The 249,709-nt window shown below is 41.9% G+C and overlaps 3 protein-coding genes and 2 long non-coding RNA genes across 9 annotated transcripts; 2 read left to right on the forward strand and 3 right to left on the reverse strand.

Annotated features, from left to right (window-relative positions):
• Positions 1–108,770: 108,770 nt before the first annotated feature.
• On the forward strand, positions 108,771–165,121 carry RFX8 (regulatory factor X8). Its single transcript, NM_001270887.1, has 11 exons — positions 108,771–108,894; positions 142,862–142,972; positions 143,552–143,605; positions 145,936–146,049; positions 146,854–147,004; positions 149,602–149,660; positions 151,211–151,367; positions 153,512–153,606; positions 156,719–156,833; positions 159,026–159,342; positions 164,899–165,121. Exons 1-11 carry the CDS (start codon positions 108,823–108,825, stop codon positions 165,037–165,039), a joined length of 1,386 nt encoding a protein of 461 aa, NP_001257816.1. The 5' UTR covers positions 108,771–108,822; the 3' UTR covers positions 165,040–165,121.
• Positions 113,971–114,598, reverse strand: LOC119863875 (ubiquitin-conjugating enzyme E2 N-like). Its single transcript, XM_038550985.1, has one exon. It carries the CDS (start codon positions 114,581–114,583, stop codon positions 114,125–114,127), a length of 459 nt encoding a protein of 152 aa, XP_038406913.1. The 5' UTR covers positions 114,584–114,598; the 3' UTR covers positions 113,971–114,124.
• Positions 162,997–189,497, reverse strand: LOC111097704. Of its 2 annotated transcripts, none has more exons than XR_005365765.1 (6): positions 188,332–189,497; positions 186,360–186,436; positions 165,530–165,671; positions 164,059–164,108; positions 163,518–163,610; positions 162,997–163,158 (listed from the first exon to the last, which is right to left on the reverse strand). It is a non-coding gene; the product is annotated as an uncharacterized LOC111097704 (long non-coding RNA). The 2 variants fall into 2 exon arrangements; XR_005365764.1 differs by lacking the exon at positions 188,332–189,497 and adding an exon at positions 187,006–188,123.
• CREG2 (cellular repressor of E1A stimulated genes 2) lies at positions 184,711–220,640 on the forward strand. The gene is made up of 4 exons (XM_038550984.1): positions 184,711–185,133; positions 187,208–187,377; positions 213,177–213,290; positions 215,634–220,640. The coding sequence occupies exons 1-4, from the start codon at positions 184,711–184,713 to the stop codon at positions 215,779–215,781; spliced, it is 855 nt and encodes a 284-aa protein (XP_038406912.1). The 3' UTR covers positions 215,782–220,640.
• LOC119873655 lies at positions 201,586–216,309 on the reverse strand. 4 transcript variants are annotated; one of them, XR_005365762.1, is made up of 5 exons: positions 216,213–216,309; positions 215,542–216,092; positions 205,058–205,270; positions 203,062–203,177; positions 201,586–202,636 (listed from the first exon to the last, which is right to left on the reverse strand). It is a non-coding gene; the product is annotated as an uncharacterized LOC119873655 (long non-coding RNA). The 4 variants fall into 4 exon arrangements; XR_005365761.1 differs by lacking the exons at positions 201,586–202,636; positions 203,062–203,177 and adding an exon at positions 203,184–203,338 and having other exon boundaries at positions 215,542–215,777; positions 215,996–216,092; XR_005365763.1 differs by lacking the exon at positions 203,062–203,177 and having other exon boundaries at positions 201,589–202,636.
• Positions 220,641–249,709: the final 29,069 nt, after the last annotated feature.

The raw sequence follows: 249,709 nt of genomic DNA on the forward strand, positions 1-249,709 counted from the left end.
CCAAACTGTCTTCCAAAGCTGCTGCACCATTTTATATTCCTACCAGTAATGTACAAGGGTTACAATCCTTCCACATCTTTGTCAACACTTGTTATTTTCTGATTTTGTTTGTTTTTATTATAGCCATAGGTATCTGAGGTGGTATCTCATTGTGGTTTTTTTTTTTTTTAATTTTTATTTATTTATGATAGTCACAGAGAGAGAGAGAGAGAGAGAGGCAGAGACACAGGCAGAGGGAGAAGCAGGCTCCATGCACCGGGAGCCCGATGTGGGATTCGATCCCGGGTCTCCAGGATCACGCCCTGGGCCAAAGGCAGGCGCCAAACCGCTGCGCCACCCAGGGATCCCTCATTGTGGGTTTGATTTGCATTTCCCTAATGAATAATGATGTTGAACATCTTTTCATGTGTTCATTGGTCATTTGAGTATCTTTTTTGCCCATTTTATTTATTTATTTGAGAGAGAGATTGGAGAGGAGATGGTGCAAGCAGAGAGAGAAAGGGGAGAAGCAGAAGGAGAGGGACAAGCAGACTCTGTGCTAGGTGTGGAGCCCAACTTGGGGTTCCATCTGCTGACCCTGAGATCATAAACTGAGCCAAAATCAATCAAGAGTTAGATGCTTAACTGACTGAGCCACCCAGGTGCCCCTTTTTTGCCCATTTCAAAAATGGGTTGATTGGGTTTTTTTTTTTTTTAGTTGTAGGAGTTATTTATATATTCTGGATATTGAATTCTCATCACATATATACTTTGTAAATATTTACTATCATTCCATTGCTTTTCTTCTTGTCTTTTTTCATTATTAATAGTGTTCTTTGATGCACAAAAGTTTTTAATTTTCGTGATGTCCAATTTATCTGATTTTTTTCTTTTGTTCCCCATGCTTTTGGTTTTTTGTTTTTATTTTAAGTAGCTCCACACCCAAGGTGGGACTTAAATTCATGATCAAGAATCACATACTCTACTAGCTGAGCCAGCCAAGCACCCCTGCCTGTTACTTTGGTGTACTTAAGAAACCATTGCCAAATCCAAGGAAGATTTATTCCTAGTTTAAGAGTTTGATGGTTTAAGCTCTTAAATTTAGGTCTTTGATCCATTCTGAGTTAATTTTTTAAAAGATTTTATTTACTTATTTGACAGACAGAGGGCACAAGCAGTAGAGGGAGAGGGAGAATCAAGCTCTTCACTGAGTAGGGAGCCTGATGCAGGGCTTGATCCCAGGATTCTGGGATCATGACCTGAGCTGAAGGCAGGTGCTTAACCAACTGAGCCACCCAGGTGCCCCACTGAATTAGTTTTTGTATATAGTCTAAAGGAAGGTTCCAACTGATTCTTTTGCATGTGGATAGTCAATCTTCCTGGCACCATTTGTTGAAAAAACTACATTTTCCTTCACTGAATGGTCCTTGTTGAATATCAAAGGACCAAAATAAGAGGTATTTCTATATTTTCAATTCTATTCATTTGATCTAGGTGTATCCTTATGCCAGTCCCAATTACACAGTTTTGAAAATCATAGCTTTGTAGTACATTTTGACTTTAGGAAGTATTAAGTTTTCCAACTTTGTTCTCTTTCAAGTTGTTTTGGCTACTCAGAGCTCTTGAAATTCCATATGAATTTAGAACCAACTTTTCCATTTCTGCAAAAAATAAGTAAATATATACACACAGACACACTGTTGGGGTTATGATAGAGAATGCACTGAACTTTGGGTAGTGCCACCCATATTAAGACTTAGTTAATACTAAGTCTTCTAATTCATGGACAAGAAATGTCTTTCCTTTTATTTAGATCTCTTTTAATTCATTTCAGCTATGTTCCATAGTTTTCAATGTACAAGTCTTTCACCTCCTTGGTTAAACTAATTCCTAGTGTCTTATTCTTTTTTGTGTTATTGTAAATGGAATTGTTTTTAAGTTTTCTGTCATAATTATTTATTACCAGCAAAAGGAAATAAAACTGACTTTCGAGTGTTGATGGTATGTCCTGCAATTTTGCTGAATTTGTTTCTTTGCACTTAAAGTTTTCTGTATCTTTAGAGTTTTCTACATTTAAGATCGTGTCATCTTAGAACAAAGATAATTTTACTTCTTTTCTAATTTGAATATCTTTTATTTCTTTGTCTTGCCTAATTATTCTGGCTAGTAGGGCTTGCTGCATGATACTGAATGATAGTGATGAAAGTGAGCATCCTTGTTTTGTTTCTGATCTTAGGGGAAATGCTTTCACTATTTTACCATTGGGTATGATGGGTTGTGGGGTTTTCCCATATGGCCTTTATCATGTTGAGGTGCAGAGTTAAGCCATTGATTTGAGACCTTTCTCTCTCTCTCTTTTTTAAATATAGGCATTTACTGCTATAAATTTCCTTCTGAGCACTCTTTTTGCTGCATCCCATAAGTTTTGGCATGCTTTATTTTCATTTTCTTGTTTCTAACCTCACTGGGACTCCATTCCCTCATAAATACACTGGGCCAGGGGAAGTCCCCTCCTTTGAGGGCTCTCATGGGGGTCAAATGAGACAATGCCATCTAAGGGCCTGGCATGACATTCAGTAAACATTTGCTTTCGTACATTTCTCACCTTATTTTCTCATTTCCCTTGTGATTTCTTCTTTGACCCACTGGTTGTTTAAGAATGTTGTTTAGTTTCCACATATTTATGAATTTTCATTTTACTTCTGTTGCCAATTTCTTTTTTTTTAAACATTTTATTTATTTATTCATAGAGACACAGAGAGAGAGAGAGAGAGAGAGAGAGAGAGAGAAAGGCAGAGACACAGGCAGAGGGAGAAACTGGCTCCACACAGGGAGCCCGATGTGGGACTCGATTCCGGGGTCTCCAGGATCACGCCGTGGACTGGAGGCGGCGCCAAACCTCTGAGCCACCAGGGCTGCCCCTGTTGCCAATTTCTATCCTCATCCCATAATGGCTGGAGAAGATACTTTATGTGATATCTATCTTTTTAAATCTATCGAGGCTTGTTTTGTAGACTAACATATGGTTTATCCTAGAGAATGTCTCATGTGTTCTTGAGAAGAATATGTATTCTGCTGTTGTTCCATGGAATATTCTATATATCTGTTAGGTCTAGGTGGTTTATTGTGTTATACGAGTCCCTTACTTATCTTCTGTATGGTTTTTCAATCCATTATTTAAAGTAGAACATTCAAGTCTATAACTATTATTGTAAAAGTTTCTATTTCTCCCTTAAATTCTTTCAATTTTTGCTTCATATGTTTTGAAAATCTCTTGGGTATGTAAATGTTTATCATTGTTATATTCTCTTGCTGTATTAAACATTTTATTAATATATAATGTCTTTTTCTTTCGCAATCTTTTGGATTTAAAATCTATTTTGTTTGTTCTTAGTATAGCTACTTAGTTCTCTTTTGGTTAATATTTGTTTGGAATATCTTTTTCAGTCCTTTTACTTTCAACCTATTTCAACCTGTCTTTGGATCTAAAGTGAATCTTTTATACATAGTACATAGTTGAATCATTTTTTAAAAATCTATTCTGCCAATATTTATCTTTTGATTGGAGAGTTTCCTCCATTTAATTTAAAGTAATTACTGATAAGGAAGGACTCACTTAGTTTTGTCATTCTATTTGTTTTCTATATACCTGATACCTTTTTTGTCCCTCACTTTTTCTATTCTGTCTTCTTTTGTGTTTAGTTGATTTTTGCAGCGAGTCCCCTTCTTATTTCCTTATGTGTGTATTCTATAACTCTTTTCTTTGTGATTACCATAGGGATTACATTTAACATTCTAAGGTTATAACAGTCTAATTTGAGTTTATAAGAATTTATATTCAATAGCACACAAAACTTTATGTAGGTCCCTTCCCTCTTTATGTTATTAGAATTCACAGATTACATCTTTACATTTACATGCTCAATAATGTTTTTTTATGAATTTGTCCTTTAAACCATGTTTTTAAAAAGTGGAGTTACAGGGCAGCCCAGGTGGCTCAGCGGTTTAGCGCCACTTTCAGCTCAGGGCCTGATCCTGGAAACCCAGATCTAGTCCCATGTCAGGTTCCCTGCATGGAGCCTGCTTCTCCCTCTGCCTGTGTCTCTGCCTCTTTCTCTTTCTCTGTGTGTCTCTCATGAATTAATAAATAAAATCTTTTTTAAAAAGTGGAATTACATACCAATTTCTTATATTGCTATGTATTTCTTATATTCTTATATATAATAATACATAATATTATTATAATAATATTAGACTTTATAATTATCCATGTATTTATCTTCACTAGAAATCTTTATTCCTTCTTACAGCTTCAAGTAACTATCTAGTTTCTTTTTAATTCAACCAGAAGAACACCCTATAGAATTTCTTGCAAGATGAGTCTAGGCAGCAATAAACTCTCATAAATTTTGATTATCTGAGAATGTCTTAATTTCTCCCTAATTTTTTTTTTGATTTATACATTTCTTTGCATTTCTAAATTTTTGTTGTAGTAAAATACACTAACAAAAAATTTGCTACCTTAACATTTTTAAGTGTACAGTCAGTGGTATCAGTGCATTCATATTGTGCAACCATTGCCACCATCCATTTCCAGACCTCTTTCCATCTTGAAAAACTGCAACTCTATACCCATTAAGCAACAACTCTCTATTTCTCACCTCTTATCAGCTCCTGGCAACCACTATTCCACTTTCTGCCTCTATGAATTTGACTACTCCATGTACCTCATGTAAGTAGAATCATATAGTATTTGTCTTTTTGTCATTGGTTTATTTTACGTATTGTAATGTTCTCAGACTCATCCATGTCATAGCATATGTCAGAATTTCCTTCCTTTTTAAGGCTAAATAATATTCCAAAATAGTAAACATTTTGTTTAACCATTAATTATGATGGATACTCGGTATGTCTGGTTATTGTAGTAGTGTGCTAGACATAATATTTGAGTACTTGTTTGTGGAAAAATTTTGAGGTCTATAATTACATTATTTTTTCTCATAGAATTTCTATGTTTACTGGGAAGCCTGGGTGGCTCCAGTGGTTTAGTGCCGCCTTCCACTCAGGGTGTGATTCTGGAGACCTGGGATTGAGTCCTGTGTTGGGCTCCCTGCAGGTGTCTCTGCCTCTCTCTCTGTCTCTCAAGAATAAATAAATAAAATCTTTAAAAAAAAAGAATTTCTATGTTTGCTGCCAGCAGGTTCCTAGGAAGATTTGGTAATCCAGGATCACATCATACACTTTTAGGAATTGATATGGTTTGAAGCTAGGCTGCAATTTTTGCTGGTCTTCATTTGGTTCTAGTTTTCCCAGGTTATGGTCCTATGGAGACTCCACTTATAACCCTGGAAATTCGTTAGGGATTCTCTCCCTCCTAATATTCATGGGCTTGGGATCTCATGTTTATCCTTCTAATTCTTTAAGGCTGCCAAAAACACTGCTCAGATGCCTATGCAGGAATTAGCAAACACTCACAGGGGAAAAGGAATTCAAATATCAAGCTTACATCTCAGATTATCTTCTGAGTCTAGCAGGGTAATTCGGTAATTCTTACTGTTTTTTATCACCATCAAGTAGTTGCTTTTTATATTTTGTTTGCTTTTCTAATTGTATTCATTGTGAAGTCTGGTCTAAATTATCTGGTGGTTTTTTATTACACTCTTTTTGTTCCACTCTCAAGTTCCACATGGAAGCCATTAGTTCTCTGCCACAATCTTCAAACTTCTGAGCCAATTTCAGCTCTTCAGTCCCAACAAACAGTTTGGCTTTTTGTTCAATTGAGGAAGCAAATCTTTCTCAATGCCCTCCTCTCTACTTTAATACTGGTTTTTGAATTATTTGTTTCTGTATCTTTCTATATTTTTGTCTATTTCCTTCCTTTCTCAAAATAAAGTCAGTCAACTCTTGTCAACCTAGCTTCAGTTTTCTACCTCCTATCTTCCCCAATTTCCTTCTCTCCTTGCTTTATTAACTAGAGACAAAGCTGTCTTCAATCTCTCCTATCGTCTGCTTATAACCATTCCCAGGTATTCTTCATCTAAATAAAACCTCACCCCCACTCTCCTACTGTCTTAAGCTGTCATGTCTTTTCTCTTCTTTACATGGATAGCCTTTCCTGAAGAGAAAACTCTTGTGGTTTCTATTCTACTCCCATATGTCTTTTGAAACTCCTGTACAGATGGTCATCAATGACATTTAGGTTGGCAATGACTTTTGTCATTTTCTTCTATCTTGGTTTCTTAGGAGCACATGAAACTATGGCCTACTTCTCCCTTAAATTTTTTCCTTTGGCCTAAATTGTAATTCTATTTTCCTTATTCTTTCACATTTCTGACCACTATGCCTCTGCCACTGTAGCTGGCTACTTTTCTCACACTGCTTATAAGACAAATATAATTTCAGTTTCTGCAAGGTCTTTGGGGACAGATAAATGGTTCTATTGTTAGAAAGCCAAGCTTTTCATAGGTGGGCCTTAGGCATATCCTAGAGTAGGAGAGTAAAAATGGGAAAAAGTTGTTTTGCTTAGGAATGTAAAAAGCTATTTCAGTGATAAACTGGAGAAATTTTTGCAGGTTATATTGCCTTTAGGAAAATATTTGTCTTCCTTAATGTGTCATTAGACTACACTGGCTCTGAGAATTATTATTTGTCCTTGAAAAAGGCATGTGAAGTTGTGCTTTCATGTTATCCGTAGGATAATTTAGAAGGCTATCCTCACCTCCCACCATGAGGATGCTTGAACAGGGACTGAACTTGGAGTGGGAAAGCCTTCTGTGGACTGAAGTTACCTGTGCTGTGATCCTAAATTGACTAGCTCACACTCTGGGAAATGTAATAGCTTCCTGTGTTCCCTGGGTTGTGTGACATTATGGAACAAGGAGACAGTCCAGTGGTAGAGAATTTCACATCTCTATTCTGGGCCCAGTGGATTCTCAGAAGGAAAAAAAAGTAAAGTGTGCTTTTATTTAAGGAGAGAAATAGAAGGATAGGTTTCAAGTTATGAAAATAAGACTAAGAAGTCAGTGTACCCTATGAAAGGTGTAACATTTTTCCCTTTCTCTAGGATTCTGGGTTATAATAATCTATTTAGCATACAGATGTAAGTTTTCTTCTTTCCTTCATTACTATTTCCTGTAGTTGTAGTTATTCCCAAAACTTTAATAAAGTTTCCAGCGTGCCCCAGAGCCTTGTTTGAATGGTTGTATGGATAAATAAAGGATACCTCAGAAAGGAGACATGCTGACATCTCTGCACCATCACCACATCCAGGTGTAATTATTTAGGAAGAACAGGACACATAGAACTCTAAGAGATGAAGAGCAGTAGGAGTACCCAAGGTAGTACTGAGAGGGGTTGAGGGGAGAATATAATAATGAAGGGCCAACCACACTGCACATACTCCCTTCCCCAAACATATGAGAGGAAATCACACTTGCAAGGGGAGACACTTCCCAATGTTCTGCTTTGAACTCTCTTTTCTGTTCTTGTCTCACTCCCCTCCACACTCCTCTCCTTTCTTGACTGCATTGTCTCCCTCCATAGGATTCTGTGAGCCTGTGGGATCACCCTCCCCCTCACTCCTGAGTTACAATCACGGGCCCATGACTTGTGCCCTGACCATAGTTTCATATTTCCTACCAGGTGACTATGGACATATTATTCACACTATAAATTCCATGTGATTAAGGTTAAACTTAGTGTTTTTACTTCCCTTCTCCATTACTTCTATCCACACCAGCATTTCCCTGTCTTTACTATTTTTTTGGTTGCACAGTCAGTTTTCATCACTCAGGCTTAGAATGGGGTCATCTTCAAGTTCATCTCTCTTGCCATTTTCATCCATTTACTTGAACACATCCTGTTAATTCTTTTTTAGCGGCTATTCCTTTGAACCCCACTTTTCTATTCCCACTGCCACAATCTTAACTTGGCCCTCTTGCTTCATGCTCTGATTCTTGTGATACCCTCCTGGTTTCTAGTTTCTTGTTTTTGCCTCTTCTAGGAATCTGCACATCACCACCAGATTAATACCTTCCTAAAATTCTTTATATCACTTCTCTGTTAGAGCTTTTAGTGGTTCCTTGTTACCTCCCAGCTGGTATTAAAAATGCTCCAGTCTGGCTCTTCTTATCTTTCCAGTTTGATATCTCTCTACTTCCTTAAATGGTCCTTGCTTTCAACAAAACTGGTCATGCTTTCTATTTTCCCCTTTCTGTCTCATAGTTTTCTCATTTTCTGGCATATTCTTTGTCTTCTTTTATCTCAGACACATCCTTTCACAGCCTCTACCTCAAATACCACCCAAGAATTGAGACCAGAATTTCTCTTTCCTAGCCTTAAACGTCCATTTCACTGACTGTAATCATTATGTGTTTTAGGGATGTATGTACATGTCCTATTTCTTCAACTAAATTGAACATCTTGTGAGAGTAAAGATGTGTTTCCTGTATTCTATTTCCTCCACAGATCCTATCAGAATGATAGGCACATTGTACTCTGCAATGTTGGAAGGAATAGGTAACTGAAAGAATATTCAAAAAGAAAATGTGAAAGAGCGATTTTACAATTTGGAGGAGGTTTTCCCTGTTCTCATTGAGAATTCTGAACAAAAGGTAATTTTTAAAGCTGATCAAAGCTATATGCACAAATTTACCTTTGGCTTCTTGCAGTCCTTTGAGTTGGACCACATTAGGCTTGAGCATGCAGAAAAAGCCATTTGGCTTTTTTTTTTTGACAAAATTTCTTTTTCTTGACATGGCTATGTAGGAATATAAGATATGAACACAAAGTGGGCCTAATTTTCCAATCAAAGATAGGTCTTTTACAAATATTATTAAACTTGTTATTTCTAAGCCAATATGAACACAAAGTGGGTCTAATTTTCCAGTCAAAGATAGGTCTTTTACAAATATTATTAAACTTGTTATTTCTTAGCCATTTGCAAATCTGGCTTAAGAACTACTAGAAAAACATCATTTTAATATAATTAGATTCTTTCTTCCAGAGTAATGTAAATGGAATTTTCTAAATATAAGAGTAGAAGAAAATGACATCATGGAAGCAGGGGCAAGTTCTTAGTCCTTTAATTCTACAGCAATGATATATATATATATATTTTTTTTTTTTTTTTCAGAAATGATATTGTTATTTTGGTCTGCTCAAATGGTTCTGTAGTGTGGAACCAACACACCAAGAGAAAACAAAATGGAAAGTTTTAATTTATTGAAATAGTTAAATTTTGTTTGCTTTGGTTGATAGCAAGTAATTTTTAGTCCCAGAAAGCAATGTTTTTTTTTTATTTAGTGCTAATCTTTTTAAAATTTCTTTTAGATTATTTTTTTTTAATTTTTATTTATTTATGATAGTCACACAGAGAGAGAGAGGGGCAGAGACACAGGCAGAGGGAGAAGCAGGCTCCATGCACTGGGAGCCCGACGCGGGATTCAATCCCGGGTCTTCAGGATCGCGCCCTGGGCCAAAGGCAGGCGCTGAACCGCTGCGCCACCCAGGGATCCCTATTTAGTGCTAATCTTGAGGGTGTTTTGATGTAAGTGAGTATTTGGTTAGTTGTGTTGCAATTTTGCCAAATAACTTACAGTCTGATGGAAAAAAATCCATGAAATAGATTTTATATTAATGATATAAGTGAACTTGGCTGCATTATCTATGCTTTTTCACTTTAATCAGAAGAGGGTGAGTACTGAAATAGTCACATTCAAAGCTTGGCTAGAGCGAATTCTCAATAGACCTGTTGTTTGTCTCTCTCTCACACATCCGTATACTTCTATTGTACCCTATATTTTTTGGAGAACAAATCTTGGGCTGTAGCATGGAAATGAGTGTTTATCAGGTGATATGAACTTTCTGAGATTGAATAAAGCAAGGATTCTCAAGACTTCCTAATGGGCTTCTTAATGGGGATATCCAGACTATAAAATTGAACAGCTAGGGTCGCTTACTTCCTGAGATCTGTAGCCTCTTCTATCATGGTGAGAACTGACATGGTAAGAAAAGAAGAGGGGTATGGCTCTTTCAGGTAAAATCATCAGTTCAATGAAGCAAAAGTATGAACAGCTGTGGTGGTCATCCATTCCAGATTGCCAATGACAGCAGTTAGTGGGGGGTGGTGTGTGTGTGTGTGTGTGTGTGTGTGTGTGTGTGTGTAATGATCAGGGACCCAGCTGCTCCACTCTAAATTTCATTGTCATTTGCATCAAGACCATGCCTCCCATGGGCTGCTTTCAGTGACTGAGGTGGGCACAATATCAAGGCAGGTCTGTTCCTGGGAGCCATGGGATTCTGCTGGCTTTATCCAACCTTCCTCATACTGCATGGCAATCCAGCAGACTTTCACCCAGCCTTTCCTCCTGCTCTCCTTCACTCAGAGTCAGACTGGCATCATGGTCTCATGGCTCTCTCAACCCTTTTTAGCTTCTTTCCTATTTTCTTTCACACAAGCATTTTCCCTAATATATCCTTACATGTTTAATCCCATCTGTTTCTCCGGTAACCTGGATTAACAGTATCTACTGGGTGCAAAGTATTCTGCGACACAATCAATAAACCTCTGTCAGTAGGAATGGAAGAACAACTTGCCTCCATTTCCTTGTTCCTTGCTTGCAGAGCTGAGCTGTGGGTGCTTGGAGATGGGGTGAGTGGGTATACTTTTTCTGATACTTAGCATGAGCTCAATGGATATTTGTTGGCATCATTCATTTATTCAATCAGTTGTCCCTTTAGCCAGGAAATGGCATACACATCCTAAGAACCTTGATAACGTAAGAGCATCTTTAAGCAGTGGTTTATTTGGCTGACGAATGCAATTTAACTGCACATTTTTCAAGAACAACTAACCACGTAACAAAAATGGGGCTAGGCACAATAGGGATTATTTCATGTTTAACATGAAATTTACATTTTGACCTCTACTCTGGAAGAATATCTAATCTAATTAGAAAGGCAAGATTTATGATCACGAAGTCATACTCAAAATATAAGTATGTAATTCAGTAGGTAATATATAATTTATAGGACTTCATAATTTATATAAAGAATATAGAGATGAGAAATTTTTTTTATGTTTATGGGGTCATACCTCAAATTCTCATCCAGAAAAAAATATTCTATGTGTATTCTATTTGCAGAGACTCCTGTCTTCTCAGACATTTTTATTTCTCTTTTAACTAGTATACATAAAGATGAACTCCGTCTGGCTGGCATACTCTGGAGGAAGTGAGATTTTTACCTTTGTGTAATTTCAAGAGAGCTGATTTACACAGTAAAATATTGCAGTAGTCTTTTCCCACCTCTCTGCCAAGAGAAGCAAAACCCTATCCTCATCCTGGAGGCAGGCTCCAGAAAGGTGCCAGTAATATAAAATAGAGGTAGGAAGGTGCCTGGTCAAATTTCCTTATTTTGTAAGTGAAGAAATGGAAACAAAATGAAGGTAAATGACTTGTGAGAAGTTTTTTATTAGAAGCAGCAACCAATTCAGTTACTTCAAACAAACAGACAAATAAATAGAGTTTATTCAGGGGTATTGCATGAAATCCCTGGTCGGGAAATAAGGCTGTAAAAAGCCATGGAGAACTCAGGAATTTTCTCTTTGCTGCGCTTCTTGGTGTCTGCTTGGTGTTCTTGGCCCTGGCTCTCTGCTACTCAGAGAGTGTTCACATTCACATTCTAATTCCTGTTGTATAAAGAAACCAGCCTGCTCTCTTCAACCTAATCCAGGTTTCTAGAGGAAAGAAGCTGATTGGTCAACTGTGGGTCAGTTGTCCAATTTAGCTGAATTAGCTGTTGTGTTGGGCAGGGGTCTAACAAATAGAAATAGAAACCACTCCCCCCCCCCCCCCCCCACATGTGGGGATGGGAGATAGGAGCAAATAGTACACTTTGTGAGCTGTGCTGGCACACCAAAGACATCTGCTATAAAGGTTGTATACTGAGTACATGGCAGAGATAGGGAAGGGCTAAGTTTCCTCACTCTTAAACTTCTTTGATTAACCAGAACTTTGGGCCTAGGGCAGTGTAAAATATACATCCATAATGCACACATGCATGAAGACACACAATAAAGATGCACACACGTATATGTTATACATATGCCCATGTGTGAACAAGGCACACATACATACTTATATACATACAGGGTGTTTGTCATGTGATGCTGGGGGCAGGAGGTCATATAATGTAATCATCCATGTTTTTTTCTTTGATTTTAAAAAACATTTTAATTCCAGTGCAGTTAATCTTTGATTTTTTTTTAAAGATTTTATTTATTTATTCATGAGAGACACAGAGACACAGGCAGAGGGAGAAGCAGGCTCCATGCAGGGAGCCCGATGTGGGACTCGATACCGGGACTCCAGGATCACGCCCTCAGCCAAAGGCAGGCGCTAAACCGCTGAGCCACCCAGGGATCCCCGATTTTTTTAATCTTGAAAAATAATTTGCAATTTCATTACTTTGAAGATAAAAAACTAGAATAATCAATTTATATTTCATGATTCATCTAGCTGATTCCATGATGTTCTAATGGGTCTCCTATATTTCCAAAAGTCTCAAAAAAATTTTCCCCAGGTTATTGAGGCACTTTGACCCTCCCTTAGTTTCCTATGTTTAGGACTATTAAATAAGATGAAATCATCTGAAAATTTAACATACCCACTTTCATCTATCCTATGGCACTCCTACGAAACAGCAGCAATAGCAGCATTGAACAGCCTTTGAGAGACTAGTATGCTTGGCCCACTGAATCTGTTTTTCCATTAAATCCTTAGAAGAGCCCTGCTAAATACCCACATTTCCTATTGAACACCCTGGGATTCAGAGTGTAAGTGTTTTGCTGAAGATCATCACTGAACAGCAGACATGGCTTTTGAACTCTGGGCTGCCTAGCTCTCCTGACTTTGCAGCTTTCAGACACAATAAATTCCACAGACAATCCAAAAGCATTTCTTATTATCAGAAGTGCTCATTTGGCTTGAGTACATGTGAATTACTCATGTGGAGTACTTGAAGCCATCTCCCCTCGCAATCCCCTTCATTGAACTAACGACTCAGGGAACCCGGGTGAGTGGTGGGAGGAGAAGGACTGGGGTTACTGTTACAATCATCCATGGCTGTGTAACAAGCCATCCCTAAGGTTTGTGGCTAAAAATAACCATTAATCATTTCTCACAATTCTGTAGCTTGATCAAGCAGTATTGCTTCACATGGCATCTGCTGAGGCTCTGGGATGCCTGGAAGGTCCAAAATGACCTCTGTCATGTGGATACTAGTTGGCTGCTGGAAGCTCAGTGGATTCATCAGTGCTCTATGTGGGGTTCTCCTTAAAGTTACTTGGACTTCTTTACCACATGGAAACTAGATTTCAAGAAGGAGGTGCAGGATGGAAATAGCTTAAGGCCTTGGCTTAGAAGGTACCTAGAATAACTTTCACCACATTTTCAGTCAAAATGGGTCATGGGGCCACCCATATTCAGGATAAGAGGAAATAGACCCTAACTCTTGAAGGGACAGTGAAGTCTCATTGCAAAGGTAAGTCTTAAAGAACTGGAAAAGAAGAACAATATACCAATGGAAGAAACAAAATAATAAAGATAACTATGGAGATAAATGAAACAGAGACTAGAAAAACAACTGAGATAATAAAGTAAAAGGTAAGTTCTTTCAAAAGGTCAACAAAATTAGCAAGCCTTTAGCTAAACTAAGAAAAAAAGAAAGAAGACATGACTAAAATCAGAAGTGAAAGTGAGGACATTACTACTGATCCTGTAGAATTTGAAAAGATAAAAGAATACTATGTATAATTGTATGCCGACAAATTAGAAAATACCTAGAAACCCACAAATTGCCAAAGCTATCAAAAAGGAATAGGAACTCGAAACAGACTTACAACAAGTAGGGAAATTGAATCAATAATCAAAAACCTCCCAACAAAACCCCCCGCAGAACCACATACCTTCATTAGTGAATTCTACCAAACTTTTTTTAATGAATTAAATTTTTAAAATTCTAATGTAGTTAAATACAGTGTTATATGGGTTCAGGTGTACAATATAATGATTCAGCAATTCTATAATACTCAGTGCTTTTCAACCTAAGAGTATTCTTAATCCTTTCACCTATTTCACCCATCCGTTTACCTACCTCCCTTATGAAAAGTAACGGTTTGTTTTTTATATGTAAGACTCTGTTTTTTTTCCATTTGTCTCTTTTTTGTTGTTGTTCTTTTGTTTCTTAAATTCCACATACGAGTGAAATCATATGATATTTGTCTTCCTCTAATTGACATACTTTGCTTAGATTATACTCTCTGGTCTCATCCACGTCACTGTAAATGGCAAGATTTCATTCTTTTTTATGGCAGTAATATTCTTTTTTTTTTATGGCAGTAATATTCTAATATAAAACCTCTTCTTAATCCTTTCATCCATCGATGGACACTTGAGCTGCTTCCATAATTTTGCTATTGTAAATAATGCTGTTATAAGCATAGGGACGCAAGTATCCTTTTGAATCTGTGTTTTTGTATTTTAGGGGTAAATACTCAGTAGTGCAAATACTGGATCATAGGACAGTTCTGTTTTTAACTTTTTGGGGAACCTCCATACTGTCTTACGCAGTGCTAAAACAGTTTGCGTTCCTACCAACAGTGCACAAGGGCTCTTTTTTTCTCTACATCCTCACCAACATTTGCTCTTTCTTGTGTTTTTGATTTTAGCCATTCTGACAGGTATGAGGCAATAGATATCTCATTGTAGTTTTGATTTGCATTTCCCTGACAATGAGTGATGCTGAGCATCTTTTCAGGTGTCTGTTGGCCATGTGGATGTCTTCGTTAGAGAAATGTCTGTTCGCGTCTTCTGCCCACTTTTAAATTGGATTATTTGCGTGGAGGGAGTGTTGAGTTTTAGTTCTTCATATATTTTGGATACTGACCCTTTATTGGATATGTCATTTGTAAACATCTTTTCCCGTTCAGTAGGTTGCCTTTCAGTTTTGTTGATTGTTTCCTTCACTGTGCAGAAGCTTTCTGTTTTGATGTCAGCCCAATAGTGTATTGTTGCTTTTGTTTCCCTTGCCTCGGGAGACCTCTCTGGAAAAATGCTGCTGTGGCCAGTGTCAGAGAAATCACTGCCTGTGCTCTCTTCTAGGATCTTTATGGTTTCAGGCCTCACAGTTAGGTCCTTAATACACTTTGAGCTTATTTTTGTGTATATGATATAAGAAAGAGGTCCAGTTTCATTCTTTTGCATGTAGCTGTCTGGTTTTCCCAACACCATTTGTTGAGGAGACTGTCTTTCCCATTGCATTATTCTTGCATCCTTTGTCAAAGATTAATTGACCGCATTAATCGTGGCCTTATTCTTGGGCTCTCTATTCTATTCCATTGATCCTTGCGTCTGTTTTTGTGCCAGCACCATACCGTTTTGATTATTACAGCTTTGTAGTGTATCTTGATGTCAGGGATTGTGCTGGTTCCAGTTTTGTTTTTCTTTTTCAAGATTGCTTTGGCTATTTGGGGTCTTTTGTGGTTTCATACAGATTTTAGGATTATTTGTTCCAGTTCTGTGAAAAATGCTGGTGGTATTTTGATAGGGATTGCATTAAATCTGTAGATTGCTTTGGGTAGTGTGAACATTTAACAGTATTTACCTTCCCAGACCACAGAATATCTTTCGATTTAGTTGTGTCGTATTCAATTTCTTTTGTCGGTGTTTTATAGATCTCAGAGGCTTTTACCTCCTTGGTTAAGTTTATTCCCCTAGGTACTTTGTTATTTTGGGGGTGCAATTGTAAATGGGATTGTTTTCTTAATTTGTCCTCCTGCTGCTTCATTATTATATATAGATGTGCAACAGATTCCTGTACATTGCTTTTGTATCCTGCGACTTTAGTGAATTCATTTATTAGTTCTCATAGTTTTTTGGTGGACTCTGTAGAATTTTCTCTATGTAGTATCATGTCACCTGCAAGTAGTGAAAGTTTTACTTCTCCCTTGCCTATTTGGATGCCTTTTATTTCCTTTTTTGTCTGATTGCTGTGGCTGGGCCTTCCAGTACCATGTTAAATAAAAGTGGTGAGAGTGGACCTCCTTGTCTTGTTCCTGGCCTTAGGGGAAAATCTGTCAGTTTTTCCCATTGAGTATGAGGTTCACTGTGGGTTTTTCTTATATGGCCTTTATGATGGTGAGGTATGTTCCCCCTAGACCCACTTTGTTGAGGTATTTTTTTTTTAATCATGAATAGATATTGTACTTTCTCAAATGCCTTTTCTGTATCTATTGAAATGATCATACGGTTCTTATCCTTTCTCTTATTGATATGACGTATCTCACTGGTTGATCTGCAAATATTCAACCACCTTTGCATCCTGAGAATAAATCCCACTTGATCATGGTAAATGACTTTTTGCATGTATTGTTGGATACAGTTTGCTAGTATTTTGTTGAGGAATTTTGCATCATCTCTGTTCTCAGAAATAATGGCCTGTAGTTCTCTCTCTCTCTCTCTCTCTCTCTCTTTTGTGTGTGTGTGTGTGTGTGTGTGTGTGTGTGTGATGTCTTTATCAGGTTTTGGCATAAAGCTAATGCTGGCTTCATGGAATGAATTTGGAAGTTTTCCTTCCCCTTCTATTTTTAGGAATAGTTTAAGAAGAATAGGTTTTAACTCCTCTTTAAATGTTCGGGAGAATTCCCCTGTGAAACCATCTGGTCCTGGACCTTTGTTGGGAGTTTTTTGATTACTGATTCAATTTCATTGCTGGTAATTGGTCTGTTCAAATTTTCTATTTCTTCCTGTTTCAGTTCTGGTAGGTTAAACGTTTCTAAAAATTTACCCATTTCTTTTATGTTGTCCAATTTTTGTCACATACTTTTTTATAGTCTTCTCTTATAATTGTTTGCATTTCTGTGGTGTTGGTTATTTCTGTTTTCTTATCTGTGATTTTGTTTATTTGAGTCGTTTGTTTTGTTTTTTCTTTTCTTTTTTTTTTTTTTTTCTTGATGTGCCTGGCTAGAAGTTTATTAATTTGTTGATTTTTTTCAAAGAACCAGTTCTTCATTTCATTGTTGTTCCTCTTTTTTTTTGAGTCAATATTATTTATTTGTGCTCTAATCTTTATTATTTCCTTCTTCTGGTTTTGGATTTTGTTTTTCTTTTTTTTATGAATATTTAATTAATTTATTTATTTACGAGAGATAGAAAGAGAAAGAGAGAGAGAGAGGCAGAGACACAGGCAGAGGGAGAAGCAGGCTCCATGCAGGGAGCCCGACGTGGGACTCAATCCCGGGTCCCCAGGATCAGGCCCTGGGCTGAAGGCAGCGCGAAACCGCTGAGCCACAGGGCTGCCCTGTTTTGTTGTTGTTGTTTTTTCTAGTTCCTTTAGGTATAAAGCTAGGTTGTTTATTTGAGATTTTTCTTGCTTCTTGAGGTAGGCCTACATTGTTATAAAACTTCCCTCTTAGAATTGCTTTTGTTGCATCCCAAGGATTTTTGACTTTTATTTTCATTATTAGTACATTCACTATCTTAAATCTTACCATGTACCATTGCTCTGAGTGAGAAAGATTAGAGATAAAAAAAAACAAAAAACAAGATGAAACCTCCTTTAATAACGAATCAATTTCCCACACACCTGGAAGCCCCTGACTATACATACTTTTGTGAACTGTGAAGTAGCCCTGTGTGAACTATGCTAGAGTGAGATAGCAAGAGTAATAACAATCTCTGTGTCATAACTTTACTTTTTCAACCACTCTGCCCCTAGCCCCCCACAACTGCTATAACGCAACTTTTCTGTCTTGAGAATCCCTTTAAAAGAGAGAAAGCAGTCTAAGAAATACTCATTATTAAGAAGAACTTAATTTCATATGTACATATAAGCTACTCTTTCTACTTTTTATCTATTTTCATCCCTAGGATATGACATTATCTGGGAAAGAAATGTGTGATCAAATAGCCAGAGAAGTAGAAGTCAGTGTTAATGATTATTTTAAATATAACTAAAATGTTTTCTGAGAGTACCAGAGTTTTCCGTGATTCATTGACTAAAACCCACAGCAAAATTATTATGTAATTTCTATTAAATTTGGTAAAAACTTTTTATTATGAAATAATAATTCAAATTACATGAGTCTTCAGCTTTATTTTATAAAATTATGTGCTCACTTTGGCAGCACATATACTAAAATATAAAATTATGATCTTTTTAACCTCCTAATAGCCAAAAAAGAAATAATATGCTAGCTGTTGGCATTGTTTAACCTTTCATTCAATGCATAAAAAATGTTTGATCATGATGTAACTAAATTAGAGATTTAATTCCAATAAATTCTGTTTTATGTTTCATTATGTATTGGAATTGATAATATATTTATGTTGTCTTGATCAATCATCTTCTAAAATAATAATTATAATGCAAATTCAATCTGTAAGAAAAATTAATGCATACAGTATTATGATTACATTGAAATATAAAATTTCCGTTTCCATGCATTTATTTTGTATGAAGGCATAACCAAAAAGACACTTCCAGGGATCCCTGGGCGGCGCAGCGGTTTGGCGCCTGCCTTTGGCCCAGGGCGCGATCCTGGAGACCCGGGATCGAGTCCCACGTCGGGCTCCCGGTGCATGGAGCCTGCTTCTCCCTCTGCCTGTGTCTCTGCCTCTCTCTCTTTCTATCTCTCTCTCTGTGTGACTATCATAAATAAATAAAAATTAAAATTAAAAGACACTTCCAAGCATAACAAAATAGTCTGAGGATAAAACGCTGTGGAGAAAGTGAATTGGAAATACAGGTTTCAAGAAAAAAAACTACTTTCCTTCATTTTTTTCCTTCCTTCATTTTTTAATGGATGTTGGTAAATATCAAAGTGTTATAGTTTTGCAATTCCATCATATACTTTTTAAAGATGGATACATTTTATTTTTGATGTTCAATAGTTGTATTAATGTAACTACTTAAATTTACCTGAAATTTTAAAATGTCAACCTAAATATGTAATGAACTGTTTTAAAAATCTTTTAGGAGATACATGACAAAAATTTTTCTAACCTATTGTAGTCCTGTTACCAAGGCCTCACAGGAAAAGTATATTGATTAAATAAATTTGAGGAATATTTCAAGTCCCCATTTTGAAAGCTTACAACACATATTGAATATTCTGAGAAATCTTAGGGTAAAAAAAGCATGTTAAACTTGGCTTAACCTAGTGTTTCCAAAACTTATGTGATCCTAGATCTCTATTTTCTCAAATATCCCTTTTAATGTCCATGGGATAGTTTTGGGGGGAAAGCTGCTCTGTCATATCCCCCAGCTACTTGAATTAAATAATATCCTGATAAAAAAAATTGTGAGTGAAATGGTGAGAAAAGTAGAATAAAATAATATCGACACACATGAGAACCATGCAAAACTGTTTATTGGTTGAAATAATTTTGGGACCAATGTAAACAGCTTAGCATTTACTTGTTTTTTTCTTTTGTAAAGTTGCTTAAGACAAATACAAATAAGAAGAAAAGGGAGAAAATGGGGAAGGGTGTATCTAGGCATGTAGGAAGGAATTACAGCTGGTGACTGATTCAGAAGGAGGAGGAGAAAGAGAAGGTCCTCAGTATAAAATAGTGCATCTTACAGGACCTGGATGACATACTGGTTTCACACCAAACATCTGTATCTGGGGAACTGTCTCAGCCAGAGAAGTTGTTTTACCTGAAGGACTCAGTTCTTGAGAATAATTATTCCCTGCAATCTGATAGACACAGCAAGCTTTATGCTTCATGGGCAAAAGGGCCAGTCTCAAATTCAGATATGAACAGTTTATGCCATTTGGATAAGCCAACTCCAACTCATGCTATTTCTCTATAAAACATCTTGGGAAGAATTATAGCAGCTAGCTGAGGTTTATGATCTCCAAGAGAGCTAAGTTTCTTCTTCCCAGAGAATTCATCTCTTGCAGGTACTTGCATTTCTGTAGCAGATTCAGGTTGTCACATCTCAAAACACCTGTGAAACAAAGCTTCCCAGCTTTGAAAGGAAGAAGGGATCTTAGGTGAGGAATGCCATATCAAATCCAGTATAAGACTCTTTGTCACCCACAGTGAACACAACCTGTAAAGAGCCACCAGTCTCAGTCCTCCAAATAGACTAGCCTCTTGGGTAAGAATAGTTACTACTGGAATGAATTCAGCTGGCCTATATCATGACTGGAGAGAAGAGAACAAGCTTAGAATACCATCTTTAGTCTAAGGAAACATTTGGGCAGCTGAGCTGCCTAAAGTTGTTAGTCCTTAAAAGTAATCTACCTATGATTATCTAAGAGTTTATCTAATTGCAGATTATCTATATTAATCATGTTTGTGTGTGTGTGTATTCTGAAAAAAGCCACAACAATTATCTACTATCATACATGTTCCTATATTTTTACTGAGGTGAAATTAAGTAGAATACAATTAACAATTTTAAAGTATACAGATGAGTTGTATATATGATATTCACAAGGTTGTGCAACCAGTCTTTGGCTAGTTTCAAACAATTTTCATTATGCCTTAAAAATATGTCATATCCATTAAGTAATCACTCTTCACCTTCCCCCATCCCCCAACCAATGCCTGGTAATTTCTAATCTTCCAATCGTTATGGATTTGCCTATTCTGAATTTTGGGGAGTCTTTATTACTAATGAATATTTGTCTGTAGGTTTTCTTACAGTATCTTTGTCGGACTTTGACATCAGAATAATTCTGGCCTCATAGGATGTGTTAAAATTTTCTTCAAAAAAAGTTTTTGGAAGAGTTTAAGTAGAATTTGTGTTAATTCCTTTTAAAGATTTGGTAAAATTTAGAGGATGTTTAGGAAAAATGCAGAATAGGAGGACCCTAAGCTCACCTCATCCCACAGATACAACTAGATAACACCCACCTCAGTGTAAAAAACCCAGAAAATGATCCAAAGACTGTTGGAACAGACTCTTCATAGCTAAATGTAGAGAACAGGCCACATCAAAGAGGGTAGGAAGGGCAGAGAGCTAAATAGGGACTATCCGCAAAAGGGAGGGACACCTCAGACACGCAGAGGGGAGAGGACCAGACCCTCACACCAAGTACCCCAGGCATGAGGAATTCACATGAAAACCAGAGGGCGCAGATATAAGTTCTTATACTAGTCATATTCAGTGGCGCTTAACACTTGAAACCTTAAGAATCCGCAAGCTCAGCTCTGACAGAGCGAGAGCCAGGAAGTAATAGGAAACTGAGTCCCTGCCCTTAAGAGATACCACAACAAACAGCCCTGTGGAAATAGAGCATAGAAGCAGCAGTTTGGAAAATGCTTGGCATATGCGAGAGGTAGATTTGTTTATTAATCTCGGATCCCTGGGAGACTTTTTTCAGAAACAGAGGAGCTGGCAGGTGCCATTTCCTTCCCTAGCCCACCAGCCTAGATACATGGACACCAGTGGGAACCAGAGCAATGCCAAAACTCACTAAATAACTTGCTAGCACTGCATCCCACCCCCACATCCTCCTGCAGACCTGTCTCCTCCAATATGCCCTTAGCTGGAGTCATATACTTCTCAAAACTGAAACAGGAAGAAATAGAAAATTTGAACAGACCAATTACCAGCAATGAAATTGAATCAGTAATCAAAAAACTCCCAACAAAGGTCCAGGACCAGATGGTTTCACAGGGGAATTCTCCCGAACATTTAAAGAGGAGTTAAAACCTATTCTTCTTAAACTATTCCTAAAAATAGAAGGGGAAGGAAAACTTCCAAATTCATTCCATGAAGCCAGCATTAGCTTTATGCCAAAACCTGATAAAGACATCACACACACACACACACACACACACACACAAAAGAGAGAGAGAGAGAGAGAGAGAGAGAACTACAGGCCATTATTTCTGAGAACAGAGATGATGCAAAATTCCTCAACAAAATACTAGCAAACTGTATCCAACAATACATGCAAAAAGTCATTTACCATGATCAAGTGGGATTTATTCTCAGGATGCAAAGGTGGTTGAATATTTGCAGATCAACCAGTGAGATACGTCATATCAATAAGAGAAAGGATAAGAACCGTATGATCATTTCAATAGATACAGAAAAGGCATTTGAGAAAGTACAATATCTATTCATGATTAAAAAAAAAATACCTCAACAAAGTGGGTCTAGGGGGAACATACCTCACCATCATAAAGGCCATATAAGAAAAACCCACAGTGAACCTCATACTCAATGGGAAAAACTGACAGATTTTCCCCTAAGGCCAGGAACAAGACAAGGAGGTCCACTCTCACCACTTTTATTTAACATGGTACTGGAAGGCCCAGCCACAGCAATCAGACAAAAAAGGAAATAAAAGGCATCCAAATAGGCAAGGGAGAAGTAAAACTTTCACTACTTGCAGGTGACATGATACTACATAGAGAAAATTCTACAGAGTCCACCAAAAAACTATGAGAACTAATAAATGAATTCACTAAAGTCGCAGGATACAAAAGCAATGTACAGGAATCTGTTGCACATCTATATATAATAATGAAGCAGCAGGAGGACAAATTAAGAAAACAATCCCATTTACAATTGCACCCCCAAAATAACAAAGTACCTAGGGGAATAAACTTAACCAAGGAGGTAAAAGCCTCTGAGATCTATAAAACACCGACAAAAGAAATTGAATACGACACAACTAAATCGAAAGATATTCTGTGGTCTGGGAAGGTAAATACTGTTAAATGTTCACACTACCCAAAGCAATCTACAGATTTAATGCAATCCCTATCAAAATACCACCAGCATTTTTCACAGAACTGGAACAAATAATCCTAAAATCTGTATGAAACCACAAAAGACCCCAAATAGCCAAAGCAATCTTGAAAAAGAAAAACAAAACTGGAACCAGCACAATCCCTGACATCAAGATACACTACAAAGCTGTAATAATCAAAACGGTATGGTGCTGGCACAAAAACAGACGCAAGGATCAATGGAATAGAATAGAGAGCCCAAGAATAAGGCCACGATTAATGCGGTCAATTAATCTTTGACAAAGGATGCAAGAATAATGCAATGGGAAAGACAGTCTCCTCAACAAATGGTGTTGGGAAAACCAGACAGCTACATGCAAAAGAATGAAACTGGACCTCTTTCTTATATCATATACACAAAAATAAGCTCAAAGTGTATTAAGGACCTAACTGTGAGGCCTGAAACCATAAAGATCCTAGAAGAGAGCACAGGCAGTGATTTCTCTGACACTGGCCACAGCAGCATTTTTCCAGAGAGGTCTCCCGAGGCAAGGGAAACAAAAGCAACAATACACTATTGGGCTGACATCAAAACAGAAAGCTTCTGCACAGTGAAGGAAACAATCAACAAAACTGAAAGGCAACCTACTGAACAGGAAAAGATGTTTGCAAATGACATATCCAATAAAGGGTCAGTATCCAAAATATATGAAGAACTAAAACTCAACACTCCCTCCACGCAAATAATCCAATTTAAAAGTGGGCAGAAGACGCGAACAGACATTTCTCTAACGAAGACATCCACATGGCCAACAGACACCTGAAAAGATGCTCAGCATCACTCATTGTCAGGGAAATGCAAATCAAAACTACAATGAGATATCTATTGCCTCATACCTGTCAGAATGGCTAAAATCAAAAACACAAGAAAGAGCAAATGTTGGTGAGGATGTAGAGAAAAAAGAGCCCTTGTGCACTGTTGGTAGGAACGCAAACTGTTTTAGCACTGCGTAAGACAGTATGGAGGTTCCCCAAAAAGTTAAAAACAGAACTGTCCTATGATCCAGTATTTGCACTACTGAGTATTTACCCCTAAAATACAAAAACACAGATTCAAAAGGATACTTGTGTCCCTATGCTTATAACAGCATTATTTACAATAGCAAAATTATGGAAGCAGCTCAAGTGTCCATCGATGGATGAAAGGATTAAGAAGAGGTTTTATATTAGAATATTACTGCCATAAAAAAGAATGAAATCTTGCCATTTACAGTGACGTGGATGAGACCAGAGAGTATAATCTAAGCAAAGTATGTCAATTAGAGGAAGACAAATATCATATGATTTCACTCGTACGTGGAATTTAAGAAACAAAAGAAACAAGCAAAGGAAAAATAGAGAGGCAAACCAAGAAACAGACTCTTAACTATAGAGAAGAAACTGATGGTTAGGAGAGCAGAGGTGGTGGATAAGGGGAATGGGATTAGGGAGTGCAATTGATGTGATAAGCACTGGGTAATACATGGATTTATTGAATCACTGTATTTTATACCTGAAACTAATATAACAGTATATGTTAACTATACTGGCATTAAAATTAAAACTTAATAAATAAATAAATAAATATGAAAGATTTAAGATGGTGAAGGAGCATGCCTATCTTTTTTCAAGTAGGAATAGGCTTTTGAGAACTCAGGACAGATCTCAGTAAATCTATTGTACGAAAGGATACATACAGATATTAAGGGTCGGATAAGGAAACTTCCAGAGTAGCTGCTAGGACATCTTTGCTCACCCACAGAAATCCTCAAACCCTAGCTTAAGATTTGTGTTTTAGAACACACTGAAGGAGACTGGTTCCACTGCTCATGTGTGCCCTTGGTCAATCCTGTGATGCAGGGCTCATGGTCATGTGCATAGAGCCTCCTTCCACATCTCAGCTTCAATCTCATACGCTTGGCAGATAGTACTAATTGGTCAGGTTTTCTTTTCAAGAAGTCCAAATATTGCCCCAAACCTTTTCAGTTTAGGACTCTAGGACATGCTTTCAAGTTAAGAGAATTGGTGCCTAAGATGAAAACTATTCACTGTCCTAGATTTAAACTCCTGAGTGTCATTCATCTATAAAATAATGGGCTGTGTCTACATGCTTTTAGGTTAAGGTGTCATAATTTATTTAACCAATTCCCTATTCTCAGGCATTCAAAATTATTCCTATTATTTACAATTGTAAATATGTAATTTAAAAAAATTTTTTGTAAATATGTAATTTATATGTGGCATAATTCCCAAAGTAGAATACTAGATTATAAGAAGTCATAAACCTAATTTGTAGCTTTTAGTATACATATTGCCACAGTGTTGTCCCTAAAGATCAAACCAGTTTAGAGTCTGACCAAGCTGGATATTTACACTGTTATTCATTTGTGAGCTTTATAGGTACCTCATGCTCTCATAAAATTTTACATTTACATTTCTAAAATTGGGGCAATGCATTGATTCATTGTGTTTGCTTGTGTATAAACTGTCAGCTTTGATCCCATGTCAGATGTAATCTAGGTATTAATTGGTCATATTTGCATTCCCCCGTCTGTCCCTTGGAAGGTATTTTATCAGTGATATTTGCCCTTCTCTCTCCACACAGATTGTTGGCTTGCCCTTGGTGCAGTGAGACGAGGGGTCCAGCCATCAAAGGGGAAGCTGCCAGGGCACAACTGCTCTGTCCTTGAGCCTCTTTGAAGTCTAAAAAGAAAGCACTTCAGTGCTTACTTAGTGCTAGGTTAGTGCTTTCAGTGCTATCTATAAGCAAAGTTAACTCCTGCCCTTTGGGTTTTATCAGATCTCTTTCCGGGGACTTATTGATGCCATGTTCCAAGTTTAAGAACTTTCTTTTTCACTAGTGAAGAGGAGTCTTGCACACATTCTTAGCACCTGTGAGTTTTAATCATCGTTTTGTAATGTCTTCATATTCATCCAATTTAATACTCTTTGCCTGGACTTAGAAGTGAGAATATGTATACCCTATAACTCCTCTAAGCCAAAAGCCAGCCCTCACCCCATTAATGCTTATACCTTGTTCTTCATACCTGTGACCCAAGTGTTTAGCTCAAATTTGAACTATTTCAGTTATTTTCTCTTGGACTCCATCCTGGATAGCAGGAACTGGAGAAATCAGAAAAGGAAGTCGATTTTCTATGCCTGGAAATGGAGTTACTACTTGTTTTTGGTCAGTGGATAAAGCTAAATAGGGGTAGCCTCCCCCAAAATGAGGAGTGCCTCAAGAACCATGGAAAAGTCACATATTGGGATCCCTGGGTGGCGCAGCGGTTTGGCGCCTGCCTTTGGCCCGGGGCGTGATCCTGGAGACCCAGGATCGAATCCCACGTCGGGCTCCCTGCATGGAGCCTTCTTCTCCCTCTGCCTGTGTCTCTGCCTCTCTGTCTCTCTCTGTGTGACTATCATGAATAAATAAATAAAATATTTAAAAAAAAAAAAAAAAGAAAAGTCACATATTGCTAGAAGGAGTCTCTTTTGGGGGTCAATATATTCTGTATGGGTAGATGTTAAAGTATTCCTTTTGGGTATTATTAAGGTAAAGAGAACTCCGTTACCTCTGGTAATGACTACTAATCTACTTTCTCCATGACAAGCTTCCTACTCCACATTATTAACTCAGAAGTTGTTCAAAAGGAGGGAGAAATCCATTCATGTAAGGCAAGATGCATCAGATGACTTCAGAGCTCAGTCTTCCTTTTAGAGAATTTCAAAGTTGGTTGCAAACTAATTCTACCCATAGAAGTAAGCTAAGTGCTAATGATCAGTGAACAACCAAATAAATGAAAAGTTGAAGTGGAGAAAATATCTGCCTATCCCTCAACAGAGGTGTTATGGGAGAAGAAAAGAAGTCACTAAAAAGTTCTCTTAATTAGTCCAAATTAAGATGTTGTAAATATGTGAATTGATTTGTATTTGATTAAACATGGTCTCTGTAAATATGTTGCTATAATCTTCTGCTTGAGGTTTAGAAGAATTTTCTGGTATTTATTATTATTATTATTATTATTATTATTATTATTATTATTATTTTACAGATCTTAGGGTGAAGATAAAAAACTAATCAAAGCATTTAATAACACTAGGCTATGTTTTGCAGTGGCCATTAAAAGGCAATACAATTCCAGATTCCACCATGGGGCCCTTTTTCCTTCACTGAGGAATCTAATTCTTTGTCTTACACTAGCTCACTCTATAAGGGGAAGCCCACAAAGATCATCATTATTAAAACAGTAAGGACAGTGGTCCTCTGCAGGACCGCTGGAAAACAATTCCTATTGATAGGAGCATTTCAACCCCATTTCTCAATGAAACTTACTAGGGCCCTTTAGGGCCTTCTCTAGTGTTGGAGGTAGAGGTGAGTTCAACAGAAATATGCAATTGAACCCCTGGGAGCTTCAGCAAGTGACTGTCAGCCAACAAGCTTGAGTTAGGGGTTCCAGTTTCTGAAATTCTGAACATTAAGAAAGGAAGAGAGCCTTCTGTATATCTGCCTACAGTATATCAAATTCTTGGCTTTCCTCATTTAGTCTCATTTATTGCTGTATTAGGATTCTCCAGAGAGATAGAACCAATAGGATGAATAGGTAGGTAGGTAGGTAGGTAGATAGATAGATAAATAGATAAGAAATTAGCCCACCCAATTATGGAGGCTAGAAGGCCCAAGATGTGCAGGGTGAGTTGGCAAGCTGGAGACCCAGGAAACTGATGGTGTATTTCTAGTCTGAGTCCTAAGGCCTATAAACTAGGAGAGCTAGTGGTGTAAGTTCCAGTCTAAAGGCTGGCAGGATCAAGACCCAGGAAGAGCTCGTATTTCAGTTCAAGTCTAAAGACAGGAAAAAGCCAATGTTTCAGTTCAAATGCAGTCAGGCAGGAGAATTCTGTCCTAGGGGGTAGGGTCAGCCTTTTATTCTATTCAGGCCTTTGCCTGACTGGATGAGGTTCATACATATTGGGGAGGGCAATCTTTTTTACTCAGTCCACTGATTTAAATGCTAATCTCATTCAGAAACATCCTCACAGACACACCCAGAAAAATGTTTAAACAAATATCTGGGCACCATGTGGCTCCATCAAGTTGGCATGTAAAATTGATCATTACAGTCACCAGTGTACAGACAACCCTGGCACAGGAGATGTAGGAAACTTTCTGTAGAGAGCAAGATGGAGTCACTCCTGCCAAGCAGTGACCTAAGCCTCCAAGGGCATTACAGCTAAGACCAGATATTGCCAAAACCAGCACAGGCTAAAGACATCCAGAGCTGATAACCAACAGAACCAGAAGAAACCTGCAAAGGCCTAAGACTGATTAAATCCCTTTAAAAGGGGAAGACTTTTGCAGCAAACTTTCAGACTCCAGACGCTGACCCTTTCACATCTGACCACATCAAAAAGGCAACTTGCCCCCGAAAGCTCTGCCTGGTGAATCTCAGAGCATAACAGATCCTCCACTGCTGGAACAGCAAAGCAGTAGCGCTGAGAGCCCAAGTGAGAGAGTCCTCATTTCCACTGTGCCCTCACTGACCCACTTTGCCTTTGGTTTGACTTTGGTCTGACTTGTTGTATCTTGCTTGTTGTGTGACTTTGTATTGTGCTTCACTTTGTGTGACGTGTATGAAGCCAAGTTAAATGCGTAGTGAAATGTCGTTGAGTCTGGAATCCTGAACCTGCTTTACAATTGTGTTAACCTTGCTTTATGATTAAATAAAGCTGGCATTGTGGAAGGACAAAACTCCTGAGGGGCAGGCACAGGAAGGTTCTTTCCACATTGCTGCATGATGGGAGAAATACTCATTTTTACCTCTGCTATGAGGTGTGTGGTTTAGGGGAAAATATGAGTGTAGTGATGGCATCCCTTTCTCTAGATGACAAAGGTAACTCAAGTAGAAGGCAGAGGGACCCTGAACTCCCATCCCTTGGGGCACCTTCCACAGTGGGCTGGATGAAGATGTGCTCAGTAGCTTCCCCTGGTGCCTCTGGCAGCCCTTCTCTCTGCAAAGCTTTGCTAAGGGAAGATGAGGGGAAAAGTGGCCATTGTGGGTCCCTGGGTCCCAGAATCATTGAAAAGAGGGGAATATGTTTCCTCTCAAACAAAGCAGATATTTGGTTGCTTGCAAGCTTGGAGATTTAACTTTGCATTGCATTATTTTAAAAATCTTTTTTTAAAAATTTTTATTTATTTATGATAGTCACACAGAGAGAGCGAGAGAGGCAGAGACACAGGCAGAGGGAGAAGCAGGCTCCATGCACCGGGAGCCCGATGTGGGATTCGATCCCGGGTCTCCAGGATCGCGCCCTGGGCCAAAGGCAGGCACTAAACCGCTGTGCCACCCAGGGATCCCAAGCATTGCATTATTTTAATAAGCATACCAAAAAGTCATCCAGCAGCTGCCTGGAAGTAGTGTGATGGGAGGATACGCACATTACAGCCCTTTGTGAGTGGAGCTGGCTCTGCCTTCTCCAAGTGCTTCCCAGCCCTTCAATTGAAAGCAAGGAAGTTTGATTCTGACTTCCAGGTGCTCTTTGTGAGATCAGTATGGAGGTGATATTTCTTTACAAACCAGGAAGATACCAAGAGATCCCTTTACTTTAAATATTTAATCAAAAACTCTAGAATAAAAAAAGAAATGTTCATCTTTAGGAAGAAATATGTCACAAGAGGGAATTCTCTTCATTCCTGTTTGCTATTTAAGAGTTTAAAAGGTTGGTAAAGAGGGCTCTTCTTTTTGTTTTCCTACTCTTTAGCATCCCTTTGTTAACTCACCCATCTTACCTCTAGAACTTCTCACACTAGCCAGCCCCAGGCCCATTTCCTAGTTGTGTGGCAAGAGAGGAAGTGGAAATGACTTATGCACATGTGAGGTACTTGCTATGAGGCACAACATGGTTGCATAAAACTGTCTAACAAAAGAGGGGTTAGGGCTACATTAGTAACAGGACTAGAAGTGCCAGGGTGTTATGCAAATTGGGCAATTCATTTCACCTTCTCTTCCAGAGAGGAAATGACCCAGTCTACCACTCCCTCCCAGAATAGCACTTCAAGTAAAAATGTGGAACATTTCAAAAGACAGAACTCCAGCCTTCCACAGCCATCCCTGGGAGGTAGCAGAGGACTTTAGAAGGAAGCACAATTTTGTAGAAATAAACCAATAGACATTTACTACTTATGGATGACACCAATTGTACACAAGCAAGTGTCAAGGGTGGTAATGAGGTCTTGAAGCCAGGATCAATTAGCCCAGGGTACACTAGATAACAGGAGACAAGAGGAGGAGGCCAGCAGATACATGGTTGAAGAGGGTCAGAGCTGAACCAGAACTAGTCTCTCAGTCACTGGGGGGAACTCGAGGTTAGGAGCCAACTGTCTGAGAGGCATTGATAGAACTGTTGGTAAATTCTTCAGGCATTTGGGAGAAGTGATAAATAGGACTGGGGGAAAGGAGGAAATACGCCAAATAGAATGGCCAAGTACCCAAGTGGGAATGAGTTTCCCAAGGAATCATGGGCAGTAAGTGTGGGATAGCTCAACTGTAGGAGAACAAAGCAGAGCTCTGGAACAGGATCAGAACACAAAATATGCAGGTCTCATGGACAGGTGTAAGCTACAGATTGAGGGAGGATGGAGCAAACTCGCCTTAGCAGTCCAGCCATATGAGGATACGGAGTTAACAAGTTTATATTACTTAAGACATTATCGAGAAGGAAAAAATATGGAAGGAAATCTGATCTAAGGGGGGGTACATTTCCCTTCTGTTATGTTTATGCTTCTGGCTGGTGTGGTAGCCGTGGGGTGATGTTGGGCAAAGCAGAGACCCAAGATTTATGCTGATTGGGAGCATCTTGGAGCAAATGTATATGTATGTTTGAGGGGTGGGTGGATAGACAGTGAGCTTAGTCACCAGGTAAACCAGACTTGGGCAAAAGGCTGAGTGAGGGAGACCATGATAGGGGTGAGGGAAGGCTAATATTGCAGGCCCCACAAAGTCAAGCTGGAAAGTCAGGCTTAGCTGTTTGAAGTGAGACACACCAAGGGGTTTAAGTTCATTGGTGCTCTTCCCATGTTTACATAATTTCTTCTCATGTAACTGCTAAAATCTCTTGGATCTGAGACAGAAGATCAAATTGCTATCATTTGAATGATGACAGTGGGAGCCAAAGCAAACCTTACTTTTTAGTGGGGTTGTGGGGTGAAAAGACTCAGAGTCTAGGGAGCCACAAGACACATTCATTCATTTATTTGCTCATTTGCTCATCCATTTATTTATTCACTTATTCCACAATCATTATTATAAACGAGGTTCCACCAATTGGGTGGTTTTCTTACTTTGCTGATTGCTGGAATTGCCATGAACTATAAACGTAATTACATTTCCTTTCCTCTTCAGCACAGCAGCCAACAGGGAGAAGTAGATGAAGATGGGGTAGAGGCAGGCAAGGAAGTAGATGAGCCAGGTAACACTGAAGGAGTACCAGTTAGAAGGTTTCCCTGACGTCTTCCTCAGCCTTATAATCTGACTCCACCGTTTCCAGCCCCCATACCCAGACACCTCCCTGATGTCTGATGCTCTAGCCAGAGCTCTGACCACTAACTAAATGTATCCACATCCCTATGTGGAGTGGGACTAATATCACCACATTTATTGAGAGCTTTTAATGTGCCCCTCGGGGCACATTAGCTAGTTGCCTTATGTTCAAGATCACATTTATCCTCACATGCACCCCACACAGATGAGGAAATTGGGGTTTAGAGAAGTAACAAGTTCAAAGTTACTCAGTAATGCTGTTTCCTACAGTACTGGAAGCGTCTTCTGTCTGAAGAAAATTTGCTTTCACAGGAAATCAACCAAAATGAGCATGAGTTTGTATTAGTTTCCTAGGGCTTCCCTAACAAAGAAGCACACACCAGATGGCTTAGAACAACAAATTCATTGTTTCACAGTGCTGGAGGCCAGAAGTCTGAGGTAAGTGTGAGCAGGGCAATACTCCCTCTGAAGGAGTTAGGGAAGGATATGTTCCCGGCCTTGTCCCCAGCTTCTGCTAGTTCCTTGGCTTACGGCAGCCTAACTCCAGTCTTCGGAGGGCTCTTCCCTGTATGTGTCTGTATCCGAATTTCCCCTTTCTGTGAGGACACTACTCATATTGGATCAGGGTCTAGCATATTCCACTATGACCTCAGCTTAACTAAATACATCTGCAAAGACCCTGTTTCCAAATAAGGTCACATTCTGAGGTACTGGGGGTACTTCAACATGTGAATTTAGGGGGGATACAATTCAACCCGTAACAACTGTTTTGTGACATGTTTCTCCACACACTTTCCTCCTGCTCATGTGGAGGGGAGTGGGACAAGTGAGGAGTGAAGAGGTGAAGGGGGGAGTGGCCTTGATAACTTCTCTCTCTTACTGCTAGACCTTGCACAGCATCAGGATGTGTCCATTTTTCCTAAAGGGGATACAAGGACTTCCTCTTTTCAGGACTCACATGCCCACTGTGTGTGCAGGTAGCTTCTCCTCCACTAGGGGCAAACACCCGATGAGGCGCTTCTTGCCCAGTTCAAGGATCTAAGGGGACAGAATGCCATCTATGGTGTTGTCTCTGTGGTTTCTTTCTTCCCACTTGGAGTCCACTGAGGGTTACTGGGGCCTTTAGTCAACACCATGGGTGCAGCTCCTGCTGTGCACAGGGCACCAGGGCTCGGAGCCTGCAGCCTCATGGGACAGGAGTCACAGGACCGGGCAGAGCTTTATTAACAAAAGCAAACAGACAAAGTACTGATGTTTTGCTTCTCTCTTGGAGGACTGGGGAAGACTTTTAAGAGATGTGCATTAGCTGGACCTTGGGGAAAGGTGGTGATGCCAAGAAGGGGTGGGATGGCCCAGGCTCTCAGGAAGCAGGAACAGCGTGGGAAGAGGCAAAGCCCACAGCATGCATTGTTCGGTTTAGGTAAAGAAACTATACATTATTTCAAGTTGAAAAATGGGGCAATAATTCTGGACAGGTAGATTGATGAAAAGGTCTTAAATGACAGGGTAAGGAATGTGGATTTAAAAGAGTCTCCTTGAGGAGCGCCTGGGTGGCTTAAGTTGGTTGAGCGCCCAACTCTTGGTTTCAGCTTGGATCATGATCTCATGGGTCATGATCTTATGAGTCCTGGGATGGGCCCATGTCTGGCTCCGTGCTCAGCGGGGAGCCTGCTTGAAGGTTCTCCCCCTCTGCACTTCCCCCCACTAGTATGCATGCTCTCTCCCTCTCTCTAAAATAAATAAATAAATCTTTTAAAAAAAGAGAATCTCCTTGAGAATGTTTCCTTCCTCGGTTTTTTTTTTTTTCCCCTCTTCCTAAGGTAAATGTAATTTTTGAGGTAGGCAGAATAATGGGTCCAAAAATATGTCCACACCCTTGTCCCCACTACCTGTGAATATGTTACCTGGTGTGATAAAGGGGATTTTGCAGCTGTGAAGAGGGTTAAGGGCCTTGAGATGGGAAAACTCCTGGATTAATGGGACAGGCCTAATTTAATTACATGAATGCTTAAAGTCAGAGGACACTTCTGGCTGCAGAGAACTAGGGAAATGCCAGCATGGGGAGCACTTGGCTTGAAGATAGAAGAAGGGCCACTGGATGCTGGAAAAAGCAGGGAAATGAATTTTTCCCTAGAACCTACAAAAAGGAACACAGCCCTACTGATGCCTTCATTTTGGCCCAGTGAGACCCATGTCAGACTTCCAACATTTGGAACTGTAGGATAATAAATTTATGTTGTTTTAAGTCACTACATTTGTATTAGCTTGTTACCTCAGTGACAGGGAACTAATATAATTGTCTATAATACCTCTGAGAGTTGAGAGGCAGGTGGGGCTACTGGGACCTTACTTTCTGACTGAGGAAACTCAAGTGCAGCTCAGCTAGCCCAGTGCTTGTTCCACTGCTTGGCAATTCCTTGCTCAACCCTCTACCTTCCTCTGGTAGCTGGTGGTAATGGTGGGGCCGGAGGGCATTGTCACCAGCACCAGACCTAATCTGAGACTGTTTTACGCAAGAGTCAACAGCTGTACAACAATGCATCCATTTCCCAACGTCCATGGTATCAAGTTAAAATGTAGCCATTTATAGCTTCTCTATGGAAGCCACCTCTGTGCATTGCTTCCTATGTCCTAAAAATAAGAGAATAAAATAGTTTTACAAAACAAAAAGAACAATAGAGAGAGAGAGAGAGAGAGAGAGAGCTCCCATACAGATTCTTGTAAAAATCAAACAAAGGGATGAGAATGGGGAAGCCAAGGACATATTGAACCTCAGGCCTGCTGTCTGATAGCCTTTAGATGCAGGGCACATGGGTCACTTTCTTTTCCCAGATTCTATATATAGCATGTTAGTGAGACTAGCCTTTTCCCCAGAGGCCAGCTCCACTCCACAGATTTCCCCCTGCAGGAATTTTGGGAAAAGGGGGAGCTGCTCTGGTTTGCACTTTCCTTCTTCATATTTAGTGCTATAACTAGTTCTGAAGTCATTGTTCTTTTTAAAGAGATCGTTAGATGAAGTAGATAATAAAAAAAGTATTGCTTTCACAGCCTGCATAGTTCCAAAAGAGAGGGCAATTCTTTTTAAAAGAAATGATGTAAGCTATGGCTCTGTGTGTATTTACAAACATATTATAGCCCAGTTGCCAACTCCTAATTGACAATAAGATCATGAATAGCTGCTAGCTAACCCGGATATTTACTGATCGCCAACAGAGACAGAAACGTCTTCTTTAGATGCCTGATGTTGCTAGTGGGTGCCAGAAGTTACTGGCAACCCCTGCTTCTCTCATTCTTTCCTCTGAATAGCCAAACCTCCCTGTGGCAGCAGTTTTCCTTTCTATAACTGATTGCTTCCATTTTACTGCTCACACCAGTGTGTTGGACATTTCACTAGGTCTTCTCACAGAGTTTTATTGCTGAGTGTTGGAAATTAGATCACACATACATCAAAGGCACTTCCAAACTGATTTGGAAAATTATTGCTTTGGCATTTCAAAAAACCATGCGTATTTCTCACTCCCCCCCCCCTTTTTTTTTTTTTTGCCAGAGTAGTAAACATGGAAAAACCAAAATTTATTCATTATTGGAAGGAAAAGATTGTGAATATTTTATTTATTCAAAATGCAAAGTCATATCATTTGATGCACAGAATTTTAAAGCCAGGAGTCTGGAAAATGTCTTCCAAAATAAAAGGGGTGGCCCTTATCACTTATAGTTTTCCCAAAGCAAATGAATTGGAAACTAATCAAGCCTCTTGATCCAATTACCTATTTACAGGAAAAATGGAAGACAGATAAATGAACATGTTATTTTTTTTAAAGATTTTATTTATTCATGAGAGAGAGAGAGACAAAGAGAGAGAGAAGCAGAGACACAGGCAGAGGGAGAAGCAGGCTCCAGGCAGGGACCCCAACGTGGGACTCCATCCTGGATCTCCAGGATCACGCCCTGGACTGAAAGTGGCGCTAAACCGCTGAGCCACCATGGCTGCCCTAAACGAACATGTTAAATGGCAGCATGGAGTGCCATCCATAAAATCCAGACCAGGGGAAATTATAGGACAAATGACCTGGTTTCTTCAATAAATATATTAGAAGTAATAGAAAGAGAGAGAATATCAGAGAATCATCTTATAGGTTAATAGACATAAAACATACCAATAAAAAATAGAAATAAATAAAATGTATCAATCATTTGCAATGTGCAGACCTTAGTATGGAGACAATTGGAAATTTGAACATTGACTTCATATTTGACAATTTTAAGGAATTATTGTTAATTTTTGAAGTTGTTATAGTAGTAGTGTGAATATACACTTTTAAAAATAATTCCTTATCTTTTAGAAATACAAATGGAAATATTTACAAAGGAGAGATCCTGGGTTTGCTTCAAACCATGTGGTTAGCAGAAGGTGAACCAAGGCAGACCTGAATTGATCACAGTGGGAACAGGAGTTTGAGTACATAGATATTCATTAAACTATTCTACTTACATAATGTTTGAAATTTTCCACCAAAAACTGTAAAAAAAAAAAAAAAAAAAAAGTAGGATCCTTTAAGGACCAACATCCTTAAAATTGCCCATATTAGGGATCCCTGGGTGGCGCAGTGGTTTAGCGCCTGCCTTTGGCCCAGGGCGCGATCCTGGAGACCCGGGATCGAATCCCACGTCGGGCTCCCGGTGCATGGAGCCTGCTTCTCCCTCTGCTTGTGTCTCTGCCTCTCTCTCTCTCTCTGTGTGACTATCATAAATAAATAAAAATTAAAAAAAAATTGCCCATATTAAAGGAAAAATCAGAAGTGACGTAGGTGTAAGTTTCTGGATAACTCTTCATTGCCACTCCATGTCACCTCCCTGGACACCTCCCATCCCACCTTCCTCTCCAAAGTACTGTTGGTCTGGCTGCTCATGAAGAACTTAGGTGAAAGTCTGAGGAATGTGTGCATGAGTGTGCAAGGCACTGCATCAGCCCTCAGAGTGCTGGCTATTTCCATAGATCTCAGCAACCTTCTTGGTCTCGACAGCCCTCTCACTTCCAGGGTGCCCATGGAAATTAGAAAAAAATTTGAGGGGGAACCTTTGTATTCAGAAGGCAATTTACTTTGCTTGTTCCAAGTCTATCCTGGCAACTCCATGAGGATTTCTTTCCTTATTTTACACAAAACTCAGCTTTTTCCCTGAGGAAAACCGTCTCAGTTTTTTTTTTTTTTAAGATTTTATTTATTTATTCATGAGAGACACAGAGAGAGAGGCAGAGAGAGAAGCAGGCTCCATGCAGGGAGCCCAATTCAGGACTCGACCCTCAATCTCCAGGATCACACCCTGGGCTGAAGGCGGCGCTAAACCACTGAGCCACCGGGGCTGCCCCTGTCTCAGTTTTAAAATCAGGGTAGTGAATTGCAGAAATGGCTACAGTATTTTGCAGCTTCTTCCATTAAGAGGCAAAGTCTATCTCCTGACCTTTGAGTCTGCGATGGCCTTGTGACTTGTAAGCGATAGGCTGAGTGGCATGATACTGTGCAAAGTCACTGAGCTCCACTATTGAATGGAAGCCCACAGGAAGCAGAGAAGAGCCGCTGGTGAGGTGCCTAGATACCCAGCTTCCTGCTGACCACAGAAGCATGTGTGTATTTACAAACATATTATAGCCCAGTTGCCAACTGGTGAGACCAGTCAGGCTAGTGTACACCAGAACCTGCCAACCAACCCACAGAATGGTGAGCTAGATAGAGAGTTGATATTTTAAGACATTTACTTTGGGGATTTTTTTTTTCAATGCAGGAACAGCTAACAGAGCCAATTACTCTTCCCTATTGCATGGGGACCGCTGGGTGGCTCCAGTGAATATGAGACACTTGATAAGTAGAGTGATGAGTGGCATGGAGTATTTGCTAAAACTTAGAGGTCAGAGTGGACCTCCCAAAACAAAAGACACCTAAACTGAGACACAGAAATAAATAAGAATTAGCCGCAGAAAAAGATGGGAAAGGATTTCTAGGGAGAAGAAACTGCACCCACAATGCTAGCAGCATCCTGAATGAATATATGTTGAATTATTATGTGACATCTTTGAATTACAGACTTTTAAACTAAAGGATCCAATGAAATGAACCTTTTAATTTCCATCCGAATTGTCTTTGGTTATTTTGTCTTTGTGATCCTAAAGTCCAACCCTCTCAGGAGGGGAAACTGAGGCCCTAATTATGGTCTGCTTAGGACTGTAGATATCCAAGAATCTTCTATCTTCTATCTACTTCTAGCTCCCTAGGTGGTGACAGATTACTTATTTTAGTGTTCTCAGACCTACTAGCTACCTAACACCAAGTGGGTGAGTAAATGAACAAACCAATGTGCTGCTGAGAGTCCTTGAAATTTTCAAATCTCCGGCAAAATTCATCATACTCTTTATTAATACTATAGACCCAAATTTGCTCATGCCCTGCCAGTAGTTTCTGCCTAGACCAGTGTCTATAGATCCAGCTTTATTCAAACTACCTTTGCTAAGATCTTCTCAGCTTTAAACACTTGCCTGCTATGTTCATTTTGATCATCCCTTGAACATTTTAAAATCAGCATCTCTCCAACTCTTCCCTGGGAGATGTTTGATCCTTCATCCCGGTGTGCTTTCCTGTTTTAGAGAATGATTAGAGCCTGCAGGGCCCTGAACCTACATAACATTCATTCTGGTTTGAAGGAGGGCAGTAGTTCACAGACGTTCAAAATGAGAGATTTGTGAGGCAGAAACTTAAATAGAAATGTGCCAATTTTCAGCATTGAGCAACCAATTTATGAATCTTTCTGGTATGCAAGAGAGAAAGCAGCTAAAGGGCCTCCTATTTTATTTTAATTGGAGGAAAAAAACCCTATGTAATATGAAAAATGGATTTAACCTACCGGCTCCATCTGTGGATTTTACATACAGAGACAAAGCTCACATATACCTGTCCCTAACACCTGATAGAGCAGCAAGCCAAGAAAGAATACTAGAAATTTAGACACGTATGGGACATTAATGATCATCTAATTCTGTACACGTATCCTTTATTTGCCTTCATTTTACAGAAAAGAAACTGAGACTGGGAGAAGTTAAGCATGTATCCAGATTCAGAGAACAAAATGTATCTGGGAGTAACAGGATGTTTATAGTGATGATGACTTCAAAGTGCACACCCATGTGTCAAAAACTTATTAAACTATATACTTTAACTGTGTGCCATTTATTGTATCTCAAGTATGTCAAGAGATGTAAGAGACCTATCTATCAAATGCATTGTGTAGATTTGTTTGGATCCAGATTCAAATAATTCAACTGTAAAATAACATTTAGGAGAACATTGGGAAATTATATGCATTGGATATCTGATGATACTACGGCATTAATTTTTTTAAGATTTTATTTATTTATTCATGAGAGACAGAGAGAGACAGAGACAGAGATACAGGCAAAGGGAGAAGCAGGCTCCATGCAGGGAGCCTGATGTAGGATTCGATCCTAGGCCCCAGGATCACAACCCGGGCTGAAGACGACACTAAACCGCTGGGCCACTGGGGCTGCCCACCCCCGCCCTTTTTTTTAAAGGCATTAATTTTTTTAAGTGTGAAAATGACATTGTGATTTTGCTAAGAAAAAAATTAAAGGTGGGATTTTTTTAGATGTATAGATTGAACTATTTATAAATGAAATATTAGGGTATCTTATATTTGCTTCAAAATAATCTAGTGGAGATATTTAAAATGTTAAGGAATTATTAAGATTTTGGGGGTAAAATGATATTCTGGGTAATTTTTAAAGAGATTGTATTTTTGAAATGTGTAATGAAATATTTATGGAGGAAATGACATGGTTTTGGGGATTTGCTTCAAGGTAAACCTGGCAGTGGGGAGTGTGTAGGGGTATAGATGATGATCACTATTGAAGCCAGTGATGGACATGCAGAGATTCAAGCAGAAGTTCCTTCCTACTTTGGTATATATTTGACATTCTCCAAAGTATAGGCTTACAAACCAACATTATGAAATTATTGAGTTCAGTCTAGATTATGAAATGGTGTCAACCCATCATTTGAATGGCTAGTGGGGAACTGGGCATACCCACATACCTAGAGGAATAGCATACGGTTTACTAGTTAAAAGGGAAGAACCACACTTGTTTTTAAAGGTCCATGTGAAACTCTGGAAAATGAGCTATACAAAGGGCAGCCAAGAAGGCTATCAAAAAAAGAAGAAACCCAGTGTCTCCAAAGATAGACTAAAGCCATGTAACTTCCATTATCATCTGAAGCCTTCATGTGCTGGTATTTAAAAATAAAAAAGCCACCACCAAAATATGAAGCAAAAGTTATTTTTAAAAAACCTTCTTAAATACTCTGTTTCTATATTTTCTATTCAAATTAAGGGTGATGGTTTTTCTCAAAGAAAACTGAAGTTTGGATTGTTCTAGTTTTGCATCACACCCTGCTTTAGGCTACCCTAAAACAAAAACAGAAACAGAAAATACTGTATCTTCAGTAGGCTCTTCTGGGTCTTCAGAATGAAGGGTATCATTTTTTTTCCTATGGCTAGATTTTTATGTTTGTGTATGCTTTGTCAATATCTTTATCATCTTCCTTACTTTCAAACTGCATTTCCTGTCCAGAAACACTAATTCAAGGTTATATTTAACTTTTCACGTAGAATTCCTCATGCTGCATCAAGGAAATGGAGCCCTTTAACAGGAAGGTGGGATCATAGGGTCAAGATGTTTCCTGGTTAAGAACTTCATCAGTGTTCTGTCCAAACTTCCAACCTCCCCACCATCCACTGCACCCTCCTCACTGTCAGAGCACATGGGATGATAAACGACTAATGGCAAATGAAGGGCCAATTTCATGGGAGAGTTTCTGCCGCCCAGTGGCAGGGGAACATGATCTTGTTGACCAGCTTCATTCATATTCTTGTAGACTATGAATCTAGGTGACATGTCACTTATAAATACGATCTTTCCCTCTCCAGGTCCTAAGTTAGTTACTGTTCACTGTAGGTAACACTCCAGATGAGATGCTTTTATCTCTCCTTGTGTGTAGACCCAATTGAATGGTAAATACAAGAGTAAGGCAGATGGTGATCAAAATATCACTTTGTTACCAATAAAAGCCAGGTTAGAAGATGTGGTGTTGGTGAGCAACTCAGATTTGCTTACTAACATACTCTCCATCCTTCTCTCACACATGTCCTCCTATCCCCAAATCCTGGTCATGGAAAACCCACATGAGGGAAAACATGTTTGCAAGCATATACTCTTATCCAAGACTGTGCCTCATACTGGTCTGGGAAAAGGAAGAAAAGAGAGATTGGTACCTCATTGCTCAGAGCCTTTTATTTATTTTATTTTTATTTTTTTAGCCTTTTATATTAGATCCTCTCAGTGGAGAATATAGACCTATAGCAGTCACCCATAAATCAAAGAACCTGTGGAAGCATGGATAAGGGATAGGGCAATAGACCAGGAGTGATACTCAAGAGGATGTCACTTCATAGGTAATGGGAGGAGTGAGTATGAGTGTTCCTTTCTAATAAGTAGATGTGTGTTGGAGGTGGGATAAGTACAAAGTGGAAGTGAGGGTTCAGGGTACAGGAATGAAAAAAAAAAAACTAGGAGTCAGACTCTCTGTTATAGGGATCAAAGGCCTACAGAAGGGACAAGACCAGGAAATAGCTGGTATCAGCTGAGTTATTTATTGGTTCATGTAAATGACTAAGTGATGGCGTTTCATATTGTAACTTTGTATATGCCTAAACAGATCCCAAGAAGTGAAATTTAAGCTTTAGTGGGAGTTTTTTTAAACATGGAGCCAGATGAGAGAAAGGAAACTCTGTTTCTAGTTCAGGACCTATGAGCAAAATTGGGTAACTGACTCTATGATGACCTTTGTAGTAAGTTGATACCACAGGAAATGACATAGCTTTGAGCAGCCTTTAAAGTTAACCTATATGTTCATGGTCTTGCTCCAACTGAGAATACTACATAATAGAAAAAGCAAGTGAAGTGCTTTTGTACTATAATCATTGTGGTTAAATCTAGAGTCAGATAAAGCCAATGTGTACATTTCAATGTTTACTGATTATTGTGGTCAGAAAATATCTGGAATAACCATGCAAGTGGGGATAGTGTCTAATTTTGCTTACAGTTACAATCCTGTTACGTAGCAGAGTGCCTGGTTTACTATAGGCACTGTGTAAACACTTGATGAATGAAAGAAAGAATGAATGTCAGGTTAGTAGGTATGGGTAGAATATATTATTGAGTAGGGATTTGGGTTTATCAAGAGATTTTCTCCTCTCTAGGAGACAAGGAAGAAGCTAAAGAAGTTTGGTTACCAGAGGTTAGGGCAAGAAATACAAGAGCCAAGCAAGTTAGTCAAGGCAGGTAACTGAGGTTAGAGAGAACATGTTTCCAAGCCTGGTAATATAAGGTAATCTGTGCCTTAAGCCTTTTCAACAATGACAACTGAGGTTCAGGAGACATCAACCATTGAGGTTGAGCTTCTGTTTCTCACCTAAAAAACCAAGACTGTGGATGGAACACATTTGGAAACACAAATGAACTTCTGCTTCTGGCCAAGATGGAGTGACAAGGATTGGATTTAGCTCCTACTTGAAACAACTAAAACACTGAAGAAAATGTGGTTTCAAGACATGGACATTAGGCAATGAAGGATGGGGATCCTGAGAGGAGAAAATAAATATAATTTGCCCCAGTACTGCCTGCAGAAAGTGTCCAAGATGTAGCACAGGCTGGAGAGCCCAGGGATAACCCCCACAGTCTCCCTATAGATAAGACAGGTGGTCCAGGGAAGTCAAGGTGACTGAGTTCTCAGGGCAGAGTACTAAAGACCAACAGAGCTGCACATAATGATAGCCTTTGAGATTGGCAGGAGGTCCCCCTCAAGCCTTTCTTCACATGCATGTGAGGGAAAGGGTCACATAAAAGGATAAGAGAGAACAATCCCTAAGTTCACTTGGGGCTAGGAAAGTTCCACTTCCTACTAGTTAAAGTGAAAAACTTCACAATTCATAGAATATCAGAGAACTCAGAAGAGTTTTGCTCAGTAGTAAGACAAAATTGTCCTTAGATTAAAACACCACTAGTTTCAACTGACAACACTTAAGATAAGCAAGATCTCAAAGTATCAAACTCTTTCCAAGTAACTTAACTGCATCACCAAAACAAAATTCAAGTATATTTATAGGAATGTGAAGATATCTATCCCTGAAAATTCAGTCTGCCATCCAAATTACCAGACATATTAATCAATCAATCTTTAAAAAAATAAAAAAAATATAGGACACTGATAGCACAAAGGCTGTAAAGGGAAAATAGAAGTATACTGTGTGTTAGACATGAAGTGATATCATGTCATTTGAAGGTAGACTGTGATAGGCTAAATCATAAATCAACCATCATAAAAACATAATAGAGTGACAGCAAATAAACCAACATAAGAGATAAAATGAAATTATTTTTTAAAAATGTTTAAGTAACCCAACAGAAGGCAGAAAATGAGATAGAAGAGAGCAAAGAACAGATGGGATAAATATAAGATATATAACAATACACTATATTTAAATACAAACATACCAATAATCACATTTCATATGCATGGTCTAAATGGTCTAATTTAAAGACAGAGATTTCCTGGTTAAAAATTAAAATAATATTAAAAAAACAAGACTCAACTATATTCTGCATTCCAAAAAAGACAGATGTTCCATAACCCCCTTAACCCACAATGTCCTAAAGGCATCTGAACAAGTGCATCCTTCTCTGCTATCCTCTCTGTAACAGTTCCTTCTCTACCCAATGAGCCCTAGTCATGAAACTTATAATGCCACAACATTTGGTTTCAAGTCTTTACTTCTGCAATGACTCCTCAATACTGACCCACTCAACTCAGACTTCATTTTAGGTAACTGTGCTTTTGCCCAACCTGTTTCTTTCCATTGACCCTAATGACCAGCCCATCTTCCTTCTGTGCCAGCTCTCAGCCATACGAGTCATGACACATCAAGATTCAAGAGATCAGAGCTCTGTGATGTGGGACTGAGGCTTGTTCGGGTCTGTCTATCAATCTTCCTCAGCTCCTGTTGCCTCTACTCTTCAGGGCTAAGGCCCCATCAGATGGATACTGTTTTAGCAACAGCTGAGGAAGGTTACCACAATGCCCAGCCTTAAGTCTTCCTTGTTGCTCACCTCTCTGATCTTGTGCCTCACTTCTCATAACTTCCTAAATGCATTCCTCAACTTGTGTCCCAGGTCTAGCAGATGCCCCTGATCAATGATAGACTCTTGCCTACTGGCTTTCCTGATGCTGCCCAGACTTTTAAGAATCTCCTAATGTTGGTTTCTCTATGACAGCACTCTACTCAGATGTCAAATAATATCCATTTGTTTGTGTTAGACAACTTGTGCCATAAACAACAGCCCACCACCACTCCCACCTCTGACTGGGCCACCGCACCATCTGTCATCTGTTGCTCTACTCTTTGAATGTCCTGGGATCCCTGGGTGGCGCAGCGGTTTAGTGCCTGCCTTTGGCCCAGGGCGCAATCCTGGAGACCCGGGATCGAATCCCACGTCGGGCTCCTGGTGCATGGAGCCTGCTTCTCCCTCTGCCTGTGTCTCTGCCTCTCTCTCTTTCTCTCTCTGTGACTATCATAAATAATAATAAAAAAAAATTTGAATGTCCTGTCCTGCCTGTTGGCCTAGGACTCTTCCCAGCATTTATCTCTCTTTAATTGTGTGAGTCTAATTCCAGCCAGTCTTTCTCATACTGTTGCAATGAGCCACCTCAAATGGACGGGTGCCTAGCCTGCGGTGACCCAAGCACTTGGACAGTTTGATCATGTCTTCTGAGATTACTACCTCAGAGAAAACTCAGAAGGGCCACTACCTTGTATTTTATGCAGTCACATCAGTGTTTTTATTTTCTCTTAAGAGCATCAGAGGCCATATTACCAACACCTATAGGTGCTCTTGGATAATGGACAGGGCTGGGTCACATTTGACTCCTCTTAATATCTGCCTACATAACTCATTAAGTAATAAACAACCATCTGCCTTAATATCAAGCTAAAGCCATTAGTAGATACATGTAAAGGGCATGGCCATGCCCATTCTTCCTTTAGCCTCAGTCCAGGCTGTGGTTACCATTCATCCTTAAGTTGTTCAAGACAGACAGGATGCCTGGGTGGCTCAGGCGGTTAAACATCTGCCTTTGGCTCAGTGCATGAACTCAGAGTTCAAGGATCAAGTCCCACATCGGGCTCTCTGTAGGGAGCCTGCTTCTCCCTCTGCCTATGTCTGCCTCTCTCTCTATCTCTCATGAATAAATAAATAAAATCTTTTTTTTAAAGTTGTTCAAGACAGAGAACTTATGGTCCCGAAAGAATCCAGGTAATGGCCTGATGAAACTCTAGAAGTTCAATAAGTAGTGTTAACTTTTCGACATCTTAGAAGAAAATATTGTGTTTGGTCTAGAATTTCTCCCATGGCTAGATTTTGTGTTTTTGTTAAGGTTAGAGAGGTAAAAACAAGGATGAGACAACATGGCAAAATAAGATTTGAGACATTAGGAAAATCTTGTAGACTCTGGGCACAGTCCTGGTCATGAAAAAGTAAACTTTGGACTTGGAGTTACCATACTAGTAAGGGAATGAGAGAGGGCAAAGGCAAAAAATAATGAGTAATGGTTTTATCTATGAACTTTTGATGTCTTCCTAATGGTACATAATATGAAAGAGCTGCCCACACTTTGCCAATGTGTATTATAAGGCTTAAAGGCCAACCAAGGTGGTTTGCACTGATAAGAGATGGAGTAGAGTTCTTTTTTTTAATTTTAATTCCAGCATAGTTAACATACAGTGTTACATTAGTTTCAGGTGTACAATATAGTGATTCAACAATTCTATACATTACACAGTGCTCACCCTGATAAGTGTACTCTTAATCTTCTTCACCTGTTTCACCCATTCCCCCATTCACCTCCCCTCTGGTAACCATTAGGTTGTTCTCTATACCTAAGGGTCTTTTTTTTTTTTAGGGGAGGGGGCACCTGGGTGGCTTAGTTGGTTAAGAGTCTTGAACTCAGCTCAGGTCTTGATCTCAGGGTTGTGAGTTCAAGTCCCATGTTGGGCTCCATGCCTGAATCTGTTTTTTGTTTTGTCTCTTTTTTTTCTTTTTGTTCATTTGTTTTGTTTCTTAAATTCCATATATGAGTGAAATCATATGGTATTTATCTTTCTCTGATTTAGCATTATACCTTCTAAACCCATTGATATTGTTGCAAATGGCAAGATTTCATTCTTTTTTATAGTTGAGTAATATTCTGTTGTATATAATATATGTACCATATCTTCATCCATTCATCTACTGATGGACATGTGGATTTCTTCCATAATCTGACTATTGCAAATAATGCTGGAATAAACAAGAGAATATAAGGATTCAGGTATCTTTCAAATTTGTGTTTTTGTATTATTTGGGTAAATACCCAATAGTAGAATTACTGGATTATAGGGTAATTCTATTTTTGATTTTTTGAGGAGCCTCCATACTGTTTTCTGCAGTGGCCACACCAATTTGCATTCCCACCAACAGTACATAAGGCTTCCTTTCTCTTCACATCCTCAGCAACACTTGCCGTTTCTTGTGTTTTATATTTTGGCCATTCAGAGTAGAGTTTGTTTTTAATCTATGTGACAGTGCATGATAATGCAAAAAGTCAGCTGCAAACTACAGCTACAATCTACAACAGTGGAATCAACCTTACTGTCCTCTTGGTACAAAAATAAAAAAATGATACAAATTGTGAATGAGCCCTTTTCGGCCATACATATGCATAGACTCATCATTATCAAGTCTATAGTATGCATAATTACTGCAGAACTATTTCTAGTCTGGAAAGGGGAATGGAGCATACCAAACAAGATTCTTTTCTTTTCTTTTAAAAGGCTTTTCTTCACCACCACCCCCATCATCACATTAGGTTAAGAAATATACTATTTCTTTGATAGAAGGGAACTAATCATAAATGACTGGATAACTTATTTCAAATCCCTGTTCTTTAGTGAATTTTACCTAACAGATTCATTCCCATGGTCTTTATTTAGTTCCTAAGATCCCTAATATTCCAATAGGGATGCCCATGATATATTTATCTGCTCATTCTCACAAGGTAGGAGACTGAGAAGGAGGAGGGCCAAGAAGGGAAAAATTCTCTCCTTCCAATATCATAGGGAGATGAAGCTTAATTTGGGGAAGCTTTTATTTTATCCCATAATCCATTTGTAATTCCAAGAGCTGGAAAATGAGAGAAGGAAAGAGAGAGGGAGAAAGTAATAATTATATATGACCATCTGAGTAGAAGATGATGCCCACTATTAGAAGACCCTGTGTTTGAGAAATAGGACAAGTGGCCACATTGTTTCTCATTCCAGTGTGCAGGGTGGTAGAATGGTTTTCTTTGGGAAAAGGTAACTGCCACGTTTGGCCTCCACCCTGTGCCTTAGTTCTAATCTACCCTGTAAGAATAAAACCACTCAACCATCCAGAACAGGGTTCCCTGAATGAAGCACACAGATCACATTGAAGGAACTCAGAAACAGGAGGACAGTAAGGATTAGTGTTCTTACAAGGAAAACTTCAGGGAAGAGGTAATGCTTGAATTGGACTTCAGGGGCTTTAGGGATGGGTGTCAGTTCTTTAAACCTCAGTCACTTCATTCTTAAAATGAGGAAACTGAATGGCTCTCTATGTCCTTTTTAGCACAACTCACTGAGACTTTCCCAGTAAGGGATGCCTAGCCCACTCACAGGTAGGAGGTGTTATCCTCAGGGGAGGTCATCCTCCTTAAGCCCCGCCATCACATTCAGTGTGAATCACTTAGAAGGCTAGATGTGCTTAAAGTCTGTCATGAGGGACTCCAATCATCTGAATCTTGGGAAGTAAATATTAGTTATACCAAGATAATTATACTTTCCATGTCTGATCTGGGCATAAACACTGTCTCCCTTGTTCCTGTCTCTAATGTTGAGATGGGTTACAACTTACCATCTTTCTATTGATTGGTCATGACTAGGCCTTTAACTTTCAAGAATTGTCACAAAACCACAGAGTATAGGTAATAAGGAATAAGGCTCTGATTCTTGACCATGTGGCTTCAGAACCCAGTTATTAGCTGGTAACTTGTGGTAGGTTACTTTCTCAACTATAAAATGTGGCTTGTAATAATATCTAACTTACAGTTAATGTAGTTGAAACAATTAGCACAATGCCAGGTGCCAAAGCATTCAGCAAGTGCCATTATTAGTCATCTTTTAAAGACACAGTTATGCCAGGTATAAAGTAGTCATGAAAAATCTTACCTTCCATCTCCTACCAGGGATGCTGTAAAACTTGAAGTCATGAGTGTTAAAACACATGCAAATCTATCCACTGATAACACTGAAATTCCATGTACAAGTCTCTCTGCTGAGGATTGCTTTATTGGAAAAAATGACTTTAAGTGAAAGTTTTTTTACCACTTCATTAACTAAACTCCCTTAGATTAGATTGGAAGATAAACCAGTATAGTGCAACTCTGCTCTGTAATAAGTGAGGTAAGAGCAGACTTCAGGATCTCACAGGCAATGTTCAATACTGAAACTTCCTGTTGCCCTGAAAGAAATCAGTTTCAGTGGCCCTGACTCTATTAGTGGAATTTCTGGCTATGGCCAAGTGAGGAGGTCCACAAATCCCATCCTCAAAAAGCAACAATAAAGCTGGGAAAATTTGACAAAAACAACTATTTTATTACCCTGGAAATTGACCCAAAGGCATACAAAAATGTAAGAAACATTTGCACATAAAGCTAAGAACAGTGGGAGTCTGGCATTCTTGCCTGCAGCTGCTTTCATTTCCCTCCCCAGGTCAGTGGAGAATGTTTTGCCAGGGCAGGACAGACCGTGAGGACCAGCAGCCTTGCAGCCACAAAGACCTTGCTTGATTTGAAGCAGTGTATGACACCTACGTCCATCCACATAGTCTGGAAGTTGACAATCTTGGCAATGGGTGAAGGTGGCTCTATTAGCCCAAGGTTGCATTTGTGACTGGGGCAAGCATATTCCTGGCTGAGTTGATGTGCATGCACAGCAGAGACTGGAGACAGCCCAAACTAGGCACATAGTCCTGGTCAACCATGGGATTATACAGAAGACACAGGGAGAATGCAAAAAAAAAAAAAAAAAAAAGGCCAGGTGGAATGGAAAAGCTTGAAGAAGATGTAAAAATGGCCTAACTTTGAAAGTGGCCCCTAACTACTCATAGATCCATCAGCAGAGGACAGAAGTCTTTTTGGCTCCAGGGTCTTGAGCAAAACCCCAGTCAAGTCTAACATTCCAAACAAAAAGCAAAGGTCCTACTGGATTAAAAAACCAAGATCCACCCATGTGCTGTCTACAAGAGGTAAATTACACAAAGATTCTTAAACAAAGAGATTGAAAGGAAAATGATGGAAAAAGTTATCCAAAATAGTATCCATAAGAGAGCTCAAGTGGCTATATTAATATAAAACAACATAAACTGTAAAATGAAAAGTATTGTACAATAAAGGAATATCTCAGGAGAAAAGGATCTATACATGAGGAATTAAAACAATTACAAATGTATACCTACCAAAAACAGAGCAAATACATGAAACAAAAACTGACAAATTAAAGTTGAAATAAATAATTCCACATTAACAGTTGGATGTTTCAATACCTCCTCAATTACTGATAGAAAAACTAGATATGCAGTCAATAAGGATATAGATGGATTGAGCAACAGTATCAAACGATTCACTCTGACACATACAGAACACTAGGACTGCAGACACACATCCTTTTCAAGTGCGTATGGAACTTACCCTGGGAAAGACATAAGGGCCATAAAATAAGCCCCAATGTAATTTTTTTATTAAAGATTTTATTTATTTATTCATGAGAGACACACAGAAAGAGAAAGAGGCAGAGACACAGGCAGAGGGAGAAGCAGGCTCCATGCAGGGAGCCCGACGTGGGACTCAATCCCAGGTCTCCAGGATCATGCCCTGGGCTGAAGGCGGCGCTAAACCGCTGAGCCACTTGGGCTGCCCAAGCCCCAATGTATCTAAACAGGTTAATTATATAAAGTATGTTTACTGACTACAATGGAAGTAAATTAGAAATCAACAACAAAAAGAAATCTGGGAAATTCCAATTTTAGTATATGTGCTGCTGAAGCAAGCACAAAATCTGGGAAATTCCATAATATTTGGAGATTAAACAACACATTTGCAAATAACTCATGAGTTAAAGAAGAAATCACAAGAACAATTCTAAAATATTTTGAACTGGGTGTAAATGAAAACATGTTATCAAAATGTTTGGGGTTCAGGAAAAGCAGAGCTTAAATGGATATTTATAGCATTAAATGCCTGTAATAGAACAGAAGAAAGTTCTTAGATCAATAACATGAGGTTCCAAATAAGAAAATAGGGATAAAAAAAATCTAAATACAAAGCAAGTAGAAGAAAAAAAATTATAAAGATTAGAAGAGAAATCAATGAAATAGAAAACAGAAAAACTTTAAAATAAAATCAATGAAATTCAGATTGGTTCTTCAACAAAGATGAATTAAGTTGAGAAGTATTTACCTAGACCTGTAAGGAAAAAGTTCAGAGAAGACACAAATTTCCAAAATCAGAAATGAAAGAGAAGACATCATTACTGATTTCTATAAAGATTAGAAGGATTAGAAGGACTAATATGAACAAATTTATGTATCAAAAAACTAAATAAAATGGACAAATTCTTAGAAAGTCAAAAATTACCAATATTTATAAAGAAATTAAAAATCTAAATAAAACTCTAAGAAACAGAGAAATTGAATTAGTTTATAACTTTTTTTTTTAAGATAGAGAAAGTAAGCATGAGGGGAGGGAGGGGCAGAGGAGAAGGAGAATCTAGGGAGAGAGAGAATTTCAAGCAGGCCACATGCTCAGCACAGAGCCTGATACAGCGCTTGATCTCATGACCCCAAGATCATGACCGGAGCCAAAATCAAGAGTCTGACACTCAACCAACTGAATCACCCAGGAACCCCTAGTTTACAACTTCTTACAAAGAAAGCTGAGAACCTAATGACTTCAAATATTAAAGAAGATATAATATCAAATAATTAAAGAAGATATAGTACTTGAGGTTTTACCCAGTAAAATAGGCAAAACCAGGATAACAACAAAAAATAAAGTCATTCAATTTGGAAAAGAAGAAGTAAAATTCTATTCTCAGAAGACAATAATACTCTGTATGTTGAAAATGCCAAAGAATCCACATAAAATTAATAAGAACAAATAAACAAGTTTAGCAAGATTGCTTCACATAAGACCAATATAAAAATCAATTATATTTTCATTTGATAGCAATAAAAAAGTCCAGAAATGTGATTAACAAAATAATTCAATTTATAATAGTATCACAGAAGATAAAATATTTAGGAAAAAATTAACAAAAGAAGTGCATAGCTTATATACTGAAAACCAGAAAACATCATTGAGAAAAATTAAAGATCTAAACAAAGGGAAAGATATTCCATGTCATGGATTTCAAGTCTCAATATTGTCAAGATGGAAATTCTCCTTAAATTGATCTATAAATCTAACATAGTTCCTATCAAATTCCCAGTAAGCTTTGTTGTAACAATTCACAACATGATTTTTAAAAATCTATATGAAGACACAATCTAGAGTAGCCAAAACAATGTTTTTAAAAGAAGAGCAAATTAAGAATTTATATTACAAAAAAAAAAAAAAAAAAAAAAAAAAAAAAAAAAAAAGAATTTATATTACTTAACTTTAACGTTACTATTGGGGCACCTGGTGGCTCAATCCGTTAAGCATATGACTTGATTTTGGCTCAGGCCATGATCTCAGGGTTGTGGGATCGAGCCCCACATCAGACTCCACACTGGGCATGTAGCCTGCTTAAGATTCTCTGTCTCTTTCAAAAATATAAAGTAAATAAAATAAAATTTACTACAAAGCCACACAAATCAAGACTGTGTGGTATTAGCACAAGTAAAGGCATATAGAAAGGTACCGATTAAGTGTCCAGAAATAAACCCTCATATTTACCACAAACTGATTTTCTTTTTTTTTTTTAAGATTTTATTTATTTATTTGAGACAGAAATAGAGATAGCAAGAGCATAAGTGGGGAGTAGAGGGAGAAGTAGGATCCCCGCTAAGCAGGGAGGCTGATGTGGGGCTCAATCCCAGGACCCTGGGATCTTGACCTGAGCCAAAGGTGGGCACTTAACTGACTGAGCCACTCAGTCAGTTGATGACTTCCTATGAAGGTTCTAGACAATTCAATTAGATGATAAAAGGGTAATAGTTTCAACAAATGTTGCTGGTCCAATTGGACATCCACATGCTAAAAAAAGGAAGAACTTAGACTCATTTCATAGCATAAACAGAAAAGTTGGCTTACAATGGCACATAGATATATATTAAAAAGCTAAACTTACTGAACTTATGGGAGAAAATCTATGTCAATTTAGATTGCACTACACATTTTTACAAATGACACCAAATACAAGGACTATAAAAGAAAAAAATTGATAAACTGGACTTCAAAATTTAAAATATTTGTGCTTCAGAAAATATCATAAAGAAAATGAAAAGACAAATCATAGACTGGGAGAAAATATTTGCAAATTATATATTTGATAAAGAACTTCTATCCAACTGATATAAAGAACTTTCCAAACATGTTGATAAAAAAGCAAATAACCCAATATAAAAATGGCCAAAAGATTTGAATAGGTATTTCACCAATGAAATTATATAAGTGGCTAATGAGCTCATGAAAGATGTTCAACATAATTAGTTATTAGGGAAATGCATAATAAAATCACAGTGAAATATCACTACCTACTCATAAGGATAACTATAATCAAAAAGGCAATAGCAAATATAATAAGGACAGAGAGAAATGTAGCTCTCATATGTTGCCAGTGGGAATTTAATATGGTGCAGCCGTTTTGGAAAACAGCCTGGAATTTTCTTGGAAAGTTAAACTTTCCACTTGCTCCAGCAATTCCACTCCTAGGAATCTACCCAAGAGAAATGAAAGCACATATCCACACAAAGACGCATATGCAGTTGTTCAGAACGGTATCACTCATAATAGCCAAATGTTAGAAACAATCCAAATATCTCAACTGGTGAATGGACAAACGAAATATTTCATATGTGTACAATAGAATACTATTTGGCAATAAAAAGGAAAAAATGACTGATATATCCTGTGACATAAATGAACCTCAAAACATGATGCTAAAATAGAGTAAAAGAAGTTGGACACGGGATCCCTGGGTGGCGCAGCGGTTTAGCGCCGCCTGCCTTTGGCCCAGGGCGCGATCCTGGAGACCCGGGATCGAATCCCACGTCGGGCTCCCGGTGCATGGAGCCTGCTTCTCTCTTTGCCTGTGTCTCTGCCTCTCTCTCTCTCTCTCTCTCTCTCTGTGTGACTATCATAAATAAATAAAAATTTAAAAAAAAAGAAGTTGGACACAAACGGCTAGTCATTGTATGATTCTATTTGTATTAAATGTCCAGAAAAGGCAAATTTATAGATACAGAAAGCAGACGAGTGGTTGCCTAATTAAACTAATTAATTGCAAGTTGGTATGAGGGAACTTCTTGAGCTAATGGAAATATTTGAAAACTGGATTGTGGTGATAGTCATTCAACTCTATAAATTTGTTGAAAATCATTGAAATGTGCCCTCAGAATGAGTGAATTTAAATTTATATAGATTATGCCTCAATAAAGCTGTTTAAAATCTTGAAAATATGAAATATAGACACCTAAAATTCAACTCTAGTCCAGTTGGCATTCCTTTGCTATGAATCATATCTGTTGCTAAAGGTAAGTTAGAATTTGGAATGATTGTATGAATTTAATTGATAGGTCTCCAAGGAGATTGATTTTATGTACCTAACAATATTCAAAGACACAAACATTTAATAAATTTTGTTGTCTATTTATAGCTATCTACTATTTGTTATACTCTCTTCATTGCAAGCTGCTGCCCTTCTCAGGGGGCATTACTACTCAATATAAGTAGTAATTAATTAAGAGCTCAGCTCCTACACTGGAAGCAAGCAGAAGGGCAAAGAAAGCCAAACAGATGTCCCCAAAATGAGTTTGGTTCTTCTTGCTAGTTTCCTAATTACCACTAATACACACATGTGCCATGGATTGGAAAATGCTCACTTCCTGTCAAGAATGGCATTAAAATAATCAACCAGAAAAAGAAAATCCTTTAATTCTTATTTACTGGCAATTAAAATGTGTAAAGACAAAAATCAGTTCAGGCATTGAGTCAACTTTGTTTTTGTTTTTTGTTTTTTAATTTTATTTATTTATGATAGTCACACACACACACAGAGAGAGAGAGGCAGAGACACAGGCAGAGGGGGAAGCAGGCCCCATGCACCGGGAGCCCGACATGGGACTCGATCCCAGGTCTCCAGGATCGCGCCCTGGGCCAAAGGCAGGCGCCAAACCACTGCGCCACCCAGGGATCCCTGTTTTTGTTTTTGTTTTAAGATTTTGTTTATTCAGGAGAGACAGAGGCAGAGATACAGGCAGAGGGAGGAGCAGGCTCCATGCAGGGAGCCTGATGCGGGACTCGATCCTGGGACTCCAGAATCATGCCCTGGGCTGAAGGCAGGTGCTTAACCACTGAGCCACCCAGGGATCCCCTCAACTTTGATCATTATGCCCAAGTGGGAAGGTGGTGTGGTTGAAATTTAAAAAAGAATATAGGTTGGCATGTGAGGAAGGGAAATGGATTTACCCTATCAGACATTGAGACTTATTTTGGAACACTAGTAAATTAAAATTGTGATAGATAAATAAACCAATGAAACCAGAGAGCCAGACACAGAGCTACATAATATCCCATGATATAATGAAAAAAACAAAACATACTACACTGCATTTAAAAATACCAAAACCTAACAAAACAATTGAGAGAGGTTTCAGCAAACTTTTTCTGTAAATGGAGAGATAGTAAACATTTTATACTTTGCATGCCATACATATCTCTGTCCCCTCTTCCCCTCTCTTTTGCTCTTTCTTCAAGCCTTTAAATATGTAAAAACCATTCTTAGTTTGAGGGCCTACACAAACAGGCCAGGGAAAGGGGGCATAGTATTGGAGAAGATCATTTCAGTCAGTATAAATAACAAAGGATTAGTAATTAAAATATAAACTGGTCTGTGGACAAATCAAGAAGAATACAGGTTGCACAACAAGAAGATGAGCAAATAATATGAATAGGAAATTCATAGGTAATAAACATACAAAAATAAGCTCTTGCATGGAAGAGGGAAATACAAATTAAAGTATAACATTATGAGATAAAACTGCAAACCCTTCAAAAGGTGCAGCTCAAACTGAATTCTTTTACTTCTGGTGGGAGTGTAACTTAGTTCAGCCACTTTGAAGAGCAATTTTGCACTATGTAGTAAATTTGAAGATCCACTTACCCTATAATGCAACAACACTAATAGTGCTAAGGAGAAAGGTGGAAACCACTTAACGTGCATTATTGGGGTAATGGATAAACCAACTATGGCATATTTATAAATGGAATCCATAAATATAAAATGTATATAATTTAAATATAAATAAATTATATTTAAAATGAATAATATAGAATTACATATATATTCACATGGACAAACCCTATGAGAATTTTTTGTATCAAAAATCGTATTGCAGGTTAAGAACTGAGAATAGTCAAGATAACTGTGAAGAGGAAGTTAGGGATATTTGTTTCCCCAGACATCACAGTTTACTATAAAGCTGTGATCGTTAAGACAGTATAGAATTAGCACAAGGACTGACAGACAAACTCATGGAATAAAAGAAACCTAGAAACATATCCATGTACATCTGGAAAAGAATAGTACTGCAGATCAGTGAGAAAGGATAGGCTTCCCAATAAATGGAACTGGAATAATTGGTTATCTATAAAGAAAAAATTGGATTGGATCCTGGCCTTACACCATATTACAGATCTCCATTTCAGGTAGATTAGACATTTAAATATGAAAGGCAAAACTTTAAAGTCAAAGAGGAAAATGTAAAATAACATCTTTATGATATCAGGAGAAGGGTTTTTTTTTAATATTTTATTTATTTATTTGAGAGAGAGAGATAGAGATAGTGAGAGGGAGCAGGAACAGGGAAAAGAGGGAGAAGCAGGCTCCCCACTGAGCAGGGAGCCCAATGCTGAGCTCTATCCTATGACCCTGGGATCATGATGTGAGCCAAAGGCCATCCGGGTGTCCCATAGAGGTTTTCTGAAATAAAACTCCAGAGTGCTAAGCATAAAAGGAAAAGATTGATATATTTAACTACATTAAATTGAGAATGCTTCATCATAAAACAGCATTAAAAAATGAAAAGACAAGCCACAAACCAGAATTAAATATTTGCAACACATATAATCCATCAAAGATTAATATGCAGAATATATTAAAAGTTCTTAGAAATCAATAAGAAAAAAACAAGCCCAATAGAAAAATGGACAATGGATACAATAGTCACTTCACAGAAACAATTCCAAATAACCAATAATCATATGAAAAGATGATCAAGTGAAAATGTGAGCCCTCTCAAGATGTCATTTTGTCCCCAATAGATGAATAGATGTTGAAAAGACCATGAAACATCCAGAACACTTACACACTTCCAGGAAAGTAATAAACTGGTCAAAACCCTGGTGGGGGTATAAACTGGTAGAACCATTTTGAAAAATGATAACAATCAATACAATAATAAAAGGAACCAGAAATCCAACTCTTAAGGAATTTACCAGAAATTCTTGCATACACACACACACACACACACACACACACACACCAGGAAAAGATACAATAATGTTTATAACAGCAATGTTTGTAGTAGCAAAGACTTGAAACAACCTAAAATCCTAAACAACCTAAATATCCAGGGGCAGTCCATGGCATAGTGTGTTTATCCAATGGAACACTAGGCAACAGTGGAAAAGAAATCCATGAACCGTAACTCTGCTCATCAATATGGGTGAATTACACAAATACACGGATCAAAAGAAAACAGTTTTGGTAGAATACGTATAACACATATTCTGTACAATGCTTAAATATAGTCAAAACTAAACAATATGTTTTTCAGGATTATATATATTATGGTAAATTATAAAGAAATGTAAAGAAACAATAAACACTCAGTTCAAGGAAGCAGTGGCCTCTCATAGGAGGGAGGAGGATAAAATTTGGGAGGGACACAAAGGTCTTTCAGGAGTATCAGCCATAGCTCACTTGTGGGTGGTGAGCATACAGGTTTTGTTATTATCATGTATTTCTTACATGCAACATATAAAATATTTGCATCATATATTTTGTAAGTTTAAGATGAAAAAATATGTGGCATAAAGTATAGCAATTTACCATTTATGTAAAGCACATTTGTGTAAAGCGCAAAAAGCAAAGTATATTTTGTTTCTAGATACACACACGTGGTAAAAGCAGAAAAACACCCCCATAGGGATAACCAGTAATAAAATAAATAGGGAGTTTGGAGGAGAATGGCAGAGTAGAGGGTATTACTTAGAGAAGGTTACAAAAAGATTTCAACTGTGATCTGTAACTTTCTAGTTAAAACATAAAAATAATTCAAGCTAATATATAAGACAGCAAAATATTAACATTTTTAAGTCTGAGTGTTGAGTCCTTAGGTGTTAGGTATAAGGTTGTCAGACCTAGCAAAAAGAAAAAAAGATGCCCAGTTAATTGAATTTCAAATAAACAATTTTTATTATCAATAATTTTTAATATAAACATGTCACATAGGGACAGTCTGTGTTTTATCTGGCAACCCTAGTTAATTATATTAATTTCTGTATGTGAAATATCTTATAGGAAAAGTACATTTGTCCTGTCCGTGTATATTATGAAAATTAATTAGGTTTCATGTATTTAGTATGCACAAAATGAGGGGAGGAGATTATAGAGTACCTACAGCTTGTATCTTCAAGGCTCTGAACAGATCCATTTTCTCTGATTATTTAACTCTAAAAACTGATATACTTATTTAAAAATCATAATTACTGTTTATTATATGATAAGATTTTGGCATGTGTTATCTCATTTGATCTTCATAACAACCCACTCCTGGTACTACTTTTCTTAGTTTTCTTATAGTTTCTGGTGCTTCCCCAAGGCTCAGGAATTGGCCATGTTCACAAAGCTAGTGTGTGATTCTAAAGCCATTGTTTCTTCCACCTGCTGGCTACACACACACACACACACACACACACACACACAGCAATTTTTCCTCAGTCTTGCATAGTCTCTCCCCACCTGGAATTCTATATCACTGTGTGTCTGGCTCCTCCTTTGGCAAGGAGCACTTTTTAGCCTTGAGTTTGTTATCTTTCTAGAAACAGACCATCCTCATACTTAGATTGCATACTTCTTTGCTGATCACTACCCAGCCCCAGCTCTAAATCTCTGACTAACCAGTGTCTTGTGGGAAGAAGGTGTGCAGTACATATTTGTCAGTTGACTGGTCAGCACTTTTCCTAAGGGCATTCTGGTAGGCAGCCTTGGACTTGGCCACATCCACCAATCCTACTTTAAACTCAAAGTTCCTTGGCTTTCAGTTTTCATATTAAAGTGCTCTGATTCCTTCTGGTCAGCACAGAGCATGACAGGGTCTTGAAGCCCTCTACATAGACACCACGCTGGGAAGCCCAGAGACAGATTTCTTGGGAACTTCTATATAAATAGCCCAAGTTCATGCCTACTACTAATTTTTAAAATGCCCCAACACAACCCCTTTTTGTTGTTTAGAAGAGCAGAGAAGAGTCCCTTCTGCCCCACAGAATAACAAAAGACCAGTTGGCTTCCTCTCAAATATGCTAATTGCCCAGCTTCCAAGTTTCAGCTCAAGGCCCATTTTTATGCCTGACTTAAAAATAAAGTCCTGACAATAAGGTCTTGAATGGAAATGCTGACAACACTAGCTGGTGAGAACAAACAGCTATTCCAGGAAGGGAAACAATGCAGGGAGGCAGTGAGCACCCATTCTAAGCTCCAGCCAGCCTTAGAGAATACTCCAGGCTGCACAGGCCCAGGACCAAGCCTGATTTCTTCAAGGGGGCTTCAGGAAATGTGATCCTATCTCTGTTCTCTCAGTTTATTTTATTTATTTATTTTTTTGTTCTCTCAGTTTAAAGGTGGAACTAGCTTTGCCTTTTTCAGTCTTGTTAGAGGGAGGGTGTAGACCCCTGCACTTGTGGGGGACTGATTCTGAAATTTGGGATAATGAGTGGACCTGGGGTATAGGTCCCTGTGCACCCATGTGCAGTTTCCCTGTTCTCATCTGCTCCTTCTGTTTGAAAGAGGTCTTTGCAGCATTTAAAACAAGAGCCACAGGGATCCCTGGGTGGCGCAGCGGTTTAGCGCCTGCCTTTGGCCCGGGGCGTGATCCTGGAGATGGAATCCCACGTTGGGCTCCCGGTGCATGGAGCCTGTTTCTCCCTCTGCCTAGGTCTCTGCCTCTCTCTCTCTCTCTCTGTGTGTGTGACTATCATAAATAAAAAAATAAAATAAAATAAAATAAAAATAAAACAAGAGCCACAAATAAACCAGCCTGGATGACAGAATGGACTTCACAAAGATGCTTTTCCTGGGCGGCACAGAGAGCTGTTGCTATAATCTGAGTGATCTGGGCCCCAGTCCACATTTTAACAGCTTTATCTGGATAGCAGCCTTAATGTTCTATGTCAGTGGAGGCTGCACCTCCAGTTCCAACCAAAATGAGTGAAAAGCTAGTCCATGGTATCATCTTTCCTTTACATTCACCAGTGAAGTCGATAGCATTGTCTCCATTCTACAGATGAGGATCTGGAGCCTCAGAAAGGGAAATCATTAAATGAAACTACACTGTTAAAAGGTGATAGAATTGAAATTTAAAATCACGAGTGTCACATATGATGAGGTTCAGGACATGCTCCCCAAAACGTGGCGACTTGGCATATTGGATACTTAAGCTGAAGGAATTTGAGCAAATGGCAGATGGAAAGTCATGCTCACTTTCCCCTGGTCCTTCTCCCTGAAACAGGCCATAAACCCTTGTGTGAGAGGTGCCCCCTGTTTACCCAGAGGAAAGGAACATCATTATGTCCAAAGACAAAGGGACAGCAAGAAGAATTTAGCAAAGGAACCTTGCTAAATTCCCCATTTACAACACTTAACCTCATACTCCTTGACGTATCACATTTCTACATGAATGCCCACTATTCATCATGCCTAGCATAAAAATACTCAAGCCTAACTGTTTCCTCATGACTTCATTTCCTTATGAAGGCCCTCATGTCATGTAAAATTTATGTTCAATAGATGTGTATGCTCTTCTCCTGTTAATTTGTCAGTTTGATTTTCAGACCCAGCCAGGGATTCTAGGAAGGTTGAGGAAAATCTTTCATCCACTATAGATGCCACACTGCCCCATCCTTGCTACTCAGAAGTGGTCCATGGACCAGCAGCATCTGGCATCACCTAGGAACTTGTTAGAAATGCAGAGTCTGATGACTTCCTTCTAACGAGCTCCTGGGCTTCACATGCATATGAAAGGTTGAGAAGTACTGACTCGTACCCCAGCCCTCCTCAAATGACCCAACTCTACAACAGAAAGAAATGAGCATGGAACCATGAGGATCTTGGAAGATAAAACTGGGTGTGACACAAAGGTCCTAAGGAGAGTGAAATTCGAGGTGGAAGGAAATGAAGGATTCAGGATAGCAGTTATGTTATGTCTCAGAGGACTGTCTTGAATGCAGTACTGAGGAGAATAAAGTGATAGTCTCTGGATTTAGGTATCTCCACACCCCACTCTGCCATTTACCAGCTATAAAACTTTGGGAAAATTGTTAAATTCCCTGAGTTTCAGTTCATCTCCCAAACGAGGAGAATGCTACATCTTAGGTTGTTTTGATGTTCAGTGAGATGTGTGTGTGCGTGTGTGTGTGTGTGTGTGTGTGAGTGTGAATATATATAAGGTGACTGAGATGTGATAGGTCATCAATATGGGCTCATACTAAATATTAATATCCACATTAAATATTATGCCATCCAGAGTCTGAAGGGACTTTAAAAAGAGGTTTCTTGCAAGCAACAGAAATCACTCTGGCCAGTTCAAGGAATTAATTACCGAATATTATATGGCTTACAAAAAATCACTGTAAGGAGTGGATTCAAGTGGGAGCTTCCAGGAACAATTCCCAGGCTCAGAAGCACACTTGCACTGCACTGCAGAAAGCCTTCCCATGGAACTCATGTCTCCGCAGCAGTCCAATGCTGTCAAAACAACTGCCTTACCCTCTGCCCTCTTCATCTTCGTTCAGATCCAAATTGAGTCTCACACTTTGGTGTATCTCATTGGAGGAGTGTAGATCACAACCCAAACCCTGGTCGCAAGGAAACCTGGGAAATGTAGTTGCTAGCTTTCCCCCGTGGCTACAGAATAAGGGGGCACTCTGGAAGGAGCTTAGAATGGTTGAGAGGGGACTGCCCATAATGTCCACCACAGGGGGTTGCAAGTCTTTACTATTCCCCAAATAGGATGATCTGATCAGTCAGGACCTTATCTCAAGGCTATGCAGGGATGAGGGTAAGGTTAGACCAGCAGATGCCAATAACTAGAAAGCAGGATGTCAAAAGGAGCTACAGAGCAGCTGATAGATAAATGCATTTCAGGCACTGTATTGTACTTGCACATTCAGGGAGAGTTCAGGAATGCCTGTTGGCAGTTGTCACCTTCTGGGGTGACATTAACAGGCAAGGCTTTCTCTTTGTGTTCATGCCTGCTGACTCACTCTCTGGCACCCAGCCTAGAACCCACATTCTACCTGGGGGTTCCACAAACCCCCACTGTAGTGCCCAACCTGGCCTGGCCTCATTAGACCCCACTACCTGATCAGAATTAATTCACAAGAATATGTCACCGAGGGGCTAAGGGCTTTGAGAATTATGTACTTCATTGGAACTCTCCAGGACTGAGTTTCCAGGCCATGGAAATGTGCAAAAGAGGGTGGATACCTACTGGTCAGGGGAGTTGCAAGAGAGATTCAGGCATATGTGAGGGCTGGGCCAGATGGTCTGTGAGGCCCTTTCTCACTCTCCGATTCAGGGCTCCCTTGAGGCACGAGGGAGGTAGAGTCTTATCTCCCCCGAAGGGGCTGTAATAGGGAAGAAACATGGCAGACCAATAGAGAAGATTCAGAGTTCGGGGCTCTCTACAAAGTGCAAATCACGGTCAATTAGTGTCTCCCTAGTTTACTTGGGCACCTAACTGAGGGGCTTCTTAGGAGGAGACAGTGCCGTATCCCTATTGACAATTCCTACATTGTTCTGTATGTTATTTACCTGAAACAGTTAATGCTCTTCCTTCAGAAAGGGGCCTGGCTTCGGAGCTGAAAGGATTAGCGGATGACCACCTCTACAAACCAACGAGAGGTGACCTAGATAGATTCTTGCGGTAATATTGTTGAATATCTGCGGACCAGAGCTGTTTGAAAATCTGAAAAAACAAAACAAAATCACGTGTTGTGTGCAGCAGATAGGATTATGGTTAAGTTTCCCTTCTTCTTTTATTTGGATTTCTGCAAATATTTTTTAAAATTTCCTTTGTAGACTTCAGAAAGAGGAATCATTTCTCTGGACTTAAAGGGGATTTCATGAATACTATATTAGGAAGATGCAGACATGTTTCTAAATTTGTCTCATTGTGTCTAAAGGCCACCAATGGGGCCGAAGGCTCTTGGGCCTATGTAATTCCAGATCCAAGTTGACAGAACTTCACACTCTATAGTTTGCTATCTCTGTGTGGTCTCTGTTTTGCTTGGTTTAGTTTGATGTGCCAGGTGAGCAGGCTGGTTTGAGGAGTTGGTGTCCATACAGAGGCAGAGAGGACAAAAGGCTCTGGGGTATCCTCCTTTCCTACACTAGCAAAAGCATTCTTTCGCAATCTACAGGCTCTGGTTCTGACTTCTAGATAAAGGTGGCGAGCTGAACACCTGCCTCTGACTTTCATCTCGCCTGAAACCCTACTAAACTATGATAGAGAAAGCGAGCAGGAGAGGAGGCAATGAGGTTTTTAAAGGGTGGAAAGCAGATGAATACCAAACCTGGCTGTACAGAAAGCTGTGATCTACACAGTTTATATCGAAACACCCTCAAAAAGCTCAGGATGGCAGAGGCGCTTCTGGAATTGGGGGCAAAGGAGGTCTGCAGGTGCCCCCCTCCACTTCACACCACAACTGCCTCTCCCTATGAGTACCTGGGTGGCTCAGTTGTTTAACATCTGCCTTTAGCTCAGGTCATGATCTTGGGGTCCTGGGATCGAGCCCCACATCAGACTCCCTGCTGTGTAGAGAGCCTGATTCTCCCTCTGCTTCTCTCTCTCTCATCAATAAATAAAATCTTCTAAAAATTAAAAAAAAGGGACACCTGGGTGGCTCAGAGGTTGAGCACCTGCCTTTGGCCCAGGGCGTGATCCTGGGGACCTGGGATCGAGTCCCATATTGGGCTCCCTGCATGGAGCTTGCTTCCCTCTCTGCCTATGTCTCTGTCTCTCTCTCTCTCTCTCTGTCCCTCATGAATAAATGAATAAAATCTTAATTAATTAATTAATTAATTAATTAATTAATTAATTTTAAAAACCCTGCCTCTCCCAATCCTGTCAGGAGACTGGAGATTTTGTCTATGGAGAGAGCACATGGGAGTCTCAGAACTGGGAATATCAGGCACAATTGAGGACAGGATCCTGTACTAAAAGGATGGGAAAATGATGTGTTGCACTTATTTGAAGCTGTGTTGGGCAGCCCTCTTCTCCCACACAGCTCCCAGAACACAGGCAAGCGGGTCTTTACCCTCTGCCGAGTATGCTGGAAGCTTCTCCTCAGGGACATCAGATGGCCCAAGAGGAGAGACTTGAAAGTACAGACATTGGGGGTTCCCTAACTCATGGCCCAGGCTGATTGTCCCACTGAAGCTAATAGTCAACAACAACCCCCAACCCCAGTGCAAAACATCCAGTCAGCTTTTTACTTCCTTACTCAGTCATCTCCCCTTCTGCCTTCCCTCCTCAGATAAGCTGGGACCTGAGTGTCGTTCTCTCAGGCCGGCACTCCTCCTGGGCTCTAGACCCATCCTCTTTGGCCTTCCCAGTAAGGATATCTTGGAGCTTAGATCCTTCCTGTCAGCTAATAGATCCTAATCAGCACTGAAACCTAATCTGTTCTCCTCCATCTTGCAGAACCTCTCCTTCAGTCCCACATTATCTCCAGTCCCACACACCACCTCTTCTGCCCCTTACAGCCTTTGGTGAGCCTGTCCTCACCTTTCACTGACTTCCCCACCCATTCAAGATTGCTTATGCCTCACAATCCCACAAAATCTGCCTTTCCAAGGAAGGGCATGGAAGTGCTAAAAACAACAGAGACAGTTTAATCCTCTTCTTGACTTGACAGCAGCATTCACCAGCATCCACCACCACCTTCTTGAATACTCCCCCACTTGATTTCCATAGCATCCTATTTTCCTCTTTTCTCTCCTACTTCACTGACCACTTCTCGGTTTCCTTTGCTGCCTCGTCCTCCCCTAGTCAACCTATAAATGGTGTTCTTCACGATTCAATCCTATACTTTCTATTTTTCTCACTCTCTACTTTCTCCTTAGCTGATCCCATTCACTTGTTCCCAAATGTGTATCTTGAGCTCAGACCTCTCCTGTATGTGCAGTTTCCTCTTTGGAGTCCTTTTAGATATCTCCAAATCATCTCTCCACACTGAATTAGCCATTTCCCCTCCAGAGTTGCTCCTCCTCCAAAACCTTACCCATTAACAGCTGACATCTATAGAATTGTTCATGTTGAACACTGAGAATCCTGTTTGACATCCTCTTCTCCTGTTCAAACCTTTACTAAGTCTTGTTGATTCTACCTCTAAAATGTATGGCAAATTCATCTCTTTCTCTCCATCTCTGCAATCACCACCAGAGTCCAGGCCTCCAATATCTCTTGCTTCCAGACTACTTGCCCCACATTCATTCTTGCCTTCTGGTATCAGTCCCCTGCTTCAGACTTTCCAGTGGTTTTCCATTGCTTCTAGGATAGAACAAAATCCTTCACTTGGCCTGCAAGGATCAGGCTAACCTAGCCTCTTATCCTCCTGCTTCCACTTTTGCCTTTCTAGCCATAGGGTCATTCCTTCACTTCCTTCTCCTGGGCCTTTGCACCTGTTGCTCCCTCTACTTACAATACCCTTCCTTCTTTCCTCCCATTCTCAATGTTATGGACTGAATGTTTGTATACTCTCAAAATTGATTTGTTAAAACCTCAACCCCACAGTGTGATTAAATTTGGAGACAAGGGCTTTATGGAAGTGAAGTTAAATGAGGTAATAAGAGTGGGCCCCTAATCCAATAGTATTTGTATCTATATAAAAAGAAACACAAGAGCGCTCTCCCTGCTCCTCCCCATCATGTGATACAGCAAGGATATAGCCAGCTTCAAGCCAGGAACAATCCTCGCCAGAAACCTACTCAGCTGACACTTTGATCTTGACGTCCCAGCCTCCAAAACTGTGAGAAATAGATTTCTGGTGCTTAAGCTGCCCAGTCCCTGTCCATACGTATTTTGTTATGGAAGCTCTACCTGGCTAATCACATTCTCTGTCTAAACCACATTAAAAAAAAAAAAAAAAATCCTGAGTCCCCATTCCCAAACCACATTCGCATTTAAATAGGACCTTTGATATTCAATCTCATAGCAGCTGGGTTCTCCTTTGTAGCATCTGTCACTATAGCATTAATTAATTCTGTAAATATTGACTTCTCTACTAAACTATGCTTGATAAAAGTAGAGATGGTGGTGGTCTGTGTTGTTTAGTGATGTAACCCCAGTATCTAGCACAAGATTCACAACACAGTAGGTGCTTAACAAAAATTTTATTTATTTATTTATTTATTTATTTATTTATTTATTTATTTAAGATTTATTTATTCATTCATTCATGATAGACACAGACACAGAGAGAGAGAGGCAGACACACAGGCAGAGGGAGAAGCAGGCTCCCTGCAGGGAGCCTGACATGGGACTCGATCCTGGGACTCCAGGATTGCACCCTGGGCCAAAGGCAGGTGCCAAACCGCTGAGCCACCCAGGGATCCCCTTAACAAAAATTTTAATGTGTGATCATGAAAGTTATCTCTGATTTTGAAGAAATCTTGAATAATTTTTTAAAATTTTAACTCCAGTCTTATAAGAGAAAGGAACAAACCTTATATTCCATATGACCCTTTTTAATTTGTAATGTGTAACTTGTCAGAGCTCAAATGTACATTTTTGTGTTGCAGTAATCAATGCTGCCTTATATCCTGCATGTTTTTGCTGCAGTGGAAAGGATGCCAGGAAAATCTCCCTTTTGGGACCTGGGCATTCAGTCAAATACTTCCTTATCACATGGCTTCTTCCCTTTGATCACCAGACTATCCCTCAAAGTAGTTGAAGACTGTAGGCCCTAAGTTATACACAAAACAGTGTAACATGTAATTGTGTGGTAGTTTGAATGTAGGTTCAAATGCTAGATCAGAATAAAACGTCTGTGATCGTTAGTGATGCAATCTGAGCAGACAGTAAGTAGTTCATCTATACATGTGTGGGCTAGCCCCTGAGTGCCCAGCCTGTCTCCATGAGAACCACAACTACACCCAGTGAGTCCCACAGGGGAAGCAGCTCTCAGGCCTTCCCCTGGCCTGGGCTGATTCTATACAATGCTTAACATCTGCTAGTGGAATTGTTCCCTGCCATGAACCAAATAGGTGTCTCCCCTCTACACTCCTATGTCAACCTAAAATCCCCAATGCAATGATATTTTGAGGTATGGTATTTGGAAGATAATTAGGTTTATGAGGTCATGAAGATGGGCCCCCATGATGAGACTAGAAGAAGAGATCAGAGCCCCCTCTTCTCTGCCCTATGAAGACACAGCCGGCAAATGGCTGTAAGTCAGGAAGGGAAACCTGACCAGGAAGTGAATCTGCCGGCACCTTGCTTGGACTTCCTAGTCTCCACAACTGTGAAAAAGAAGTCTATTGTTTAAGGTACCCAGTCTGTGGTCATTTGTTTTAGCAGTCCAAGGTGACTAAGACCTCCCCTCCCCATAAGTCTGCACTGTATACTCCCCCATGGAGGGACTGTCCACTTCCTCTCCAGGGAAGGTAGCTTTTGAATGTACTTTTGTTCAACCCTTGTCTAGTGACACTCTATTGTCTCAAGAAGAGCTCACTCAGAGGAAAGTAACTTGCTCCTAGTGTCACTCTCTCAACCAGAAAATTAGTCTTTCACTAAAGAAAACGTCATTAACGTGATTTCACATGCACAGATGCAGGCAGAGGTCACACTTTCCACCATCTGCAATGCCCAACTATTATACTGATACCCTGAGTCATTCCCTATTATTGAGCTCTCGAGTTGTTTCCAAGTTTTTCACTGCTACAAATAGCAGTGATCAAAACATTTTTACACTGCTTGCTTTTTTCCTAACTTTTAGATTTTTCCTCAGAAGTTTCCTGGTGAAAGCATGTGAGTTATTTTATAGCTCTTACTTAAAGCCTTATTGCTTCATAAAAGCCACAACTGTATGTGGGATACCAGCAGTGTACAAATGAGCCTCCTCCCTCACATGCCTGCCCGCACTAGGTCTTGCCATTTCCCCTTATTTTAACTAGTTTCATAGATACATAATGAGCCTTTACACTTATTTTACCATTCATTTCTTTCTGTGACAGTTGTGTATGTGTGATTAACAAAATGCTAACACTCAGAAAATCAACTGTCACTCTGCCAGCAAATCAGAAATCTCTGGTTGAAAGCCTAGAGTTTCAATTCTGCCCTGGCACTTTCCCCATTCTTAAATCCACAAGGTATTGTTAATAGGAGTGCTACTTAAGGGATTTATGGGGACAAATGGTGGAAGATAAAGCAAACAAATGAACAAATAAGCAAAGAAGTATTTCCTCTTTCAACCCAGGCCTCCTCAAAGTCACTGTGTTTGTTGAAGGCCATCTAGTGGACCTATGAGGGAAAAATGCACAGTGATGTGGGAGGGAGGCCAGCTGCCCAGGCACACACAGATGCAGGGGTGGTTTTGGGGGGGGGCAGGTCTTTCAGGAAAATGCTGGCTCAGAGTCCTCTTTCCTCACAGGAGGAAGAGCAGTAGATTTCCCCCAACTTCCATCAGCTCCTATGTACTAGTATTTCACATTTCTTGAGAAAATGATAGGTCAGCTTTTTCCTGATAGAGGTGTATGGGAACCAGAAGGGAATGAAAAACAATTGTTACATCTACTAAACTGTGCAAAGTTGGAGACTCAGTTAAAGAAATTAATTTCTAGTGCATGTGTGTGTGTGTGTGTGTGTGTGCTTGGTGTGTACACACACACATACACACACACAACCAAACCACAATTCCCATAAAGTAAGGTGCCAACATTACAGGTATCTATTCATTCACCAAACATTAGTTGAGTTCCCAGTATATGAGCACTACCATGCTCATTCTACAGATGACTCTAGATGGAACTGATAGTCTAAAGAAAGGGAAAAGACTTACCTGTGAAAAGTCAGTTAGGGTAGCAGGCAATGAGACTCAAAGAGCATGAGGTCACTTTGCTATAGAGAATCAGAGAACCTTCCACGGAGGAGGTGGATTTTTGGTGGTTTATTTTTGGTTTCATTTAAACAAGATAATACATGCTTGTATTATTGGAAAAAATTTAAAAATTGAAAAAAAACAAAAGTACAGCATCCTCCCACTCCCCACATGCCTCTACTCTTGACAGGGAACCACTGTTTAAAGTTTGTTTTGTATAATTCTGGGAGGTTGATTTTAACCCAAGCATTGAAGGATGAAAGGACCTGGTCAATGGAAGGAAACGGGATAGGGATGAAACAGTAGAACTCTCTGGAAAGGGAAAGGTTAACTCGAGGTGGGCACCTAGCCCTGTTTTTGTTGTGATATTTTAATTTTCTGATAGTTTCAGGTCCCTTGAGTTTCTGGTAGTACTCATATAATTTTTTTTTTTTAAAGAGAGAGTGAGGAAGAAAGAACTAGTTAATTCATTCCAGATACCTGGCTTCCTTCAAACTCCCCAGATTTTTTTTCCTTTGGTTTGACCATGTAGTGAACCCGAGAGTATGAATCATAAGCCTTCACCTCATGATTGTTCTATTCCAAGACCTTTGACTTTCGGAACTTTTTATATTGCATTCAGATCCTCAGGCAACTTAATATTTCCCTGCTCTCACTGGGCCTTAAAAGGAAAGGTTGCATTGATCTCTAAGAGTGGGGGCCATTTGCTACACAGCAACAGGTACTTAACTCCCAATGCAGTAACTAGCAACCTCGTTCTTTGGGAACCTCCCAGACTAGTTTATGGGGTTTTTTTCTGGATAATCTGTACTTAGCTCTGTCAGAGTACTTAATAATCCATTTTGTAAATTGCTATTAATTATTCAGCTCCATGCAGACCATAATATTCAGGAAGCCTGTCTACTCATTACGGTAGGCTCATGCCTAGGATCTCATATATTTGCAGAATAAATGTATGAAGAATGACCCACGTTCCACAAGAAATTCTCTGCTCTAGGAGTGGCCCCAGAGTAAGCGCATTAGTTGCTAGCCAAGTGTGATAAACTGATAACTCACCAACAGCTAGGCACTGCTCCCCCACACAGGAAGTCTGACTTATGCCTCCTTTGTGGATATATAAACTCACTCCTTTTTGAAGAGAGTTAGAACTTTCCGGTATCAAACTGCTCAGAGCATGACACACATTCTTCCAGACCCTTTTCCTGCCACCACTTCCCCCATCAGCAGAAACTGACAGTCAGCATTTGCCACAAAATCACCATTAGCATATCTCCTGGATGGTGTCACTGCATGGCCTGTGCTTGCCTTCTCCACTCTGGGCCTTCAGAAGCAGCCAACCTGCTGCTCAGAGTGTGTAAAGTCCAACCACAGACAAGGGGCCCAGCTTCAGTGTCTCCTTAGACACCCTTGCCATTTGACCTCTTGATCCATGTTTCCTGTTTCTCCTTTCCAGAACTCTTCATGTCCCCCTCAGCCTCCACGTACCTGCCTCAGATCCTCTGTTAGTCAGGAGAGGTGAGGTGCCCTTACAGTAACTATCTAAAAATCTTAGTGACATAATCATGGTAAGAGTTTATTTCCTGCTCATGCTACTTGTCCACTACAGGTTGGTGGAGGACTTCTGCTCACTACAATCATTTAGGGACCCAGATCGATGGAGGTTCCCACTCCACATACAATTTCCTGACCAACCACCGATGGAAAAGGCAACATGGTGAATTACAAGCTCCCAAAGCTTCTGCTCATATTTCATGGGCCAAAGCAAGTCACATGGCCATCCCTAATTCAGTGGGTACAGAGAAGTACAGACCTGCTCTGCACCAGCAGGAGAGAACTGGAATATCTGTGCGTGGCTTTAGTGACTACCAGACTCTCCTTTTATTGACAATGAGATTGGACCTGTTTGACAGGCCATGCTGACCTTGGCTGTCCTACCTGATCCACAGCTTTGCTTGCTCCTTCCGTTTTCATCTACCATAGTCGCAGGGGAAAATTTCTGGCTGAGGAAACCAGACCACTACTTCCTGCCAGAGGAAGGAATTGATCATCATTTATGTGAGATCAGAGTTGCAGCTTTAAACAAAATTCCCAGAGAGTTTCCAAACACCTTCTGAACCAGTAGCTCGCATTTAGCCAGCCAAGGAAGGCTCTACAAACATTTCTTAGACCCATACTATGTGCCAAGGACCCTGGGAAGTGCTGGGGTTACACCCATCAACCACACACACTTGTTGCTATGAAAGCACTAACATGCAGGCAAGCAGATTTTAAAATACCCAGAGCAAGCCTTGTTCCCTTTACTATCAGAGCTGGTAATGGAGCCAGAAGGGGAGCTGATGGGAAACTCAGCATCCAGCGGGTGAGCCACACTCAGCCACAAGAGCTGCCCATAGTGGAAAGGGGTATGGCTTGCTCTGTGTGCTTTGGCAGAGAAACTGTGCCAGGAAAGCATGGCGCTGCCCACCCTGAGGCAGGACTAACAGGAAAAAACAAACAATGATGTTGTTTTCAACTAGTTATGGCTTTTCTACAAGTTGCCAGTTAGTGACATGGCTAGTGGACTTGACCTGGGTTCAAGTCTCAGCTCCTTTACCTACAAGTGTGCCAACTCTCTGAGCTGCTTTCTATCTGGAAAATGAAGATTTTGTGTGGCTTAAATGAGATAATGTCTACAAAGCATTTGCCAGTCTCCTGAGTGTGGGAGACAGCCAGGAAATATCAGCCTCTGCTAATGTTAGCTGAAGCTGGTCCAAGCACCTGCAGTGGCTTTTGATCAGTTTTTATCCCTCTCCCTCTTATGGAACAAACTGTGTTTCAGTAACAATCATGATATGGAATAAGTAATGGTAATGGCCAGAAAAAATGCAGTAAAATTTTCTTTTTATTGAGCTTTCTTTCTATATATAGTCATGGCAGTAAAACATGAAATACCCAATACAAAAAAGGAAGTACATTTTCAGTACAGCCAAGGAAAGGAACAATGGACTAGTGTTTTTTAATTACTATGATTTTTTAAATATCAACAAGAAAGATGTATACTTAAAAACTGGTCCATTGTGGTAATGGACAATAGTGAAATTTAATAGCAACTGAATGAAAGTAAGGTAAAAAGAAAAAATAAATTTGAATTTTAAGTAAGTTTTCAAAAATTACTCAAATTTAATCATTCATTTTGTGTATGGAAAATTTGCACATCACAAAAATATTATACCTTGCAGTTTGCATGGTTTCACAGTTTTAAATTTTAAATGGGGGATCCCTGGGTGGCTCAGCGGTTTAGCACCTGCCTTTGGCCCATGGCGCGATCCTTGAGTCCCAGGATCGAGTCCCACGTCGGGCTCCTGGCATGGAGCCTGCTTCTTCCCCCTCCTGTGTCTCTGCCTCTCTATGTCTATCATGAATAAATAAATAAATAAATCTTTTTTAAAAATTAAAATAAAAAAAATAAAAATGAAAACTCCACATGGTTATATAAAAAGTCAGAATAGAAGCAACTTGTATTCCCAGTTTCTTCATCTTTACATTCTGTTATCCCTTATTTCCTACCTGTTTCTTGTTATTATAGATTTATTAAATCTACTACTTAAATGTGGGAATATGTAGTTCAACAGAAGATTAGACATGAACTTGAAGCCAACTCACTCTAAAGGAGCACAAGGCCGATTTGCTCTCAAAAGGAATGGGTGTAGCTGAGTCCAGGGTAATCCATGGCCAATCGTATAACTGGAAGTTCTCTGAATTAATGCTCCCTGGTACACAAAGTTTATTATGGACTGTGGTGGGCAGAACTCGAAGTTCTAGCCCCCAGTGCACAGGCACCTTCTCCTGTTATTCAGTCAAACACTAATCTAGGCACTGCTGTGAGGGACTTTGCAGATGTAGGTCTCAAATCAGTTGATCTTTTAGGGAGATTATCTAGGTGGTTTGGCCTAATCACATGAGCCCTAACAATCTGATTGTGGAGGTCAGAGACATAAGAAACCTGAGATGTGAAGCAGGAGAAACTTCTGATGCATTATTGCTGGCTTGAGGATGAAGGGAGCCATATGGCAAAGAATGTGGCCAAAGGAGCCAAAGACTCAGGCTGGCTGACAATTTGACTTCTGTCCTGGGACTGGAGCAGAGAAGCAGCTGAGCCACACTGTGCCAGACTTACATAGTTGTGAGCTAATAAGTGAGTGCTGGATTTTTTTGTTTGTTTGTTTTTTAGTTTTATTGAAGCATAATTGACAAACAAAATTGTATATACTTAAGATATTAAGACAACTTAATGTTTTGACATATGTATATACTGCCATATGATCATCACAATCTAATTAATATATCCATCACCCCACATACTTTTTTTTAAAGATGTTATTTATTTATTTATGAGACAGAGAGAGAGAGAGAGAGAGAGAGAGAGAGAGAGAGAGAGAAGCAGGCTCCATGGGACATGGGACTCGATCCCGGGTCTCCAGGATCATGCCCTGGGCTGAAGGTGGCACTAAACCGCTGGCCACCCGGGCTGCCCCACCTCACATACTTTTTTGTGTGTGGCAAGGACACTTAAGATATACCTTCTTGGGATCCCTAGGTGGCTCAGCAGTTTAACCCCTGCCTTTGGCCCAGGGCATGATCCTGGAGTTCTGGGATCAAATCCTACATCAGGCTCCTTGCATGGAGCCTGCTTCTCCCACTGCCTGTGTCTGTGTCTCTGCCTCTGCCTCTCTCTCTCTGTCATAAACAAAATCTTAAAAAAAAAAAAAAAGATGTCCCTCTTAGCAAATTTCAAGTATACAGTACAATATTTTTAAGTGTAGTTACAGTGCTATCACATTGGATCTCCAGAATTTATTCATTCTGCATAACTGAAAGTTTATACCTTTTGACCAACATCTTCCTATTTCTTCAATACCCCAAGCTCTGGCTACAACCATTCTACTTTGTGCTTCTGAGTTTGACTAGTTTAGATTCTATGTATAAGTGAGTTCATGCAGTTTTTGCCTTTTTTTGTGTCTGGCTGCTTTCACTCAGCATAAAGTTCATGCTGTTGATAATACCCACGGTTTTTCCATGTTATCACAAATGGCAGGATTTCCTTTTTTTCATGGTTAAATAATATTCCGATTGTGAGTGTGTATGTGTGTCTGTCTCATATTTTCTCTATCCATTCACCCATCAAAGAACCTTAGGTTGTTCCCATATCTTGGCTATTGTGAATAGTGCTTCAGTGAACACAGAAGTGCAGACACGTCTTCCAGATCTGATTTCATTTCCTTTGGATATATACTGAGGAGGGAATGTTGTTTTAAGCTACTAAGTTTGTGACAGTTTGTTATGCAACAATAGAAAGACTATTACAATGGATAAGTAATACAAATATGCTAAAGTTGACAAAAATATTATCAAAAATCTATAGTAGGGCAGCCCAGGTGGCTCAGCGGTTTAGTGCCACCTTTAGTCCAGGACGTGATCCTGGAGACCCGGGATGGAGTCCCACGTCAGGCTTCCTGCATGGAGTCTGCTTCTCCCTCTGCCTGTTTCTCTGCCTCTCTCTCTCTCTGTGCCTCTCATGAATAAATAAATAAAATCTTTTAAAAAAATCTATAGTAATTGCACCAATTGTTTAGAACTTAAAAAAGACTTTCAAGTGAGGACTTCTTTATCACTGACTTCGTTTAGAGTTGCTAAGCACAGTGATAATAAAAAGTTGACTGACTTTGAGTTGGTTTTATTATTTTAAAATTCTTTAAAGGTGGTTCTTTCCCTTACTGCCTGCAACTAAGGTGGCTGCCCCCTTTGTTCTGTTCTTGATAAGCCACTGAGTACCTGGAACCCAAAAAGAGGCAGGGCCTTTTAGATCAAGCAGCTACTTAGCAGTAGAGCAGAAATCCAACCTCAGGCTCCATGACTCCCAGTTTCACCCCTTATTAAATTAAGGCTCAAGTGTTTGGGCAGAATTGTGCTGAGTCTTCTGTAAGTGTTCTAGTAAAATTCTTAGTAAGGTAACCAGCCAGGATCCATCAGTAATCACTAGCAAAAGAATGCCAACTTTTGTCCCAAATGAACACCTAATTGAGTTAATGCTACTTATACCAAATAGGGCTGCTTAGGTTGCCATCTGTCTTAGTCTCCTCGGGCTGCCCTCACAGAATACCACAAACTAGGTGGCTTCAACAATCAACGCTTATTTCCCACTGTTCTGGAGGCTGGGAAGTCCAGGATCAAGGTGCCAGTTGATTTGCTCCGGTGAGAGCTCTCTTCCTGCCTTGCAGACATCCATCCTCTTGCCGTGTCATCATATGACAGAGAGCTCTAGTCTCTCTTCCTCTTCTTATAAGAACACTGACATCATGGAGCCCCACCCTCATAACCTTATCCAAACCTCCAGATACCATCACACTTGGGGTTAGGACTTCAACATAGGAATTTTGAAGGGACACAAACATTCAATCCATAACGATATCATATACCTCTGTGCTGTGACACAATTTCATACATTTTGAGGGACATGCTATTTTGGAATTGTATAGCTGAAAAGACCTTGGAGATCTTACACTCTAGGTTTTTAGTTCTGAGCACATTCTCCCTCACCATGTTTCCTTTTAATTAGATCATCAGTGATTCTGTGAAGTGGTCATGCGAAGGTCAATTATCCTAATACTCACTTCGGGGACCCAGAGCAAGCCCCACAGTGCCAGGGGACCCAGGGTAGGCTTGCCACCCCTCACACAGCATATGGCCATAACCATTTGTATTTAGAGATACCATGGCCACACTTATTGGATTTATGTTACAATTCGTACTTAAAGGGCATATGTGATTTGTCAGTTGAATGTACTTTGAAGGCATTATCCATTTAGTACATAGCAGCATTTCTCAAATCTGTGAACCTGGTGACACTTAAGGATATATCCCTGGCTCTTAATTAGAGAAACCCTGTGGTATAAGTTAAGTACTATATCTTCCAGTGACCACTGTACCAGTATGTTCCAATAACATACAAAGACACAGTCACTGAAATCTTTGTCTAATACTTGGTTTTCCAGATAATCCTGAATATGCATATTAAGTCCTTTTTGGATAATAATTCAAATAACAATAGATAACATTCATGATGTGCTCACTATGTGTTGTTGACTATCTAATTTAATCCTCACAGTGACTCTCTGGTTTGGTACTTTTCTATCAGTGAAAGACCTAGACCACAAAATGACTAGCTGTCTGTCACACAGCTAATAAATGGCAGAGTCAGAATTTGAACCCAAGGAGAGAGCACCATCATGAAAGGCTAGTTTTCATGGATACAAGTGGGGAGGGATTCCTTACCACCAGTGAGTCCCAAGATTATACTTGTTGGAGGAGGAATTTGGAATAGGGAAAGGACACCAAAAGGTAAGAGAGAGATGAAGAAAAGGAATACCAGTGTTCCACTCAATGACCTCACAAGTTTGCCCAGGAGGACACTTTGTCGAGGACACTTTGCCCAAGAGGAAGTACAATGGTGGGCAGGCTAAGCAGGGTAGGGCTAGGGCTAAATGAACTTCAGAAGTATTCCAGATTTCCAGTGTTCTTTCCAACCTTGACTTCCTCACCATTGAAAACCATCTAATACCAGTGCATTGACTATAAATCAGGGGCACTGTGCAGATGAGCTGTGTGACCTGCTCTACTGGGCACCGATTGGCCCCAAGTTAAGTGGCCAAAGGAAGATTGCAAGTTGTATAACACCAACTCTCTTCTACTTCCTTCTTCCCACTGTGTCCCCCTGCACATTTGAGGCTCATATATCCTCCAGACAGTCCTCTTGAGTGGGATCCATTTTAAGGTGGTCCAGTGGGTCCAGCTCCAGCCTCACCTCTAGCAGTATCACCCTAGCCTCTTGTCAGGTGAGAGTCATATATCAGTACCCTATATCCCTTAAATCCTGGATGCACAGTCATCCCCCTTTGCTTTCCCAGCTCCCTGAACACTAAACTGTAATATTGCACTGGCTGTCCCGTGAGATCCCCACTGATGTGGCACCTTCCCCAGACTTTCCAACTAGCTCAGTGAAGATGCCTTTGGTTAATTTGTACCCTAGCCTCCTTCCCCACTCAGTATTCTTCTTTTGTCATCCTTCTCTTGAATTTCCTGCCCTAGCCCTTGCCTGTGTGAGCCTACCAATACTTTGATTGGCTGTCCTCTTCATTGCCCAATGCCTATACCCCCACATGCCTGATTTTGGCATGATGCTGGGCTGCCCTCCCTTGTTGTTAGTCACTTCTCCCTCTAGCTAACAACCCTCTACCAGCAGGGTGCTCATGTACCGGACTGTTTCTGGGACAAAGCCATGTGTAGAAATGCCTATATCTCCACTTTAGCAGAAAAGCATTATTACTTCATTCCTTCTGCAGCTTTGGTGAAAACTCAGAGACAGGTATTTATAGAGGAGATACTTACTGTGGCCCTGCATCTGAGGACACCTGGGAAGCATACTTTCATAGCTGATCACATGGTGAAGTCACTCTGACCATTAGGAACCTTCAGATGGGGCCCTCAGATGGTTTGTGACAAGAACCACCCTAGGAAACATACATAAATTCACAATCTCTAATAAATAGTGGACTTCCCTCTTGTATATCAACTTTCTTCTAACTTGGGATGATTCCTCCACATATTCAGGCCACCTCTTTTCCTCCCAAACCTTGAAATGACTGAGGCAGCTTCAAATAACTTTCTCTGCTTCGAGTCTGAGTCTGAAATGGATCAGTCCTGAATATCCTTTTTGTCATTTATAAGGTCTATGGGCTGTGGTGCAAATGGAACTCCTGGTAGCTGCTTTAATATCCTAGGGCTTCCAAGTTGGATATGCCAAGTAGGTGTTCAGCATGACCCTCACAAACAGGGATTCTACCCTGGGCTTGTGGATCTTCAGAATACCCACAGGGAATGGGGACAGAAGATTCAATACTTCCATCCCCATGACCTACAGTCCCCATGGTTTTAATTTTTTTAATTTTATTTATGATAGTCTCACACACACACACACACACACACACACACACACACACACACACAGGCAGAGATACAGGCAGAGGGAGAAGCAGGCTCCATGCACCAGGAGCCCAAAGTGGGATTCGATCCCAGTCTCCAGGATCACGCCCTGGGCCGAAGGCAGGCGCCAAACCGCTGCGCCACCCAGGGATCCCATTCCCCATGGTTTTAAAAAGGAAAAGTTAGAAAAGTACTGTGATGGTTAATTTTTTGTGTCAACTTGACTGAGCCATGGGGTGCCTAGATATTTGGTAAAATATTATTGGAGATGTGTCTGTGAAGATGTTTCTGGATAAGATTAACGTGCATGTGTAGACTGAGTGTAGTCAATTGCCCTTCCCAATGTGGGTGGGCTTCATCTGATCCTTTGGAGGATGAATAGAAGAATCTGAGTAAGATTCACCCTCTCTGCCTAATTATTTTTTGAGCTGAGACATTCATCTTTTCATGCCTTTGGACTCAGAATCAGGCTGGAGCTTATACCATCAGCTCTCCTGGTTCTCAGGCCTTCAGGCTCCGAATGGAATTATACCATCAGCTCTCTGAATCTCCAGTGTGCTAACTATAGATATGATGTGTGTATACGTGTTATATATGTATAGTCCTATTGTTTATAGGACTATAATATCTTGTAGTATATATGTATACACACACACACCTTATTGGTTTATTGTTTCTTTAGAGAACCCAGACTAATACAATTAACCAGATGACATCCTTTAATATTTCCAGTTTACAAATTGTTTTGGGAGATATTATATCAATTTTCAGTCTCTATTGAGATTATAATGATCATGGATCAATGAGTTAAAGACTATTACAATAAATTCTGAGGGATTTGTAAATTCATTGAATCAAGAGAATGTTGCTTTATTGGATAGAAGACCTCTACAGAGAATCTCTTGGGCTTTTGATAATAGAGGGATTTTAATTTTGATAGTATTTATAGTCTTGAAATTTAACTTTCTTCCCATGAAACAAATAAACATTTACCCTGGGTCATTAGAAAGGATGAATGATTTCACTGCCTTCTATTGCACTCAGGACCAGACAGCCACAACTTAGAGCTGCCTGGTTCCCAGCTGGGATTTATCTTGCTTGGATATATTTTTTTAAGATTTTATTTATTTATTCATGAGAGACACAGAAAAAGAGGGAGAGACATTGGCAGAGGGAGAAGCAGGCTCCCCACAGAGAGCCCTATGCAGGACTCCATCCTAGGACCCGGGGATCACAATTCTCAGCCAAAGGCAGATGCTCAACCACTGAGCCACCCAGGTGCCCCTGTTTGGATATTTCTATGTGAAAAAAGTTGGAACAAGAATTAAGGTCCCAGGTTTCAGAGAATAGGCAGTATGTAATATCAAGGAGGAAACAGGATGATAAAATGTTCAGGTAAGAAAATGATAGTCTACTCAATTCAGAAAACAAAATTCAAAAATACTTTAATCTTTGGTAGAGTGATTTTTTAGAGTGGTTTAGCTGCTGACCAGCAACTTTTTTTTTTTTTAATTCCTCTGACTGAGCATCAAAGAATTAAGACCCACATGGCCCAGGTTTTACATGGTCCCACCAAAATCATGAAAAAAGGTCCATTTTATAACCTCTACCAGCAATTCTCAAACTTTTTGGTCTCATTCTAGGAAATTATTGAGGAATCTAAAGAGTTTTTATATATGTGAGTTCTAACTTCATATTTACCCTGTTAGAAATTAAAACTAAGATTTTAAAAGATATATTTATCCTTTCACTTTAATGGCAATAATAAATCCATTAAGATAAATTGCAGAATTTTATGGAAAAAAATGCTATAATTTAAACAACTTTAATGGGGAAAAAAACTTTAATGGGAAGAGTAGAATTGTTTTACATTTTCCCAAATCTCTTTAGTGTCTGGCTTAATAGAAAGCAACTAGATTCTCATAGCTACTTCTGAGATCATGACCTGAATCAAAACCAAGAGTCTGACACTTAACCCACTGAGGCCCCCAGGTACCTCTCTTATAGCTGCTTCTGTATTCAGCTACTCACAGTACCACACATCCCATGGCTTCTAGTAAACTTCACTGTGCACTCATGAGGGAAGGAGAGTGAAAAGGCCAATGACAGCTTAATATTCTTGTGAAAATACTTTTAAACTCGTCTTGAAAGTGTCTACAGATCACTCAGCAATCCCCAGAATACAATTTGAGAACCACTGGCCTGCACGACACCTCCTAAAACACCCTCTCCTCTCCCCTCGCCTGCTAAAACTGCTCAGGGGTTCTCACTATAGGACCAATATCCTCGACAGCCAGCTCTGTGATTTGTTCCTGTGCTTCTCTGCCTTCCACAGCCTCAGGACTATGTAGATTTAGATGTACTTGGCTTTTGTCTGGGGTTTCTGGTGCCTCTGCCATCACTCAGATTGCCCCCCAACAAAGGGGAGCCCAGAGCACCCCTCAGAGTCCACCTCCATTTCTGCCCACCTCTGCAGTCCTACTATCCATGCCTTTTCTCCTATTCTGTGTCAGTCTAGAAACTGTGACCAAAAGAGCAGTTCTTTCAACACTCCAAAGTAAAACTCCTTATGCATTTAGCAGTCACCTCCCATTTGCCCTCCCTGCACTAATCTACATATTGCTCTCTAGAGATTCATCTATTCTGGACAGATCATATAAAAGGAATCATACAATATGGGCCTTTTGTGTCTGGCGTCTTTCACTTAACATGATGGTTGGTTGGTTTGTTTTTTTAACATGATGGTTTTGAGGATCATTCACATTGCAGCATGTGTCAGAACTTTGTTCCTCTTCAGGGCTGAATATTATTCCATTGTAAGGATAGACCACATTGCTCATTCGTTACAAACCCATCCTCGGCCTTGCCTGCCTACCTGCCCACCTTCCTGTTTCCTATCTTTATTCTCCTCAAGAGCAGGAACTTCACTGCCCTTTTCCCAGCACCTAAAAGAATACCAAGGAGATATTGGATACTCTTAAATATTTGTAGCCTGACCAGCCAGCTGACTTTTTCCCAGTCGTTCACACCTTAGCTGTTCTGCTTCCCTCTAGCATTTGTTCAGCAGAAAGTAATTACTCAGATGCAGGCTTGGGCTGGCTCCTTTCAGGCTCTTCTCCAAATGAGCTAACAGTGCAAGATGGGGTCACTTTCATTTTCAAGGCCCCAGCTTCCATCCTTTGGGCTTCCAGGTATTTGGAAGCCCATCTGAAGGGCTAGAAATAGGACAGCTGTCCACATGGGGAACACTGCAGGGCAGCCAGGTAAGCCTCAAGGGCACTGAGCATGACAGCCTTCCTGCCATATCATCGGCAGGATGGGATGGGAACATGGGCTGCTGTGAGCAAACCTCTCTGACTACCCTTGGGCCTTGGCAGTATTTCTACTTCTTTGGTATTCCCTTACATTCTTCTGCGCCTCTTAATGCCTCTCAGATCTAGAATATCTTTTCTTTCATGGGGCAGTAAAAACCTAATCCTGTTCTTGCTACTTTTCCCAGAAATTTTGTCTGTGCCCAAAGCCAAGAAATCCCTTTGCCACCTGAGAACCCAACATGTCCATTGCTGAGGAAATGAACACAGCCTGTGTTTGAAGGGAAGTCCGTGCATATCTCAAAAACAGGCAATGGTTTCAAGGGTCTTTTATGGGTCATATTCTGGAATATAACTCTGACTGGGATCAAGTCCCTGCCCTCAGGAACTACTTGAGCTGGGCTGTGTATCTCTCATCATTACCTGTCTATCCAGCTTAGGGTAGGGGTCAGTTTAGGGCAAGGTCACCTGGCCAGGAGCTGACTGGTTCTGGTCATTGAATGAGATGTGCTTCCTTCAGAGGTGACAGCTTAGTCTCCCAGCTCCAGCAGCTCATTTTCAAACTTCTCTCCAGTCACGTTATTTCGGTATGTGTGGCACAGAAGTGCTTAAAGTACCTTCATAAAATAATGGGAAAGCTTCTTCTATAAATAGACTAAAGAGAAGAATGTTTTTTTTTAAAAAAAAAGCAATAAGACTTCTTCATTTTGCCACTCACAGATGCATGAGAATGGCTTTCAGAAATATTTTTCCCAAAGGTTGCAAAAGGTCTCACATCGTAGGTGGCTCTTTGATTCAGTAATAAAAAGTGATCACAGTGGCCTATTAATTTACAGAGACTAATGCAAGCCTTGGGATACAGTCTCAAATTTTGTAGGCAATTACTAACAGCTGCAAAAAACCCTGTACCAGAGGAGAATCATCATAAAAATTATAGCAATGGAATCTGCAGGGATTAAGGAGCAGCAATGCTGAAACAGCAGCCAGACTGATTTCCGCCATAGAAAATACATCACGTAGGTGACTAGCCTTCCTGGATTTAATTTCAACTCAGGAAACCATGTGAGCATCTATTATGTGCCAGGGATGTACATGGACCATAAATACAAAGCAGCTGTGATCAACACAATCTCAGAAAAAGCACTGTCCTTTCAGAAGCCCAGTGAAGGGGTGCCTGGGTGGCTCAGTCAATTAAGCATCTGCCTTCAGCTCAGGTCATGATCCCAGGATCCTGGGATGGAGCCCCACATTGGGGTCCCTGCTCCCGATCTCTCAAATACATAAATAAAATATTTAAAAAAAAAAAAAAAGCACAGTGGAAGAACGTAATCTTCAATGGGCTGGGAAAGCTCCACAGAGCAACTGTCACCTGTCCATCATTTGGTTATAAGACAAGGAAAGGAGAAGGGAGGAAGCCCAGATAGCACAGGGCCTCCTAGCTTGGCTATCAGGACAGGTGAGAGCAGACTAACCATGACCTCATGGGTAGGCTTAGAAGGTTCAGGGGCTGAGTGTGAACCCGATGTTAGAGGTACCTGAAGAATTTTCATGTGGCTCTTGGGGAGTATGGCAACAACAGTGACAATAAAGTTTATCTTTTTAGTTCTGTTTATTTCTTTTTTTTTTTCCCCACGACTATAAATACATTCCATTTCACACTCTTTTAAAGGCCGATTACTAATCTTTTATCGCTGGAGTTCTTAAATCATTCTTGGTTATAGACTTGGGTTTGTATGAACTTAGAGCTCTCCTTTGTTTTCTCATCCCATGCTGGGGGAACCCAGATAATTTCTGGTCACAGCTGCAGATCTGTGGTTGTAACTGATCTTCTGGAAAATAGCCGTAAAGTTGCTGAAATTATCCTTTTAGAATTTTTACTTCATTTCTTGACATAAAATACTTTAGCTTTGTTCTTGTGGCTAGATCTCCATTCTTGGCATTTCCCCAACCACTCTGTACTATCAAAGAGCTTCATGCATTTTTAAAGAAAATTATCCTACTTTCCAGAGCCTTTCATTTCTTTTTCCAGGGACTTCAACTTTTTAAAGATCAATTATACTTGCAAAAAACCCAGAATGTAGCTAACTGTTGCTCCCATTAGCTACTGCATTGTATGTAGATTTTTTACTTCTCCTTTAAATACACTTGTAGAAATTGTATTCAATCTTTTGTTTCCCTGGCCATTTCTTTTTTCTCAGCATGTTGTTATTATTATGTAATTAATTTTTCCTTACTTATCTAAATTTGTTGCTACTTAATAATTACTCAATCTCTACAACATACAGAATATGTAACATTAGTCCCTACCTTCTAAGAAGTTATTCTTTTAATATCAGCTGCAAAAGTACTTGTATTACTTTATTTTGATACTTGAATCAGAAACCATATTTTAAAAGGTGGACTACAAAAAATACAGGACTTGCACATGGCAAAAATTCACCCAAACAAATAAATTAGCTAATTAATAAAACAAAGAAAAGGAGAGGGGAATATTTACCAGATATCCAACTGAAATGGTTGACATCCAAATTACAAACTTTACAAAGGAAGGGCTCTTATGAATCAATAAAAAGCAGCCAAGCACCTTAATAGAAAATTAGGTAAAGAATGATTAATTAATTCACAAGGGAAATTCAAAAGCCATGAAACATGAAAAACAACTCTCCTAATAAAGATATAAAATTTTAAACAGAAATGAGAAAAACAACATGGATTAGGTTTACAATTTTTTTTTTTTAACTGGCTTAAAAAACAAACCACAAACATCTAATGTTGACCAGGATATGAAGAAAGGGTTAGGCTTTCTCAAACACTTCATGTGGCAGGAAAAATAGGAGCAAATTTTCTATAGAGCAAATTGATAGTGTCTATTTAAAAAATTTTTTGATAGTATCTATTAAAAATTCAAACATGCTTGCTCCTTACTTCAATTCCATGTCTAGGAAAATAGACTAAGAATCATCCACTTATATAGAGAACTCTAGAATTTTATTCATTACTCTATTGTATAAAATGAGGGGACTAGGGGCACCTGTGTGGCTCAGTCAGTTAAGCTTCTGGCTCTTGGTTTTCAACTCAGGTCATGATCTCATGGGTCATGAGATCCAGCCCCACATCCATCTTCACACTCAGAAGGGAGTCTGCTTCAGATTCTCTTGTCTCCCTCTCCCTCTGCCCCTCTCCCCACATGTGCTCGCTCTCTCTTGCTCTCTCTCAAATAGAGAAATTTTTTTTTAATTAAAAAATAAACAAGGGGACTGGATAAAATTTCCTGTTTGATACCAAAAATATATTGCCTTAATAATAACATATTGCCTTTATAATAATAAAAGATATTGGTTCTTATAACAAAAAGAAAGCTATTACTATTGAGAAGAAAAACAGAAAATGTGAGTTAGCTTTTCCAAAAATAAGTAAAATATTATTCATTTAGGGGCTCCTGGGTGGCTTAGTCCATTAAGCGTCTGTCTTCAGCTCAGGTCATGATTCCAGGATCCATTGATCAGGGAGCCTGTTTCTCCCTCTGCCCCTCCATCCCACTCGTGTTCTCACACACACTGTGCTCTCTCACTCTCAAAAAAATAAATAGAATAAAAATCTTTTTTAAAAATTTAAAGAGGCAACAAAATAGTTTCAGTGTTACTAAATGAATTTTTACAAATAACCTAATCTTGAATTCTTTTGAATGCATTTCAAGACTTACAATTTCTCCAATATACAATGTTAATCATTTAATTCCCCAACTTCTTTTATTTCCGCTTATCTGTTTTTACATTTTGTTGTATTTGTTACACACTTAAAAAAAAAAAAAAAAAGACTATGCCAAGTTGGGATTACAATAAAAGGGTGACAGCATTTCCTTTCAGTGTCACTTAAGGACATTGTTGAACAGGCTCACTCAGGATTATTTGATTCTCTAGGGAATGTAACTTTGCTTGAGTTACTAATTACTACTGATTTGGCCTGGATTCTTAGTTGTAGATTTTTGTCTAGTTAGGTTTGTAAAGATTTCTGTCTGGTGAAGAAAGTTACACCCAAAGTTACAGTTTTCTTGCCCTGTTAGGACCTTAACTGTTTTGTCTGTAACATGAAGTGTTACAGGCTGAATTGTGTCCCCTCTTCCTCCCCCAAATTTGTATGTTGGTGTCCTAATCCTCAGTACCTTAGTGTATCTGAAAACAAGATTTTTGAAGAGGTAATTAAGCTAAAATGAGGTCATGAGGATGGGCCTTAATCCAATCTGACTGGTGTCCTTGTGCCCAGCAATCAGGGGACACACACACACACACACACACACACACACACACAGGAACAGTCCTGTGAAGGCCAGCTACAATCCAAGGAGAGGGCCTTGGGAGAAACCAACCCTGCCAACAACTTGTTCTGACTTTGAGTTCCCAGAATCATGAGAAGATAAATTTCTGTTGGTTAAGCCCCCAGTCTGTGGGATTTTGCAATGTTAACTGTAGTAAACAAATGCACTTAGCAAAGCCATTTCAGCAGGCCTTTCCTGACTGAATAAAGTCTTAAATTCCACTTTGAGAAAGCTTTAATATCATACCGAATCTCTCACTAATGTGTTAAATAAACCTTCTATCTTTGTATGAAAGGCATGTTTTTAACATTTTGAACATTATACTTTGCTATAAGTTTTGTAAGAAGCCCATAAAATTATCTCCCTGTTTTCCTATTTGACATTTATTCCATCTGAGTACTCAATTTCCAAATGTTCTATTGTTAATTCTCTTGATCTCTGATACATATTGATCAACTGGTAAGGTATGAGCCAATATTTTCATCAGCTTATAGTCCTTATTTTTAGTATCTCAGAGGGACTTCAGTTGAAGTGTCCTATGGCCAGCCTTCTTCCAGTTCATTCAGATAATTTTACTTTCTTCTTTGTATTACTTTAAGTCAGACAGACCTGAGAGATTGCCTCTGAAGGGCCCATGCCCTGAGAGGCTTTTTAGATTAAAGAGAGCATACAGACCAGAAAAACTGAGGCTTTTCCTGGCTTAAGAAACCTGGCGAGGAAAAGCCAGTCTGGCCCATCACTGACGCTGCTCTGCAGGGAGAGTGACTTTGGATATTTTGCACCATATTTTGAATAATGATTCAGTGATGTTAGCAGACATAAAATCTAATAGAACCCTTTCCCAATTCATCTGGGACTTTATCTTTAATCTCACCCATCAGATTCTGACACTTCATTCACAGCAAGGCATCCCTTATTTATATTAAAACAGCTATTCCACATCATTAGGGTGGATTAAATTGCTTCCATTTACCAAAGACAGCAAATAGGCCTGCTCATTATAAGGAGATGGGAGATAGTCATTTTTATTTAGAAAAATATTAAGTAATTTTCAGTTAGAGAAACATGTATTAGCTTATTCAAAGTACTAGGAGCCAAGAAGAAAGCCCTTAGCCCAGTGTGGAGAATGGTATTACAGTATTTGGAATGATTATTAAATAAGCATTTAATTTAGTAATTAATTTAAAGTTAATATAAATTAAAATTAACAATAAGTTGGTACTGACACATGCTACAATACAGATAGTCCTTAAAAATATCATACGGAGTCAAAGAAGTCAGATATAAATGACCATGTATTGGGATCCCTGGGTGGCGCAGCGGTTTGGTGCCTGCCTTTGGCCCAGGGCACGATCCGGGAGATCCTGGATCGAATCTCATGTCAGGGCTCCCGGTGCATGGAGCCTGCTTCTCCCTCTGCCTGTGTCTCTGCCTCTCTCTCTCTCTCTCTGTGACTATCATAAATAAGTAAAAATTTTTTAAAAAATGACCATGTATTATATGATTCCACTTACAAATGGAATGTCCAAACAAGGCAAATCCATAGAGATAGACAGTAGATTAGTGATTGCCTAGGGTTAGGAGGATGGAGGAGGTAGGGAGTGACCTAAGGTGTGCAGGTTTTCTTTAGCAGTAATGAGAATGCTCTAAAGTTGATTGTTGTGATAGGTGCACAACTTCATGGATATCCTAGAAGCCATTGAATTTTAGACTTTACACTCTCTGCTGGATTGTGTGTTCTGCCCAAGGTGGAAGTTGGAGGGAAGTGTTCATTCAGTCAGCAATCTTTTATCTTTAACAACATGGAGCAGCAGGAACTCTCCACATTGCTGATGGTAGAGTACATTACTATAACCCCTTGCAAAACACTTTCTCATGTTGAATAAAATTGTAGAATTACACAGCTATGACCTAGCAGTTCTACTGCTGGGTATTTTTGGTGCGACCAGAAAGCTTGCATGTGTGTACCAAAAGACATTTCACAGAAGCCCTATTCAAAATAGTCCCAAACTATTGGAAAAACAAAGATCCATGAATAATAGAATGGATAAATAAAGTGTGGTCATACAATCCTGTGGAATACTATACGGCAAAGAAAATGAATTAACTATGGCTAGATGCAGCAACTTGGATGAATCTTAAAAACCTAAGTAAAAAGAGTCCTGATACAAAAAATTAAATATTTTCATATATAATTAAAATCAGTAAAACTAACCATATTGTTTAAGACTATAAAGAAAAGCAAAGATTGAATTATCATCAAAGTCAGTATAGTGATTACATTTGTGAGGAGGAGTTATGATTGAGAAGAGCCAAGAAAAGCAATATGTCATTTCTCAACTCAGTTGATGGTTACAAGAATGTTTACTTATTAGTATAAAGTACAAAAGAGTGAATCACACCTGTAGGCTAAATCCTGCCTGTCACTTGTTTTTGTAAATAAACTTTTATTGGAACACTCATTTGTTTACATATTGTCTGTGGCTGATTTTCACTGCAATGGCAGAGTTGAGTAGTTGAGAGAGAGACTGTATGACCACAAAGCCTAAAATATTTACTATCTTGCCCTTTACAGAAAACATTTGCCAAGTCCTATTTTATACTGATTTGTTAAGCTATATTTTATATTTAATGTGTTTTTTGTAGTGCCTTATATTTCACAATTAAAAACAAGAGTTAAAAACAATGGGGTGTGATAAGTACAGTGATGGCACCATCATGTGGATAGGCTTTGGGTTCCCATGGGCAGGGCTTGGGGTTACAAGAGAAGGGCTGGGAGGATAAGGAAACACTTTGGGGAGTTGACGCCTGAATGTGTCTTTTTTTTTTTTTTTTAAGATTTTATTTATTTATTCATGAGAGACACACAGAGAGAGGTGCAGAGACACAGGCAGAGGGAGAAGCAGGCTCCACGCAGAGAGCCAGACGTGGGACTCGATCCTGGGTCCCCAGGATCATGCCCTGGGCCAAAAGCTGCGCTAAACTGCTGAGCCACCTGGGATGCCCTGCCTGAACGTGTCTTTTTTTTTTTTTTTTTTTTTGGAATGTGTCTTAATGGATGAGTAAGAATTGGTCAGATGAAAATGATAGACTTTTACTTCTGGAAATACAATGGGCTAGGTTGCTCAGAATTGCTAATACTGTTGCTAAAATTGATGAAAATTAATATATGAAATATTTTAACATCTTTTTTTTATCCACTCATTTTACCCAGATCCTTTCTAGAGTCTGATGAGCATCAGCATCAGCCACCTAGACAAAAAGAAATGGAATAACAAAAACTTCTAAATTAATCCCAAAGAAAGCAAGAAAGGAGAGAAAAGGGATTTTTAAGTTTGTCCTGAGCTCAGAGAGCGCTCGACGAATAATGAAACTAGTAACATAGACATCACACAGTAGGAGGTCACTGTTAAAAGAAGTGGAAGCCAGCACCCTCAGCAGTTAACAGAAAGATACACAATGAAAACAGGGACAGAATCTCTATTTCACTGTCTATACAACCACGTGGGACTCCCTGGGCCCCCAGCTTCCTCCAAAACATCTGATGATTTCATGGTTTATTTTTAAACTTGTGTATTGTCCAAAGCTACTGTAAGTCATAGCTGTTGCCCATCTCATCCTCAAAACTGAATGGATGCACTCCTCAGTGGGATCCTGTCAGCCCTTCCTCCCTCGCCTAGTCTTTGGGGTGCACAAAAGTCACTTGACCATCAACCTGTATTGTGAATGTTCCTCTCATTCCTGGCAAAGCTGCTTTATCCAGGAAGAAGAGTTGCCTTTGTTGGATTTGAGGAACTCTCTTCCTCATGTAAGACAAATAGTTTTTTTTCAGCAATGTGAGAGCTGAGTCTGGGAGCCATTGTTTAAGCTTTCCTGTGCTGGGTTTTGTGATAAATTGAGACTTTTGTTTTGTTTTGTTTTTCTTCCTTGCAGAGGAAGTCAAATGCAGCAGGCCTCTTAACGGTGGGCTATATCTGATGTGTCAAAGGCAACAAAGTCAGGAAGGTCAAGTGATGGCTCCTAGGATGGGTCCAAGCAAAAATACCACCTCCACCTTATGAAACAGAAAATATTATGCTAAAGAAAACAATGCAAGAAATGGTCCTTTTAAGAAACACAAAACTCAAGTTCCTTATCATCCCTTTCTAGAGGACATTTCTCATTACCTTAGTCTTTTAGCAACTGCTTATTCGGCACCTACCAGTACCTGTCCAGCACTGTGCTTGCTAGTCAGTCCCCGCCTTAAGGAGCTCACTATGTAGAGGAAGGACAGCTGAGCACACGAAGTGTTAAAGCCCAGCATAAACGATGGAATTCAGCCCTGGGAGTATAGGAGGGGAGAACTCCCCCATTTAAATTGGTTGAAGAAGAGAAGGTCTGGAAAGGTTTCCAGGACAAGAAGAAATTAAGCTGAAATAGGCCGACAGAAGTTAGCCAGGAGAAGATAAACAGAAACGTAGAGATTCCAGACAGAAAGAATAGGTTGTGCAAAGGCACTGGGACATGCAAATGTGCAGCTCCTCAAGGAACTAGGAGTTCTATGCTTTGGGGAGGTGAGCAGAATGAGGCTAGAGAATCAGATATTCAAATGTACATAATTTCCATATGAATATTTGAAACTATAGGCTTATACCTACAGAGATGGAAAATCCTCAGGTGTGTGGTTACATCACTGCAGCCATTTTTTGGGAAACGGAGGATCCAGAGTATGACAGAAATGTGAATGATAGCAAAACTTTAGGTCACAAATTTAGTTGCACTACAAATTGCAACCATACGATCTTGAGCAAACTGCTTAATTCTGAGGAATGGGTTTTGTTTTGTTTTTCGTTTTACCTACAAAATAATAAGAATATTCTTAAATGGATGGACAGGACTGTGTTTTACAAGCTTTGTGAGCAAATATGATGTAATGGTAATAACTGTGCTAGGGATTAGCATTTTTACTATTACAATGTTCATCTTTAGCACAAGATTTCCTTTGTCTTCCCAGCCTCCCACATGACAAGAGACAGAAAGAAAGGAAGGCTAGAGAAGATACAGCAGAGTGGGTCAGAGGGAAGGGGCAGACTCTAGGATCTCAGAGGTGCTGGGGGCCACTGACAAGAGTAAAGGATGAGAAGGAAGGTGCATGTGGGTTTTTGGCTGGGCTGCACAAAGGTCAGGAAGGGGAAGTGGCTAATTGCGTGGTGGGTAAATAAAAAGGGAGTCTGTGAATCAACATTCTTTGATTCTCAGCATATTTCTGGAGCAGTTATGATCACACTCATTTTATTTTTATTATTTCTTTTTGACAAAACTTCCAGAGCAAGAAAATCTCAAACTGATATTTTCAGTTTTCATAGTGCTTTTTCATGCACAGCTAAAACATGAGTTCAAGTGCTAGCAAAGAGGAAAGTCAAAGAAAATTCATTTGCATATCAGAATGCTGAATGTATAAAATATGACTGCATATGTATTTTTAATTTCCTGTCATACCTCTCCTTGGATAGAACCAAACTCTGACTTATATCCTGCTTCCATAAGAAGGCCCCAGCTGTGTGCAATTGTGGGAAGGAGGAGTGGGAGCTGAGCCTTCACCCAGAGTTCCAAGGAACCAGAACTGTTTCTGTAGCCTCCAGCTCACACCACAGTCAGAGATGCTGCCCCTGTAGAAGAGTGAGGTGTGCTCAGAAGGGCTACCCCTTTCTCTTCTCTGGGTATGTGGCAGTTGGTGGTTGGGGCTATGGGGAAGGAGAGAAGAAAAAAGAAAAGTGGACAAAGGAAGCAGAAGACAAGGACACTAAACTTCCTTTTTGCTAAACATCTAGAAACCACTAGTTGAACAGCAGCCTACACTTCCTGGACAGCCCACAAGAGCTCATTCTGTGATATAGAGCAATACCAGTGTTTCCCAAACTGACTTCCATGGAACCAGTATCCTTCAAGATGTTTTTCAGGCAGTGGTAATCAGTGCTATGTAAAAACAGACAAATGGGGAGGAAGTGGGAATCTGTAGATGATTAAACTTGGAAACACTAAGTTAAATGAAGTTAAATAGGCTTATTATCTACTGCAGCTCTTTCAACATAATACATCTGTGAATCAAGATGAAAATATAGTACTTGGGGGATCCCTGGGTGGCGCAGCGGTTTGGTGCCTGCCTTTGGCCCAGGGCGCGATCCGGGAGACCCTGGATCGAATCCCACGTCGGGCTCCCGGTGTATGGAGCCTGCTTCTCCCTCTGCCTGTGTCTCTGCCTCTCTCTCTGTGTGACTATCATAAATAAATAAAAATTAAAAAAAAAAAGAAAAAAGAAAATATAGTACTTGGGAGTTTCCAAAGAATTTTTTGTATGCATGTGCGGAACACTTAGTTGCAAGAACATTAAACCAGAGTACTAATAATTGCATATCAACAAAATACTTGTGCTAATTATACTGTTAACATATTATGTTTGTATATCCCACATGTTGAAGAAGGTTTTAGGCAGATCGGAAACTAGCATGTGCATATGTGTGTGTGTGTGTGTGTGTGTGTGTCTATATGTGTATAAGTGTTTTTTATGTCTTTTATGTATCATCTCCCAGAATACAACTTCAAATATATATATATAAACGTTTTATTATGAATAATTCTTTTTAAAAAATATTTGAGAGAGAGCACATAAACGGGAGTGGGGACAGGGGCAAAGGGATAAGCAGACTCCTTGCTAAGCAGGGAGCCTGACATAGGGCTTGATCCCAGGACCCTGGGATCATGACCTGAGCCAGAGGCAGATGCTTAATCAACTGAGCCACCCAGGTGCCCCCATTATAGACAACTCAAACACGTGAAGGTGGAGAGAGTATAACGAACTCCCTCAACTCCGTGGCCTGGCTTCAGCGATCATCAGCACCTGCCAATCTCATCTATCTTCCCCTCTTTTCCTCCACACTCCTGCAATGGGTTAAAGAAAATCTCAGACATCCTCTCATTTCATCTGTAAATCTTTGAATGTATATCTCTAAAAACAGATAAGGATTCTCTTTACAAGCATAACCATAATAATATCACAATGCCAAAAATTTCAAAATAACTGACATCATTTTAACTATTTCTTTTCCAGGAAAGTTGTAAAATAGGCAACAGTCAAAAGTTTACTGAGTACTTATTATGTGCTGGACACTGAGCTAAAGGCTTTATCGACTTTCTTTTTGCCTCACAGTTATACTGGGTGGTAGCTACTTTACTGCCCATTTTGTAACCAAGGAAACTGCAACCTAGACTCCCCCCTGGGGGGTCATTAAGCCGGTTCCCATGTGCTCTGCTGCTTAGGGGCTGTGAGACTTTAGGACAAAGTCACTTCACATCTCTTCTAGTCTCATTTTCCTCCCTGTGAGGCAAACAGCACTATGCTCCTCTAGTGGACTTACAATCATGTATAAGACCCTGGGGAGGACTGCTCTCTTTTGCACGTGCTGGGTACAAGGGAGAAAAATCTATATTTCAGTCCAAACTGCTAAAGTGAGTTCAGTATAATGATTCAGCCCATCCTCTGAGATCATGCCCAGTCTCCTTAAAGAAACATGATTTATTTCTATTTCCCTCCCCTGTTTTTTCCCCCAAGATGGCCCCACCCCACATGGGGAAAAGAGGTGGCTTACTGTGTGGGAGAACCACAGAACTCATGGCTTAAGCCCAGGCACTCTTCAGAATGGAAAAGAGCAAGAAACAGTTGCACAAAGTCAGCAGGCATAAACCTGCCCTATTCCAGGCAAACCCCACCCAACATGGCCCTTCTCAGGCCTTGTTGTCTTCTTCCCTGGCCCCCAGCACACAAAGACAATGCCCCGGTCTTCGTGGGTGTTGCCCACTAGTGGCAGCATGGCCAGTATCTGAGCTGGTATCTAACCGGTATCTAACCATGACTGAGGTTAGACCTAAGTCACCCTCCCTGGAGGACTTGTGCCCTTCTACGACTGAGGGCTTTGTGGGCCCCTGAGATCTCACTCTGTCTTCATTGTTCCCTGCCACAAGGCCCACCCCGATGGCCTGAGTTGTATGTCCACTCTGAAAAGGTCCCTAGCTAGACTTTCAATCATTATCTAACATGTTCAATCCTACAGAATCTTTTGGGGGTAGCCCTATTTTCATTTCTATGTCTCTGTCAGAAACAGTGATTGTTGCGGGAACCATTGCTATGTGCCCTCACTCTCCCAGGCCCTGGCATGCACATGGCTCATAGAGGTGCTTCATAAATATATACTGAGTGAAAGGCTCAAATCTAGCCCTCCCTCTGCTTAGCCATGATACACCAAGGATACTTCGAAATGGCCACCTCAAGGTTGGTGTGGGAGCACCCTGCTTCTCTCAGAATCCTCACTGAAAAAATAAATGATGAGTATTAGAAACACGTCTATTTGTTCCAAGAAAAGGAAATCCACTGAAACTAACTCACATGAAAAGGTAGTCTGTTGAGAACACAGAGGAATCTTGCAGAGCTCCATTTCAGGAGGGACAGCAGAGTCACTTGGGAACTAGAAGGTGATCAAGTATCTACCCTCTCCAGCCTTCCCTGGCTCCGTGGTCTCTCACCTCAGCTCCTGGCTCATCTGCTTCCTCTGCAGGCTTCTAAGAAGTGTTACAAACTGAGTGGTCTGGCTGGAGAATTATTAGAGGCAGGTGGGAGAGGTATGACCTGGACCACTCAGCTGCATCCAGGTGTGGATGAAAGGTGCTGGCACAGTGATGGCATGTGAATTGTATTTGAGAAAGATGATCTCGACAACTGTTTGCATTGTGGACTAGCTCTCTGGGGTCTTCATATTGGTGGTTTGTTACCCAGGTGAAAACAAGCTTCTAGTCATAAAATCTTTAGGCATCTAGTGAGATATGTTTACTTTTGTCCTGTAACAAAGCATATAGACAGATGCCCTTTATAAAGCACTCTCCTTGCCTCTCTCTGCTTGGGTATTCCAATTCCTACTTAGCAGAAGGGGGTCACACAACCAGTTGAAAGGCAGTGTGCTATCCTTTAGCTGCTCTCAGAAAGATGTGTCAAGTGTGTTTTGTTTGGGGATGCTTTAGTGAAATTCATTTCAGGGTGAGGATAGCATGAGAGAATTTCGCAAGCAACTAGCTATTGGAGTATGTTTTTACCAAAGAATAATATGAACTGTAAGGAAAGATGAAGGTTTGTCACACCAGAAAGTTATCTAATGCTACCATTTTAAAACTGCTTTTAAGAATAATTCCCCCCCAAAAAAAAACTCCTCCACACTCATAAAAATCTTTATGATTTTTAATCATAGTATTTACACAAACCCAAACTAATTGCAATAGAGTGCCTTTGCTCATTCTCTTAGAAAATTATTAATCAAATTAGGATGTGATTTACAATTTTGCACACAATTATGATTTGAACAAGTGCCTTTTGAGGTTGCGTAACAGTTTAACTAGGATGACTTAATTCTTACGGTTCCTTTGCAAAAAAAAAAAAAAAAAAAAAGGAAACCACTTTTCCACTTTGTGTTTACTTGGTTTTCTACCGGACTTCAGAAAAATCCCATTTTTAATGTGGCAAGATTTCAAATGTATTCCTCTACACATTATTATTTATGAGCATTCTATGATGAATGAAGCCTGTTCCCTTTCATTCCATACATTCTCAGAGTTCCTCTGCAGATAATACTGTTTGTTATACCACATGTTATACCACTGTTTGTTATATCACATGACCTGTGCAAAACTGGGGAGGGGCAAGACTGTGGATCAGTAGAAATTAACCTCTACAGAAATGGTGCTCCAAATCATGGGTTTCAGATCAAGAAATAGTAGAGATTTGCTTTGTGTGGAGTTTCTTTCCTAGCGCATTCATGCCTGTGAGTGTGATGTACCCAATCAATTTCAGATACTCCGTAGGTGAATCCAGGCCAATGAAAAATTTAACATGTGATAGCAATTTGGAATCTCTCCAATGAGACTGTTTTGCTCCAGTATAGTTTAAAAGTCTCCATGGCTTATTGGTTTAGAGGCCAGTGATCTTCGAAAGTCTCTTTCAGGTGAAAATGAAACATGCAGTTGTCTGTTCTCTGTAATGCTCTGTCCGTGCAGATACTAACTACATTCCACATTCTTGACCAAATGCATTATACTCATTAGCTTTATTTAAAAATACATCTATTGCCTGAAGACACCTGGTACATCCACAAAGTGAATAATTGTAAGAATTGAATGAAATTAAGCACCCCAGATAGATGTTTCTGTGCAAGAATAAGGCACAGCTGGTGTGCCCTTTTAGAAGGTGAAGTAAGACTAATTGGATAATCTAGCAACCAATTAGACTGAAGTAGGCAAAAGAGGTCACTGTTCAACTAAAAGAGTTATATTCTATGGCAGAGGGAGAAAAAGCTTATTGTGCATATGATATGAAAAATTGGAATTCTGTTTGATATGAACCTTAAAATTTCTTTTCCCTGAGATGACATAGGACATTAGTAGTCAGATGCTGAACCTGAATTAGAGGGATACTGGATTTTTCAGGTACAAGAGCATATACATGGGTCTGGCTAACTCATCAGTGAGTGCCACAAAAGGAAGTTTCTTGTTACATCAGTTGCAATTAAATGTTCTTTGTTTTTATTTGTTTGTTTTTAAAGATTTTATTTATTTATTCATGATAGACACAGAGAGAGAGAGAGAGAGAGACAGAGACACAGGCAGAGGGAGAAGCAGGCTCCATGCCGGGAGCCCGATGTAGGACCAATCCCGGGATTCCAGGATCATGCCCTGGGCCAAAGGCAGGCACTAAACCGCTGAGCCACCCAGGGATCCCCCTAAGTGTTCTTTGAAAATAAGATGAAGGGATCCCTGGGTGGCGCAGTGGTTTGGCACCTGCCTTTGGCCCAGGGCGCGATCCTGGAGACCCGGGATCGAATCCCACGTCAGGCTCCCGGTGCATGGAGCCTGCTTCTCCCTCTGCCTGTGTCTCTGCCTCTCTCTCTCTCTCTCTCTCTCTCTGTGACTATCATAAATAAATAAATAAAAATTTTAAAAAAAAGAAAATAAGATGAAAAAAAAGAAGATTAATTTTAGATCTAATTCTACTCTGCAGTCTATGTGGCTATATGCTCAGCCCAGATGAAAGCCTTAATTAACACTGCTAGTAAGAGTCACATGCAGAGATAGATATCTTTTGCACATTTAGCACTGTGCATATACTGTGAAGGCATACACTGTGAAGAAGTCTAAGAATGTTATTATATTAGCATGCACCTACTCAGAGTCTGCATTTGTAAGAGGGCTGGTCAAACACCAGCTGTCAGCTGTCATAGATGAAATTAGCTGGTCCTTTGGGTGGAGGGTGTGAAATCGACCCCATGGCCTCATGTCTGTAGTCCTCTAACCAACTAGCCTCAACAGCTCTGGAGCAAGGCAAACTAATGTTTGCAATTCATTGTATCTAATACTTGATATAGTAAACAGCAGAGACCCCTGGTCAACCAGAAGGTCACGGTGCTCCATTATATTTCCAAGATCTGTTCCAGTGCCTGGTACTGACTGGGGCAAAGTAAATATGCAAATCTCACATAATCATCGGTGACATAGTAAGACCTCAAGCTGGACCTAACAAGTTGAGCCTAATAAGAGTAGGCTCTTCTCTTGGTTATTTCCAGTCTCTGTGGAAATGAGTGAGCCTCTTGGGAAGTTTCTTGGGTGGCAAGGAGCCACATGCAGCTACCTGCATGAAGAATGGAAGGGGCCATACTCTCAGTTTCCACCAGCCACTGAGAAGGCCCTGCCCCCACTGCAGGAGGCCCAGGATGTGAGCCGTCAGGGCAAAGCAAAGTCAATGAAGCAGCCTAGCAGGGCTCCCACCCATGGTCCTGAGACACCTACCACTTCTCTAGAAACAACCAGAGAAAAAGGACTGAACTCCAGAGAGCTTCCTTGGAGAACCTTCTATATCATGTCACCTGGTTGTTTCCTCTCGCCTCCTGCTAGTTTTTCATCACAATTACCATTCAGCTTTCCCTATTCAGCAGTGTCCTGGCACTGCTTGAAGTTTAGATGCTGCCAATCTGCTTCTTACCCACACAGTCAGCCTCCTATCATTGCCAGGTCATGAAGGAGTCCCTCCACATGCTGTTCCCCTTGGCATCTGGCCTGAGAGGGGCTGATGTAGTGTCAAGTGTCCCCTACTGGATGGCTTTTTAAAGCCACCAGCCCTGAACAAGGAAATTCAGCTGAAAAGATAAAGAGGGCAAACCTCGGCATCCATCCCTTGTTTATAAGTCCTTTCCACTTTACTGCCCACCGCTACCCCCTCCCCTAGAAAAAAACCCTTGCCAAGTTTTCAGAACTAGGCTGATTCCTGGTGTGGCTCCCCAAAGTGGAACCAGATGCCATATGGGGTTGGCTCCAGTGACCTGGCCATACTTCAAGGCTCAGGCTCTTTAATGAATGTCCTGCGATCTGTCCTCTGGAACTGCTTTTGGAGCCTTGTCCCTGGTACCCTGATGATTGTGTCCCCACTAAAGGGAGAATGCCAGCCCTGGAGACTTCTGATATACCCCAACAACTACTTTTTTTTTAAATTATTTTTAAGTAGACTCAATGCCCAGCTTGGAGCCCAAAGTGGAGCTTGAACTCATGACCCTGAGATCAAGACCCGAGCTGAGACCAAGAGTTGGACACCTAACTGACTTAGCCACCCAGATGCCCACCCCCCCACCCCCAAACTACTTTCTAATGCTGTCACATGGAAGGCAGTCATTGCTGTTTGTTGTGAAACTCTGCCCTGCTTCTAAAAGTGGTTCTTCTGGGACACCCAGGTGGCTCAACGGTTGAGTGTCTGCCTTCAGCTCAGGGCATGTTTCTGGTCTGGAGATCAAGTCCCACATTGGGCTCCCTGCATGTAGCCTACTTCTCTCTATGTCTATGTCTCTGCCTCTTTCTCTTTGTTTCTCATGACTAAATTAATAAAATCTTAAAAAAAAAGTAAAAGTGGTTCTCCAAATGTGTTCACCTGGTGCTAGTGGTGGGGGTGGGGTATCTTTTTTTTTACCTTTCTTTTTTTTAAGTAGGCCCCATGCCTAGTGTGGAGCGCAAGATGGGGCTTGAACTCACGACCCCAAGATCAAGACACAAGCTGAGATTAAGAGTTGGACATTTAAAAAAAAAAAAAAAAGAGTTGGACACTTAATGGCCTGAGCCACCCAAGCACCCTGGGGTATCTTTTTTTTGAGCCAGATTTTTAAAAATTGTGGTCAGATATGCATAACATAAAATTTACCATTTTAGCCAGTTTAAAGTGTATAATTCAGTGGCATTAAGTACATTTACGTTGTGAAACTTTTGCCATTATTAATCTCCAGAAACTTTTCCTTATCCCAGACTGAAACTTTGTACTCATTAAACTACGTCTCCCATTTCTCTTCCCCCAGCCCCCGGTAACCACCATTCTTTCTCTATGAGTTTGACTATGCTAAGTACCTTATATAAGGGGAATCATCTTTTGGTGACTGGCTTATTTCTTTTAGCAAATGCCTTCAAGGTTCATCCATGTTGTAGCATGTAATAAAATTTCATTCCTTTTAAAGGCTGAATAATATTCCATTGTTTATGTAAACACAAATACCGCATTTTGTTTATCCATTCAACCATTGATGGACATTTGGGTTGCTTCTACCTTTTGGCTCTTGCGAATAATACTGCTATGAATAGGGATATAAATTATAAATATCTGTTTGAGTCTCTGCTTTCAGTTCTTCTGGGTACTGAAGGGATTCAGAACAAATCTCCCCAAAATGTGCCACTTCAGCATGTGGTCTATTTTGAGCTGAAGGCAATTGAGACCCTGCAGGCTCAAGAGAAAATCCTGCCCCTCCCCTAACTACCTAGAAGAATCTAAATTGGGGCTCTTTCCCCAGTAAAGTTACTACCAGAGATAAATTTTATCTGAGTGACCCATCCTTATGTCAAGGCAAACACCTAATTACCAAACATTTGCCTCTTTCCTTATGGTCCTGTGAATTGCCCTGTTCCCCTTTGAAGCCCTAGGCCCCTATCATTCCTCAGCGCAGGATGGCATATTTCCCTTCTTTTACCTTTCTGTCTTTACAGCTCTCATGTATATGGGGTTCCCGTACATATAAAATTAAATTTGTTTTTCTCTGTTAATCTGTCTGATGTAAATTTAATTCTTAAACCAGCCATAAGAATCTTTGAAGGTAAAGGAAAATTTTTCCACCCCAACAATACATACCCAGGAAGTGGAACTGATGGATATGTTGATTGTTTTTAATTTTTTGAGAAACCACCTGTATTTATAGCAGCTGCACCATTTTACATTCCCACCAGCCATGAATAAGGTTCTAGTTTTTCACATCTTCATGAACAGTTGTTATTTTCTTGGTTTTATTTCTTGTTTTTAATAATAGCAATCCCAATGAGTATGGAGTGGTATCTCATAGTGATTTTGATTTGCATTTCTCTAATGGCCAGTGATGTTTATCATCTTTCCATGTGTTTATTAGCCATTTCTATATCTTCTTCTCCAAAAGAAGATATTTCTTTATCTTCTTTTGGAGATTTCTATATCTATAGACATTTCTATATCTTCTTTTGGAGAAGATATTCAAGTCCTTTGCCCATTTTCCAGTTGGGCTGTTTTATTGTTGTTGTTGTTGTTGTTGAGTTATGAAGTGTATTTTTAACCTAGATGAAGAAATCTTTATGAGAGGACTTTTAAGCAGTCAGCAGCCAAAGTAACAGTTGCCTGAATGAACTCTTCATGCCACAGGCCCTGTGGCCCATATTTGGTCACTTAATACTTAAAACAACCACACAATTCCTAGTAAGTGAAGTAAGGTTGGGAGAGAGTCAGCAGTTGGACATCACCTATCAGTGACATGAACATCTAGCTCCTGAGGGCAGGGACTGCCGGAGGTTTGGGGGATCATTGGCTGCAGGTTTGAGGGGAGGGTCACTCCAGGGCAGCTGTTCTCAACGTGAGCCACCACTGGAGTAATCTGGGGTCAGCCTCTCTAAAGTCCTGATGTCGGCTCCTCAAACCTCCCAGGACCAGTGGTTCTCAGCCTGCACACCAGCAGCACTAACCTCCTGGGGAGCCACCGCCCCCCCCCCCCAGACCAATGACAGCAGAACTCGGGTTGGCGCCCGGGCGGCAGTGTCTCTGGGAGCTGCTCAGGGAACTCCAGAGCGCAGGCAGGTGGAGGGCGCGGCTGGCCACGGCTGCTGTGACCGCGTCTGAAACTTAGACGTTGGTTTTGGTCTGTTGCTTCCCCGTTTGTTTGATGCGTGGGTGGCGCGGCGGGCAGCGCGCCTTCGTCCTTCTGTCCTTCCATCTTCTGACCCCGGGGCAGGCGAGCCCGTGCCCCCCACCCCTGCCCGTAACCCACCCTCCTCAGGGCGCAGGGCACGCCCGAGCAGGCTCCAGAGGGCACCCCGGGGCTCTGGTCCCCGCGTGCCCCCGCGCCCCCCAGCCCCCGCGCCCCCCGCGCCCCCCGCGCCCCCCGCGCGCCCCGCTCTAAAGTAAACACCGAGGAGCGCGGCGGCCCGACGGGTGCAGCGCGGCCGCCCCCTGCCCGGAGCGACGGCCGGTCGCAGCCACGGCGGAGGAGGGGCCGGTCTCTGCGGCGGGCGGCGCGGGCCCGCGGGGCCTGCACGGCGGCGTCGTCCAGTGGTGAGCGGCCCGGGCGCCTCCCCACCGCGCCGGGCGTAGGGCAGGGCTGGGGGGCGCCGCGGCCCCGGGGGTGGAGGACCGGGCGGCCCGGGGGGCGGGGCCTGGGCCGGCGGCGCCGGGAGCCCCGGAGAGAGGCCGGGAAGGGCCGTGGTTCACGCCCCGGAGCGGCGCAGGGGACGGGCCCGCGGGCGCGCACACCCCGCGAAGGCCTCCTGGGGGGCTCCCCGTGGGGCTTCCCCGTGGTCGCCCCCACCGGCTCTTACACCTACGTCTGAAGGCGCGTGCGCCTCGACCAGGAGAGGAAACGTTTCCCCTTGGTATGAGATCCAGAATGGGATGTTTTCTGACTTAAAGCAAAGCCATTTTTAGCTTTAACAATGCATTCCACGTTGTTTGTGAAATTCGCGTCTGGCTATTTAAATAGGGACAGAAAAACTGGAAAGAAAAATATCATTAGCCCTTGGGACTGATGAACTCATGGGTTTGTAGCTTTTCGTAAATAGGAAAATAATTGAAACCAGTCTTCTAAAATCTAAAACCTAAGTTTCATAAGGTGAACAAATAGCAGATATCTGATGACTTTTTAAAAAGGTTTTAGGGAATATTTCTCAGGGAAGACTTACTGAAAAAGTCATGTGAGCAAAATAGAAAAATGAAGGGCGCGTTTGTGATTATAATGTGAAAAGGCCTAAAGTGTTACCCTGCGTGTTCCTCTAAGAGAAAATTTTTGATGTAGTCTGTCTTGCATAAGAGAGAAACGATAAAAAAAAAAATGCATATTAGAGGACACACAAAGTTTTCAGAATACCACGGAGCAGTGCTCTCTTTCCTTTATACTCAATATCTCAGATCCCTCAGCAGAGTGGCTCCTTCTTAGAAGAAAGAACTATGAGGATGCCTTTGTGAACTATTCCAGGTCACTCTTTAGTAAATTAGAGTTTCTGGGATTTGCATTATATTCAGAGACTTAAAAATCATTAGAGATTTAAAAATACCTAGACACCCTCCTAAAGTCGTCTATGAACAGGCACAATGCAGGCTATCCACAGTGCAGCTGCCCTAAATCACTTAGGATGGTGTAGACCATTTCAGCTGTAAGCGGAACTAATTCAAGTCCTAGGCCATGAATTCCTACCTCCCTACAAGCCTCTAAAACACAGGGTAATGCTCTTCAGGTTGGGGGAGGAGATGGAGCAATGAAAGTGAGGGGGGCTTAGCCTCCTGCGGAGGGCTGCTCTTTAGTCATCCAGCCTATGAAGTAGAATGATGAACAGATCACTGGGGGCAGCCCTGGTGGCTCAACAGTTTAGCGCCTGCCTTCTGCCCAGGACGTGATCCTGGAGACCTGGGATCGAGTCCCATGTCAGGCTCCCTGCATGGAGTCTGCTTCTGTCTCTCTCTCTCTCTCTCTCTCTCTCTCTCTGTGTGTGTCTCTATGAATAAACAAATTAAAAAAAAAAAAAAACAGATCATTGGTACTGATGGTTTTAACATTGGCGTTAAAAATACAGCACCAACCACTTCACACCCATTAGTATAGCCATTATCAAGCAAACAAAAATAGAAAATAAGTGTTGTCAGTGATGTGGAGAAATTGGAGCCCTTGTGCACTATTGGTGGAAATGGAAAATGGTGCAGCCATTATGGAAAACAGTATGGCGGTGCCTCAAAGAAAATTAAAAATATAACTACCATATGATCCAGCAGTTCCACTTCTAGGTATTTACCCCAAAGAATTGAAAGCCAGAGACCTGAGCAGATTTTTGCACACCCACATGTATAGCAGCATTGTACACAATAGCCAAAAGACGGAAACAATCCAAGTGTCCAACAACAGATGAATGGATGAGCAAAATGTGATATGTACGTACAATGGACTATTACTCAGGCTTAAAAAATGAAAGAAATTCTGATACATACTACAATACAAATGAAGCTTGAAGACATTATGCTAAATAAAATAAGCCAGTTACAAAAGGACAAATACTGTATGATTCCACTTGTATGAGGTACCTAAAGTAGTCCCCTTCACAGAAGCAGAATGGTGGGAATCAGGGGCTGAGGGAAAGGTAAGGAGGAGTTAGTGTTTAATAGGTACAGAATTTCTTTTGCAAATGGTAAGAGTTCTTGGATGGATGGTAGTGATGGTTGCACAACAATGTGAAGGTGCTTAACGCCACTGATGATACATTTTAAAATGGTAAATTTTGTTATATATATTTACCACAATGAAAAAATACGTATATATTTTAAAACACATACACACATACACACACAGTAGAGCCACTCAGTTTGTAATCCAGAGCCTTGGCATCCTGGAGGGGGTTAGAAGATGCCCGAGGAAACCAGTTTCCTAGAAGAGTGGCAGTGAGTACTGTTGGGCGAGCTGCCCAGACCTTCTTTCTGAGTGAAAGACCAGAGAGGGGGCTGGTTATTGTCACGTGGGAGGAACATTCCACTTTCAGCATTGCCTCATTACTTCATTTTCCAGTCACCAGTTAGGTCCTCAGCATTCCTTAGAGACCTCAGTGCCACTGTCGTAAACATATGATAAATTCTCCAAGGAGAAAGGTTCTGCAAGGAGCAGGACAGTCTCCAGGAACAGAAGTAATAGACATTTTCTGTTTCACAGGCAAGAAGGACTGTAGAAACGGAGAGAGAAGTGGTCGGACCTCGGGGGAGCACAAAGGGATGAAAAGCAATGACTTGACTTCCCCTGCTAGGGAGTGACAGGTCTGACTGTGGCCCTTGGCTTCAGACCTCAGATGAAGCTAGGCATCCTCTAATCCTTCTGCAGGCTGAGCCTGGCTAGAGACCAAAATAACTGTCTCCCGCATATGATATGACTTTTTTCAAATTTCTACAGACTGTTGAAATTAATGAAATGCAAATTTATTTTGAAAGATACAGAATTCATAGGAGCTTTTGATTAGGTTGAATCAAAGAAAAGGTACTACAATTCCCAGCATGTGTAATTCCCAGCATTACGTTTTTCTTTACCATGGAAAGGAGTGCTCAGAAAACGTGAGGATCGCAGGACTAGGTACTGCGCTCTGACGTTGGCTACTATCAGATTGTGATGGACACATCACTTAAAACAAGGAGAACATCATGAATGTTTTTAAGATCTTAGCAATCAACTTCATCTGGTCACAAGACCTGATGAATACTGCTGTAAGGCAGCTAAGCAAGGAGTTTAGTGAGCTGATTCATTGCTCACGTGTACAAGCCTTATAATCATGACTTCCAAAACACGTTTTGGTGGAACAGTGTAAAACCTTAAGCAATCTCACCTGCCAGTAGTTTGGCCCAGCCCTACTGCCTATATATACACCCCCCCCCCCCCCCCCCCCCCCCCCCCCCCCCGTCAGCCTCTCCTTGGGCCCGCATGTTGTTGAAAGTCGAGCTCACTTGCCAGAGGTGTTTCTGGGCTGCCAGTCTGCCCACAAGGATGTGTTTCTTGCTTCCACTGAAGATTTTGGAGGTAGACACTAAAATGACAATGATAAGAGCTTCCATGTGCCAGTAAGTGTACTTACTGCTTGTTTTCTAGTCACAAAAGCTTGGTATCTCAGAGTCAGAAGGAAAGCCTGGCTCTGTGAGGTGCAAAGTCTTGGGTAATACTCATCATAATTTCAAGGGGCACCTGGGTGACTCCATCAGTAGGGCATGTGACTCTTCATCTTGGGGTCATGAGTTTGAGCCCCATGTTGGGTGTAGAGATTATTTTAAAAGAAATAATTTACTTAAAATTCATAGAGGTGCCTGGGTAGCCCAGTGAGTTAAGCATCCAACTCTTTTTTTTTTTTTTTTTTAAGATTTATTTATTCATGAGAGACACGGAGAGAGACAGAGACACAGGCAGAAGGAGAAGCAGGCTCCCAGTGGGGAACCTGATTCGGGACTCAGTATGGGATCACGACCTGAGCTGAAGGCAGATGCTCAGCCACTGAGCCACCCAGGTGCCCCAAGCATCTAACTCTCAATTTCGGCACAGGTCATCATCTGAGGGTCATTAGATCAAGGCCCAAGCCAGGCTCAGCATTAGGCAGGGAGTCCACTTGAGATTCTCCCTCCCACTCCCTCTCCTGCCACGCCTACTCCTGTTTGTGCATGCTCTCTCTCTAAAATAAGTACGCTTTTTTAAAAATCATAATCTCCTATGCGTGTGGGGACTAAATGCTGAAACAACCACTGTTTGAGCTGAAGTAAAGTCATGGCCCTGAACAGATGCTCTTACTGGACAAACTAAAACCCTCTTTCAAACCTTCCATTTTTTCCCAGTTAATGTATGCTTCTGCCCACCACAGGCCGGTCTCTGAGATCTGGCTGGGGACTTCGGGGAAACAACCAAAGGCACATGGACGGAAATGGGGTGCAGCCAAGATCAAAGCAGCAAAGTCACCAAGGGGGCAGTGCAAGGCTTAAAACCAGAAAGGCAGCCCTTTGTTTCAGTGTGTGACAGAGAAGACACTCATCATAGACCCTTACTGTTATTCTCATTGATAGTGTTATTTGGCCTTACTTGTGTTCCCAGATAACAGGCAGACTCGGTAATGGCATTTTGAAAGAGAAGGACACAGTTCACAGAGGCCCAGAACAAAGGAAAAAGGGTTCCCAAAAATTTTAACTGGAGTTGTTTTTTTTGTTTTGTTTTTTTAAGATTTTATTTATTCATTCATGAGAGAGAGAGGCAGAGACACAGGCAGAGGGAGAAGCAGGCTTCCTGCAGGGAGCCCGACGTGGGGACTCGATCCCAGGACTCCAGGATCACACCCTGGGCCGAAGGCAGCACTAAACCACTGAGCCATCCGGGCTGCCCTGGAGTTCATTTTTAAGGAGCATTTTGCATGCTTCTTTTTAAAGGAAACCATCCCATGATAAATCAGTAGCAGCTATAAACAAACAACAGTGAGTTTGACCTTAAGTTAACATCTATCACATTTTGCAGCAGCTCCCCAAGTGTAGTGAGCTTTTGTGATACTTTAGGTTTTTCATCTATCAATGAGTAATATCTTAACAAGAGGAATAGAAGTATCACCTACTTGTATGAATTTGCCACTCTGCTCCCCACCAATAGACATCATCCTGTATTCAACATTGAGCCAAATAATTGGTGCTATAGCAGCTATATTTAAACCAGGGTAAAGTATCTCAAGTGGCATGTTCTCACACGATGTAAAGGAGACCCTTGAAAAACCCCCTCCTTGGGCAGGTACTGGGTTGAATAGTGTCCCCCCAAAATACATATCCATCTGGAAGCTCAGAATGTGACCTTATTTGGAAATGGGGCCTTTGCAGATATAATTAAGAACAGATCCTACTGGGTTAGGCTGCCCCCTAAATCCAATCCCTGGTATCCTCATGAGGGGAGAGGACTCTCAGAGAAGAGAAGCCCAGGTGAAGACAGAGGCAGACATAAGTGTGACACATCTATAAGCCAAAGACGTCCAGCGACCACAGAAATTAGGAGAAGAGCATACAACACATTCTCCCTCAGAGCCTCTGGAAGGAACCACCCTTAAGGACATCTTGATTTTTGAATTCTCAGCCTCCAGAACTGGGAGAGAATCAATTTCTATTGCTTTAAGTTGCCTGGCCTGTGGTAATTTGTATACCTCATATTAGGGCCAAAGATTCCCCCACCTTCCCTATGTTGGTTTTTCCTTTTTCTAGGAAGCTGATGGGGTTGACAATTGTGGCTGTGGTCTTTAGCTCTCAGGGAAAGTAAATGTGGGCCTTAGCATTCTTCATCCCAGAAAATAAGCTGTATATCATCAATGAAAAAGGAGAAGATGTATTGGTAAATTCCCTGCTAAACATCCTTCCGTGTTTAAAAATGATATTGGCTTGCTTTGCATATTTCTCTAAAAGGATGAGGAGAACCCTGAGAGTCTTTCCTCAACCAGGAAAGGGAGGATTGTGATCAGATGTCACTATGGACCACACTTTCTTTCTTTTTTCTTTTCTTTTTTAAGATTTTATTTATTTATTGAGATGCAGAGGGGGGGGGGGCAGAGACACAGGCAGAGGGAGAAACAGGCTCATGCAGAGAGCCCGACATGGGACTCGATCCAGGGTCTCCAGGATCACACCCTGGGCTGTAGGCGGCGCTAAACCGCTGCGCCACCGGGGCTGCCCTGGACCACACTTTCTGATCTCAGTCTCCCCACTTCTTGCCCCACACACATACCAGTTGCCAGAACAGAGACCTGGCTGTCCCCACAGGGCTGGTTGTGGGCTGTGAGCCAGAGGCAGAGCCCCTTGTTGCCAAGGGGCCGCCACCTGCCCCCAAGTGTGGGAGCACTTGAGCAGAGGCCTGGAGTGCTGCAGATCACATATAAATGCCATTCAGCTGGAGAGGGAAAGCATACTGCCTCTCTGTCTCTTGGTGTCTTGTATTTTACATCTCATCTCAATTTAAAGGATCAAAATATCATGGCCTGCCCTAGATGACTCAGGTTTAAAAATTGTGCAAACAACTGGGGGAGGGAGGCAAAGCATTGCACACAGGGTCTGGGTCACAGGCACACAGGGACTGGCAAGCCATGCTGGGACAAGCAGTCGCCTGCAGGGGTGATATAGCAAGTAAATAATTCTCACTTTAGGGGCACCTGGGTGGCTCAGTCGGTGAAGCATCTGCCTTATACTCAGGCTATGATCCCAGAGTCCTGAGATCGAGCCCCACATTAGGCTCCCGCTCCAAGGAGAGCCTGATTCTCTGTATCCTTCTGCCCCTCCCCCTGCTTGTGCTCTCTCTTTAGCTCTCATTCGCCCTTTCTCTCCCACATAAATAAGATCTTGAAAAAAAATTCTCACTTTATTGCTGTAGAGATCTTGGCTGCAACATTTATAATAGTACGTAAAACAGTGTTTGCTGGGCCACCTTCGTTGCTCAGTGGTTGAACATCTGCCTTCTGCTCTGGGTGTGATCCCGGAGTCCTGGGATCGAGTCCTGCATTGGGGTCCTCACAGGGAGCCTGCCTCTCCCTCTGGCTATGTCTCTGCCTCTCTCCGTGTGTCTCTCATGAATATATAAATAAAACCTTAAAAAAAAAGTGTCTGCTGAGCCAATAATTTAGGCTTCTTTTCAATATGCCTACATGCTAAAAACAAAAACAGACCAACAAACAAAACAATAAAAACCCACATGTTGATAATCTAAAGACCCATAATTAGAATGCAAACTGGTGCAGCCACTGTGGAAAACAGTATAAAGATTCCTCCAAAAGTTAAAAATAGAATTACCCTACAATCTGGTAATTGCACTACTGGGTTTTTACCCCCAAAATACAAAAACACTAATTCAAAAGGATATATGTGCCCCCCTGTACACTGCACACTATTTACAATAGCCAAATTATGGAAACAGCCCAACTATCCATTGGTAGATGAATGGATGAAGATGTGGCACATATGCACATTGAAGTATCATTCAGCCATAAAAAAAGAATGAAATCTTGCCATTTGCAACAACATGGATAGAACTAGAGAGTATAATGCTAAGTGAAATAAGTCAGAGACAAATACCATATGATTTTATTCATATGCAGAATTTAAGAAACAAAACAAATGATCAGGAAGTGGGGGGGCGGAGAGACAAACCAAGAAACAGATTTTTTTTTCTTAAGATTTTATCTATTTATTTGACAGAGACAGCAAAGAAGAGGGAGAAGCAAGCTCCCCACTGAGCAGGGAGCCCGATATGGGGCTCAATCCTAGGATTCTGGGATCATGACCCGAGCCAAAGGCAGATGCTTAACCAACTGAGCCACCCAGGCACCCCTACAGACTCTTAACTATAGAGAACAAGCTGATGGTTCCTAGCGGGGAGGAGCGTATACTTATCTTGATGAGCACTGAGTGATGTATAGGATTGAATGATTGTATTGTACTCCTGAAACTTATAGCATTGTATGTTAGTGATACTCGAATTAAAATTAAATAACTAAAAAAAATAAAGACCCATAATCAATATACTCTGGGCTGAGAACAAAAAGATACATTATTGGGCAGCCCAGGTGGCTCAGCGGTTTAGCGCCGCCTTCAGCCCAGGGCGTGATCCTGGAGACCTAGGATCTAGTCTCATGTCGGGCTCCCTGCATGGAGCCTGCTTCTCTCTCTGCCTCTCTCTGTGTGTCTCTCATGAATAAATCTTAAAAAAAAAAAAAATACATTATCGATGCTGATTGGTGAGCCTTTGCATTTAATACTTAAACAGATTTCATTTCCTTGGATCCCACACATGTGTCTGACTGTTGATCTTTATCAAAATGTTCTACTCCAGACAAACCAATGTCAATTTCACCTCTGCCTTGTCTTCCTCTCCCCGCAGGTTGGTTGACAATTTCTGTATCTGTGAAGGATACAGTGTGCCTCGCTGCCTGATGTATGAGATTTATGTGGAGACCTGTGGTCAGAATGCTCAGAATCAAGTCAACCCAGCCACATTTGGGAAGGTAGGTTATGAAGATAAAAATATAGTACTCGCTGAGTAAAAAAAGTGTGCGAGTGAACTGATGAGGAAATATTAAGATGTATTTGGGTCTAATGGGTTCTTAGTGGGAATAATTGGCTTGGAAGCTGACCAGATGGTTAATATACTTCTTCATCTTCTTTGAAAAGCCATTCTGTCCTTTGTCCACACTTCTTGGTAAGGGGTCTGGAAAGGTAAGGAATGGGCAGTGCCTAAGAAAGTACACCCACGGCAGCTCCAAATACTCCAAAACCTCAGCCAGGTTGGCTGGGCCGATATTCCCTGCATAGGAATGCCAACACTTAGGGTGCCTAGGTGGTGCAGTTGCTTAAATGGTTTTGGCTCAGGTCGTGGTCTCAGGGTTGTGAGAACAAGCCATGTTGGGCTCCATGCTTGGTAGGGAATCTGCTTCAGATTCTCTCTTCCTGTCCCTCTGCCCCTCTCACTCATGCTCACTCTTTCTGACTCTCAAATAAATAAATCTTTTTTTTTTAAAAGAAAAGAATTGCCAATGCTTTGCACCACACAAACTCTAAGCACCACTTGTGGTGTCAGACAGCTGGTGCTTCTTATAATTTGGTTGTACTTAGAGAATTTATTGGCTCTTAAATACCTCCTCTGGAGGTTAAGAGCTCTGTCAGGAACTTTGTGTAGAACATATAATATACAGCACTTATTAGCACAAGAGTAGTCTATCTGAGACCCTCCACATATGACAAATATTTACTGAGCAGCTGCTATGTCCCAGGCACTGTTTTAGATGCTGGGAATATAATAATGAACAAGACAGAGAAAAATTCCTGCCTTTGCTAAATGTATTATAGTTGGAAGAGAAATATATATAAGATAAAATACATAGTATATTAGACAGTATAAATGCTAAGGGGAATAATAGAGCAGAAGGAGATAAGGGGTGTGTGTGTGTGTGTGTGTGTGTGTGTGTAAATGTTGTAGTTTTAGGGAAGACAAACAAGGAAGGCCTCCCTCAGAAGTAATATTTGAATCCAGACTTTGAAGAGATAAGGCAGTGAGTATGTGGATATGAATAAAAGAGCAGTGCAGGCAGAGTCAGTGCAAAGGCCCTGAGGGAAGGAGCACAAGCAGCAAGGAGACTGTAACAGCTGGAGGGAGGAGAACAGGGAGAGAGGAGCAGGATGGTCCTCAGGACCTTGAGGTCAAATCAGGGAAGCAAGAGGAGCCAGCTGTGCCAAGAATGGACAGAGATGTATTAGGGAGAAGAAGTCAAATTCTGGGTATATTTGGGAAACAGCCAATAGGATTTGTTGATGGAAATAATTAATAGAATCATAAGACATAATCATTATTAAATTAACAATAATAATAACTTCCAGTGATAGAGTTGTATTCATTTTCAGGGCACTTACCCATCTGGTTTTTTAGGAATAGGCACACACCAACTCAAAACAAGTTAGAATGAGAATTTTTTAAAGGAAAAGAAATATCTCATCAAATCCTCTTGTAAGAAGTTCAGACTTCATAGAGTCTACTCCATTGCTGCCCAATAAAAATGTAATAGGAGCCACAGATGTAATTTAAAATATCCTAGTATCCTCATTTTGGGATTGTTTAAAAAGTGCAATTTTTTATTATTTTGAAATGTAATCCAAAATTTCCAAAATGTTATTTTAATGTGGAATCAATATTATAAAATCATTGAGTTTTTCATTCTTTTCTTTATGCTAAATCTCAAAAATCTGGTGTATGTTTTACATGTACAGCCCATCTCAGTATGGACTAGCACGTTTCAAGTGTGCAGTAGCCACATGTGGCTGGTGGTCCCCATCTCAGCCCACAGCTAGATTCTAAGTCGCCAGGCATCTCTTTTCTTTCTCTCCAGTATATCCTTACACCACTGGGACTCTGCTTCTCTCCACTGGCCTGCTCCATGTCCCTTCCGAGAAGCCAACTTCCTTCACTGACTTCCTGATTTCCCATGATGGCTGCTTGGATGGTGCTTCCTATACCTGACCTTCTGCCCCAGTGCCCCATACTGTAACAGGCTTTGGGCAAGAGAGGCCTGCAGGAAGGACATGTGGGCAGGGAGGAAATAGGTTGGCATTTTTAAAGCTTTGTCTTGTGTCATAGCCGTTGGCTGAAGCAGGCAGCATTAGAAGTCAAGGAAACAAACTAGCAGTAAGGCTGAGGATCACCCAGCTAGTTGCAATGCTTGGGTGGTGGTTGGGGAAAAATTTTTTTCCTCTACTCTTTCAGGTTCTTTTGGTTGGTCTAAGATTTAAATCGACAGGAGACAGATTAACAAGAGAAAATCAAATTTACACACACATAATTGTGTACGTGGGGGTTATTATGGACCATCTGGCAGTCAGGCAATTGAGGCTTATATGCCATCTAGCACCAAGGAGAAGGGGGTGGGACTGTGGGACTTCAAAAGGGAAGAAATGCAATTCACAGAAAGATGAAAAAGAGTGAATGTTTGGTAAACTTTAGCTGGGCCATACAGAAACAACGAGAGGAATTTTAGCAAACAGATTTTGCTAAAATTCCTCCCTGTCTTCCTCACTTCATTCATATTATACCAGACTTTTCTGTAGAGATACCTCCCTTAGAAGATAACAGGTACTCTAAATTCTTTTAGGCAATTAGGGGAAAGGTCAAAGGTTCTTCTGGAGCCCTCTATATACCTAAAATAACCTGCTTACTATAGAGATACACTTTGGGGTGGCAAATTTTGCTCCCCTCACATTCAGTCTCCTGAATTGTGAGTCAGACTTCTTTCCACTTGTTATTCCATCAAAAATATCCTTGAGTTCAAAGAGACCTTAACCATCACCTGGTCCAGTTCCATCCTGGTGCAAGATCCCTTTGAAAGCACCTCTGGCTGGAACTTTTTATGAGAACAAAATGCCCTCTCTGGGCGGAGATAGGTGACAGGGCAGCAGGCTTCTGTGCTCTTCCTCTGAGCAAACACAGTCCTGTTGCAGGATCTTGCTTGACAAGTAGAGCACAGCTTGATGAAAACCTGCTTGACTCCTCATTGGTGACCTTGGTGCACCTCACAACCTGTACAACCATACCACTTTGGGCAGCCACCTGACTTGGGCTGAAATCATGTGGGTGACAAGGAGCTTGCTGACCAGGCCACAACGATGCCAATTCAATATCTTCCATACCTCCCTTCCTTCTTTTGTTCCTTCTCCCTCTTTTCCATGGCGCTCAGATAGACAGAACTGAATTGATGCATGACACACTCTCATCATGGGCTTACCCATGGCCTAATTCTATCTGGATACTTAGTTCTTTTTTTTTTTTTAATATTTATTTATTTATTCATGAGACACACACACAGGGAGAGAGAGAGAGAGAGAGAGAGAGAGAGAGAGAGAGAGAGAGGCAGAGACACAGGCAGAGGGAGAAGCAGGCTCCATGCAGGGAGCCTGACTTGGGACTCGATCCTGGGTCTCCTGGATCAGGCCCTGGGCTGAAGGCGGTGCTAAACCGCTGAGCCACCTGGGCTGCCCTACTTAGTTCTTTTTAACAATGTGGTAAACATCTGTGAACCCACAACCCCAAATGAACCACATCACCAGTTCCCCATGACCCATCTCCCTGCCTGCCCCACTGGTGGGAACCGTCAACCTTCTCATCATTACCTTGCTTTTTAAAAAAGAGTTTTAGTGCATTTTTGTGTATTTTTTAACCCTTTAACCACCTTTACCCCTTTTGCCCACTCCCCTGCCCCTTGCCTCTCTCAACCACCAACCTGTTTTCCATATCTGTGAGTTTGGTTTGTTGTTGTTGTTTTTGTCTTTTAGGTTCACATGTAAGTGAGATCATAGGGTACTTGGCTTTCTTTGTCCAACCTATTTCATACATGTATTTCTAAAAAGCATATTTTTAATTTTTGTGGCTTAACTTTTTAAAAGGGGGTATCATGTTATGTTATTCATCATCTTTTGGGACTTAGTCCACTTAATATTGTATTAAAATTCATCTAGATTCATTTCACTATTGTATAATATTTCATAATTTTCTCATCCACTGTCCTACAGATGAGCATTTGGATTGTTTCCAGAATTTGCTGTTGCGAATATTCATGTGTACATTTCCTGCTGTGCACATGATGTTCTCTTGGGCAAGGAGTGAACCTTGCAAGCTAAGGAGGGGGTGTGACTGTGATGTCTCAGGATGGGGCCAAAATATTTTCCAAAGTGGCTGTTCCAGGTTACCCTCCCACAAGCAATTCTGTGGATTCCAATGTTGCTTCCAAAACATTGACTTTTTTGATCCATTCCTCAGACCAAAATCTTCATGCCTGAAACTTAGAGTCATTGGTAGAAGTCCTGTACTTTTGATAATAATAAAATACATAGAAGAATCTTCTAATATGGCAGCTGCTCAAATATTTGAAGCAATTTTTTACATCTCCCTGTCTTTGCTTCTCCACACTAAATACTCCTTGGCTCCCGAATCTTTACCTTCATACCCACTTGTTTCATTATGACTTCAATTTATTGATGTTCTTCTTCTATTTCTTTTTTAGAATAACAAAAAATATTTTACTAAAACATAAGATTTACAGAAGTTTCCAGACAAGCCATACAAAATGGTCACAAGCTTTTTCTTGAAGGAAGGATTCTACACTTGACAGCAAAGTCACAATGTTATTAGTGAGGACTGTGATGTTTGTTTAATGTTCCCATTTTGGTTCAAACAATCAAGCTTGTCCATCTACAGCGTCTAAATAAAGTTAGACTTGGCTAGAGAGCATATTCTAAAGAACTGGTTAGCTGCTTTTAACCAATGCAATTAGATCACCATAAAAAGGGGGAAAGGAGCCCATAGAATTAAAATAAAACTACCTCTCCCCCTCAAAAAAATAATAATAAAGAAAAACACCCACACCCCTGCAGCTAACCCTGACAACTACCTTCATTCACAGTGCTTTATACTTAAACCATGATGGGGGAAATGAATAAAAGCAGAGAGGGGCCACTGCTTTTAAACGTTTCACAACAATCCAGATGGTACTTCTAGCCTCTGCTCATGCTTTACAACAGTGAATCAGGACAAGACATATATTTGCTAATGTGCATTTAATCACCAAAGGACTGAAGATGTCTGGGCTTTTATTCTGTAATGTTTCTAAGACTGTGTCCATTAAATGCAAACAAAAAAGGAAGAAGTCTTGGCAGAACAGGAGAAGTGATGCACACTTGATGATCAGATCGGTTTTAAATATTATTCATGGCATTTAGCCTAGTCCATGCTCTAGCTGTTTCTATGGCTTGGGCTTCGTTGGTCTTCCACTGCTCCGCTACATCATTTGCTAACGGATCATCTGGATTGGGAGCACTTAACAAAGCCTGGATCGATAGCAGAACTGTGCGGATCTGCAATGCTGGGGACCACTTATCTTTCAAAATATCTAAACATATTCTTCCCAACTTGTCTACATTAGGATGATAAATTTTGGTCATGAAACGTACTTTAGGGGCTGCCATTGGGTATTCTTCTGGAAGGAATAGTTCAAGTTTAAAAGTCCCTCCCTCAAAGGGGGAATCCTGGGGGCCAGCAATGACCACATGAAAATAACGGGCGTTGCTCTCATCTGGTTCTGCTTTAATGCCAGGAGCCGGTTCTGCCAGCAAACGCTGGGTTTCCTTGATAATCCTGCGGGGCAGCCTGGCCATCTTGTCAGATCCCGAGTTCGGCCTCTGCTCTCGACTCCTGCTCCGCTCACCTCACGCACGAGTGGATCATTTATTCTCTCTACAATAAACAGAATAAACTTTGTAAAGTTTAAATCAGATCATCAAAAGTCCTATTGATGTTCTTCTTAAAAGGTGTCTTAGGAGTACTCAGAGGACAGAGGCTCTTACTTTTATGGGGGGACTACTATTGGCTTTTATCCTTCCCTGTCACTCTGTTGGTTTCATCTTAAGCTTGTGGTCAACAAAACAAAAATAACACCTAAATATTTTTTCACATGAATTAAAATCAAGCTATCTCCCTCCCTCAAAAAAAAAACTGCTTTGGAAACTGTGAAATACTCCACATAAATACAAAATATTATTCTCAGATTATTGTCATTTTAACTATTTGAACACAGGAGCAGCCATTCCCTTATTCCTATATCTCAGCTTCTTAATTTCAAACTGCAGTTCTGTTTGCCAGTATCTTCTTGAATCTTGTAAGTCATCCAGTCTTCTCAATCCTGGTGAAAAGTGTATCTCTTATCCCTCATTCAATAAATGAAAGCAGTATGAGTACGTGTAAGACGTTGAGTACACTGTGTGTTCACAAGGTGTCCTTGAGTAAAATTTTCCAGCCAACCAGGAATTCCCTCAGCTAGCTTATCATTCAGCCCACATTTTGCCATTTCGTCACTTGGCAGCCTGGAGCATTTCCTCAAGGGGACCCACTCCTGGGGACCCTGGCTGTACAGCATTTTCTTTATCTACCTGCCCAACAACTTGATCAGATGGAAGTGGCATGACTTGAGCATGACATGTTTAGGCTCTGCAAGACTTCTACTTGATTTTTTAAGAAGCCAAAGCCTATTTCTCAAAATCTTTTTTAGAGTTTCTTGTAAGTTGTGTTCCCTCTAGGGTAGTCTCACTGCAGAACATTCCAAAGGAAAAATAAAAAAGAGACTTCAGTGTGTGGCGATGGGCATTTATTTCGCATTTTTCATTTTAATATTTAGAATCATTCTTCAAGACAACTAACGTTCAATTCTCGTTGGGGGTTTGCCTGAAGAATGGGCCATTCTGTAGAGCCCATGTTGGGAAGGGACCCTTGCTGCTGAATTTGTGACTAATGGACAAGGGAGAGGAAGGGGAAAAGGATATGATCCCAAAGCATGTTTACAAGAGAAACAACAAAATACCCAATTCTCATTTCCTCCCCCTTCCCCTGGGAATGGAGTTGATTCCAGATTCCACATCAAGTTCCTGTGCAGATGTTGGAATGTTTCTTGCTCTTTTTGGCAGCCCTGGGCATGTGATGGGTAGTGCTCATTCTTGGTGCAAGTGATATCTCACATGCATTAGGGAATTTCCATAACACTGACTTCCTTTTTAAAAATAACATTTACTGATTATTTTTCTGATTATTAAAGTATTACAGTCCCTTTATAGAAAGTATAGGATTTAGAGAAAACTATAAAAAGAGGGAAATAAATACTGTCTATAACCTCATTGTCCAGATATGTAGCCACACATGTGTTTATTTGCATATTTGCACAAACATGCACACACATGTGACCAGCAAGAGCTGAGGGACTAATCACACAGTGGTTTTGTCTTCATTTCCCATGGTGTTTTGAACCTGCTCGTTGGCTGGTTCTTCCTCCACTCCTGAATGAGCACACAAACAGGCAGTGTGACCTCTCTAAAAATCCTCGGGGGATACAAAGCCCTGTTGTCACCCTTATCTTAATTTACCACATGGTATCAGTCTGATACTTAGAATATCCAGTTCCATATAATATCTGGGTTTAAAGTGAAATCTTTTCCTTATCTCCTCCAGGATGGTTTCTTGCCTGCAGAGAACTTGGCATGAGGGCTTCTGTTTTCCTCCCTATATTCCTCTTCTCCAAAACTTACTGGGGGTTGGTTTGACCACTCTGGGAGCAGAGGAGGTAAAAATGGCTGGAAAGTTCCTACTACTGAGCTTTACACTTTGGAGACCAGACAGACTCTTGTTTCCTGGTCCCTTTGGTGGCTTCTTCCGAGCAGTCTTTGGGAATGTTCTAGTATGCATTCCTTGTCTTGGTGAATGACTCTTTCTACAGCCTGACTGTCCATTCTGTGGGCCTTTTGCTGGGTGAAGTCTGGCCTCTTACACATGTCAGCTCTTTCTCACACATAGACAACTTCTGGCCATAGGAACTACTCAGCCATTCTTGAACTAAACAGACTGTGGATGTGCTGACTGACACTCACCTCTGCCTGTCCACCAAGGCCACTGGCCAGCCTGTCTGTAGTCTATCAGGAGTCCTATGCCATAGCCAGATACGCATTCCAGGGACCTCCCCAAGAGTTCTTGGAGTGATCTGTAAATCCTCTTCTGCTAGGCTTGAGATGATTGAGCCACACTCTGTCCCACACACCCTCTACAGGTAAGAAGGTCATCTTACCACAAGAAATCCTCTTAGACCTCCTCTTCTCTCTATCTCATCGTGAGTAAATTGAGATGAAGACTTTTTAGGGTTTTAATACCCAATTTTAGACAAATGTCTAAGGGTATAAGTTCCCTGAGATGTGTGTCTCACAATTCACTTTGCTGTCTGCTGTCTTCGTGCCTCATCTTGTTGTATAGATACTACGTGGAGGGATGGATTGATTGATGTGTGGATAGGCAGACAGAGAGGTGAATGGACAGGTGGATAGACAGCATACAGTATGGCATTTTTTTATCATTTTTCCATCATAATAAGTATACTCTTTATTCCTACCTCCTGTATCCCCCATCCCTTCACCCACCTCCTCTGGTAGCCATCAGTTTGTTCTCTATAATTAAGAGTCTTTTCTTGGTCAGTCTGTCTGTCTGTCTATCTCACTCACTCATTTTCCTTTGCTTGTTATGTTTCTTAAATTCCACATATGAATGAAGTCATATGGTATATGTCTTTCTCTGACTTATTTTGCTTAACATTATACTCTCTAGTTCCATCCAAGTCATTGCAAATGGCAAGGTTTCATTCTTTTTTGTGGCTGAATAATATTCCCTTAAATATATATCACTTTATTTTTACCCATTCATCAATTGATAGGCACGGGCTCCTTTGATATTTTGGTTATTGTAAATAATGGTGCTATAAACATAAGAGTGCATGTATCCATTTGAAGTGAGGTCTTTTTTTTTTTTTTTTTTTTAACTTTCTGAGGGACCTCCATACTGTTTTCCACAGTGGCTGCACCGGCTTGCATTCCGACCAACAGTGCATGAGGGTTCCTTTTTCTCCACATCCTCGCCAACACTTGTTGTTTCATGTGTTGTTGATTTTGTAATATAGTATGGTTTTTAACAGCACTAAGCCTGGAATCTGACTAATTAGGCTATAACCTTAGGCAAATTATTTCATCTTTTTGTGCCTCAACATCATCAACTGCAAAGTGAAACGATTCATAATGTTAATAACAGTACCTGCCTTAAGAGATACTTTTAAGAAATTAATGAGATAATGCACATAAAAAGAAATGAGTGATCTTGGCACATAGGAAGCACTCAAGAAATAATTAACTTATATAATTATATGCCCATTTATCACTTAGAATATCATAAACATTTTCACATTAAAATGTTTTAAAATAAATGATGTAAAATACTTTTTGGATGTTCCAGAATTCATTTAACCATTTCCCTTATTGGAAATTTCAGTTGTTTATAATTTTTCTCTTTTACTGTAAGTCCCCACCTGTATGTGATAGCTTCCCTAGGAGAGATTCTAGACAATTATAACCAATTCACAGCCCTTATGGTAGTTCCTGATATATTTGGTAAGCCAAATCTCTAAAATTTTAACCAAGAAAATGTATAGCTGGGAAACCTGGGTGGCTCAGTGGTTGAGTGTCTGCCTTCGGCTCAGGGCATGATCCTGGGATCAAGTTCTGCATTGGGCTCCCTTCGAGGAACTTGCTTCTCCCTCTGCCTGTGTCTCTGCCTCTCCTTCTGTGAAGGAATAAATAAATAAATAAATGCAATCTTTAAAAAAAAAAAAAAAAAAGAACTATATTTAGCTGTTTCAACTTGCACTTATTGGATGATTAGGAAGGGTAAGCACTTTTGCATGTGCTTTGGTCATATGGATCTTGTGTGTATATTATGTAATATGGATACATATTATCAGCAGACCACTTTTTATTGAGGTATTGTTGTTTTCCCATTAATTTATGTGAGCTGTCCATATATTAGACATACATATTTCTTATTACATTTTTTGGAAATAATCATCTCAGTTGGTTTTTAAATTTAACTGTGGCATACCTGATCATAAAATGAAAACACAGGATAGTCTGGGGTTGGAATTACTCAATAAAATAAAATGTGCAGATTATTATGCTGCCAGACAACTAGGCAATTTATTTCTGATTCTCTCTCCAAAACACCAGATTATTTCCCAGGGCCTTGAATCTGAGCCTGCTGCATAGATCATAATAATTCTTCTAGGTACCCACTATTTTACAAGTAGATATAGAGGGAGGGTTGTAAGTGATTTTCTTAGGAGGTGATGGAATTTTCAGAATCTCTTGTTGAAAGTAAGAATTTCTGGCTTCTAATCCTGCATTTTTAGACTTGCTGGCTTTTTCTTTTATCATCATTTATTCTTCATCTGTACATTTTGGACCCTTTCCCTGAAGGAACTTCTCAATTTGCCCTCACAACCTTGATGTTTAATTGTGCAAGACTTGCCTTTCCTGTTCCTTCATTTTTCTTCCTCCATACCCAGGCTTGGGTGGCTTCCCATAGGAAAAGGTAGGGCCTGGAACCAGATAAGAGAAACATTACACAACACTGTCAAACCTTGCTGCTTAGAAGTTAAGAAAAAAAAGAAAGAAGGGACACCTGGGTGGCTCAGTCAGTTAAGCAGCTGCCTTCAGCTCAGGTCATGATCTTGGGGTCCTGGGACAGAACCGCACACTGGGCTCCCTGCTCAGTAAGGTGTCTGCTTCTCCCCCTCCATCTGCCCCTCCCCCTGCTCTCTCTCATGGTCTCTCAAATACATAAATAAAATCTTTAAAAAAAAAAAAAAAAGAAAAAAGAGGGATGTAAGAAGAAACCAAGCAGAAGCAGAAGCTGAATGATTATGGAGGGGATTGTAGAAAAATAGCAGAAATCATTACTTAACTGCTTTAAACACCATGCCTTTCATGCTCTGTATTTTTCTAATTCCACCATGCTCCAGGATTTCCACTTTCTTTTTTTTTTTTTTTTAAGATTTTACTTATTTATTCATGAGAGACACTGAGAGGCAGAGACACAGGCAGAGGGAGAAGCAGACTCTCCATGAGGAGCCCTATGTGGAATTCGATCCCGGGAACCCGGGACCACACCCTGGGCCAAAGGCAGATGCTCAACCACTGAGCCACCCAGGCGTCCCAGGATTTCCACTTTCAACAGACATGCACTTGGATACCATGCATGTCATGGACCTCTTCTAATTAGGAAACTGGAACAGACTTCTATTTTTTTTAAGTGTAATTAGTCATAAATATAATATCAGTGCTAACAAAACACATCAAAAACAACTGGGGGATGAGAAGTTGAGTCAGAAGTAGCTATGTTATTCAATATTTTAATAACATTTGCTACTAAAACCTTTAAAATGAAAAAATTGGGTAAACAAATAATAAAAAATGAAAATGACTATCACATTGGAAAAAGAGGAAAATAGTAAAATTATGGCAACTCACATAGACTATTATGCAGCTATTAATAATCTCTTGTTTTTAGAGAATTCTTAATAACAAGGGGAAACATTTATGGTACATTGTAGAGGGGAGAAAGTCAAAAGCAAAACTGCACACATGCTAATTGTCTGACACTAGTTGTTTCCTATGTATACCCACAGAATACATACACATATTGAGGCTTGCAAAAAAGACTAGAAAGGGGTGCTTGGGTGGCTCAATCAGTTAAGCAACCAACTCTTGGTTTCAACTCATGCCTCAGGGTCTTGAGATAGAGCCCTGGATCTGGCTCTGAGCTCAGCAGAGAGTCTGCTTAAGACTCTCTCTCCGGGATCCCTGGGTGGCGCAGCGGTTTGGGGCCTGCCTTTGGCCCAGGGCACGATCCTGGAGACCCGGGATCGAATCCCACGTCAGGCTCCCGGTGCATGGAGCCTGCTTCTCCCTCTGCCTGTGTCTCTGCCTCTCTCTCTCTCTCTCTCTCTCTCTGTGACTATCATGAATAAATTAAAAAAAAAAAAAAAAAAAAAGACTCTCTCTCCCTCTGCCCTTTCCCCACACAAGTGTGCTCTCTCTCTCTCTCTCTCTCATAAATCTTTTAAAAAACAAACAAAAAAGACTGAAAGGAACCACACTGAGGTTTAAATGATGGTTTACCCTGAATGGTATGTTTTTTTCTCCTATACTTGTCTGATTTTTTTCAAATTTCATTTACATATATTTTCTTTATAATAAAAAAAGAGGAAATACAATTGAAACATTATAAATGAAACAGTAAGTTTTATTTCTAAATTTTCTAAGTGCAGCTTTAAATCTGGTTTATTCTTTTAGCTTGTGCATTTGGTTTTTCCTGATCTCGGCACCCGGAGGCTAGGCACGAGAGGAAGTGCCAGGTAGGTTTATCATTTTTGCTTTATTTGAAGTGTTAAAAACAAACATTTTGAAAAATCTCATAATGGGTGACAAAAAAATGCAAAACTAAACAAACTAGAAAAGTCAATGCTTTACCAAAGAGTTCCCATGATTCAAATGATATCCTAGTGCCTGGAATAATTTGGGTGATACTAGAAGCAAATAGTTTTTACTTTCTTGGTGACTTTGTTAAAATACGAAAATCACAATGTTTTCTTATTTCAACACTTTAAATGTCTGTTGAAATATCGAAATATTTACACACTGTTTTAATTATTCTTTGAACTAAAATTTTTAAGTATTCATCTAATTAGCATATTTGAATTTTCAGGAGACCAGGTACCCAGGCTCTTTGTATTTTTAATGCAAAAGGAAATTCCAGTGTTATCAGGTGCATTGGGTTATAATTGTCACTCAATTACTATTGTTTGTTGTTTCTTTTAAATCCAGAAAAATCAGGAGAAATCAGTGAGATCAGAAAATCAGTGCGAAGGGATAGAAGCCAAATTAGGAAAGGGGCCTGCTACCCACAGGGGAATGAAGACAAGCCCAAGCATTTGCCAAACTAAACATTGGGTAATAGTTCACTTGAAAAAATTTTGCTCTGCTGCTGTGAGCCTAGACAAGCAGCTGCATTTTCCCAGCTCAGCAAAGTGCCTGGGCTGCAGAGCAGGAACTAACTTCCTTCTTGGGTTTATGAGAACCTGACTCTGGTTCTCAGTAGAGGGAACATTGGTGTCGCTCTCTTTCACTTTAAAAAGGTTCATGGAGGTGCAGCAGAAGGCTTTCCCTGCCACATCTTTCTAAGAGTGGGGTGTCCTAAGTTGGGAAAGCAGAGTAGAACGTTTGTGAGCTAATGTGTATGAAATAGTATGAAACTGTCTACCTAATGGAGCTAATAAAAGGGAGTCATAGCTAAAACTGAGATGAAACTCAGGTCTTCATGAGCTAGCCTATTCGGTGGCTTTTGTAAAGCATGTCAGTGGTTTGACATAATCTTTAAGACATCTTAAAGATTAATCTTTATCTTAATCTTTATTTTTCAGGTATCATTATGATGGAATCTGTATCAAGAAAAGTTCTTTCTTCTATGCCCAGTATTGTTACCTTCTGGGTGAAAAAAGGTATCACAGGTTAGTATCTGTCTGTCATTTAGGTATTTTAGTCATAGGTTACAGCCTGATTAATATGAGAAGCATTCATATTTTAGTTGAATCTAACTGGCTTTTTTGGCTGTTCTGCTATTAATCCTTCTTAAAGATGGAAACACACACATCATCATGTCGACATGGCTTTGACATGGGCAATAAATCAGTCTCTGGCAACATCATTAGCCAGAGAAAGGCATTTCCAGTTCATTTTCTTGGATACTTTTCATTATAATTATCATTGCAATTGCCAAAGCCGTTTTTTATTCGTTCTTCTCAAATTCTCTGTAAAATATGACAGCATTGGCCACTTCTTTCTTGAAACTTCATTTGGCTCTGAAGACTGCTTCTTCCAATTTTTTCCCCAGAGTGACCCCTTCTTGGTCTCCTTATCGCTCTCTTCTTTTATGTGCAGACATTCTCCTGAGACCCAACCAGTGGAGCTTTTCCTATCCTCTGGTCCCAAGTTATCTCATCCTTCTTTATCCTTCACCTATCACCACGCCCCCATGGATGACTCCTTCTCCTAAGTCATTTTTGATGGGCCTTTCTCTCTCACCTCCCAGCCATTCCTCTCAGTCTACTGGATATTTTCATTTATATGACCCATTGGTGCCTCATACTTAGTATGCAGAAATCTAAATTTTCAATCTCCTTCCAAAACATCTCTGCCTCTTGACTTCCTCTTGACTTATTTTAATCTATGCTACCAATAGATAGAATCTGCACAAAGTGTCATCCCAAAGTCATCCCTGACTAGATTGCGAAGTGAGGTTCAGCCTAAGAGATAGTTCTAAGACTGCTGTGGTCATTTGGATGAGTGCCTGAATCAAAAATGTGGCAGATCAGAAAGCCCTCTCCAAGGCAGGGTCTTCGGTTGGTTGACTCAGCCCAGCCTGTCCCTCTGAAACCTCAAACTTAACCTCAAATAAAGTCATTATGTTCCTCTTCCAACCAACTCTTCCTCTTAAATGTCTTATTCATCGATTAGTCACAAAGATAGAAAAAATGCATCAACAAAAATTGAGAAGTTAGGGAAGGCAATAGATAGGAGATTTATTTCAGTGAGGGTTAGAACTCTCCTTGTGCAAATTCTCTCACTTACTGACCCATACACTTTTGAAAGGCTAGAGCTGGCATCTCGCTTTGCCCCAGAGCACCCAGCCGACAGTTTAGAGAGCCCCACAGCATGACAAGACTGGCACTCAGCAGCGTGAGATGCCAAGAGTGTCCTAAAGTCTCTGGGTTGATGTCACAGAGAGAGGATCTGGAACTGGTCTTTGTGGGAAAAAATGTAGGTTTTATCCTCAACAAGGAAGAGGAGGGCTATCAGGAGACAGAGAGATAAGAACAGGGGTGACATTGGATGATCCATGAGATAAGCCCAACACCAGGCGTTTTTCATGCTCAACACATATTTAATAATATTTGATAATTGATAAACTCTACAGTCTTGGCCATTTAAGAGATTTTTTAAAGCACTAAGATTTAACTGCCTTACTGGTTCCAGATTTTAGAAAATACTTAATATGTATTTTAGAATGCAGAAATATAATAAATGATACACTGTTATTAATAATCTATGAAATACACAGATGAAAATGTCTTCTATTGTACATTTTATAGAAGGATCTGTATGACAAATTCCTCTTAAAAATTAGGTCTCTCCTTCCAAAAAAAAAAAAAAAAATTAGGTCTCAAAACAAAAATTTCATTTCTCCAGTGAAAACTGTATAACTCATCCATTCATTTTTTTGTTTATTCAACAAATATTTGAGTTCCCACAATAAGTCAGACCCTGTTCTAGTCACTGATAATAAAGCAGTAAACAAGACAAACAAGGTCTCCCCTCTTGTCAGTTTTAGTGTGAAGATGTAAGACAATAAAAAAGGAACAATTGCAAGATTACTCTGAAGACCATAAAATGAAGTCATGGGAAGACTTCCTTGAAAAGATGCCTTTTGAGCAGAAATGTGAAAAAAAAAGAGCCAGCCAAGTGAAGATCTAGGGGACAAGTATTCCAGGCAGAGGAAAGAGCAAGCGCAAAGGGCCTGAGGCAGGGATGACTCCAGAGAACAGCAAGAAAGTCTGAGGGTGGAGGTTGGTGAATGAGCAGAAGAGTGGGAGGAGTGGAATCTGAACATAAAAGCAGGACCTAAAAGTCTTGGCAAGGAGGTTGGCTATTGTTGTGGGTGTGATAAGGAGCCACTTGAGAGTCTCAGGCTGGGTAGTGAAGCAATCTGATTTCTTTTTATTTGAATTTTTTAAAATTTGAGTATACTTGACACACCTGTTACATTAGTTTCTGGTGTACAACATAGTGATTCAACAACTATATACATTATGCTGTGCTCACCCCATTACTGGAATTTGGGGGCCTCCCAATCTCCTTTACCCATGGTGCCCATCCTTCCCCCCTCCTTGTCTCTGGCACCCCCCAGTTTGTTCTCTATTTGTAGGTCTGATGCTGCTTTTTGTTTATTCATTTTTGTTTTTTACATTCTACTGTTAAGTGAAGTCATATGGTATTTTTTTCTCTATCTGACTTATTTCACTTAGTATAATAACCCTCTAGGTCCATCCATGTTGTCACAAGTGACATGATCTCATCCGTTTTTATAGTTAATATTATCCATTGTGCATATATACACCAAATCTTCTTTATCCATTCCTCTATGGATGGACTCTTGGGTTGCTTCCATATCTTGACTATTGTAAATAATGCTGCATAAATGAACAGAGGAGCGCATGTATCATTTCAAATTAGCATCTTCCTTTTCTTTGGGTAAAGACCCAGCAGTAGAATTACTGGGTCATGCGGTGTTTCTGATTCATATTTTAAATGGAGATCCTTCTGCCTCTGCCTCTTTTAAATGGAGGCAGAGTGACCAGATGGAAGACTTTCTCAGCAGCCCTGGCAGAGCTGGCCCATTGATATTTCTCACTGAAATAAGTTTAATTCTCTCAAAAAGGCAGCATGAGGGGATCCCTGGTGGCTCAGCGGTTGGGTGCCTGCCTTCGGCCCAGGGCGTGATCCTGGAGTCCCGGGATCGAGTCCCACATCGAGCTCCCTGCATGGAGTCTGCTTCTCCCTCTGCCTGTGTCTCTGCCTATCTCTCTGTGTCTCTCATGCATAAATAAAATCTTTAGCATTTACTTTGCATGTGGCTGTCCAGTTTCCCTAACATCATTTATTGTTGTATATTCTTGGCTGCTTTGTTGTAATTAATTGACAATAAATGTATGGGCTTACTACTGGCCCTTCTATTCTGGTCTGTTGATCTGTGTATTTTTCTATTCTATTTTGGGCTTTTTCCATTGATTTTCTATTGTATCCCAAGCATTTGGGTTATGCTGTTAGAAGATTTTCAATCCTATTAAATCTTCTACTTTACCAGACAGTCACCCTGTTTAGGTGTAGCATATAGGTTCTGGCCTACTTTTGTGTGCTGTAGACTAAAGATGGTTTAATTTTCAGAGCCCTTGCATGCTGTTCTGGTCTGCTTCATTCTTCTGGCACCACAGGGACTGCTGATCAATTCCTTACAGGTGCTACCTACAGGGGCTGAACCTGCTGCTCCCCTGGGCCATCTTCTGTGGGGAATGCAGAAAGCCAGAGTGGCTGGGCCTGGGTCCTTTTATGCTAATTGGTGTCAGGCAGGGAAGTACTAGGTTCTGCTGGCATTGCTCCCGTGGGTAGCATGCTTGCCCCTCTATACTCCATTGAATTCCCAAAGGACTCAGTACTGTCTCTGCAGGTGGATCAGCCCATCCTGGGTATTGAGACTGCCACTGTGGTCAAACTGGGTTGCCAGTCCATGCTCCAGAAGCAAAGGTTGCAGCCCCCTCTGGGTCTCTGTTAGACTTCCCTTTCCTAGTACTTTGTTCAGAGAGTGTAGATTTTTCTTGGGATTTATGCCTATTCCTGCTGACAGTTCTGGGTTACAGGTCTCTCCAGTACCCAATCCAACTATGAGTGGGACATAAAAAGAAAAGTGCCTTCAGGCACTTGCCACACTATCTCTTCTCTGGTCAGTCCACCTTCTACTTTCCAGGTTTCAGAGCACTTTCATCATGTCCCATTGAAAAATTTCCAGGAAAAAAAAAAAGAAAAGAAAAATTTCCAGGGTATCTATTTGTATTAGAGGGAATCAGCAAGGAAAAATGAATCCACACTATCTTGTTCCCTGTACATCATCCATGCTGCATCCAAAACCTTCTGAAAGCAGACCTTGTATACATTATAAATTAATGTCACCAGTGATTGGAATGCTTGATTATATGATTGTGCCTAACAAATTAAAATATGATGTGTTAAAAATGATGGTAGGGACTTCTGGCCAGGCCTAGATGGCATACACCCATTTCTTTCTGCTCCTCCTTGCTAAGCACATCTGTAAACCCTGGTAACAATGCAAGAAGAAAGGAAAACTCTGAAAGGTGGTAAGAAGAAAGTGAGCTGGCTGGGGACCCCAGGACTGCACAACCAGCACTGTGATAGGGCACTGTGTATCTTCCCCCATTCACCCAGACCCACTGGTTCCCAGCCCCCTACCTAGCAAGACAAGGCATCTGGGTAGACTTGTTCCTCCTCTAGTTTCTCTAATAGCAGCCAAGGGAAGTCTCACCAAAACTAAGTAGCCAAAGAAAGCACTCTCATTACTCTCTGGGTCTGAGATACCCCTTTTCCACCAAGAGATACACTGAGGAGTTTGAGCTAATCTGTCAAGGGAGACCCAGCTATAGCAAGTGGCCTAGTCTAGGAAACCTCTGTCTCTACTGCACCCAGAGGGAGCTGGGGAGCACCAATGGAGGGAACCCCTGCCCCACAGAGAGAAACCCCTCACCCAATCTTGGAATAGCCCTCCAGCTCCCTCAGGTAGCACCAGCAGGGAGCCCCAGTAGCACTAGATAAACTAAGCAAACCAAAATAATATATTCATACCTATGGCTAAAATTTACTACAGAGACATAGTAAGGATACACAGTTGGAACATAAGGGGAAAAGAGGCAGAGGTCTGGAGACATGCATGTTTAGGCTTCTATATGCTCTTGCTCTCCTATGAGGGATCACACAGAGCATACTCCTCTGTGCAATAAAAATGCAGCAACAGATATGTGATGTTTCTACTCAGGTAAGCCCATTGAGAGACTCCACACTCAAAGTTTTTACTGGGGGCTGGTCATAAGCATATTCTTCCTAGCATATGCCAAAATGACAGAGTCCCAAAAAGAAAATATGTTATTCAACATAAATTATATTGTTTGCACAAACAGTCTAGGCACAGGGAACCACTCTTATCAGTAACTGTTAACTGAGAACACTCTGGGAACCAAGTTCCCAGACTCCAGCCAAGGGCCAATCTTGCAAGCAGGCCTTTCTAAGGAGAGCAGTCTCAGTACCGCTGTGTTATCTCTTTTCTGCACAATTGTATGACCCTGTGAATATATGAAGAAAACATTGAATTGCACTCTTTAAATGGGTGAATTGTATGGTATGTGAATTATCTCTCAGTGAAGTTGTTAAAAAAAAATCCCAGCAAGGTTTTTTGTAGACATAGACAAGCTTATTCTAAAAGTTATGTGGAAAGGCAAGGCCCTAATATAGTTCAGTCTTGACAAAGAAGAATTAAGTGGGAGGAAACACTACTTGATACTTAATGTCAAGTAATGTAGCTACAGTAATCAAGACTGCAGTGTGGTTTTGGTGAGGCACAGACACAGATCAAGCAGAGTAGAGAATCCAGAAATAGATCCACTCAAATATACTCAACTGGCTTTTCACAAAGGTGCAAAAGAAGTTCAATGGAAAGAGACTAGATTTTCAATGGTGCTGAAACAACTAAGATGTCCACATTAAAAAAAAAAATCACAACTAAACTTCACAACTTATACAAAAATTAACTAAAATGGATCACAGACTTACTTTTAAACCATGAAAATATTTTTTAAGATTTTATTTTTATTTATTTGAGAGAGAAAAAGCACAGAGGGATAGAGAGGAGCAGACTCCCCACTGAACAGAATGCCCAAGGAAGGGCTCAATCTCAGGATTCTGAGATCATGACCTGAGGTGAAGGCAGCCATATAACTGACTGAACCACCAAGGTGCCCCTTGACACCAAAACCACAGCCTATGGGAAAAAGCTAATAAGTTGGATCTCACCAAAATTAAAAATTGCTTTCTGTGAAAGATGGTATGAAGAAGATGGAAAGACAAAATAGAAATTGGGAGAAAGGACTAGTAACTAGTATACATAAAGAATTCTCAAAACAGTAAAAAAAATTAGTAAAATTAGAAAATGAGCAAAAGACACATATATCTCACTGAAGAAGAGATACAGATGGAAAATAAGAACATGAAAGAATGATCAGCATCATTAATCATTATAAAAATGCAAATTAACACCATAGTGAAATATAACTACATGCCTATCAGACTGACTAAAATAAAAAGCAGCAATCACCAAATGCTGATGAGGATCCAGAGAAGCTGCATCACTTATACATTGCTGGTAAGAATTCAAAATAGTTTGGCAGTTTTTATAAAACTAAACATACAATGAACATTCAAACCATCAATTGTACTCTTGGGCATTTATCCCATACAAATGAAGAATTAGATCCACATAAAAATCTGTATGGGGTGCCTGGGCGGTACAGTAAGTTCCTCATCTGACTCTTGGTTTCAGTTCAGGTTGTGATCTCACAGTTGTAGGTCATGATTTCACAGTTATAAGGTCAAGCCCCATGTCAGAGTCCACACTCAGCAGAGTCAGCTTGACATTCTCCTCCCTTTCCCTGCCCCTCCTGCTTGTGCTCACATGCTCACTCTATCTCAAATTAATTAATTAATTAATTAAATTTAATAAAACAACACAACTGCTGTTCAGCGGCTTTCTTTATAATGGCCAAAAATTAGAATCAGCCCTGATTTCCTTCATTGGGTGAATGATTAAACAAACTCTGGTACATCTATGCCATGGAATATTACTCAGCAACAAAGAGGAATAAACTACTGATTTGACAGCTTGGATGAATCTCTAGATGCTAAGTGAGGAAACTCCTGTCTCAGAAGGTTCCATGCCTTATGATTCCATTTATAAAACATTTTTAAATGACACAATTTTTATAATAGAGGACAAATTAGTGGTTGCCAGGGACCCAGGGGTAGAGAAGCAAGAGGTGGGTATGGTTATAGATAGGCAACACAAGGATCCTTGTGATCATGAGACTGTTCTATATGTTGTCTGTGGCGGGATGGACACATGAATCTCCATAGGTGATAAAATTATAGCACTAAATACACATAAAAATGAGTTTAGGTAAAACTTGATAAAATTGAGTAAGATCAGTGAATTGCATCAACGTCAACATCCAGGTTGGGACATTGACTATAGTTTTGTGAAATGTTACTATTGGGGGAAATTGGACAGAGTATAAAAGGAAGCTCTTCAAATCATTCCTTACTACATGTCAATCTACAGTTAACTCAATTAAAAATTTCAATTTCAAATAATGAGGCCTAATCCTACATGACAGGTCCCATGAAGTATCCCCACAGTATTCCCTTGCCCATTTTTCCAGGCCATATCTGCAGAGGTTTTAGTGTTTCTTCTGCCCACACCCATTCTCTCTTCTCACAGAGTTCAGTTCTTTATTTCAAAGCACTCTCCTGCACATTCCTCTGTGTGGAAGTGGCAATGGCAGCCCAGTTCTTCCTCCGAGACCTTAAATGGCCTCATTACCGTAACCAAGCAAGACTTGTTAGAGCCAAGAGGCACAGAACAGGAGGGGCCCTCTGCAGGCTTGGGAAAGTCTTCAAGCCCTGTGGGCAGTGGGCAACTGCATCTGCTGAAGCATGTTTACATTCACCTTCAGGAGCATGATCTCCCCAGTGTTTAAAACACAGAGGGAAACCCACAGCAAACCACAGATGAGTATATTCATAGTTTCCAAAAGTTGAATGTCCCAATGAAGCAGGCACTTCTCTCTGTGAAGACTAATTTACAAAAACTATCTTATGAAAATTTGCCTATGAGAAGAATAGGAATCTGAATTTTTAGGTTTTGTTGTTATTGTGGTTGGTTTTTTTGTTTTGTTTCATTTCTATTTTTAACAGCATGACTTGTTAGCAGGGTTTTAGAGTGGAATATACTCCATTTCCAGCAACAACCACCTGAGTTATTGAGCTGTGTGCATGCTGTTCGAGGGCATTCTGTTTGCCTTTTATGCCTTCTGGACCTTGTGTTAAGGAAAGAAATGGAAACACCAATATGAGTGTCAACATAGATTTGACAAGGAACCCAGGTTGGTAGCAAAGGGTGGCTTTGGGGGACTTCACTTTCTCCTCACCACCACCACCAAGCGCTGCAAAGAAGCATATAACCTAATTAACATAGATTTAGTATCAAAATAAGTCCCTATCTCCTCCCTATTTATTCCATATTGTTCCTCCAAAGGCTCATCAGTCTAGAACTTCTGATGCCTAGGTCTCTGACACCATCCATCCCACCCTGACCTCCATGCAAGCAAACAAAAGCAGCAGGAAAACATGATTCAGAGCCAGGGCCCACATTCACTGATGATTCCCTTCACTGGACACCTAAATAGGTGGCCAAGGAGCAAATCAGGAGTCCAGCATGTCAACAGCATTCGCTTGCAGTGGGGTGGAGTGGGGGTGGTGCTGAATTTCACTAAAAACTGCTGAGGCAGCGTCTGCCCTGAACCAAGCAGAGACCGAGGTTTGATTTTCAAAGCAAATGAAAAGTTTGAGGCTTTTCTTCTTCTTCCTTTTTTTTTTTTTTTGGAAAAAGAAAAATAACTATAAATATGCAGTGTGCACCATATGAAAAGGACCCCTTCACAAAATCCAGAACGTTTTCCCTCCTGCTCCCCTCTCCGGGGTAACATAATTTTACAGGGAATAGGCCTCCCCAGATTCCAATCTTGTTTAGCTGGCAACCAGATCGAGACTTGGACCTGGGTATAATTGCTGACCTAGAAACTCACTGAAGAATTGAGGCCAGAGTATAAAATGCTTTATTACTGTCTGGGGAAAAAGAGGGGAATGGGAGGAGAGTGTGTGTATTATTGTCACATCTAGAGAAACAACCCTGTTTAATTCACGGTTAGGCTCTTCCTCTGAGGCAAAATCCCCGTTAGTATGTTCCAAGGAAAACGTCTTTGTCATGTTGCAAATAGATGAATTCCCATTCTACCTAATGTAAATTCTGAAATCAGTTGTACAGAGGCTCATATTTCTCTCAGGAAATATGGAAACTAACCCTTGCCCTCATTCCTCTCCCAGCAACAATCTCTCTCTCTCTCTCTCTCCACCTCTCCCTCTCACTCCCTCTCTCACTTTCTCTCTCTCTCTCTCCCAGCTTTTCAAACTTAGGAGATTAAAAGCCCTTAAAAAGCTTCTAAAATTGTGCCTTCGACATTCTATGGCTTTGTTCTTTGGCCCTTTGTTCTTCGGCCAGCTCATGAGCTCAGGGGGCTGCCTCGGTGGGCCTCGGGCCTGCGGGATCCAGGGCCGTGAGTCCAAGGCTGGCTAGTCCTGCCGACAAAGCAGAAAGGCAAAGGGTTCGTCTTTCAGACCACACCACCCTTGAGGAGAATGAGTTCACAGGGAGCTGTCAGCCTGGCAATTGTGGGCACCGCAGACCTAATGATGTCAGAGCGAACACCAGCAGTTCCTTCAGAGTCCTTCTCCAGACCCAGGAACGGCTTCCTTTCCGTCCCTCCGTTTGGGTCGCGGCCCCAGGCTCTGGTGAGCCCCAGAGGATCTGACTCTCAGGTACTAACAAGGTGTCCAAGTTGCAACCCGCTTTTTGGCCCTGTCCACCCTATAGTTTTCAAGGCTGGTTAGAACATGCGAAGGTTAAAAAAATACACATTCCCTGGGTGCTGTCTAGCAGCTCGAGAAACATACGTGTGGGGAATTATACCCTGGACTGCGCCTGCCTGGAAAAGATTATAAAAGCAGGTAGCACTCCGAGCTCGAGCTCGCGGATGCTGGATGATCCGGTTTGCTCCAAGCCTCCCTCCCTCACCCACGGGCCGCTGCAAGGCAACGTGCGGTTTGCTCTCTGCTGCTGAAACTTGACTTCTGGTTGCCGAGTTTTACCTCAGGAGGGTGAAGGTGAATGGATTAGACTTCCAGCATTTGCAAAGGTGTTCCCTGCAATCATCATTTTGCAATTAGGTTGCTCATAAAATCTAATGGGTCAGGGTATGGTTAAGCAGTATAAAAACCAGCAGCCCCCAATGCAGGACATGACTAATCCACGAACACTCAGCAAACCAGTTTTTAAAATAAGGTGGTTATTGTCTATTTTAAGTTTCAAATACCTGATGTCTTACTCTGTCCTCATGTATATTGTTTTTTATCCTAAACGTACATCTTGCAAGACAGAATGGATAGAGATAAGGCTCTGCAGTCAGAGCTGGGTCTCTAGCTCTTTGAATTGTTTCTCTTTTCTGATACATAAAATGGGGATAATAATGAATTATTATCTATCTACCTTGTGGATTGTTATGTTAGAAGAATTTAGGGAATACAAAGTAAAGCACTTAGCAATAAATAAGTGCTCAGTGGATTGTAGGGATTAGTATCACTGGTAAAAGCAAAATTATATCAAAGAAAGCTTTTGTTTTTCAATCCTAATGACACGTGTCCTTCTACAGCTACATACATTTATTATTTTAATTTTAGCTATAAAAATATTCATCAAGTTAAGTTCATCTAATCAGACTGAAACATAATTATTCATGTGCTTTGAGTAAAAATTGAAATTGGATCCTTTAATGACTGGAAAGTGAAGCACCTTTGCTCTGCAATCTGACAACAAACAAGTATGGTCCACGAATTAGGTTTTATTACATTTTTATCCTCTTACCTTTGTAATTGCTTCAAGTTGTTTCACTGCTGTTGGAGTGATTTGAGAGGACAAATTACGAGGCCAAAATGATGTAAATGAAAGTCTGGATTAATGACAAATGATGTCAAAACCTGAGAATGTGAATGCAAATTGTACTTAGACTATAAGAAAGTCAAATGCCAAAAAGTGTATTGAGCTAACACTGCATTTGAAAGATTTTATGGTTAAAAAAAAATGAGTTGTGTGCCATATAATCTACATAGCAGTCCTCCTCATGCTGAATCCTTCTTTAGCCAAATTTATCATAAAAACAAATTCAAGTAATGGGGTGCCTGGGTGGCTCAGTCTCTTAAGCACCCAACACTTGATTTCTGCTCAGGTCATGATCTCGGGGTCATGAGATTAAGCCCTGTGTCCTGCATCGGGCTCCATGCTCAAGAGGGAGTCTGCTCCAGATTCTCTATCGTACTGTATGAATTCTGAGCCTTCCTTCTTCCTAAGTCTTTCTCCTTCCATTTCCAGGGCACCCTTTGTGACCCCTTCTGACCACCACCACCCCATCCCTAGTGGTTAAATCCTGACATCCTGGGCCTGGGGCTCAGGAGACAGTTCATAAGGAACACAAGTGACTTCACTGGGCAGACTTGATTCGGGGTTTCTCTTAAGCCCTGAGCTTCACTGGATTTGACACCATGAAATACCTCAGGCCTCAGAGAATGGTGGAAGAAGACCTCGTGGACTGGAAGCCCTTCATTCATGGCAAGGCTGGCTCTGGATGTTAGTGTGTTTTTTTTAGAACCATATTTCAGCAATGACTATGCTTTTGACCACAACCTAATAAATGTCCCAAAGGACTGAATCAGAACCACACAAGGGAAGTGATGCAGTAACAGTGACCCCTAGAACACGAGGCCATCCTGGCTGGCACCCCAAGAGCTGAAACTGTCACCTCCAATGCTGCTTTGGCCTCCCTACCCTCTCCACCCTGATTGCCTCTCCCCTTGAGTCATAAACCTCACCTGTCTTCCAGTCTCCCTTTCTAGCTCAGCCCAGCCTTGTCTGAAGATTAAAGCATGGGGCCAATGTCTACAGTGTCTGTTTGGCCTAGTTGGCCAGATCCTCTGGGCACCAATGCCCTCGCCCTGGGCCTCCATGGATCCCCCTCTTGCCACAAGGCTGGTCTCCAACAGCAACCCTCTGCTCACCTGCTTTGTAGCCTGGCTCTCATACTGCCTCCCTCTCTCTCACTAACTGGTGCATACTTTCATGCATCTTTGCTTGAAGGGGGCCTTTGAGACTAGCAAATTTTTTAAATAAATAGATAGGATTACACTAAATCCAAACCCATGTTATGAGCCATTGACATGAATTAAGGGATCCCAAAGGTTGGAAGAGGCAACCTTGCCATTGTTTTGAACAAGTTAGCTGTCACTGTCTGGCCAGAAAGAGATGGACACTTTTTTGTAATATCTCTCTTTGAAGATGAGATTTTATTTTTCCTGTCACTATTGTTTCAAAGGATAAAATCCCCCATCTAAATGTCATGAAAATAAAATAACTCCCCCTTGAGAATAGGGGGCTTGTGTTTCCTAGTCTGATACACAAAGGCTTCTATGTGGCAGGAAGTTCCCTTTCAGCCTCCTTTGAACAGTGAGGAGGGTAACACCATGCTCCTTTCAATGGTTGTTAAATTAAACTCATATACTATGTTAAACACATGGCAGAAACTTGGGACTCGCATTTATACTCTCAGTTGATTGGCTTCCAAAGCTACCAGAATCAGGGTCAGAGCAGAGGGGCTGAGCAATAAGGCAAGAGGGTTGCCCTTGTCTTGCTTTTTTTTTTTTTTTTTAAGATTTTATTTATTTATTCATGAGAGACACAGACAGAGAGAGGCAGGGACACAGGCAGAGGGAGAAGCAGGCTCCAAGCAGGGAGCCCAATGTAGGACTCGATCCCGGGACTCTGGGATCACGCCCTGAACTGAAGGCATTGGCTCAACCGCTGAGCCACCCAGGCATCCCCGTTGTCTTGCTTTAAATCAGAAATCAAACCTTCTAGCTTCCAGATTCCTGTTTCTAAGCAGCTAAAGGAATGTCCCAGGAAGATTGCTGTCATCATCAAAAGAGTTTAGTAAGTGCTGTCCAAGTACAGTGTTAAGATAAGTACCAACCAGGGATCCCTGGGTGGTGCAGCGGTTTGGCGCCTGCCTTTGGCCCAGGGCGCAATCCTGGAGACCCGGGATCAAATCCCACATCGGGCTCCCGGTGCATGGAGCCTGCTTCTCCCTCTGCCTGTGTCTCTGCCTCTCTCTCTCTCTGTGTGTGACTATCATAAATAAATAAAAATTAAAGAAAAAAAAGATAAGTACCAACCAAAGGGGCTAACTAATCACAAGTGAAGCTCTCCTGAGCTTATCAAACTGATAATTTATAGGCACGTAGACTAACAATGGGATAGCACAGGCCCCCCGACATTTGTTCCCCTAACACCCCATACTGCAACTGTCTTAACTCCCATGCAGTATCTTTGCAGTTATGTAACATCTTTTATCCTCTATAGGCTGTTACCTCTGTGAGAACAGCCTCTCTACCATGATCATAGCTATATCCCCCAAAGCCTAGTGCAGTGCCTGACATATAGTAGGCATGCAGTAAATATTTGATGAGGGATGGATGGATGGATGGATGGATGGATGGATGGATGACACTGAATACCCTCATATTTTGAATGAATATCTTGCATTCATTTTTCCAAAGAGAATATATTAAGAGTAGCATATTAACAGAGTATGGAATTACAGAGAAATTTTTTCCTTCCAATTTAGTTGACAAGAGACCTCACAAGTGATTTTTAGGGCATCTCTTCAAGGCTGATGATTATATATTTTTATATAAATTCCTCTTCTATTAGCCATTTACTCAGTGAACTTTCTGACCTTCTTTTTTTTTAAGATCTTTTATTTTTTATTTGTGAGAGCAAGAGAGAGAACACAAGCAGGGGGGAGGGATAGAGGGAGAGTGAGAAACAGACTCCCCACTGAGCAGGGAGCCTGATGTGGGGCCCAATCCCTGGACCCGGGGATCATGACCTGAGCTGAAGGCAGACACAACTGACTAAACCATCCAGGCACCCCTCCTCTGTCTTCTTTCATTCTAGGTTTTATCCAATGTTTTATTTATTATTTGTTGATCTTGAGGAACTGTCTCAGAACCTGAGTGGCAAAGGGCTGTTTACATATTTTACCTGGAGAAACTCCATCATTGTCCATACCTACCTGAGAGACCACTGGGATATGACAAGTAGAATTCCAAGACATCTCAAATTCTTCACCTGTGGCTCTCCTTGCACCATCCATCAATCCATCATGCTATGTAGAGAAAGATAAATATATCTTTCCTCCAGATTCTGTTCAGATCCCATGTTCTGAAACCCTCTTGTCATTGAGCACTCCAAAGTACAATTCCCGTTGTGATAACAACTCTTAATGGAAGGTGAAGAGGGTGGCTTTCTAGTGGTTTTGTATCCAAACCCTAATCTATTTGCCCTGTTTTGAAATAGAATATTACGTAGAAACATTCATCAGAGGGGTATCAAGTAATCTCAGTTTCCTACAAGTTGGGTTGGAGACTGGAGACACAGAAACCTTCAGCAGGGAGCTTCTGGGGTTTTGGAGAGGCTGGAAGGGGCTGTAGTCTCTCCCTGTGTGAGATAAAAGCCATTGGCTTCCATCTCCCCTGCTCCCCTGGACTCTGACCTCTTCCCAGGCCATCCTATCTTGAAGACCACCTCCTTGCTTCCAGATGTAGAGAACTAGTCTACTGCCTTCCTCTTTTCTTTGTATGTTTACATAGAGTTGAAACAATCTGGTGTGATGATGTGCATTGAGTTGGAGTGGACAGAGCCTCCACAGCTCTGAGGATGGTAGGGGAACTGGGAAGGAGATGCCACCTCCTCTGGCATCCAGCAAATACACATTTCCTGTGCAAAGAGGGTCATCTCTGGGCTCCCAGTTTCTCAAATACCCAGAATTAGAGGGAAAATGTACAACACCACATGGAGAGGACTGAATCTGTTCTCCATGACATACAAATGTCTTCATTATAAGGTATGAATCCAAGAGGCATGGGGAAATGCAATGTGCATCTCATTATCCTCCATTTCCTTGTTCTGTGAAGGTGCCTACAACCTCCATCGACTCAAAAGATATTATCATTTCTGAATTGGTCCATTTAAAAGCCCCAAATCAGGAAGTATAAAACTTCATTTCCATAATGATTTTTCTTTTCTCTCAGGAGCAAGCTCTACCCATGGTGACATCATAACCTTACTTCTAAGGGGGAATAAACCCTTCAAAAGAAATACATGGCAGTCTCAGTCACAGAAATTGATTTTTTTAACTCCAAGCAGGTGCTAATCACCAGTCATGTATAGAAACTTGGAGGAGAGTTTTGAAATAAAAGTTATACCCCATATAAGTAAACTTGCTGCAAAAAAAAATCACTTCATGCTTGCGCTCAGAAACAGGTGGCTTACTAAAATTATTTCTCTGTTATCTGTTCTGTCACAGTGGAGACATCATTGCCTTTGAAAAATCTCCTAATTATAACAGCATTATCCAACAAAAAGGAACAGTGAGTATGGAATAAAATAGAGTTACTATAACGGACCCTGCAATAGTCAGTAATTGCTAGATCAGATGCAACTGTTTTCCTGTGTTTGATGGTCATGTTATGTGTGACCCTTAAACACTCACCCATTTGGCCAGGGTTGTTGATTATCCACAATGTGCCACACACTGTGCTGGGACAGATGTCCTCAAGGAGTATACTGTTCACTGCACATCAGCTGTTTGTGTTTCTTTTGCTATAATTAAGAAGGATGTATAAGTTGTTAGCAATCAAATTGTGTGAAAGCATCTCCATATTACAATTATAGCTCTTTGAATTAGGACACCAGAATTATTCATAGCTAATCTATGACATCACGAGTTGAATTTTACTTAAGTTGTCTGAGATGACGTGGTAGTACTTTGATACTGTCTTGTGGATTGGTGTCATTGAATGGATGAATTTATAAAAAACCTTTTTTTGTGACCAACACTCTTGAGGACTGAATGAGGTATGAAAGAAAAGTAAAAACATATGCTCTATACTTGAATAGAATACAGTTTCATGGTTGGGGAAATAAGATAGACATGAAATAACTGGTGTGCTGGGATACGGGCAGGGTAGGCTGTAGGTGGATTGGGAAGTCCAAAGTGGGATTGGAAGAGAAAGATTGTAGTGGGCCAGAGTGATTAGGGAAGGCCTCATGGAAGAGGTGGCCTGTGTTTGTTTCCTATTGCTCCTATAACAAATTAGCACAAATGTAGTGATTTAAAACACAAACTTATTTTCTTACAGTTCTAGAAGTCACAGTGTGACGTGGTTCTCACCAGACTAAGATCAAAGTGCTGGCTACAGTCTTTCTGCGGGGTGTGGGGGAAAAATCCATGTTCTTTTGTCTTTTCCAACTTTTGAGGCTGCCCATGTTCCTTGGCTCATGACCCCTTCACCAGTCTTCAAACCCAGCAAAGGCAGGCTGAGTCTTTCTCATACTGCCATCCCTCTGGCTCTTTGCAGCTGCAAAGGGCTCCCTGCTATTAAGAACCCTTGTGATTACATTGGGACTGCCTAGATGATCCAGATAATCTCCCCATCTCAACATCCTTAATCACATGTGCAGAGTCTCTCTCACCATCTAAGGTTCTGGGGATTAGGATGTGGACATCTTTGGCCATTATTCTGCTTGCCACACGCCTCCTTAAGCTGAGCCTGGAGGGATCACTTGGATCTTCTTTAGGGGACATTCATGTTGAGGGTGTACTCTGCATTCATGCTGGGAGGTGTATGGGCAGTAGACTTTGTACTGCTCTCTCTGCACTCTGACTCTGTGGGGTCAGATGGTAGATAGCTTGTCAATGTCAGGCCAAGGAATTTACATTTCGCCTATAGTAAAGACTGGTGGAGACTATAGGCCACCATTGAGGCATCTTTAGAAGAAGAATGACAGGTTATGTTTGCTTTGGGGGTGATAACAGAGGCATGAGTGTTGTCAAGGATGCAGGAAGGACCAATGGCATCCAGGAGAATTGATAGGGAAGGCAGACAATGCCTAGAGGATTGATATTGACTAGAAAGGTCTCCCATTGTATCTCTAGGGTATGACACACAGTATGCGCTTGCTGAAGATTACAATGACATTTTTTGGAACTGTTGAAAATCCCAAACTTCATTTGACATCTAAATAGATGTTTGGGAGAACCTAGATGGCTCAGTGGTTGAGGGTCTGCCTTTGGCTAGGGTCATGATCCCGGGGTCAAGGGATGGAGTCCCACATCAAGCTTCCCATGGAGAGCCTGCTTCTCCCTCTGCCTATGTCTCTGCCTTTCTGCTGATCTCTCATGAATAGATTTTAAAATATTTTTAAAAAATAAATAGTTGCTTGAATAGAAATTTGAAAATCTAAGTAGAATTTCTCACTTTTTTCTTTGTCATTTTGCTGAATTATTTTTCCAGAATGGGAATTCCTCTGATTCTTTCCTGAATGCCTTCTCCTGCAGAAATTCTGACTTAAATGATTCTGTAACATACTTCCACATTAGATTTCTGATTGTTTATGTTGTAAGGAAAAGATTTCAATTTGTGGTTTTAAAACAAAATTTTTTTGAAAGATCAGTTCTTTTCACAGGAAGAGCCTGGAAAGGATGAACTCCAGGAACACACAACTTTGCTTTTTGTTATTTTTTAGTAATTGATTACTTTTACATTTTCCTTACGTTACTACAATAGTACATTGCTACGATAGTACATAGTACATTAAACAGGTAGAACTGTGATATATTTGCCATGTTGAAATGTAGCAATTTCTGCAGCGAGACAAAGAACAGTCTGCCTGGAACTGCGATTCTTAACTTGAGCATGTGTAAGGCTCCCTTGGGAGGCTGATTAAAATGACAGATTTCTGCCTTCATCTGATCTACTAGGGCCCTCGGGATATGAACCCCAAGCGCTCCCAGGGATTCTGATGTACATGGTATCAGGACCACACTTGAGAAACACGGGCTTTGATCATAGCAACATCAGCCTCAGGAGCATTGATGAACACAGGAGTTCAAGGTGTGCTCTACAGAAAACGGATATAGTTAGGGTAAAATGTGGAAGGTAGGAGAAGCTAGCCCAATGCTGGTATTCCTTAGTGCTTCTCTAATAGAAGATGGATGGCCACACCAGTGAACTCCATGAAATAGCTCCATCCTTCTTGATGACCCACACCCATGTACTACAAGGGCTGTCCATCCATGACTCCAAATAAAGCCAGTGTTCCAAAGTGAGAGAAATGGGAATTGAATAGTACCCAGTGCAAACCCAGTAGAAACCAAACACCCATAGGAAATGACATCCTTTGAGCTGTCACCTTTCTGTGCGACTACTTTATGTATTTAGACACCCACACCTCTATTTATTCCAAAAATATCAACAAGGGGAATTTCAACTTGGCACTTCATAGTATCAAGTACATAGTGTGCATGGCTCCAGGGAAAGGGTCAGTTGCTTTCATCAGATCTCAAAGGGGTTCAGGACCACGAAGAGTTAAATAGTAAAGATTTTAGGACACTGAGAAGACTGTTGGCCATGACCCTGAAGCTCCACTGATCCTCACTGTGATATGGGTTGATAACAGGAGAGTATGAGAGAAGGAGGAAGCTGGAAGCCCCAAGTGGGGTGGTCACTGAGTGCCACTCCTCTCCATAAGGGTGAGGCAGGCAGTTCAGAAGGCTGCTCTTCCCTCACATGACTTGTAGACAGGAACATACTGCAAACCCACATAAACAATCTACTAAGCAAGATATAAGTGAGTAGCTCAGTGAGGCTCTAAGTATGTAAGATCTGAGGATATAAGATCTAAGGGTGAAATACTGATCTTGGAACTGTACTGTCACAGAGCAAACCATTGGAGAATGAAGAGGAAAACTTTCACACGTGTTACAATCCAATGTAGCCAGGGATCCCTGGGTGGCACAGCGGTTTGGCACCTGCCTTTGGCCCAGGGCGCGATCCTGGTAGACCCGGGATCGAGTCCCACATCGGGCTCCCGGTGCATGGAGCCTGCTTCTCCCTCTGCCTGTGTCTTTGCCTCTCTCTCTCTCTGTGACTATCATAAAAAAAAAAAAAATTCCAATGTAGCCAGCTCAATTTCCAACTCCTACAACTCCTAGAAATGACTTCATCCAACTCTATTGACATGGAAATTATTCAAAAGTTGTTCTGGGATCCCTGGGTGGCGCAGCTGTTTGGTGCCTGCCTTTGGCCCAGGGCGCGATCCTGGAGACCCGGGATCGGATCCCACGTCGGGCTCCCGGTGCATGGAGCCTGCTTCTCCCTCTGCCTGTGTCTCTGCCTCTCTCTCTCTCTCTCACTGTGTGCCTATCATAAATAAATAAAAATTAAAAAAAAAAAGTCTTTAAAAAAAGTTGTTCTGAAAAATCTTGAAGAAGTCATTTAATATAAAAATTAAGGTCCTGGGATCCCTGGGTGGCGCAGAGGTTTGGCGCCTGCCTTTGGCCCAGGGTGCGATCCTGGAGACCCGGGATCGAATCCCACGTTGGGCTCCCTGACAGGAGCCTGCTTCTCCCTCTGCCTGTGTCTCTGCCTCTCTCTCTCTCTCTCTCTCTCTCTGTGTGTGTGTGTGTGTGTGACTATCATAAATAAATAAAAAATTAAAAAAAAATCAAGGTCCTTCAATCAATCAGGAGGGATCATGCCTTCCCTTGCTCAAAGGGGACAGCAGGAAGGAATGTTGGATTTGCTTTTTGCGATGTTGCCTTTTTTTTCCTTGATGGAATGTTTTGCCATTCTGTAGTTTGTCCTTCTGAAGTCTGTGCTCTTCGTTTTCCATGGTAGTTAGGCCCTAAGATTTCTGATACAACTCATCCTTTTTATAATACAGGCATTATGACCTAGCAGGATATGGTTTTATTTCAAGGAGGGACAGGTACATAGACAAAGATTTTATAAATGTATTTGTGGTATTAAATTATTCATAGATAGGGATCCCTGGGTGGCGCAGCGGTTTGGCGCCTGCCTTTGGCCCAGGGCACGATCCTGGAGACCCGGGATCGAATCCCACGTTGGGCTCCCGGTGCATGGAGCCTGCTTCTCCCTCTGCCTGTGTCTCTGCCTCATTCTCTCTCTCTCTCTGTGTGACTATCACAAATAAATAAAAATTAAAAAAAATTAAAAAAAAAAAAAATTATTCATAGATAATATTTTCATCCCATGTTGCTATACAGCACTTGTAATACATGACCACAAGAGTGATACATTTGAGTAATATATTCAGTCCTAACTGCTTCCTGATGACCATAGTTTATGGAACATAGGGGAAGGTTAATATCACTTGGAATGAAATAAGGGGGAAAAGTTGCTAGGATTGATAATATGTCCAGAGGTGTGGATAAAGGTTACATAGAACATTAACCTGTAGTAGCAATGTGATTATTACCTGGTTTATATGAAAGAAAATCAATTTTATTTTAAAGAGATAATCCATGTGTAAATGGTTTCTAGTGTGAAAATCATTCACCGATAAAGACAGACCCAGTTGGATCCCCTTTGTCTGAATTCAGGAGATGTCCATTCTGGGAGCAAGAACTGGCAAAGAAGTATTCCTACAAAATGGTAGGCTTGCACACTCGGGAGAAACTAACTTTTCATGCTTTTGATGCTTAGAGGAGTAAATGTCTTCTTATTTTGCTTATGATCATTTGAACCAAATGGAGTAACATTTGCCTTCTCCCCAAACCCATGAGCACCAATGTTCCCTCCTGGGTTTGGTGGCAGTTAGGAAATGCAGGTCTTCCCCTCACATCCTATATAGAAAGGCTCTACCTGAGACCACTTTGTCATCTAGAGTGACAGAGCAGAGAATAGATAGGCAGATTTTCTAGAAATTGGGACTGGGGAATATGGAGGGGGAAATTGGGGTTTAGGGAGAGAGATGTCAGAGATTGGTGGCCTCTTTAGTGGGTGGTACATACCCTGGAGTTATGACATCAAAACTGAAGCTATATTGATGTTAGGCCAATAATATGTATGTATTGCTACCCCAAAATAAACAACACTGGAAGAGCTCAGCTACTGTCATATCAGAATCGCAACATCGCAATATAAGCAGCAGTTTCTAAAGGGCTTAAAGAGGCCTTTAAGGATCAGTTCATTCTTGAAGTCACCTGAAATTATTTTCCATATCCTTCCTAGATGGCCTTTCTTGCTGATGACTACTACAACTATTGCCAAGACATTCTACAAAACGTGAGGAACCAAGAATTTGAGAGGGTAGGGTTTTATCTATAAAATACAAGTATTTATGGCTCATTATTAATCCTTTCACTTGAAAAGACCCCCTGAAGGGGTATCAAGTGGTAATTCATTGCACTGTAGTGCTTAGAAGTCAGCTATTTATGGATATTGAGGAGATATCTGAGGTGATATTTTTATTCAGTTTTAATCATTTGGAAATTTTCCAAGGTGCGAATATAGCCTTATGCTTCAAATATAATTCAGCTATTTTTAAAGATCTAATTCCTGCTGATTTTGAATAAAGTATTGGTAACACTGTCCACCTTAGAATTTTCAGTAATGCTAAAGAGCCATTTTATTGATACATACTAACTAAAAAGAAGCAAGAGTTTGAAGCAGGGTCATCTGTGTTGTAATGATTGGGTTTTATTCTAGAAATGGCTGTGGGAAACACAAACAAATCTTTTAACCATTCTGAATTTTATCCTTTGAAGTAGAAATTCCTGGGCACACATTTAAATGAAAGCTTTTCTGATGCCTAGTGTTCTAAGTACTTTAAGTATGGTGATAATATTCATTTAGCATGAGTTCATTTAGTACTTATTCAGTGTAAAGCATTATAGTGGAGACCAAGATGTCTTCAGGATGGCCCCTATTCTACCAATGAAATTTTAGAAATATCCATCCACATTAAATATCTAATATACTCTTTTCCTTTATTTTCTCATCAAACATTAACCTAATTCTTACACTTGACTAGTGCCATTTCTAGAACTAGGAAGGTATTCTCCATAAGCCTCAAGAAGCTTATAGTCAGGTACTAAAAGAGGAATATAAGTCAATAAATATGATACAATATGGCAAGTTCTAGAATGACAACTTGATTAGATTGTTGTGGGTGCCAGGAGGAAGAGTAACAAAGATGGCCCAAGAGTCTCCCAAGGGGAATCCATGATACTGTTGATTGCAGTAGAAAAGCAAAGGTTCAAATACTCTTAAAAGTGCAGTAGGAAAGGGGTTCCAGGTAGAACCAATGGTGTAGGCAAAAGCAGCAAGATGTTCACAGGCATGACACAGCAGAAAGGTCACTATGACTAAATTAATATCTCTTAAGAAGAGAACCAGAGGGGATGTGGGGAAATAGTCTGGTGCTAGAAAGGGCCTCGTGCCCTGTGAAGAATTCTGATTGAGAAGGAGGTGGGGGAGCAATGATGCAAGATTGCCATATTGGAGCAGAGAACATTCAGGAGGCTTTGTCATGGTGGTATATGAGGTGGTGTCCAATCTGGAGCAGTGACAATGACATCAGAGAGAAAGATGGACAAATTGGAGAAATATTTCTGAACCAGATGCAGCAGGATTGGATGACTTTGGACAAAGGTGATGAGGGGGTCATCAGAGATGAGCCTGTGATTGCTACCTCATTCAGACCCACCAACCTCAAAGAGCCATGCTCCAAAGTTACCAACCTGACAGTAAAAGAATTAAATAATCCTGCTCATCTCATTATTGTATTTTTTGTTCAGTATCTATGAGTCATTTGGAGATGTCTTCTCTAAAATTAATGCCCCAATAATAGGATTCCAAATCACAGCCTCATCATCAGGTATGTTGAGAGTTGGCCAGAACTTCCTTGACAGCCTATATACAGGAATAGTTCCTTGCCTGGAGTCATTGTTGGGTCCTCACTTCAGGGTTTCAATGCTGCAAAATACTTAAGCCTGCAAAAATCCCAAAAAGGCAAGAGTTTTTCTCAGTTGGCATCTCAGATTGGCCACCTGGTTCAATAATAGAGTCTGAAGAGTCAACAGGGACAAACATAAAGAAAAGTTAGGAAGCTACCATTTTGTTCCACAACAAAAGGTGTCTACCTTTTGTAGTCTTTAAAGAAGGCTCCTATGTAGAATGATACAGGTGCCCTTTTGCTCACACGGTCCTTAGGTGAATTCTAACTTCTTGAGGAGACCTCTTTGATTACATACTGTTACACATCCTTCTGAGCTGACAAATAATTGAGGGAGTCAATCAATCAATGAACATTTATTCTAAACTGTGGTCTATGCCCTGTGGCTCATCCTATTACAATCAAAAGGAGCCCCCTTGTGGTCAGAAACAGCCTTCCTTCCAGAAAACTTCATGAAAAACCATGTTCCACATTATCCCATCCACCTGGCAGTTGCTCACTGATGGATTGCTGGAAAGAACACTTCTAAAATACAGCTTGGAAAAGTTCATAGGCCGAGCTTTACATTAACTGGACTGAAATCCATCCCATTATCATTTAGGGCTGATTAGGTATACAAGAGGGGATCACTTGGAGGTATGTTCTATTGTCTCATCAGGTGGAGGACTTGCTCACTTCCTTCTGGAAATCTCTGCAGCAAGACACAGTCATGCTTATGTCATTGCCCGATGTGTGCCAGCTCTTTAAATACTATGATGTGCAGCTGTACAAGGTAGGATGACATTTACTGGCCTTGCTGGTTTGTGTCCTTTCCAGAAACTGATACCAAATGCTAGGGTTAGAACTGCAGCAATTCTGTTCTGCAGTCTCTGTGGACTTCAGGCCCTCTAAGAAGTAAATCATGGTGTTGACGGAGCATTTTGATCTTTCCCTAAAACTCAGCTTTTCTTTTTAAATTCAGCGAGAGTTACCTCATATAATGAAAAAGCCAATACACATGGTAACCTATGATTCCAGTGGTTAGTGAACCCTGCACTGAGTCAAACTTTCTTTCTCTGGTAATTTCAACAAAAGAAGCCTTTAAAAATGAGTAATTGGAATAATTGCCTTGGAATATACATATGGTTCTTGTTGGGTTTGTTTAATGCTCTATCTCTAAAGTGATTATTGTTACTGGGGAATCTGTTATATATAATTTCTGTGGTTCTCCTCAAGCTGGTCATGAACCTTTACCTCTTACTTATTTTTTAGATTATTTTTTAGAAATAATCTAGTGCCTCAAAGTTTTGAACACAAGGGTTGAAAACTGGAGGCTGGGTTCAACCCTTGTATATTTGGGTTTGATCCACCTACTACTGGTTAAAATAGTATCTCTTCAAATTTTCAATCAATTGTCAATATTTTAAGATCTTTGAAAAAAATCCCATTCTGGCTATATACCCTGCACCATGAGCAGTGGCTAGGGCTGCATGGTAGCTTTCTCTCTGAGTTTGTGGCATGTGTGACTGTGGCCACTTGCAACTAGAGAATGCCTACCTTGGCCCGCAGTCACCACACCTTGACAATTCTGTTGTAGGGCATTGAGGACATTCTCCTTCATGACTTTTTGGAAGATGTATCTATTCAGTACCTGAAATCTGTCCGGTTATTCAGTAAGAAATTTAAGCTGTGGCTACTTAATGCTTTGGAAGGTTTTCCAGCCCTTGTACAGATCTCCAAACTCAAAGGTAGGTTTCAATGAAAGAAAGAAATTCGGTGAGAGTAGGTGAAGTATCTAACTTTCAAACTGAGACAGGTCACTCCAGCTGTTGGGTAACTCTTCCCATCCTGTGCTAAACTGCAGTCCGCAAGGCCTGACCGGTTCGGATTTGCTGGCATTTTCTTTAGGGTGTTGGGTCCTTGTGCTGATCCATCCACACCCTTTCATGGACTGCCCCTTATAAATACTAACGTAGATTTTTGACAGGTCCACAGGGTTATTAGTTAGAGGTGCAGAAAAGGTGCCACTGACTATGGTCCAGGCAGGAGAGAAGCCGGCAGTGCGTCCAGCTGGTGGCTGATGTGTGCCTTCTCAGAGCAGTCCCCTGAGGGCAGCCTTTGGGCTCAGGGGCCATGTTAGCAGGACTGAACAGGGTTCTGGCTCGAAGAGTCTTCTGCCTCTTTGTGCTCTGTGTGGCCTCCCAGCAAGTCTTCAAAGAACATCACTCCCTCCTTAGAAATTCCTCCCTTGGGACACCTGGGTGGCTCAGTGGTTGTGTGTCTGCCTTTGGCTCAGAGTGTGTTCTGGGGTCCTGAGATCGAGTCCCACATAGGGCTCCCTGCATGGAGCCTGCTTCTCCCCCTCCCCGCCCATGTCTCTGCTTCTCTTTCTGTGTCTCTCATGAATAAATAAATAAAATCTTTAGGGTAAAAAAGAAAGAAAGAAATTCTTCCCATGTCCTAAACTTATTCACACCTCTTGGGCCACTGAGACATTCACACTTTGGTGGTCTCAGTCTCCTCGCTCACCTTCTAGAACATGTTCTAGAACATGTTCCCTTCCATCCTACTGCCAGGTGGTAGTCTCTGAATACTACTGCCCCCAGGCTGCTTGTCCACTCAAGGCCTACAATGGCTCACAATGCAAGCACTCACCCTTGTGTGTGTGACATGCTTTATGGTCCTGGAAATACCTCTTTTCTCCCTCCTGCCCTCCACCACCCATAGCTACCTCCAATGCCCTCCCTACCTGGGCCCTTGTCTTCCTGGGCCAGCTTGCTCCGGGCTGACTCAGCATACTGTTTGCTGTCTCCTGGAACAGCACCATATCTCATTGTAACCCACCAGCCTGCACCCTTTGCTGTGTTCAGCACTCACAGGGGAATCTTCATCCTGCAGGACCCCTGGAAGTGCTCCATGGCCGGGCAGGGGCCCTGAGCTGTGAGACTGCCAGCCAAGGACTGGCAGAGAGGGCGCATTGCAAGGAACATGAGGTCTGAAACTTGGTGTGGCAGAGGGTCAAATGAGGAGACAAAGCCCCGCTCCAGCTTTCCTATGGTGACTTCAGCACTCAAGGCCAGTCTCCCTCTGGCCCTCCCCCAAGCTGCCTCAGAGCTTCCTCATTGATCGTCCACACCCCCACCTCCAGCATCGCCCGCTCTGTCACACTTCCCTCTACCCACCGTGATCCTTCTACACAATGTTCTGACTCATGAAACCTTCCATGACCTCTGCTGTCTGGATGGTCCACGCACCTTCACTCACTAGGCAGAGTCATTTACAGCTTGGCCTCTGGCCTCATCTTTGCCCCCAGCCTCCAGGGAGTCCTTCCATGGGTGCTCCCCAGCAACACAACACGGGTTGTCTCCAAAAAGGTCCACATTTCTGCTCCTGTCTCTGCCTAGTCTGCCAAACCCATCCTCATCCCCTGCCTCCCTCCCCTGCCAAGCCCTCACCCCTCCCTAACTCCTACCTTGCACATTCTAAGTGGAGCCACACCTGACACCTTTTTCCAAACAGGCCTCTCCCTTCCCTCTGTACCTCCCCCTTCTTTCCTTCTTCCCCAGGACAGGGGGGCACTTAGCCTGTTCTGAGGAAGGCGTCTGCACATCTGGTGACCCATCCTCAGAAGGTGAGGCCCTCCCTAGAGAGTTGAGGCTGCCCTCCTTTGTCCAACAATCCAGCGAATACCCCGCACACATTTATGGAGCACACACTGCGCCAGTGTCCCTCATAAATATTTGCCAGATGAATACACGCACACACTCCCTTTGTTTCCTCATTTCACCCTTTTCTTGAATCTTTTTTTTTTTTTAAGATTTATTTATTTATTTGAGAGAGAGAGCTGGGGGAAGCACAGAGGGAGAAAGAGAATCCTGAGCAGTCTCCCTGCTGAGCACAGAGTCTGATGCACTGCTCGATCCCAACACCCTGAGATTATGACCTGAGCTGAAACCAAGAGTCAGCCCCTTAACCGACTGAGCCCCCCAGTAGCCCCTCCTTGGGTGAGTTTTGGAGGGGAGCACTGTAGAGAAGACAAAATTGGGGAAACTCGAGCTTCCTGGGCAAAAGTCCTAAACTCCTTTGAGCAGGCACGTCAGATGCTGGGAGTGCATCACCTCCTGGTACAGAGGGGTGGGGGGAGCAGTGTTGTAGTCAAGTGGCCCCCGCCAGCACCTCTTGGCCATTTGGGAAAGGGTCAGTGGGCGGTGGGAAGACCAGGCCTCCCTGTGTGGAGGGCAGTTCAGGCGGCTGTACCTGCCTAGACAAACATGTGTGCCTCGTGTCTGTGCCATGTCCTCGTCCCCACAGTGTCAATAACGGCCATGTGTATTGTTCTCAACAGAAGTTACTGTGTTTGTCAAGAGACTAAGAAGAAAGACATACCTTTCCAACATGGCAAAGGTAGGTTTCAGCCCTCAGGAAGGAGGGAATGAAGCTGTTTCCTGCAGTAAAAAGTGAAAGCTGCTGGTCTCCCCTGAGAGCAGGGGGAGCTCCCTTGGAGGCTGTGTCCATCCATGCGGAGGGCAGAGGCAGACAGGAGGACCTTGCTGGCTACTGATGGGAAGGCACAGTGCACCCCAAACTCAGCTAGAAGCCAATGCCCCTGCTCCCCTCCTGAGAAGGGTTCTCCCTGCAGGAGAAAAAGCAAAAGCAGGTCAACATTCTAAAGTTCCAGAGGAGGACCCCCACAGAAGTGCTGACCAGGGCCAGCCAGTGGCAGAGGTGAAGGGGCATCGTAACAGAGCCTGGGACAGCCAGACAGAGCCCTTCACCCTGTGCGTGGCCCCATGGACTCCGGGTGTCTGGGCCTCCAGGTCTCTCAGCTCTGACCTTTCCCCTCCCAGGTTATTTATGTAGCGTCAGTGTTAGAGGAAGGCAGAGAAGGGCTGAAAGAAAGGTTATATAATGCCGGCGTTTGGCCCCTCAGCTGCCTGTTCTGAAATCCTGTGACACTAGATCAGGACAGCACTTAGACTGCTGCTCTGTTCCAAACCAATCCCGGCTCAGCAGGAGCTCTGCTGGGCGCTCCACTTACCCACCTCTGTCCCCCCAGCACAAAACTCCCTCTTGACTTCACATTTCTTGGAGTTGTTTCCTGCCTATGTGCTTGCAGCCCATCCCATTCTCCAGCACTTTCTCATTTCTGTTTGGTCAACTGGTGACGGCCCCACAGCAAGGCCTCCATCCCAACCCCCGCCCAAGTGGCAAATCTTCTCTTCCTGAACACTGTTGCTTGGGAAAGTTTATTCACACCCAGGGGCCCTCGGCGTCCTCCCCTATCAGATGGAGGAGGTGGCTCTAGTGTCTGCTCCTCAGGCTGGTGTCTCTCTTGAGCAGAGGATGACCCACTGCCATCAGGCTGGTGTGAGGATGACCCACCCCATCTAGAGTCTGGATGGACTCTAGAAGTGTAAGGAATTGGGTTGCCCCTGTTGGACGGCTGAGGAAATCAGCTCCCAGCAGCTGAATTCATGGCCCAAACCTCCAAGAGGGAAGGACAGAGACAGTGTCTGGGGGCCCACAGTCACCATCTGGATTAGGTCAATAGTCATGTCTGCAGCACCACACTCTCCTTGGAGAACTTCAGGCAGAGCCTTTGTGCTCCTCTCTAGAGTAGTTCAGGTTCATGGAATGGGGTGCAGAGAATAAGAACCAGGGGAAGAAGAGCCACAGAGCCCCGAGAGCCCTGACCACATCGGCCTCTGAGCGGAAGCACTCCGAATGGTGATTTTTCAGACAGGCTGTTCTAGAATGTGTGTAATTCAAACATTTCAATTGTCATTTAGGACAGTAAATTCAGTTTTAAAGGATAATACCCAAATCCACTTGTCTTTCTCCTCAAAAAATAAAAGTTAAAATTAAAAAAAAAAAAAGGTCATTTGGAGAGGGGGATTAGGCAAAAGTCAAAGGACAAGACTTAATGAAGTATTACGCTTCTCCATTATCTTTAGACTATGAGAATGCTATTGGAAAATAACAGAAGAGTCCACATTTTGAAGTCAGATCTGCATGCCATCATCGATCAAGGCACTCTGGACCTCTCTAAGAAAGCCCTGCCCAGTACCCCGAGTAGCTCGGTTGACCTGGAGATGCACACGGAGATGAAATGTAATCTTCCTCCTGCGGCTTAAAGCATGTGGGGTCTATTTGGGGCTGGCGTGGCCATGAGTAGTTTATGAATTCTTAATAGAGGTAGAACCTACTTTACTCTTTGGTATGATGATTTATCTGCTCCCACATCTCGTCCTGCAGGGGTGAGGAGCACCCCAGGGGATGCGCTCCGGGGCCTCCTCCTGGGTCTGCCAGCAGTGCTGATACACGAGTGTTGGATGGATGGACAGATGAGTTTGGTTATTGCTTCCCGGTATTTCTTTCTGGAAAAAAAATCAATCTGGAGTGTCTCCTTTGGAAAAAACGTTTCCACATCGATCTCACACATGCAGATTCAGCAGTGTCTTTTTTTTTTTTTTTTTTTTTTTTTACCTTTGTCTGAATTGGATTCAGTTAGCTCCCGGCCTGGCCAGCTTCTGCTCTCACTATTGTTACATCACCAAGTATTCTTTTGAACAAGTTTAGCCACGGTGCTCTTACCGTATTCCTCTGCTTTCCAAACAAGTGATATTAAGCAGGCTGATATTCCTGCCCTTTGCTATTTGATAGTTGTAATTATTTTTCAAGGGGAAAAAAAAAATCTCCCTTCCACAAAGGGCTCAGCAAGCTGCCTGACAGCACGGTTCCATCTCCCGGAAGCAAAGTGAGAGAAGGAGCTGTCCTCATTCAGTGGGGAGAAACTGGATGCTGATTCAGGAGGAGAGCTACAGAAGGTGCATGACCTCCTCCCCAGACGATGGGTGAATCTCTAGGCCTTTGGATGAGAGTTGCCAGGAGGGGGCTAAGAGGGCCCTGCTCCATTCGTGCCTGTTCCCGATGCTCCACCACGATGGCCTCACTCCCCCCTGCACCTGGCCCTGTCCTGATACACTTAACAGTGCATAGAGCTGCCTCCCCAGAACCTGTGGGCTTCTTCAGGTGTCATCTGTGGCTCATTCATGTGTCGCACATGGTAATACTTCCATACTTCATAACTAGATGAATACAGGGATTCAGTAGTACATAAATGAACCACAAATTATCCTGGCCTCTTTCTTTAATCTTGAAGTAGGGCCGACTTTGGTAGGATTGTACCAGTTATTAAAATATTTAAATAGGTCCATACTTGTTGGCTGGTCTCCCCTGCCCCTGTTGCCCTACTGTCCCAAATCCCAGCTCCTCCCCTCCCAAACCAGGAACGAGAAGGTAAATGCCTAACCTAGCAAGCTTCAGAGATATGGATAAGTCATGCTCATTAGTAGGAGCCCAAAAGGCCCCCCTCCCAGGCTAATGGTTCTTCCCCAAACTCCAGGTGATTGCCCAAACCCTGCTCTTGCCCCCAGCCAGAGCCCAGGGAGCCCCAGGAGGGTATGAGGCCTCTCCCCAGATGCCTGCCCAGGGCTCCTGTGCTTCTGCTGGGCTCTTGTGAATAAAAGAACTTCCAAGGGGGCACAGAGCCAGCAAGGAGACAGTATTCTGGTACCCACTGCTGACACCTAGCAGGCAAATGCTTGAGGTATCCCTGGAGGATTCTCCAGATGAGGCCTGGCCCAGCCTCAGCAACCTACTTGGTTTTCTAAACTCTGCTTGGTACAGAGCTGCATGCAAAAAGGTGGGAGAGCCAAAGGCTATTCTTTGCTCAATGTTGCCCGTGAAGGTGGAGGACCCAAGTGCCAACATCACAAATGCTTGGGCTCCACCCTTCAGGTCTGTACTCACTGAGCCTGTAACCCCAGGCAAGGCACATCCTTCAGCAGCTTTGAGGTCCACCATTGGCTTAAAGGACATGAATAAACTACCCCTTTTGTGAAAACAGCAAGGGGAGGTGAGCTCATGTCTATATCATGCAATGAGCTCATCTGTAGCCAGGTTCTGTATAATTACAAGGTGTGGTTATTATTTCAAAATATTTTTTTTTTCCATTTCAACGAGCGACAGAGGTGGTTCCTAAGAGGCAAGACCTTGTAACTCTGAACCAGCTGACCGCAGAAGTGACAAATACAGCTTTAGAATTCATCCTTTGTGTTCAAAAGCAGTGTAAGGCCCCAGGGAATTCCTTTGAACCGCAGGTCCAGTGTTGTGCCCAGGTTACCTAGTATACAAATACCTCCAGTAAAATCCTGCTACTTGGCTCACGGTCTTTTTGTTTCTTCTGTTTACAGGTTTAAGCAGTTTGATTGCTTTGCTGGGGACATCCACAGATCTCAGTGTATTCCTGAATTGTCTGTATTCAAATCTCCAAACATTTGTTCTTCAGGTACAAAACCATGATTTTTTTTTTTTAAGGGAAGAAGGGGCTGTTGCTCATTCTAACTATGTTTTAGCACCAGTGCCCATGGCTTGATGAAATGAAAGAATTTTCTCTGGCTAGAAATGTATCAAGGCTGGTGCCTATATTAAGAATAGGGAAGTAGTGTCTGACTCCTGTAGCAAGACAGGAATCAGAGGCTGGCACACGCAGGCATGTGTTTGTGGGTGAGCATGTGTAGCCTCGGGTATGTGTACAAGTGAGCACATATATACAGGTGAGTTGGGTGACAGTGAATAAGCATGTGTGTCGGGGTGAGCATGAGTATGTAGGTAAATGTGTGTGAGGGTGGCTGAGCATGTGTGTGGAGGTGAGCATGTGTATGCAAGGGTGTGTGCAAGTGAGCATGTGTGTGCAGATGAGCATGGATGAGTGTATGTGTACACCAAGCAAGAGTGTCTAGGGAAGAAAAGGGGGGGGGATTTTGTCTATTTGGGGAGAATGGTGCAGGTCTGGGTACTTTGCAGAACTATCCCAGTAGAGTGTCAGGCTTGATTTCATAAAATCAAAGACATTGTTTTGGATACAGATGAGTTTGGTCCTTCTGGTCAGCTTGAAACTTGGGTGTTACTTGAATAGGGCTTTATTTTGGCTTGCTTGTCCTCCTCTTCTGCCTCAGCAGCCACACTGTAAGAGCTGAGAGTACCGCCAGAGAAAGCCACAGCACCCTTGCCCCAGTGGCCCACAGTGGGTGGTGGGCTAGGAGCTGGGGGCAATGCATTAAAACTTAGACCCAAACAAGGTAGCACAAGGCCGCCCCACCTTGAGGCATTGTCCTCTGAAGGCTGGGGCCCTTCGGAAAGGCCTTGATGAGGGAGGTGGGATTTAAACAGGATGTGGAAGGTGAATAGGATTAAAACAATATTCTGAAAGGGAACAGCCCACATGAGACTGGCATGAGCAGAAGGAGCATATGGAAAAATGGAGGACATATTTCCTGAAGAAGAAGCAGATGTCTCTGGAACAGAAAGCAAAGACTTGGAGGGCCTGGACCAGAAACTCGACTTTGGGCTTTCTCTGTTAAGCCTCAGTCACATTTCTTTCTCTCCCGTTTCCTGCCCTGCCTGATCTTGTCTGGATGCCCATTGAAGAGAGAGGGCGCAGAAAATACCTAAGGCCACAAAGACTGCGGGCAGCCGTGGGGTCACACACCTCATAGAGAGAGATGAACCACAAAACTTTTCAGGAAGGAGCTTGAAAGTCAGTTCCAATCCTTGGCAGGGGTCTGTCCCCATTTTTTTGCTTCTGGGTGATAATCACTCCAGATTCTGTATGGCTTTTATTCCTCCTCATTGGGCTTTGGCAAAGCTTATTTGTAACAGTGGTAAGCATGTGTCTAGGGTTGCGTTGCTGTGGAGACATGTATTCATTGGAAAGTTTCCTCCATAGAAGCCTTCAAGCCTCTGTCCCTTGTTTTGAGTATTCACGCCACCTCCGACTTCAACCAAGTTGTGTCTGAGACCACTGATGCCCCCCCCCCTGCCTGGGGGCAGCCCCAGAGGCTCGCCCTGTGTTGGGGCAGGACCCGCTGGATTTCCCGGACTCCGCCCCCGTATCTTCACCCTTCACAAATGAGGCATGTTAGAAAAATGGTGTATTTTGTAACCGTGCCTTCCAAGGGCTTGTTTTTGTACAACAGCCTGGCTGATAAAAAACAGACTACTGTCAGTAAAATACTCAGACTGTTAGGATGTAAGCCCCGAGGCCTGCCGGAGATGACTCACGGCGTCAGCGGCTAGCATCTGGCAGCGGGCTAGCACCGGGGACAGTCGCCGGGGCTCGGGTCCCTTCCCCCCAGCTCCTGCGGGGTCGGGCCTGGAGCAGCTTCGGGACATGGGAACCTGAAGTGTCAGTGGGGTGGCCAGCAGAGCACCAGAGGGACACCCCAGGGCGTTCACGGTTTCCCCCTGGAGTCTGAAGTTTCGTGCAGAGAGCTGGTCACCCAGGGCTACTTTCTCTATTGCTTTTATTTTTTTAAGATTTTATTTATTTATGCATGAGAGACACACAGAGAGAGAGACACAGGCAGAGGGAGAAGCAGGGAGCCCGATGTGAGACTCGGTCCTGGGTCTCCAGGATCACGCCCTGGGCTGAAGGCGGCGCCAAACCGCTGGGCCACCCGGGCTGCCCTCTCGATGCTTTTAAAAAGCTATCCTTGAATGTGCTGAGCGGGGCTGGTCCTGGGAGGCCCGCTTTGGGCGGTCAGAAGCACCGGCCCGGGGGCCCAAAGGCGCGGGGGAGGGCGCTGCTCCCGCCGGGGTCCCAGCCCCCCGGAGCCCCCCCCCAGCCCCGCAGCTGTGGGGGCGGAGGGGGAGGGTTAGGGATAGAGCAGAGGGCGTTCCCTCGTCTGCAGCCCCTCTGTCTCCACGCCTGCTCCCCCCAGCCTGCGGGCCAGCCGGCAGGTGGTCCCCAGGGCCCGGGAGACCCGGGAGGGCTTCGGGGCGTTCACTCCCGCGCCCGCGAGCCACACGATCCCGCGGCCCAAGGCGAGCCTCAGCCCGGGGGAGCTGCGCAGCCCGCGCGTGGAGGCGTCTCGCGGGTACCGGCTGCCCAGGCTGCCCAGGCTGCCCCTCGCTGGCCGCCCGCGCCGGACCCTCCAGGCTCAGCCGTGCACGCGGCGCAGCGGCCAGCAAGGGATTCTGTGCCGCCCCCCGCCCCCCCCCAACCCCACGGGCCTTGGCAGGTGCGCAAGAGCCTCCAGCTCTCCAGATGGCATCCGCGAGGCCGCCCCTGCAGCCCTTCTCTGTGCGCCCCGCAGGTGACCGCCTTCAAACAATCGTGTGGGATGAAAACAAAATAAAACAAAAAAATGTAGGCCAGTTTCCCACCTCTTTTCTACTCTCCACCGACTTCAAAGGGTTCTGGCCTGGAATCATCTCCACAGGAGATGCCGGAGACCAGAAACAGGCCAGCGTGCCTCTGCCCCCGTCCCAGCCTGACCATTTCTTCCTCCTCCGCTCGGCCACCTGGGAGCATCTGTGCAGGGCAGCTGTGCGCACATGATCTTCTTGACTTGGTCATAAACCCCAGCATTTTTTTTCCCCTCACAAAAATGTAATAGCCAAGCAGAAACAAAGAAGAGTTTGTCCAATTGGCCGCCAGCTTCCAGCTACGATGGAATTTCCTTCTCACTGCCGTGAGCAAAGCCATGACCCTCTGCCACAGAGAGAGTTTCGGTAAGTCCGAGAATACCAAACAGTTTGTATTGAAAACTGCTATTAGAGCATAAGCATTTTCTGTGTTTCACATTGAATCCAGTCACCTTCTTTTCTTTTCACCTGTGTATGTAAAATACAACATAGACACAAAAACCCTAATAATCGTTTTTTTAATGGCAACATGATAGCCCATCAAACAGCATGCTTCCCATTCCCATTCCATCCTGGTCCGATGCAGACGAAACTTCTCCTTGTTTCTGTTTTTGAATTGTGTGCTTGAGTGAGTGTGTTCAGAAAAGCACCCAGGGGGGCGATGGAGATGGAAAGGAACATGGGTTCCTTGGGGCACCCATATTTAAATTTCGTGAATAGTAGTCGATACAGTCATCATTGTATGCAGATAGTGGAAAGAGTGAAGCAGCATCCACTGCAAACTTTCTGGTCAGAGGTGGTCTTTCTCTGGGAAGGTCACCTCCGCTGCATCTGTGGCAAAGATGCCGCATAGGAGAGCGGTAGGAAGGGCAGTTCACCCCTGAGCCTTCCAGCCTCATGGAAAGGATCGTTTATTCCCGTGGACATTTATTGTGTCCCTACAAAGTCCCAGGCACCTTCCGGGGCATTGCAGTGAGAGGATAAAGTCTCCACCCTGTGAGCTTGCAGAGTGAAGACTCCCAGCTCCAGAGAGCTGCCGGATGCCCTCACGCCAGGTAGGTGAAACCTATTGTGGCCCAGTTTTCCCAGTTTTACTCTGGAACTCGATGGAGAGTGGCTGCTGTAAGCTGCCATGTAGGTGACACCCATTGGTAATGAGACTCTCCCCTTTGATGAAGTCCAAAATGACTCTGCTTTATGCTAATGCTCTCCCGGAGCAAAGTGATGGAGTGCAATCACAGAAAGAAACCCAGCCCTGAAGCTCTTGCCCCCTCCCCCGACACAACCCCTGTAGGACATCCAAGGAAAGTGTTTGCATTGGTCTCTTCTCTTTACATAGTTAAATAGGCCAGGGGTTGCTGGTCAGGCTCATTCCAGACCAGGTCAGATCATTCCATCCCACCCAGATCCATCAAGGAAAAACAAACTCTGTATAAGGCTTTGAAATCGACAAAAGTTTGCTTGAAATGGACAAAAGGCTTTGAAAAAGGCCAAAGGTTCAGCACACACTTCTGAGTTATCTCCACCTTTCATTGTGTTTGAGTTATTTTGCAACTCTCTAAATTATATCAATAACAATGCAAATGATTCTCCTCCAGGGAAATGCAAACTAGTTGTGTCAGGTGGATGCTATTAATTACTGCCCTGAGGACAGATCTGTTGGGCATCTTTGTGTGAATTCTTTACTGTCTATATATGTTTAGTGCTTTGAATTCTCCTTTGAACCAATTGCAACATTTTATTAATTCCTCTTTAATAAACGACTTACATAAGATCTTTGATGCAGGTTTATTTTATATCTGTAGAGAGCCTCGGTTTTCCCTTCTTTAAAAAAAAGTATCTTTTAATGATAGCAATAAGCCAGACCCCCCTCCCCCACCCCCACCCCGCCCCTGCCTGCTTTTCAGCTGAACATTAATTATCCTTCTTTCCTGGAAGACCAAAGACCTTGGGATTTGGAGCACTCAGCTGAGTCGCAGGCCCTCCCGTCTTCCCCACATGATGTCCCTGATGGCAGCCCTTGCAGGCGGGTGGGCAGGAGAGAATGTCAGCCAGCTTCCCTTCCCACTTCCCCCCCAGGACAGGCACCCCACAGACTGCAACAGGGGAAAGGCGAGGCTGCATTTCCAGCCTCCCAGCGCCAGCTGGCCTCCTCCATACTCTGCCTCCACGGCTTCTCCCAGCCTGTCCCTTGTGTGCTGTGTGCCAGCTGTGTGCCCTGTGTGCTGAGGGGCGCATTCCCCAGCTCTGGGAATAGCACCTCTTTCTCTGTAGGATTGGCTTTTCTCCCACCTCATACTAGATGGGTTTTAAGTTCCCTTTCATGGCTCAGGCTATCTAGCTGTCTGTGCTTTCTGTCCAAAAGTCGCCTTGCTGGGGTTCACGGGTATGGAATGCCTGCCCAGGACCCCCTCCCCCCCAGGATCTGCTAAAGGACTGTGAAGGGCCCCATACACAGGAGTTAAAAGCTCCAGAAAAGTTGGTAGTTCCACAATGATCTGTTTATTTGTCCATCTGCCTATCTAATTATTCATTTGGGGGTTGTTATTTCAATGTAGGCTCCTGGCATCTGTTTCATTTGCTGCTTTTGGAATTTGTAACTCATATACTTCAGTCACGCATAGAAGAAGAAGAGGAGGACGACGACGTGGGAAATCTCAAGGAAATGCTACCAGATGACCAGTCTCTTGTCCAGCCAGACCAGGCACCTTTCCACCCTCCAGATTCTTCACCAACTCAGGAGTATGACAGCCCAAGTGTGGATCCACACCGGGTGACACTGAAACACATGGGCCAGAGCCAATATCCTGTGGGTGTGAGCAGTGTGGTTCTCAGGGTCCTGGGCTTCCTGGTGGACACTGACACAGGCAATAAGGTACAGATACAGGGGCCCTGGCTTCTGCAGTCTTTGCAAAGGAAGCAAGAACCATTGTTATAGGATTTTTGTCCCATTAGTGCCCAGGTTCTTGGTCATGCCGCTTCGGAGAATGAAGAGGTAGACCAGGTGAAGAGTGGTGGGCTGCAAAGCAAAGTTTATTGGGCAAGAGTATAAAGCTCCCTGAGAGGGAGGGGAGCCTGAGTGGGTTACCCTCAGAATTTCTAAGTTTAAGGGTTTTTATGAGCTCTTTTGCAGAAATTTCTTAAGCAGTCAAGGTATGCTGAGTCATGCCAATCAGGGCTTTGGTCACTTAGCTGTCTACCCATTTGGTTAATGTCCATGTGCTGATGGTCTTGTTTTGTTGACATCTGGGGGCTTAAGTCTTCACTGCCCCTTGCCCATGATATTGACAAATGCTTTGTGGTCAATTGTCTTGTTTTAGGACATTTTGCAGAAGTTAGTTCTGCGAGGCCTGCAAAGCAGATTGTCAATGCTGTTTTATTTTAGCTGTCCTGACTCCATATTTTCTTGTTGGGGACCCTGGCCCTGACTACTCACCTGGTCAGCTAACTCCTAACACTATCATATGGTTAGGAAACCCATAAAGAAAAAAAAAAGAAAAAGAAACCCATAAAGATCACTCTGTCCAAACAATGATACACAATTCTAGATTTATCTTTGCTTTGGGAGATTGTGCCAGAGGTGATTATAGTAGCTTATCTGTTGATCACTGGTTGGCTCAAGTTTGTGGTGCATAGATAGGTACCTGGCACACTTAGAGGTATGGAAGATTTGATGGCCTGGGTCTTCTCTTTCCAGAGCTTACCAGGCATGGTAAGACTAACTGAGCTAACTCAACTAAGACATAAGCGCTGAAAGCACGTCTGGTGTTTTGGATTTTGAAAAGATAGAATTGGGTTATCTCTTCAAAGATGTAAAAATGAGAATTGCTGGGGCACCTGGGTGGCTCAGCCTGTTAAACGTCTGACTGTTGATTTCAGCTCAGGTCATGATCTCAGGGTTGTGAGATTGAGCCCTGCATCAGGCTCCATGCCCGGTGTGGAACTTGCTTAAGATTCTCTCTCTCTTTCTCTGCCCCTCCCCACTCTAAAAAAAAAAAGATTCTGTATCGCCCTCTCCTTAAGCCCCTCCCCTGTCCCTCTCAAAAAAAAAAAAAAAAAAAAAGGAATTGCTATTTATCTAACACCCGCTACACACCCTTTATATACATTATCTCGAAACCATACAGATCTGTGGAATATTTGTTGCTATCACTGTCATGCCATGGCTGAGGTAACTGAGGCTCGGAGAAGCTAAGTGATTTGCACAAAGTCACACAGCACTAAATAATGGAATAGAGATTGGAGCCCTGGCCTGCCTATTCTCCAATCCATTCTTCTACCATAACACAAGATCCGAAGAAGGTGATCCATGCCCCCAGAAGATTATGACATGGGTTGCAGATGTGCAGGGGGCCTTGAGTGCCAGAAAGAGGAGCCAGACTGATGGAACAAGCCGCCAAAACTACTCTGCTGACTGAGGAAGCAGGGATGCCTGGTGTAAAGACAATTGTCTTAGTACTGATTTCTAAAACTTCTATACACGTTTGGAAGTTTAACCACTTTGCATACTATTTCTATTGCACCCTCAAGTTCCTTCCCCTTTGGGAAAGATGAGGAGTTGAGCTGAGTAGGAGACCCAGGCAAAGGCATTGCCCTTCACCTGAGTTACGGTGGTCTTGACCATGGGACTGAGTCATAGCCTGAAACTGTTCGTGCCCTCCAGTCAGTCATCACAATAACCAGAACTTCCCAGGGACCTTTTCTTCCTGAACAAACTCTCGTTCCAAGTATTCCAGAGTGCAGAGAACCTTGTGTGTGTGTGTGTGTGTGTGTGTGTGTTTAAATAAAGACTTATTTATTTATTTTTAGAGAGAGACAGAGAGAGAGCTCTCGCTCTCTGGGGAGAAGGGGAAGGGACACAGGGAGAAAATCCACAAGCAGACTCCCCGCTGAGTGGGGAGCCCGACAAGGAGCTCGATCCCAAGACCCTGGGATCATGACCTGAGCTATAACCAGGAGTTAGGCACTTAACCGACTGAGCCACCCAGGCACCCCCAGAGAACCATGTTATTGAGCAATGTGTGGATGGAACACCATTCTAGACAAAAATAATATGAGCAGGAACAAAAGAAATGCATCTCAGGTTTACAAATTCTCTGCCTTTGGTCTTTGTTTTCTTACTTTGCAATAATAAGTTCATATATCCAGCTGCCTTTGATGCTGTTGGTGAAGGAGATTCAGATGTGTGTCTATAAATAAGAAACTCACTTCCTCTGTGAGTGTGTATGTGAAGCAGATATGCCGGATAGGGATGAAATAGTGATATAGTAACATACTTGCCTCAAATCAGGGACCCAGTGGCAGGGGCCCCCTTAGGAGAGGAACAGCCAGGGACATTTAAGACATCACTCATGAGCTAGTATTTCAGGGCTATTGTCAGAAGGCTCAGTCAGATCCATTGGCCAGGCTGTGCCCAGGGGCATGTCTCTCCCGGCACCCTGACCCTCTGGATGATGTGCCTTGTCCTGACAACAGGGTCCCACAAGGACTGGCCAGTAGGAAGTCTGCCTGAGTACACTTTGGAACATTCTATGGAACCCTAGCAGGACAAGCAATTGTACTAGACACTCATTTCCAAGTGTGTACATCTCTCTACTCCCTGGCTGGGGAGAGAACTAGGACTGTAGATAATCTGACATGCCCCTTGATCACCAAAATAACTGGGAGTAAATTTTCACTTCTTTGGCCACAGCTGGAAGCTGCTGGAGAGCAGACACTGTCAGCTCCTTATGCTGAGCATTTAAATGCATCATTTCAGCAACTCAAGATGTGCCATCATTGCCTCCATTTCACAGATAGCATAACTGAGCTCATGAGGTGTCAAGTAATGTTCCTAAGGTCACCTCACTAGTAATTGACAGAGCAGGGAGTCAAACCTTTGTAGATCTCCTTGCAAGACCATCTAGCACTTTCTCTCTCCCCAGAAGATGCTACTATGTGCTTTAAGTCCAAAAGCGGTGATTCAAGAATAAATAAAAAATACCTTCAAGTCTGAAGATTTGGGAATATAAGTGGGAAATTCTATGTATATTAACTTCCTGGGTTCAAATGCCCATCTTCCACCTCTTAGCTGAGAACCTTGTGCAAGTTGCTTAATTTATCTGTTCCTCAGTTTCCCTATCTACAAAATGGGAATAATAATATCTAATCCCATAGGGCTGTTATGAAATTTAAATAAGTCAATCGTTACAAAATTCTTGAACATAGTAATTACCCATAACCATTAGTCATCATTATTATTTCTCCAAAGAAACCTAATCTGAGTGCCTTTCCATTGACACTCCACCCAATCTCCTAGCAACTCCAAAGTTCATTGCAGTGGGGTTTGACCTATATTTAATTGGTGGAAACAATAGAGAAAAACATTAAATACTTAATTGAACTACATCATAAAGCAATACAGGCAGATGAATGTCAGATAATCCAAGGTAATATGCATTAGAGATTAATTAAACCTGCTTCTGTTTGTACATGTCTGCTGAATTAGCTATAATGACTTAAACACTCTAACACCAAAAAGTTACGCTCATCTAATTTTTATTGCATTCATTATTCAGCATTTGCACTCATCATCAACAAAAAAGCACACCCTCTGTGTCCCATCTGCATTCATCTGCCGCGAGTTAACGCCTCATTCAGCGGTACATCTGTGGCTTCCTCATTCTTTGAACAATTTAGTGCTGCCCTGCACCTATGATAACATCCAAAGTCAGCATTCTGGACTTGCATATCCATCTGTCACTCTTCTACATTCCAACAACATTCAAGATAGGAAGGTGCCAAGGAGTCTTTAAGAATAAAGTAAAAAATCATACTGATATTAAATAAGAAATATTCTTTTTTTTTATTTTTTCAAATTTATTTATGATAGTCACACAGAGAGAGAGAGAGAGGCAGAGACATAGGCAGAGGGAGAAGCAGGCTCCATGCACCGGGAGCCCGACGTGGGATTCGATCCCGGGTCTCCAGGATCGCGCCCTGGTCCAAAGGCAGGCGCTAAACCGCTGCGCCACCCAGGGATCCCAAGAAATATTCTTTTTAAAAACATACCACATGGAGGCACCTGGCTGGCTCAGTTGGTAAACCATGTGGCTCTTGATCTCAGGGTTGTAAGTTGAAACCCCACATTGGGTGTAGAGATCACTTAAAAATAAAAATATATATATATTTAGAAATAAAAAATAAAATAACATACTAAACATTTTTCACTTTAGGGTATATACTCAAGGATTAAAGCATGGCAAAAATATTTAAAAACAAATGACTCTTTAGCTATAGGACAAAGGTAAAGACGATTTTTTTAAGGGTTTTTTTTTTTTTTTTTTTTTTTTTATGATAGTCACACAGAGAGAGAGAGAGGCAGAGACACAGGCAGAGGGAGAAGCAGGCTCCATGCACCAGGAGCCCGACATGGGACTCGATCCTGGGTCTCCAGGATCGCGCCCTGGGCCAAAGGCAGGCGCCAAACCGCTGCGCCACCCAGGGATCCCTAAAGACAATTTTTTTGAGAGAGAAGAGAAACATCCTCTCATTGGGTGGTGATGGTTATTGTCAAATTTAGGGAGAAAGAATGAAAAATAATTTCACTAACCTTGCATTTGAAGTTGTCTTGTGCACATCCTTGTCAAAATGTATTCACTTCTGGGGAGTGAAGGAGGTTATCGATGAAACCACACCAAGAAAATATGTCTCTATCAGTTTAAAAGTAATCATGTCCAAGGATTTACTAATCTTCCAAGTACCATTGGAGCTAAGGGAAAGGAGGCATATTATCCTTGTTTCTCTGATAGCAAGGCCAGCTCAGGCAAGTTAGATGCCTTATCCAAGAGCAGGCACTAAGCTAACATCAGAATCTGTGAATCTCTCGAATCTATTAGTACCCAGGAGTGTTAATTTAATCAAGGACTTTTTTCATCATCCCTTATCTACTGGTATGTTTGATGGATGGTGGAGAGAGGATCTATGTGGGAACTGGAGCCAAGAATACAGGGATTGGTATCCATCTGGAAGGCAGCCGAAGCGATGAGCTTTTCAGCCACCTGGAGCCCCACGGACATTTCACAGGTTCCTTTCTGACAATGGATCCACACTCACCCGTGTCTTTAATAGCAGAGTATTGGTTTGATCTCTGCTCCTCCCAAACAACTGCAGGCCTACTCTTTTTCCTAAAGAGAGCCCACCTGCCTCCCCTCCCCATGGCCCCTCTCTCTTGCACCATCCCAGGGATGAGACTCCTTCCCTGAAGTCCTCACCAGGCCTTGATCATTCCTCAGAGAAATTAGGACCTCATGTAGTAGGAATAAATAAGGGCACAAGCTTGCAGTTTAGGTGGGTTGAGGGCATGGTAGAAGGATACAAGTGGTGGGTCCTGCAACAGGGAGTAACTTCTCTTTTTATCTTTCCCTGCCGTTTAAACATTTCCCCCTTGCAGCTCATCCAGGTATTACTAGAAGACAAGGCCACGGAAAGCACTGTCAAACTCAGCCTTCCTGTGGGACAAGAAGCCCTTGTGACCCTAAAAGATGGACAAAAATTTGTAATTCACATATCAGATGTACCCCCAAAGCTCTGAAAATATTTTTTTTCAGGGAAAGCAATGCTAATATATAAGGTTATTATTTGAATAGGACATGAGAAGACATAGATTTTTCACTCTTAAAAATATGTTAAATGAAAAAAAATAAAAATAAAGATATATTAAATGCTAAAGCTTTTATATTGATTAGAAAGAAGATTTTCTGTACATGGGAGAGGTAGCATTGTCTGTGTTTGTATTTCAAGGAGCCAGTTTTGATGAATCTCATAAACTGATTTGGAGATTAATTGTTGCTTCTGTTGCTTTTCTTTAGGGATTTTTGAGTATGTTTGTTGGGGACTTAACAGAAGAGAAATTTGAGAAATCTTGTTGGGAGGAGAGAAATGGATAGATCTCTAGAGAAAGATAAAGTTTGAAGAACACAAACTTATACAAGCAATAGAATGCCAATGGTAACATTTTTCTTCCCCTTGCAGAAAGATCCCCTCAGGCAATGAGGAACAGGCAAAATGCAATTTGAACCCACCGTTAGGCTTACACAGTGGTCCACTAAGAATATTCGAAAGGTGAGGTGGAATTGTGAAAGCAGTAGTGTCTGCAACAAATGATGTCCTGCTTTGAATCACTTTTCATTCCTCTCTGTTGCAAAATCCTAAGGAATGCTGAAACTAAGAATAGATCCCTGTTAAACCAGATCAATTTTTATATAACCAATTATAATATTTAAAAGGAATTTAACAATTCATGCTCAACATGATTTCTGGTGTAAGTGGAGAGAAGAGAGAATATTTTATTGATCTTATATTATTTAAGAAATGAGTTAGGTTTCCCTAAATGCTTGGAAGTTTTAAAGAAACCTAAGAACTATATGTCACGAGATCCATTAAGAATTCTTCATCTTTATAGTTAAAGAAGTAATCAGGGAAGGTCGGTGCAGGAACAAGACAGGGATGTCCACTCTCACCACTGCTATTCAACATAGTACTGGAAGTCCTAGCCTCAGCAATCAGACAACAAAAAGACATTAAAGGCATTCAAATTGGCAAAGAAGAAGTCAAACTCTCCCTCTTCGCCGATGACATGATACTCTACATAGAAAACCCAAAAGTCTCCACCCCAAGATTGCTAGAACTCATACAGCAATTCGGTAGCGTGGCAGGATACAAAATCAATGCCCAGAAGTCAGTGGCATTTCTATACACTAACAATGAGACTGAAGAAAGAGAAATTAAGGAGTCAATCCCATTTACAATTGCACCCAAAAGCATAAGATACCTAGGAATAAACCTCACCAAAGATGTAAAGGATCTATACCCTCAAAACTATAGAACACTTCTGAAAGAAATTGAGGAAGACACAAAGAGATGGAAAAATATTCCATGCTCATGGATTGGCAGAATTAATATTGTGAAAATGTCAATGTTACCCAGGGCAATATACACGTTTAATGCAATCCCTATCAAAATACCATGGACTTTCTTCAGAGAGTTAGAACAAATTATTTTAAGATTTGTGTGGAATCAGAAAAGACCCCGAATAGCCAGGGGAATTTTAAAAAAGAAAACCATATCTGGGGGCATCACAATGCCAGATTTCAGGTTGTACTACAAAGCTGTGGTCATCAAGACAGTGTGGTACTGGCACAAAAACAGACACATAGATCAGTGGAACAGAATAGAGAATCCAGAAGTGGACCCTGAACTTTATGGGCAACTAATATTCGATAAAGGAGGAAAGACTATCCATTGGAAGAAAGACAGTCTCTTCAATAAATGGTGCTGGGAAAATTGGACATCCACATGCAGAAGAATGAAACTAGACCACTCTCTTTCACCATACACAAAGATAAACTCAAAATGGATGAAAGATCTAAATGTGAGACAAGATTCCATCAAAATCCTAGAGAAGAACACAGGCAACACCCTTTTTGAACTCGGCCATAGTAACTTCTTGCAAGATACATCCACGAAGGCAAAAGAAACAAAAGCAAAAATGAACTATTGGGACTTCATCAAGATAAGAAGCTTTTGCACAGCAAAGGATACAGTCAACAAAACTCAAAGACAACCTACAGAATGGGAGAAGATATTTGCAAATGACATATCAGATAAAGGGCTAGTTTCCAAGATCTATAAAGAACTTATTAAACTCAACACCAAAGAAACAAACAATCCAATCATGAAATGGGCAAAAGACATGAACAGAAATCTCACAGAAGAAGACATAGACATGGCCAACATGCACATGAGAAAATGCTCTGCATCACTTGCCATCAGGGAAATACAAATCAAAACCACAATGAGATACCACCTCACACCAGTGAGAATGGGAAAAATTAACAAGGCAGGAAACAACAAATGTTGGAGAGGATGTGGAGAAAAGGGAACCCTCTTACACTGTTGGTGGGAATGTGAACTGGTGCAGCCACTCTGGAAAACTGTGTGGAGGTTCCTCAAACAGTTAAAAATATACCTGCCCTACGACCCAGCAATTGCACTGTTGGGGATTTACCCCAAAGATACAAATGCAATGAAACGCTGGGACACCTGCACCCCGATGTTTCTAGCAGCAATGGCCACGATAGCCAAACTGTGGAAGGAGCCTCGGTGTCCAACGAAAGATGAATGGATAAAGAAGATGTGGTTTATGTATACAATGGAATATTACTCAGCTATTAGAAATGACAAATACCCACCATTTGCTTCAACGTGGATGGAACTGGAGGGTATTATGCTGAGTGAAGTAAGTCAGTCGGAGAAGGACAAACATTATATGTTCTCATTCATTTGGGGAATATAAATAATAGTGAAAGGGAAAATAAGGGAAGGGAGAAGAAATGTGTGGGAAATATCAGAAAGGGAGACAGAACATAAAGACTGCTAACTCTGGGAAACGAACTAGGGGTGGTAGAAGGGGAGGAGGGCGGGGGGTGGGAGTGAATGGGTGACGGGCACTGGGTGTTATTCTGTATGTTAGTAAATTGAACACCAATAAAAAAAATAATAAAAAAAAAAAAAAAAAAAAAAGTAATCATATTTCAGGCCCCCCCCCCGACCTTTAATATGTTACCTCATTCCTTAAGCTCTCTGGGAGGGGTTGTCTATCAAAGAATAACTCAGAGATTCTCCTTTGCTCACTGTTCAATAACTTAGCATATCATTTGTTTGCTCACATGTAAGTAAAGGGATGGGAGACTGAGTGAAGAAACAAAGGTAACAACAAGATGTATCAGTCTGGGAACAGTGAATTTTGTTTGCATATTTTGGGGTAAACTGATAAGCTGAGAACTAGCAGAGGACATTCTGTCCTTGAAAAAGCCAACCAGGTTTGTCAAAGGCAACAATCTGAATTGTTTATCTCTAGGGTTAGAAATTAGGGTAGGGGATGGGGGTGGGTTGTAAGAAAGAAGAGAAGAAGGGTTTCTGGGACTCTCATAGAGTCTCCAGTTCCTGACTGGGGTGGGGGGTGGCTGTACAAGTGTGTTCACCTTGTGAAAAAGGGTCACAAAGTTTGTGGTTTGATTTGATTACTTTTCTGCTTTATATTATATCCGAAAATGTATTTTTAAAAATAGAAGGCATTACATACATAATGGGGATCGTTTTGGAAGTTTCTGGTGGGAGAATGGCTAAGAAGCACACAGGAGTTCAAGAGACAGTGAGCCAGGTTGGAAAGCCACCAGAGCCCATGAGTCCTGATACGAAAATGGAACCACACCTGCCCTGCACATCTGTGTTTTTCCCTCTCAGTCTACCCCTTGTGAGCTGAGGCAGGAGGCCGAGCAAGGAAGCTGAGAATCTAACCACATCCACCTCCCTCAAGACCCAACAGAGTTCTCAGCCAGGAGAGAGGAGAAGCTCTTATCCTTAATAAAGTTTGACATTTGGGTTATTACACTGGATCGGACATTCTAATTACTCAACAGAGAGGGTTCTTGTTTCATTCATGGCAAATTATGCTCAGAGACCAAGATTGTCTTTGCCAATAACTCATTTAACGGAAGTTCACTGCGGGAATTATAATTTATAATAATAATATGTCACAAGCCAGCAGCATCCAGGATAATGTCTCTCTTCATGAGCCAATAAAGAAATAACATACTCCAAACCAGTAATAGATTAATTACACTACTGTTCCAGGCAAAGGGGAGATGAAAGATATAAAATCCAAATTTAATTGAGGTGTGCCTTTCCACAAGTTGGTTCTCAGAAGAGTCAGCTTCGCCAACCAAGAGCTGAGGGCCAGCTGCCAGCACGGATTGAAGGCGCCTTGTCCCTGGAGCACCTTGCTAGCAGAGCGGAAGCGCTGGTGTTGGTGGGGAAGAGGATCCCCTTCAGGGGGCCACTGCATGGTTTGCACCACGGCCAGCAAGGAGTAGCCTCGCCACGGCAGGAGCTACTGTCCCAAGGTCTTCAAAGAGCTATCTAGACCGCCAAAGAGCAGCCCTGCCTGGACAGAACACTCTGGTAAGGCTTCACAGATTCTTGGTATCTGTAAGCACTCAGCACAGCAGTTTTGTGACGTCCTTCTGACATGGTCACCCGAATGTAAACAAAGTCACCCTTAGATCCAGACAACCTCACTTAACCATGAAGAAGTGGATTTGAAATCATGGCAGTGCTTACGATTGAAAGTGACGGGTGGTCTATGATGTGAACGTGAATGTGAGCATAAATAGGACCTCCCTCTGGTCCCCTTCCCCAAACCTGGGTTTTTATCAAAGAGCCAGAAATAATTTACAGAGCGAGTGGCAAAGACTGTTTCCTGCTTGCACCATCTATCACTTCACGATTGTGGCCTGACTAAGCCTTAATGGCTTCAAACAGCCACAATGTGTGTATTATTCCTCCCACGGGTCCTCAGGTTGTTTGGACGATTATGCTGATCTGGGCTGGACCCCGTGAACCTTGGCTGGACTCACTCAGCCATCTACCACAGAGGCAATAATATTTCCTGAAACAGTCATTTGAAATAGAAATAATAATGAGCCCCTGTACAAACAGAAGTCTTCCCAGGGCCCATCACTAGTGTCAATATGGTGCTTGCAGAAAGAGAAGCACATCAAATAGTACATAGATCTTGGAACATAAAACTGTACCCACAGTGATGTTAAATTGGAAGGGGGGATCCCTGGGTGGCTCAGCGGTTTAGCGCCTGCCTTCGGCCCAGGGCGTGATTCTGGAGTCCCAGGATCGAGTTCCGCATCAGGCTCCCTGCATGGAGCCTGCTTCTCCTTCTGCCTGCCTGTGTCTCTGCCTCTCTCTCTCTCTCTCTGTCTTTCATTAATAAATAAGTTAAAAATTTAAAAAAAAAATTGGAAGCCTACCAACATTCTGGCAACAAACAGATCTTGCAAACACAGGCATTTGATCTAAAATGTATAGTGATGTATTCCAAAATTATTTGTCATATGTATTCTTTTTCATGTGCTACTCTTTAAGCATCGGGGATCATCATGGAACTAAACAGGCAAATCCCTGCTCCTCGTGGGCTTATATTCCTGGTAGAAGACCAACACCAAACTAATCAACAGAAGTCTGATATCTTAGGTAGCTATCGCTATTACCTAGTATAATAGTTAAAATAACACACAATAATGGAGATAATGATGGGGAGGCAGGTGTTGCTTCTTCCAGGGTTCTCAAGCAAGGTCTCTGTCACAAGGTGTAATTTGAAAAGAGATCAAAAGAAAGAAAAAAGAAATTGTGAGAATCTTCTAGAAGGGTGGGACAATGAATCAGGGTAGTTGAGTAGCACTCCCAGGCAGCCCCAGTGGCCTCTTGAAGTTAATGACCATGAACTTAAAACTATTAAGGATTTAAAATCAATATTGGTTTCAGAAATATGGCAAGCTACTATATTGGAATGAATTCATCAGGTGAAAGCAACTATATGTGTTGGAAAAAAATAGAAAATGTCTTCTTAAAAGCATCACAAAGCTGACTAGATGGAAAAAAAAAAAAAAAAGCCCTCCCGATCAAAATCTAAGAGAAAGTGGAGTTAAGTGAGATAAGCTGAGCACCAAGGCTACTTTTTCCAATCTATGCTACTTTGAGCTTCAGGTTTGATGACCACTAGGGGGAAGAGAGCAGTAGTCAAATACCAGAACCTATCCAGGGTGTGGAGTCTAATAGCAGACCTCACAAATTGGAACATCCAAAGGTTTATACACTCCAGGTAAGGGTGAGTCAGAAGTGAACGTGCCCCTGCCCTCCCTTCCCCACCCTATTCCATACCCAGGAGGTGACAAAGTTGCTGGGTGTAACAGGTTGGGGGGAAAGCTGTCACCCTCTCTTCTCTCTTTCTTCCCAGCCCCTAGAAGCCACTCCTTTTATTGACAAATGGTATTCTATTGGATGGATATACCACATCTCATTTATCCATTCATCATTTAGGTTGTTTTCCCTGAATGGAAATGGAAATGATGTCATTTCCACTTGAATAACACCTCTATAAACATTGGTGTACAAGTTTTTGTGTGGACACACATTTTCATTTATCTTGGGTATATACCTGGAATTAAATTGCTGGTTCATATGCTTTTTATTTTCTTTTTAAGATTTTAGTTATTTATTAATGAGAGAGACAGAGGCACAGGGAGAGGGAGAAGCAGACTCCATGCAGGTGCCAGATGTGGGACTCGATCCCAAACCCCGGGATCGGGCCCTGAGTCAAAGGCAGACGCTCAACCGCTGAGCCACCCAGGCATCCCACTGGTTCATATGCTAACTCTATGTTTAACCTTTTCAAGAACAGCCAAACTGTTTTCCAAAGAAAACACAACTGTTTCCCAAAGAAATAGCTTTATTTTATGAAACTTCTCCACAGCCTAGGAAGCTTGACCAACAATTGTGTGGATAGTACACAGGGAATCCTGGCTGGAGGGAATCCTGGCTGTTATTAGGGGATTTGAAAAAGAGAAAATTGCCCAAAAGATGAGTAACTTTAATTCATTTAGCACCCCTATTTCCTCTTATCACACTGAATATTCTCATCAGAAATGGGTAAAGAGGGGATCCCTGGGTGGCACAGTGGTTTGGCGCCTGCCTTTGGCCCAGGGCGCAATCCTGGAGACCCGGGATCGAATCCCACATCGGGCTCCCGGTGCATGGAGCCTGCTTCTCCCTCTGCCTGTGTCTCTGCCTCTCTCTCTCTCTCTCTCTCTCTGTGACTATCATAAATAAATAAAAATTTAAAAAAATATTAAAAAAAAAAGAAATGGGTAAAGGGTCCACATATTTATCACCTGTCTTTTTGTGAAGTGGTATCTCATTGTGGTTTTGGTGTGCATTTCCCTAATGACTAATAATGTTGAACATTTTCTCATGTGCTTATTGGCCATTTGCATATCTTCTTAGAAGAAATGTCTATTAAAATCCTTAGCACATTTTAATTTTTTAATTTTTCAGTTTTTAAAGATTTTATTTATTTTAGAGAGAGGGAGAGAGCATGCAAGTGGTGGGAGGGCCAGAGGGAGAGGGAGAGAGAAAAATCTCAAGCAGACTCCCTGTTGAGTATGGAGCCCAACACAGGGCTTGATCTCACCCTGAGATCATCACCTAAGCTGAAATCAAGAGTTGGACACTTAATGGACTGAGCCACCCAGACACCCCATTTGCACATTTTTAAAGAGGCTTGTTTTCTTGTTATTGAGTTGTAGATGTCCCTGGGTATTCTGGATACAAGTCCCTTGTCAGATAATGTCTCTGTAACAGAATATTTTACCTAGCAAAAAATCCTTTATCGCATCTAATAAATATAACGACATTCTTTCATTATCATCTAATTCTTAGCCCACATCCAGATTTCGCTACTTACTTCAATAATAGATTTTAACAGTTGGCCCATACATTGCACTTCATCTGTGTCTCCTAAATCTTTTCATATCTATGACCGTACCCATAATTTTTCATGCCACTTACTTGTTGAGGAAATGGAGTCATTTGTACCATGGAGTGTTCCACATTCTGAATTATATAACCTGTTCCATTGCATTCCATATTTCTGTTATGTAGAAGTTAAAATAGAAGCTTGGGCAGATTCAGGCCAAATTTTTTGTTTCAAGTTTTTATTTAAATTCCAGTTAATAGGAAACAAACTGAGAGTTGCTGGAGGGAAGGTAGTGGGGAAATGGGGTAACTGGGTGATAGGCATTAAGGAGGGTACATGATCTAATGAGCACTGAGTGTTAATATGCAACTGATGAATCCCTGAACTCTACCTCCGAGACTAATAATACACTGTATGTTAATTAATTGAATTTAAATAAAATTCAATTAAAAATAAAAGTTCTATGGAAAAATTTTAAAAATAAATTCTAGGGATCCCTGGGTGGCACAGCGGTTTGGCGCCTGCCTTTGGCCCAGGGCGCGATCCTAGAGACCCGGGATCGAATCCCACATCGGGCTCCCGGTGCATGGAGCCTGCTTCTCCCTCTGCCTGTGTCTCTGCCTCTCTCTCTCTCTCTGTGACTATCATAAATAAATAAAAAATTAAAAAAAATAAATTAAAAAAATAAATTCTAGTTAATTAACATAGACTGTAATATTGGTTTTAAGAGTAGAATTTAGATTCATCATTTACATATAACACCCAGTGCTCATCCCAACTAAGTGCCTTCCTTAATATCCATCACTCATTTAGCCCATTCCCCAACCAACTCCCTCCAGCAACCCTCAGCTTGTTCCCTATAGTTAAGACTCTCTCATGGTTTGCTTCCCTCTCTCTTTCTTTTTCCTTCCCCTATGTTCATCTGTTTTGTTTCTTTAATTCCACATATGAGTGAAATAATATATTTGTCTTTCTCTGGCTGACTTATTTCACTTAGCATAAGTGATCTAGATCCATCCACATCATTGCAAATGACAAGATTTCATTGTTTTTGATGACTGAGTAATATTCCATTGTTCATATATATTACATCTTTTTTTTTAATTTTTATTTATTTATGATAGTCACACAGAGAAAGGGAGAGAGGCAGAGACACAGGCAGAGGGAGTGCTTCAGGCTCCATGCACCGGGAGCCCGACGTGGGACTCGATCCCGGGTCTCCAGGATCGGGCCCTGGGCCAAAGGCAGGCGCCAAACCGCTGTGCCACCCAGGGATCCCTACATCTTCTTTATCCATTCATCAGCTAATGGATATTTGGGCTCTTTCCATAGTTTGGCTATTGTTGATAATGCTACTATAAACATTGGGGTGCAGGTGCCCCTTCAAATCAGTATTTTTGTATCCTTTGAATAAATACGTAGCAGTGCAATTGCTGAGTCATAAAGGTAGCTCTATTTTTAACTTTTTGAGGAACCTCCAAATTGTTCTCCAGAGTGACTGGACCAGCTTGCATTCCCACCAACAGTAAAAGAAGGTTTCCCCTTTCTTCACATATTTGCCAACATCTGCTGTTTCCTGTGAAGAACATTCTCACAGGTGGGAAGTGGTATCTTATTGTAGTTTTGATCTGTATTTCCCTGATGATGAGTTATATTGAGCACCTTTTCATGTATCTATTAGCCATCTAGATGTCTTCTTTGGAAAATGCCTATTTGTGTCTTCTGCCCTTTCCTTAACTGATTATTTGTTTTTTGGATGTTGATTCTGATAAATTCTTTTTTAAAAAATATTTTATTTATTCATGAGAGACTTAGAAAGAGAGGCAGAGACACAGAGAGGGAGGCTCCTTGCAGGGAGTCCAATGTGGGACTGATCCCGATGCCCTGAGCCAAAGGCAGATGCTCAACTGCTGAGCCACCCAGGCATCCCGATTTTGATAAGTTCTTTATCTATTTTGGATACTAACCCTTTATCAGATGTGTCAGTTGCATATATCTTCTCCCATTGCATAGATCAGGCCAAGGGTTAATGAGGTTGCTAAGGGTAAATTATTTTAAACATTTCCTAGACAGCCCTGTGCAATTCCTACTTGTGCTCACACCACTGCATCACATCAGGAAACACTTGATGTCACTGCAATGAGCTGAATGTGTTCCTCCAAAATTCATATGTTGAAGCCCTAGACCCCAGTGTTTAAAGGTGGGGACTTTGGGAGGCAACTAGGATTAGATGAGGCCTTGAGGATGGGGGCTTCATGATGGTATTAGTGCTCTTATAAAAAGAAAAAAAGAGGAAAAGTCATCTAAGCACACAGTGAAGTGGCCATCTATAAGCCAAGAAGAAAACCTTCACCAGACATCAAATCTGCCAGCACCTCGATCTCGGACTTCTCAGCCTCCAGAACTGTGAGAAATAAGTGTCTGTTGTTTGAACCACCTAGTCAATGGTATTTTGATAGAGTAGCCCAAACAGACTAAGACAGTCCTTTGTCCCACATTTGGTGAAATTAGGAATTAGGATCGATCCCAGGGTTCAAGTGTTGCCAGACTGGTGTAAAATTCCACCTGAACTTGTACTCAGTATTTTTTTTAAGATTTTATTTATTCATGAGAGACAGAGAGAGAGAGAGACACAGGCAGAGGGAGAAGCAGGCTCTGTGCAGGGAGCCTAATGTGGGACTTGATCCCAGGTGTCCAGGATCAGGTCCTGGGCCGAAGGAGGTGCTAAACTGCTGAGCCACCCAGGCTGCGCTGTACTTATATATTGATTATTGTTGCCTATATTGATTGCCTCATTAGGGGTTGCAAAATGATTTTTTTATCATTTTCTATTTCCTTCTAGATGTGTTAGCTAGAATTTATCTAGAAAGAAAATCTTTCCCTCATCAACAATTGGTTACCTTGAAATATAATTGAAATATAAGAGGAAAGGCAGGATAAATGCTTAGATTATTTTTGCTTTAGAAAAAAATAGAGTAGGAGGGATCCCTGGGTGGCTCAGTGGTTTAGTACCTGACTTCAGCCCAGGGCATGATCCTGGAGTCCCGGGATTGAGTCCCACATCAGGCTCCCTGCATGGAGCCTGCTTCTCCCTCTGCCTGTGTCTCTGCCTCTCTCTCTCTCTCTCTCTCTCTCATGATTAAATAAATAAAATCTTAAAAAAAAAATAGAATAAATCAGATGCCCTGATAACTTCCAGTGAAGACTATTGAGATTTTGTCTTTTGTTTTGTTTTTCATCATTATTAACTCAAGAGACCAGTACCATTAGCTAGACTAATGTCTTATGCAATTATAGTACAACATCAAAAACAGGAATTCAACATTGGTGCTGTGTGTGTGTAGTTCTATGACATTTTATCACATGTAGATTTGTGTAACCACTACCACAATCAAGATACAGTACTCTTGGGTCACCTGAGTGGCTCAGTTGAGCATCTGCCTTTGGCTCAGAGAGTGATCCTGGGGTCCTGGGATCGAGTCCTGCATTGGGCTCCCCACAGAGAGCCTGCTTCTCTGTCTGCGTATGTCTCTGCCTCTCTCTGTGCCTCTCATGAGTAAATAAAATCTTTTTTTTTAAAAGATACAAAACTCTTCCACCACCACAAAGAGCTCCTTCACACTACCCCCTTATAGTTATACACCCCCACACACCATCATTAACCCTTAGCAACCACTAGCCTGTTTTCCATCCCTATAATTTTGTCATTTTGAGAATGTCATATAAATGAAATCATACAATGTGTGACTTTTTGAGACTGATTTTTTTTTTCACTCAACATAATGCTTTTAAGATCTACCCAAGTTGTTGCATGTATCAATTTTTATTGTTGAGTAGTATTCCATGATATGGATAGAACCATTTGTTTAGCCATTCACATATTGAGGGACATTTGGGTTGCTTCCAGTTTGAGGCTGCTACAAATAAAGTTGCTATGAACACTGATGTCTATAGGTTTTCGTGGGAGACATATGGTTTTAGTTCTCTGGGAAAAATGCCCAGGAGAGCAATTGCTGAGGAGTACGGTAAATAAATGTATGTTTAGTGTTTAAAATAACTGCCACTATTATTCTTTTTGATACTTAAATTATTCCATCTTTTCCCAGGGGAAGACCTTTCCAGTTGCCTCCTGTGTTCTTCTGACATGATCTATTAATCTTTTCTAGCTTTCTTTTCTAACTCGAGAAGGCATCCCAGCCTCATCTTGTACATTCCCATCCTCAAACTTTAAACCATGCTCTATTTCCTCCGACCACATGCCTCTCATTGTTCTTGACAAAGTATTTGTGAGTGGGAAGTAATGGGTGAGCAGTAGATCTGCAATCTGTTCTCTCCCATTACTAGTCAAATATTCTTGTAAAGGTACCAATGGCCAGTCTCCTACAACCAAACTTGAGAGTATTTGCTAGTGGGAGAGTCCTTTGCTAGAGCAACACATACCCGATGGTTCTGGATTGCTTACAGTAAAACAAACCTAAAATCACTGGAAAATGTTACTAAGCCAAGTAACCAAGTTCCAATTCAAAATAACTCCTTCTGTGTAAGTGCTATGACCACATGCATCATTTAGAGACCTCATGTGGTGCTCATACACTGCTACCAGGCTACTAGGACTATAAGATGGTAAATATCACATTGGAAAACAGTTTGACAGTGTGTCAGTCTGCTTGGGCTGTCATAACAAAATATCATAAACTGAGTGGCTTAAACCACAGACATTTATTTTCTCACAATTCTGGAAGCTAGTAGTATAAGATCAAGATGTCAGATGACTTGGTTCCTGGTAAGTTCACTCCCTAGCTTACATCTATCTATCTTCTTGCTGTGTCCTTACACAGCCTTCCTTGGTGCATAGACACAGTGGGGCAGGAAGGTGGGTGGAAGAACTTTCTCACTTCCTCTTCTTATAAGGCCATTAATGCCATCATGGGGTCTCACCCTATGACCTAATCCAATCCTCATTACCTCCCAAAGGCCCCATCTCTAAATATCATCATAATGGGGGATAGAGCTTCCACATATGGGCAGGGCCACAAACATTCCGTCCATAACACAGTTTTCTATAAACATATAGCTACTCTATCAGCCAGCGATTTTATTCCAAGGTATTTACCCAAAAGAAAGAAAACATATATTCACAAAAAGACTTGTACAAGGGTACTTATAGATGCTTTAGCTATAATAGACAATATCTGGTAACAAGATTATTATCCATCAATAGGTTCAAGGACAAACCAATTTCAGTATATTCATTGTATTCAGGTGCTTGAGGTTGCCATAAAAAATACACAGGCTGAAAAAAAAAAAAATACACAGGCTGGGTGGCTTAAAGAACAGAAGGTTCTTCTCTCACAGTTCTGAAGGCTGGGCAGTCCAAGATCAAGTTTCCAGCTGATTCAGTTTCTGGTAAGAGCTCTCTTCCTGGCTTGCAGATGGCCACCCTTGCGCTATGTCATCACATGGCTTTCCTTGGTGCTCATACACAGAGAGATAGTTCTCTGGTGTTCTTATTAGGTCACTAATTCTGTCAGATCAGTCCCCACCTTTACAACTTCACTTAACTTTAATTATTTCATTAGAGGCCCGATCCCCAAATATAGCTACCCCTAAACATATGAATTGGGGGTGGGGGTAGACACAAAGCTTCTGTCCACAACAATAAGTTATCCAAAATGTAGCACAAAGATAAAGAGACAACAAATATAAAAGGTTAAAGACCAGAGAGGTCTAAAATGTTTCCAATGAAAGAAGGAAGAAAAGGAGGAGGAAGAAACCCCCACTCAGATGCATACCAAACACACAGAGAAGAGTTTAGTTTTAAAGCCACAGGAGAACTAAAGAGCAGTGGTCTTCAAAGGAGTGGCCATGAGGCTGAAATCTGACTTCTCAGCAGCAACATGGAAACCAAAAGTGGAATGATGACTTCCATGTCTTGAAGACATGCCTATTGCTAGAATTCTATACTCAGCAGAAATATTTGCTGAGAGTGAAAGAGAAGTACACTTCAGACAGAGAGTTTGCCACTAGTAGACCCTCATTAAAGCGAATTCTAAAGGATATAATTCCTTTAGAATGATCTTTTAGATGATATTTAGAGATGGGGCCTTTAGGAGGAAAGAAAATGATTACAAATGGAATATCTGAGATACAAGAAAAGACAGAGTGAGGAAATTGGAGAATATGTGGCTAAATCTAAATAAATGTGAACTGGGGGTGCCTGTGTGGCCCAGTTAGTTAAGCATCCAACTCTTGATTTCAGCTCAGGTCATGATCTTAGGGTCTTGAGAGCAGGGAGTCCGCTTGAGATTCTCTCCCTCTGCCCCTCCCCCCACTAGCGCATTCTCTCTCTCTCTCTCTCTCTCTCTTTCTCTCAAATGAAATATTTAAAAATGAATAAATGAGTGGATAAAAGAATAACAATGTCTCATTGTATTAAGATAATATAGCATTAAAACAACAACATGTAAGTCAGAAGAAGGGATAGTCTTTTTAACAAAGAGTGATGGATCAGTCTAATCTCTGGGGACAAAATGAACCTCACCCATATACAGAAAATGTCTTTAAATGGATTATAGACTTAAATGTAAGAGATAAAGCTATTAATCTTCTAGAATACAACATCAAAGCTATTTTTCATGGGCTTAGGTCAGGCAAAGATTTCTTAGAAACAATACAGAAAGCACAAACCATGAAAGAAAAAAAATTGGAAAATTAGATGCCATCAAAATTTTAAATGTTTTTTTCTTCAAAAGACACTAGTAAGGGCAGCCCCGGTAGCTCAGTGGTTTAGCACCACCTTTAGCCCAGGGCCGGATCCCAGACACCTGGGATCGAGTCCCATGTCAGGCTCCCTGCATGGAGTCTGCTTCTCCCTCTGCCTATGTCTCTGTCCCTCTCTCTCTCTCTGTGTCTCTCATGAATAAATAAATAAAACATTTTAAAAAGACACTGGTAAGAATATGGAAATGCAAGCCATAAACTGGGAGAAAATATTGGCAAAACACATACCTGGAAAAAGACTGGTATGGAGAATATATAAAATAACTCTCACAACTCAACAATAGGAAGACCCAACCAGATTTTTTAAATGAGTAAAGAATTAAAGAGACACTTCACCAAAGAAGATAGGTAAAAAGTAGGTAAGCACATAAAAAGCTGCCCAATATTAATAGTCATTGGAGAAATGTAAATTAAAACTGCACTGAGATATCACTACATACCCAGTAAATGGCTAAAATTAAAAGCCACCCAATACCAAGTGTTGCCAAGGATGTGGAGCAATTGAAACAGTCATGTAGTGTCAGTGGGAATGCAAAATGGCATAGACACTTTAGGGAAAAAAAATCTTGATGATTCATTATAGAGGTAAATTGATAATTACCACACAACCCAGCAATCCTGTTCTTAAGTGTTACTCAAGAAAAATGAAGACATGTGTCCCCACCTACACTTGTATGTGAATGTTATTAGCAGCTTTATTCATAACAGCAAAAAAAAAAAAGAAAAGAAAAGAAACAACACAATATTAACCATTGAATGAATAAACAAATGTATATCTACACGAGGGAATATTAGTCACCTAGAAAAAGGAAAGCACTACTGGTCCATAGAACAACATGGATTAGCTCATGTGATTATGGAGCCAGAGAAGTCCAAGATCTGCCCACTGCAAGCTGCAGGCCCCAGAAAGCCACCTATGTGGTCTCGGTCCAAACCCAAAGCTCTGAGAACCAGGGGTATCAATGGAGTAAATCTCAGCGTGAACCTGAAAACTTGGGAACCAAGAGTGCTGATGTCCAAGGGCAGGAGGAGATGGGTGTCTCAGCTCTATTCAGACCCTTAAGGACTGGGTGATGCCCACCCCCAGTGGTGCGACCCATCTTCTTTGCTCATCTATGGACTCAAACACTAATCTCTTCCCCATACACCCTCACAGACACACCCAGAAATGATGTCTTACCAGCTGTCTAGGCATCCCTTAGCCCCGTGAAGTTGATGCATAAAAACATGAGCATTAACAGCTACCCAAAGACAAGCTGTGGCACTTTTCAACACCAAAAGACTGGCATACAGAAAATAAAATTAACTCTTACAAATCAATACCAAAGAAACCCCACAGGCAACCCAATAAAAATGGGGAAAAGATATTAAGGCGTTTCACAAAAGAGGATATCCAACTGGCCAATAGAAGTATGAAAAGGTAATCAACCAAACACATTAGTCATTAAAACAAAAATCACTCATTACCATTATTTATCCACCAGACTGGTGGAGGAGTCAAAAACCAGGAAATCTGACAATAATCTGTATTGATGAGAATGTGGAGCAACAGCAACTATCATACACTGATTATAGCGATGTAAACTGGTACAATCATTGTGGAAATCAGTTTGACATTATATAATAAAATTAAGCACACTTATACCCCACAATCAGCTATCCTACTACAAGTGATATTTTCTAGAGAAACTCTTGAATGTGTGCACCAGTGCCTTAGCTTAGGTTCCTCCAAAGTTCTGAGACGAGGACTTGGCACACAGTAGTTTACTTCGGGATGTAGTCAGTCCTAAAGAACAGAAGTGGCGCATCATTTGAATGATTGAACCAGTGAGGAAGGAAAGCCATTCGAAGGGGGTGAGCAACCCATGCTCATTCCTGCTGGATACCCTCCGAGAAACTGTGTAAAGTAAATTGCCCACCCGTGGCCTGGAAATGGGGAGTATTTATCCTAGGGCTCCTGTCCACATTAGTCAAAGATCCCTTTTCTTGAGATCTACGAGTAGAGTAAATTACCTTTGCCATGGCAGTCATCTCTTGATCTGCCGGCCTCACCCTACCTGAATAATAAAACCTATCAAAACATCTACTGATAGTACTTGAATAAATGGTCAGATAGTCACACAATGCAAAGTATTGTGTACAGCCATATACATCCACAAACAACAAAACAAGGGTGATCCCCACAAACAGAATTTTGACTGAACGCAGACACAAAAAATACATTAAGTATGATTTCATTTATATGAAGTTCAAAATAAGATGAATCCATAGCATTGAGGGTGCATACGTAGGAAGTCAGACTATGAAGAAAAGCAAAGAATGTGTGTCACAAATGACAAGATGGTAATCACCTCCAGGAGAGGGGGCAGGGTGTTGTGATTTGGGGAGGGGGATATATGGAGAGCTTCTGGGGAACTGGTAATGGTAATGGTAATATTTCCTCACTGAATGATTTTAGCAGATTTTCTTGTTAGTGATTCTTTAAATCGTACACATGTATTTTACACATTGGCTGCATATGTCCTATCTCTTAATCAAAATATTCTAAAATTATTATCATGTAGCCTGATGAATGAACAGAGGGCTAAAGAGTGAGGACGCAAGTAGATCAGAATGGTAATTGCATTATCTACATGGTGCCAGTGTGGGTGTTCGCTGACTGTAGCACCACAAAGAGGCTGGTATGACTGCAGCAGAGTCTGCGAGGGAGATGCAGTGGAGGATGGCCAGGGACAGACAGACAGGCAGGGACCAGGTTACAGGGGTCCTGTATATCGAATTAAGGAACCTGGACTTGATCCTGCTGGCAATGAACAGTAAGAATTAGGCATTTCTTCTTCACATCATGTGCTGGGGCGTCAGAGGACAACACCCACCTTCACCAGAGCCTCACAGTAAGACGCAGCCCCTGACTGTCAAGAACAAGAGCGTCGATGGCAGGAGTAGCCGCGGGGCTTGCCCTGCTCCCTGCAGAGCCCGGCAGGGGAAGCGGTTGTGCTACACGGATCTGGCGCGGCGGCTCCGTACTCCTCCTGGGCCACTGGGATAGATGTGACTGTCCTTATTTTGCAGACACAGCTAGTAGGTCATAGAGCAGGATTTGGATTCATTTGAAGTCATTTGAAAGAGCCCACGTTTTTTTTTTTTTTTTTTTTTAATTTTTTTTTAATTTTTATTTATTTATGATAGTCACAGAGAGAGAGAGAGAGAGAGGCAGAGACATAGGCAGAGGGAGAAGCAGGCTCCATGCACCGGGAGCCCGACGTGGGATTCGATCCTGGATCTCCAGGATCGCGTCCTGGGCCAAAGGCAGGCGCCAAACCGCTGCGCCACCCAGGGATCCCCAGAGCCCACGTTTTTAATAACTTGCTACGCTGCCTCTCCAAGACCGTGGCACACATCACTCTGGGGCGAGTGAGAGAGGTTGGCAAGTCAGCAGCAGAGCCACGGAGGAGAGGCGATCACTGGGAGAGAATACCAGGCCTCCCCTTAGGCTCTCGGTAGAAAGAGGGCGTCGTGGAAAGGTGGGGGGGGGGGTGGGAGGAGGTCAGCTTGGAGGGCACCCAGGAGATGAAGCCGACTTTTTAAAAGAAGAAAGGCTTTGAAGAGAAGGGAAAGAAGGAGGTAGATGGATTGGGGGACAGAGTAGACAACAGATCCCCTGGTTACTGCACCATGTAACATTTGCCAAAAGAGCTACAAAAATGCTAGTGCGAGCTCCTGTTTCTTTCATCCATAATAAATTGGAAGTAGGACTATCAGATTTTGAATAGAAAATCTAGAGCAGGGCAGTCCGAGTGGCTCAGCGGTTTAGCGCCGCCTTCAGTCCACGGTGTGATCTTGGAGACCCGGGATCGAGTCCCACGTCGGGCTCCCTGCATGGAGCCTGCTTCTTCCTCTGCCTGTGTCTCTGCCTCTCTCTCTCTCTCTCTGTCTCTATGAATAAATTTAAAAAATCTTTAGTTTTTTTTTTAAGATTTTATTTATTTATTTATTTATTTATTTATTTATTTATTTATGAGAGAGAGAGAGAGAGAGAGAGAGAGAGGGAGGGAGGCAGAGACACAGGCAGAGGGAGAAGCAGGCTCCATGCAGGGACCTGATGCGGGACTCGATTCCGGGACTCTAGGATCGCTCCCTGGGCCAAATGCAGGTGCTAAACCGCTGAGCCACCCAGGGATCCCCAATAAAAAATCTTAAAAAAAAAAAAAGAATAGAAAATCTAGAGCAGACCATGTCTCCATACGGGCAGATAAGGGAATGGCCTAAGCAGAGGCTCAGAGGGTAAATGATTAGATCACGTTGATATCTATAAAACTTCACTGCTGGCAACAGCCCAAATATCCACCAATAAGAGAACGCTTTAAACCCGGCACGTTCAGAGAATTCTCCGCCCAGTCCACCCCAGCCACTTTGTCTCTGGGCGTCTGCTCCCTTCTACTTCAGTTGATCCGTAAACATTTGATTTTGCCTTCAGATGAGCTGGGGGCAACGCATTCCTGTCCCAGCAAAGTGTAAAGGCGGTCATGGTCCTCGTGCTCAAGAGGAAGAGCGAGGCCTTTGCATCAGACTGACGCGGGGCTAAGCTCGCCTTCGCCTCTGTCCCGGCCACCTGCCCACACTGCGGCTGGGAGGAAGCCCCACGGGGCTGGGGGTGCACAGTGACATTTACTCTCTAAATGACAACGACCTCTGTGCACGGCCGGACCCTGACGCTCGCGGCGCGCCCCGCGCTGCCCTGAGCCTCCGCAAGCCCCGATTCACTTCTCCCATCCAGCACCCCAGGCGCTAGATGCTGTGCTTTGCGGGTTTCTCCGGTAGAGAAACCGAGGCACAGAGAGGCTAAGTGAGCCGGGGAGTCAGCGCGCGCGTCGGTTGGGATCTGCGCGCCCACCCGGTCTGGCCGCGGAGCGCACCCCGGCCCGGCAGGCGGCGGGACCCGGCGACGGGGAGCGCGGGGCGGGGGCGGGGGCGGGGGCGGCCGGGGGCGGCCGGGGGCCCAGCCCAGTTCCGCGCTCCCGCCGCCGGGGGGCGCCCCCGCCCGGCCCGCCGCCCGCGCGCTCCAGGCGGCCCCCGCGGCAGGGCGCGCGCCGCAAGATGTCTGTGCGCCGCCGGCCCGCGCGGCCCGCCGGCCGCCTCCCCTGGCTGCTGTGCTGCGGCGCCCTGCTGTCCCCGGCCGCCGGCTACGTGATCGTGAGCTCCGTGTCCTGGGCCGTCACCAACGAGGTGGACGAGGAGCTGGACAGCGCCTCCACCGAGGACGCGCTGCCCGCGCTGCTGGAGGACTCGGGCAGCATCTGGCAGCGCAGCTTCCCGGCCTCCGCGCACAAGGAGGACGCGCACCTGCCGCCCGCCGCCGCCGCCGCCGCCGCCGCCGCCCGCGCCAGGCCGCCCCCCGCGCCGCCGGGGATGTTCTCCTACCGGCGCCAGGGCGGCCCGAGGCTGCGCCCCGGCACCGCCCGCTTCCTGGCCCACGCCAGCGCCTGGGGCTGTCTGGCCACCGTGTCCGCCCACGAGAAGGTAAGCGGCCCGAGCCGGCTGCAGGTGCGCGCCCCGCGGGGCCCGGGGGGGGGGGGGGCCGGCGCCTGGTTACCCTGGCAACGGGGAGCGGGGAGCGGGGAGCGGGGAGCGGGGGGACACGGCCTCCCAGCCCTCGGCGCCCCGCGGACCCCAGCTTCCCGGCCACCTGCCCACACTGCGGCTGGGAGGAAGCACCAGGGGCTGGGGGTGCACAGTGACATTGTGAAATATGGACCTCGAGAATCTTTCTGGAAAGGAGGTTTAGGGTGCAAAGTGTATGTGTATGTGTATATACATACAGGCTGGAATGAGCCGGTTTCTGCTCCACTTTTATCATTCGGTTCGCAAACGTTTTACTCACCTGTTAGCCAGGATTACACCTTAAGTCAAAATGACATGGAGAAATACGAGGCTGTGACATCCTTAAGTACTCACCCTCCAGAAAGCTTTCAGGGCTGGTAAGCCGGGTATGGGTTTTATTACAGGGAGGTAATTAGAACTCCTATTTAATTTATGCAAAAAAAAATTTTTTTTTTTTGGAATGTATAGGTCATTAGCCAGCAGGCAGGCTCTTAACCCAGGTCTCACCCATTTGGGGACTGGCCAAGTCACTGGCTTGTCCACTTTGCTTTCCTTGTCTATGAAATTAAGTGGTTGACTATATAGTTTCGAAGTTCCTGTTTTACTTTTTAAAAAATATCTCAAGAAGTTTATTATGATTATGGCAATGATTTAACCCCTGTCACAGCATCCAAATGGTTGCTCACAGTTATATATGATGTTCCTAAGACACACCTTAGGAAGACATGAAGCTTAACTATGAAGCTGATCTTGGTTTAAACCATTGTTTCAGCGTGTGTGGCTGGCTCAGTCAGAAGAGCCCAACCCCCTCTTGATCTGGGGTTTGTGAGTTTGAGCCCCACACTGGGTATAGAGATTACTTAAATTAAAAATAATTTTTTTTTTTAGAAAAGAAGAATCTAGATAGAGTGAATGTTTAAAAAAATACACAGATTGTTTCAAGCAGTTAAAAGGCTAGTGCCAATGTACTGAAGATACTTTTGATTTTCAACGTCTCTTTTCTTAGCTTTATTATTCCGGTATTGACATTTCATCCAAATTCAATACATTCAGAGAGCATTTACCATATGCATGTCATGTGTGCAAAGCATGACTCGAGGCAGTTTATGACAAGCTGAAAAACAAGAATCTGTGAATGAACTTACAATTTTGGAAGACTCCATAACGTTGCGTCTCCTTCAAAGATGAAAGCCATCTATTATTCCACTGTTGCCATGTAACACTTTAAAGACAAGGACAGCCCCTGAGTTCTAAGCTCAGTGAGAATAAAGAACACTCTGTAGAAGGTAAATAAAGCTCATGAAGATAGGGATGCAACACCCAGCAGGTGTCAGGGCAAACCTAAGATATATTTGCATACATGTCTGAGAACTTCACCCACACCGCTGGGTGATCATGAACAAAACCGGGTGTAGTATGTTCCTAGGACTTCCAGGGTGACTTGCTGGACTATATAATGAAATATTGATTACAATTAAAAAATGTAACTAATACCTAAGAAAATGGTATGGCCCTAAGAGTAACAGTAATAGAAAGTTCCCAAAGAGTCCAAAGACCAGTTATTAAAGTTAAGACTTGACTTCTGTTCTCAAAGTTTTCAAAACCTTGGGAGAGTGAGGCTTCTAGGGGCAGCTTATGGAAAATATTCTAGCACCCTTCCATACATTTCATCACCTCTCCCACAGATCGCTTTAAATTGCATAAAGTGAGCATTTTTCTTTGTCAAATGCTTTTCATCAACTTCCAGAATAATCCCTTTGCTATTCTCCCAGACAGAATGGCCCCGCTCACCTTCTCTGTAGAATTGTAGAGCCATCACTGGGTGACCTGGGTCAGGTGGGAACCCCTGTGGCTTCATTTACTACCCGTCAACCCCGTGATGATGCCGTGCCATCCTCGTTGCTACATTTCCTGACCAGAGACACAAGCTAAGCTCCCAGCTCAGATCAATCCAAAACCCTGCATTGAAAAAGCCTTTTTTGCTATTTGTTAGATCCCAGGACTGCCGTTTGGGAACTGCCTGCCCATCAGCGACGGCCCCTTGGACAACAGCACTGGGATTCCTTTCTTCTATGTGACACCCAAGGACCCTGCAGTGGCCGATCTGATGAAGAACCCCATGGCCTCCCTCCTGCTGCCAGAATCAGAAGGAGAGTTCTGCAGGTAGACAAAGGGGTTGGCCTTGCCCACACAGGTCCTCTGCATAAAGAAGAGGGACCATGGGGTGGGTCCTGTCTGGGTGGCATGACTTTGCCAGGGCCCTGAGATGCAAAGTGATGTGTTTACCAACCTGAAGTGGAAGGAGTGGCTGTCCGCCCCTTGGAATCAGGTGAATAGAATTCCACCACTCACCAAGTTATGTGATTTGGGGCAAGTTACTTCACCTGTGGGAGCCTCAGCTTCCTCCTCTGTGCAATGGGAATAATAATTCCTACCTCACAGGGTTACTGGGACGGTTGAGGGTCTTGTACAATACCTGGTGGGCAACTGGCAGCTCTTGTTATGATGGAAATAGGGTAGGGAGGGGAGGTTGATGAAGGAAGGTCCAATAGTCCATGAGTCACAAGTAGCAAGGACTCCATTTACTACCCCCAGTGATCTACCTACTTCACTCTCTATTTACTGTTTTTCAAATTAATTTTGAACCCACCATCCCTCCCACCAGAGATGTATGCACAAAGACCCCAAATTCTTTAACACACTTTTTTCAAAACCTCTAAAAAGAAAAGACACTTAAGTGCAGATGGAACATTAATCCAACACTTCTGTCTGCATTCAGAGCATAGAGGTTGAAATCCCATCCTGCCAGGGAGACGTCTGCACCACGCTTGTGTGGGGGTCACACGGCAGGAACCCCCTGAGGAGCAGCAAATGCAACAGGTGGCCTCAGGCAAGTTCCTTAAGCCCCAGGACTCAGTCACTTCACTGGAAAATTTGGTGACACTTTAGGAACTAGGATAGAATTCATCCCAATTCCAAAATTCTATTATTCTTTACACAAGGCATAAAAAAACATTAAGCAAACAAACTGATTAGTTCTTTGGGGTGTGGGGTGGTAATAATCAAAGCAACAACATGCTGTAAAATGCCACTCAGATAAAAGACTCTGTCGCTTACCTTTGGGACACTGACAAGGAGAGACTGCATTGGGCTAGAGACAGTTCAGCTGACCCAGTTCCCTGTGGGGTCTGGCAAGAAGCCAGGAAAAGGGATGGTTCTTCTTTCATGGAATATTCTCTCTGTTCTTGGCCAGTCAAGCTTGCTGGCACTAGAAGTATATTCCCAGGATACCTTTCTAAACATCTGAGGAGTTCCTAAATCAGGCATCCTAAAGGTTGTCATGAGGCCTGAGCGTGTTGATCCCACAGCAGCTCTTGGAGACAGACAACAGAACATAGAGCAGCGCACACGGCTGCTGCAGCGTTCGGATGGCGGAAGGAATTGTCGACTGGAAGGTCCCAGGCGGGCGTCAGCAGGAGCTGAAAGCTGGCAGCCACGAGAAATCTGGCTTCGAGAAGTCCTTGCTGGGGTGATCGAGGTCTGTAAGAACTGGGTATGTGTGTGTGTGGCCTGGAACCATCTGTGCCATCCGTCTTCATGCGTGCAGACCACATCTGGAAAGTTCAGACACCTGTGCAGCACGCCAGGGTCACTGGAGGAGGCCACTCAGGACCTGAGTGGCCACCCCAGGCCCGAGGGCATCAGTGTCTCAGCACACGTGTAAGCCTGGCCTGGAAGAGGAGGGATGAGCCGCCACCGTTGTTACCCCTGTGTTTAGATCCTCACGTGAAAATACTTCTCAGAACTGCTCCCTGTTTTTCCTGTTTAAGCTTCTGAAGCATTAAAATAGAACTTAAAGAAACATACACAAAATCAAGGTTAGCACCAAAGCTAAGGTGACCAAGCAGTGGGGCCTGTTGTCACCCCAAGATCCACTACTTCCATTGAACTGCCTATGCCCCGGTGTGTTTCTGCTGTGTGAGCTTCAGCGTCCAAGCTCTGCATTATATTTTAGGCTTTGGGTCCAGCATCTTGGTGATGTTGAGCACAGAGACTTAACTAGAAAGCCAGGCAGACATTGGAGCCCTGAACAAACAAGCCGAGCGGGAGCTCCTCGGGTCACAGGAGCATCACAGGGCATCAGATACAAATACCCATGGCTGGGGCAGCCGGGGGGCTCAGTGGGTGAGCATCTGCCTTCTGCTCAGGGCGTGATCCCGGGGTCCTGGGATCAAGTCTCGCATCGGACTCCCCGCAGGGAGCCTGCTTCTCCCTCTGCCTGTGTCTCTGCCTCTCTCTGTGTGTCTCATGAAAAAATAAATTAAAAAAATATGTCCATGGCTAAGAACTACTCGGACCTGCCACAGCCTGGCAAGGCAGTGAGAAGCTGCCCCTCCCACCTGATCCCTGGGTCTAGAGAGATGGCCCCTGAGACCAGGGCTCTTTGCCAAGCCCTTCACAGCATTCCCCACAGAGCCGCGGGATTACAAAAAAAGAAAAAAAAAAAACCCCTCTCATTTCTCATGCTGCTGCTGCTGCTGCTGCTGATAAACCAAAGCCTTTCACCTTCCTTTCACCTGCAGAAGGCAGCTCATACTCAGCAAAGTGAGAATTGCCTTCATTCTTTAAAGCTGGTGTCCTTGTGGATTGAAGACGTGCAGCAGCATTTTTACCATCACGTCTGGTACGTTCTGCACGCTTGTGGTGCCCTCCGCTCTGTGCACCCGGGGAGGGGCTGGCTCTTCCCCATTTCACCCCAAGTGGGCAGACGAAGCCAGACCCGTTCTTCCTGCGTGCTGCATGCCAGGGCTCTGTGGGCCCCGAGGGCCATGCTGGGGCTGAGGAACCCTCAGAAACCCGACCACAGACCGAGGCCAGACAGGAGGGAAGCAACGCGGCCACCGATGCTCTGAGAGAAGGAAAAGAAGTACCTTCCCAGCCATTTTCCTGAAGGGCCCATGGAGCGTTGCAGCTACGGCTATGCCTCTGCCCCAGGCCTAGCCCGGTGCCCACAGTGTGCACTGCGACAGGCTGGGGAGCCCCACTTGCCCGGCAGGACACAGCGCCAGCAGGGCCAAGCACTGTTCCTGCCCGAGGGTGCGCTGCACGCATGGATTCTCCTGCCAGGGCAGGCTGAGCCGCGTGGGTGCACATGTGCGTACTGTCCCGTATTCGACTATTACCCATTCGGAGGGCATGTACCTCAGGCACCCCACCCCAGCTCCCCCTCAGTCTCCTCTGTCACCTTGAATTCATCCTCTATCCAGCAGCTGAAGTGATCTTTCAGAACCCGAGTCAGATCCTGGGATTCCCCTGCTTAAATGCTTTCATTGGGAAAAATAACAAAATCCTCAGAAATGGCCTGAGAGGCCCTGCATGGCCGGGAGCCTGCCTCTTTCTCAAAATAGGTAAGAGAGCCCGAGTCTTTGCTAATTGACTTAGCAGTTGATTTATATCCTCGTTTTATTAATTTGAGAGGCTTAACCTTGAAAGCATGTTGTGATCAAAGCTGATGTGGCTGTTTGGCATGTAGCTAAGAAATGCGCTTTTTTTTATTGCGATATAATAGACATAGAACAGTATATAAGGTGTATAACGTGTTGATTTGATACATTTACATATTACAGTGTGGTTACCACCGTAGTGTTAGCGAGCACCTCTGGCACGTCCCATAATTGTTATTTCTTTCTTGTGGTGAGAACATTTAAGATCTGGTCTCTTGGCATCTTTGAAGTATGTGATACGGTATCATTGCCTGTGATCACTGTGCTGTGCATTTGCTGCCCAGAGCTCATTAATCTTCCAACTGCTCACCTGTGTCCTTTGACCAACACATCCTTGGTCCCCCCCCACCCCCATCCTCAGGCCCTGGTAAGCACCACCCTACTCTCTGAGTGAGTGAGTTTGGCTTTTTTTTGAACTCCACCTGTAAGTGAGATCATACCGTTTTTGTCTTTCTCTATCTGATTTTTCATGCTCAACATAACATCCTCAGGAGGCATCCATGTTGTCTCAAATAGCAGAGTTTCTTTTTTCTCTTAGCTGATTAATGTCCTCCTGTATACATGAGAAGTGCTTTTCATTCTATAACACCACATGTGTGTTGACACAGATCATGCCCCAAAAATGATGCTTAGGTCTATAGCTGGCCTGTAGATTAAAGATAAAGTTGGATCTAAACTATTAGGGGTGGAACACCTGGGTGGCTCAGTGGTTGACTGTCTGCCTTTGGCTCAGGCCAAGATCCTGGGGTCCTGGGATCAACTCTCACATCAGGCTTCCCACAGGGAGCCTGCTTCTCCCTCTGCCTGTGTCTCTGCCTCTCTCATGAGTAAATAAATACATCTTTAAAAATAAATAAATTAATTCCTAGAGGTGAAAGACATCGAGTATCCAAAAATCTGAGGAGGTTTAATGATGAAGAAAATACATAGCAGATGTCCTGTCCTTAACTAAGGCTGACCAACATCTTGAGAATAAGCAAGGAACACGTATTTCTCCACATTTTACAGGTTTACAGGGACGTTAGAGAGTTTTTTGGTGAATCTGTAAAATTCAACCTGGGGGGATGGCTGGATGGCTCAGCGGTTGAGCATCTGTCTTTGGCTCAGGGCATGATCCCGGGATTCCAGGATTGAGTCCCGCATTGGGATCCCAGTAAGGAGCCTGCTTCTCCCTCTGCCTGTGTCTCTGCCTCTCTCTGTGTCTCTCATGAATAAATAAATAAAATATTTTTTGAAAATGCAGCCTGGGGTCCTCCATCCCATCTGGTTATGGGATTTCCCCCAGACTTTTTACCACCCTGATCCTCTGGTCCCTGAACATACCCTAAAATGTCACAGTAAAGTTACTAGATGTAATGGCACGCAGTTGTCTGGACTCCCATGCCAGGACGTATTGAACTGGGTGCTATTACCTGCCCTTCCTCCGGGAGGAGATCATTTGGAAAGGGAATCCGACTGGACAATAAACAAAAAGCGACTTTCAATGTCGGAAAAGGACAGGATTGGTGGCTTCTAAAGGACCACGCTCAGGCTTCCCAGCTCAGGTTAACATGACAAATTGAGCATAAGATTCCAGTTCACAAGGTTCACCAGCAATGAGCAACCCCCTCCCCTCTCATTTTCCTCTTTCTTCAAACACATAAGGATGTAGAGATGCTCCTATGCCTAAGTAACTTTATGCTCAGACCAGAGACCCAGTTGTGTGAATATCCAATAAATATTGATTGACAGAGAAAGCCTATCGGAGACCTTCCCCTCTGCAGAAACATCTTTCCTTACAGAGTGCGCAGGCTCGAACACTGTGGGGTTTAGGGTTTGCATCTTCTCAGAGCCAAGGCAAATCAAGCCTTCTGGGCCAGGGAGGGTTCTTCTATTGAGTGACATTCTGCTCGTTGGCATTAGAATGAACTTTCATTTTGAAGATCTGGAAATAAATAGGACCCAAAGGGGTTTATCAGATGCTTTTCCTGCAATGAAAAAAAAGATTTGATTGATAGTTTGGACACATGCTAGGTTTCTACTCAATTATCAAGACAGGAGGATCTGAAAACACTTGTTTCCTTTTCCCCAAAAGGTTTTTAATGAAATATTGCCATGGCCCATTCATTCCCGCCCTACTCACCTCCCCTCCCCCCAGCTGAGGGCATCCCTGTCCAAACAATGAGCTTGTCAAAGCTCTTGAATTGACCAGGGCTCAGAGTGGTTTGGCATCAAAGGAGATGCTGAGATTCTGTTTTGTAAAGGAATCTAGTTTCTGAGAGGGAGATGCCAGACTGAATGGATCGAAGCCCCCTGGGTGTGTAAAACACGGAATGGGAGCCCTTCAGAAACGATGGTCCCTCAGCGTGATTTGCTTGGAGGGGTACGTGCAGCACAGGGAATTCAACACCGAAGAATCCCACATCAAAAGAGTATTGCTCACACTAGAGATTTTGGGACAATGTGCTTGGACACAGGTTCCCGCCCTATCCTCTGAGCAGCCCTCGCATTTGATAGGCACATTGACGGGCCAAGAAGCTCCTTTGGTGAACCGTGGGAGGGTGTCCGTGGGAGGGCTGGTCTGCCTTTGTGCCAGGAGCACAGGCAGGACAAACGCTCAGTGGGCTCACACAACTCAAACAGCATAGTGACTTTAATCCTTCCTTCTCTGCAGAAAATTACAAGAAGTTCCAGAAATACAAATGCCCCTTAGCCTGCATCTTTTTAACTGTTGTCGTAGGAAGAAAAGATACATCAAATGGGAGCCGAAAACCTTAGCCCAGCCCAATTTCAAATGCAGGCTCCAAGATCTGTGCCCCTAGAACTATACGTGGAAGGCGCTCTTTTCCATTGTTCTCTAGAAGAGTTCAGTCAAGTGCACACTCAGCGTAAGCATGTGCTTGCAACAGCTTGCCTGCTAACGGCCAGGATGTATCTCCGTCTGCACTCCGTCTACCTGTGACGTGACGGGCGTTCCAAAGCGCAGGGCCCAGCCCTCATCAGCTAAAGAAGCTGAATTCAATTTCTCTTCAACTGAATTTTGTTCATTCTCCTTGAAGGCAACATAGAGGTCTTCTAAATAGACGGCTTTCTGTCCAGGTCCATGTTGCCTCTTCTCCTTTGCCTGCACAGCCCTGAAATCCTGAAGCTAACATTAACCTGAGTTGCTTTTAAAAGACTGTCTGGGAGAGAAGGCTTCCTGGGCAGGTGTTTGCTTTTTCTCTCTCAATGAGTCTTCCACTCATTGCCATGGCCAGTGCTCCCGGGAACCTGTGGCTACTTCTTTCTCCCTAATTTTGTTTCAGCTCCATGAAGTTCTGTCCCTGTGGATCCCAGGGCACTCATTTCACAGGTCCACTGGTGATTCTGGTTCCCCTGTCTTCATACCACACCCTCTGGCATCTCTGACTACCTCTCCCCATCCAGTTTACAGTGTTTTATTCACCTGTTAGACATGATTTCACCTTGTGCTGAAATGAGATGAATTCATGATAAGTAGCTCCTATAAATATACACCTTCCAGAAAGCTTTTAGTTGTTAAGAGAGAGGTAAGGGTTTTATTATAAGGCCCTTAGCCTCTGGAAATTGCTAATCTATTTTGTGTATTTATTGAATTTGTCTATTCTGGGCATTTCCTTTAAGTGGAATTATATAATATATGCTTTTTTATGACTGATTTCTTTCACTTAGCATGATGTTTTTGTCAATGCAAAATGAACAAATCTTTTAGAATCTCTAACTGCAAGAAAGAGCATTTTATTTGAGCCCAAGTTAGGCTGCCTGGGAAACACGCTCTTCACAGAGATGAACGTGTTCTGAAGAATGAGTCATTTTTACAGGATTGTCTACATTTTACATCTTGTAGAAGCTCGGAAGATTATGGATTAGCATATAGGCAGGAATCAAGAGTTTTACATCATAAAGGAATGCAGGGAGCAAGAACATTGATCCGTATCTCAAGGACAAGATGATTTTTCTTTTGGTTACTCATTCACAAAGCAGATGTACAATACATGCACGGTGGCCATAAATCAGGCTTTTGGTTTGAACAAAGTTTAGAGTCATGCTGACTTAGAAATCTAGAATGGCTTCCCTGGAGGATAGATCTTTAGAGTTTTTCTCTCATCAGCTTTTGCGGTTCATTATGTTTTAGCATGTATCCATACTTCATTCCTTTTTATGGCCAAATACTATTCTATTGTATGAAAATGCCACATTCTGTGTATCTATTTTTACTTATGCATTCATCAGTTGAGGACATTTGCTTCCATGTTTTGCCTGTTATGAATTATGCTACTATGAATATTTAAAAGTTTTCATATGGACTTTTTCTTTCAATTCGCTAGGGTACCTACCTAAGAGTAGAACTGCTGGGTCATATGGTAACTGTATGTTCAGCTTTTTGAGGAACTGAATGTTTTCTTCACGGGCTGCGCCGTTTTACCTTCCATCAGCAGTGTATGAGGTTTCCAGTTTCTCCACACCCTCACCAACGCATGTTATTGTCTGTCTTGTTTATGATGGCCATCCTGGTGGTGTTTCATTGTGGTTTTGATATGCATTTTCCTAATGACTACTAATGTTAAGTGTCTTCACATGTTCTTATTAGCTATCAATCTTCTTTGGAGGACTATTTAATGCCTTTACCCTTTTTTAATTGGGCTATTTCTCTTTTTATTATTCAGTTGCCAGAGTTCTTTCTATATTCTGGATATGATCCTTGTCAGATGTATAATTTGCAAATGTTTGTAATGCATTTTTGTCTGATTTTCTCTTCTTTTGTCATTGGAAGAAGTAGAAAAACTCAGGATTTAATATTGACATTTAAATTATATATATTCTTGGTTAGTGTTCTTTCACTTCTATAAGCTGGACTTCCCCCATCAGAAAAGGACATAATTGAAGTAACTTTCCTGAGATAATACAGAAGTACACCTAAATGATCTAATGTGCAGAATGGTAAGAAAATGTCTCAGAAAAAAAGATTTTAATTAATTGGATCACAAAGGGATTTGTGAGGGAAAGCTGTTATTCTAATAATGTAGAGATGAGGTGGGGAGATACTGACAATAAAATCAATTAAACATTAATTGAGGGACGCCTGGGTGGCTCAGCGGTTGACCGTCTGCCTTCGGCCCAGGGTGTGACCCTGGAGTCCCGGGATCGAGTCCCACATCGGGCTCCCTGCATGGAGCCTGCTTCTCCCTCTGCCTGTGTCTCTGCCTCTCTTTCTGTATCTCTCATGAATAAATAAATAAGATCTTTTAAAAAATTAATTGAATTAAGCATACTGTATACAAAGGAACATGCTAAATATAGTAATGAAAATAAGTTTTTCTTTCAAACAATATTTATCAAGCACTCCCTCTATGCCAGGTGCACATAATTAGGACTTAAAGACATGGGCTCTTCCCTGCTTATTTGTCACCAGTCATTTGAACTGAGACAGGAAGATCGAACAAGTGACTGTGTGTAAAGGGCCCCTAACTGTTAAAACCACACATCTCTGCAGTGGGGTAGATGAGTAGAAATGCACATGGTAGCTGTGATTTCCACCAGCTTAGCATCTCCACTTGGCATCTGTCTGTCCACCATTTCCATCTCATCCCACTCAGCCTGACCTGTCCTTTAAGACACTGCGGCGCCTGGGGGGGCTCAGTCAGTTAAGTGTCCGACTCTTGATTTCTGCTCAGGTCATGATCTCAGGGACCTGAAATTGAGTCCCTAGGTGGGCTCTGCACTGAAACACAGTCTGCTTGAGATTCTCTCTCCCTCTCCCTCTCCCTCTGCCCCTCCCCCTGCTTGCATGCCTTCTTTCTCTTTCTCTAAAGTAAAAAGTACATCTAAAATAAATAAATAAATAAATAAATAAATAAATAAATAAATAAATAAATAAATAAATAAACCAAAAACCAAAAACAACAGAGTTGATCTGAAAGTTAATCTCTTGAAAGTCCCTTCCTTTCTTTGCCTCTTCCTTCCCATCTTAAGGCTTCGAACACACCTTCTAGTCCCAGTAATTACCAGTTCATTCCCCAGGATGCACTTCATTTCTGCCTGCCTCTCAAGGAGAGCCCAGGTCTCAGCCCCTGGGACTGCATCGTCCCAGGCCCCCAGCTCTGAGAAGCCCATTCCCCTGCACCCCCACCTGCCAGGACAGCGGGGTGTTTGTGTGCTCCCCACCTGCTGACCCTAGTGCGCCCTGTGCTGCCTTTCTGCCCTGTTCCCCTTCAGGTATCAGAGCAGCCTGAGCTGAGCCTGACTGGGCTGCAGGCAGACGTGATTCTCCAAGAGGCACAGTCTCTCCCCGTACAACAGGCCAAGGCTCCAGGGTACTGAGAGGTCCTTACAGCCTGCAAGGGCCTGGCCATGGGCTACTGCCTTCCACTTTACAGGTTAGGAGCTGAGGGGCGGGAAGCCGGGGCCCAGAAATGGGGGCTCAGGATTCGGTCACCCCTTGCCCACCGCGTGGTCTCTGCAGACAGCTCTGCTCCCCACTGAGCACCCACATCTTCCGGCTTTCAGCTCCTCTGTAGCTGCCTCCTTGCCTTCTCTCCTTCCAAGGGGTGGAGTGTTGGAGTGCCAGGCTTACTTACTTGCTTACTTCGTCGGCTGCCGCACATCTCCGAGCAGGATGAGCAGTGGGGTTTGGGGAAGGATAGCTGAACGTGCAGTTGAGGACAGTGTCATTAGACAGCACGTGTGCTCGAGCCACAACTGCTAGAGCGTCGGCACGCAGGGTGAGGACAAAAGCAAAGCCCACTTTGCGGGCTCCTGTGGTCTTGTGTGCCTCCACGGGGACTTGCTGTCCTGTTTCTGAGGCAGGAGGGCCATGGTGGGTCTAAGAAGCACAAGTAGCCCAAGCGGAGCTGCAAGGCCTGTTTGCCCACGTCGGGGTTCAGGCAGTGCCAGCAGAAGGGCAGGGGGAGCTTGGGTGGAATCTCGGAAGTGGTTTCAGGGCTGCATCCAATTGGAGGCCAGCACTGCAGGTGAGGCCTGCCCGGGCACCCTAACCCCATCTCAGAGGATCCCAGGGCGTCCCCGCTCCAATCACTGGCCGCCCCTCCTTGCAGGGATGGAGAGCACGTCTGCCCCTTACCACCAGCCTCCCGCCACACTGCTGGGCCTCCCTTCCTCCCTTCTCAACTCCATGTCTCTGCTCTTCTTCTCTTCTCTGAGTCTCAGCACCCTCCCCGAACAAAACCAAACTCTTGGGGATCCCTGGGTGGCGCAGCGGTTTAGTGCCTGCCTTTGGCCCAGGGCGCGATCCTGGAGACCCGGCATCGAATCCCACATCGGGCTCCCGGTGCATGGAGCCTGCTTCTCCCTCTGCCTGTGTCTCTGCCTCTCTCTCTCTCTGTATGACTATCATAAATAAATAAAAATTAAAAAAAAAAAAAAAAAAAACTCTTCTGTGTCTCCTGCCTGCACAGGAGTCCAAGATGCAATAACATCAAGGGAAGACATCATTTGCAGAACTGCACACGCTGACCCGTGTGCATGCCAGCCCTGCCCTGGGGAGGGGGCCTCGCCTTGTCCTCCTCATCAAGACTCATTAATGCTTTTCCTAAACAAAAGAGCAGCCCTTCCTGAGATGTGTTTGCTGCCCTCTGTTCCCACCACCGGGTCCTCTACTCCAGTCACACGGAGACGCAGGAATTCCTGGCCAGCTGCAGTCAGCTCATGTTTCTTTAGTGGTGAGTCCACCAGGAGCCAAGGAATGCGGTTAAGCTAGAGTCAGAGGTCAAGAAATAGCAGGTGGGTATCAGACTTGGAGTGCTGTGCAGATAATAACAGGGAACAAGAGGTGAATGGACAGACTTGGGGGAAGTTCTGAAGGAGAAGAGGCAGTTCCTTTCCTGCCAGTGCTGCACACACCCCCAGTCTGGGGATAGACCAGCAAGGCCCTGGACTAATCCAGAAAGAAGAAGGCCACCAATGGACTCCAGAGTTTGCACCAGCAACGCCTTCTTCATTATCTTACTCTATAATCCATGTAATATGAAATATTTTTGTCTAATGGGCAGATGGCATTTTAAGATAACTTATTCCTCCGCTTTTATTACTCAGAGAGATATATACATATGCAAATCGGAGCTTGCAATCAGCACGATCTATTTATTTTTACTTCGCTGATTCCAAAGTGATTCACTTCCAATCCAAAGCAAAGAAACTTAACGGTTTTACATGGTGTCAAGAACTGTGACAGGGCTAAGATTTTGCCCTATTTGCAAGCAAGTTGGCCACGTTCGTTCTAACCAACAGTGAGCCTGCCGTGGTTCGCAGATGCTGGCACAGGACACAAAACTCGTGAGTCAGAGACAAAGGTTTGGGTTGCTCACTGCAAGGGCAGTGGCTAGCACAGCAGTGTTTTGTGGCCGGGGTTCCCAGGGGCCCCAGTTCCCACAAGGATATGAAGAGGGCCAGTTGGCATCTATACACACAGTGGGTTGCACAACAGGAGAGCAACTCTCAGCCTCTCAGCCTCAGTCTTGTGTGACCGAGAGCAAGCCTGCCTGCCCCCGCCGTCCTGGGAAAGACAGCATCTTCATCCTGCTGGACGTAAACAAGCCTGCCCTTTGCCCCAGAGGGAAACACTGTACCCTCCAAGGCACTTTGCTCTATGAACATCTCTGGGAAAAGATGGTCCTGAACAAAGGAAGCTAGTCCTCTGCTCCTAAGAGGTCAGAAACACGAGACACTCTTGGAGAACTGCTTAGATAAGACTTATAGAGTCTTATCTTTAAAAAAATATATCAAAGTGTGAATAGTTTTTAAACCTGGGCCCTCTTTGCTTGGCCTGATACTGTGTTAGTAGAAACAGATGCAGATGGGGACCTCCTTCCTCTGCACAGTTCCATCACGACTTTACTGCCTGTATCGAGAACAGTTTGCAGATCACTATTAATACCACCAGCATTAGGCGGGCATGCCTCAACCACAGGATCCATTCTAAGAACAGGAAGAGCTCCAGGAACTGTAAACCGTTCTACCAGTGAGGAGCCTCTCAGATGCCAAGAAAGAGAAAAAAATAAGTTCAGAAGTGCTTAGGGAAATAAACTTATTACCTGACATATTTGGAAGTCCAGAGGAAGGCTTTTCTTAGGGGTCCTGCAGTGTCAGCCCAAATCAGCTTTTCCCATTTCTCATCTCTGCCTTCCCTTCTGCTTCATTTTAAAAATGGCCCCACTTGTGATCCAGATGTGGGACCAGCAATTTCAAGGCTGTTCCCTCTTTATGTCCAGGGAGAGTGAGCACCTCTCCAGGTAGACTCCAGAGGAGAGTAAGGGGACTGCCCTTCCAGAAGTCCCCAGCAAGGAGCACCTTGAGCTTTAGTGACCGGACTTCTTGTGCCAATCCCTGAATCCATCACTTTGGCCAGGGGACAGAGTGTGCTGGTTTAGGCAATCCCAGCCCTCAGGATCAGGGTGGTGGAATAGGGTTCCCTGGAGCTGTGTCAGGGACAAGCAGATGCCTAAACAGTGTCAGGAAGAGGGAGAGTCTGTCTCCAGCCCCTGTTCACCAAAGGAGGCTCTCATAAACTGGAAGGGTCCCCAGGGTACAGGGCATCCTCCTTGCTGGTAGCTGGTGCATTTACCGACCATCTCAAGAGCAGCAGCTGCGAGGAACCTCAAGTATGTTGTAGTGGGGTGGCGGGGGGTGGGCAGGGAACTAAAGGTTCCCACCTCTTTCTTTTTTTTAATTTATTATTTTTTTTAGAGATTTTATTTATTTATTCATGAGAGACAGAGAGAGAGAGAGAGGGAGGCAGAGACACAGGGAGAGGGAGAAGCAGGCTCCATGCAGGGAGCCCCACGTGGGACTTGATCCTGGGTCTCCAGGATCACACCCTCGGCCGCAGGTGGCGCCAAACCGCTGCGCCACCGGGGTGGCCCGGTTCCCACCTCTTTCAGATGCTAGTTAGTTCCCTCTTACTGTTGTACCAAAGCAGCACAACCTACTGGCTTCAAATGACACAAATATATTGTTACAGTGACAGAGGTCAGGAGTCCCAAACAGGTCTTCATAGGTGCAATCAAGGTGTAGACAGGACTGCGTGCCTTCCTGGAGGCTCTAGGGGAAAAACCCATTTTCTTGCCTTTTCCTGCTTCTGGAAACTGCCTGTATTCCTTGGCTTGTGGCCCTTGCCACATTCAAAGCCAGCGATGGCAGGTCGTCTTTCTCACACCGTATCTCTCTCACACTCTCCTTTGTCTCCCCCTGTGACTTTTAATGACTCCTGTGGCTGCCCTGGGCCCAGCCGGATAATCCAGGATAGTCTCCGTATCCAATGCCAGCTGGTTGGCCAAACAGCCTTGAAATTGCTGGCGCCACATCTGGATCACAAGTGGGGCCATCTTTAAAATGAAGCAGAAGGGAAGGCAGAGAGGAGAAATGGGAAAACCAGCTGGCATTGGATAATTTCCCTTTGCCATGTAAAGTAACACAGTCACGTGTTCCAGAGATTAGGATGCAAACATCTTTGTTGGGGGGTGGGGTGGCAATTATCCTGCCTGCCACAGGTGGGAAGGAACTTCTACAGAGTCTCGCTGGGTTGTCCGCTGCATAAATGGAAAGTTTTCTATTTATCTATTTAAATACATAATCTCCTTTCTTTTCTATATAATCACCACCAGTGGATAAGCAAAACACTCCCTATATAAAAATGATGCCCCCTATATAAACCCTGTAATGACTTACTTTGACTACTACTTTGTTGCTTTCATCAAAGAGCAATGTTGTGAAGAAATTAGCCTTAATAGTGAACAAATAATTAGGTGCAACTGATTGACAGTCTTGTCTGGTGTATGTAAATTTAGTTCCTGTTTACTGTTCTTGCTTCTTTTCTCCTGTTGGGTTTTTCACCAAGTTCAATGTAGATTCATAGTTATTATGTGGATGCTTCCCACCATTCTTTCATCATAACCCCACAAGAATTCACAATTCAGCAACTGCATTTTTTGTGGTGTCATAAACAGAGCAGACTATAACACTTTCAAATGGTACACAGTGTTCTCACATGAAGCAATTGACCTGAAAGTGTGGGCATGTCCACTCTTTCCCGTGTTACAACTCAACAGGATGTGTGGTACAGAAAAGCTTCCAGGCAGGTGAAAACAAGTTCCTTAAATATAAGCAAAACATATGCTTTGCTTAACAAATATACCTTTCTCAAGGTTTTAATGAAATTTAATGGGTGAGAATGAGTTTTAATGAATCATGCCTCAAGGCTTCCATTTTATGACACATGCCATCTGGGAGAAATAGATCTATGGGAGTCTGCTTGGCCAGCTGTGTCAGGAACTCCCAAACGACCCCCCCCCCCCCCAACAGCTTGATGATTTGCTGAAATGACTTGTGAGACTCAGGAGCTCTTGCTTTACTGCAGTGAAAGGATACAGTCAAGGTCATCAGAAGAAAAGCTGCACAGGTGAAGTCCAAGAGTAAGGAGGCCCAAGCTTCCAAGAGTCGCTTCCCGCGGAATTACATGGAGACACACTGAATTCTCCCAGCAATGAAGCATGACAGCATGTATAAAGTGTTGCCAACTAGAGAAGCTCACCTGAGCCTCAATATCCAGTGTTTTCATTGTAGTTCAGTCACATGGGCACTACGGTGTCCAAATGACTCATCTTAGCTACTCAGTCTCTGGGCCCCATAGAGGTCAAGTTGATCCTGTGTGGCCCAGGGCCTCACAGAAACACTCTCATGAAGGAGGATATGTCATGGCCTCAGAAGTTATCTTCCAGGAACCAGCTGAGGGCCAGTCCTCCTGAAACAGGTCTTTCTTTGGAATGTGCAGGGCCTGAGCAACTGTGGTCTGCTGAGTTAGCTCCTTACCTACGTCCCGTGGATATGGTGAGGATTAAACAAGTCAGATGCCTTAAAAGATACATAGTATTATGTAAAGGAGATATGTAAAAGTCAAATAGTGATACCTGTTTCAAAAAGGAAAAAAAAAGAAATATCATTTTCTCAAGCAGTGATCAAATTACAAAGTGAAGCAAATGGATTGGTAACTAGGTGGGTAGATTTGAATTGAAATGCACAGCCCAGCTGGAAACTGCCAAGGTTCTTAAAGTGGGGACAGCTTTAACCATGATGCCAGGGGATGTCATAATATTCAGATGGTAAAAATACACAAACTTCTGGGAGTCAGCTAGAGTATGTCTTTCCCACATCTCTGTGGACTCCTTAGACCCCGAGGTTCCCAATACAGGCACAGGATCTGCCACACACATAATCGGTCTCCATTTTCAGCTTTAAAAAAATACCTCCAAGATTTTGTAAGTTAACTCCCACCAATATTATGTGTTATCTACTGTCATACTAATTTAATACCTTCCATCCCATAATATCCTACCTCTGCAACAAATGTGGCCTGAGAGCCAGAGGAGGAGGCTTTTGGTGCTCACCATTTCAGAGTCCCCGTACAGTCCCCACCAACTTTGTATTAGCAAAATACCACAGACTGGGAGGCTGAAACAACAGAAATTTATTTTTTCACAGGCCGGGATGCTGGAAGCCCAAGATGAAGGTATCAGCAGGGTTGGCTTCTCTTGAGGCCTCTCTCCTGGGTTTGAAGATGGCCCCCTTCTTGCTTGGTCCTCCCTTGGGCTTTGTCCTCTGCATGTCCCTCCCTGCCATCAGATGGACAGTGCCATCAGATGAGGACACTGCCCTTATGACCTCATTAACCTTAACTGATTAATTACCCTCAATTACTTCTCTAAAAACCCTGTTTTCACATACAGCCCCACTGGGAGGTGATGGTTCACCATTTGAATTTGAGAGGCAAACAGCTCACTCCATAGCAGTCTTCTTGATATTTCATGATCAATACCACCACCAATCAAGGCTATAAGATTCCAGAACTTTCCAGCCACTCCACCCTTTCAGCTCCCAAGACAACTGAGCAGAATGGTAACAGCATGACTCTATGAGGGCTTACTACAGGCCAGGCACTATTCTAATTATGTTATATGAATTTATGCATTTCATCCTCATGTAGGAATCCCAGGGGACCTGATGAACAGTCCCATGATCTAAACCAGGGGTTGGAAAATGTTTTCTGTAGGGGGAGGATGACAAATTTTTTAGATGTGGGGCCATATGGTTTCTGTCACAACTACTCAACTCTGCTGTTGTAGCATGAAAGCAGCCACAGACAAATGAGTGAGACTATACTCCAATACAACTTTTTTCAAGTAGACTGAAATCCAAATTTCATATATATTTCATGTGTCATAAAATATTATTCTTCTTTTGATTTTTCTCCGTCCTCTAAAAATGTAAAATCCATTCTTATCTGTCACACCAGACACAAACAAGTGAGAGGCCATCGTTTGCCTGGTCTAAACCAATTGAGAACTAAAAGAGTAAAGCAGAGGGAACAGCAAAATCTCACTTTTAACATTGGTCAAGCCAACATGGAGAATGTGGGAGACTCCCAAATTTGACAGATTCACACAGTCTACAGCACTTCCACCCTAGGACCTCTCTGAGCTGTGGCAGGTCTTTCCAATTTATGGCAAGAAACCGGGGAGAACAGAATAGATTCTTCCTGCAAGAAGATGTCCAGCATCTTCGTTCAGACTCAATGATTAACTGAAGTCTTAGTATTGGAGAGAGTCAGGAGTGTTATCCTGGGGAGTCCATCTCATCACAGCACCAGGAAGTCTCCATCTTCCCACACTGGTACCTCACAATGCTGCTAGAAGGCAGGAACTCTGTGTCTGTTTCTTACAGGTGAGGAAACTGAAGCATAAAGGGGTTGAATCACAGGATTCAAGTCTAAGGGGCTGATTAGGAGCCCATCCTCTTTTTTTTTAAAGATTTTATTTAAAGGAATCTCTACACACAACGTGGGACTCGAACCCACAACCCTGAGATAGAGAGAGAGGAAGTCACATACAACACCGACTGAGCCAGCCAGGTGCGCCCGGAGTCTATGCTCTTAACCACCTCACTATATGCCTTTCACGTCCTTCTGCATTTACTGTCTATCAGAATGCTCAGTGATACTGACTGTACAAGACAGACGAGGGAAGAGTACTCTACCTCCCTTTTTCCTAACTGTAACTGGCCTCAAGCAAAAGGGAAATGCAAGCTCTCTCCCGCTGCCTTCTCTCCTTTGATGTTGGAGAACAATCCATCATAAAGATTTTCTCATTTAGCCTTAGATAATGAAATGCAGCACCAGAATAATCTCTTGGAGTTATAGACTGATGGAGAAGGGAAATGATCCGGTCTACCCCAAAGAAGAGCTTCCCTGTCTTGAACCCACTCACGTTAACTTACTGTAGTTTCACGTTTCGATGAGAACACTTCCTTATGATGCTCATCATGCTCTTACATACCTTTGAACTCTGTGAAGAAGGCAGGCAAGAAATTAATGTCCTCACTTTACCAAAGAAGAAAGTGAGGCTCTGTCCTTGGGGGCTTCAGCTCACAAGGTCCGTGGTCGCACCGAGAGCAGACACCGTGCACTTCCCATGACTCAGCTTCTCTGCACAGCCCCGCAATACAGGGTGAAATCATTCAACATCAGAGCTGCAGCGTCCCAGCCCCTTCTGGATACTCAGTAGACAGGAATGGTAGAAAAATGTTTGAGAATTCTGCAAGTACATAGGCCTCACAGCATGTACTTCTCAAAATAAAATGTTCACGATTTAACTTTGAAGTGGAAAAAATAAGCTCTATATGAGGCAACTCCAAGTGATGAAAATTCCAAGTTTATTTTAAAACACACATTTTTATTTTCTAGCGTATGTTTTTATAGTCTCCAAATCTTCTACATGAAAATTATGTTTTTATCTTAAAAAAGAAAAATTTGTATTGTTTAAAGTTTTTTTTTTTTCAAAGATTTTGTTTATGTATTCCTGAGAGACACACAAACACAGGGAGAAACAGGCTCCATGCAGAGAGCCCGACACGGGACTCCATCCCGGGTCTCCAGGATCACACCCTAGGCTTGAAAGCAGCGCTAAACTGCTGAGCCACACAGGCTGCCCTGTTTAAAGTTTTAAAATACAACTGCAGGGGATCCCTGGGTGGCTCAGCGTTTTAGCACCTGCCTTTGGCCCAGGGCCTGATCCTGGAGTCCAGGAATCAAGTCCCATGTCAGGTTTCCTGCATGGAGCCTGCTTCTCCCTCTGTCTGTGTCTCTGCCTCTGTGTGTGTGTGTGTGTCTCTCATGAATAAATAAATAAAATCTTTTAAAAAATAAATAAAATAAAATACAACTGCAGACTTCATCAATCTAAAAAACAGTCTTTTAAATGCATACTCATAAGAAACAAAAAGAAATCCCCAGGGGTTAAAAATGAAGATGAAAAAAACCCCAGAACCAGAACTTTTCTAGTGGGGTATACTAGTCTGGGAAAAATAAAGGCTTAGGTTTTAATGCAACAAGAAATAAGAAACAATAGCTTGGGCTGGTCAGGTGAAGAGTTAGAAATAAGGTCCCTATATAAAATCAGACCTCCAAAGAGCTACACTTTCAATTAAAGATTGGGAGATCTTATTAATTTTAGATATCCCTATCTTATTTTTTAAAGATTTTTTTAAAAATTTATTTATTCATGAGAGACACAGAGAGAGAGAGAGAGGCAGAGACACAGGCAGAGGGAGAAGCAGGCTCCATGCAGGGAGCCTGATACGGGACTCGATCCCGGGTCTCCAGGATCAGGCCCCAGCCCGAAGGTGGTGCTAAAACGCTGAGCCACCCAGGCTGCCCTAGATATCCTTATCTTATAAATCAGTTAAGTGTATCTTGGGTATCTATTCTACTGTTTATGTTTCTACTGACTCTTGCTTATTCCTGTGAATTATGGACTGAGCTCATCTTTAACAAAGCTTTGTCTGAGAATCCTTTGAGGATTTCCCCAGGGTTACTGAACAGCCCAAGAGAAACACATACACACACACACAAACACAGAGATACTAAATAGTTCGGGAATCCCTCAGCAAAACCATCAAAGCTGATCACCTTAGAGTAAAGTCCACTAGTCAGAAAGCCATACCTATGCAGTCAGAATTTTCAGTTGGCTGTGAGGTACCACATTTTAAATATAAACAGTCAAGGAAAACATTTGAGGAAAATCTCTACCATGCAAAATGAACAGATAAAAAGAACTAGGGAAAATTAAAACAATACAAAAAGAGGGAAACATTTTTTCAGGACAGAAGATAATATATAGCAGAAGAATGAGCTTTAAGGACCAAAAAAAAAGCTCTTAAAGATTAAAAATATGATAACAGAAATAAAAAAACTCAACTGAAATATAGAAGGTAGATTTGAGGTAATCTTCCAAAAAGTGGAATAAAAGGAAATAGATGAAACATATGAGAAGAACAATAAGAAAATTAAAGGACTAATCCAAAAGGTCCAGCAGTTAAAATAAAAGAATTCCAGGAAAGATGAGTTGAGAAAATAGAAGAAAAAATTATCAGATATAATTGAAGAAAAATTCTTCAGAACCAAAAGACACGAGTCTCCAGATTTAAAACTATTCACCAGGTACCCAGAATGATGGATTTACTTCAGCATTTAGTATAGCATTAAATATACCATTTACTACTCGGCCAAACTATCAATCAAGAATGAGAGTAAACTAGGGGCACATGGCTGGCTCAGTCAGTGGAGCATGCTACTCTTGATCTTGGGGTGGTAGGTTTGAACCCCACATGAGGTGTAGAGTTTACTTAAAAAAATAAAAGAAATCAGAATAAACTAATCACATTCTCAAATAAACAAAACCTCAATTTTACTTCCAATGTAGTTCTTCTCAGAAAACGTACATATTTTGGGCAGAATCATTATACCAGAATGAGAAGAAAGAAAAAGGAAAGAAATGATCCTACACAGGACCAGGGAAATTTCTCATTGATAAAGCGAGTTCTCCTGATTATGGTCATGCAACAAGCATGAAAGTACCTGTACTGTACAGGTGGGAGCCAGCAGCTGATTTCCAAGAAGAAAAAAATGAACTCCGTGGAATACGGCTTTTTTCTTAATTGAGATAGAATTCATGTACCATAAAATTCACCTTTTATTTATTTTTTTTAATTCACCTTTTAAAGTGTGATGTTCACTGACTTTTAGTAAATTCACAAGGTTGTGCATCTATCACCACTGCCTAGTTTCAGAATATCTTCATTTCCCTCAAAATAAACCCCATGCGTATTCGCTTTCTCTTCCCATTTCCTCTTCTTCCAGCCCTTACAGCCACTAATCTCCTTTCTGTCTCTATGAATTTGCATATTCTGCACATATATACACATATATATATATGAGTTATGTATCTATATTACACATACACACCTTGAAGTATCTTCAGAGTTTACCCATACTATCAGTACTTCATTCTTTTTTTTAGAAGTGAGAGAGGGCACCAATTTTATAAAGATTTTTTTTAAGTAATGTCTGCACTCAATGTGAGGATTGAACTTACAACCCCAAGATCAAGAGTTGCATGCCCTACCAACTAAGCCAGTCAGGCACCCTAGTACTTCATTCCTTTTTAAAGCTGAATAATATTCAGCTTTAATGAATGACTTATCCCACATTCTGTCTATTTGATGCCATTTGGTTTATTTCTACTTTTGGGCTATTATAAATAATGCTGCTATCAACATCTATGTACAAGTTTTTGTATGAACTTATGTTTTCAGTTCTTTTTTTTTTTAAGATTTATTTATTCATGAGAGACACAGAGAGAGAGGTAGAGACATAGGCAGAGGGAGAAGCAGGCTGCCCACAGGGAGCCCTATGTGGGACCGGATCATGGATCCTGGGATCACGCCCGGAGCCGAAGGTAGATGCTCAACCACTGAGCCAACCAGGCGTCCCATGTTTTCAGTTCTTTTGAGTACAATAGAATATATCTGATATTTGATTGTGCTAAAAGGAAGTTTGGGAATGAATAAATGGTAACTTTCTAGAATGCTAACATAAAATTAAAAAGGAAAGAAAGAAAAAGGGGAAGTTATTGGTAATTCCAAATGAAAACAAAAGGTTGAATAAAAACTTTATTCATAGTGGCTTATGTAGATGCTGTGTTCACTGTAAACACAATATTTATATGAATAAAAATAAAAATTATGATCTAACTACTTTAGGAGGAAGAGAAGTGAGTGAGTGCATGCGTGTGTGTAAGGATGGAGATCCAGACATTAGGCCCTTAAAATATTTCACACACCTTTTAGTAATTGATAGAGCAAGCAAACAACAACAACAAAAATAGCAAAGATATAAGAGATTTGAAGACATTTAAGAAGCTTGCCGTAATGGTCATTTGTAGAACCTTCACTGAACAGTTAGAGAAAGCCCATTCTATTTAGGCACAAAGCAGTTGACCACAAGGCTTCAAGGCTGATTTCAACAAATACCAAACAAAAGATACCATATGGATAACTTTCTGACCAAAGTGTAGTTAAGTTGGAAATCAGTAACAAACAATGGGACTGGAAAAAGAATTATCAGCTGAAAATTACAATTTGAACAGACCCACTGTATTCACTCTCTGTGCTATGTAACAAACTAACACAAACATGGAGGCTTGGAATAGCACACATTGGTTATCTCACAGTTTCTGTGGGTCAGGGTTCTGGGCATGGCTTAACTGAGTCCTCTGCTCAGAGTCTCCTGAAGCTGCAAGCAAGATGTCAGTGGGGTTGCATCCTTCCTTTTCTGGAGCTCTGGTCCTCTTTCTAGCTCCCATGAGTGTTGTTCCTGGTGGAACAGTTCACTTCCTTGTGGATGTAGGACTGGGGCCTCAGCTCCCAGAGGCCACCACTGTTCCCTCCACTGCCAGGACAGGTCACCTCACAGCACCTGACCTCTTCCAGACCAGCAGGAAGGGTAAGACAGTCTGTCTCTTCCACAGTCCCTAAGTCTTTTTCACTGCCTGTGACATCTTATAAGCATGGGATTAACATCCTGTCACCTTTGCCATATTCTGTTGGTTAAAAGCGAGAGCCGGCTCCCACGTTCAGGGAGAAGGATTATAGAGGGTGGAGCAGTAGGGGGTGGAGATGACGAAGGCCATCCCAGAATTCTGCCCACCACGCTCACTGAGAGAATAAGAAATCATGATGGAAATTAACAGACTTCACCCATAGCTGACTTATGAAATATTTTATTAAAGAAGAATTGACATTTTAATAAGTCATGTTCATCTACCTTTGTGGTTTGTGCATTTTGTGTGTTGCTTAAGAAATTCTTTTCAACCCTGAAGTCATAAAGATTTTGTCCTAAAAGTATTAGGGCTTTACTTTATACATTTAAATCATTAATTTCATTAATTCAGTGTAGAATTTACTTGTACGGGGTGTGATATAGGGATTTATTTTTAGATTTCTTTTCCCATACAGATAGCCATTTTTTTCAGCACCATTTATTGAATAATTAGAACCTTGCCTGCTAATTTCTAATTCAGTCTTTGGTGTATGTCAAGGATTGTGTAAGCATGGATCTATTTCTGGGTCTTCCAGTCTGTTCCCTTGCTTTATCCTTACACCAATACCCATTGCCTTATTAATATGGTTCTTCTACATCAGGGTTTGCTATCTGGTAGAGGAAGCCCTCCCACCATATTGCTCTTCTTTATCATGGTTTTGACTATTCTCAGACTTTTGTTATTCCATGTGAAGCTTAGATTCAGCTTGCTTAGTTCTACTTTAAAAATACCAGAATTTGGGGCGCCTGGTTGGCGCAGTCAGCAGAACATGTGACTCTTGATCTTGGGGCTGTGAGTTTGAGCTCCATGTTGGGTGTAGAGATTACTTAGACATAAAATCTTTAAAAAACACCAGAATTTGATTGAAATTATGTCATCTATAAAGATTACTTTTGAGGGGCACCTGGGTGGCTCAGTCAGTTAAGCATCTGCCTTCGGCTCAGGTCATGACCTCAGGGTCCTGGGATCCAGCCCCACATGGGCCTCCCTCCTCAGTGGGGAGCCTGCTTCTCCCTTTCCTCCCTTTTTTGTTCTCTTTCTCTCTCACTCAAATAAATAAATGAAATCTTTTTAGAAAAAGATTAATTCTGGGAAAATTGACAGCTCCATTAAATTGGGCTTCCCCATTCATATGTATGGGATAACTCTTCCTTTGCTTAGGCCATTTATGTATTTCAATAAAGTCACAGTTTTTTTCCACCAAGGTATTACACAATATTTGTTACATTTATTTCTAGGTATTTTATAGGTATTTTTTAACCATCTTGTATACTTTTTAGTATTTAAAAATAATTTTTTGCTTATAAGTAGCAATGCAATTGTTTCATAATCTTATTCCTAAACTCAACAATCTTGCTGAGCTTTCTTCTCAATACTGATGTTCCTAGTGTGGATTTTCTTGCATTTTCCTTTGTATACAGTCATGTTATTTGCAAATAACTACAAGTTTGTTTATTATTTCCCAATCTTTTTTTTTTTTTTTAATTTTTTATTTATTTATGTTAGTCACAGAGAGAGAGAAAGAGAGGCAGAGACACAGGCAGAGGGAGAAGCAGGCTCCATGCACCGGGAGCCCGACGTGGGATTCGATCCTGGGTCTCCAGGATCGCGCCCTGGGCCAAAGGCAGGCGCTAAACCACTGCGCCACCCAGAGATCCCTATTTCCCAATCTTTATACATATTTCTATTTCTTGTCTTACTATAGAAGCCACAATATCTAGTAATATGGACACGCTTGTCATGTTCCATGAAATATAACATATGTGTAGGATTTTGATAAATAGCCTTTGCCCTAGTTTGGTGGGAGATTTAAAAAAAAACATAAATGGAAACAAAAGCAAAATAGGTAATTTGGACTTGATGAAAAAATTTTAAGTTATTTTTACATACATCAAGTCGAAATTAAAATGGGGAAGGATTTGAGCAACATTTCTCCAAAGATAGATACATGGCCAATGAGCACATGAAAAGGTGGGCAATATCATTAGCCATCAGGGAAATGCAAATAAAACCCACAGTGAGGTACAACTTCACACTCACTAAGCTGGCTAGAATGAAAAAGACTAAAACAGTGTTGTCAAAGACGTGGAGGAACTGGCCTCACACACTGCTGGTGGGGATGTAATATAGTACAGCTGCTTTGGAAAACAATTCAGCTATTCTTCCAAAAGTTAAACGTAGAATTGCCATAGGATCTGGCGATTCCCTTTCTAACAGTTCCACCACTGAAAAACATGTCCACACAAAAACATCATTTGTAAGGGCCAAGGGCAGCATTATTTGTAAGGACCAGAAAGTGGGAACAACCCACATGTCCATCAGCTGATGAATGGATAAGCACAAGGTGGTCTCTCCATACAATCAAATAACATTCAGCAGTAAAAAAAAAAAAAAAAAAAAAAGAAGTTCTGATTCAGGCTACAACATGGATAAACTTTGAAGTCACTATGCTAAGTGAGAGAAGATAGTCGCCAAAGACCATATGTGGTATGACTCCATCCGGATCGACCCAACAGGCACATCTATAGAGGTGGACAGTAGATCAGAGGTCGCTCGGGATGGGGTGGATGGAGTGAAGGGTCAGGAATGAGGAATGTCTCCCCAACAGGCACAGGGGTTTTTGTGGGGGGTGATGAAAATGTTCTAAAATTAGATTATGGTTTTGGTTGCACTACTCTGAATATCCTAAAAACTCTCAACTGTGCACTTCAAAAGGGTGAATTTTATGTAAATATATATATATATTATATATATCAGTAAAGCTATAAAAAATTAAATGAGATAAACAACAAATATGTTTCCCACGTAACTATGTGCCATGCAATATTTTATCAGGCAATCCTAATGAGAATTTTTAACTAGGAGAATTATATTACATCATATCATACCGTATGTTATATTACAGAAGTAGAGTGGTGTCCCGAATACAGAATACACCCTTACTGCCAGGTGACTCAGTGAAAGCAGGTCTTAGAAGAAGTCTGCCACCGTGGAAGCACTTCTAGCAAGCAGTCACAGATACAGTCACAATAACGTTCTCATTATTTCCAATGTCCCTTACGCTGAGGGAGGAGCCTCCACGTTCTGATAGTGACGTCTGAAGACCCTTGTCTCAGTCACCCTGGATCCAGGCAGGTGCACCGCACTACTTCAGGAGCACCTTTCATACAGTCTTTAAGTGAGTGGCACCCCCTAGAGTTGTGCAGAGCAGCAACATGATTCAGGACAGCGGCTCCCGACTGTGGTCTTGCAGAGGTCAGGCTGGCACGTGCTCCCTTGACTAAGGTCCTTTGGGGGTTCTCTGCTGCCCTGGGGGTGCAGGCCGATGTGTAACTTACCCACGCACACCTCCCATGTGGCCTGTGCCAAAGTATTTTTAAAGTGATTATGGACAGTGTAAAAACCTGAATGATACAACCAGCTGTGTGGCTGCTATTTTTAATTTTTAATAAAATCCTCGGTATTTCAGGTCAATGTTCTATCATTTTAATATGTGAAAAACGTTCTCTGAATGCAGAAAAAATATCATTGACCCCGAAGACCCCCGATGTGCCCGGTTGACACTCACCGGCCAGATGATTGCAGTGCCTCCAGAAGAAGTAGAATTTGCCAAGCAGGCCATGTTTTCAAGGTTTGTATATGCTTTCAAGTTGATTTGCCCCAAAATAAACCTCAATAAAAAGCAGAGGTGAGGACTGTGCCATTTGTTGCCTTTGAAGCAAATGAGAGTAATGGTCTGAGTGGCCCTCAGGTGGCAGCACTGCCAACCTCACGCTGGCTGTCTTGGCTGCTCCAGGTGGCAGCAGAGGCCACACAGCATCCTGATTGAGGCTGTCTTCCTTGCGCCCTTGCAACCATCCACAACACCTTGCCTTGAAATGGAAATAACTGGGCTTTGTAGAGAAGTCAACCCAACAAACATTGTCAAAGGGCCACGCTAAGCAAAGCACAGTGCAGAGGTGAAAGAGCCTCTCCAGTGTGGTCCTGTGATGCCTCTGTCTGACTCATGAAGATGCTGGCAGCCACAGGCTTTCTGCCCCCACCCACCCAACCCACCCACTGACTGAGTCAGATTCTCTGGAGAGAAGATTCAATCTAAATTTTAAAAGCACATTCCAGGAAATTAGCATGAATGCTGAAGTTTAAGAATCACTGCTGTAGGGGTTCCCAGTGAGCAGGAGGTTAGAGGTGGTGAGAGGTCAAGGGCTTGTGAAAACGTGAGGAGGGTGTGTGCAAGGAGGGGTGGTCGCTCGGGTGTGGAGTCTGTCTCCATGGGTCAGGGGGGTGGCCTTGGTCAGAGCCGGGCCCGGGAGTGGCAGGTACCCTCCCAGAGTTGCAGGTGATGAAAACAGGCAGATTAATACTTTGTCTAAGTTAGAGTAATATGAAAGCAGTGGAGAAGCGGTGTGGGTGGCACTTCAGGAGGTGAAGCATACAGGAGAAGCATCAAATAAGTAGTAGGAGAGGGGAACCCTGGCTTCTCAATGCAGTGGAAAAGAGTTTCACATCCACAGAGAAAATCGGAATGAACTCCTGAATCGTATCGTGATCAGATACATAACACGAACGCAGGGTTTTCTGAACATAGACTGAGAAAAGAACAGAGAGGGTGTGTGTGCCCGCATGCGTGATATACTTTCAAGCCCAGCTGTCCTCTTTACTTCTAAACACTCTTCTTTTGTGTTATGATAGGCAGTGAGAAGAGGCCAGAATCTCAGGGAGACCATTGGGTTCGTTAAATTCATTTCCTGCCGTCTGCATCACGCAGGCATGGTGTTGCCAAATTTTCACCACTATGTTACATGGGTCCCTTTATCTCCCACTTCGACGAATTTCATCTTTAGCTTCTTTTAAGCCCCCACTGTGAGTCTCCTCAAGTTCCTGCCACCTGCCCCTAGCTGCCTGCATGCAAGGCCGGTGCCCCCTGGATTAGGATTTGCTACACCTGCCCCACACCTGCCAGTGCCAAAGTGTGTTCCAGTTCCAAGTACAAAAGGTGTTGGCTTAAAATAATGACAATCCTTTTATTATCTTGGCTGCTCAAACATTTGGAGTGTTGGCCCATCACATCAGCAATTTAATTTCAAGTGGTTTAGGGGGAAAAACCCAGTTCATTGTAATGTACTTTCAACTTCTCTGTGCGTTTACAGTTATTTCAAAACAAATTATCTCTTATAAGAGGCCATGAGCCTGTTACTGCATCTACATTGTTACAGACATCCTTCCCAGCCTGCCTTTGGTCTTTGAATTTTGTTTCTGACATTATTTGATATGAATATAATTTTTTACTTTTATGAAATTTTAAAGAAGTGAGCCAAGCCCCTGCCCTTACGAATCATGCGTGTGTGTAGGGTTACGCATGAGGGAGAAAGCAAGTCAGTGAAGGTGGAGTGCAACGTTCCCTGTCCATTCTGGCTAACTCTCTACTTGGTTCAACAGTTCTAAGCCTCTGGCAGGAATGGAGATCTTCCCGTGAACAGATTCGTTTCATGGGCTCACAATTCTTTTGATGCATCAAGCCTGTCTTTGTGTTTCCTGGTAACAGTAACCAGCATTCACCGAGCACTTGGTCTGTGCAGGTGCTTCATGTGTGCAGAGTTGTTTGCTCTCCGCACAACCCCATGATCTGAGCACTGACCATCATCCCACATGATGGGTAAGGAGAGCAGGGTTTGAGAGGCCAAACGGCCCATGAAGCATCATAGCTCATCAGCAGTCAGCCTGGGATTGGAACCAAGGAGCCTGGGACAAGACTGGTTTGCTCCTCGGTGGAGGTGCAGTTTCCTGCCTTCCTGGGGGTGTCCCAGCCCCCATCCCTGGCTTCCTGGCTTCTGCCCCTGGCTCCACCCAAACGAGGCTTGGGTTCTGGAGGCCTGCCTTACCTGGCCGATGCTAGTAGTCTGGATCGCTGCCCGGGGAGGGTGCACCCGCTGATAAGAATGGCTCTCTTGTGACCTCTCCTTTATTTCTGCAGACACCCCGTTATGAGGAAGTGGCCTCGTCAGTATGAGTGGTTCTTTATGAAGATGAGGATAGAACATATCTGGCTTCAGAAATGGTATGGAGGAGTATCCGACATTTCGAGGGACGAATACTTCAGAGCAGTCCCAAGAAAGGCCTGATGGAGTAAGAAGAAAGTCCTTGGGGTTTGCAGGAAATGAAAACCTTTGAAGTCACGCTGCCAGACGGCGACTGATCTGCTTTTTGTCTGGTTGCAGGCTTCATAGCCGCCCTGTCATCATCATGGCAGAGTGAGGGAGGGTGACCAGGGAACCCTGTGCCAGGCTGGAGATTAGAGTGCTCGTTTGCAAACCCCCAGTTCCCACAGGCACTCACATATTTAGCCTCTGTATTGTACTCAACCCAGTCTCGCTGACTCGGGAATCATCGTTGGTTGTCAAAGTGACCTGTTGAGACAGTTGCTGTTCCATTCCTTAGGACAAAAAAAAAAAAAAAAAAAAAAAAAAAAAATTATGTGCAATGTGATTGCATTGTATTGTGAGCATATTTTCATTGCTTGCTGTGCCCAAAGCAGTCTGGATTTGAAGCTCACCGCAACCACAAAGGAACTAGATATGCCTCACATGGCTACAGTCTTGTGTTTGGGGTGAGCACGCAGGGCTGCTTGTCTATGGAGCACTCATCATGCTACTTACTGGACTGCAGATGCATTATGAAGTCACATTTGCTAGAATGTATTAGGCACTTAGGAAGCCTTTGTCCCACTGTAACATGACAAACTGCATGAGAACACAGAGTCCTGCGTGCAGCCCCATTCTGGGTGAGCAGGCCTTGGTAATTCATTCTTGAGGCAGGACAGCTTCAGCACCAAACTCCCCAGATCCCAACTGCTAATGCTTCTGACAGATGGTTCCCTTCCCTTAGGCATGAGGAGTGGCATCCAAAATAAGAAGCATCTCATTCTGTGGTGTGTAGAGAGGAGAAGGGCATGGGGGAAGTAGAGAAGGAAGCAAGGACAATATACAAGAGGAGGAATCCAGGAAGTCAGTAATTGAAGGCACACTCCCTGCCCAGCCTTGGACCAGGCCCTTGGCAGGATCATCTCATGTAAGCCTTACAACCAGTGAGAGTCATATCATTATTGCCACTTACAGACGAGAAAACTGAGGCTCAGACAGGCTACGTCAGCGTCCCATGGTCTGACTCCAGAAGCCACTGCTTCTGGTGAAGTGGAACTTAGATGATTTCCAATCTTAAGAACAAGACAAGAGTGTTATTGAAATGCAGGGGTGGTCATTGAATCAGCAAAATCGGTAAAGTGAGGATTAACCTGTCTGTGGCTGATTTGCCACGGTTAACTACCAAAATAACAAAAACAAAAACAAAAGTCTCTGAAGTTTTATTGTTACTACAGATTAAAATTTTCTACAAATTATATGCAGGAGCTCCTGGTTTTGCAAGAAACTGCATTGTACCTGAGCACACATCTAAGGCCTATAGAGGGCCTATGTGTATATATCCAAGACCTCTTACATTGACCTCTATAAAGATCTAGTAGTACCCAGTTTTCTGTCTTTTTATAATGGCTATGAACCCTCTTTGGTGGGTTAGGTATGTTGTATAACATAAAAACACAACACTATAGGAAATAAACACTTTTTAAATAAGTAAAATGTTATTGACGGTTATACTTTTATTTAAAAAATTAAGATATGAATAGAGTTTGAGATGTCAAAATATATTTTAAGTGCCTATTACTAAAAGCATAGAAAGATGCATGGAATTCTTTGTCAAAAGCCAATTATTGAAAGGGTTCCTAACAATAGCAATTTCTAATATATAAGAATAAGGTAACTTTGATGGTATTTTGTATTTCCAAGTTAAAAATTATGGCTACCTTCAATTTAGAGGTAAGAGGGGAAAACTGGAAGGATAAACCACATACTCCATAAGTCAACCTCATACCTTAAATCTTTGAGCATCACTACCTCCTAGTTCTGTCTTACGAATAATGTTCCTATGCTAAGTTTGCTTTTATAATGAGGTTCCACTTAGCTCATTAACGGCCTCTCTGCTAGCTTCAAGAGGCTTTGCAGTTGTGGGTGCCATTAAAAAACCACTGCTGAATGTTACCAGTTATTTATCCAAATTATAGGGAATGAAGTCTAAATAGGTTGGATGATAAAGAGTGTTGAAGATACATCTGTTTGAGAATGATGGGCCCCATTCAGGACAGTATGTTTCTGCAAATCTCTGGAAATTTACATTGATGAAAATGTTAAAGGCTGTCGTGGAAGTTCCACACATGGCAATAAACAAGAAAAAAAATTAAATGCATATGATTGGAAAGAAATATCTCTGTTTACAAATGACAGGATTGTCTACATAGAAATTCCAAAGAATCTACTAAAAAAAACAAAAAAACAAAACTCCCAGAACTAGTGGATTCAACAAGGTTTCAGGATACAAGATCAGCACACAAAATTTAATCACTTTTCTAAACACTAACAATGAACAAAGTGGAGACCAAAATTAAAAGCACAATGCCATTTGTTATAACTCCAAAGAAAATAAATAGGTATAAATTTATCAAAACATGTACAAGATCTATATGTTAAAAATTAAAAGATGTTAATGAAAGAAATCAAAGACCTAAATAAATGAAGAGATATACCATGTTCATGGATTGGAAGACACAAAATAGCAAGGATGTCGGTTCTCTCCAGATTTAGCTATCGGTTTAATGCAATTTCTGTCAAAGTCCCAGCAAAGTTTGTAGACATATTCAAGTTTATTCCAGGAATTCTAAGACATAGGCCTTGGAATAGCTAAAACAGTCTTGTAAAAGAAAAATAAGTAGGAGAAATCACTCTATTCAATATAAAAATTTATATGTAACTACAGTAATCAAGACAGTATGGCTTTTATTGCTGGAGGCACAGATACATAGATCAACAGAACAGAGTAGAAAATCTAGAAATAGACCCACATAAATATATTCGGCTGGGTTTTATATAAAGATGCAAAAGTAATTCAATGGAGGGAGGATAGTCTTTTCAGCAAATATGTTAAAGCAATGGGATATCCACAGGCAAATAGAAACCTCAGCCTAAACCCTATACCTTATGTAAAAATTAACTCAAAATGGATCATACTTCTAAACATAAAATCTTAAACTGTAAAACTTTAAAAAAATAGAAAATTGCAGGGCCTAGGGCTAAGGAAAGAGTCCTTTGATTTGATACCTAAAAGCACAATCCATAAAGGAAAGTTTGATAAATGACTTCATCAAAGTTTCAAACTTCTGCTCTGAAAAAGACCATGTTAGGAGAATGAAAAGACAGGCTACAGACTGAGAGAAAATATTTGCAAGTGTATATCTGACAAATGACTAATACCTAGAAATATATAGAGAACTCACAAAACTCAATAATTTTTTTAAAAAATCCAATTCAAAAATAGAGAACATATACAAACATTTCACTGAAGAGGATATACACATGGCAAATAAGACCATGAAAAGATACTCAACATCATTGATCATTAGGGAATTGCAAATTAAAACCACAATGAGATACCACTATGCACCTATCAAAATTCCTAACATATAGTAACAACACCAAGTATTAGCAAGGATACAAAAAAACTGGATCAGTCATACGTAGCTGGTGGGAACGTAAAATGGAACAGCCACTCTGCAAAACCATTTGGCAGTTTCCTATAAATCTAAACATGCAGCTGCCATACCACTTAGCAATTGCACTGTTGGGCATTTATCCCAGAGAGATGAAAACTTATGTTCACACACAAAAAATGTCCATGAATGTTCATAGCAGCTTTATTCATAATATTCAAAAACTGTAAACAACCAGATGTCCTTTAATGGGTGGCTGGTTAAACATGTGATACATCCATGCCCTGGAATACTACTCAGCAATAAAAATAATCTCTCATACAAGCAACAACTTGGATGAATCGCCAGAGAATTATGCTGAGTGAAAAGTCAATCCCACAGGGTGACATACTGTACAATTCATTTATACAACATTTTTTTATACAACATTTTGAAATGCAAAGTTCTAGAAATGGAGAACAGATGAGAGGTTGCTAAGGAGGAGTTTGGAGGAGAGAGGTGAGTAATCGCAGGGATCCTTACAATGGAAACATTCTGTGTCTTGACTGTATCAATGTCAAAATCCTGGTTGTGGTATGGAATAGTTTTGCAAGATAGTACCCTTGGGGGAAACTGGATAAAAGGCAAACAATATCTCTTTGTATTATTTTCTACAACTCTATGTGAATCTACAATTTCTGCAGTTATCTTAGAATTTGCAATTATCTCAGAGTAAAAAGTTTAATACAAACAAAATATAAGGCTTAACGGACTTACTAAGGCATTTATGCTATCTCATTGGTCCTTAATGAAATGAAGAACTCAACTATGTGCCAAAATCTAGCAGAACAGACATTAGTTTTCTTTAGTTAACCATTAATGTACGCACTTGTGAAAGAGAAGATTTGTTTTCTAAATGTATTCAATTTAATATTGAATCCAAATTAATAAGAATTCAACAGATTCAAATAAGATTTTATGTGGGACACATAGAAAAGGGAGGCTGTCTTCAAATTTCTGACATAAGCATGTTGAGTAAGCTGTAGGTACTGTAGGAATCCGAGTCTGTAAATACTGATTCTCCCCTGATTATAGGAAAGAACTATACTCCTAGTAACATTCCTGGAATATTCCTAAATATTCTGGGAAAGAAGTCTTCTTTTGTTTCTGTGAACAGCTATATCCTGACCCCTATGGTTTTATTTATAGTGACTGTACATATCCATGATGTTGACATAGGATAATTCTGATGTTACTTGTTTCAATGTACCTTGTGTATATTGACTCATTATGAGAGTTATTTTTTAGTTGAAATGTATTTCTGCAATTTTTCCAGAAAGTCTGTATTTCATTTTTAATGATTTATCCATCAAATATGGTCCTGAAAATAAAGCTTCTCTAGAATAATTTACCGATGCACATTTGATTGCTGTAACAGCAAGTCAGTTATTAGAAAATTTGAATTATAATGAAGCTATGGTTTGTCTAGGCTATGTAATGCATGTGGAGTGTGAAATCTATTTTCAACACTAGCTATGTCTATTTAACCAAAGACTATTTCATTTTTGATATGATTCTTGTGCTCAATTAAATAAAATTATGATATTTATATATAGGCATTTCATGTAATATTGCAAATTGACATTATTAGAGTTATAAGAAAATAGATGCTATTATAATAAATCAGCAGTTTAATTTCCACTAGAAAGAGAAAAAATTAGCAGGGCAGCTGTGTTGATAGGATTTTTTTAAGGCTCTGAGCACGATGCACTTAATTTGCAGATTTGGAAATGCTGATGTAGCCACACCTTGGTGTTTCCACTCTTGGAAGTACTTGCCATTTTTAGCATACTTGTTATTCCTAGAGTTCAGTGCTATGAAAAAGCTCCCTTTCACTGCTGGGAAAACATGCCCAAGGAGTCCCACACTGAGTGTGGCAAAAACTGACACAGGCTCACAGGAGTGAGGAATCCTGCAGCTTCCACAGACCACTGACCAATATTCTGGCTTCTCAGAGAGTTCTTGTCCAGCATGTAGTAACCAGTTGGCCAATTTACCCAGGACTGAAGGCTCTCGAGGACACAGGGCTTTCCATGGTAGAGTCAAGAAGGTCCAAACAAACCCAGATGTATTGGTCACCTACCTGCACTTGACCTCAGGCCCTGGTGTCCTGAGCAGATCATCTCCAGAAGTGACCCGTCTCTGAAACTGGGCCATCAGACACCTCCTTCAGTCTCTTACTCTCCCTCTGCCTCTGTCCTGCTGCCAGAGCACTGGGGTTCTTCATGCCCACTGTCTGAGTTCACTTGCTCAAGAAGTGACCCCTGACAGGATAGGACTACATGCAGAGCAAGGCCCTGCTTTCAGGAAGCTTCTGTTTTGTAAACAATTAGTAAACGATCAGGTTTTCAAGCCAGGTAATCTGGTTAATGTCTATAAATTTCGCTCCAACACTTTGGCCAATATCTCCAGCATTTTCTGTTGGAACCACCTGGCAGCCTCCTGCCCTGGATAAACTGATTGCTCATCCCTGCAGCCAAGCATTCAGAGAGGAAGGCCACAGCCACAGAATTGGTCCCACCTTAGCTCCTAGGTCCACATCCTCAGCTGGGCCCTCCGCATGCTCCTCCCACCAGGAGCTCCCCATTCTCCTCAGTGACTGTCAGGGCCTCTCCACTGTCTTCAGCCCTGGGACCCCACAACTTCACTGCCGTCCCAGAGAACTCTGAAGCCTTCAGCTCAGTGCTCCATTTCAGAATTTCCTATTCCCTTCCAACGGGCTCCCCTGCTGCAAGGATTCCCACCGAGGCCACGGCCACGGTTGCGGGATGTAGTGCCCAGCAAGGACTGGTGATGGCAAGGTAGAAGCCAGCACCCGGAGGAGAGTGGGACTGGGGACAGCACCGAAGCTGTTCTTGAAGGGTAGCCGAGGTGCCACCTCATGGGAACTACGCTGGGGAAAGAAGGAGGTGAAGTCAGGAGAGGTGGGTGCAGGGAGAAGCTGGACCAGTTGCCAGGGGGCCCAGAAAGCAAAGAATAGTTGTGTTAACTTTAAAAAGAAAAGTGTCAGTTATTTTCCCATCAAAAAGAGGCTTTTTTCAGGAATAGCAGAGAATGGCAACTTGGGATGAGCAAACTGCAGCAGAATGCTAGGCAAGCCCGCAAAACAAAGCAGGAGGGTCCTTCATGGTGGAAAAGGAGATGGGGCAGCTCTTACGAACCCAGTGTTCATTGGCGTAAATTGGGATTCAACGTGCAGTGGCTTTTCACTGGCTGAGTTGTGACAGTCTCTCCCTGGCCGGGCTGTTGGAGCTCCCAGGAGACAGCCCTTTCCCCCTGCTGTCTGGAGTGAAGTAGCAGCTGTCTACTTGGCGGGTGAGTCTTCCCGTTGGGTGTGCAGTTGGCCACCAGTGGAGGGGCGTGAGGGCCTCCCGAGCTGGCCTCCTCGCGCCAGGTTAAATGAGGTTTCCTTCTGGGCGGGGCATTTGAGGCACCCAGCTGGAAGGCCACGTAAGCAGGGAGATGTGGGTGCCAGTCTCTCCAGGGCCCAGCCGCCAGCGATCACCAAGGCCAGCCGTGGCTGTGGGAGCGGCAGCGGAAGTGGCCAGAAGATGGTGGTTACAGTGAGCCACGTGCCTAAGTCAGTGAGTGAACAGGGAGCAGGGAGGAGGGCAAGAGGGTCACTGAGCCCGGGGCTGGGGGGGGGGGGGCGGTGCCCACTGTCATCTTGCCAACCTGCTGAGACTAACCTCAAGTGGTGAGCTTTTAAAGGAGCGGGGCTGTGTGTCTTGTTTTAGGCGAGCAGCAGTGGTTTGCAAAGCACTGCTGACAAAGCCTCTAAAATAGGGTGGCATGGCTTGAATCCGGTTTTTTCAGCTTTGGGAATTTGGAAAATGAGTGAATCCCTTGAATCCTGGTTTCCTCCTGTGCAAAGTAGGAAGATTATCATCCAGCCCCTGACTCGCCATAAGGGTTGAAGAGATGGTGGCATTACGTCCTGTTATTTTCTTTTTTTCTTTTTTTAAAATATTTTATTTATTTATTCATGAGAGACACATACAGAGAGAGAGGTAGAGACACAGACAGAGGGAGAGCAGCAGGGTCCACGCAGGGAGCCCGACGTGGGACTCGATCCCGGGACTCCAGGATCAGCCCTGGGCCGAAGGCAGGCGCTCAATCTCTGGGCCACCCAGGGGGCTCACGGAGGCCGCGCATCCTCCTGGCCACTTCCAGACAAAGTGCTGGCCCTGCCAGAGCTTCTGACAAAGCCGGTCAGGCTTCCCAACCCGGCGGATTTTTCCAGGCAGCCTGGCGAAGGGTCGCTGCGCCACCCGGTGGCGACATGTGGGGACTTCAGCTTTCCCCCGCCCTGGACGCCAGAGCCCGTGAACGCAGCGCCCAGGCCCGGGAGCCGCCGGAGAGGAGGTGCCCGTGATGGACACGCGCGCACACCAAGCTCTCCCTTTGAAAACGCACCCAGATAAGTGTTTTCCCCGCACACGGTGATAGGACAGACACAATACGTTATGACATTTTGGTAGTGATTTTTAATTATTTAATTATGTCAAAGGTTTTAATTATTTATCTGTTAATTATTTATAAAGTAATTATTTAATTACAGCAGTTCCTGTTATTAAACTCCTGCTATAAGCCAGGTATTTCACATACTTTAAAAAAAAAAATCTCATTTAGGTTTTACATCTACCCTGCGAGGAAGAAACTACTGCAGTTTTCCACCTGGGAAAACCTGCAGCTCGGGATCCCTGGGTGGCGCAGCGGTTTGGCGTCTGCCTTTGGCCCAGGGCGCGATCCTGGAGACCTGGGATCGAGTCCCACGTCGGGCTCCCGGGGCATGGAGCCTGCTTCTCCCTCTGCCTATGTCTCTGCCTCTCTCTCTCTCTCTGTGACTATCATAAATAAATTAAAAAAAAAAAAAAAAAAAAAGAAAAGAAAACCTGCAGCTCAGAAGCCCTTCAGACCTGCACTCCTGGGGCCCAGGACCAAGTAGGGAGCCCAGTGGGTACTAAACCCAGGACCATCTGACGCCAACCGCCCCCCACCCCAACATTGTAAGGGTTTCAGGAAGACCTCACTTCTTTCTTTTTATTATTATTTTTTAAAGATTTTATTTATTTACTCATGAGAGACACAGAGAGAGAGGCAGGGACACAGGCAGAGGGAGAAGCAGGCTCCAGGCAGGGACCCTGATGCAGGACTCGATCCCCCGACCCCAGGATCATGTCCTGAGCCAAAGGCAAACGCTCAACCACTGAACCGCCTGGGCCCCTACCTCAGTTATTTCTATCTAGTTTTTCTTCCATTCTCCAGCAGGGTGAGTGGCCGTCCCTGGCATGGCCTCAGGCTTAGGCAGGTGCTGCTTCCAGCAGATGCAAGGACCCTAAATCAGTGGAGAGTTTACCGGGTGCCAGGCCTGCTGCGAGCCCTTCACAAGCTGTACCCTCTTTACTCATTGCAACAATACAGCTACCCTGGGAGGTAGAGCTTCCTCTATTGCCGAGTGAGAAAACCTGCCCAGGGTCACGCAGCTAATAATTGCTGGTGCCTCACATCCATGCTCTGAAACATGACTCAACAGGTTTATCTGTGTATTTTTCAGTATCAAATGGTGATTGACATTTTAATTTTGATTCAGTAATACAAGAATAGTAATGCAGACCCACGTCCCCTAGCCACTCAGTGGGAGCTTTTACAATAATCCCCACCTCACTCCCAGCTCGAACTTCTTGGGTCTTTGGCTCCTCGGTTCTTCCAGCCCTTCCAACGACTTTGTAGCTAAGTCCCTACCTTCAATCCTGTTTAGTAGAATTATCTAGATTGTTTTTCTGATTGGACACTGATTAACACTTTCTAACAAGAAAGAAATGTTCTTGGCAGTGATCTCTTAGGTTCTCGTGGAAGAGAAAAACATTTCTTCTGTCATGACTCACATTTCCCAGGTCATACAATATTTTAATTACTTTTAAGATCATGCTCTGGATCCCTCTGACGTGAATGCCACTTTTTTATAGACAATTGTGAAAGAACGATGTCGTGACCTAAAAGTGTTTGGGAACAGTGAAATAGTATGACTGTTTGGGGTTGGTTGGTTGGTTGGTTTTTAAACATAGCTATTACTTTTTATTGTATTCATCTGTGGTGTACTACATTCAGCAAAGTAGCTGGTGATTTTTTTTTTTTTTTTTTTTTTTTAATAAAGACTCAAACAATTCTCTCCCCAGACATTACACTGAGAAAGGAAAAACTGCCCTACCCTGAATCTGGATGGCAGAACAGAAACAAAGCCAGCTGCAAAGTTAACTGGAAACAGTATTACTCCCAAGGTCATGGTAAAGCTGTAAGACGTCATAACAAACCCCCTTTTGAGTGACTTCTATTTTCTTGATGAGAAGCCTTGTTCTAAAATCAGAGGCCATCAAGAAACACTGCTGTTTAAAATCCAACCAGCGAGAATGAAAGCCCGCACTCTTTTGCTGGGCAGATCTATGTCTTTAACATAGAGAAACAGCCTCCATTTCAACCGAAATGCGGGCTCCAGACAAGACATTTATATAGCTATCTTCGCTTGCTAATTCCCAAGAAGCAAAGCCCTGAGCTTGATTTGCAGTTTACACCCAAAACTGACCCCTAACACACAACCCTGTTTGTTTTGAGGCTATTCAAACATTACTTCATTTAAATTTTACCTAAACTCCCTTCCCCCAAATTACATAATAACCTTATCTCTTTTCTTTGTTTGGTGAAATGCCCCAGGGCTCCGCTGGTATGCAGGCTCTAGTTCCTTGAACCAATAAACCTGACTTTGTCAGACTTGGGGTTTGTCCAGATGGCCTTTGGCTGAGCAGGCTAGGACAGCATCCACACATCCAAATGTTCCTGCCTCACAGTGAGGACCCCCCACCCTTTTCCCCAGGAAAGCTGAATTGTTATCCAGAGTTGTTTGACAGGCATAAAACAGATCAAAGGAGTAGAATGGGTTGGAAGGGGTTATTCATCTAAACTCAGAAAAAGGGAAACAAGATCATCTTTATTCCCTAACAGAGAATGCAGCCAAATTATTCTTATAATCCAGATTTAGGAGGTCTCTCCCTAGAAGAGGGTGATGGGTAAATGCTTAATATTACTGACAAAGCTCTATTCCAAGGCACCATCCTTTAAGTCATGTGTGTTTGCAGCATATAGCCATTCTATCTCCCAACAATTTATTAAATATTGATTAATACTTATTGATTGATTAGAACCACTCAGGAAGTTTTGAGATGTCCTTCCATGACAACCAATAATTTCCATATCATGTGCTTAGTTGATTTAGATTGCATCTCAGTATTTCGATCATCTATTGCTGTGTAACAATTTACCCCCAAACTCAGTAGTTGAACGCAACGACATTTATCATATCACACAGTTTCTGGGACCAGGAATTCTCATTATGCACATTGCTAGAATTTTTAGGGAATTTAAATCCAGATAAAACTAAAATTGATACTACTCCTAATTGAATGGGGATACTATATACTTAAATTACATTAATATAAATGAAACCTTGAGAAGAACTTTATTGTTGTGTGTGTGTATTCATATATCCAGTCAGCATGTTCACATTTCTCAGGCCTAGAATACAAATATAGTTTGTGTGAGGAGCCATAAACCATGGAAATTGTACACTTCAAAAGTTGAGCAAGTCAAGGGCACCTGGCTGGTTCAGTCAGTGGAGCAAGCAACTCATCATCTCAGGGTTGTGAGTGCGAGCCCCACATTGTGTGCGAAGATTACTTGATAATAAAATCTTAAAAAAAAAAAGGAAAGCACATTTATGATAACATCAAAATATTTTATGAAAACTTAATGATTCTGCTCATTTGGGCCCAAGAAAAATTAAGTGGGAGGTTATATATATAAAATAGTGTGGGATCCCTGGGTGGCGCAGCGGTTCAGCGCCTGCCTTTGGCCCAGGGCGCGATCCTGGAGACCCGGGATCAAGTCCCACGTCGGGCTCCCCGTGCATGGAGCCTGCTTCTCCCTCTGCCTATGTCTCTGCCTCTCTCTCTCTCTGTGTGACTATCATAAATAAATAAAAATTTAAAAAATAAAATAAAATAGTGTAATTAATTAGGATCTTGGAAGTAACCTATGTATTATACAATAATCCCTGTTGTAATGGCTGTTTAATGTAAATCAGCCCTTTCCACCGGTTTTTATTAAAAATAGAAAAGGCGGGGTGCCTGGGTGGTTCAGTCGGTTAGGTGTCTGCCTTCAGTTCAGGTCATGATCCCAGGGTCCTAGGATCAAGCCCCATGTCAGGCTCTCTGCCCACTGGGGAGCCTGCTTCTCCCTCTCCCTCTGCCTGCCTCTCTCCCTCGTTGTGCTCTCTCTGCCAAATAAATAAATAAAATCTTAAAAAAAAAAAAAAAAGAAAAGAAAAGAAAGAAAGGAAAGGTAAGGAGTGCCTGGCTGGCTCAGTTGGTAGAGCATGTAACTTTTGATCTCAGGGCCGTGAGTTCGAGTGCCACATTGGGCATTTTAAATTCTTCTCTAAAATAAATGGTATTTCTTCTATGTGGCATATTTTTATATTTGATGTAGTATTTAACATGCCTTCTGGTAACGTCAGTATTTTTCAAATATCTTATGAGGACCTAACAAAAGATAAGGCAGTGTGGAGTACCAGACGAGTCCAGGTACAAGTACCAGACGAGTCCAGGTACAAGGGACTCAAACAGACCTGAGTGAGTTATTGGCTATGCCACTTACTACTACTGTGTGACCTTGGACAAAGTACTTGACCTCTCTGATCTTTCATTTTCTCCATAGTAAACTGAGAGTCATAATCCATAAATGCCATAGAGTTGTTCTGAAGATTAAATGAGATGTGTAAATAAAGCCTCTTGGTACTGTGCCTGAAGTTCCATTCTTTAAGTGATAGCTGTAATTGCAGTCTGCCCCACATGAAAAAGGCATGGAGTCAGGTACAAACATAGAGCAATTTTCAGTGTCAACTGGGAAGTTAAGAATTCTGTTAATAAATACTAAAGAATGTGTACAGGTAAGCATAAAGGTCTGTCATGATAATTCTCTTTTATTTTTTTTTTTAATTTTACTTATTTATTCATAAGAGACACAGAGAGAGGCAGAAACACAAGCAGAGGGAGAAGCAGGCTCCCTCCTGGGAGCGTGATGCAGGACTCGATCCCAGGACCCTGGGATCATGCCCTGAGCCAAAGATAGACACTCAACCACTGAGCCACCTAAGTGTCCCCCCCTTTTTTAAAAAAATATTTTTGTCATGATAATTTCTATATTTTGTCTCCTTCCATTTTTCTTTTAGCCTAACATACCTTCATCTATACCTCTATGTGTAGTGTTTCTGAATCATTTTGCTTGAGGTCTTGTTTGCAGCATCTAGTTGGGTGTAGTTTTATGACTCAAAGTGAAAATCTTACTGTTTTACTAGGTGAGTTATGCCTGTTCACATTTATTGATGTCATTCGTATGTTTGGTGTATTTACTGTACTTCTTTTTCTTTTTTTTAAAGATTTTATTTATTTATTCATGAGAAAGACACAGAGAGAGAGGCAGAGACACAGGCGGAGGGAGAAGCAGGCTCCATGCAGGGAGCCCTATGTGGGACTCGATCCCGTGACCATGAGATCACACCCTGGGCCGAAGGCAGACGCTCAACCACTGAGCCACCCAGGCGTCCCGTGTACTTCTTTTTCTAAAAGATGCGCATTCTTGGGGTGCCTGGGTGGCTCAGGTAAGTGTCTAACTCTTGATTTCACTCAAGTTGTGATCTCAGAGTCACGAGATAAAGCCGGTGGCTTCCTAAGATTCTCTCATTCTGCCCTTTCTCCCCACCCCACTTACACACACGTGCGCTTCTCTCTAAAAGAAAGAAAGAAAAAAAAAGAAAGATATGCACCCTTTACTCTTATTTATTAAAACACTTTTGGTACTTAGGAAAGTTCGTGTTTTCTTCTGGTGGTCACCTCTGTACTTAGGCTTTTTTTCTTCCACAGTGTCTAATCGGCTATTAATTCCAGTGCATGGTTCATCTCTAGAGTTTTCATGTGTGTCTTTTTTATATCTCTCTTGTCTCTACTTAACACATTCAAGCTTTTCCTTCTTGAACATAATAACAGAGTTCTATTAACTTCGCTTTGTTTACTGATTTAATCATTTTGTCATTTCTGGGCCTGTTTGTATTGATTTGCTCTCCTCCTCACTGTGGGTCATATTTTCTGGCTCCTTTGCATGCTCAGAAATTTTTTTTTTAAGATTTTATTTTTAAGTAATTTCTATATCAAATGTGGGGCTCGAATCACAACCGCAAAACCAAGAAATTTTTTATTGAATAGCAGAACACCAGCATTTTTTCTACCAAATATTGTATCTTGTTTTGGGGACTAGATGTTTCTGTGTTCCTATAAATATCATTGAGCTTTGTTCTGGGATGAAATTGTTGTTTAGAAACAGTTTGATCCTTTCAATTTTGCTTTTAGGTTGCTTAGGTGGGATCAAAGCAGCCTTTAGTCTGTGACTAATGTGACTCCATTACAGAGGCAGTAACTTTCTGAGTTACTCACTGACCATGAATGGTGAGGTTTCCCGCTCCAGCTCGTGAGCACAGGAACAATTCCTAGCCCTGTGCAACCTTTCAGGATTGTTCCCTTTAATCTGAAGGGCTGATTCTTTCCACGGCCTTGAGTAGTTTCCTCTTACAATACTCTGCTGAAGATTAGAAGACTTTGGATCTCCGGCACTGCATGGCCCTCTATTTTTGTGCACACATGCAGCTGTCTCCTCTCCGACACTTTGCCCTGTGCACCCAAGCTAGTTTGGCCTCCCAGAACTCCTGATCACACTTCCTCAACTCAGTGAAATTGCTGGGCTCTCTAGCTGCATTCCCCCACTACCTGAAGATTGTCTTCAGACCCCAAGTTCGGCACTCACTCATCTCTCCTAAGTTTCCTCTTTCTCAGGAATTCCTGTTCTTCATAATCTGAGGTGCAATGTCTGAAAACCATCATTTCACCTATTTTGTGTTTGTGTTAGTCATTTCGAAGGGGAGAGTGAATCTAGTCCCTGTTACTCCATCATGCTAGAAGCAGAAGTCCCTTGCTCCCCTATTTTCTTTTTTCCCTTTTTTTCCTTTTTTATTTTGTAACTGGAAGTTTGTACATCTCAATCCTCTTCACCTATCTCACCTATTCCACCCCCCACCCCCCGCTCTGGTAACCACCAGTTTGTTCTCTGTTTTTAAGAGTCTTTTATTGTCTGTTTAGTTTTTTTAGATTCTATATATAAGTGAAATCATCTGATATTTGTCTAGAAAGACTGATTTATTTCACTAGAAAGACTGATTTATTTCACTTAGCATGATACCCTCAGGCCCATCCATGTTGTTGCAAATGGCAAGATCTCACTCCTTTCTGTGGCTGAGGATTATTCCATTGAGTGTGTATACCACATACCACATCTTTTTTTTTTATTCATTTATCTATTGATGGACACTTGGGTTGCTTCTGTATCTTGGCTCTTGTTAAGTAATGCTGCAATGGGCATAGGGCTACCTGTACCTTTTTGAATTAAGTGTTTTCATTTTCTTTGGGTAAATACCCAATAGTGAAATTGCTGGATTGTGTGGTATTTCTAATTTTAATGTTTTCATGTACTGCTGTACTGGCTAATGCACCAGTTTGCATCCCCACCAATAGTGCATAGAGTTCCTTTTCTTCCACATCCTCATGAACACTTGCCCTTCCTTCCTTCCTTCCTTCCTTCCTTCCTTCCTTCCTTCCTTCCTTCCTTCCTTTTTTTTTTTTTTTATAAGATTTTATTTTCATTAGAGACACAGAGAGAGAGGCAGGCTCCCTCTGGGGAGCCTAATGCAGGACTTAATCCCAGGACCCCAGGATCACAACCTGAGCCAAAGGGAGATGCTTAACCACTGAGCCACCCAGGTGCCCCAACACATTTCTTTTGATACCATTCTGACAGGTATAAGGTGATATCTCATTATGGTGTTGATTTGCATTTGCCTGATGATGAGTGATATTGAGCATCTTTTCATGTGTCTGTTGGCCATCTGGATGTCTTCTTTGGAAAACTATTAATTAAAGTCCTCTGCCTATTTTTTAATTGGATTATTTGGGGTTTTTTGGTGGTGAGCTGTGTAAATTCTTGATATATTCAGGATATTAACCTCTTATTGGTTGCATCATTTACAGATATTTTGTTTCATTCAGTAAGTTGTCTTTTTGTTTTGTCAAGTTTCCTTTGCTGTGCAAAAGCTTTTCATTTTGGTGTAGTCCCAATAGTTTATTCTTGCTTTTGTTACCACTGCCCAAAGAGACCTTTCCATAAATATGTTGCTAAGACTGATGTCCAAGGAATTACTGCCTATGTTTTATTTTAGGAGCTTTGATGGCTTCAGTCTCATGTTTAGTCCTCTCCTTTATTTTCTTATTTAATTTTTATGATCTGTTTTTTTTAATTAGTATCCATTAAAGCCCACTTATTGTCTACAATAACTAATAAGCTTATTTTATTTTTTACTTTCTTGCTCCCTTCTCCCATATTTTAGTTCTCATATTTCAATTTTGTCATAATATACAAAATCTGTACATTGGTCTTCTACCTTTGTCTCCATTTTTAATTTAATCTTAGGGGTGCATTTATATGTTTCAAAATACTCACCATCATGTTTTCTGAAGTTTTCCCAGTCATCATTTGGTTAATGAATATTTATACTGTAGTAAATCCTCAAGGAGGATTGGTGGATGCAGATTTCTCTATGTTATTATGTCTAGGGCTATTTTTCTTTAGCCTTGATATTTGAAGGACAACTTGTTTTGGTATAAAACCCTTGGGTCATGCTTTCTTTTCTTGTTCTTGTTTTTGTTTTGTTTTTAAGTGGTGTTCAATGTTGCTTTCTTGGTATGTAGACCAAAAAGTTTGATGCCAGACTAATTCTTTTGTGGCCAGATTAATTCTTCTTTCTTTTGTAATTTATTTGATAGTTTAGCCTGCAGGCCTTTAGGATTTTCTTTTTCTTTGAAATATAATAGTTTTTTAGTCTATGTCTCAGAATTGATATCTCTGGGGTAGTTTCCCCAGTACCCAGTGAGCCCATTCAGTGAACAGGTCTTTTCTCATTTCTTCTTGCCATTCTGGTCAGTCATCAAATTAATACTTAAATCCTACAACTAACCAGATAGTTATGTGCTTGAATCAGAAAAGATCAACACTTTGAATTGAAATAGCAATTTGAATGCTAAATGCTAAAACATAGAAGTTCCCACTTAGCAACATAAATATTGTGTAGAGAAGCAGACTATATAACAAATGTCATACAAGTGAAAACAAATTTTCATTCACTTTCTGGTATGCTTTGTAAAAGTTATGGAAAACTGATTTCTTTTTGACAACGAAATCAAATTGGAGTTAGTTCAGGTTATCCAACACTGAGATGTTGCTGGGTACTATCTTTTTTTAAAATTTATTTTAAAAAATATTTTATTTAAATTCAATTTGCCAACATATAGTATAACATCCAGTGCTCATCCCATTAAGTGCCATCCTTAGTGCCTATTATCCAGTTACCCCACCCCACCCCGACACTCCTCCACCCTGCAACCCTTTGTTTTCCAGAGTTAGGAGTCTCTCATGGTTTGTCTTCCCCTCTAATTTTTTCCCACTGAGCTTCTCTCCTTCTCTTATGGTCCCTTTTACTATTCTATTCCACGTATGAGTGAAACCATATGATAATTGTCTTTCTCCCATTGACTTATTTCACTCATAATACCCTCCAGTTCCATCCATGTCAAAGCAAAAGGTATTCATCCTTTCTGATGGCTGTGTAATATTCCATTGAGTATATATACCACATCTTTACAATGGATACTATCTTAATGTTTTTTAGTTATCAATTATGAAGTAATACAACATGTAGGAGAATATAACAGCCATTTATGTAACTGCCATTTAGATTTACAAGATGTTAACATTTTGCTTGAGATTTCTTAAAGAAATAAAGTGATACCCTTAATCCTTTCCTCTCCCTTCTTTCTTCCTTTCCCCAGGGTCACTGCTACCCAACAGATGGCAAGTATATCATCCCACACTTATTTTCATATTTACACAAACTATGTGTTTGTTTTATGTCTTTAAACAATATAATTGAAATCTGGTTGTCAGTATCCTTCTGTAACACTATGTTTTTATGCTTTATTTTATGGTACATATGGTAGGCAGACTAATGGCCTGTCAATGATTTCCACATCTTAATCCCCAGAATCTGTGAATGGGTTGGCAAAAGGGACTTTTTATATTTGTGATTAAGTTAAAGATCCTGAGATGAGGAGATTATTCTGGAATATCTGGGTGGGGCTAATGTAATCACAAGAGTCTTTCTAAGTGAAAGGAGTTAAGAGAGCCTGAGTTTGAGTGATGTAACGTGAGAAAGACTCAATCAGCTACTGCTGGCTTTGGAGACGGAAGAGGCCATGAGCCAAGGAATGCAGGCAGCTTCTAGAAGCTGGAAAAGGGAAGAAAAAATGGATTCTCCACTAAAGCCTCCTCAAAGAAATGTAGCTGTGCTGACACCCTGATTTAAGTTCATTGAGAACCATGTTAGACTGCTGACCTCCCAAACTTTAGGACAATAAATCCGTGTGGTTTTAAGCTACTGAGTTTGTGATAATTTGTTACAGCCACAGGAAACTAATACAGTACATATTCATAACAAATTAGCTCCTATAAAAAAGGAGTAAAACATGACGGATAAGACCTAGTTGAAAACAAAACTCAGAGGGCACCTGGGTGGTTCAGTGGTTGGGCATCTGCCTCTGGCTCAGGTTATGATCCCTGGGTTCTGGGATTGAGTCCTGCATCAAGCTCCCTGAAGGCCTATGCTTCTCCCTCTGCCTTTGTCTCTGCCTCTCTCTGTCTCTGTGTCTTTCATGAATAAATAAATAAAATCTTGAAAAAAAAAGTATACATATAAATTGGCATAACTATTAAGAAAATACAATTTTAGTAAAAAATTTAAGTAGATTTTTAAATTTGGAATCTAGAATAAAGAGGAGATATAATAAACAAAGGATATATCTGCCCACACATGTAAGATTAAAATTTCCAAACAAATTTAGAATGATGGTCCTCATAATTTGATATTAGAAAAATCCTCAGCAACATATGAAGAGCAATGATAGTTACATTAAACATGATTTTCCTGCAGAGCCTCTATATAGCTTTATTTTGAAGAAAGAAGCAATCTGCTATATATAGGCACAAGAACTATGAAAAATAAAATTAATAACTAGCAAGCTTCAGAACTATTCATGTCATAATATTTCATTATAACTATCTTAAATTCCCACAATTTAATTTTTTCCAAAATTCCTTTTTAATGATTTCCTACAAATTCATACAACTACAAAATTGGTGATTTTTCTGAGCATGCATAAGAAAGTATCCTGAGATTTCTGTGTATTTTTCACAATTGATTATTGTGAACCTTTTAGATACCTGGGTTAAATAGCCAGTGCAACAAGTCCTCCATATCTTATTCCATCTATTAAGTAATCAAAAATCATGAATTTCACTGAAAACAAAAATGACCCAAGATCTGAGATCTATGAAATGGCTTTCAGCTAAAGGATAAGCTGAAGTGGGTAATGAGAAACTTTTTTGGGGGTGGAGGGGTAATGAGAAACTTTTAAAAAGTCCTTGAATCTAAGTGAAATTGTATGCAAATAATTTTTTCAATGTGAAAAAAATACTTTAAGAAAAGTTTTTTATTTAAGCAAAATTCACATAACATAGAATTAGCCATTTTATTATTTTTTATTTCTTTTTGAGGGGGAGGGGCATGAGGGAGAGGGGGAGAGAGAATCTTAGGCGGCTCTATGCCCAGCATGACATGGAACTCAACCCCACAATCCTGAGATCATGACCTGTGCTAAAATCAGGAGTAGATGCTCAAATGACTGAGCCACCCGCACCCTAGAATTATCCATTTTAAAGTATACAGTTCATTGACATTCAGTACATTCACAATATTGCGTAACCAAAAAATTATGTTTTAAATGTATTTGCATAGGCCTTTAAGACACAGAATTATTCACCGTGTATTAACACATGGTTTCTACAAAGACTCTAATCATTTCAGCTAAAAGAGGTCAAATATCAAATAGCTATCAAACAGTGACAACTCTTTGTCCTTTCTGATGCCAACAAAGATGTCCAAATCCCTTCAGCTAAAAAGTCAACCAAGATCAAAGGAGCTCCTAATGTTACAGGTGAGAAAAATGCTGTCTTTACACATTTTAATAAATCAGTAATGCTTAATGACCTCCTGGGTGGATAATGTTTCACAGGCTTTTCAAGAGAAAATGGTCATAATTTCCAGGGTAAATTTGATAGGTATTCATGACATTAGGGCCAATGATCCCATGCTGATGTTTGTAACTCTTAGTGCACTGTAATATGGTTTTGCAATTTTTCAGTCAATTAGCAACTTCAAATATAAGACCCAATATTTGGAGAAGCTGACAAAATGGTTCCTTATTCTCCAGTTAATCTGAACATAGACACTCTTGAATACTCCCGGGATTTCACCTACTGAAGGAGCAATTTCTCCTTTCCCCTCTTCTCCCACCTTTGGATCTACCCTCAGTGCCTCCTATTAGCAGAAGACGATAGGAAGTCAGCTGGCAAGACAGCTGGGGTCTCCAAGATCCCACCCTCCAAGAGAGTTTGCAGACTCCCAGCCTTCACATTACAGAACCAACTGGAAAAGAGACAATGAAGTTGTAAGAGACAGTTGGTCAATAGTTGGCACAGTCTACCCCTTCAATTAGTGTTTCAATGTCCATTCACCACCACCAAGAAACCTCATGTTTCTACCTTACAAGATGCAAGTACACGTTATCCAAATAAAGATTCTCTCTCTCTCTCAATCTCTCTCTCTGAAAAGGGGAGATTTAAAGGCTCATCGGTCATTGTATCACACCCTGGGTGGTATTAATTACTGCCCGATGTTCTATAATCCAAGAGCCAAATGATAATGTTAATCATCACCATCACTCCTCATATAAAATGAATAAGAAAAGCTGGAGGGAAATTTTTACAGATGAATATGTAAACAACAAACAAGGAAGAAAATATAATAATGTCAAAGTCCTTGTTGTATACCTGGTCACAAGGTCATGGTTGATAAGCCTAACTTCCTTCTTCCACTATTCATTTCATGTTCCTTTTCATCTCTGGTAGCATTCAGGTGAGTTTCTTCACCCAGAGTGCCCCAAACCTTTGCTGAAAGGATTGGTTCCTTAGCAGTCCTGTCTTTGTTGGTTGCTGTAGCCTTCCTTTATGTTTTACTAAGGTGTTCCATGCATCATGCTCCCTTTGTGTATCAGGAGCCATTTGCCCTTGGTAATCAGGATCAATCACCCAGACAACCTGCCTTTTGGTTCAAGAGCATGAAGAGCCCTCATGGTCAAATGACAGTCCCCCATAATGAACCTGCCCACCAGATGGATGACTGATCCCTTCGGGAAGGGTGCCATATTGGAGACTAAGCATTGACATCTGTTGGTGACAGAGCCAGCACACAGTAGCCTCAGTAGCAGGGCCAATCTTGTGAAAGGAAACATAGGTTGTTGAGTCCATGCATTGCCCACATCCCCATCTGCACTGGGTAAAGGCAGGGGTGATAGGAAAAAGAGGCTGACATCCACAGAATAGGGCATGTTGTTCTTCTGATTATTAGGGTCCTCCTCTGCTCTTTGATGCACATTCACATGAGGTGTTAAATATTTTCCCAACTTTTGCCCTTTCCAAAGTGTCAGTGCATGTTCCCCCTCCTCAGACCTCCTTATCACCGGTCTTTTATTTTCCAGGTCCCTGGCTATCCAGCCAAACCATTAACAATATAGACCATTTCTTTGACTGCTCTCCAACTGGGCAGTCCTGCCCAGGATTTGTCTTTCCTGTTTTCTTTTGGACACCCTCCTGGATGAAGCCACAACATTGCAGCTGTCCGCTTCTGGCTGACGGCTTCATATCATAAATTGAGCTTAAGGGGTGCCTGGGTGGCTCAGTTGTTTAAGTATCAGACTCTTGAATTCAGCTCAGGTCATGATCTCAGAGTCATGAGCCCAGTGTCCAGCTCCTCACTGAGTGGTGTTGCCTACTTAAGATTCCCTCTCCCTCTTCCTCTGGCCTTCCTCTCCACCCCACCCCCACTCATTTGCACACACGTGCATGCTCTCCCTCTCTCTCAAAAAATAAATTAAAAATTTTAAAACTAAGCTTAAGTTTTTTCTCAGTGACCTGGTTATAGAAAACCCCCATTGGAACTGGGTTATGTGGAACTGGTAACCTACCATCTCAGAACTGGAAGAGCCTTTCCTATATGGATCTGGGTAAAATAAATGATACCCATTTTTCAGCTAAGTACTTATACCATTGGGCTCAGTTATCGGTTCTACTTGAAAGAAGAAAAACAGAAACAAAGCAGATGCAGAAATCATATCTTCACAGCAGTTGAAAAAAAGAACTAATTTGGGAATTTCCTCAAAACACCTAGAGCCTACTGGAGAAATAATGAGAACCCAAAATGAGCCTCAAGAAAACCAAAAGTCCATGGAACTAGATTTGAAAAAAATTGGTCTCTTTCCCCTTTCTACTCATTCATCAATTGATTTTTTTCTTATTTTTTAACTTGTTTATTCAGCTGTTGTAACATTTATTGATCATCTACTTTATGCCAAGCACAGAGTGGATACCACAGTGAACAAAACAAAGCCTGTGCCCTCATGGAGCCTCTACCACAGAGGCAGGGGATGTGAGAATTAGGGGAGTTAGTCCATACAAAATACATGGAAAGGCCTGACATATATTAAGCACAGAGGAAATGGTGTTTTTACATTCCTCTTCCTACCCATAATGTTACATTGAAAGATAGAAAATTTGAAAGTGGGGAAGGAGTCTTACAGGGCAGGCAATCCAATCTTCACATTATAGACATGGAAATGGAGGCCCAGAAGAGGCTCCTTAGGCCCCACAGTGTATAAGTGGTAGGGTCCAAATCACAATCCGAGAGCAAGGTGGGCACGCCAGGGTGCTATCTGAGAGATACCAGCATGACGTCCCTGAGTCAGACAACTAAATACATGTGCCAACCCCATCACTCCCTAATTATATAGCTCTGGGCAGCCTCTATTTACCCATGAGGAGGAGGAGGAAGATCCTGAGAGGTTCCACTGAGACACTGAATGTGATGTTGACCTTAAAGAGAAAGGTGATCCCACTTGTGAGGGGATAAACGTCAGTATTTTCTTGCTGTTCCTTTCTGATTTTGTCTCAAAGAGACTTTCTCAAAAAATGGAATACAGTAAAACCGGGGAGAACCACCTCTGCCTAATTTCAGCAAAGGAAAATCTTGAGATGCTTTGAAGATGGCCACAGACTTGAAAGAAAGCCAAAGTTCCCGGCTTTTTGAGGTCTGGGTCAGGAACCCAGGGAAGGTTTCTTCAGAGTCCTGGTCCCTATGCGAATGTTCTCCAACCATCTCCAGTTTTGTGCTACTCTAATTCAGGCTCTGGGAGGGAGCTCCTCTTTGAGTTACTTACCAACACTTGAGTGAGAGAGAGAAAGCACCTTGAGTGACACTCCCAGCAAGACAGTATCCAGTGCAGAAAGCTATTTCCACTAAACAAAACAGTGGTGCTCCTAGCAAAACAGGAGATGGACCCTGGGCAGGCACACTCAACAGATATCCACTACACTTAACTCAGTGGTTAGGTTACAGAAATATGTTCTCCAATAAATCTTAATTCACTGAGACTTTCCCTTTTCTCCCTAGCTGTTAAGCACAGAAGAGGAAACCTGTATGTGGTGGTTCATTTAATGTGTTGATTTTACTGAGTTAGGGGATGCCCAGAGAGCGGCTTAAACTTCATTCCTGAGTGTGTCTGTGAGAATGTTTCCCAAGAGATTAGCATTTGAATCACAGACCCAGTAAAGATCATCCTTACCAGTGCAAGTGGACATCACCCTGTCCATTCAAAGTCTGGATAGAACAAAAGAAGGGGAAGAGTGAATTTTTGCTTTTGCTTGATCTAGGACACCCATCTTCTTCTGTCCTTGAACAGAATCGGTGTTCTGATTTTCCGTCCTTTGGACTCAGACCAGGACTTAATACTGTCAATCCCCTAATCCTCAGGCTTTTTTTTTTTATAGATAATATATTTTTTTAAATTTTTATTTATTTATGATAGTCACACAGAGAGAGAGAGAGAGAGAGAGAGAGAGAGAGGCAGAGACACAGGCAGAGGGAGAAGCAGGCTCCATGCACCGGGAGCTCGATGTGGGATTCGATCCCGGGTCTCCAGGATCGCGCCCTGGGCCAAAGGCAGGCACCAAACCACTGTGCCACCCAGAGATCCCAATCCTCAGGCTTTTGAACTCAGATTAGGATCATCAGTTCCCAAGGACAAAGACCAAAATACATATTTCTTACAATACCGTCAGCCCCTTCGGTGGCTAGAGCAATGCTATGAAAACTCTCGCCTGCCATCTGTCTCTCTTGGCCTCTGGGTCCTGACACAATGGTTCTGTGTCAGTCTGGGTCCCCCAAGAAGCCAACTCCATGGCTTGAGATGAGATGAATGGTGCCAGCATTTTATTATGCCTGTGAGAGATAATGAGGAAGGGACTGGAAAGGTTGGATGCAACATTAGCACCCAGGCAAATTTGACCCTGAGTGAAGGAGACAGGGAAGGAAGAGGGGCTGGAGGTGTCCTAGACCTCTGTGTGCTGTAAGGAACGTTCTGCAAAGGCCAAAGGAGAGCTCTCAAGCCAAACTTGGCTATCAGAGGAGATCCACGTCTTCTAAGAATGCAGATGCCTCCACATCCCTGGCTGGAGCACCCAGTTATTGGCCGACAACAGGCCAGCAACAGCAGTCAGTTACACCCATGCTGTTTGGGGTCAATGAGATTCACTGCAGGTGCACAGCAGGTTCATAGTCCTCTGTGTCTAAAAGAGTGTTCTGCTCAGATATATGAAACTCTGAAAATCTAGATCTGTAGACTGTAAATGTTCATGTAACATCTAAATAATTATTCATTTTGTCTTGTAGTTTCCTCTTGAGGGTTCTGATTTTTTTTTTTTAAGAAAAGCCCACGCCCTCGGCTAAAATATTAGATACTCTTAATTGAAGAGAGCACTAAATTCTAAATTTCTTGACTTCAATCTTAGCAATGTGAAAGTATAATTACAGTAAATTGCCTCTGATCCTGATGCTAATGCTCAGCTTTGCAACTTTTGAACTTGTTCTATTAATTCATCCATGAATTAATATGCCTCCCATGAACCAAACTCACACAAGACTGGCTTATAAGCCATTGTGCTAATTTATTAATGTTAAAAAAAGATAAAATCTCTGTAGTAAGCCATGATTGTGGCTTTGATATTAGACCCCATAGATCTTAGGAAGCAGAATTAGAGATCAGGGCTGAAAGGTAAGCATGGCGATCAAGGAAAGGAGGGGGTGGGGGAAGTTTCATGGATCTCTTCCGTACCACTGGTAGGCATGTTGAGCTTCAATAGGGAAGAGGGATCTGAGGTTCTGGCATCTTCTCCCTGGCACGTGGACATGGGCAGCTGCTGATGGGGCACTGACTCAGCCTTAGTAATAACTCAGTTTCTCACTTTCCATCCTCTCCTTCTGCTCTATGGTAGCTAGTTAATGAGAATTTTAATCTTGCTGCATAGTCTGTTTATTCATTTAATAAACCCTTATATAAACATGGACATGAACATATGAACAATAAACCCTTATATTCAACAAACCCTTAAATATGAACATGGTAATGGCACTGGGTATGGGGACTACAATGCCAAGTAAGGTATGAACCTGCTTTTCACTTGCAGTGATAATGTAAAATATATAGATAACTGACTAGAACATATATCTGGAAGACCCCACTATTTGGTTTCTTCTCTTTGCCCTCCAGGGACCCCACATGGGTGATTGTGCTTCCTACTTCTACCACAAAGTCTTGGATTTAGACTCAGGCTCCTAGTGGTCTTCAGAAATCTGTTTGCCCATTTCTAGTGGACTCTATCTCACCCCAACAGCCACTTCAGTCTTTTCCCTTATTCTCAAAACCCAGCACCTGTTCCATGCTGGTCTCTGGTGATCTCACCTTCTATTCTCTTGAGAAGAGTGAGTCACCCACCAAGAATGTCTTCAGCTTCCTGTCTCCACACATCAGAATGTCTCTGGAGCCACACTTACCTTTTCATCCTTCTCCCCCATGTCTAAGAAAAAATATATGCTTCCTGCCTTTTAAGGTTGACTCCTTTAGCTCAATCTCACCCCAAGAAATAAAATGCTCCCCTCAATCCTACTACTTCCTGGAATTACCAATCTTGCTTCTCCTCAAGTGACTTAATGCATTTAATTGTTACACTTACAGCCCCCAGGATTATAGCCAGGGTAATCCTTGGGGTCTTCTTACCTGAACATTTATCTGCCACTTTCAATGTCTCTTTTTCATTCTCTTACCCTTACCAACCACCACTCCTTCTTCCCCTAAAGTTCTTACTTGGTTAAAGGTAGAGAACCTACCCCCAAGGTTCTCTACCTTCTCTCATCAAGTAGTTTCCTTTGCAAGCATCTCAATCCTCATAGCTCCCCAATCATCTCGGTGCTGTTGCCTCTCAAATTAGGATCACTAGACCTCACCTTTCTCTCAAGTTGCTGACCTACATTGTCTATGCATATTTCTACTTGGATGGCTTGCCAAGAACCTCAAACTCAATCCAAGCCAATTCATTATCTTCCCACCAAACCAGTTCTACCTGCTGCCTCTCTCCCTTGGTTTGGCACCATCATCCTTTCAAACACCCTTTCTTTCCCTGGTTGTTCATATTTGAGCAGTTTTAAGACCTGTAAATGGTGTCTCAATCATAGTCCTGGCAGATCCCACTACCACCACCCCACTTCAGTCCTTCATTATTGGTCTCTTATTATTTAAATAACATTTTAATGAGTCTCCCTCACTCTGGTCTGTTTCTCTTTAGATATTTGTTCCTCAAATATATGAAGTTAATCTTTTAAATCAAAGTAGAACCATGTCACTTCCTGGTTCACCAAATATCAATGGGTCCTTATTGCCCAAAAGCAGAGGACAAACTCCATGCTGCAGAATCCAAGTCCTTTCTAATGTGGCCTCAAATACTTTCTGACCTTACCTCACTCTGACTTCTATACCTTATTTTCCATTCACAATTCACTACTTACTAGTATCCAAACACAACCCTCATTTTTCCCACTTCCAAACTTTCTTTTACTGTGTACTACCTCAAATGCCTTATGTCTTCTCTCTACCAACCCTATACATAACCATCATTCAACAGAGGACCTTGATAGACATTTTTCCAAGAAGACATATAAATGGCCAAAGGGCACATAAGAAGATGTTTGGTATTGCTAATCATCAGGGAAATGCAAATCAAAACCACAATGAGATATCACCTCACACCTGTTAAAATAGGTAATACCCAAAAAGACAATAACAAGGGTTGGTGGGGATGTGAAGAAAAGGGAACTCTGTTGGTGGGAATATAAGCTGGCCACTGTGGAAAATGGTATGGAGGTTCCTCAAAAATTAAAACTAGAACTACTGTATTATCCAGCAATCCCATTTGTAGTTATACATAGAAATACAGGATATGGAAACAACCTAAGCCTTGGTGAATGAATGGATAAAGAAAATATTATACATATAATGTATAAATATCATATGATATGTATCAATCATGTATGTGAATTATATATATGGAGAGAGAGAGAGTGAGAGATAAAATTCAGCCATTAAAAAAGGAAAGCCGGGATCCCTGGGTGGCGCAGCGGTTTGGCGCCTGCCTTTGGCCCAGGGCGCGATCCTGGAGACCCGGGATCGAATCCCACATCGGGCTCCCGGTGCATGGAGCCTGCTTCTCCCTCTGCCTGTGTCTCTGCCTCTCTCTCTCTCTCTCTGTGACTATCATAAATAAATAAAAATTAAAAATAAATAAAAATAAATAAAATAAAATAAAATAAAAAATAAAAAAGGAAAGCCTGCCATTTGTGACAACATGGCTGAATCTGGAAGACATTACACTAAGTAAAATAGGCAAGACACCAAAAGAGAAATACTGTATGATATCACTTACATATGAAATCTAAAACAGTTGAACTCACACAAGCAGAGCAGAATGATAGTTGCTAGGGGCTGGGGGAATGAGATTATGTTAGTCAAAGAGCACAAGCTTTTAGTTATAAGAGGAACAAGTTCTGGGGATCTAATGTACAGTAATATTGTATTGTATCCTTGAAACTTTTTTTTAAATTTTTATTTATTTATGATAGTCAAAGAGAGAGAGAGAGAGGCAGAGACATAGGCAGAGGGAGAAGCAGGCTCCATGCACCAGGAGCCCAACGTGGGATTCGATCCCAGGTCTCCAAGATTGCGCCCTGGGCCAAAAGCAGGTGCTAAACCGCTGCGCCACCCAGGGATCCCTCCTTGAAACTTTCTAAGAAACTTTCTAAGAGAATTAGACCTTCTCACTGCACCCAAAAAATTATGTGAGGTGATATGTTAACTTGATTGTGTAATCATTTCACAGTTTATAAGTGCATCAAATTGTCATATTGTATACCTTAAACGTATACAATTTTTGTCACTTATACCTCAATAAAACTGGAAAAAATATTTTTAATCCCTAAAAAAATCTTAACCATCATTTAAACTTTAGTTCAGATTCACTGCTTTAGTAAACTACTGCCAGATTTTTCTACTTGGAAACTCTCTCACTATTTATTGGAGCTCCTGATGGTATCTACTACAATTTACCCAGCAACAACACAGAGAAATAGGAACATTTGGGGCAGCCCAGGTGGCTCAGCGATTTAGTGCTGCCTTCAGCCCAGGGTGTGATCCTGGAGACCCAGGATTGAGTCCCACATCGGGCTCCCTGCATGGAGCCTGCTTTTCCCTCTTCCTGTGTCTCTGCCTCTCTCTCTCTGTGTCTCTCATAAATAAATAAAATCTTAAAAAAAGAAATAAGAACATTTATCTCTACTACTCAATTGTAGATTAGTTTCTGCCATATTTCTTTTTGCGTTCCCTCACGCAGAGCCCCACAGTGTCAAAGTATGGTCCACATCTTTAAGCATCATGCCTGGTTCAGCTGAAATTTTTTCTTTTTGTACCAAGACTTTCATTATAAAAGAAACAGTGAACTGATTTACACTCTGGTACAAGCTCTTTATCTCATGTCAGACCATTAACAAACAATTCACTGACTGGCACCAGACAGAGTCCACACTTCAAGTAGTTCTGCCCTAGGACGCAGTATCTTCCAATACATTTAAGTGAATAAGTACCCTGGTTGTTGGGCCGTCTCACCCTCCTCTTTTAAAAGTCATTACTACATTCAGAGCGTGTTCATTGGGAACAGCTCTTTCCCAGAGCATTTATTAAAAATAATCAGCAGCTCTTTTTTTAACTTCTCAGTTGCCTGAGGTGGTATTAACAATTGGAGCAAATGAGAAAACCTTTGAGGGACGCCTGGGTGGCTCAGTGGTTGAGCATCTGCCTTTGGCTCAGGTTGTAATCCTGGGGTCCTGGGGATCGAGTCCCACATCAGGTTCTCTGTGGGGAGCCTACTTCTCCCTCTACCTATGTTTCTGCCTCTCTCTCTCTCTCTCTGTCTCTCATGAATAAATTTAAGAAAAAGAAAAACTTTGAAAAGCTGGAGAATAAAATATCCGTAGGGACTTGGAAAACCTTCAGCATATTCTTGGGAATCTAAAAGGCCACAAGCTTGTGCAAAACTGTGTGCATGTTCAGGAAAGACTGAGAAGGCCCTAGTCTCTCACTTCCTGTTGACCTTGACACTCGGCAAAATCCAGAAGAGAAAACTGGGACAGAATTGTAAACTGCCTTCTAAAACACTGAAAACATGCTTCCACCTAAACACAGAGCCCTTTAGCAAAAACTAGGAGACTTCCTGTTCAAGGCATTTAGGAAAATCTCAGAAGAGTCATGAACAGACCATGAAGTTAACTGAACAGAAAATTCAGTGGTCACACACTGCAAAGAATACACACTTTATAGAATCAATTCAGGAAAGTTGCTAAACAAACAGAAATGGCAATAAATGCTGATCAGGGGAGAACCTAATTAAAGTCCATTTTTCAACCAAAAATATAAGAGATAAGCAAATAAACAAGAAAGTATGGCCCATATACAGTGGGGAAAGCAGTCAATAGAAACTGCCCCTGAAGAAACCCAGACATTGAACTTCATAGATAAGGCCTTCAAATTAGCTGTTACAAATGCATTCAAAGAACTAAAGGAAACTGTATCTACAGAAAAAAAAAGGAAAGTAGGAGAATGATACTTCACCAAATAGATAATATCAATAAAAAGAAATTATTTTTAAAAGAAGAAAAAGAATTTCAGTGTTTTTTAAAAAGATTTATTTATTTATTTATTTATTTTGGAGGGAGAGAGCATGAATGGGAGGGGCAGAGGGAGAGAGAGAGAGAGAATCCCAAGCAGAGTGCATGCTGAACATGGAACCTAATGCAGGGCTCAATCCCATAACCCTGAGATCATGACCTGAACTGAAACCAAGAGTTGAATGCTTAATCAATGGAGCCAGAAATTTGGATGTTGTAAGTACACTCACTGAAGTGGAAAATTCACTAGAAGGGCTCACCAGCAGATTTGAGCTGGCTGAAAAAAATCATGAGCTAACTTGAAGATAATTTGTTTTTAGATTATCCAGTCTGAAAAACAGACAAAAAGAATCAAACAAAATGAAAAAAACCCTCAAAAAACTGTAGCAACAAAGGAAACAGTAAAAAACCTAAAAGGCAACCTATAGAATGGGAGAAGATATTTGCAAATGTCTTATCAGATAAAGGGCTAGTATCCAAAAATCTATAGAGAACTTATCAAACTCAACACCCAAAAAACAAAAAAAATCCAGTCAAGAAATGGACAGAAGACAAAAATAGACATTTCTGCAAAGAAGACATACAAATGGCTACCAGACATGTAAAACGATGCTCAACATAACTCAGCAACAGGAAAATATAAATCAAAACCACAATGAGATATCACCTTATACTGGTCAGAATGGCTAAAATTAACAAGACAGGAAACAACAGATGTTGGTGAGGATGCAGAGAAAGGGGAAACCTCTTACACTGGTGGTGGGAATGCAAACTGGTGCAGCCACTCTGAAAAACAGTATGAAGTTTCCTCAGAAAGCTGAAGGTAGAGCTATCCTACAACGCAGCAATTGCACTACTGGGTATTTACCCCAAAGATACATATGTAGTGATCTGAAGGGGCACCTGCAACCCAATGTTTATAGCAACAATGTTCACAATGGCTAAACTATGGAAAGAGCCCAGATGTCCATTGACAGATGAATGGATAATAAGATGTGATATATATATATATATATATATATATATATATATATATCAAAAAGAATGAAATCTTGGGGTATCTGGGTGGCTCAGTCGGTTAAGCATCTGCCTTTGGCTCAGGTCATGATCTTGGGGTTCTGGGATCAAGCCCCATGTCAGGCTCCTTCAGTGGGGAATCTGCTCCCTCTCCTTCTCCTTCTGTCCCTCCCCACTGGTCATGCTGCTTCTCTCTCTCTCTCTCTCTCTCTGTCTCTCTCTCATAAATAAATAAATAAATAAATAAATAAATAAATAAATAAAATCATTTTTTTAAATTTTTTTAAATTTTTTTTAATAAAATCATTTTAAAAAGAAGAATGAAATCTTGCCATTTATAATGTGGATTGAACTAGAGGTTATTATTATTATTATTATTTTAAATTTATGATAGTCACAGAGAGAGAGAGAGAGGCAGAGACACAGGCAGAGGGAGAATCAGGCTCCATGCACTGGAAGCCCGACGTGGGATTCGAAACCCGGTCTCCAGGATCGTGCCCTGGGCCAAAGGCAGGCGCCCAACCGCTGCGCCACCCAGGGATCCCCGAACTAGAGGTTATTATGCTAAATGAAATAAGTCAGAGAAAGACAAATATATAATTTCACTCATGTGAAATTTAAGAAACAAAACAAATGAACATAAGGGAAGGAAAATAAAATAAGGTGAAAATTGAGAGGAAGGCAAAACATAAGAAATGCTAAACTGAGAAACAAACCGAGGGTTGCTGGAGGGGAAGTGGGTGGGAGATGGGGTGACTGGGTGATGGGCATTAAAGAGGACACTTGATGTAATGAGCACTGGGTGTTATATGCAACTGATGAATCACTAAATTCTACCTCCGAAACTAATAAAAAGTGGAAAATAAACAAAAAAGCTGTGGGACACCACCAGCATTCCAATGTACACATAATGGGAGTCCCAGAGGACATGAGAAAGGAGAAGGAAAAAATGCCTGGGGGGGAAAATGGCTGAAAACTATTCACATTTGGTGAAAAACATTTTTCTACATTTCCAAGAAGCTCAGAAAATTCCAAATAAGACAAACTCAAAGAGATTTACATTTAGACATTTCATAATCAGGCTGTCTAAAGACAGAATGAATCTTAAAAGCAGCAAGAGAGGTGACTCATTATGACAAAGTGGTTCACAGTAAGATTAACAGCTTATTTCTAATCAGAAACCATGGAGGCCTGAAGACAGTGTGATGACATTTAAAATGCTGAAATTAAAAGATTGTCAACCATGGATTCTATACCCACAAAAAATATACTTCCAAAAATGTAGAAGAAATCAAGACATTAACAAACAAAAAATTAGGATAACACACTGCTAGCAAACCTGCTCTACAAGAAATATTAAAGGAGATTCATCAGACTGAAATGAAAGACGACTAGACAGTAACTTGAACACAAAGAAATAAGAAACCCTGGTAAAGGCAATTTTAGAGATAAACATAAAAAGACCGCTTAATTGTGTTCTTTGTTTATAACTCTTTTCTTCTGGGCAACCCTCTCGGATCCCCTCCCTCCTTGGGAGCTCTGTACTATCACTTTGCCACCCACCAAAAATAAATAAATAACACTTTTCCTTTCCTACATGATTCAAAGCACAAATGCATAAAGCAATAATTATAAAACTCTATTGATGGCTTATAATTATGAAGGTAATAATTTTTATGAGAATAACTGCAAAAAGGAGGGAAAAGGGAACAAAGCTATATTGGAACAAAGTTTTTATATTCTTTTGAAATTTAGTTGGTATTAGTCATGATTAGATTGTTACAAGATGTTAATTGTTATCCTTAGGGCAGCCAGTAAGAAAATAACTTATAAAATGTTCTAAAATAAGGGACAGGTGAATTATAATGATAAACTAGAAAAATGTCTAACACAAAAGCTGGTCATAAGAGGAAATGAAAAAGAGAAAAGAGAAATGAAAAAGTAGATATATAGAAAACAAATAGTAAATTGGCAGATGTAAATCCTACTTCATTACTTTAATGCTGTTATTGTATCAATAATTACATGAAATATAACTAGAATTAAGAAGGCAGAGATTGGGGCAGCCTGGGTGGCTCAGCGGTTTAGTGCTGCCTTCAGCCCAGGGCGTGATCCTGGAGACCTGGGGTGGAGTCCCATGTCAGGCTCCCTGCATGGAGCCTGCTTCTCCCTCTGCCTGTGTCTCTACCTCTCTCTCTCTCTCTCTCTCTGTGTCTTTCATGAATAAATAAAATCTTTTTTTTTTTAATTTTTATTTATTTATGATAGACACACAGTGAGAAAGAGAGAGAGGCAGAGACACAGGCAGAGGGAGAAGCAGGCTCCACGCACCGGGAGCCCGACTTGGGATTCGATCCCGGGTCTCCAGGATCGCGCCCTGGGCCAAAGGCAGGCGCTAAACCGCTGCGCCACCCAGGGATCCCTGAATAAATAAAATCTTAAAAAAAAAAAAGGTGGCAGAGATTGGCAGAAGGCATTTCTTAAACAAGCAATCATGATCTAATTGTACTTCTACAAGAGACGTACTTTTGAGTCAAAGACACGAATACGTTGAAATGGAAAGAATGGAAGAAGATATACCATGCAAACAGTAACTAAAGAAAGCTGGAGTGGCTATGGTAATATCAGACATAATAGACTTTGAGACAAAAATTGTTACAAGAAGCAAAAGACATTTTATAATGACAAAAAGATCAATCAGGAAGGTATAACAATTATAAACATATATGTACCTCACAATAGAGCCCTAAAATACACTTAGCAAAATCTGTCAGAGCTAATGGGAGAAACAAACAGTTCAACCATAATAGTTATAGACTTCATTACCCTATTTCAAATAATGAATTGAAAAACTAGACAAAAGATTAACAAGGAAATGAAGACTTAAATAACACTAAAAACTAACTGAGAGACATCT

Source organism: Canis lupus, chromosome 10, assembly GCF_011100685.1.
Source record: "Canis lupus familiaris isolate Mischka breed German Shepherd chromosome 10, alternate assembly UU_Cfam_GSD_1.0, whole genome shotgun sequence".
NCBI classification, from domain to species: domain Eukaryota; kingdom Metazoa; phylum Chordata; class Mammalia; order Carnivora; family Canidae; genus Canis; species Canis lupus.

Excerpts from the sequence above, each read along its gene's own strand:
- RFX8 (NM_001270887.1), top strand. The coding sequence starts at position 108,823 with ATGTATGAGATTTATGTGGAGACCTGTGGTCAGAATGCTCAGAATCAA. Across the intron at positions 143,606-145,935 it reads GCCAAGACATTCTACAAAAC|GTGGAGGACTTGCTCACTTC; the intron begins GTGAGGAACCAA and ends TTGTCTCATCAG. Across the intron at positions 147,005-149,601 it reads ACAGATCTCCAAACTCAAAG|AAGTTACTGTGTTTGTCAAG; the intron begins GTAGGTTTCAAT and ends TGTTCTCAACAG.
- LOC119863875 (XM_038550985.1), bottom strand. The coding sequence starts at position 114,583 with ATGGCCAGGCTGCCCCGCAGGATTATCAAGGAAACCCAGCGTTTGCTG.
- CREG2 (XM_038550984.1), top strand. The coding sequence starts at position 184,711 with ATGTCTGTGCGCCGCCGGCCCGCGCGGCCCGCCGGCCGCCTCCCCTGG. Across the intron at positions 187,378-213,176 it reads TCAGAAGGAGAGTTCTGCAG|AAAAAATATCATTGACCCCG; the intron begins GTAGACAAAGGG and ends CTCTGAATGCAG. Across the intron at positions 213,291-215,633 it reads AAGCAGGCCATGTTTTCAAG|ACACCCCGTTATGAGGAAGT; the intron begins GTTTGTATATGC and ends TTATTTCTGCAG.